This window comes from Zalophus californianus, chromosome 2, assembly GCF_009762305.2.
Source record: "Zalophus californianus isolate mZalCal1 chromosome 2, mZalCal1.pri.v2, whole genome shotgun sequence".
Lineage (NCBI taxonomy): Eukaryota > Metazoa > Chordata > Mammalia > Carnivora > Otariidae > Zalophus > Zalophus californianus.
The window spans coordinates 143,542,392-143,789,236 of NC_045596.1; the positions used below are offsets into that span (position 1 = coordinate 143,542,392).

Genomic DNA, 246,845 nt, shown 5'->3' on the forward strand with positions numbered 1-246,845 from the left:
TCCATTTCTATTTTTTGGAACAGTTTCAGGAGAATAGGTATGAATTCTTCTTTAAATGGTTGGTAGAATTCCCCTGGGAAGCCATCTGGCCCTGGGCTTTTGTTTGTTGGGAGATTTTTGATGAGTGCTTCAATTTCCTTAGTGGTTATAGGTCTGTTCAGGTTTTCCATTTCTTCCTGGTTCAGTTTCAGTAGTTTATACATCTCTTGGAATGCATCCATTTCTTCCAGATTATCTAATTTGCTGGCATAGAGTTGCTCATAATATGTTCTTATAATTGTTTGTATTTCTTTGGTGTTGGTTGTTATCGCTCCTCTTTCATTCTTGATTTTATTTTTTGGGTCCTTTCTCTTTTCTTTTTGATAAGTCTGGCCAGGGGTTTATCAATCTTGTTAATTCTTTCAAAGAACAAGCTCCTAGTTTCGTTGATCTGTTCTACTGTTCTTTTGGTTTCTATTTCATTGATTTCTGCTCTGAGTTTAGGCCTTATTTGCTGTTGTTTGTCCAGCTCCTTTAGGTGTAGGGTTAGGTTGTGTATTTGATACCTTTCTTGTTTCTTGAGAAAGGCTTGTATTGTTATATACTTTCCTCTTAGGACTGCCTTTGCTGCATCCCAAAGATTTTAAACAGTTGTGTTTTCTTTTTCATTTGTTTCCATGAAATTTTTTAAATTCTTATTTAATTTCCTGGCTGACCCATTCATTCTTTAGTAGGATGCTCTTTAGCCTCCATGTACTTGAGTTCTTTCCAACTTTCCTCTTGTGATTGAGTTCCAGTTTCAAAGCATTGTGGTCTGAAAATATGCAGGGAATGATCCCAATCTTTTGGTACCAGTTGAGACCTGACTTGTGACCTAGGATGTGATCTATTCTGGAGAATGTTCCATGGGCACTAGAGAAGAATGTGTATTCTGTTGCTTTGGGATGGAATGTTCTGAATATATCTGTGAAGTCCATTTGGTCCAGTGTGTCATTTAAAGTCTTTATTTCCTTGTTGATCTTTTGCTCAGATGATCTGTCCATTTCAGTGAGGGGGGTGTTAAAGTCCCCTACTATTATTGTATTGTTGTCAATGTGTTTCTTTGATTTTGTTATTAATTGGCTTATATAATTGGCTGCTCTCATGTTAGGGGCATCGGTATTTACAATTGTTAGATCTTCTTGTTGGATAGACCCTTTAAGTAGGATATAGTGTCCTTCCTCATCTCTTATTACAGTCTTTGGTTTAAAATCTAATTTGTCTGATATAAGAATTGCCACACCAGCTTTCTTTTGGTGTCCATTAGCATGGTAAATGGTTTTCCACACCCTCACTTTCAATCTGGAGGTGTCTTTGGGTCTAAAATGAGTCTCTTGCAGACAGCATATTGATGGGTTTTGTTTTTTTATCCAATCTGATAGCCTGTATCTTTTGATTGGGGCATTTAGCCCATTCCCATTCAGGGTAACTATTGAAAGATATGAATTTAATGCCATTGTCTTGCCTGTAAGGTGACTGTTACTGTATATTGTCTGTGTTCCTTTCTGGTCTATGTTACTTTTAGGCTCTCTCTTTGCTTAGAGAACCCCTTTCAATATTTCTTGTAGGGTTGGTTTCATGTTTGCAAATTCCTTTAGTTTTTGTTTGTCCTGGAAATTTTATCTCGCCTTCTATTTTCAATGACAGTCTAGCTGGATATAGTATTCGTGGCTGCATATTTTTCTCGTTTAGTGCTCTGAATATATCATGCCAGTCCTTTCCAGCCTGCCAGGTCTCTGTGGATAGGTCTGTTGTCAATCTAATGTTTCTATCATTGTAGGTTACAGATCTCTTGTCCCGAACTGCTTTCAGGATTTTCTCTGTCTCTGAGACTCGTAAGTTTTACTATTAGGTGTCAGGGTGTTGACCTATTTTTATTGATTTTGAGGGGGGGTTCTCTGTGCCTCCTGGATTTTGATGCCTGTTTCCTTCCCCAAATTAGGGAAGTTCTCTGCTATAATTTGCTCCAATATACCTTCTGCCCCTCTCTCTTCTTCTTCTGGGATCCCAATTATTCTAATGTTGTTATGTCTTAAGGTATCACTTATCTCTCGAATTCTGCCCTTGTGATCCAGTACTTGTTTATCTCTCTTTTTCTCAGCCTCTTTATTTTCCATCATTTGGTCTTCTATATCACTAATTCTCTCTTCTGCTTAATTTATCCTAGCAGTTAGAGCCTCCATTTTTTATTGCACCTCATTAATACCCTTTTTGATTTTTACTTGGTTAGATTTTAGTTCTTTTATTTCTCCAGAAAGGGTTTCTCTAATATTGTCCATGCTTTTTTCAAGCCCAGCTAGTATTTTTTAAGATCATCATTCTGAACTCTAGTTCCAACATCCTACTAATGACTGTATTGATTAGGTCCCTGGCAGCTGGTACTGCCTCTTGTTCTTTTTGTTCAGGTGATTTTTTCCATCTTGTCATTTTGTCCAGAGGAGACTAGATGAATGAGAGAACAAAATGCTAACAGGGTAAAAACGTCCCCAGAAAATATACACTAAACAAATCAGAAACGACCTGAAACCAGGGGAAAAGAAAGGGAAAGAAAGAAAAAGATAAAAACAAACAAAAGCAAAACAAAACAAATGAACAGAATATGACCAAATATGATCAGGCTGGTGCATAGATCAGTGCCACACACTAGATTTTGGGTGTATTTTGGTCTGTTAGAAGAAAGTGCCTCCCACAGTTTTAAATAAAGAAAAACATATATATGTACAAAAATAAGGGTTAATTCAATGAAGGATGGAATATGACTGTAAACATGAAAATTATATAAGATTTTAAAAAGGAATTGATAAGAAGTTGGTTGAAAAAATAAAGAAGGGGATTTAAAAAAAAAAGAAAAGGGAGAGAATGTGATCAGGCAGGAGACTAGAACAAAGCCATACACTAGAGATTTAGGGTATATTTTGATTTGTTAGAAGAAACTGTATCTCAAAATTTTAAAGAGAGAACAACTTATATATATATACCAAAAATAAGGGTAACTACTATGAAGTGATAGAACATGACTCTAAAAATGAAAAATAAAAAAGATTTTTAAAAAAGGGATTGATAAGATGTTGGTTGAAAAAGGGAAAAAGAGAAAAAAAAGTTTAAAAATTAACTTTGAAAGACTAAAGAATCATGGTAAAGAAGCCATGAATTCTATGTGCTGTATCCCCCTAATGCTGGATTCTGCCGTTCTCATTGATCGGTAAACTTGGTCTTGGCTGACTGTTCTTGCTGATCTTCTGGGGGAGGGGCCTGTTGCCGTGGTTCCCAAATGTCTTTGCCGGAGGCAGAATTGCCCTGCCCTTGCCGGGTCTGGGCTAAGTAATCTGCTCAGGTTTGCTCTCAGGAGCTTTTGTTCCCTGCAAGCTTTCTGTACAGCTTTGGAGGATGAGAGTGAAAATGGCGGCCTCCCAATCTCCACCCCAGAGGAGTCCAGAATTTGGGGCCCCGCTCCTCAGTGCGCCCCCAGAGAAAAGCAGTCAATCACTCCCGTCTCCCCAGTCTCCGGCCGCACTCCATGCTCACCCGGCCTGTGACCTTGCGTTTCCATCTCTGGCACACGACCCCATGTGGAGTCTCCAAACCCAGCAGATCCCTGCGGTGTGCTCCCGTGCTGCTCCTCTGGGGGAGGAACGGGAGTCTCCCTGGATCTGCCACTTGTTGGGTCCCTGCTGGAGGAGCAGTGGCCCGACTGTGCCATGGATCACAGTTCATGGCAACCCTGAGCTGAGAGCCCACTCCTTGGCTCCGTCTCTGCAGCTGGCTTCCCCGCTCTGATACCTGGGAGCTCTGCTGCACTCAGGGACCCCCAGTCTTTTTGTGATGCCAAGGGTCCTGGGACCATACTGTCCCAGCTAGGGTTCCACCCCCCACTTAGCCAGTGGAGCGACATCCCTCAGTGGAGCAGATTTCTAAAAGTTCCGATTTTGTGCTCCGCTGCTCTATCACTTGCCAGAAGCGGCTGATGGAGACCCCCTCCCCCACCGTCTAGCCTCCCGAATATTGCCTCGGATTCACCTCTCCGCATGTCCTACCTTTCAGAAAGTGGTCGCTTTTCCCTTCAGAGAGTTGTTGCTATTCTTTTCTTTAATCTCCTGTTAAATTCGTCGGTGTTCAGAATGGTTTGATCCCTATCCAGCTGAATTTCTGGGACCAGATGAAATCCAGGTCTCCTACTCTGCCATCTTGCTCCTCCCCACCGAGACTGTCTTTTTTCCATTGGATATTCTTTCCTGCTTTGTTGAAGCTTAGTTGACCATAGAGTTTTGGGTCCATTTCTGGATTCTGTATTCTGTTCCATTGATCTATGTGTCTGTTTTTGGGCCAGTTCCATATTGTCTTGATGATTACAGCTTTGTAATACAGCTTGAACCCAAGGAAACAGCTTTGGGTTTCATTTTCAAGATTGCTTTTGCTATTTGAGGTCTTTTTTGGTTCCATACAAATTTTACGAATGTTTGTTCCAGCTCTCTGAAAAAAACGGATGGTATTTTGATAGGGATTGCATTAAATGTGTAGTTAGCTTTGGGTAGCATAGCTATTTTAACAGTATTTGTTCTTCCAATCCATGAGCATGGAATGTTTTTTCATTTCTTTGTGTCTTCCTCAATTTCTTTCATGAGTGTTCTATAGTTTCCAGAGTACAAATCCTTTATTTCTTTGGTTAGGTTTATTCCTAGGTATCTTATGGTTTTTGGTGCAATTATAAATGGATTGATTTTTTTTTTTTTGTTTCTCTTTCTGCTGCTTCATTATTGGTATATAGAAATGCAATAGGTTTCTGTACACTGATTTTGTATCCTGAAACTTGACTGAATTTGTGTATTAGATCTAGCAGTTTTTTGGTGCAGTCTTTCAGGTTTTCTACATAGAGTATCATGTCATCTGCAAATAGTGAAAATTTGACTTCTTCTTTGCTGACATGTATGCCTTTTATTTCTTTTTGTTCTCTTCTGAGGCTAGGACTTCCAGTACTATGTTATATAACAGTGGTGAAAGTGGACATCTCAGTCTTGTCCTGACTGTAGGGGAAAACCTCTGAATTTTTCCCCATCGAAGATGATATTAGCTGTGTATTTTTCAAAAATAGCCTTAATGATGTTGAGGTATGTTCCCTGTATCCCCAGTTTGTTGAGGGTTTTTCTCAAGAATGGATGCTATACATTGTCAAAAGATTTTTCTGCATCTATTGAGAAGATCATATGGTTCTTATCCTTTCTTTTATTAATGTGGTGTATCACGTTGATTGATTTGCAAATATTGAACCACGCTTGCAACCCTGGAATAAATCCCACTTGATCGTGGTGAATGATTCTTTTAAGGTACTGTGAGATTCAACTTGCTAGTATTTCTTTGAGAATTTTCGCATCCATATTCATCAGGGTATTGTCCTGTAGTTCTCTTTTTCAGTGGAGTCTTCATCTAGTTTTGGAATGAGGGTAATGCTGGCCTTGTAGAACGAGCTTGGAAGTTTTCCTTCCATTTCTATTTTTTTGTAACAGCTTCAGAAGAACAGGTATTAATTCTTCTTTACATGTTTGGTAGAATTCCCCTGGGAAGCCATCTGGCCCAGGAGTTGTTTATTGGGAGATTTCCTTGCTGGTTATCAGTCTGTTCAAGTTTTCTATTTCTTCTTGTTTCATTTTTGGTAGTTTATATGTTTCTAGGAATTTATCCATTCCTTCCAGATTGCCCAATTTCTTGGCATATAGTTTTTCATAATATTCTCTTATAATTGTTTGTATTTCTGTGGTGTTGGTTGCAATTTCTCCTCTGTTGCTCGTGATTTTATTTGGGTCCTTTCTCTTTTCTTTTTGATAAGTCTGGCTTGGGGTTTATCAATTTTATTAATTTTTTCAAAGAACAAACTCTTGGTTTCATTGATCTGTTCTATTGTTGTTTTTTGTTTGTTTCTATATCAGTTATTTTTGCTCTAATCTTTATTATTTCCCTTCTTTTGATGGCTTTAGGTTTCACTTGTTCTTTTTCTGGCTCTTTTACCTGTAAGATTAGGTTGAGTATTTGAGATTTTTCTTGTTTCTTGAGGTAGGCCTGTATTGCTATATACTTCCCTCTTATGACCACTTTGCTGCATGCCAAAGGTTTTCGGCCATCGTGTTTTCAGTATCATTTGTTTCCACGTACTTTTTAATTTCTTCTTTAATTTTCTGGTTGACCCACTCATTCTTTAGTAGGATATTCTTTAGCCTCCATGTATTTGTGGTCTTTCCAAATTTTTTCTTGTGGTTGACTTCAAGTTTCATAGTGTTATGGCTGAAAATATGCATGGTATGATCTCAATCTTTTTGTATTTGTTGAGGCCTGATTTGTAACCTAGTGTGTCATCTAGTCTGGAGAATGTCCCATGTGCATTCAAAAAGAATGTGTATTCTGCAGCTTTACGATAAAAGTTCTGAATATATCTGTTAAATTCATCTGGTACAGTGTGTCACTCAAAGCCAGTTTCCTTGTTGATTTTCTGCTTAGATGATCTGTCCATTGATGTAAGTGGGGTGTTAAAGCCCCCTATTATTTTTGTATTATTACCATTGAATTCCTTTATGATTGTCATTAATTGATTTATATATTTGGGTGCTCCCAAGTTGGGGGCATATTTGCAATTATTAGTTCTTCTTGTTGGATAGACCCCTTTATGATATAGTGCCCTTCTTCGTCTCTTGTTACAGTCTTTGGTTTAAAATCTAGTTTGGTACAAGTATTGCTACTCCAGCTTTCTTTTGACATCCATTTACACGATAAATGTTTCTCCATCCCCTCATTTTCAATCTGCCAATGTCTTTAGGTCTAAAATGAGTCTCTTGTAGGCAGCATATAGATGGGTCTTGGATTTTTTTTTTTAATCTGTTTTGACACTCTATGTCTTTTGATTGGACTAAATGCTCCAATCAATCAATCAATGTCTTTTGATTGGAGCATTTAGTCCATTTACATTCAAAATAATTATTGATAGATATGAATTTAGTGCCATTGTATTACTTGTTTTATCATGTCTGGAGATTTTCTCTGTTCCTTTCTAGTCTTTGTCACTTTTAGTTTTTCTTTTCCACTCAAACAGTCCCCTGTAATATTTCTTGCAGAGCTGGTTTAGTGGCCATGAACTCCTTTAATTTTTGTTTGTCTGGGAAACTCTTTATCTGTCCTTGATTCTGAATGATAGCCTTGCTGGATAGAGTATTCTCGGCTGTTGATTTTCCCATTCAGCACATTGAATATATCATGCATATATACTCTTCTGGCCTGCCAACTTTCTGTGGAGAGATCTGCTGCTAGCCTTATTGGTCTTCCCTTGTAAGTTATGGACTTCCTTTTGTCTTGCTGTTTTTAGGATTTTTTTCTTTATCTTCATATTTTCCAAATTTAACTACAATATGTCTTGGTGTTGGCCTGCTTTTGTTGGTTTTGAGGGGATTTCTCTGTGCCTCTGGGATTTAGATGTCTGTTTCCTTCCCCAGATTAGGGAAGTTTTCAGTTATAATATCCTCGAGTGAAACTTCTGCTCCCTTTTCCCTCTTCTGGGTTTCCTATGATACTAATATTATTATGATTTATGGAATCATTGAGTAACCAAATCTACTTTTGTAATAAGATTTTTCTTTCCCTTTTTTGTTCAGCTTCATTATTTTCCGTAATTTTATCGTCTGTATCACTTATTCATTTCTCTGCTTCTTCCACCCTTGTGGTCATTACATCTAGTTGGTTTCAAATCTCGGTTATTGCATTTTTCATTTTGGCCTGATTAGTTTTTTAGCTCTTTTATCTCTGTGATAAGAGATTCCTGGTGTTTTCTATTGTTTTCTAAAGCTTAGCTAGTGTTCTTATATTGTTGCTTTAAATTCTGGATCAGCCATATTACTTATATCTGTTATGATTAGATCTTGGCCATGATCTTTTCTTGTTATTCCTTTTGGGATGAATTCCTCTGTCTTGGCATTTTGTCTAGGTCACCGTTTTCTTCCTTGTGTTCAGAAAGCCTGTTACATTTTCTGCTTCTGAGAGCTATGGCTTTATGAAGAGTTCATATACTGCCCAGGGCCTGGCGCTTCAGGAAGTGTCTCCCGTGTATGCTGCGTGCACTCCGCCACTGTATTATGGCTGCTCTATCCCTCAGCTCAGCCCTCTGCAGTTTCTCCTTGCCTGCAGTGGGGAGTGTTTGGACTTTGGCTAGAGTGTGGTGAGTTTTAACTAGGTATGCTCTGGTCTGCTTGTTAAAAGAGACCTGATGCTATTTTCACTAGAGCTGAAGCTTTGCAGAACACTATGGTCGGTAGATATGGTGTGTGCAGGGGTTTGTGCTGGTCTTCTGGAGGAGGGGCCCGTGGCACTGGTCCTCAGGCACACTTGCTGGAGAAAATCAGTACCAGCAAAGCACGGGGAGGCAGGGCTTGCTGTAAGCAGCTTAGACAGCCAGTGTTGGTGCAGTAGTGTTTACTGAAGTTAGATTATGCTGAGGGGTGGGGGGAAGGAAATGGCATCAGCCAGCTCCTTTGTCCCTGGAGAGGGGAGTTTGTATTTGCTGCTGTCAGGGAAGCCCTCCAGAAAAATGAGTAATTTCCCCTTGTGTGTGCTGGGTGTTTTTCAGATTGCTATTTTCACACTGTCTGTGTCTAGGTTGCTTGTTTGCCTGGAGCTGCTCAGTGCACTTTAGGCTCTATCCTAGCCAGGCCAGCTGGGTTTTAAAACTCCAAACTTTAAGGACCTGGTGTGGCCAGGACCTGTGCTGGTCTTCTGGAGGAGGGTCTTGCTGTGCTGGTATTGATGCAGGTTTGACCCAGAAGGGTAGTTGCACCAGAGTGCAGGAGTGTGGGATTTGGAGCAAAGCACACTAAACAGCCAGTGTCCAGGTTAGCCACTCTCAGCAGATACCTCTGTGTCTATGCTGAGGGCCAAGGTAGGAAAATGGCACCCATTTTGGCTCTCTGGCTCCTTTGTCCCCAGAGAGGAATGCCACCTTTCTCAGATGCGCTCCAAGAAGAGGGAACTCTCTCTCCCAGTGTCTCAGGCAATCCACAGATCACACCGTCTGCCCCCAGGTTACTTGCCTGCCTTCTCTACAGGAGCACTGCAGTGCCCTCACGGCTCCATGTCAGCCATACCAGAGACCTCTAAAACTCAGTCTTCGAGCCCCACTGGTTGCAAAAACTCCTCTTGTTTTCTCAGTCAATGGCGTTGGGAAAGTGTTTTCCTTGTGTGATCCCCTGTGTGCTCCTCTCTCTCACCTCTCTCTGTGACCAAGACTCCCTCCTCTCTACAGCACTCATGATCCATTTCTCTCCCAAACCACATCTCTGCACCTCCTACCTTCCATGGTGTGGCCTCTTCTCTCCCTAGATCTAGTTGTGCAATTTGTTCTGTCGGTCCTCAGATTGAATTCTTGGGTATTCAGAATGATTTCATATTTATCTACCTGTGTTTGAGGGAGAGGCAAGCCTAGGATCCTCATAGTACTCTGCCATCTTAGCTCCTCCTCCCTGTGTTATTGTTTTAATGCATTTTCCTTTTACATGTGTTACAAACACAACAGTACATTGCTATTATTTTTTGTGAAAATAGTGTGTCTTTTAAAAAGATTTAAATAAGATTTAAATAAGAAAAAATCAAATCACATATATGTTTGCTCATATATTTACCATATATGGTGCTTTTTATTATTTTGTGCAGACCAACATTTCAATCTAGTATCATTTTCCTTCTTCTTAATGGAATTCCTTTAATTTTCTTGTAATATGGGTCTTCTGGTGATGAATTCTTTTAGGTTTTGTGTATCTCAAATGTTTTCATTTTATTTTTATTTTGAAATTAGGCAGAGAATTTTGGTTGGCAGTTTGTTCTTTCAGTACTTCAAAAATGTTACTCTACTATCTTCTTGCTAAATTATTTCCAACAAGAACTCCTCAGTTACCCTTATATTTGTTCCTTTTTATGTAACATGTCTTTTTTCTCCCTCTGCTTTTAAGATTTTCTCTTTGTCACTGGATTTGAGAAATTTGATTGGGTTATTCCTTGGTGTAGCATTCATGTTACAATAGCTATTTTCTAATTGAAATATTGAGATAACTATAGATTCACATGCACTTGAAAGAAATAGTAGAGATCCTATGTACACTTTATCCAGTTTCACCAAATGTTAGCATTTTGCAAAATTATGACACACTATCACAACTAGGATACTGGCATTGATACAATCCATCTATCTTATTCAGATTTCCCCAGTTTTGCTTGTACTCATTTGTATGTGTATTTAGTTCTATACAATTTCATCACATGTGTATTTTTACTATATAATTTTATTTCATGAAAGTTTGTGTATCCATCACCAGAGTCTAAAGAATTAGTTCCATCACCATAAAGATCTCTCACATGCCCATTCCCTCCTCTTGGCCCATCCCTAACCCCTGGCAACCATTAATGATCTGTTCTCTCATTCTAAAAATTGTTTTGAAATATTATGTAAATGGAGTCATAACAGTATCTAATCTTTTTGGGATTGGCTTTTTAAATAATTTATCATAATTCTCTAGAGATTCATATGTTGTTGTAACTGTAGTATGTTCCTTTTTATTACTGAATAGTATTTCATGGTATGGATATACCACATTTGTTTTAACACTCACCTACTGAAGAACCTTTAGGCTGTTTATAGCTTTTGTCTATTACAAATAAAACTGCTATGAACATTTCTGTACAGGTTTTTATAAAATTGTAAGTTTAAGCCTTTAAGGCTTCCTTGATGAATACCTGAAGAAATTTGGGTCATATGGTAGTTGCATGTTTAGTTTTATAAGAAACTGCCAAACTGTTTTCCAAAGTGCCTGTAACATTCTACATTCCCAACAGTTTATGAGCAATTGAGTTTCTCTGCACCCTCATTAGTATTTGGAGTTCTATTTTTTTATTTTAGCTATTCTGTTAGGAGTAATGATATCTCATTGTGGTTTTAATTTACATTTCCCTGATGGCTAAAGATTTTAAAAATCTTTTCATGTGCATATTTGCTATATGTACATTCTGTCTGGTGAAGTGTCTGTTCCTGTCTTTCATCTATTTCTAATTAGATTGACTTTTGAGTTTTTAGAGTTCTTCATATAGTATAGATATTAACCCTTTGTTGGATATATGGTTTGTCAATATTTTCCGCAGTCTGTGTCTTTTCATTCACTTCACATATTTGCAGAGCCAGATAAATTTCAAGTAATTAAAATTTTCTTCTTTCTTTTGGAGTCAAGTTGAAGAACTATTTGCTTACACCTAAATTCTGAAGACTTTCTTCTGTTTTGTTCTAAATGTTCTATAGTTTTGTGTTATACATTTAAGCCCATAGTCCGTTTTGAGTTAATTTTTTAATAAGTTGTCAAGTTTAGATTAAATTTCATTTTTTTTCCTATAGGTTTCCATTTTCTCCAGCATTTGTTGAAAGGCTATCTTTCCCCTATTGAATTGCTGTTGCATCTTTTTTTTTTTTTTTTAAGGATTTTATTTATTTGAGAGAGACAGAGCACAGGGAGGGGCAGAGGGGGAGGGAGAGGGAGGGAATCCCAAGCAGACTCTAGGCTCAAGGTGGAGCCTGATGCAGGGCTCGATCTCACAACCCTGAGACTATGACCTGAACCCGAAATCAGGAGTTGGATGCTTAATCAACTGAGCCACCCAGGTGCCCCTGTTGCATCTTTGTCAAAAATCGGTTGGATATTTACATGTGTGTCTATTTGTCTCTCTCTCCACCAATACATTGCCTTAATTACTGTGGTTATATAGTAAACCTTAACTAGGGTAGGGTTAGTCCTCCTACTTTATTCTTTGTCAAGATTTTATTAGCTATTTTTAGCTATTCTATTCTACCTTTCCAAATAAACTTTATAATAAGCTTGCCTGTCTCCAAAAATCCTTAGGGAGATTTTGATAAAAATCTCATTAAACCTATATAGATCAATTTAAGGAAAACTGACATAATTACTGTTATATCTTTAAATCCACAAGCTCAGTATGGTTCTCCATTTATTCAAGTTTTTATTTCTATCATCTACATTTTATAATTTTCATCATAGGTATGTCAATTCTGTATATGGTTTGGGAAGTATTCACTTTGGAGTGATTATAAATGGCATTGTTTTTACCTTTAGTTTCTGCATATTCATTGATATATATAGAGATGAGATTAGTTTTAGGGTATTGATCTTGTATACTGCATGTTTCCTGAACTCACTTATTAGTTACAGGAGTTTTGTTTCTGCATTTCTTCCTTTTCAGTATACATGCATTTTATTTCTTTTTTTATTGTCTTATTCTAGTGGCTAGAACTTTCAGTACTGTGTTAAATAAGATTAGTGAGAGCCTTATTCCTGATCTTAAAATAGAACCTGTAGTGGCTCACCATTAAGCAGGACGTTAATTGTCGGATTTTTGTAGATGCTGTTTATCAAGATGAGGCAATTCCTTTCTACTGTGCTAAGAGGTTTTATCATGAATTGGTAGTTTTCTTAGCCTATTGACATAGATTATATTGTTTGAGTTTTGAGTTGTTGAACTGGCTTTGCATACCTGAATAAATCCCACTTGGTCATGGTGTGTAACTTTTTATACATTGTTGGATTTGATTTGCTAAAATTTTGTTAAGGATTTTTGCATCTAAGTTCATGAGGGACATTGGTCTATAGTTTTGTTTTCTTTTCCTTTCTCCCTCCCTCCCTTCCTTTCAGTCTTTTTCTCTTTCTTCCTTTCCTTTGCCCCCCACCTCTTTCCTATCCCACTGTTTGTCTGATTTTGGTGTCAAGGTAATATAGAGTCAAAAGTTGGAAACTTTCATCTGTAAAAATTCTATGTCTGTTCATTAATCCCAATCGTATTTTCCTTCAAACACTTGAATATACTTATAATAACTGCTTTAGAGTCCTTGTTTCCTGACTGTATTATCTAAAAAACTTGGGGGTTATTTACTATATAACCTTTTAAGCATGAGTTGCATTTTAAAGTTTCTTAGCGTGTCTGATATATTTTCAAAAATCAACTTGTTTGAGGTTTATTTACATACAAGGGAATGAACTCATCTAAGTGTATAATAAATTTTGACAAATGTAAACATTTGTGTAACCAAATTCACAAAAATATAGAATACTCCCACTACCCAAAAAAGTTCTATTTTGTCCCTTCTCAGTTATTCCTTCCCCTATTTAGTCCTAGGCAGTCACTGGTCTGCTTTCTATCACTACAGATCTGTCTTTTCTAGTTTCAATTGAGTGGACTCATACAGGACGTGTTGCTTTTATTCTTTCAACAGCTTATTGTTGTGACTCAAATATGCTGTGTTCATAGCTCAGATTTATTGCTCAGTAGTACTGCATTTTGTAGATATGTCAGTTTATCCATTTATCTGTTGTTGATTGATACCTTGCTTTTTTTTTAATAGTTATTGGCTATTATGAATACATTTGTTATGCGCATTCACATACTCTGCTTTACCAAAGTGATATTTTATGTATTCACCAGCAAAGTATGAGTTCTGCTGCACTTCATTCTCAACATTCTTTTAGTCATTTTAGAGTGTACAGTGGTATCTCATTGTGGTTTTCATTTGTACTTCGCTAATGAATAATGGTAACATCTCTTCATGAGCTTGTCATCTATTTATCTTCTTTGATTGTGTATGTAAACATTTTGCCCATTGTTAAACTGAATTGTCTCATTGTTGAATTATGTGTTTATATATTATAGATAACATATTTTCAACAGATGTTTGGCAAACATCTCTCAGTTTATGGCTAGCCTTTTTGTTTTCTTAACAATATCCTCTGAAAAGTAAATTTATAATTTTAATGAAATCAAATTTATTTTTTCTTTTATACTTAATATTTTAAGTCTGTTTAAGAAACTTTTGCCAAACCCAAGATAACTAAGATTTCTCCTGTTTTCCTCTACTTAACAATATTGCATTTTTTGATCCATGAACATGGTATATTTGTCCACTTAGGTCATCTTTTTCTCAGCAAAGTTTTGTAGTTTTGGTGCACAGACCTTGCATTTTTTTTTTTTTTTAAGATTTTATTTGTTTGAAAGAGAGAGCACAAGCGGGAGGAGTGGCAGGTAGAGGGAGAGGGAGAAGCAGAGAGCCCGACGTGGGGCTTGATCCCAGGATCCTGGGATCATGACCTGAGCCGAAGGCAGATGCTTAACAAACTGAGCCACCCAGGCACCCCTGCACATCTTTTTAGTGAAATTTATCCCCATTTCATAATTTTAAGGCTATTATAAATGGTATCTTAAAATTTTCTATTTCTCATTGTTCCTTGTTAGTATATAGAATTGATTTTTAATATTGACCTTTGTATCTTACAATCTTGCTTAACTTTTAGATCTTATAGCATTTGTGCAGCTTTCTTAGGATTTGAGAGACAATCACATCATTTGCGAATAAAGTCTTCTTTCTTTTCAATCTGTAGACATTTGTTTTTACTGCATTACAAAATGGCTAGAACCTCCAGCACAAAACAGAATCTAAGGGATGTGAGCAGAAATACTTGTTCTTTTTCCATTTAGAGAGAAAACTTTGTTTTCACCAGTATGTTAGCTGTTTTAATTTGTTTAAGATGACCTTTATCAGACTGAGGAATTTCCCTTTTATTTCTAGTTTGCTGAAAACTTTTATGAGAAATGGATATTGGATTTTCTCGAATATTTTTTCTGTATCTACTGAGATGATATGATTTTTCTTTTCTAGTCTGAAAATAAGATGAATAAAATTGAGTTTTAAATGTTAAACCAGGGGCGCCTGGGTGGCTCAGTCGTTAAGCGTCTGCCTTTGGCTCTGGTCATGATTCCAGGGTCCTGGGATCGAGCCCTGCATCGGGCTCCCTGCTCAGTGGAGAGTCTGCCTCTCCCCTGCCTCTGCTTGTGTGCTCCCTCTCTCCTTCTCTGTCAAATAAATAAATAAAATCTTTTAAAACAAATGTTAAACCAGTTTTGCATTTCTGGCATATACTTCACTTGGTTATGATGTGTTGTCCTTTTTTGATATTGTTTGGTTTGACTTGAGAAAATTTTAATAATTTTTTCATTAGTGTTCACAAGGTTTATGAGTTTATAGTTTTCTTGTAACTCCTTCCTTGTTTTGAGAGCAAGGTAATGCTGTGCTCTTAGAATAAGTAGGAAACTGTTCCCTCCTCTCCTATATTTTGGAACAATTTGTGTAGAACTACTACTGTTTCTTTCAGAAATGTTAGAATTCATCAGTGAAGCCATCTAGGCTCAAAGCTTTCTTTGTGGGAACATTTCAAACTAAAATTAAATTTCATCATTAGATATAGGGCTATTCAGATTTTTACCTCTCCTTTCACCTCTCTAAATTCTATCTCAACTTAGAGAGAATCCTGGGTTTTGTATGGGTTCCCTGGCTCCCATGTTATTTCTACACAATAAATTTGGACAATCACAGGGCTTAACTCATTTGTTTCCCTTCTTTCTCGGATCACTGACCTTTATTGTCAGTTGCCCACTCTCTGAAAATCACTGTTCATGTATTTTTGTCCAGTGTTTTAATTGTTAAAGGTTGGAAGGCAAATCTCTCTTTTACATCATGGCCAGTTGTGAGAGTCAGAATTCATTTTTATTCATTCATGAAACAGATTTTTTGCTACATATATAATTCTAAATGATGATTATTTTTTTTGTCCCACTGAAGATACCATCCCACTGTTCTATTACTACAGTTGAAAAGCCACTTGGTAGTCTTTAACATTCCTTTGAAAGTAGTATGCTTTTTAATTTCAACTTCTTTTAAAATTTTCTTTGTCTCTGATATCCAGTTTCACTCTAAAGACACAGATGTTGGAGAGGTTGTGGAGAAAGGGGAACTCTCTTACACTGTTGGTGGGAATGCAAGTTGGTACAGCCACTTTGGAAAACAGTGTGGAGGTTCCTCAAAAATTTAAAAATAGAGCTTCCCAATGACCCAGCAATTGCACTCCTGGGTATTTACCCCAAAGACACAGACGTAGTGAAAAGAAGGGCCATATGCACCCCAATGTTCATAGCAGCAATGTCAGCAATAGCCAAACTGTGGAAAGAGCTGAGATGCCCTTCAAAAAATGAATGGATAAAGAAGATGTGGTCCATATATACAATGGAATATTACTCAGCCATCAGAAAGGATGAATACCCAACTTTTACATCAACATGGATGGGACTGGAGGAGAGTACGCTAAGTGAAATAAGTCAAGCAGAGAAAGTCAATTACCATCTGGTTTCACTTATTTGTGGAACATCAGGAATAGCATGGAGGACATTAGGAGAAGGAAGGGAAAAATGAAGGGGGGGGAATCGGAGGGAGAGATGAACCATGGGAGACTATGGACTCTGAGAAACAAACAGGGCTTTAGAAGGGAGGGGGGAGGGGGGATTGGTTAGCCTGGTGATGGTATTAAGGAGGGCACGTACTGCATGGAGCACTGGGTGTTATACGAAAACAATAGATCGTGGATCATCACATCAAAAATTAATGATGTATTGTATGGTGACTAACATAACATAATAAAATTTTAAAAAAAGACACTAAAAGAATTTCTTTTACTTTATCTTGCTTAACATTCACTGGGCTTCTTCAATCTGTGGATTGGTGTCTTCCAATAGATCAGAAAAATTCTTAGCCTTTATCTCTCCAATTAACTTTATCCCATTCTTCCTTTTTCTCTAGGACTCCAATCAAATATATACTAGACATTCTTACTGAATTGGTCTCTTACTTTCTGTATTGTTCACATTTTTTCTCTCTGTGCTGTATCATGGATAATTTCTTCCATTTCTTTCTCTTTTCTGCCATGCATAGCTTACTGCCAAGCATGTCCACTGAGTTTTAAAACTTTGGCTATTGGTATTTTTCATGTAACTGAATTCTATTTGGTTATTCAAATCTGTATACAAAACTTAGTTTTTCTTTCCCTGCAGATATTTTCAAGTTTGTTGATCATTTTTTAAACCCAGTAAGTACAGTTACTTTATAACACATCTCTGATGATTTCAAATCTAGTCTGTGCACATGGATGCAAAAATTCTCACCAAAATACTAGCCAATAGGATCCAACAGTACATTAAAAGGATTATTCACCACGACCAAGTGGGATTTATCCCTGGGCTGCAAGGTGGTTCAACATTCGCAAATCAATCAATGTGATACAATATATTAATAAAAGAAAGAACAAGAACCATAGGATCCTTTCAGTAGATGCAGAAAAAGCATTTGACAAAGTACAGCATCCTTTCTTGATCAAAACTCTTCAGTGTATAGGGATAGAGGGTACATACCTCAATATCATAAAAGCCATCTATGAAAAACCCACAGTGAACATCATTCTCAATGGGGAAAAACTGAGAGCTTTCCCCCTAAGGTCAGGAACATGGCAGGGATGACCACTATCACCACTGCTATTCAACATAGTATTAGAAGTCCTAGCCACAGCAATCAGACAATAAGAAAAGGCATCCAAATCGGCAAAGAAGAAGTCAAACTCTCACTGTTTGCAGATGATATGATACTTTATGAGGAAAACCCAAAAGACTCCACCCCAAAACTGCTAGAATTCATATAGAAATTCAGTAAAGTGGCAGGATATAAAATCAATGCACAGAAATCAGTGGCATTCCTATACACCAACACAAGACAGAAGAAAGAGAAATTAAGGAGTCGATCCCATTTACAATCGCACCCAAAACCATAAGATACCTAAGAATAAATCTAACTAAAGAGGCAAAGAATCTGTACTCTGAAAAGTATAAAATACTCATGAAGGAAATTGAAGACAGAAAGAAATGGAAAAACGTCCCATGCTCATGGATTGGAAGAACAAATATTGTGAAGATGTCAATGCTACCTAGAGCAATCTACACATTCAATGCAATCCCTATCAAAATACCATCCACTTTTTTCAAAGAAATGGAACAAATAATCCTAAAATTTGTATGGAACCAGAAAAGACCCCAAATAGCCAGAGGAAGGTTGAAAAAGAAAAGCAATGCTGGCGGCATCACAATTCCAGACTTCAAGCTCTATTACAGAGCTGTAATCATCAAGACAGTATGGCACTGGCACAAAAACAGACACATAGATCACTGGAACAGAACAGAGAGCCCAGAAATGGACCCTCAGCTCTATGGTCAACTAATTTTCAACAAAGCAGGAAAGAATGTCCAATGGAAAAAAGTCTCTTCAACAAATGGTGTTGGGAAAATTGGACAGCCACATGCAGAAGAATGAAACTGGACCATTTCCTTACACCACACACAAAAAGACTCAAAATGATTGAAAGACCTAAATGATGAGAAAGGAGTCCATCAAAATCCCAAAGGAGAACACAGGCAACCTCTTCGACCTCAGCTGCTGCAACTTCTTCCTAGAAACATTGCCAAAGGCAATGTTTTGCCAAAGGCAAAAATGAACTATTGGGACTTGATCAAGAAAAAGGCTTTTGCACAGCCAAGGAAACAGTCAACAAAACCAAAAGACAACCGACAGAATGGAAGAAGATATTTGCAAATGACATATCAGATAAGGGACTAGTACCCAGAATCTATAAAGAACTTATTAAACTCAACACCCAAAGAACAAATGATCTAATCAAGAAATGGGCAAAAGACTTGAACAGACATTTTCCCAAAGAAGACATCCAAATGGCCAACAGACACATGAAAAAGTGTTCAACAGCGCTCGGCATTAGGGAAATCCAAATCAAAACCTCAATGAGATACCATCTCACACCAGTCAGAATGGCTAAAATTAACAAGTCAGGAAATGACAGATGTTGGCGCGGATGTGGAGAAAGGGGAACCCTCCTACACTGTTGGTGGGAATGCAAGCTGGTGCAGCCACTCTGGAAAACAGTATGGAGGTTCCCCAAAAAGTTGAAAATAGAGCTACCATACGACCCAGCAATTGCACTACTGGGTATTTGCCCCAAAGATACAAATGTAGTGATCTGAAGGGGTACATGCACCCGAATGTTTATAGCAGCAATGTCCACAATAGCCAAACTATGGAAAGAGCCAAGATGTCCATCGACAGATGAATGGATAAAGTGTGTACACACACACACACACACACACACACACACACACACACACACACACACGGAATATTATGCAGCCATCAAAAGGAATGAAATCTTTTCATTTGCAATGACGTGGATGGAACTGGAGGGTATTATGATGAACGAAATAAGTCAATCAGAGAAAGACATGTATCATATGATCTCACTGATATGAGCAATTCTTAATCTCAGGAAACAAACTGAGGGTTGCTGGAGGGGTGGGGGTGGGAGGGATGAGGTGGCTGGGTGATAGACATTGGGGAGGGTATGTGCTATGGTGAGCGCTGTGAATTGTGTAAGACTGTTTAATCACAGACCAGTACCTCTGAAACAAATAATACATTATATGTTTAAAAAAAAAAAGAAGAAGATAGCAGGAAGGGAAGAATGAAAGGGGGAAATCGGAGGGGGAGACGAACCATGAGAGACGATGGGACTCTGAGAAACAAACTGAGGGTTCTAGAGGGGAGGGGGTGGGGGGATGGGTTAGCCCGGTGATGGGTATTAAAGAGGGCACATTCTGCATGTAGCACTGGGTGTTATGCACAAACAATGAATCATGGAACACTACATCAAAAACTAATGATGTAATGTATGGTGATTAACATAATAAAAAAAAAGAAAAAAATCTAAAGTCTGTGCAGATCCTGTCCCTATCTCCCACTTATATTGCCTTGATTGATTGTGTACTTTTTTCTCTGTGCTTATTGTCTTCAAAACTCACTTTTGGGGCTTTTCAAGATATAAAATAAATGTCTTCCTTCACAGAGGCATTGGAATGGCTTCTGCCTGGTTCATGGGAGTACTACTAGTTGGGAATCATTTCAAATTATGTTTGAGTTTAAAGTTACCTGGCCCACTCAGAGTTTGGTGCTCAAGATACAAAACCACTTAAAGACTGGTTTGTGGTCATGACTTCTTAATACATTTTTTTTTTGTCCTTTTATTTTCCTATAGTCCCTGAATTTGTGGTTGGGTTTAGTTCTAGTTCTCCCTTATTGTGAAGATGTAAGCTTCTGAAGTCCCACCTTAATGTACGGTTTCCTACAGGATTCTCCTACTTGGATGGGCCCTTGGCCTCATCTTTTACCTCTTTTGCTCCATGAGCTACTATATCAAAGTGTAAGGTGTTGGATACTTTCAGGTCAAAACTACCTTTTTCTCTCCAAAATTCATTAATCTCCAGATTGAGACTTTCTCCTAAGCTTTGGCCTTGCAATTCATCTTCTGACAACTTCTGTATTTTTAGATGTATATTAAAGACACACACACACACACACACACACACACACGATCTTTAAAGATCCATCATCAATGAAGTGATAAAAGGTATTTTTTTTAATTTATGAGGAAAAAACCCTTTATTTAACAATAAAAAATTTTCAACAGGAAGGTTAATTACAATAGTGTTATTCCTAGGAACAGGAAATCTCTGAATTTTTAATGTATTAATGCTAAGTATACTTTTTCCTATTGAATTTATTCTTTTTCACTCTCCAGGTGAAATAAATTAAAAAACCAGTGTGCTAATAGCACAATGTTAGACCTGGAACTAGTCTGACTCTGGCCTTTTATGCAAGCGACTTCATTCATTTTACAATTCAAATGTCTTTGCCTGTTAAATGGAGGTAATACTAAATTATCCTCATAGCCCTTTCTAGCTCTAATTTATCAATCTATAGATGCTCCCACATTCACTTTGGCCACTTATAATAGACCTTATTAAATAATAATAGCCCACTTTTCACTGGCACAATCTTTCCATAATAACAATCCAGAGCCACTCACTACCAATTGACTGGAGATGGCATAAATCCTATTTGTCATCCCTATTCTTATATATATATATAAATGACATCTTTTGAAATATGGTTAAACAACTTTTCTACTGTGTTATATCCTTAGTTGCTTTTCTAATAGTTGTAATAGGCTAAGAATTAGAAAATAACTCCCTAAAAGATCATTCTCATTTTTCAGGATTGTAGAGAATTAAAGTGCAAAATTCATATTCCTCCTTGAAAAACATAATGGAAATCATCAGATAAAACAAACAAAAGTATTCTCAGCTCATTGTAAAAGCATTCTATTAAGAATAGTGCAAATAAGTAAAAGACAACTGATAGTGTACTTCAGGTAGAGAATAAAAATTTAATAGTAATATCATAAAATAAACATATAAAAATCAAGTAGTTAGTTTTGGATGTTAGAAATAATATACATAATAAAGTTAGCCTAGTACTGATAGTGCTGCAAGATAAGATTTTACTGTTCAAATTACAGATTATGCCAACCAGACTGCTATGTACTCCGGTTTCAAAAATTATGCTTTTATTACTAAAAGCATCTGGACTTTAGATATCTCTAATGAAACCATGTAATACCTGGCACATTGCAACTGAAGCTGTGTGACCATCATTTTAATGACCATAATGGAAATAAAAGAGGCAAACATTACCCCCGCTCTGGAATGCTAGTTACCCAAACTGTCACAGTGTCAAAATAAAAACAGTTCCTTTTTCTGTATTGCCCTGGAAGCATATACATGAAAGTTAAAAACAAAAAGGGCAACTTTATGATATATGCTACGTCAATGCTGAAATTCATAAACTGATTTTTCAATATAATATTCCTGATTCTGGTCCTTAAAAAGGAAAAATTAACGAACTTTTTAAATACCAGGAAATACAATTTTGTTATTTTTCCATAATCAAAGTTTTCAATGATTTCTAAGACTGACCTCTACAGCCTGTTCCACTGAGCTAGTTCAGGAGACACACTGGTTGAAAAAAGATGGAAAATATAAACTTTAAGGCTAAAAATACCATCTTCAAAATGTAAAGATTTAAATAGAGCCCTTGACAAGGTTATTTCATACCAAATTGCTGGATACGAAAACATGTAGACAGAAAAAAAAGTCATGCTTAAATACTTAAATGAAAAACCATAGGCAAGTCTTTCATAACTTAAGTAATTCTCTCATCTTAAAGACATTTGCTCAAAGTAAAAGTTACCTTACTGCATTAGTAAATCTTTTTCAGAACCATTAAGTCCAGCTCTGGATCAATGTCTCTTATGCTTTGGTTGGATAATTTAATAAAGTATATATTCTGTAGGAGGTTACTATAGAACTCAGTGAACAAAATAAAATAGGTAAAATACTAGAATCTTAATTGAAAAATGGCATGTTTCTCCATCTTTTTCATGCAATCAGCATGCCCATCTTAAATCTGGTATTTGTAGAAAATTGCTACATTTCCCCCTGCAGCTTGTTTTTCTGATGAGCCAAATATAAATGTTCTCATACAGTTGAGAATTAAAGAATGTTCTGATGATTATTCATCATTATCTGTGAAAAAGAAAAAAAAATTAGTTCACTTCATTGCAAATCAAACTGTATCTACTTAGTAAAAAACTAATTCTTTTTTATGGTAAAGGAAAAGAGCTTTAATGTAATTTTAAGTGTAGTTTTTATTTAAGATCACTTAATATTATTTAATATCACATACTTGGTGTAAAATATTCAAACAGTACAATGAATAAAGTGGGAAACAAAAATCATCTATAAGCCAAAGATGGCCAATGTCAATAATTCCATGCAAATAACAAATTTTGAAAAAACTTTCAAAATCTAACTTTTTAATCGCATATTTCCTCTTTAATGCACACAACGGATGGAAGAATGATAAATAAGTAATAAAGCAAGATTATAAAATGTAAGTGGCAGAATCTAGGTGCTGGGTATATGGGTGATAAATGTAAAGTTCTTTCAACTTTTACATATGATGAAAATTTTACAATATGTTGAGAAAGAATGAATCATGGATATGCTCCATGTCAGTTTCAGTGGCTGCATAGTATTTTATTTTACAGATAAGGCATAATTAAATTAACCATTTCCACTTATGTTGGTTGCTTCCAATTTTTCTTTATTCTAAAAAAAACATAGTCGAATGAATTAAACAGACTGCTTGATTTAATCCTACACAGCAATCATGATCTTCCACACTCGAGCAAAAGTGATCTTTCATTAAAATCCAGTTGGCTCTACCAACTTGCATTCTCACCAACAGTGTAAGAGGGTTCCCCTTTCTCCACAACCTCTCCAACATTTGTTGTTCTCTTGCCTTGTCAATTTTTGCCATTCTAATTGGTGTAAGGTGGTTATCTCAAGGTGGTTTTGATTTGAATTTCCCTGATGGCTAATGATGATGAACATTTTTTCATGTGTCTGTTAGCCATTTGTAGGGCCTCCTTGGAGAAGTGTCTGTTCATGTCTTCTTCCCATTTTTTGACTTATTTGTTTTTTGGGTGTTGAGTTTGAGAAGTTCTTTATAGATCTAGGAAATCAGTGCTTTGTCTGTAGTGTCATTTGCAAATATCTTCTCCCATTCTGTGGTTTGCCTCTTTGTTTTGTCGACTGTTTCCTTTGCTCTGCAGAAGCTTTTTATCTTGATGAAGTCCCAAAAGTTCATTTTTGCTTTTGTCTCACTAGCCTTTGGAGATGTGTCTTGAAAGAAGTTGCTGTGGCCGATGTCAAAGAGGTTACTGCCTATGTTCTCCTCTAGGATTTTGATGGATTCCTGTCTCACATTGAGGTCTTTCATCCATTTTGAGTTTATCTTTGTGTATGGTGTTAGAGAATGGTCGAGTTTCATTCTTCTGTATATAGCTGTCCAATTTTCCCAGCACCATTTATTGAAGAGACTGTCTTTTTCCCATTGCATATTTTTTTCCTGCTTTGTTCAAGATTATTTGACCATAGAGTTGAGGGTCCATGTCTGGGCTCTCTATTCTGTTCCATTGGTCTCAAAATGTTTCAAATAGAAAGGTACAGAGAGCAAACCAATGAACACACATGTACCCAATACTGAGAATTAATAAAAGTTAATTTTGGGTCATACTGATATGGGTTATTTTTTAAGAAAAACATATTACAGATAGAAAGTACCCTTTTCCAATCTTGTTGTCTTTTCTTCTTGCCCAAGGTATTATCAATATCCTAAACTGATGTGTATCTTTTCTTTTCATGTTTTTTTTTTACTTTTATTGCATATATGCACACCTAAATAATATTGCTTTTAAACATTATATAAATGGTTCTCTGTCCTACTTATTCCATTCATATTTGTGGGGCTTATTCATAGTGATAGATGAAAATTTAGTTCATTTGTTTTAGCTGCTATAGAGAACTTCATTACACAAACACAGTACAATACTCTAAAATAAATGTGGAAGGAAGATCTACAGGCGTGGACTGCCAAGATTGATATTCTACACGAGGACTTGGTGGCCTTTGCCATTCTACCATTGACCACAGTTATAATCCTTTCCCCCTTGTGGAGGAATTTTTTAGGAATAATGTAAAAAAACTTACACATTTTACTAGTTGTATTTGACTTCTGACTCTGGACAGTACTTAGCTATGGACTAAATGGCATTAATTATCCTAATAGCTGCAGTTGTAGATGCTTACCAAACCTATATTCTAATAGTATCAGGCAGCTGAAGAGAGGGGGCCATCTTTTGAGGACTCAGATCATTTTCAGTAAAATAAAACAGAAATGTATTTTAGATAATTTTCTTTTTAACATATTTCTTAATGACAATGATAGCACTTTTGGGTGAGCTAGATATAATTTACCTATCCTCTCCCTTCATTAATCTCCCCCTCACCTAAAAAAGAATATCAAAGTGTGTAAGTGCCATATGTAGATCACATGGTTTAATTATTATCCCCTAATGTGGCCTAAAAGAACAATCTATAAGACAACCAGATCTAGGGTCTAAGTATTTCCATTAAGAATGACTTTGAAATAGTTATTCTAAATCCAATCACTGTCCAACATTTAACTGTTTTAGGATTAACAATACAAAAGAGCAATTTATTCATATAGTTCCATATACATTTTATAACCAGTTTAGTGAGTTTATATATTAGTATATATAATTTTTACATTATTAGTAAGTTGCAATGTTTTAGGGGCTTCAGTGAGATATTTTTAAAAAGGTTTCCAAAGGAAGCATTTGACTAACTGCTTTATACTTTTTCTAGGCTAAAGGAAATACTGATAGGCTTTATGATACAGAACTTCAGGGTCCTCATTTCCTTCTGTGTGATACGAAATTTGTTTGAAATTCTGATATTGCTTTTTCTTTTTTTAGATTGAAGACTAACAGATACACAATATTGTAATACAATACAGTATTAAGTGTACAACATACTGATTTGATATTTATATGCACTACAAAATGGTCACCACAAGGTCTAGTTATCATCTGTCACTGTACAAAGCTGTTACAATATTAACTATATTCCCTATGCTGTACATTATATCCCTTGTCTTCTTTTATAACTGAAGACTGTACCTCTTAATCCCTTCACTAATTCCATCCATCCCCCCCATCCTCCCTCCACTTCGGCAACCACCAGTTTGTTCTCTGTATCTATGAGTCTCTTTTTGTGACTGTCCTGTTTCTTTTGTTTTTTGGGTTCCACATGTAAGTAAAGTCATATATTTCTCTGATTTATTTCCTGTAGCATAATACTCTCTAGGTCTTTCCATGTTGTTGCAAATGGCAAGAATTCACTCTGTTGGCTGAGTAGTATTCCATTGTGTATATTTGCCACATCTTTATCCATTTATCTATCTATGGACATTTAGTTTGCTTCCATATTTTGGCTACTGTAAATATTACTGCAATGAACATATGAGTGGATATGTCTTTTTGAATTAGTATTTTTTTTTATTTTTAAGTAATCTCTACACCCAACATGGAGCTTGAACCCATAACCCAGAGATCAAGAGTCGTATGCTCTACCAATTGAGCCAGCCAGGCGCCCCACTGATTTAGTATTTTCATTTTCTTTGGATAATTACCTAGAAATGGAATAGCTGGATTGTATGGCAGTTCATTTTTTAATATTTTGAGGAACCTCCATACTGTTTTCCATAATGGCTGCACGAATTTACATTCCCACCAAGAGTTCCCTTTTCTCTACCTCCTTGTCAACACTTGCTGTTTCCTGTCTCTTTCATAATAGCCATTCTGACAGGTTTAAGGTGGTATCTCTTTGTGGTTTTGACTTGTATTTCCCTGATGGTGAGTGATGTGGAGCATCTTTACATGTGCCTGTTGGTTATCTTTATGTCTTCTTTGGAAAAATTGCTATTCAGGTCCTTAGACTTTTTTTAATTGATTGATTTTTTTTCAATATTGAGTTTTATGAGTTCTTTACATATTTCAAATGTTAATCCCTTATTGAATATGTCTTTTTTAAATATCTTCTCCCATTCAGGAGGTTGCCTTTTCATTTTGTTGATGGGTTCCTTTGCTGTGCAAAAGCTATTTAGTTTGATGTGGTACCCCTTGTGTATTTTTGCTTTTGTTGTCCTTGTCAGAGGAGACAGATCCAAAAAAGTATTGCTAAGACCAATGTCAAAGCGCTTACTGCCTATGTTTTATTCTCAGAGTTTTATGGCTTCAAGTATTATTTTAAGTCTTTAATCCATTTTAAGTATATTTTAATATATGGTGAAAGAAAGTGGTCCAGTCTCATTCTTTTACATGTAGTTCTCCAGTTTTCCCAACGTCACTTAGTGAAGAGACTGTCTTTTCCCTGTAATTTCTTTCCTCCTTTGTTGTAGGTTAATTGAACATATAAGCATATAAGCATGGGTTTACTTCTGTGCTCTCTATTCTGTTCCATTGATAATATGTGTCTGTTTTTGTGCTAGTTTTGATTACTACAGCTCTGCAGGATAGTTTAAAATCAGGGAGTATGATATCTCTTCGTTCTTCTTTCCCAAGACTGCTTTGGCTATTCAAGGTCTTTTGTGCTTGCATATAAATTTTAGGATTATTTTGATAAGGGATTGCACTGAATCTGTAGATTGCTTTGCGTAATATGGATATTTTAACATTTTTTTTTAAAGATTTTATTTATTTATTTGACAGAGAGAGACACAGAGAGAGGGAACGCAAGCAAGGGGAGTTGAGAAAGGGAGAAGCAGGCTTCCTGCAGAGCAGGGAGCCTGATGTGGGCCTCGATCCCAGGACCCTGGGACCATGACCTGAACCAAAGGCAGATGCTTAACAACTGAGCCACCCAGGCGCTCCTGGATATTTTAACATATTAATTCTTTCAACTGATTTTGAACAGTATATCTTTCCATTTATTTGTGTCATCTTCAATTTTTTTCATCAATGTCTTATTTATTTCAGAGTATAGGTCTTTCACCTCCTTGGTTAAAGTTATTCCTAGGTATTTTATTCTTTTTGATACAATTATAAATGGGATTGTTTTAATTTCTCTTTCTGCTAGTTTGTTATTAGTGCATAGAAACACAACATCTTCAATTTCTTTCATAAATGTTTTACAGTTTTCAGAGTACAGATCTTTTACCTCTTTGGTTAAGTCTATTCCAAGGTATCATATGTTTTGTTTTTTTTTTAAAGATTTTATTTATTTAATTGACAGAGAGAGAGAGACAGCGAGAGAGGGAACACAAGCAGGGGAGTGGGAGAGGGAGAAGCAGGCTTCCCGCTGAGCAGGGAGCCCGATGTGGGGCTCGATCCCAGGACCCTGGGATCATGACCTGAGCTGAAGGCAAACGCTTAATGACTGAGCCACCCAGGCGCCCCGGTATCATATGTTTTTTGATGCAATTGTAAATGGGACTGATTCTTTAATTTCTCTTTCTGCTGCTTTATTATTGGTGTATAGAAATGCAACAGATTTCTGTATGTTGATTTTGTATCCTGAAATTTTACTGAATTCGTGTGTATCAGTTCTAGCAATTTTTTGGTGGAATCTTTCGGGTTTTCTACATGGAGTATCATGTCATCTGCAAACAGTGAAAGTTTGACTTCCTTGCCAGTTTGGATGCCTTTTATTTCTTTTTGTTGTCTGAATGCTGAGGCTAGGACTTCCAGTAATATTACTCAGCCATAAACAAACAAACGAAAAGAAATCTTGGCATTTGCAACAACGTGGATGGAGCTAGAGTGTATTATGCTAAGTGAAATAAGTCAGTCAGAGAAACACAAATACCATATGATTTTACTCATTGGAGGAATTTAAGAAATTAAACAGATGAACATAGGGGGAGAAAAAGAGGCAAACCATAAAACATACTCAACTACAGAGAACAAACTGAGGGTTGTGGTGGGGAGGTGGGTGGCTGGATGGATTAAATGGGTGATGAGTATTAAGGAACACACTTGTGATGAGCACTCAGTGTTATATATAAGTGATGAATCACTAAATTCTATTCCTGAAACTGTTATTACACTATATGTTCTAACTAGAATTTAAATAAAAACTTGAAACTAAAAGATAGAGAAACACAACTGATTTCTGTATATTGATTTTGTATTTTGCAACTTTCCTGAATTCATTTATTCTTTTTTTTTTTTTTTTTAGGTTTTATTACTTGCCAGAGAGAGAGAGTGTGTGAGAGCACAAGCAGGGGGAGTGGCAGGCAGAGGGAGAAGCAGGCCTCCTGCTGAGCAGGGAGCCTGATGTGGGACTCGATCCCAGAACCCTGGGATCATGACCTGAGCCAAAGGCAGATGCTTAGCTGACTGAGCCACCCAGGCGTCCCTCATTTATTATTTCTAATAGTTTTTGGGTGAAGGCTTTAAAGTTCTCCTCACATAGTATCCTTTCATCTGGGAAAAGTAACAGTTTTATTTCTTTCTTTCCAATTTGGATGCCTTTTATTTCCTTTTCTTGTCCAACTGCTGTGGCTAGGATTTCCAAAACTATATTGAATAAAAATGCTGAAAGTGGGTGTCCTTGTTTTGGTCCTCATCTTAGAGGAAAAACTTTTAACTTTTTCACCACTAAGTATGATGCTTACTATGGGTTTATCATATAAGGCCTCTATTATATTGGGGTACCTTCCCTCTATATCTATTTTGTTGAGAGTTTATATTATAAATGGATACTGAATTTTATCAAGTGCTTTTACTGCATCTACTGAGATGATCATGCCTTTTACACTGTGTTTTGTTAATGTGGTGTATCACATTGATTGATTGGTGAATACTGTATTATCCTTCCATCCCCAGAATAAATCCCACTTGATCATGGTGTATGATCCTTTTAATGTATATAATTTTTTTCTTTTTTTTTTGTAGTGTCTTTTTCTGATTTAAGTCTCGGGGTAATGATGCCCTCATAGAAAGAGCTTGGAAACATTCTTTCCTCTTCAATAATCTGGAATAGCTTAAGAATGACAGACACTAACTTTTAAAAAATGTTTGGAAGAATTACCTGTGAATCTGTCTGGTCCTGGACTTTATTTGTTGGGAGGTTTTGTTTGTTTTGTTTTTTGTTTTTACTGCTTCAATTTTATTATTGGTAATCAGTCTGCTCAAATTTTCGATTTCTTCCCAATTCAGTTTTAGAAGACTATTTGTTCTAGGAACCTATCCATTTCTTCTAGGTTTTCTATTTGTTGGTGTATAGCTGTTTGTAGTAGTCTTTTATGATCCTTTGTATTTCTGTGGTATTGGTTATAATATTTCCTTCATTTCTGATTTTATTTGGGCCCTCTTTTTTTCTTAATGAGTTTTGCTAAAGATTTATCAATTTTATCTCTCAAATAGCCAACTTTTAGTTTCATTAATCTTTTCCACTGTTTGTTTAGACCCTATTTTATTTCCTCTGTGATCTTTATTATTTCTTTCCTCTACTAACTATGGGCTTTGTTCTTTTTCTAATTCCTTGAGGTGTAAGGTTAGATTGTTTATTTAAGCTTTTTCTTGTTTCTTGAAATGGGCAGGTATTGCTATAACCTTCCTTCTTATAATTGCTTTTGCTGCGTCCCATAGATTTTGGAGCATTGTGTTTTCATTTTCATTTGTCTCAAGGTATTTTCTGATTTCCTCTATCATTTGATCCACTGGTTGTTTAGTAGCATGTTGGAGTCTCCACGTTTGTGTTTTTTTTCCAGTTTCCTTCTTGTAGTTGGTTTCTAGTATCATACCATTGTGGTCAGAAAAGATGTTTGATACGATTTCAATCTTCTTAAGTTCACTGAGACTTTTTTGTGGTCTAACATATGATCTATTCTGGAGAATGTTCATATGCACTTGAGAAGAATATTCTGGTTTTGGATGGAATGTTCTGTACATATCTATGAAGTCCATCTGGTCTAGTATGTTGTTCAACAGTCAATATTTCCTTATTAATTTTCTGTCTGGATGATCTACCCATTGATGTAAGCGGGGTGTTAAAGTCGCTACTATTATTGTATTGTTGCCAATTTCTCCCCTTGCATGTTAATATTTGCATTCTGTATTTAGGTGCTCTTATGCTAGGTGCATAAATATTTATAAGTGTTATATCTTCTCATTGGATGGATCCCTTTATCCCTTGTCTCTTCTTATAGGCTTTGTTTTAAAGTCTATTTAATTTGATAAGTACTGCTTTTCTTGTCATTTCTATTTGCATGTAGTATCTTTTTCTATCCCTTCACTTTCAGTCTGTGTGTGTCTTAAGATCTGATGTGAGTCTCTGGTAGATAGCATACAGATGGGACTTTTTAAAAAAAATATACATTTAGCCACCCTATGTCTTTTGAGTAAAGCATTTAGTCTACTTACTTACAGGTATATATTTATTGTCATTTTGTTGTTTTCTTGTTGTTTCTGTAGTTCTTCTCTATTCACTTCTTCTTTTCTTGCTCCCTTATGATTTACTATTTTTCTTTAGAGTTAAATTTGATCTCCTTTTTCTTTATTTTTTGTGTATGCATTACAGGTTTTTGGTTTGTGGTTACTGTGAGGTTCATATATAACAACTTATGTATATGCCAGTCTATTTTAAATTGGTGGGTATTTAATTTTGAATACCTTAAAAAGCACTGCATTTTTACTCCCCCCCACATTGTTTAAGTTTTTGATGTCATACTTTTACATTTTTTTGTTTAGTGTATCCCATTAGTAATTATTGTACATTTAGTTGATTTTATTACTTCTATCTTTAACCCTCATACTAGCTCTATAAGTCATTGACTCACTACCTGTCCTATATGTTTGCCTCTACCGGTGTGATTTTTTTAATATAATTTCTTATTCCTAGTTATGGCCTGCCTTTTCTTTTCTTTGTAAAGCTGACTTAGTAGTGATGAATTCTTGTAACTTTTGCTTGTCTGGGAAACTGTGTATCTCCCCTTCAATTCTGAATATTAACCTTGTCTGGTAGAATATTCTTGGTTGTTAGTTTTTTTTCCTTTCAGCACTTTGAATATATCATGCAACTCTCTTCTGGCTGGAATAATTTCTGATAGTCCATGAGGGTTCAGCTGATAGTCTATAATTGTTCCCTTACATGTAACTATTTTTCTCTTGCTGCTTTAAAGATTTTCTCTTTATCTTTCATTTTTGACATTTTAACTATTATGTGTCTTAGTGTGGCTCTCTTTGGGATCATCTTGTTTGGGACCCTTGGTGCTTCCCAGGCCCAGATGTGTTTCCTTTCCCCAGGCTAGGGACGTTTTCAGCTAGTCTTTCATCCTTTCTTTTTTAAAAAAATATTTTACTTATTTATTTGTCAGAGAGAGAGACAGGGAGAGTGTGAGCGCACAAGCAGGGGGAGTGGCAGGCAGACGGAAAAGCAGGCTCCCTTCTGAGCAAGGAGCCCAATGCAGAACTTGAACCCAGGACCCTGAGACCGTGACCTGAGCCGAAGGCAGATGTTAACCAACTGAGCCACCCAGGCATCCCAGCTATTATTTCTTCAAATAAATTTTCTGACCCTTTCTCTCTTCTCCTTCTGAGTCCCCTATAATGTAAATGTTAGTATGCTTGATGTTGTTCCATAGGTCCCTTAAACTATCCTAATTTTTTTTCTTTCTGCTGTTCAGTTTGAGTGATTTCTAATATCCTGTCTTACAGTTCACTGATCTGAGTATCATCTAATCTGCTATTTATTCTCTCTAGTGTGTTTTTCATTTTGTTAATGTATTCTTCCTCTCTGATTGCTACTTTCTTTTCTCTTTTTTGAAATTCTCATTGTGTTCATCCACTCTTCCCCTGAGTTCATTCAGCATTTTTATGACTATTATGCTGTACTCTTTATCAGGTAAACTGCTTATCTTCATTTTCTTCAGTTCTTTTTCTGAGGTTTTGTCTTTTTCTTTTGTTGGGACATATTCCTCCATCTCCTATTTTGCCTAACTCTTGCATCTTTTCTATGTATTAGGTGGTTCAGGTACATTTCTTGGTCTGAAGGAAGGCTTTATGTAGGACATGTCCTATATAGCCCAGAAGCACAACACAATCCCCCCTACCCTTTGCCACCAAAGCCAGCTGCTCCAAAGAGCACCTGTGTGGGCTGCATGTATCCTCCTGTTGTCGTGGAACCTTGATTGCTGTGGATACACTGGTGGGAGGGGGTTGTCTCTGGCCCAGATAGCAATGAGGTCCAGCCAAGGTGCAGGGTGGTACATAGAGCTCTGAGTGGTGCATGTCCCCTGGCATTAGCTGTCTACAGGTAGAATTCCGTAATGGCTCCTGCCAGTGCCAGGATCAGCATGACAGAACAAGGTAGTAAACATGACTGCTGCCAGTGTCTCTGTCCCTGGGAAGAATCCAGCAGTTGCAGCAGTTGCTCTAAGATGAGTAAGTGTTCTCCTTCACGTATGGTTTATGTGTTTTTTAATCTGGTGTTCTGTGCTGGTTTCCGGGTTGAATGAGTTTGGATTCAAGACCTTTAAGTGTGGGTACTCCTTTCTCTACAGATCTATGTCAATTTCCAAAGGCAGGTGTTTTGGGGACTTGTCTCTCCTCTGTAGGATCTCAGGGCTGGGGTGCCTGATATAGAGCCCAAATCAATCATTCCTCAGGAAAAAGTTCTATACCTTTGAGATCCCTCCTGACCATGGAGTGCTGCACCAGGGGTGTGGGTTTTTTCTGTAGTGAGATCATATCTCTGCCTCTTCTACCCATCTCAGTGCTGTCCCTTGTTGTGGAGGCTTCATTCATCCACTTTCTAGGACCCCTTCAGGAGAATAATTATTCTATATGTAGTTGTGGATTTGTTGTGCCTGTGGAAGGAGGTAAGCTTAGGATCTTCCTATGCTGCCATGTTGAACCCTCTCCCAGTATCACTTCTTGAGGAGTGTATAAGCCTAGCCTGATTTTTGGTGCTTTGTAGGAGAGATAGCCTTCTATGTAGGCATGTATCCTTCTGAAGACACTCAACTACCCAAAAGACATGTCAATTCCACCCTGTGGCTCAGTCAACTGCTACAGTTCTCAGCTTAAGGAGCAATACCAAATAAAGGTTTTCCAAATATTTGTCAAGCAAAGTTGAACCCTATAAGCACACTGTTGATTACTTATAAAAAAGCAGTACTGAAACAATACTTATGGAGAATTGCCCGAAGGTTAAACAGTATGAATACAAATAAAACTAGTTTGGTATTCTTCACAGATTAACTTAAGTGGAGTCATTCTCTGGTTTCATGTCATTAAACTACACTATATCATATTATGAGAAAGAGGGCCCTGAAATCCAAATATTGTAAAAATTACTGAAGATAATTTTTAGTCCATTATAGCACTGTTTTATAAAACAGGGTCCAAGATCTCAATAAAATCAGAAATATTCAAGTTCCAGATAATGTTTAAATTTTATATATTAATTTTGAAAACAAAAATAGTATTTCAATATTTAGAGGAAAAACATCTGTTTTACAGTAGTAATTCTCAACTGACAGATATTTTGAAAGACTAAGACTTGAGTTTTTCACTAAGGCCTATGGACTTATATTCTTGAAGTCTAAAAAAAAAATTTCCCCTTTAAAGAAATCCACATGTAATTAAAATTTGAGGAACACTGTATGATTGTGCCCTCCTTTTAAGAATCATGGGCAAATTGGTCCTTTGTTTTAATACCAAAAACAGCTGTCTTCTGAGTGAGATGTTTTGTCTTGAGAACAGTGACCCATGTAATTAATTAGGTTTCCTGCTTTGCTAGAAAGATAAGCACCAAATTTATGACCTATTCTCACAAAATGTAGAGACCCTTTGAACATTAACTTTGTATTCTCATCTCATTCTTGGCTTAATAATCATTGGTTATGCTCATTTGCCTGATTAAGTGACTTTCCCAAGCATTTTTTAAACTTATTTTTACCTTCTACTATATATATTTTTAAGTGCAATGTTAAATTTTTTGACAAGATAGAATATAAATAAAACTTATGAAAATTTATATTGCTAAAATTGAGCAACATTTTAAACATTTCAAATCCTCAAATCCCTTCAGCATACAAATCATATGTTTAAAGTAATTTTGACAGATATTCTAGAAAAGAATTCTTGTTCAAATTATTCAGAATCAGTTTACAGATTTACTTTAAAAATTAAGCTCATTACTTCATGGTGAGATACCTAAAAACTAAAAGACCACAAATTTATCTTGATTCCCACTTCATTCACTAAGCTTGGCTTCAAGAAACTACAACTTTATCCAAAAATACCTAAATGTGCCCAGAATAAAGACTCATACAAAGAAAGACCATCAAAATAACCCGGTATATAAGCTGTCAGTGAACTTCCAAAAGTTCTAAGATATTTTGTGTAATGGAGACTCTAAACTAGATAAATTTATATCTCTACTATAAAGAAACTATTATTTATTTGGATATATAAGTTCTGATATTTTCCCCCCAGAGTGATATTATGGTTCCTTAATATTTCTTTAAAGGAAAACATCTCCCTTCGGGATCAACAGATTTAGTGGATGTAGAAGAACATATCAGTAATCTGAAAGATAGGGAAATGGAAAGCATCCAAATGAACATCAAAAAGAGAAATTTTTTTAAAATGAGGATAGGTTTAGGCATCTCTTAGACAACATCAAACAAAGAAACATTCATATTACAGGGGTCCCAGAAGAAGAAGAGAGAGAAAGGGGGTAGAAAACTTGAAATAATAGCTAAAAACTTCCCTAACCTGGGAAAGGAAATAAACATTCAGGTCCAAGAAGCACAGGGTGTTCCAAGGAGTCCACACCAGGACACATAATAATTAAAATGTCAGAGGTTAAGGATGAAGACAGACTTTTAATGGCAGCAAGGGAGAAACAATAAACCTACAAGGGAAAACCAATAAAGCTCTCAGCTGATTTCAGCAGAAATTTTGCAAGCCAGAAGAGAGTAACATAATATATTCAAAGTGCTGAAAGGAAAAAACCTACAACAAAGAATACTCTACCTGGCAAATTATCCTTCATATTTGAGGGAAACTTAGAGTTCCCTAGACAAAAAAAGATAAAGGAATTTATTACTACTAAACCAGCCTTATAAGAAATGTTAAAGGGAATTCTTTAAGTTGAAAAGTAATAGCTATAATTAGACATAAGAAAATGATGAAAAGGACGTACAATATGACAGCATGTACATTAAAGGTGGAGGAGGGAGAAAAAAGAAGTTTTTTAAGAATGTGTTTGAACTTAAATTACCATCAAATTAATATAGACTGCTGTATACTTAGGATGTTATATATGATCTTCATGGTAACCACAAACCCAAAACCTGTAATAGACATACAAAAAATAAAGAGAAAAAAAAAGCCAAACATAACACTACAGAAATTCATCTATCACAAAGAAAGCGAGCAAGAGAAGAAGGGAACAGACAACTACAAAAATAACCAGAAAACAGAATGGCAATAAGTACATACATATCAATTAATTACCTCAAATGTAAATGGCTTAAATGGTCCAATCAAAAGACACAGGATGGTGGGATGCATTAAAAAAAAAAAAACCCACAACCCATCTATATGCTGCCTACATAAGATTCACCTCAGATCTAAAGACACATATAGCCTGAAAGTGAAGGGATGGAAAAACATTTACCAACCAAGTGGAAACAAAAAAAAAGGCATGGTAGCAATACTTTATATTAGACAAAACAGACTTTAAAACAAAGACTGCAGGGGCTCCTGGGTGGCTTAGTTGGTTAAGCGTCTGCCTTCGGCTCAGGTCATGATCTCAGGGTCCTGGGATTGAGCCCTGTGTCAGGCTCTCTGCTCAGCGGGGAGCCTGCTTCTCCCTCTCCTCCCCGCTTGTGCACTCTTTTGCTATCTCTGTCTCTCTCTCTCAAATAAATAAATAAATAAAACCTTTAAAAATAATAAAAAATAAAACAAAGACTGCAACAAGAGACAAGAAGAGCATTACATAATGATAAAGGGATCAATCTAACAAGAGGATAAAACAGTAGTAAACATCTATGCACCCAACACTGGAGCGCCTTAAATACATAAAGCAAATATTAATGAACATAGAGAAATTCACAGTAATATAATAATAGTAGGGGACGTAAACATTCCACTTACATCAATGGCTAGATCATCCAGGCAGGAAATCAAAAGGAGAGTATCTTTGAATGACACATTAAGCCAGATGGACGTAATAGATAAACAGAACACTCCATCCCAAAACAACAGAATATACATTCTTTTCAAGTACACATGGAACATTCTCCAGAAGAGATCATGTTTGGCCACAAAATAACCTTTAGTAAATTTAAGAAAACTGAAATCGTACCAATGTGTTTTTTCTGACCACAACGGTGTGAAACTAGAAATAAATCACAAGATAAAAATTGGAAAAAAACAAACACATGGAGACTAAACAACATGATACTAAACAACCAATGGGTTAATGAAACAAAGAAGAAACCAAAAAATACATGGAAACAAATGAAAATGAAAACACAATGGTCCAAAATCTCTGGGATGCAGCAAAAGCAGTTCTAAGAGGGAAATAAAGCGACAGAGGCCTATGTCAAGAAACAAGAAAAAGCTTAAATAAACAATCTAACCTTATACCTAAAGGAACCAGAAAAAGGACAAAGCCCAAGCTGAGTAAAAGGAAGGAAGATAATAAATTTAGAGCAGAAATAAATGAGACAAAGACTAAAAATACAATAGGAAAAAAATCAATGAAAGCAAGAGCTGGTTCTTTAAAAAGATAAACAAAATTGGGAGCCTGGGTGGCTCAGTCGTTAAGCGACTGCCTTCGGCTCAGGTCATGATCCCAGGGTCCTGGGATTGAGCCCCACATCGGGCTCCCTGCTCCACGGGAAGCCTGCTTCTCCCTCTCCCACTCCCCCTGCTTGTGCTCCCTGTTTCACTGTGTCTCTGTCAAATAAATAAAATAAAATAATTTAAAACAGAAGATAAACAAAATTGATAAATCCTTAGCCAGACTCATCAAGGAAAGAGAGAAAAATGAGAGAAGTAACAACTGACAACACAGAAATACAAAGGATTATAAGAGAATGTTATGAAAAATTATATGCTAACAAATTGGACAACTAGAAGAAATGGATATATTCCTAGAAACATACAATCTTCCAAAACTGAGTAAGGAAGAAATAGATAATCTGAACAGATTACTGGTAAATAAATTGAATTGATAATCAAAAAATAAAAGTCCAGAACCAGATGGAGTCACAGGTTGATTTCTACCAAACATTTAAAGAATTAATACCTATTCTCCTCAAACTATTCCAAAATAAGAAGAAGGAAAAGTTCCAAATACATCCTGCGAGGCTAGCCTTACCCTCACACCAAAACGGGACAAAGATACCACAAAAAGAAAAAAACTACAGGCCAATATCCCTGATGAACATGCAAAAATTCTCAGCCAGCTGCATTCAATACATTCAAAGGATCATTCACCATGATCAAGTGGGATTTATTCCAAGGACGCAAGGACAGTTCAATATTCACAAATCAATCAATGTGACATACTACATTAACAAAATAAAGGATAAAAATCACATGATCATCAATAGATGCAGAGAAACCATTTTATAAAATTCAGCATCCCTTCATGATAAAAACTCTTCACCAAATAGGTTTAGAGGGAACATACCTCAACATAATAAAGACCATATATGAAAGTCCCAGAGCTAACATACTCAATGGTGAAAAAATGAGAACTTTTCCTTTAATATTAGGAACAAGACAAGTTATGTCCACTCTTGCCACTATTATTCAACATAACACGAAGTTCTAGCCACAACACTCAGATGATAAAAAGAAATAAGAGGCATCCATATTGGTAATGAAGTTAAACTGTCAGTATTTGCAGATGACATGATAGTATACAAAGAAAATCCTGAAGGCCCCACCAAAAACTACTAGACAAAATAAATAATTCAGTAAAGTCTCGGGATACAAAATTAATACCCAGAAATCAGTAGCATTTCTATACACTAATAATGATGTAGAAGAAAGAGAATTTAGGAAAACAACCCCATTTACAATTGCACCAAAAAGAATAAAATGCCTACAAATAAACCAAAGAGGTGAAAGACCTGTACTCTGAAAACTATAAAACACTGATGAAAGAAACTGAAGATGACACAAATGGAAAGATACTCCATATTCATGGATTAGAATTAATATTGCCAAAATGTATTACCCAAAGCAATCTACAGATTCAGGGCAATCCTTATCAAAATACCAACAGTATTTTTCATAAAACTGGAATACTCAAATTTGTATGCAAAAACAAAAGAACCCAAATAGCCAAAGCAATCTTAAGAAAAACAAAGCTGAAGGTATCATAATTCCAGATTTCAAGATATACTACAAAACTGTAGTATTCAAAACCGTATGGTACTAGTACAAAAACAGATATATAAATCAATGGAAGAAAATAGAGATAAACCTTTAATTATATTTAATCATATTAATGTTATGTCAATGGAGACAAGAATATACAATGGGGAAAAGACAGTCTCTTCAATAAATGCTAGTGGGAAAATTGGACAGTTACATGTAAAAGAATGAAACTGGACCATGTCCTAACACTATACACAAAAATAAATTAAAGACCCTAATGAGAGACTGGAAACCATAAAAATCCTCAAAGAAAACACAATAATTTCTCTGACATCAGCCATAGTAACATTTTTCTAGATATGTCCCTTCAGACAAGGGAAACAGAAGCAAAAACAAACCGTTGGGACTCCATCAAAATAAAGAGCTTTTGCACAGTAAAGGACACCATCAACAAAACAAAAAGGCAACCTATTGAATGGGAGAGGATATTTGCAAATGATATATCTGGTAAGGGTTTAATACCCAAAATATATAAACAAGTTATACAACCCCACACCAAAAAAAAAAAAAAAAAACAATCTGATTAAAAAAATGGGCAGAGAACATAAACAGACATTTTTCCGAAGAAGACATATAGATAGCTAACAGACACATGAAAAGATGCTCAATATCATTAATCATCAGAGAAATGCAAATCCACAATGGGATATTACCTCACATATGTCAGAATGGCTAATATCAAAAAGATAAGAAATAACAAGTGTTGGTGAGGATATGGAGAAAAAGGAACCCTCGCACACTGTTGGTAGAAAGTAAACTGGTATAGCCATTGTGGAAAACAGTAATGGAAGCTCCTCAAAAAGTTACAAATAGAAATACCATTTATTCCAACAATTCCACTACTGGGTATTTACCCAAAGAAAATGAAAACACGAATTCGAAAAGATATATGCACTCCTATGTTTACTGCAGCATTATTAACAGTAGCCAAGATATGGAAGCAACCTAAGTGTTCATCAACATATGAATGGATATGATGTTGTATATGTGTGCATGCACACACACATACACACATGCACTGGAATATCATACAGACATAAAAAAGGATGAGTGTGTCCTTTGTGACAACATAAATGGATCCAGAGGTATTTTGCTAAGTAAAATAAGTCAGACTGAGAAAGAGGAATACCATATGATTTCACTCATATGTAGAATCTAAGATAAAATAAAATAAAAAGAATAAGGAAACAAAAAGCAGAATCAGACTTACAAATACAGAGAAAAAACTGATGGTTGCCAGAGAGGGGGTTGAGAGGACTGGCAAAATGGGTGAAGAGGAGTGGGGGATACAGGCTTCCAGTTATGGAATGAACAAATCATGGGAAGAAAAGGCATAGTATAAGAAATATAATTAATGATATTGTAATAGTATTGTTTGGTGGCAGGTGGTAGCTATACTTGTGGTGAGCACAGCATAAAGTAAAACTTGTCAAGTCGCTATGTTGTACAACTGAAACTAATAGAATATTGTGTGTCAACTTTAGTCAAATAAAAAAATTAAAAAGAAAAGAAAGGTGCTCCTTTAAGTTTCTTTTTTGTTTTTTTTAAAGATTTTATTTATTTATTTGTCAGAGAGAGAGAGAGAGAGAGCACAAGCTGGGGGAGTGGCAGGCAGAGGCAGAGGGAGAAGCAGGCTCCCTGGTGAGCAGGGAGCCTGATGTGGGGCTCGATCCCAGGAGCCTGGGATCATGACCTGAGCTGAAGGCAGACGCTTAACCAACTGAGCCACCCAGGCGCCCCTAAGTTTCTTTTGATAGGTTTCATTGCACTACCATACATACGAAACATTATTCTGTTTTTGCCTATTTGTGATCATCTTAATTATTAAGCGGGCTAAAGAAAACCATAATTAAGAACATATGCAGCATTAATTACTGGCATATATTCAATCCATTACTTGTTGCTAATGACCCTAACATTTTCTTGACAGTTATGTTGTTAAGGTAAGAATAGTAATGAAGATGCAGTGGAGTACTCACTGTACCTGAAGATTTTCTAGTTTTGACTTAACAATAACTATTAGAGTTTTTAGGAGATTTTTACTTACATTTAACCAATTCAAAAACATTGTTTTTTTTTTTTGGCTGAGCTTTATGGTCAATATAAATAAGTCTATAACTTAACTAAGTGAAGTTGCTCCCAAAATAAAAGACATTCTTGAATTTGATTTTAGGAAACTTGATTTTTCATGATTCAAAATATCAAATATTTTTATTAAAAGCCTGGCTCTGAAATATGTGAACTGAATATTAACGCTCCACTCATATGAACACTAAATCCAGGTATTCACCATCTTGTGCCCAAAGGCATCTACAGCTTCAAAACAGATCTTATTTGCAATCTTAGGATTCTCCAAGTTATCGAGACTACTACTACGAGGCTGAACTTTATAAAACATCTCCTTCACTCCGTCAGTTCTTTCAGTTCAGAAACCTTCAGTGATTTCCTCTATGTATTTTAAACACTTCACAGTATCTAATCACAAAGACTAATTTTCTTTTTTTATTTAAATTCCAGTTAGTTAACAGTGTAGTATTAGTTTCAGGTGCACAATACAGTGATTCAACACTTCCATACAATGAGACTATTTCCTATAAGAAGCTTCCAATATTAACTCTAATACACATTAATTTTCACTGTTTTCTGACACGTTATTAAGGCTCTACATTTCTTTCCATTTTTTATAATCCAAGCTTTCCTTCTCCAATTCCTACTGCACTGAAAAGTATTTTAGAATATGCATTTTATATACAGTTTTACACTTTCATATACTTATGTCTCATCTTCCAAATTCAACATGTAAGCAAAGACTGTTTTTTAATGTCCATAGTAATAAAGTATGAGGCTATAAGAAGCACGTGATAAGTACTTTGAAAACAATTCATGGTGCATTAAAATGGTAACCAAACTTCTATAGCAGTGGAAACTGAAACTTAAAATAAATCACTTAATGTCACATTACTAGCTTGTCAGAGTCAGGATTATACCACTGGTCTGGTACCATGTTTAGTGCTCTTGACTAAATTTAAGGGGAAACACCATTTTTAACTTTAATAATTTTCAGTAAAGTTCTAATATATTTTAAGTGATTCTATAGGTAAATATTTTCCAAATAGAAAAATAGTTTACATTCAAATCACTATAAATGAATTCCATCTACTGTGAATGGAAGAGACTACATTTGGTATTACTTAGGAGAAATTGTACATATTGCTGAAGCATGTATGTCTAAAAGTTTACTTCTACATCCTTGACAAGAAAGTATTCTAATTTCTAGAGCTGTCCAATACGAGTCTTTCAAAAAAATCTCAAATGTTACTTATAAATTAAGTAAAAATATGAACTTAAAGGACTTAAGTCAAAAAAAATGATAGAATCAGTACAAGTATATGACATGGTTAATTTTATAATTGCTATTAGTACTGGGGTATGATTCCAATATAGATCTCACCAAAACGCATGGATAAAAAGCTCAGCAATTTACATCTGTCATCCTGTTTTGTGCACATTTACTTAAAATATAAAGACTGAGGAAATCTTACCTTCTTGATAGGCTCCATCTGCCATGACTAAATGAAGAATCTTGGCATAAAGATGTTCATGTTCATTTCCTAAAATATCCTGAACTATTGTTGAACAAATCTCGATATTTTCATCTTCATCTTCATGAACAGCCTATACCAAATTTCCAAATATAAATTAATATACGAATATTAACTTTCTCTAGAGACTTTATTATTTATAATAAATCTACTGCCCTATAAAAATCACTGACATTTCACTAGTAATTCAAAAAGAGCATATTTTGGGCACCTGGGTGGCTCAGTCGGTTAAGCGTCTGCCTTCAGCTCAGTTCGTGACCCCACTGGGATCGAGTCCCGCATCAGGGTCCCTGCTCAGCGGGCAGCCTGCTTCTCCCTCTACCTCTGCCTCTGCCGCTCCCCCTGCTCATGCTCTCTCTCTCAAATAAATATAAAAAAAAAAAAAAAAAGAAAAACAAAAACAAAAAGAGCATATTTCAAAATTAAATTTTTTTTTTTTAAAGTAGGTTCCACGTCCAAGGTGGGGTTCGACCTCATGACCCTGAGATCAAGAACTGGATGCTCCACCTACTTAGCCAGGCAGGTACCCCAAACTTAAATGTTTTAATTGACATTTTACTTACTTTTATTTTCTCATAAACCTCAAAGAATTTTTCAAAGCCTATTTCCTGCTCCAGGTGAAGTCTCAGTTCCTCTAAATGGTTAAAGACACTATCATATTCACATTCACTGGTAATCTCACCATCACTGTTATCTAAAAAACAGAAATAAAAAGATATTTTATGACAAAAAAATAAAATCTTTAAAAAATAAAAAAAAGAATGAATAAAATAATTCTTACCCTAACAGACTAAAATTCTTTTTGATGAGTGATGTCACTGAAAGACCACTTGTACTTTCAATATAAGGTTTTGGTCATTACAATTTTTGCCTTTTATGTAGGAAATCAGTGTATATAAATGTCTTAACAAGACTGTTACTTTGGGAATCTTTCCTTTTATAGACAGTAAACCAGATTAGAAGAAAAACATTCTAATGGAGTAAAAAATGAAAAAAGCATACCCATATGTTCTGCACTCAGGCAAACCAACCCTGTTTTTATTTTTTAAAAGATTTTATTTATTTATTTGACAGAGAGAGACACAGCGAGAGAGGGAACACAAGCAGGGGGAGTGGGAGAGGGAGAAGCAGGCTTCCTGCTGAGCAGGGAGCCCGATGTGGGGCTTGAGCCCAGGACCCTGGGATCATGACCTGAGCCAAAGGCAGACGCTTAACGACTGAGCCACCCAGGCGCCAACCCTGTTTTTAAAAAGTTGACATTAAACATAGGCCAAAACATGAAAAAGCATGTAGGAGGCAGATGACTTATCCTACATATCATAAAAATTTAGTAAAGCATTTAGAAAGTATTATAAATGCTATATATGTTTTATGTCATGTATATGTCCAAGACACTGGGATACATTCTAGTAAAAGACAAAGTTACTGAAGAATTGTTCCTTTTCACATTAGCTCTTCTTCCCAAGTAAACATTATATAGTTCTCGAAATACACATATTTTCTATGCATCTTAGGGGTAATGCTATGAACAAAGAACAGTTTAAAAAGGTTTAGCATTAAACCTGCTGGTTAACCACTGTATGTGGAAGCCCTCTGTATAATATAAAGTGCTAAGAAAACTAGGCTGTTGGGGTGCCTGGGTGGCTCAGTCGTTAAGCGTCTGCCTTCGGCTTAGGTCATGGTCCCAGGGTCCTGGGATGGAGCCCTGCACCGGGCTCCCTGCTTGGCAGGAAGCCTGATTCTCCCTCTCCCACTCCCCCTGCTTGTGTTCCCTCTCTCGCTGTGTCTCTGTCAATAAATAAATAAAATCTTTATTTAAAAAGAAAAAAAGAAAACTAGGCTGTTATCTTTAGTACTAGAAAAATAAGTCAAGAAAGATAAGAAAGCAATAAAAATGCTTCAAAAGCAGCATTTCCAAAATTTAATGGGAAAGAAATGGAACAAATGTATATGGGCATTTGTGTGAAAAGAAAAAGAATAAATAAAAGTCAGAGACACAGAAGCATACTTCAGTTTTTTAAATTTGGAAACTGTTCATATCAGGTATCAGAAAAATATACTCTACTTGAAATATTTGTATACATTGAAAAAAAAAAAAGTCCCACAATCATGACAACGTACCTGAATGCCATTCTTCATTTAGGGCACTTTCACTGCTGGGATTGTCATCCTCATCTGCCAGATCTGTCCCATTTGCAGTCTGTTCTATGTCACTGTTCTTTAAGACTGATTCTTCCTCCTCACTGCATTCTTCTCCAGGTTGTTCCCTAAGTAACTGTTCCATAGAGGCCTGAAGCTCTTGTAAATCTGTGTCAGTTTCTCCAAAAACACTGAAATTTTAAAAAATTAAACTAAACATTACCAAAATGTCACCTTATTTTGAAATTTTACTTCAATTCAATATACATGCACTCCTTTCTGCTTAGAAGTACTAATAGTGGATAAAAAGAAATCTGAAAAAACCTACATAGTAGTTTTTAACAAAGTAAATGAAGATTAATACAATTATAAATATAGCATATGACACATATTCTGGAATACATAAGCCAGAAGATGACTTGTTTAAAATGATCCTGACTTGGGGCACCTGGGTGGCTCAGTTGTTAAGCATCTGCCTTCGGCTCAGGTCATGATCCCAGGGTCCTGGGATCGAGCCCCACATCGGGCTCCCTGCTCCGCGGGAAGCCTGCTTCTCCCTCTCCCACTCCCCCTGCTTGTGTTCTCTCTCTCGCTGTATCTCTCTCTGTCAAACAAATAAATATAAAAAAATATAAAAAATAAATAAAATGATCCTGACTTGCTAAAAGAGAATCACATAACTATCATATTATTCACTTCTTAAACTTTGAAAAAATGTTTCAGTATTTTGAGGCCAGACTAAAAAGACTTTTCACTTGCTTTCTAAAAAAAATATTTAATATTCAAATATTTTTCTTCTAGGTAATTTTGAACATTTAGCAAAATCTTTGTGTAGATGTATAATAGTATACTATATGACAGGCTTCCCATATAAACACTCATTGGACATTTGAACTTTTAGAAACGGAAATACTTAGGGAATTATCCATTCAGGTTAATAGGATGATCTAATGAATAAAATAGTCACCAGATATCTTACCTTTAGATGCTTATTCTTGAAAACATTTCTAAAATACATAACAAATGGACTTTACTGAACAATTAGAATATACTAACCATAATAATCTTCACTGGATTATCTTGTTTCCAAGGCATTGCTCAGGATACTAATTTTATTTTCAAGGGATTATAGATGCTGGAATTAATTTATGCAAATAATACCCTCGATTTATATAGTACCTTAGTTTATTAAGCAGTTTTATCCTATTACTAAAATTTTATCTACACATAACTCATAACTCATTTTAGAGACATGGGCATTGAAACAAAGTGCTTAAATGATTTGCTCAAGGCTACACAATCAATAAATAGCTAATAAAGATTGAAATCTAAGTCTTCTCACCACTTCTACAATACCCCAAAAACATACTCATCAACTTTCTCTTATGATTTGCCTCTTTCTCCTAAAGTGGCGTGCATAGGGAAAAGTCTGTAGATTAAGAGTTAATTGAGATTTTAGATAAGGGAAGTCTTCTGAAAGAGATTATGTACCCATGTTGAGGATTTCATCCACCAGAAAAGTGATGCTGCACAGGACACAAAAGCTGATTAAAGCCTTCAAGTTTAGATTCCAATCAAATAAGTATTTACTAAAAAGCTAAAATAGAAATGGTATTATGCAAGATCTTAAATAAAATTTCCACTAATGGAAAAGAAAATACTCTTTTAAAGTAGAAATATCTTTATTTTCTGTTTATGTGTACAAACGTCTACACTTTGACTTTGTAGCAGGTATAGAAAAGCAAAGCATCTAATTAGAATGAAAAAGAGAGTATGTCTAATTTTTTGGATCATCCTATTAGTAGCATTCAACTTCATATTTAATTACAAGACTAACATAATATGCACACCTGCTATGTACCATTACAACAATGATCAAATAATGACCTGTTGATAAAATCTTCCTATGGCCAACCCAGAGGAATCAGTGCCCACTATAGGTGGTATTAAAGTAAATGGGGCTGCCAAGTCTGCCATTATAAGAAAAGTATAAGATTAACATCTTTTTGAAAGATATATTTTAAAATCTGGCCCTGAATTCACATTTTAGTAGATTTTCTTATTATATGACCTTGAGTGAAGTTTGGACCAAAAAAAGAGAAAAAAATCCCAAGGAAAACATCAAGTAAAATTTCCTGGTATGGACTAACTTACTTTAAAAAATAACTTGGTTTTCAAAATTTTAAGTTAATATTAAAAACTTCTAATTTAAATTTTAAAATAAAATTGTCATCAACTAGTAATTAAAAGAACACAAGCCACAAACAACTTACTGTGTAGTCATATAAAAACTGACGACTTTATATAAACTTTGAGGAAAAACTGTTACCTAGCACTCTGTCAACCATAAAGGTGCTGATACTTTGTCATATTCTCCAAGAAGCTCAATAAAAACACATAGTTAAAGTGCTTATGACCACAGCCAAGCAGAAGAAAACAAGGATAAAAGGGTAACTTCCTGCATAATCTGAGGACACTAGCAAAAATATAAAGAACTCTATAAAAGATGAAAAAAGGGGGGGGCAAAACTTTTAATAGACACAGTTTGGTTAAAAATTTAAGAAACAAGAGTCAAGCCTTAAGAAAAACAAACAAAAAAACCAGAAAATAATATGTGCCAGATACAGTGGCTCTGGCTCAACTAGTATAGGGGGGGAAAAATCATGAGATTGATATTTAATTGGATATCGATCATATCCAAACACAGTTTTTTTTCTATTAAAAGACATAAAATGTAGAAACTTAAGTTCAAAAATATCAGAAAATAAATCATAAAAATCCCAGTATTTTATACCATATTTTCCTGATGATTTGAATACACTATACCTTCTCAAACACTTTATTTCCCCCCCATATTGGGTAACATTTGTCTGGTGGGGGAAAGCTTACTTGTACTGTCTAAGGGGCTATCACTTCCTACACTTCTCAGAGGGGTTGGTTAAATTTGCCTCTTGGATTCTAGATTCCCTATGAATCATGAAGAAAGGAATTCTGTGAAAGCAATTAAGTTACATGCAGAACACACATAAGCAAACAAAACAACTAGTCTACCTGCTAACTTCCCACAGTCATGGTTTTGAAATCATACATGGCAGGAGAGAGTTGTAGAGGCTTTCTGCTCTTTTCCCTGGGGAACTGTAGAATAGTTTGTATTTCACAATTTTCCATTGCAATCCCTATATCATGTGGTGTTAAACTTTTAAACGATCATTATGCTGCTAATACTCCTTCATTTAAGCAATATTTATTAAGCTTGTACCATGGACAAGTCAATGTGCTAGATGCTCAGTGGTGAATATGACAGAAAGCACACACAGAAACCATTTTCTCATATTCTTCAAGTGAGAGTCAGTCATTATATTACCTAGAGGCAAATATACATATCAAAACTTGCATGACTGTACTTTAAGTATGTTGTAAAAAGGCAAAGGAGTGGTGAAAAATCAGTTACAGATAATTTTTTAAAACTATCTAGGTGGTGGCGCCTGAGTGGCTCAGTCGTTTAGCACCTGCCTTTGGCTCAGGTCATGATCCCAGGGTCCTGGGATGGAGCCCCGCATCAGGCTCCCTAATCCACGGGAGGCCTGCTTTTCCCTCTCCCACTCCCCCTGCTTGTGTTCCCTCTCTCGCTGTGTCTCTGTCAAATAAATAAATAAAATCTTTAAAAAAAAACCTGTCTAGGTGAGTTACATCTCTAGAGTTCACATAAACTCAGAAATTCTGTTAGTGCTAGTATTTATTAATGACATCATACTCACATGTCTTCAGAATCAGATGGTCCTTCTTTAATATGCTCATCTTCATTTTCATCTATTTCAAGATTGTCTTGACATACATCTCCTACAGTGGGAACATCCATCAGTGTTCTGAACAATTTTGAGAGATCTGGAAGTGAACATGTCCTCAACATCTAAAAAAGTCAACAGATTTCTTAGTAGGAGTAAGATCATTAGAAAACAAAAATGAATTTAAAAAATTAGAAAGTTAGTGCTAATACTAATTTTTTATTTTATATCATATATTTAGAGTTAGAAGCTCCAGAGGTGACTCGTCTAAGATTAGAACCTAATTTCTTGAATTTCATCTCTGTATTTTTTCAGTGAGTAAACTAAACTGGTAGGGATTCACTTAAGTCACCATTAAAAGGCAGGGAGAGGTGTTTAGTTGGGGTATGCCCAGGGAATGGAATTAGAAATCTGTCAGAAATCAGGCAGTGCCAGAAACTGCCAATTTGCTCCTTCTCACTCAAGACCCACACTGTCCCTCTTTTATTGTCTCTCTTTCTCTCACACTTTTCTATGGCCAATCTTCCCCATATATTTTCCCCAAATCCTGAACTGAGTTAGTCTGAAGCTTGGCAAAGCACTATTACACATAATTAGTGGCCCTTTGTATCATAGGGCCTGCTGGGTAGCCAACAATGGTTAAATAAGGAACTTCATATTAGTGCAAAAATAAAAAAGTCTAATATCACTTCCATGAACAAGGGACTGTAATTGGAGCCTTTCCCACAAGAAGGCAAGCCTAGAAAGACAGGTACTTGATGTTCATACTAAGATCATTTATAGCAGCAGGTGAGAAGAAACTGACTTGAGAAAAAAACAATGTACAGTTGAGGTGTGTAAAATTTGTATTTGTTTGGATAAGACCAGGAATAACAGAAATAGCCCTGTCCACCAACCTATCAGCAATTAGAATGTGATGGATAGACAAGACAATGAAACAAATGTCTATATACATAAGCCTCCGAATTCGGTTAATAACCATAAAGGAAACTGTAAGATTTGGGTAACATAATTCCTAAGGCCCTGGTAAGAATCCTACACCAGATTGGGGACTATGAAGAAAACATAATGTTTAGCATATTAATGAAAATTTATATATTTTGCCAATTTAATTGGTACAATCTGTTTTTGAGAAAAAGAATAGATTTCCATTATTTGAACATAATTTACATATTACAGCACAAGTAAAAAATAGTTATGAACTATAAGATGGTGAAGATACACTGCTTGTTAAAACACTTATTGATGGTACTGAAGATATTTCTTTTGCTGAATCTCTCATTGTTGGCAGAATTTATGCTTGACTTGTTTATTTGAACCATGTATATTATAAACCAGCAGTGTGCAAAGTATGCATATAGTAACATTTTCTCCAGATAGATGCTAAAATCAAAAATATATAGCATATATGCATTATATACCTAAATTCAAGGGGTCTATATATAAAGATGCAATATTTTTTAGACAGATAAATTCTAACCCTGGTAAAAAAAAAATATCAATTTTAGTTTATTCCTTTCACTAATTAAAATAGCTTTCCTAACCTAACATAAAATAATACAGTAGAAAGAAATTTCGAGAGGTATGTAATTTGGCAATTTTCCTCTTGGAATGGATCTATGCACCCATCAGTCCAACAGCTATCTGTCCTATATTAAAAATGCTTCATGTTCACAGTCTTCTTTGATAGATTTTTTAGATGTTTTTGTTGTTGGTTAAGTTCTACTTTTTCTCAAAATATGAAGAGAATCACATAGGTTGGTGGACAGGGGCTATGTCTGTTATTAAACAAAAACAATAAAAATTTACATGTGGATGTAAAATATAAGACAACAATGCCAAAAGAATAGACAAGAGGGTGGAAATGGAAGTACACTGTGAAAACGTTCTTATGTCATATGTGAATTGGTATAATATTTTGAAGGAAGACTGTAAAAAGCTAAAACTGCATCTTGAAAGCTGAGAATTACAAATAAGTTTTTGAAAACGTCTATATTGGCAAATAGTAGAGATAAAATAAAATGCTAAAAATAATCTGAAAGAAGGGAGAATAAAAGTAAAATAAGAACAGAAAAAGTGATGAGACAAATAGAGAACAATAGCAAAATGGTAGGTTTAAACTCAGTCAGACCAATAATATTATCGAAAATTACATGAAAAGTAAATGGTCTAATCACTTTAAATAGAAGAGGCTGTCAGACTGGTTAAAAAGCAAGACTTGACAACGTAACAGCTACAAAAAAATCTACATAAAAATCAGTGTGATTACAAGTTATGAAGGTAAAATATATATATATACCTTACAAATACTAATCATCAGAAAGCTGGAATGGCTATATTAAAACCAGACAAAATAGATTTCAGAACAAGGTGATATGACCAAGAATAAGGAGAGTCATTTCATAATGATAAAGAAGGCAATTTATCAAGAAGATATAAAGATTATTAATTTACATTCAATTGACTGGAAATTTCAATACTCCTTTTTCAGTAGCTGATAAACAAGTGGAAAGAAAATCAGTAAGAACACAGAAGATGAACAACACTATCAAACAAATGGGATCCTTCATAACAATAAACCTATCAATTCATCCAGAAGGAACAGTAATACTAAATTTTTATTCACTCAATAACAAAGTTTCAAAATACATGGAACAAAAATTGACACAAATGAAAAGATAATTATATAATTTTTTCCATTCTTTTCTCAACAAATGATATAACTAGATACAATAGACAAAAAAATTAGTAAAGATAAAGAAGACTTGAACAGCACTATCAACCAATTTGACTTAATTCTTGACATTTACAGAACATTTTACATGATGATAGAAGAATAAATTCTTTTAAAGAGATCTGTTAGAGTAGTAGCCACCAGTAAAGGAGACTAAAGGGTGACTCATGAGTGCAGAGGAAAATATGATATAAAGAAAGCCAAGAGATAAAACTATTTTAAAAATAAAGTGTATATCAACTGTGTTGGAAGAAGAAAAGTCAAGAAAGGTTGAGAGAGAAAAAGGTACTGGGAATTTGCCAATGTACTAGTAATTGATTTGACAAAAGCAATTTTAATGGAGGAGTGTGCTAAAAGTCATGTTGGAATGTATTTGGAAGTGAATGGAAGTGGAGACTGTAAAGATACAACATACTCAAGATGTTTGGTTGTAAAAGGGAGCAGAGAAAGGGGTGGTAGCCAGAGAAGGGCATGTTCTCATGAGAAGTTTGCTAATTATGATGGGACTTATTAGAATATGCATGTTGAGGAAATGATCCATTATAGAGGAAAAAGCTGATGATACAAGCTAGTGTGACCAAAGTAAACAAGTGAATTCTTGAGAAGGTGAGAGAGGTTAGGATTCAAAGTACAAGGAGGATTTCCTTTAATAAAAAAAGAAGACAAGTGGCATAACAACATTTTTAAAAAGAATTTCAACAACAATCTTTGTAAGAGCTCAAATTATTCCATTTAGTAAACAGATTATTTAAATGATTATAAATAATTTTTACCTTTTCTTCATATTTCAAGGTCACCATTTTGGCCCAGTGATGACCTCGCATGATCTCAGAAGATTTTTTTTTAAAGATTTTTATTTATTTGACAGAGAGAGAGCGCAAGCAGGGGGAGCAGCAGAGGGAGAAGGAGAAGCAGACTCCTCGCTGAGCAGAGAGCCTGATGTGGGGCTCAATCCCAGGACCCTGGGATCATGCCCTGAGCGGAAGGCAGATGCTTAATGACTGAGGCACCCAGGTGCCCCTCATGACCTCAAAGATTTAAGGGATAGACAGGTATGGCCTTCTGTCCTTGTCTTAAATGGCTACAAATTGCTTTGATTTTCTAGGGTTTTTTCTTGCCCCTCCCTCTCACAGTCAGTCCCCTACACAAAATCTGCTTTGTTGTGCTTACTTCCCAAGTAAGTACTTCCGTAGAATTACTAAGGCTGAACTAAGGCTATGAAAGAAAATCAAATAAAATGTATTATGCAAGGAATGTTAACTTTATACACAGAAATAAGTTATTCAAAAATTCTGGGCTAAAGACAGTTAGCTATACACCTTTACTACAAAAGAAAGTACATGAATTATAGGATAATCTTCATCTGTACCATAAATAGGCCTTATTCTCAAACTCTGAAGATCATAAATTTGTTTTCACAGTTAATTATCTTTGAAAGTTTGACTGCTATTAGACAAATGAGAGAATTTCACAATCTCTACATTTAAAATAAACTTAAGAAAACACTCCAAAAAATAAAAACATATCCCGTTTGAAAATTAAATTGAAAATCAAAATGACATATTTAAAAAGGACAAAAGAATTCAGGTAATTCATTCCCATATAGACTTAAATACATGAAAAATGTCCAGCCCCACTGGTAAACACAGAAACACAAATTTTTAAAAATATCATTACTCAGCTCCTTAATACACAATTTTTAAGTTGGTGCTTTTTAGAGCCCAGACTCTTACATACTATTGAGGCATTATAAGCTATTTCTTAAAGGGAAATCAGGCACTATACAATATAACTTTTGAACTCCACTTACAGAAATTTATTTTATGAAAATAATTGTGGCTACTGTCAAAGATACAGATATAGGTGGTTACTGCAACAAAAATTGAAACCTAAAGGCCCAACAAAAATAGATTAGTTAAAAAAATTATATCTAGCATAGTAGCACAATGGAATTTGTGGTCATTATAGATGATATGAGAGATTATTTGATGATATGACAAAATGCTGTTTTTATAATTTGTAATATTAACATTTGTAATAATTTTATAGTACATATTAAACAGAAAAGCAGGTAACAAAAAATATGCATACTATTCTATTTTGGCAGAAAGTTTTATAGATGTAATAATTACATATGTAAAAGTAATATAACAAAATATGTGATTTCTTTATATCTTTAAATTTTCTATAAATATTGTAATTTCTTAATAAGAAAAAATTGGTTACATATTTTCAAAAACAGCAAGTGAAAAAAGGTAAGAAGTTTGAAAATTTTTTGCCATAAAGTACATATGAATATCTATTACCTTTTCTACATACAAATTAGGCAAACAGCACTTCTGTCCACTTAAAATATATTGCTTAAATTTAGTCTTATATGAAAAATGGAAGTTGGGTTGAGTAGTGAGAAAGGGAAACGGTGTAAGAGGGATTTTTACTTAAATAAAAGTCGACCCAGTAAAAAGAATCCTGTACAAGGAGCCAGTGAAACAGTCTTTGTCCTAGTTGTACTCAATGGCAATTTCTTTTCAGAATCCCAGAAGAGAAGATGGAGGTTTTATTACTGTTTTTGTTTATTTGTGTGTGTGTGTGTATAAGAGATTAAAACTCAATATTATGGTTTATTAAAGAAAAACAGTAAATAAGAAATGTTATTAAAACAGATATTTTCCATTGGAGGTGCATACTTGCCTTTGGGTTGTTTGCATCAAATAGACCAGTTGAAAGTCCAATCAGCAAGGAATTTTGGCTTTTATTTTTTGGTGGTGAATCAGAGCGAGATCGAAGCGGAAAGGATTCTTCTGGTGAACACAGAATTGACTGAATTTGAGAGACTACGTTCAAGTGTTTTGAAAGAACCACTCTATGGAAAAATGGCTCTGGTTGCACAGATTTATCAACATCACATTTAGGGTGCTGAGAATCACCTATTTCAGGTCCTGTGGTATAACGGAAAAATTCTGTGATGTCTATACAGTACTTAACCTCTATGTGATACTGAAAAAGCACAGTACTTAACACGAATCTAGCCAAAAACTCTCTATCAGAAAAACAAAATCAAAGTATAGATATGATTAATTACCTTATAAGTAAACTTTGATAGGATATAAGGTTTTATTTTCAGAAAGATTAATTTGCTATATACCTCCATTAAATTCAAGTTCTAAAATATATAACATAATAAAAAAAGTGTCATTAGCACTAGAACGAATTTCTACTTTCACAGTATCAGAATGTTATGTCATTTCCAATTAAAATAGGAAAAAGAAAAAAAATTAGGAAATGTGAAAATATATTGTTTAGACACTCATATTTAGCTCCAGTTTATCTTTGTTCCTACAGGTTAGATAGGAAAAATTATATTTCTCATATTTTATAATTAATATTATTAAAAACAAAAAGACAACTTACTTAATGTCCTTAGTATACTGGCTTAGTTTTGGCAAGCAATTCTTTCTGTTTTGAACATTTCATAAAATAATTGACCAAAAAGATTTATTGGCCATGTTGCCAAACAATCCAGGCTTATTAATGAGAATCTAGTGCTCTATGCCTATTACATTTTTTAAACAATTGAGGGGACTGATAAAAAATGCTATTAATATGTTGTCCAAACAAAAGAGATTCAGGTTAACAACCTTCCAAAAGTAGTCTAATACAATGAAACTTACTAATATCAACTTCACTAAGGTGATCCACATTGTTTGAGATTTCATCTTCAGGAACTTCATTTTGCTGAACAGTGATCCTATCTTCCAACCTGCCCAGATGGATACATTGGTAGAAATACAATTTACTAGAAATAAAAGCACTCTTAAATTAAAAAAAAAAAAAAAAAAGGAGTACAAGTTCACCAGCATCCTGTGGTCCCTCTTCCAAATATTTTCCTCACTTATGTGTGTGGATATATTTCCTCTCATAAGTACATTGTATTTTTTACCCGGTTAAAACCTTCACCAATCATAGTCAGTCACAAAAACCAGCCTCACCACTTCTTATAATTGTGGTTCCCAAAATGTGGCCCCTAGACATTAGGAACACACAGAAACTTGCTCAAAATACAAATGCTCAGGGGGCGCCTGAGGGGCTCAGTCGTTAAATGTCTGCCTATGGCTCAGATCATAATCCCAGGGTCCTGGGATTGAGCCCCACAATGCCCCGCATCGGGCTCCCTGCTCAGGGGGAAGCCTGCTTCTCCCTCTCACACTCCCCCTGCTTGTATTGTCTGTCAAATAAATAAATAAAATCTTAAAAAAGAAATAAAAATGCTCAGGGCCTCCCTGGACCTATCAATCAGAAACTTTGGGGGATAAGGCCCAGCAATTTATTTTAATAAATACCAAAGTAATTCTAATATTTGCTAATGTTTGAGAACCACTACTTCAAGCAATCAAAATGCCCCTTAATAGCAGAGACTATAAAACAATTATAATATACTAATACTATAAAATATCATGCAGCTGTTACAATAATGAAATAGAAATCTATGTGAAATACTGTGGAATGATAGTTTATAAATAAATATAAAATAAATATAAACATATATTTAATATATTATATAAATTAATATATTTAAGTTAGCAAAGTAGAAACAAATATATATATTTATTTAATATATTAAGTACATTTATTTATAAATATAAAATGAATAATATATTTTATAAATAAAATAAATTTATTATAAATATAAAATAAATATAAATTTATAAATTTATAAATAAATTAATAATATATTTTATTAAGTAAGCAAAGTAATCTACAGATCAATTTGTATTAAGTGGTGTTAGGTTTCAAAAAATGGTGTGTAGCACACTATATAGAATGATATGCACAAAAAAGTTTTAACACTCAAGAGTGAATTAATTGAGGAAAAAAGGTAAAGAAGAACTGACAGTTTTTATTTCAATACATCTGGGAATTATATTCATGTATTATATATTTTTTTAACAAAAACTTAAAGACTGGAAGAATACAGTCCAAAGTTTTCAAACAAACACAGAAAAAGATGTTAAACATCACTAATCATCAGGGAAATGCAAATCAAAAGCAAGATATCTCAAATCTGTTAGAATGGCTATTAACAAAAAGACAAGAGGTAAGTGTTGGTGAGGATGTGGACAAAAAAGGAACCCTTGGGAGGCCTGGTTGGTTCAGTCAGTTGAGTGTCTGCCTTTGGCTCAGGTCATGATCCCAGGGTCCTGGGATGGAATTTCACATCCCCGGCAGCTCAACAGGGAGCCTGCTTCTCCCTCTGCCTGCCACTCCCCCTGCTTGTGCTCTCTCTCTCTCTTTCTCCCTGACAAATAAATAAATGAGTCTGAAAAAAAAAAAAAAGGAATCCTTGTGCACTGCTGGTGAGGATGTAAATAGTGCAGCCACTATAAAAAACAGTACAGTTTCCTCTAGATATTAAAAATAGAAATATCATACAATCCAGTAATTCCACTACTGGGTATTTATCCAAAGAAAACAGAAACACTAATTTGAAAAGATCTATGCACCCCTATGTTTATTACAGCATTATTAACAATATCCTAGATTTGAAAGCAACCCAAGTGTCCACTGACAGATAAATACACACACACACACACACACACACACACACATACAGGAATATTACTCACCCATAACAAGGAATGAGATCTGGCCATCTGCAATAATACAGATGGATATAGAAGGTATCATGCTCAGTGAAATAAGTCAGATAGAGAAAGACAAGAACCGTATGATTTCACTTATATGTGGAATCTAAAAACCAAATGAACAAACAAATGAAGCAAACAAAAAGCAGAAACAGAGCCAATACAGAGAATAAACTGGTAGTTCACCAGAAGGAAGGGGGGGTGAGAAGATGGGCAATAAGGGTAAGGGGTAGTGAGAGGTCCATGGTTCCAGTTATGGAATGAGTAAGTCATGGGGATAAAGGGAACACAGACATGGGGAATATAGTCAATGGTATTATAACAAGGCTGTATGGTGATAGATGATAGCTACACTTGTGATAACAATAGTTTAAGTACAGAGTTGTCAGAAACTAATGTAACACTGTGTGTCCACTACAATAAAAACAACAACAACAAAAACCAAAGGCACCCCAGTAACTTATCTCTGCAAGTTTGGCTTATAAGCAGTTTCTGTTTTCTTAATTCTTTGTAATTCATCTCAAATTTAAATAATTTTTTACTTTTTCAGTTTTAAATTTTGAAAATTTTTCTATTTTTGGTTTTCAGTTTTTATTTCTAATCATACAAGTAACACTTTTCTTCATTCAAAATGTAATGTTCCTTGGTTCCTCAGAAAGTTAAACATAGAATTACCATACGCTGCAGCAATTCTATTCCTAGTTATACACTTAAAAGAATATGGGTGTGCAAACAAAAGCTTGTACACAAATATTCATACAAGCAAGATTTAAATGTTTTAAATGTTTTAAAAACATTATGGTACGTGAAAGAAGCCAGATACAAAAAGCCACATACGGTATGATTCCATATGAAATATCCAGAATAGGCAAATCTATAGACAGAAAGGAGATTAGTGATTGACAAAGGCTGGGGGAAGGGGAAATGGAGAGTGGCTGTTTAACTGGTATCAGGGTTTCCTTTTGGGGTGATGAAAATGTTCTGGAACCACATAGTGGCAATGGCTACACAACACTGTCAATGTAATAAATACTACTGAATTGTACACTTTAAAATGGTTAAAATGGTAATTTTATATCAATTTTACCTTGACTAAAAAAAAAAATGTAATGTTCCTTTGAGAATTCCCCATAGTAAACTCAAAGCTCAGTTGCCCTTACTGTCATCAGTTTGGTATACATCTTACCATATTTTCCCTTGAATTTTACAGAGAAATAAATAGCATTATTTTAATATATGGAAATGCCTTTTTATTCAATATTATTTTATTAATCATTTGATAATTGGGGCATATTTCCATATTGATACATGAAGCTACATTTTATTCTTTAGAGTGCTATATACTATCCATAATGCAGTATACAGAAAGTTCTTTATTTTTAGCAACTTCCTTATTAATGATTAGAGTCTTTCAAATTATTTGCTATGATTCTCCTACAATAAACATTCTTGCATATGCCTCTTTGTGCCCATGTATGAGTCATCTTAGAGTAGATACCAAAAAGTAAAAATGCATTATTACAGGACATGCACATTATAATTTTTTTAAAAAAGATTTTATTTATTTGACAGAGAGAGAGAGCGAGCACAAGCAGGGGGAGCAAGAGAGGGAGAAGCAGGGGAAGAGGGAGAGGAGAAGCTCCTCAGCAGGGAGCCCTATGCGGGGCTCAATCCCCGGACCCTGGGATCATTACCTGAGTAGAAGGCAGACACTTAACCGCTTAAATGAGCCACCCAAATGCCCTCAATATGCACATTTTAAACTAACAAAATTGGCAAATGGATTTCCAAATTGGCTCTCCCAATTCTTACGTGTGCTTGCAATGTATCAATGCCCCTAGTTCCCAATCTCTCACCAATATTTGATGCTATTACTTGCATTCCTCCTGGCTTCATGTTATTTTGTGAAGAAACTTTCACTGGCAAAACATCTGGACTCTTGGCCCACCTTTTATTTATTCCTCTTCTTTGAGGAAGAACAAGTATCTGACATTCATACATTCATAGTTCTCCACTGAGTAAAGTTAGTCAAAGAACTTAGGAATTTGATGTCTTTTTTCTCATTGTATTGACTCTATAATCCATAAAGTATATATGTGGTTTCCCTTGCAAACAGTTATATTCATATTCTTTCCCCATTTTTCTCTTGGACTTTGGTCTTCTTCTTAATTTGCCAAGTTCTTTATGAATTCTGGATATTAATTATTAGGCTGTCTCCTTTCCATTTGTTGACATTTAGCTCTTTAATAAATCTGATATTGTTTTGCTGAACGGCTTTAGAAATGGAACTTTTATTTTCAAGTTGTGTTTAAGTGCTAGATACGCTGTGTAGTATAGAGAAACAGTATTTTTAGCCATTTCCTTATGAGACTATTTCAAATTATTTGCTATGATAAGCATTCTTTTTTTTAATAATAAGCACTTCTGCGTATGTTTTTTTGTGCCCATGTCGAAGTGCAGGCCTCTTCCTGTTTTTATAAAGTTGTATTGAAACAGTAACACTTATTTGTTTATGTATCATCCATGGCTGCTTTTGCACTACTTAGGCAGAGTTGAGTAGCTACATCACAGACCAAATAGTCTACCCAAGGCTGAAATATTATTTAGCTTTTACAGAAAAAGATTGACTGTCCCTGTTAAAGACGATGGCAATGGAAGAAACTGCCAATTACTTTTTATAAATGAACCATAACAAGAATAACAAAATCCAACAATAATTTCCCGTAACCAAAAGGAACTGCAGATGACTCTTGCAAGTATTAATACAAAAATCCTAAAATACATAAGTACCTTAAAATAATATGTCATGACCAAGAAGAATGTACTTAAGGTATGCAGGATGGTTTACGTTAAGTAATCCATTAATATAATTGATCATACAGCTGACCCTTGAACAATGTGGAGGGATGGGGTGCTGGCTGAATCCCCTATGCAGTCAAAAATGTGCATGTAAATTTTGACTTCCCCAAAACTTAACTACTAATAGACTACTGTGGACCACAGCCTTAATGATAACATACACAGTTGATAAACATATTTTGCATGTTATATGTATTATATGCTGTATTCTTAAAATACCTAACTTTTTATTTTTTTCAGTGTTCCAAGCTACACAGTTCACCTGCAAGTTTTTTTAAACTGCCACAAATCTCCAAAAAATTTTCCAATATATTTATTGGGAAAAAAAAATCTGTGTATAGAATGAGCCATGCAGCTTAAAACTGTATTGTTCAAAAGTTAACTGTACTAATTAAAGGAAAATATTTATATAAACAGTCATGCCTAATGATGGTTAATAACAGAAGCATCTTCACTAAAGTCAAGAACAACACAGAGGTACCCCCATTTCCAATATTTGACATCGTATAAAAGATACTAACCAAGGTGATTATAGAAAAAAAAAAACTAGTGTTAAAAAAATTGGAAAGACATAAAATCATCACTGTTTTCATATGATGATTGTATATCTGAAAAAAGTAAAAGATCAAACTGAAAATCTATCATGAACAACAGTAGATATCAATAAGATAGTGGGGTACAAAATCAATATAAAGAAATCTAAGCTTTCATACACACAATCTTCTAGTTACAAGATCTCATAGAAGAATAGGGACCAAAGAATAACAAAAACAAAAGAAAAGAATGTAACTAGGAATAAGCTTACCAATAAAAGTGTAAAGCCTAGATGAAGGAAACTATAAAAATACTCAAAACTTACTCAAAAGAAAGGCCTATCATGTTCTTCTTGGACAGGAGGAACACAACAGGTTGATTTTCCCTATGTTAATCTATGAATTTAATATCCCAATAAAATACCAATTGATTTTTTTCCTGGGGAAGGTAGGCAAAATTTAGTAAATTCTAAATTCAAAAGAAATTTGACACAAGCAAGAATAGCCAAGAAAACCAAAAAAGGACAATGAAATTAAGAAAATTTAGTATATATTAAAAGTGGCATTTTTAATCTACGCAGGAAAGATGAACTTTTTAATAAATACAACTGGACAACTGGGTAGCTATCTGAAGAAAAACTAAACCCATACCCCAGGATAAATTCCAAATAGATTAAAGATTTAAATGTAAAAAGTGCCCATGTTGGGAAAGTACTAGAAAAAAAAACTGAAAAATTCTTTGAGAATCTTAGAAAGAACAAAGTATCTCTGAATGATTATTAAAATTCAGGTAAACATGACAGTTAAAAAAAACTTCTGGGGGCGCCTGGGTGGCTCAGTCATTAAGCGTCTGCCTTCGGCTCAGTTCATAATCCCAGGATCCCAGGATCGAGCCCCGCATCGGGCTCCCTGCTCCGCAGGAAGCCTGCTTCTCCCTCTCCCACTCCCCCTGCTTATGTTCCCTCTCTCGCTGTGTCTCTGTCAAATAAATAAATAAATAAAATCTTTAGGGGCGCCTGGGTGGCTCAGATGGTTAAGTGTCTGTCTTCGGCTCAGGTCACGATCCCAGGGTCCTGGGATCAAGCCCTACATCGGGCTCCTGGCTCAGAGAGGAGCCTGCTTCTCCCTCTCCCTCTGCCTTTCTCCCTGCTCATGCTTTCTCTCTCTCTATCTCTGTGTCTCAAATGAATAAATAAAATCTCTAAAAAAAAATTTTAAAAATCTTTAAAAAAAAAACAAAACCTTCTTCATGGCAAAAAAATAAAACATAAATGGCTGACAAGGAAAAAATGGTTGCAACTCACATAATCATAACCACGGCAAATATCTCTAATATTTAAAGAGTTCTTACTAATTTATAAAAGACTAACAACCACATTTTTAAAATGGGTCAAAGATATAATACAGAGAACTCACAGAAAAAGTACACATGAAACTTAAACATTTGAAAAAATGTGCTCACTTTACCAATAATAAGAGATGGATAAACTAAGAACCCAAACCAAGATACTATTTTTTAACCTATCAGATTGGCAAAAATAAAAAAGTTTGATAAGTTTGGCAAAGCTGGGGGAAATAAGAAGTTTCATACATTCTTTCTGAGAATGTAAATTAGTACAAACCCTGGGAAGAACAGTAACTGAATTACAAATGCAATTTATAAGAATGCAAATGACATAGGAAGTGTACTTCTATGTATCTATCATATAGATATACGTATATACATGCAAAATGACCTTATATAAAAGGTTGTTATTCATTGCAACATCATTTGAAATATCAATTAATGTAGAATATCAATTAATGCAGAAGACCTGCTGAGTTGTGGTATATCCATTTAGTGGAATACTAAGTAGCCATAAAATAAGAGAAAAAAAAACTGAAGCTTTCTATGGATTAATATGAAAAAATTCCTAGGTTACTCAATAAAAATAAAAAGGTAAAAATACCATATACATTATACTAATAACTTTATTTAAAAGGGAGGGAGACATTTTTGCTTTGGATAGATTAAAAATATCTGGAAGGAGGAGAAAATGGGAATCTGCTGGATGGGGACAGAGTTGGGAAAGAGACATTTTACTCTCTATCTTTATATACTTGATTTCTGAATCACATGAATGTAATATCTTTCCAAAAATTAAATTATTTTATAAGGTATTATAATAATAGGATATAGGGCAGTATTAGGTTATTATAGTATTTTTTAAAAAAGTATTACAAAAAGGGACCCAGGTTTTGAAATGTAAGGAAAAAGAGGTAACATACTCAGTTCCCTTTGTTTCTTTTATCTCACTAATCCATACATCAATAATCGTGCGTGGCAAGCTACCATCTTTGTTTGCTCCATCTGGCTCTTGCAGAACTTCTGTTTCTAAGCCATCAGCTTCTGAAAATCAAAAACAACAATAGACATGTCTTAAAGCAAAATCCAGCTATAGATATTTGAACAAATATTCTATAAATTATCATTACCTAGTTTTAGGCTAACATACTAATTATAACAAAAAATTAAATATTTTATCTGTAGATCTTTAATCTTGTTAACTCTCTGCTTATTTTCTGAAAGTAAATACTAATGAGAAAAGTTTCTGTCTTCATTTGCTGACTTCTCTTTTTCCTCTTCAATTCAGATTATCAATGCTTTTTTTTAAATATTTATTTATTTGAGAGAGAGAATGCACGTGCGTGTGTAAGCATGGGGGGAGGGGCAGAGGGAGAGAGAGTCTTAAGCAGACTTCCCACTGAGCAGGGCCTGATCTCAAGTCCCCCAGATCATGACCTGAGCCATAACCAAGAGTCAGACACTTAACCAACTGCAACACCCAGGCGCCCCACAATGCTCTTGTTTAAGCCACCATCATTCCCTCTTTTTTCCTGGAATCTAGGTAATCTTTCATTCTGTATTTTTTAAAGTTTTCAATTAGCTTGTCCTATTTAGAAAGAGAACTGATACTGTACCAGTGCTTAAATTTTTTATCCGTTATTCAAATTTTTTTTTTGTTTTATTTACCTGTACAAGGCAAGCACTTGGGGAAAAAATCTTTTAGTTATTTTTTAGTGAATAATTGTTCCTTAGCACCTTAAGCCATACCAACATGACTTATTCTACAGACTAGATTTTTTACTGCATTGCCCTCAAAGTCTAAAATATTTACTATATGGTTCTTTGTAGGAAATGTTTGCTGACTCTTACTAGGCTGTATAGTCTCTACTATATGCCTAACAGGCTTCTGTTTTTTTTAAAAGAAAAGGCATACCTACTAACTATCATTCTAATAAGTAAGACTATTTAAGTTATCATGGTGAATTAACGATGGTCACACATACAGCAAGGTCTCTGACATTTCTCTCATGTAGAGGGGGCCTGTACTTCCCCTCCCCTTGAATTTGGGCTGGCATTGTGATTGTCTTAACTGAGTATAGTTCAAGTTTATGCCAGTTCCAGCTCTAGTCTTCAAGAAAATTGGCAGCTTCTACACTAGAATCTGGAAGCCTAAACCACCATGAAAGTTTATTATGGAAAGACCACAGGGCAAGTTCCTGAGACTAAAAAAGGAGAGGGAACCAGCTAAACAGGCCCAGCTGAGACACCATGCATGGAATGACATCATCTTGCCCCTTCCAGATAAGCCCTGCTGACAGGTGAATACCACTGAGTGGTATTGATGCCACATGGAGGAGAACTTTCCCAATTCCTAACCCACTAAAACGTGAGATAAAACAAGTTATTTTAAGCCACTAAGTTTTAGGAATAATTTGTTTTGCAGCAATAGATAGCAGAAATAGAATTTCCTATCTGAAAATAGGGGGCTGACATAACAAAAGCTTAAAACATGCACTGGTTTTGGGACTTGGCAGTGGACAGAAGTTAAAAGTGCTTCAAGGAGACTGTTGATGAGAGACTGGCCAGTGAAAAAAGTTTCTGGAGGCTAGAGAAAAGGAGATTCTTGTTCTATGGTGGCAGAAAATACGGTGCCTGGAATAACAGTGATGACAGAAAACATACCTAAGAGATTCAATGATCTCGCTAAGTTGCTATCTAAGCAGAATGTTAAAAATTCCAGCTAGCTTCTTTAGTAGCCTCTGATAAAGTTGGACAGATTAATTGAAGAAAGAGCTGTTTAGTTTATGAGGACAATTTAGAAGAGAAAGCCCAAGTTAATTCCTTCCAGGCAATAAGAGTTTTTTAAGGGAAAACATGGCCTCAAAACAAACACTAAATTCAAGGCAGATTTTACTAGTCAAAGATGAAGTCAATGGAGGGAAGGAAAAAAGGAAGGAAGGAATAAAGAAAAAAGAAGAGTGGTTGGTGTAGTGATTGTGAATAACATTCATACAAAGCCCACAAAATTAAGAAAATTCAACCTGAAGACCATCAGGTTGGATTGCATAGGAAAGAAAGATGTATTTTAGAAAAGCCCTTGAGGGCACTAACTTTGGTGCAAAGGAAGCAAGCTGACAATGCAACACCTGACTGGCGCTGCAGAATTTGTATGGACCAGTGATTGATATATGTCCCCTATTTTCTTTGTTTTTGAAAAGGAGTCTCTATTCCTGTTTCACTACTGTATGTTAGATATTTAGAAGGCAAGGAACTTATCTTTTTCACTTATAGGTCTTGAGACTGAGAGTAACTGTACTCAAAGAACTGTACCCAAGAAAATTCACCTCTACATAGGCCTGACTTGGATAACAGCTTTACTTTCAGCCCTTTTAATAAGAAGATGAGGCTCTGGGGCACCTGGGTGGCTCAGTCAGTTAAGCATCGGACTCTTGATTTTGACTCAGGTCATGACCTCAGGGTCGTGAGATCTAGCCCCGTGTCTGGCTCCGTGCTAAGTGTGAAGCCGGCTTGGGATTCTCTCTTTCTCTCTTCCTCTGCCCTGTCCCCTGCTCATGCGTGGCTCTCTCTCAAACAAGATGAGGCTTTAAGAAGGGGTAAGTGCATTTTACACGTGGGAGAAAGATGTAAATAATTTTTTATTCAGTGGCAGACCATGGCAGATTACCAAGGGCTGCAAAAAACCCTTAACTTGGAAAGGTGGGCTGTTTTATGTCCTTTGAATCTATGCTGGTTTGTGACTGCTTTGACCAAGGAAATATGGCAGAAGTGATACCGTGCCAGTTGAGACTAGCTTTTAAAAGTATAAGTAGCTTTTGCCTAGGATCTGTGAGCCCTGGCCACCATATAAGAAGTCAGACTACCTTGCTGGAAAGAGTTATGGAAAGGTATGGAGACTACATGAAGAGGGAGAGGGGACCAGCATTACACAGCCTTCAAGCTGCATCTGAAAAGACACCAGTGAAGCCATCTTGAACCCATCAGACCAGGTTGCCAGCTGAATACCATCAAGCGATCCCAGAGACAAAAAGCACATGAATTATAAAAATTACATTAGTCAAGCTTTGACTTAATTCCTGACACGCAAAATCATGAGATATAATAAAAGTGTTGTTGTTTTAACATTAAGTTTTGGGGTGATTTATTATGCGGCATTAAAAAAATCCAGACCAGTTATTAAAGAGAGAAAACAAAGAACCTAATTAGAGATGAATCACCCAAACATATACACATGTTTTGATGATTTGTTTATATAGAAGAAATTAAAGTATTATCAAGTTAAAGAGAGCTCATTTTGAGCTATTTAAATACCATCCACATTTCCTTCTGGCTTCAATGATGTCTGTGGAGATGCCTCACTAAACTCTGGACTGTTCATTTCAACAGAAGAATCAACAGTAGCTGATGGATTCATTTCAAGTGAAATATATTTTACTTTTTCTTCTCCAGGAATTAAAGGTTTGTAATTCTCCCTTTCAGGAGAAGTCTCTGAAACAACAACAAAAAAAGAAAGATCATGCTACAGTCTCAAAAATAACTTGAATTTTACCTATAACAGCATTTATAGCAAAATTCAAAAACTGCATTCTTACAACAGGTAATTACTGAGTAAGCTCTGTTATGTAGTAAAAGTTGATAAATGATTAAGGTATATGACAGCTAAATATCACTTTAATTATACATAATGATACTTAGGATGATTAACATATGGTTTACTTTCTTTTCCCTTTTGTTGAAACTAACACACATAACAATGTTGTATTTTAAATCATTAACTGTTTTTGTTTCTGGTAAGTGCTAGTTACTTCTAATTGCTCAGAAACTCCCCATACCTTTTTTAAAAAAGATTTATTTATTTATTTTAGAAGGGGGAAGGGGCAGAGGGAAAGGGAGAGAGAGAATCTCCAGCAGATTCTCTGCTGAGCACAGAGCCCAATCCCATAACCCTGAGATTATGACCTGAGTTGAAATTAAGAGCTGGATGCTCAACCAACTGAGCCACCCAGGTGCCCCTTAAACTCCCCATACTTTTAACTGAAGCCAGGATAGAATGGATTTACCTCAGAACAACTTATTGCAGTTATCTGTAAGACACCAAGGTCACTCCCATTCATTCCTTGAAGACATTTCTTTCCAACTCCCAGTCAGGAGATTTCCCCAATATTAATTCTGTCTTAACTAATTTAATTGATTGCCAGATCTCCATTAATAATCCTTCCAATCTCTGGGCCTCTCAATTCCTCTCCAGTGATTTTTGTCTTCACCCTACCTCAGTCCCTCCAATGGTTATATCTTAGAGAGCTTGCCATTTACTAGAGCTCCTCAAAATTTTCAATGCTAAATATTCTACCTTCTAATTTCTAACATCCTATTTTTCCACTTATCTCCCTCTACTATCCCACCTTTAAAAAATGTTACCCCACCAGTACCTATAATGCCCTGATCCTACCATGTTTTCTCTCCACCGTCATCCTCATTAAAATCCATCTAAAGTCCATCAATAAAAACCACTTTTTCGGGATGCCTGGGTGGCTCAGTTGGTTAACCACCTGCCTTCAGCTCAGGTCATGATCTCAGGGTCCTGGGATTGAGTCCAGCATGAGGTTCCTTGCTCAGCGGGGAGTCGGCTTCTCCCTCTCCCTCTGCCTGCCACTCCCCCTGCTTGTGCTCTATCTCTCTCTGACAAATAAGTAAAATCTTAAAAAAATCATAATAATCACTTTCTCACATACATCTTTAACTAACTCTACCCACATGGAGAAATCCCAACTCCTTTTAATTTAATTTTCTGTGAATTATGTCTGCACACATGTGGCTGAAATGGTTGGGTAAAAAAGAATCTTCTTTATTGGTCTCAATTTCAAATCATTATCACTAAAGCGAAGTGGGCGCTTTCTGGTGCTTGCAATCCTATCATAACAATAGGATACTAGGAACTGCACCTAGTTCAGTTAACTTCCTTAGGAAAACAAGTTGCGTACAAGTATTTTTGAGTTATATTACCTCTTACTTCTTCCTAGTCAATCAAGAACAGAACAAAAGTATAGTGTTGCTCATATTTTGAATATCTTCCCTACACTAAGCCTCATCAACAAATTGTGACAGAGGTCACATCTGTGTTTTTGCTCATTCAGCCTACTGTTCTGCTATAAAATCATGTCTATTAAAATCAGGAACAAGGATGCCAGTTAGCATCATTATTAAAGATTGCTTTAGAGTGTCTAATGAATGAAGTAAGAAGAAAAAGAAATAATCAGAATAAATACTGGGCAAAAAAACACTAGTTCTTATCACTGATGATATAACCCTGACATCCGGAAGATCTAAGATCTCAAGGGAAAAAACAATATATTTAAAAAAATACTTCAGGGAGGTGTCTGCATATAAAATTTTACACAGACACATAGAAAGAAATAATATTTATTTATTTTAACTAGAAATAACAATTTAGAAAGGGAAATAGGAAGAATATGTCATACATTATAAATACAAAAATACAGCATTATGTAAGAATCAATTTACCAGTTTTCCAAGATGGCAGAGAAGTAAGAGACCTTAGTTTTGTCTGGTCCCAGGAATTCAGCTAGATAGCTATCAAAGCATTCTGAACACCTGTGAACTCAACCAGAGATCTAAGAAAAGAATAGCTGCAACTCTACAAATAGAAAAGCAACCACTTTTTGCAAGGTAGGAGGTGCAGAAAAGTGAATATGAGGCGATATATGGGAAGATAAATAATGGGGGTAGGGAGCCTCCGTAAGCTGGCTGCCACCATAAAGTGATTTAGCAGCACAGCTCAAAATTGGAACTTTCAGAAGTCTGCTCTGGTGAGGGACATCCTGACTGAAAGGTGCTCAGGTGCCAAAGCAGCCAGAATCCTAGGTGGGACAGTGTGACCTCAGGACCCCTAGGGTCACAGAAAGACTGGGGGTGCCTGAGTGTGGCAGAGTTCCCAGGTATCGGAGCAAGAAAGCCGGCTGCAATCAGCGAGCCCCAGAGTGAGTTTTCAGCTTGGGGTTGCCATAAACCACGAAATGCAGGGGCCCAGGAAGCCACAGAATTGTGGTGAGACCCCACTCCTTCCACTGGAAGGAGCAGCATGGCTGCACGCTGCAGGAGTCTGCTGGGCTTGGAGACTCAAAGTAGGGTCCTATGCCTGAGATAGAAATGTTCAGTCATGGGGTGCCCGGGTGGCTCAGTCTGTTAAGCATCTGCCTTTGGCTCAGGTCATGATCCCAGGGTCCTAGGATCAAGTCCCACATTGGGCTCCTTGCTCAGTAGGGAGCCTGCTTTTCCCTCTGCCTGCCACACCCCCTGCTTGTGCTTGCTCTCTCTCTCTGAAAAATAAATAAAATCTTTTAAAAAAAATTTTAAGAGAAAGAAATGCACGGTCACAAGCTGGGTGAGCATGGAATGCAGATGGAAACCAGGGAGATAGGAGTAATGGACTGCTTTTCCCTGAGGGCACACTGAGGAGTCAAGGGCATAGCTTTTGGCCCCAGGGCTGGAGATCAGGAGGCCGCCATTTTCATTCTCATCCTCTAAAGGCGGGGTGGAGAGCCTTCACTGAACAAAAGCCACATAGAGCAATCCAGTGCAGCTTACTTAGCCTGGCCCCCTAGCAAGAGTGGTGCAATTCTGTCCAGGGCAAAGACACGAGAATATCAGCACAACAGGCCCCTCCCCCAGATCAGCAAGAAAATCCCACCAAGACCAAGTTTACTGATCACTCAGAACTGCAGTACTCCAGTACTAGGGGAAAAAAGTATATGGAAATCTCGGTATTTTTCTCATGATTCCTTCTCATAAGTCTTTCAATTTTAATTTTTTTTCTTTTTCCTTTTCAACCAATTTCTTATTTTACCAACTCATTTTTTAAGTCTTTTTTAAAAAATTGTCATTTTTACAGTTACATTCTATCCTTTCATTATACTTAATTTTATTTTCACATATATATATATATATATAAAGTTTTTCTTTCTTTACAATTTTGGGAAGCAGTCTCTTCTAAAAACAGACCAAAACATACCCAAGATATAGTGTATTGCTCTGTTCTGGCCAGCTGTTTATATTCTTTCCTCCTTTTTGTCTTTTAATTTTCATTTTACAGTTACATTCTATCCTTTTACTGCATTTAATTTTATTTTTGTGCATATGTAAGTTTCTCTTTCTTTATAATTTTGGGACTTAGTTTTCTAGCAAACATACCAAAATACACACAGGATCCACTGTATTACTCTGTTCTGTTCACCTGTCTGATTATATTCTCTCTCTCTCTCTTTTTGGTTACAAGTCTCTTCTGATTTGTTTGGTGTATATTTCTCTGGGGTCCTTGTTGCCATTTTAGTATTTGGTTTTCTCAATCATCATTCTTCTCTGGACAGAATGACAAGATGGAAAAACTCACCTCAAAAAAGAGAACAAGAGGCAGCATTGATTGCCAGGGACCTAATCAGTATGGATATAAGTAAGATGTCAGAACCAGAGTTCAGAATAATGATTATAAAGATATTGGCTGGGCTTGAAAAAACCATAGACGATACTATGGAATTCCCTTCTAATCAGATTGAAATCAAAAAGGCTATTAATGAGATGCAATCAAGAATGGAGGCTCTAACTGCTAGGATAAATAAGGCAGAAGAGAAAAGTAGTGATATAGAAGACCAAATGACAAATAATAAAGAAGCTGAGAAAAAGAGAGATAAACAACTACTGGATCACTAGGGGGAAAATTCGAGAGATAAGTGATACCATAAAGCAAAACAATATTGGAATAATTAGAATCCCAGAAGAAGAGGAAAGAGAGAGAGGGGCAGAAGGTATAATGGAGCAAATTATAGTGGAGAACTTCCCTAATCTGGGGAAGGAAACAAGCATTCAAGTCCAGGAAGCACGGAGAACCCCCTTCAAAAATCAATAAAAATAGGTCAACACCTCGACTTATAATAGTGAAGCTTGCAAAGCTCAGAAACAAAGAGAAAATCCTGAAAGCAGCTTGGACGAGAGGTCTGTAATCTACAAGGGTAGAAACATTACTGGCAGCAGACCTATCCACAGGGATCTGGCAGGGCAGAAAAGACTGGCATGATACATTCAGAGTGCTACATGAGAAAATTATGCAGTCAAGAATACTTTATTCACAAAGGCTGTCATTCAAAATACGGAGATGAAAAGCTTTCAGAACAAACAGAAACAAAAAAATTTGTGATCATTAAACCAGCCCTGCAAGAATTATTAAAGGGGATCCTTTAAGTGAAGAGAGAGCCCAAAAGTAACACAGACCAGAAAGGAACCGAGATAATATACAGAAAGTGACTTTATAGGTATTACAATGGCACTAAATTTATATCTTTCAAAAGTTACTCTGAATGTAAATGGGCTAAACACTCCAATCAAAAGACACAGGGTATCAGATTGGATAAAAACGCAAGACCATCAATATGCTGTCTGCAAGAGACTCATTTTAGACCCAAAGACACCTCCAGACTGAAACTGAGGGGGTGGAAAACCATTTATATTGCTAATGGGCAGCAAAAGAAATCCTTATATCAGACAAATTAGATTTTAAAGCAAAGACTGTTATAAGAGATGAGGAAGGACACTATACCATAAACAAAGTGTCTGTCCAACAAGAAGTTCTAAAAGTTGTAAATATTTATGCCCCTAACACTGAAGCAGCCAATTATATAAGTGAATTAATAACTAAATTAAAGAAACACATTAAAAATAATACAATAATAGTAGAGGATTTTAACACCCCCCCTTACTGCAATAGCGAGATTTTCTAAGCAGAAGATCAACAAGGAAACAAGGGCTTTGAATGACACACTGGACCAGATGGACTTCATAGATATATTCAAAGCATTCCACTCTAAAGCAAAAGAATACACACTCTTCTCGAGTGCACATGAAACATTCTCCAGAACAGATCACATACTGGGTCGCAAAACAGGTCTCTGTTACCAAAAGGCTGGGATCATTCCCTGCATATTTTTAGACTACAATGCTTTGAAACTTCAACTCAATCACAAGAGGAAATTTGGAAAGAACTCAAATACATGGAGGTTAAAGACAGTCCTTGTAAAGAATGAATGGGTCAACCAGGAAATTAAAGAAATTTGAAAAATTCATGGAAATAAATGAAAATGAAAACACAACTGTTCAAAACCTCTGGGATGCAGCAAAGGTGGTCCGAAAAGGGAAGTATATAGCAATACAAGCCCTTCTCAAGAAACAAGAAAGGTCTCAAATACACAATCTAACCTTACACCAAAAGAACTGGAGAAAGAACAGCAAATAAAGCCTAAACCCAGCAGGAGAAGAGAATAATTAGAGCAGAAACCAATGAAATAGAAACCAAAAGAACAGTAGACAGATCAATGAAAGTAGGAGCTGATTCTTTGAAAGAATAAGATTGATAAACCCCTGGCAAGACTAGTCAAAAAGAAAAGAAAAAGGACCCAAAAAAAAATCATGAATGAAAAAGGAGAGATCACAACCAACACTGAAGAAATACCAACAATTATAAGAACAAATTATGAGCAACTATATGCCAACAAATTAGGCAATCTGGAAGAAAAGGATGCATTCCTAGAAATGTATAAACTACCAAAACTGAAACAGAAAAAAATAGAAAACCTAAACAGACCGATTGATAACCAGCAAGGAAATCAAACCAGTAATAAAAAATCTCCCGGGGCGCCTGGGTGGCTCAGTCGTTGAGCGTCTGCCTTCGGCTCAGGTCATGATCTCAGGGTCCTGGGATAGAGCCCCGCATCGGGCTCCCTGCTCGGCAGGAAGCCTGCTTCTCCCTCTCCCACTCCCCCTGCTTGTGTTCCCTCTCTCTCTGTCACATAAATAAATAAAATCTTAAAAAAAAAAAAATCTCCCAACAAACAAGAGTCCAGAGCCGATGGGTTCCCAGGGGAATTCTACCAAATATTTAAAGAATTAATGCCCTATGCATTTGAAAAAAGAAAAAAAAAAAAGAATTAATACCTATTCTTCTGGAGCTGTTACAAAAAATAGAAATGGAAGGAAAACTTCCAAACTCTATGAGGCCAGCATCACCTTGATCCCAAAACCAAAGACCCGACTAAAAAGGAGAATTACAGACCAATATCTCTGATGAATATGGATGAAAAAATTCTCACCAAAATACTACAGAATAGGATCCAACGGTACATTAAGAGGATTATTCACAACAACCAACTGAGATTTATTTCTGGGATGTAACATTCACAAATCAATCAATGTGACAGATCACAATAAAAGACAAGAACCATATGATCCTCTCAATTGATGTAGAAAAAGCATTTGATAAAATACAGCATCCTTTCTTGATTAAAACTCTCCAAAGTGTAGGGATAGAGGGAACATACCTTGGTATCATAAAAGCCATATATGAAAAGCCCACAGTAAATATCATTCTCAGTGGGGAAAAACTGAGAGCTTTTCCCTTAAGGTAAGGACACGACAGGGCTGCCCACTCTCACCACTACTGTTCAAGATAGTACTAGAAGTCCTAGCCTCAGCAATCACACAACACAAAGAAATAAAAGGCATTTGTAGAGAAAGGGGAACCCTCCTACACTGTTGGTGGGAATGCAAGCTGGTGCAGCTACTCTGGAAAACAGTATGGAGGTTCCTCAGAAAGTTGAAAATAGAGCTACCCTATGACCCAGCAATTGCACTACTGGGTATTTACCCCAAAGATACAAATGTAGTGATCCGAAGGGGTACGTGCACCCCAATGTGTAGAGCAGCAATATCCACAATAGCCAAACTATGGAAAGAGCCAAGATGTCCATCAACAGATGAATGGATAAAGAAGATGTGGTATATATATACACATATATATATATGTATGTGTATATATATATATATATATACACACACACACACACATACATACAATGGACTATTATGCAGCCATCAAAAAACCGAAATCTTGCCATTTGCGACGACGCGGATGGAACTGGAGGGTATTATGATGAGCGAAATGAGTCAATCAGAGAAAGACATGTATCATATGATCTCACTGATATGAGGAATTCTTTAATCTCAGGAAACAAACTGAGGGTTGCTGGAGTGGTGGGGTTGGGAGGGATGGGGTGGCTGGGTGATAGACATTGGGGAGGGTATGTGCTATGGTGAGCACTGTGAATTGTGTAAGACTGATGAATCACAGATCTGTACCTCTGAAAAAAATAATACATCATATGTTAAAAAAAAAAAAGAAGAAGAAGACAGCAAGAAGGGAAGAATGAAGGGGGTGAAATCGGAGGGGGAGATGAACCATGAGAGACTATGGACTCTGACAAACAAACTGAGGGTTATAGAGGGGAGTGGGGTAGGAGGATGGGTTAGTCTGGTGATGAGTATTAAAGAGGGCACATGTTGAACGGAGCACTGGGTGTTATACGCAAACAATGAATCATGGAACACTACATTAAAAAATAATTAATATCTAAAAAAAGGCTGGGTGAAAGGTATAGGGAGGTTCATTACACTGTTTTTTTTTCCAGTTTTTGTTTATATTTGAAAATTCCCAAAATAAAAAGCTTAACTTTAAAAAAAAGAAAGAAAAGGCATCTGAATCAGCAAAGAAGAAGTCAAACTCTCACTGTTCACAGATAATATCATACTCTATGTGGAAAACCCAAAAAACTCTACCCCAAAATTGCTAGAACTCATAAAGGAATTCAGCAAAGTGGCAGGATATAAAAATCAATGCATAGAAATGAGTTGCATTTCTATACAATAACAATGAGACAGAAAAAAGAGAAATTAAGGAATTGATTCCATTTACAACAGCACCAAAACCCCTAAGATACCAAGGAATAAAACTAGCCAAAGAGGTAAAAGATCTGTACTCTGAAAACTATAGAACACTCATGAAAGAAACTGAGGAAGACAAAAAGAAATGGAAAAATGTTCCATCCTCATTTATTGGAAGAACAAATATTGATAAAATGTCTAAGCTATCCAGAGCAATCTATACATTTAATGCAATCCCTATCAAAATACCATCAACTTTTTTCATAGAGCTGAACAAATAATCCTAAAATTTGTATGGAACAAGAAAAGACTCCGAATAGCCAGAGGAATGTTGAAAAAGAAAAACAAAACTGGGGGCATCACAATGCCAGACTTCAAGCTCTACTATAAAGACAATATGGTACTGGCACAAAAACACACACATAGGTCAATGGAACAGAATAGAGAACCCAGAAATGGACCCTCAACTCTATGGTCAACTAATCTTCGACAAAGCAGTAAAGTATATTCAATGGAAAAAAGACACTCTCTTCAACAAATGGTGTTGGGAAAATTGGACAGCCACATGCAGAAGAATGAAACTGGACCACTTTCTTACACCACACACAAAAATAGACTTAAAGTGGATGTAAGACCTCAATGTGAGACAGGAATCCATCAAAATCCTAGAGGATAACACAGACAGCAATCTCTGTGACCTTGCCTGAAGCAACTTTTTGCTAGACACAATTCCAAAAGCAACGGAAACAAAGGCAAAAATGAACTATTGGGATTTCATCAAGATAAAAATCTTCTGCACAGCAAACTGGACAAAACCAAAAGACAAGCGACAGAATGGGAGAAGATATTTGCAAATGTCTTATCAGATAAAGGGTCAGTATCTAAAATCTATAAAGAACTTATCAAACTCAACACCCAAAGAACAAATAATCCAATCAAGAAATGGACAGAAGAGATGAACAGACATTTCTCCAAAGATGACATACAAATGGCCAATAGACACATGAAAAAGGGCTCAATATCACTCGGCATCAGGGAAATACAAGTCAAAACCACAATGAGATACCACCTCACACCAGTCAGAATGGCTAAAATTAACAAGTCAGGAAACAAACAGATGTTGGCGGGGATGTGGAGAAAGAGGAACCCTCTTACGCTGTTGGTGGGAAGACAAGCTGGTGCAGCCACTCTGGAAAACAGTATGGAGGTTCCTCAAAAAGTTGAAAATAGAGCTATGCTACGACCCAGCAATTGCACTACTAGGTATTTACCCCAAAGATACAAATGTAGTGATCCGAAGGGGCACCTGCACACCAATGTTTATGGCAGCAATTGGAAAGAGCTCAGTTGTCTGTTGACAGATGAATGTTTAAAGAAAGAAGATGTGGTATATATACACAATGGAATATTATTCAGCCATCAAAAAATGAAATCTTGCCATTTGCAACGATGTGGATGGAACTGTGGATGGGTATTATGCTATAAGTCAATCGGAGAAAGACAATTATATGATCTTACTGATATGTGGAATTTAAGAAACAAAACAGAGGCTCATAGGGGAAGAAGGGAAAAATAAAACAAGATGAAATCAGAGAGGGAAATAAACCCTAAGAGGAGTACTTTTAAGCACAGGAAACAAACTGAGGGTTGCTGGAGGGGTGGGGTAACTGGGTGATGGACATTAAGGAGGGGACCTGATGTAACGAGCACTGGGTAGTATAGAAGACTGATGAATCACTGAGCTCTACCTCTGAAACTAATAATACACAATATATTAATTTATTGAATTTGAATTAAAATAAATAAGTAAATAAAAGGATGGTTAAAAAAAAAGCATCATTTTACCAAAAAAAAGACTTTAAGAACTTAAATGAATAAAACAAAATGTTACTGATAAACACAAAATAGGATTGGTACAAAGATAAAGACATACTTAAACTCCTGAATTTAGTAGCATAAAAAATATTTCAAAAATCAATATATAAATTTAATACAATTCTAATCAAAATACCCAGTTATATAAAATGAGCTTAAAATTCGTTTGAAATAATAATTGTCAAAAAATAATCCAGAAAATTGTTAGATTTCCAATTAGATTAAATGTCTTGCAAGTGTGTGCATGTCCATTTACACTCACATACATGCATATGTTGTCTATCAAACTGATTTAAAAATTTGGGAAAACTTTTACCCACTAAAGAAAATTGAAAAGATATAAATAAAAAGACATACTTGCATGGAAATTTTTTAAAAATCTGCATGGCCAAAAAAAGCATAAGTGAATTAGGAGCACGTGGGAAAAACCTGTGATGATATACTAGATAAAAGTAATCTATACCAGATAAAAATTCACACGAAAAACATAGACAATGCAACATAAAAAGGGCAAAGAATATAAATACAATTTATAAAGGACATCTAAATGGCCAAAGGAATATGACAACGGAATTCACTTACAATCAGAAAATCACAAATGAAATCCGTAACTTATAATACTGGTAACAGTAAAAAAAGTGATAATACTGATAAAACCTGTTTAATATTTGAAAATCAATCATTGGTATTTGCAACATTAATATAATAAAGAACAAAAATCATACAATCATCTTAATTAATTCAGAAAAAGAGTTTGATACATTTCATGACTCTTCATAAAACAAGATTAGAAAAGAATTCCTTAATCTGATAATGGATATTTTCAAAAAAGACTTAAAAACGTGGCACTTCTCTAATCAACATTCTATTAGAAGAATTAGCATAAGAATTAGAAAACATAAAATAAAACTGTCTTAACACAGTATCATGGGTTCACAAAAATACCAAGAGAAACTATAGATACATTACCAGAATTAATGAAAGAACTTAGCAAAGTTACTGAATATAAAGTCAATATATAAAAGTGAATTATATTTCTACTTTTATACATGAGCCACAATTATAAAATAAAATTTCAAAAGAGAGGAATAAAACAATGACATCAAAAAGTATGAAATTTTTGGAATTACCTAACAAGTTTATAAAATACCACTACGAAGAAAACTATAACCTACTGTTGAGAGGAAATAAAAGATCTAGACAAATGCGAGGATATTAAGTATTCATGGACTAGAAGAGTGAATATTGTAAAGATAACAATTTCTTCCAATCTAAATATTCAATATAATCCTAAAGAAACCAACAACATATTTTTGAGAAGCCTACTCTAAAATTTATATGGAAATGAAAAGGGGTAAAACTAGCCAGATTTCTCTTGAATTTGCAAGATGGGAAAACTTGATTTACTGGATATCAAGATTTAAAAATTTATAATCAAGAAGTATAATAGTAAAAACAGACAGAAATCAATGGAATAATTTAAGTGTTCAGAAACACATATATAGATACTCAACTTGTAACAAAAATATCACTACAGAGCAGTGCGAAAGGAGGGTTTTTTTAAATAAATGATGCAGGGTCAACTAGATACTAAATCAGAAAAAATAAAATGACTCCTTTTCATACCATACAGAAACATCTTTATGAGATAAGTTGCAGGTCTAAATTTGAAAGTTAAACAATAAAGCTTTTAGAAGTTAACAGAGGAAAAAGAATCATCATGACCTTAGGATTTTTTTAAAACAGGATACAAAAAACACTAACTATAAGGAAAAGGACTAAATAAATTGGACCTAATAAAACTAACAGCTTCTGTTCTTCAAAAAAACGCCATTCAGTAAAAGGACAAGCCAGTGAAACACAAATTTACAACACACATAACTAACAAAGGGCTTCTACCTAGAATATACAAAAAACTTCTAGAAACCAAAAGAAAACAATAACAATGGAAGGATGGGCAGGACACTTGAATGGGCACCTCAAAAAAGAACATACACATCATGGCAAGGAATTTTTTAATATAACACCAAAAGCACAAAAAACAAAATCAAAACTAAAAAAGCAGAACTATATCAAACCAAACTGCTTCTGCACAGCAAAGGAAACAATCAACAACATGAAATGGCAGTTTATGGAATGAGAGAAAATATTTGTAAACCATGTATCTGGTAAGGGGTTAATACTCAAAATACATAAAGAACTCCTAAAACGTGATTGCAAAAAAGGGCAAATTAATTTTCTATTATTTTTTTTAAGATTTTATTTATTTATTCATGAGAGACGGAGAGAGAGACAGGGGTAGAGGCAGAGAGAAGCAGGCTCCCCGCCGAGCAGGGAGCCCGATGTGGGACTCGATCCCAGGACCCTGGGATCATGACCTGAGCCGAAAGCAGACGCTTAACCATCTGAGCCACCCAGGCGACCTAATTTTCTATTATTAATTAATTAATACCAATTAAAAATGGGCAAAGGGACTGAAAAGACATTTCTCAAAATAAGACATACAAATGGTCACAGGTATATGAAAAGGTGCTTAACATCACTAATCATCAGGGAAATGCAAATCAAAACCACAATGAGATATCATCTACTCCTGTTAATACACTATTATAAAAAAGCTAAGAGATAACAAATTCTGGTAAAAACATGTCGAAAAAAAGGGAACCCTTGTATAATATAAATGGGACTGGAAATTGGTCCTGCCATTATGGAAAACAGTACGGAGGTTCCTAAAAAAGTTAAAAATAGAACTACCATATGATCCAGCAACTCCTCTTCTGGGTTTACATCCAGATGAAATTAAATCAGTATCTTGAAAAGATACCTGTACTCCCATGTTCACTGCAGCATTATTCATAGTAGCCAAGACATGAAAACAACCTAAGTGTCTATCAGCAGATGAATAAATAAAGAATATGTGGCATATATATTGGAATACTATCTGGCCTTAAGAAATAGGGAAATCCTGCCATTTGTGACAGTGTGGATGAACCTGGAGGACCTTATCCTCTGGCTCAGTAAAATAAGCCAGACACAGAAAGACAAACATTGTATGTATCATGTACATGTGGAATCTAAAAAAGTTGAACTCAAAGAGACAGAGAGTAGAATGGTGGTTGCCAGGGGCTGGTGTGTGGGGGAAATGGGAAGATATTGGTAAAGAGTACAAGCCTTCAGTTATAACATGAATATGTTCTACAGATCTACAGAATGGTTAATTATAGTTAATAATGTATAGTATACTTGAAATTTGCTAGAAGAGTATATCTTAAGTGTTACCACCACACACACACACACACACACATACTCACTGTTAAGTATGTGAGCTGATGGATATGTTAATTGGCTTGATTGTGGTAATCATCACACAAGGTATACTTATATCAAACCACCATGTTGTATACCTTAAATATATGTAATTTTTTATATGTCAGTCAGACTTCAATTAAGCTAGAAAAAAGTAAAAGCCACATGAATGGTTATTTTACTTTGGATACAACCTATTCAATTCACATGGCCACATCCAGCTGCAAAAGAGAAGCTGGGAAATGTAGTTTCTGCATAGACAGCCATGTGCCAACCCAAACCCATGGTGCGCATGGGGAAAGTCTATTACTAAAAAGGAAGAAGGGAAAATCGGATACTGCAGACAGTAGCAATTTTTACCACATATGGTCTGTCTCTGTCTCTCTCTCTCTCTCACACACACACACCTCACAAATGTCTGTAAAATGTGGGAATATATCAAGAAAAGCAAAGCAATAAGAGATCTAACATTAGGACAAGTTAAGGGAGAGGCCAGGATGACATCTTTACAGCAGTCCAAAGGAAAAACTTGTCTAATTTAGAAGAAGAAGGATTCCAAAGAAATGCTTCCAAGATTATACCAATAGAATATCTAATGAATTTGGATGCTCTGAGAAGAGACAAACATATCTAGGGCAGAGTAAGGCAACAAACTAGAAATAAATACATGAAAACAAAGAAAAAAATACTCACTAAAGGGAAAATGAAATACTATGCAAAAAAGAAAAGCAATCATGGTACAATATATCTTAGCTTTGATAAGAACATTCATGGTCATAACAATACCAATACTGTATGTTGATTTAACCAAAATTCTAATTATATTTAGAGGATGTAAAAATGGTATGTGTAGATTTATATGGTGAGATCAAGGGGAAAAAATGGATGAGAGGCAGCTAAATCCTTATCTTCCAAAATAAGAAGTTCATATGTAATGCCTAGAACTGGGGGGGGGGGGGGGGGGGGATTTTTTTTTAAATCAAGAAGTAATAGTAGAGGTATTTGCTTTAAAATTATGTGCAGAAATAAAAAAACAAATAGTTAAAAGAGCTGAAAGTGGATGACTCTGGGAAGCAGAATATAAGGCAAGGAGTGAGGTCTAGGGACAGCTGTTTTTGGTAAAAAGAACTTCCAGAGCTACTTGGTATTTTAAATTATGTGCACAGATAACTTTTATAACAACTAAAATTTAATGAAAACATAATCTCTGGGTAGTAGTGTTATAGGTAATTTCAATTTCTTAAAGTATGTTTTTGGTATTTTCAAAATGTTTTACAACACTGAAAATATAATATTATAGTCAAGAAAAAAAAACAGTTAAAGAAAATGTAATAGATGTATGTTTGTTCCTGGCCATGATAATGTAACTCATATTAGATTAATCTCCCACTAAAAATAAGTAGAAATGATAGACAAAAAGTACATTTAAAAAACTGTATGGACTCATTGGAGAATAAATGATGCAGGAAAGGACTAATGGACTTCAACTGAAAGAAGGTAAACACATGAGATGAGCTCGACTTCATCCCAGCTTTTCTCTGAGGGCATTTTCTAAGTATCAGCACAGGCAAATAGATTACAAGCAGAAAGCAACAGTCCTACCAGGTTAGAAGTGACTCAGACTTGAATGACAAAATCATGGAAGAGTAAACCATCAATAAGCAGCCCTTAAATCTATGCAAAAGTCCTCTAACAAGGATAAAACAACAACAAAAAATCCCCTCTATTTTTGGCTTACTCCTAAACTATGCATGCATAAAGCAATACTCCAAGAAAATCAGCAGGTAATAGCAGCTAGGAGAATAAAATACTGAGGAAAGATTTGAGTACAGGGAAACTTGGTAAACAACATAAACTTTTAGTTGAGATTTCAGAAAGATCAAGGCATCGGAATAAGGGCTACATGTTGAAATAAGTTAAAAACTACAAAAACAAGCAAACACACCATAACAAAAGTCTAATACAAACCTCAACAGTATCAAAATAATCTGCTGGTATTATTTAGTTTTAAGAAGAAAATCTATCTTTGAAGAAAGATAACATTATCCAGAGGCTATTAAATTTTTCAACCACAGTGTCTGTCATTTCCAAACAAATATTATAAAACACAAATACGATAATTTTAACCTGTGTCCTGGTTTTATATAGTCTATGAGCTAAAAATGGTTTTTACATTTTTAAAGTGCTGTGGAAAAAAATTGTTTTAAAGATTTATTTGAGAGAGAGAGAGAGAGAGAGCACACGCGCATGCACTCGCACGAGCACGGGGAGGAGCAGAGGGGAGGGAATGAGAATCTGAAACTCTGCACTGAGCATGGAGTGCAAAGCGGGGCTTGATCTCCCGACCACAAGATCATGACCTGAGCTGAAAGCAAGAGTCAGATGCTTAAATGACTGAGCCACCCAGGCACCCTTGTAGAAAAATTTTAAAAGAAGAATATGGATCATATAGGTTCACAAAGCCTGAAATAGCTATAATCTCACAATTTATAGAAGTTTATTGACTTCTCTCACAAAGTATGGTTTATAAAAAAAAATACAAACAAAATGACTAAAAACCAAGAAAAACAGACAACAGAAACAAACAGATAATAATAGAAACATATATATACCTCAGATATTAAATTTATCAGATAGGTACTTTAACTTTGATCAATATGTTCAAGAAAAAAGAGAAAGAGATGGACCAAAGGGATAAATCTATGGGCATTTTCAAGAGAGAACTGAAATCTATAAAAGAATATTAAATGGGCATTCTAGCATTGAAAAATGCAATATTTGATATTATGAACTCACTGGATTCATTTGGAGACAGCAGAAGGTTAGAGATGGCAGAAGACGGAATTAATGAAATGATAGATCAATAGAAATGCCGGCATACCTTGTTTTACTGCATTTTACAGATAATTGTTTCTTTTACAAATGGAAGTTGATGGCAACCCTGCATTAAGCAAGTCTGTCGGTGCCACTTTTCCAATAGCATTTGCTCACTTTGTGTCTCTGTTGCATTTTGGTAATAGCAATATTTCACTTTTTCATTATTATTATATTTGTTATGGTGATCTGCGATCAGTGATGATGACTTGCTGAAAGCTCAGATGATGGTTAGTATTTTTTTAGCAATAAAGTACTTTTTTTTTTTTTTAAAGATTTTATTTATTTATTGAGAGAGAGAGAGAGAATGGTAGAGAGCATGAGAGAGAGGAAGGTCAGAGGGAGAAGCAGACCCCCCGCTGAGCAGGGAGCCCGATGCGGGACCCGATCCCGGGACTCCAGGATCATGACCTGAGCCGAAGGCAGTCGCTTAACCAACTGAGCCACCCAGGCGCCCCAGCAATAAAGTACTTTTAAATTAAGGTATGTACATCGCTTTTTTAGACAGAATGCTATTATACACTTAACAGATTATAGTATAGTGTAAACATAACTTCTGTATGCACCAGGAAACCAAAAAATTCATTTGACTTGCTTTACTGTGATATTTACTTTACTGTAGTGGTCCGGAACTGAACCCACAATATCTCAGAGGTATCCCTGTATTCATACTGAAGCAAAAAGGAAGAAAATATTTAAAAAGCAGAAAAGACCATAACAAACATGATAAATTCAAAAGGTCTAGTATATGTGTAACTAGAGCCCAAAAAGAAAAAGAGAAATAATTGGGCAGAATATAGAAAGATCTAATGAATGTAATCTTCCCCAAATTGAAAAAAACATATCAATCTTTAGGTATAAGAAGCTGAAAAAACCTAAAGCAGGTTAAAGACAAAGGAAACTACATCTACGCATATCATGGTAAAACTGTTGAAAATCAAAGAAATACTACTAAAAAAGCTTGAAGGAAAACATATTGCTTTCAAAGGAACAAAAATAAGACAAATAAATGACATATAATTATGGATGCCAGAAGAAAATATAATGACACCTTTAAAGTACAAAGAACAAAATGAAATAAAGCAAAAACAATCCCCCCCTTTAAAAAACCCTACCTATTTAGCATTTAGTATACTGAAAATATTCCTTAAAGCTAGAGGTGAAATAAAGATCTCTTCAGACAAACAAAAGCTGAGAGAATTTACACAGGACAGATCTGCACTACAGGAAATACTAAAGGCAGTTTAAAGGAAAAAGATATCAAATGGAAGTATATAATCTCAGGAAGGAATAATGAACATTGTAAAGAATAAAATGTGGGTAAATGTAAATGAATATTGATTGCTTAGCATAATAATGCCTTGTGAGCTCACCACTGCATATACCCTCCCCAATGCAATGGTGAGTGCTGTGAACTGCATAAGACTGTTGAATCACAGACCTGTACCTCTGAAACACAAAATACATTATATGTTAAAAAAAAAGAAGAAGATAGTAGGAAGGGTAAAATGAAGGGGGTGGAAATCGGAGGGGGAGATGAACCATGAGAGACTATGGACTCTGAGAAACAAATTGAGGGTTCTAGAGGGGAGAGGGGTGGGAGGATGGGTTAGCGGGTGATGGGTATTAAAGAGGGCATGTATTGAATGGAGCACTAGGTGTTAAACGCAAACAATGAATCATGGAACACTACATCAAAAACTAATGATGTAATATATGGTGATTAACATAACAATAAAAATAAAAAAAACTAATGATGTAATGTATGGTGATCAACATAATAAAATTAAAAAAAATGCCTTGTGAACTATATAAGATATATGATAGTAAAGTATGTAATAAGCAAAAAGGTTTGAGGGGATAGTGTAATATTGTTAAAAGGCTCATACATGGTTTGAGAAGCAGTATAAATACAAAATTAAGGTAGATCTGAATGGGCATTATGGTAGAATTAAGGATACGATTTGTAATCTCTAGGATCACAAAAAAAGAGTAAATGAATAAAATACAGAGAAAAATAAAATGCTTGATTAGTAAAAAGAGTGAAAAAATGAAATACAAGAATAAAGAAATACAGTACAGATGGGACAGATAAGAACACATAGCAAGACTGTACGCAGGCTAAAGAGCAAACCATATCAGTAATTATATTAATGCATGAATAAATTAAATACTCAGATGAAAAGACAAAGATGGTCAGGTTGGATTTGAGATAAGAGAAACATAAACATAAGGAATCAGAGAAATTAAAAGAAAATACAGAAAAAGTATAACAAGCAAACATCAACCAAAAAAAATGCTATAGCTATATAACATGAAATAAAGTAGACTTTAAAGAAGTAATGTTACTAGAGATAAATTTATTATGTCATAATAATAAAAATGGTCAATACAACAGGAAGATGTATAAAAAGGTCAATGCAACCACCTAAACAATATAATGCAACAATCTAAACAATCACTACACAATTTAAATTGTTATACTCTAAATAACTTAGCTCAAGTAGCAAAAATCTAGAAGGAGAAAATGACACAAATCCACCTGGAGATTTTAACACTCTTCTTTCAGTAACTGCTACAACAACCAGATGAAAATAGTAAAAATATAGATTTGAATATAATGATTAAACAATTTGACGCAGAACATACATACACATCCAATAACTTTTCAAGTACATATGAAACATTTACCAAAACAGACTGTAAGTTGGGCAATAAAGCAAGTTTCCAAAATTTCAAGATGAAAATCACAGATGGTATATGATGTTCTGTGACCACAGTACAATGAAACTAGACAGCAATAACAAAAAGACAACTAGAAAGACTCCAAAATGTTAGCAAATTAAATGCAAAGTATTTATAATCTAAATAGCCACAAGAAATTATAAATTGAATCCATAACTGAAATATTCTTATAGAGATAACTCCAAGTCCCCGTGGCTTCATAGTTGAATTCTTCCAAATACTCAAGGAAAAAATAATACTAATTTTTTAAAAAGTTTTCCAGAAGATAGGAAAAAAGGGAATATTCCCCAGCTTGTATTATAATGTCAGCAAAACTCTGATACCCAAACACCCAAGCACCTTACAAAAAAGGGAAAATCATAAGTGAGCATCTCTCATGAGTTATTTTCCCCAGCAGTGGTTGTAGGTATTACATATTTAAAAGGAAAGAACAGTCAAATGTGAGAGAAAGTTTTACAGCAACATACATGGACCAAATATTTAAAGACTAATGAAGAAATTTTAAAGAAGACAGCAAAGAATGCTATTTTTTTTTAATTTCCCTGAATCCCTGCACAAAACAAAACAAAACAAAAAAACAGGATAGCAGAACCATATACCCATAACATCTAAACCAAATCTAGGTGACAAGGTATCCTCACAAACTCCCAATTACATGTGACTGGGGACAAATCACTGACAGCCTTCAAACTCCGGCAGTAAGAGCATCTGTACAAAAGAGGGAAACAGAAGGGCACCTGACAGACCCTAAATCAGAAGAACTCCCCAAAATAGCCAGCAGGTAATCACAAGAAAGCATGCTGGGTCAGTTTAAGAAAAGCAGATGAAATGGGAATAGCTTTTATACATTTTAATTTGCAAGTAAATGGAAGGGGTCAATGGAGAAGTCAGAAAGGCTGGGGAAGTCTGGGTCTGAGATTCTCAAAATTAACCAGTTGAAGTTCCCTTCTAGCACCAAGCCTCACACTCAGGAGAAATTGCTGATAGGAGAATCCAAATTGATCTGTGCAGGGATAATAGAAACAAAGGAAAGAAAAAAGTAGGGGAAAGGAGCAAAGACAGAAGAGCTCAGAAACTACAAGGCTATAATTTTAAAACACTCAATGAAAATAACAAAGGAAGCTCTAAGCTATGAAGTTAGAAAAGCTATTTTGACACCCCCTACTCTTCCTAGAAGTTTATTAAGACTAATTTCATATGAAAATAAGTAACAGAGGATCACTGTTGAATTCTGTCCAAGTTATAAGAACAAAACAGAGTAAGAAGTAGAGTAATGTACCCAAAGACTGGTGTTTCCTAACTTTGGTTTGGACAGCACTTGTTATAATATGCATTGTAGAAGATTTACCAGCTTCTTTGGCCTCTACCTACTAGATACCTATAGTATCCTTCCCAGTTGATAACCAAAAATGTTTCCCAACAATGCCAAGTGTCCTCTGTGAGCAGAATCACCCTCAGTTGAGAACCACTGTCATATATAATTAAAACCCAGAAAAAACCCTAAAATTATAACCTATTTAAACATTTGTTAGTAAAATTAAGAACATGATAGAAGACATTAGAGAATATAAATTACAATGAGAAAATAATCAGAAATGAGGCAGTTGATAGAATTAAAAACTAGAATAAAAGAAAAAATCTTATAAATAAATATCCTAGAATAAACATAAGATCATCTAAACAAAACACAAAATGTCTTAAGAGCTATAAAAGGTGAACAGGAGAAAAAACTTTAGTTAAAAAGTTAGAGGGACGCCTGGGTGGCTCAGTCAGTTAAGCCTCTGCCTTCGGCTCAGGTCATGATCCCAGGGTCCTGGGATGAGTCCCGCATCAGGCTCCTTGTTTCAGCAGGGAGCCTGCTTCTCCCTCTGCCTGCCTGCCTCTCTCTTTCTCTGATAAACTCTTTTAAATAAAGTGAGAAAAAGGATTTAAGAGAAAGTGAGAGATATTAGAGAAAAATGAAAAATATAAATAGTAGAAGTTCCTGAAATACACTTAAGAAACAGAAAACTAGAAAAATTATAATTCAATAACACTTTCCTAAAATTGGGGTGGGGGGAGGACTGGAGACCACATATTTAAAAGTCACACCATGATGAGAAAAACTACAAAACTCTAATGAAAAAAATCAAAGAAAAATTAAGTAAAGAGATATTCCATGTTCATGGGTAGGAAGACTCAATACTGTCAAGATGTCAGTCCTTCCCAATTTGATCTATGGATTCAATGCAATCCCAGTCAAAATCCCAGCAAGTTATTTTGCAGATATCAACAAACTGATTCTAAAAGTTTATGTGAAGAGACAGAAGACCCAGAGAAGCCAAGACAATACTGAAGGAGAACACAGTTCAAGGAATGATACTACCCAACTCCAAGACTTAGTATAAAGCAATACTGAAGGAGAACACAGTTCAAGGAATGATACTACCCAACTCCAAGACTTAGTATAAAGCTATAGTAATCAAGACAGTATGCTAATGGTTAAAGAACAAATAGATCAATGAAACAGAACATAGCTAAGAAACAGACCCATATAAATACAGTCAACTGATCTTTAACAAAAAAGCAAATGCAATTCAATGGAGAAAAGACACTCTCTACAATAAATGGTACTGGAACATCTGGACATCCCAGCCCTCCCTTCCCCCAAAACTTATCTAGACACAGACCTTGCACCATTCACAAAAATGAACTCAAAATCGAACACAGACCTAGATGTAAAATGCAAAATTATTAAAACCCCTAGAAGATAACACAGAAGAAAATCCAGATGACCTTGAGTTTGGCAATGACTTTTTAGATATACTACCAAAGGCACAATCCATCAAAGTGAGAATTAATAAGCTGGACTTCACTAAAATTTAAAAGTTCTGTTCTATGAAAGACACTGTCAAGAAAATGAGAAGACAAGCCACAGACTGGAAGAAAATATCTGCAAAAGACAGAAAGACTTAAAGCACTGTTAACAAAAACATTCAAAGAACTCTTAAAACTCAACAATTAAAAAAACCTGAAAAACCCAGTTTAAAAATGGACTAAAGATCTGAACAGATGCCTCACCAAAGACAAATACAGATGGAAAATAGACATATGAAAAAATGCTCTACGTCATATGCCATTTGGGAATTGCAAATTAAAACAAGAATGTGATACCACTGCAAATCTAATACAATGGCTAAAATCCAGACGACTGACAACACCAAATGGTGCTGAGGATGTGGAGTAACAGGAACTCTCATTCATTTCTGATGGGAACGCAAAAAGGCAAGCTACTCTGGAAGACAGCTAGGCAGCTTATTACAAAACTAAATATACTGTTACCACATGATCCAGCATTCATGTTGCTTGGTATTTACTCAAATGAGGTGAAATCTTATGTCTAAACAAAAACCTGCACACAGATGCTTATAGCAGTTTTATTCATAATTGCCGAAACTCGGACTCAATCAAGATGTCTTTCAATCGGTGAATGACACCTAACGAATAACTATCTACATAAACAAACGGTGGTATATCCCTACAATGTAATATTATTCGGCACTAAAAAAAAATGAGGTATCATATGATGAAAAGACATGGAGGAAATGTAAATGCATTTTACTAACTAAAGAAGCCAGTCTGAAGAGGTTACATATTGTATGATTCCAACCATGACATTCTAGAAAAGGCAAAACTAGTTAAGATAGTATAAAGATCAGTGGTTGCTAGGAGTTCAAGAGGAGGGAGGAACACAGGGATTTTTTTTAGGGCAGTAAACTGTTTTGTATGATATTATAATGGTGGATATGTATCATTATATATTTGTCAAAATCCATGAAAAGTATAACACCAAGAGTGTACTTTAATGTCTACCATGGTTTTGGGATGATCATAATGTGTCAATGTTGGTTCATCAATTTTAACAAATGCACCACTCTGGAGAAGGGATATTGATAGCTGGGAGGCTGTGCATACGTCAGAGGATGGGATATAATGAAACTGTCCTTTCTATTCAATATTGCTATGAACCTCAGATTACTCTAAAACAAATTAACTATTAGAAAACAAAACAAAACAAAACAGAGGCGCCTGAGTGGCTCAGTCATTAAGCATTTGCCTTCAGCTCAGGTCGTGATCCCAGGGTCCTGGCATCGAGCTCCGCATTGGGCTCCCTGCTCTGCGGGAAGCCTGCTTCTCACTCTCCTGCTCCCCCTGCTTGTGTTCCCTCTCTCACTGTCTCTCTGTGTCAAATAAGTAAAATCTTAAAAAAAAAAAAACACAGCACCTACTAGAAAAATATATTTTTTAAAAACTTTAAGGAAAAAGAAAGATATCCTTTGAGTATCCAAGCAAAAAGAAAATCAGATCGTCATCAAATTTCTGACAGCTATGCTTTATGCCAGAATACTATGGAGTTTTATATAATAAAATATTCAAGGAATGGAAATGTAAGCCAAGGATTTATATTCAGCCAAACTGATCTTCAAGAATAAAGTCTTAAGGGGCAGCTGGGTGGCTCAGTTTGTTAGGCATCCAACTCTTGATTTTTGGCTCTGGTCATGATCTCAGGGTCATGAGACTGAGCCCTGCATGAGGGTCAGTGCTCAGTGGGGAGGCTGCTTGAGATTCTCTCTCTCCCTCCCCACCCCGCACTCTCTTTCAAATAATAAATAAATAAATCTTAAAAAAAAAAAAAGAAAATCTTAAGACAAACTGCTACAAACATACAAAATTTCTGGTTGTATTGTTCACATGAGCCCTTCTACTACAAAAAGAACTTAAGACAATCAAATTGATGAGAAACTGGCATAAAGACTTGAAGACTAGAGAACATTGCAGGTCCTTTAAGTTCCTCATTAAATCCTCAAAAAACAATCCTTAATAACAGTGTTTCCATTCTACACATGGAGAAACTGAATGTCAAAGTCAGAGGAACTTGTCCATGGTTGCTGGGCAAATGATCGAACCAGAACTGGACCAAAGCCCATTCTCCTTCTACAGCATAAAGCTGCTCCCACATACATATTAAATAAACCTTTTTTGTCTTTGCATATACTGGGATTGTGTATGCCTGGAACTTCATTCTCTCCCTTATTTACCCATTGAGCTCTTTATTTTTGGCCTAGCTCAAGATCACTTGGTCTCTCTGTGGCTTTCTCTGACCCAAAGGACCTTATCATCCTTAATGAAACTATACAGTACTGACAACATAAAGCCTCCTAATCTGTGGCTCCATACCATTACATACACAACACTTCCAACATAGATTTTGCCACATTTGATTTCCTAGTGATAAGAAACTGTGACTTCTTTGTGTTAAAAATCCCAGCACAGAGCATATTCTAAGTAAATACAGTTAGGGAAAAATTAATGACAACTCTAAGAAGTCTTTATCCAAGATAAAGTTAGTTACTTAAACATCTCTACACTACCTCTTAACTTCGTGCATACTTTTATTCTTGCCCTTTTCATGCAATATTATCATTTATTTGTTTTCATTTGTGTCTGTCCTCTGAGAGCAAGGATGATCTTTTTACTCTTTGTAGCTTCAATGCTTAACACATAGTAGTAGGAACAGCTAATTAGTGTTCCATAAATGGTAAATTGAAGTTAAAAAAGTAAGACAAGTCATAAATTACTTCTCAGTTCCAATTCTCTGAAGATGAATTATTTGACTATGGAGAAGACCCGCTTTCACATTGCCTAAGTATTATTATATACCAAATTATATACATTTAAGCAATAATGATTTTACATAAAAGGAATCAGAATCTGATGTTTTTAAAGTAATAGTTCTAATGAGGATAAACACATAAAGGACCTTTAGATTACAAAATAATCTCAATTTTTTATCATTATTTTTGAAAATGTTTTAGCCCAGAGGCATTTTTTCCCCCTGAATAAAGCCTGAGGCATTTTGACAATAGGATCAGACTAAGATGTAAGAATATTAAGTTACTAGTATTTTTGTTTTTGATCAGTGTCTGGCATACAACTGCACAACTTCCAAACACAAGAGCATGGGGGGAAGAAAGTTAATTACAAATACACACATTTTGTGTACTTACCCTTTTTTCAAACAAGTAATTATACACACATCTCTTCAAATTTCTTTTTTTTTTTTAAAGAAAATGCTAGAATCATTAACAGCTAGTAGATTCACCCTTAGTAAAAGAAAAAAAGCAATCTACTTTTTACACTTTAATAACATGTGTAGAGGTTTATTTCACTGGCATATTAGTATCTGGCTAATTTCTTTATACACACTGTGAATAACCTTACCTCCTGTGTTATTTTTTGCCAGTTTCAAATGTGAGCATCACTCTAATTCCAATAATTCTCTATATTCAATAGTCTCCATATTTAAATAATCCATCTTCAGAGAACTGGAACTGAGAAGTAATTTATGACTTGTTTTACTTTTTTTAACCTTAATTTACCAACTATTTATGGAACACTAATTAGCTGTTCCTACTACTATGTGTTAAGCATTGAAGCTACGAAGAGTAAAAAGATCATCCTTGCTCTCAGGACAGACACAAATGAAAACAAGTAAGTGATAATATTTCATGAAAAAGGCAAGGATAAAAGTATGCACAAAGTTGACAGAGACAGAGTTAAAAAGAGACAGGGAAAAAAGAGACAGATTGAGAGAGAACATAGGAGTGACATACATTCATGTCTAGACACAAATTCTGAAAAAAGAAAAACCATGTTCAGCCTCTCTATATTTTATACATGGACACTCTTCATATGCATAGCTGTAATACCAAGACCCACAATACTTTGGGAAAACAAACGTTTTCCTCCTGCCTCACAACTCATCCTCCCCAAGTCCTTGGATAATGTCTGTCATAACTACTACAGATAATCTTTATTCAACTTAATTCCAGAATCCACATGCATTGCTCCTATTATCTTTCTTCATGTAAAATGATGTTTTTTTGACTGTTCTACTTTTCTGGCTCACCCTAAACACATTTCCTTTTCCTTTTCTTTTAAGATCCCATCCAGGTTATGTCAGGTCAAAATCCAAGACTACTATTTTGAGACAACTCCTCAGAAATATAACTATTTTCCACCTAACTAGAAAATTATTATGACAAAAAGATAATCTATCATAAATAATTCACTTAAATACATCTTAAAAATATAATTTGAATTTTAATAACATTACTTCTAGTACAGAAAAACAACTTTGTTTCTGCTTACCACTTCTAACAGTTGTGTTTTCCAATAGTTCTGTCTGAAGTTGTAGTTCAGCTTCTCCAAGTATCTTTAGAACTGAATCTGTAGGGCTTCTCCCCCAGACTTTTCTTGGAGATCCACCAGGATCTAATTTAATAACCTCTCCCACTGTATGTTCTATAAAAAAAAGACAAAAAACAAATTTCATTGATAGAACATACTATTAGTGTATTATAAAACAGATTTAAGATCTATCCAATTGAACACACCACAAGAAAGAAAGGTCCTATCACAAAGAACATATGCTGATGATGCTTTAAAAGACTTTCAAGTGCACCTGGTGGCTCAGTTGGTTAAGCATCTGACTCTTGATTTTGGCTCAGGTCATGATCTCAGGGTCACGAGAATGAGATCCGCTCAGGCTCTGCGCTCAGTGGGGAGTTTGCTTCTCTCCCTCTGCCCCTCCCCCTGCTCACTCTTTCTCTTTCAAATAAATAAATCTTTAAAAAAATAAAAGACTTTCAGAAAATGATAATAGAAAGAATGAATGATGAATACTATTACTAATATTAGTAGTAAAAATATAGATAAATGCCTTTTAAAATACTTATGGGGGGGCTCAGTTGGTTAAGCATCTGACTCTGGATTTCGGCTCAGGGTCGTGAGATCAAGCCCTGTGTTGACTCTGGGCTCAGTGCCAAGTCTGCTTGGGTTTCTCTCCTTCTCCCTCTACACCCTCTCTAAAATAAATGAAAAAAATCTTAAAAAAATATTATGGGGGGCAGGATCAAGATGGCAGAGTAGGAAGATAAAGAACCCAACTCCTCTTTTTTCTTTTTAAAGATTTTATTTATTTGAGAGAGACAGAGATAGCACAAGCAGAGAGGAAAGAAAGAGAAGCAGGCTCCCCTTTGAGCAGGACAATCATTAGTCAAGAGATTAGCAAAATAGTAAGATGTAAAACATGACATCAGAAACAAAATGTTGGGGAGGGGGATAAAAAATGCAGTGCTTTGAGAATGTGCTTGAACCTTCAATTTAAAACAGACTGCTAGATACAGAGGATGTTATATATGAACCTCATGGTACCTATAAACCAAATACCTATATAGGTACAGAAAAAATAAAGAGAAAGGAATATAAGCATGACACTAAAGGAAGTCACAAGGGAAGAGAGCAAAAGAAGAAAACAGTAACACAGAAGAACTACAAACTACAGAAAACAATCAAGTAAATGGCAATAAGTACATATCTATCAATAACTATTTTTAATGTAAATAAACTAAATGTTTCAAACAAAAGACATAGGGTGGTTGAATGGATTAAAAAACAAGGCTCATTTATATGCTGCCTACAAGAAACTCACTTTAGACCTAAAGACACACAGAGACAAGTGAAGTGAAGGGCTGGAAAAAGATATTCCATGCAAATGGAAAACATAAGGAAAGCTGAGGTGGCAATATTTATAGCAAAAAAAAAAAAAGATTTTAAAAGACCGTAACAAGTGACAATAAAGGGCATTACATAATGATTACATACATCAAACAAGAGAATAGAACATCTATAAATATCAAAGAATCCAACATAGGGGGACCTAAATACATAAAGCAAATATTAACAAACATAAAGAGATGGTAATACAATAATAGTAGGGGACTTTAATATTCTACTTTCATCAATGAAGAGATCATCTAGATAGAAAATCAATAAGGAAACATTGGCCTTAAAAACACATTAGACCAGCTGGACTTAACAGATGTATACAAAACATTCCATCCAAAAACAGCTGAATACATATTCTTTTCAAGTGCATATGGAACATTCTCCAGGATGGATCATACAAAAGCCACACAACAAATCTCAATTAATTTAAGAAAACCGAAATTGTATCAAGCACCTTTTCCAAACACAACAGTATGAAACTAAAAATCAAGCAGAAGAAAATGGTTTTGTTTCATTTTGTTGAAGCAGAAAAAAACTATAAAGCACAAACATGTGAAGGCTAAACAAAATCAGTGTGTCAATGAAGAAATCAGAGAGGAAATCAAAAAATACCTTAAGACAAATGAAAATGAAAATACCATGCTCCAAAATCTATGGGACACAACAAAAGCAATTCTAAGAGATAAGATATAGTGATGCAAAGCCATTTCATGGAACACGAAAAATCTCAACTAAACAATCTAATTCTATACCTAAAGGAACTACAAAGAACAAAGCCCAGATTCAGTAATATGCATCCTTATGTTCACTTCAGCATTATTTACAATAGCCAAGATACTGAGGCAACCTAACTGTCCACTGAGAGATGAATGGGTAAAGAGGATGTGGTATACAATTGAACCTTGAACAACACAGGTTTGAACAGCCTTGGATCCACTTATATGTGGACTTTTTTCAATAAATGCAGTACAGTACTGTAAGTATATTTTCTGTTCCTTATGATTTTCTTGACATTTGCTTTTCTCTTAGATTACTTTATTGTAAGAATACATCATGTAATACATATAAATACAAAATATGTGTTAATCAACTATTTATGCTATTAGTAAGGCTTCCAGTCAACAGCAGGCTAATAATAGTTAAATGTTTGGGGAGTTAAAAGTAATATGGAGATTTCTGACCACAGAGGAGTGGTCAATGCCCCTAACGACTGCATTGTTATATATATATACACACACACACACATATATATATACACATACATATATACATACACACACACATATATATACATACATATATATATATACATACATATATATATATATAGACACACACACACACACACACACACAGGAAATTACTGAGCCATAAAAAAGAAGGAAATCTTGCCATTTGCAAAAACATGGATGGACACTGAGGGTCCACATGCTAAATGAAATAAGCCAGAGAGAAAAAAACAAATATGTATGATTTCACCTATATGTGGAATCCAAAAAACTAAACAAATGAATGAAACAAAAGAGAAATAGACTCATAGATACAGAGAATAATCTGGTGGTTGCCAGAGGGGTGGCGGTAGGAGGGATAGAGGAAATAGGGGTAGAGGTTAAAAGGTACAAACATTTACTTAAAAAATAAATAGAACAAGGGGATACAATGTACAGCATAGAAAATATAGTCAATTATGTGTAACAACTTTGTATGGTGACAAATGATAGCTAGATAGATATCTTGGTTACTTTGTTACTTATATAAATATTGAATCACTATGTTGTACACCTGAAAGTAATATAATATTGCATGTTAACTATTCTTCAATAAAAAATAATAAAATTTATGAATTATAGTTTCAAGGAATATAAAAATAGAAAAAATTATACCTCTGTAAAATTTTTTCTGAGCAAATTTTTTAAAACTAAGACTATTAAGCAATAATTTGGGGTGTACAAAAGAATATAAATTAATAATATTTTGCTTCTATAAATTTAATTAAAGAAAATAGAAAACAAGTCATAAACATCCATATGGTTTAAAAATAGAGAGGATATTTCTAAAAAAATTTGTTTTAGTTTAGCTTACATATCATAAGTAGGCAACTGACACTGCATTTTCAGCAATAATAATTCTGGGGGAACTTTTAAAATAAAATTTAGCAGAGCAGGGGGGTGGGGGGATGGGTTAGCCTGGTGATAGGTATTAAAGAGGGCACGTTCTGCGTGGAGCACTGGGTGTTATGCACAAACAATGAATCATGGAACACTACATCAAAAACTAATGATGTAATGTATGGTGATTAACATAACAATAAAAAATTTAGCAGAGCAAAAAAAAATGGGAAATTATCTATTGTAATTTGAGTCTTTAGAGCCTTTTGGAATAATACACAAAGCATTTAAGTACCTAGCAGTAATAGACAAGGTGCAATCTCACATATTACAGCATATGTAAGTCATATAAAATTTTAATGGTAACCAAATACAAAATGTTGATACAAATCTGTATGTACTAGTTCCTTGAAAGTATCTGCAAATTAGCAGGTGATATTCAGCTTTATAAAGCAAAAATGATTCCCAATAGTGAATCAATTTTTAAAAGGATAGTTAAAAAGTAGAAAACCCAGAAATAGACCCATAACTTACAGGCATGTGGTATTTGACAGAGGTGTCAAAGCAATACAGTGGGGAATGGGAAGTCTCTTTAACAAATAAAACTGGAGAAACTAAATGTCCATATGAAATGATATTAACTTTGATGCAGGGAGGGAAAACCAGGTGGAGTTGATGGTCTCTCTGAGCTGAGGTGACAGAAATTGGAAGTCTAGGAGGCAAAGGTGGCTAATGTTGGCAGGACAGAATACGGAAGAGTAGAAAGCTACACAAAGAGAACTCAAGAGTCTTCTTGGAGTCTTAAGCTAAATACTGATCATCACACACATGGGAAATTACTGTAGTCTAGGGAAAAGACCCAAATGGAGTAGAGGGAATAATACTTGGAGTTCAAGCAAGGTAGGTCAAAAATAGTCCCTCTTCCCACCAGCCAGAAAAAAATGTCTTATGATTCACCAGTCATTAGGTAGATTACTCAGAGAGGTTTTAGATTCAGTAAAAGGGGATAGATTAGCCACAGACATTGCTCTGGTTCTGCCTAACAAAGCTTTTTTTTTTTTTTAAGATTTTATTTACTTATTTTAAGAGAGAGAGAAAGCATGAGCAGAAGGGGAAGAAAGAGAGTGAGAGAGAATCTCAAGCAGACTCCACACTAAGCATGAAGCCCAATGTGGGGCTCGATTCCAGGACCCTGAGATCATGACCTGAGCTGAAACCAAGAGTTGGATTCTTAACCGAATGCACCACCCAGGTGCCCCTCACCTAACAAAGCTTAAAAGCAAGACCTAAAAGGGTCAAGCTATTTACAAGTAACTGAACTGTGTCCTAGAACAAAAATCAAGAATATTTATAGGAATACAAAAATATACAGCCACCCATTTAGGTAAAATTCATGGTTTGGCTTCCAAACAAAGAATGACCATGCATGCACAGAAGCAAAAGAATTCAACCTTTAATAAAGAGGGGAAAAAATCAACATCAACCTAAAAATAACAGATGATTTAATTAGTAGTCAGGGCATTTATAATATAACTGAATTCTATATGTTCTATAAGCTAGAGAAAAAATTGATGATAATTAGAGAAAAGGAAAACATTAACAAGATCCATATAAACTGCTAGATAGGAAGACCAAAAAAGCTGAAAAAAAATAGCAAAAAGTTATCCAAATTTGATGAAAACCACCCACAATTCCAAGAAGCTCAACAAACCCAAGCAAAAGAAACATGAAGAAAATGACAGCAAAGCACATCGTAATGAAATTTACTAGCTTAGGGGAAAAATCTGAAAACATACAGAAGAAATAAGACATTTTACATACAAAGGACTAACAATAAGGATGACAGAAGAGTCTCCTCATAATAAATGCAAACCAGAAGACATTGGTACAATATCATTAAAGTACCAAAAGAAAAAAATATCAAGTTAGAATTCCATACCCAGAAAAAATATCTTTGCAAAAGGAAGGCAAAATAAAGATTTTTACAGACATACAAAGCTGAAAGAACTCCTCACCAGCAGGACTACATTACAAGAAATGTTCAAGAAAGTCCTTCAGGCAGAAGAAAAATGATACCACACGGAAATCTGATTTATACAAATATTATGAAGACCACTGGAAACAGTAACTACACGGGTAGATACAAAAGGCTTTTTCTCTTATTATTTAAAACTCCTTAAAGGAGAAATGACCATAATGTGTTGGGGGGTTTATAGCATAAGTTAAAAACAAACAAAAACAATGGCACAATGACTAGGAGGAAAGAAATCTAAGTATACTACTGTAAGGTTCTTATACTACATGTGAAATGTAATCAATTGCTGGAATATAAACTGATAAGTTAAAGATGTGTGCTATGAACTCTAAAGCAAACACTAAAATAACAGAATAATAAACTGCAGTTAATAACTGAGATAAAATGGAATCATAAAAATACTCAATCCAAAAGAAAGAAAAACAAAAGGGCAAAAGAAACAAAGAATGGATAAGACAAAAAACAAACAGCAAAATGGCATTTTTAGATCTGATCATATTAACAATCACATTAAATATAAATGGTCTCAACAACCAAATTAAAGATGATTAAGAGCAGATTAAAAAAGCAAACCCAACAATATGCTGCCTATAAGAAACCTACTTTAAATACATAGATACAAAATTAAAAAAAAATAGATACAAACAGACTAAAAGGGAGGGGAGAATGGATAAAGATATACCAACTAACAGTGAGCAAAAAAAAAAACCAGAAGTGACTTTATCAATAACAGTAAATTTTAAATAATTTTTTAAAGGAACAAACTATTGATAATCACAATGCAGATAAATCTCAAAAAGCATTATGCTGAGTTAAACAAGCTAAACACACACACACACAAAAATACAAACTGTTAGTCTGTTAAAATGAAATTCTAGAACACAGAAAGTTAATCTAAGATAGAAAAAATTCGGAAAAAAAGTCCCCTCTGGGAGGCTAGAAGCAGAAACTGGGAAGAGGCATGAAACGTTTGGTTTGGGAAGTTGGTGATGTTCTGTATCTTGACAGGAGTTTGGGTTACATAGGTGTAGGCATGTGTTAAAACTCAGCAAATGGGGGTGCCTGTGTGGTTCAGCTGGCTAAGCGTCTGACTCTTGATTTTGGCTCAGGTCATGTCAGGGTCATGAGATCAAGCCCCGCATTGGGCTCTGTGCTGGGCAAGGAGCCTGCTTAAGATTCTCTCTCTCTCTCTCTCTGCCCTTCCTCACTGCTCGCATGTGCATGCACTCTCTCTTAAAAAAAAAATAACTCAGCAAATATACTTTTAAAATATCCGCATTTCATTATATGTGAATTTAGTATTAAAAAAACAAACTTCTAAACAAATATTGAACTCTATTTCATGATATGTATGCTATGAAATACTTAGGAAAAAGTATACCAATATCTGCAATGAACTTTAAACTGCACGAAAAAATAAGATACACTAATTGTTGGATAGAAGGGTGGACAGGTATGTCATCAAGCCAGCATAGTAAAATATTAATGGTATACTTTCAATGGAGAGTATATGGTGTGCACTGTGAAATTATTTCAATTTTGCCATATTTGAAATTTTTCATAATAAAATGTTGAGAAACAGCCATCAGAAAGGATGAATACCCACCATTTACATCAACATGGATGGAACTGGAGGGGATTATGCTAAGTGAAATAAGTCAAGCAGAGAAAGACAATTATCATATGGTTTCACTCATATGTGGAGTATAAGGAATAGAGCGGAGGACCACAGGGGAAGGGAGGGAAAACTGAATGGGAAGAAATCAGACAGGGAGACAAACCATGAGAGGCTCTGGACTCCAGGAAATAAACTGAGGGTTACGGAGGGGTGGGAGGATGGGGTAACCGGGTGATGGGTATTAAGGAGGGCACATGTTGGAATGAGCACTGGGTGTTATATGCAACTAATGAATCATTGAACACTACATCAAAAACTAATGATGTACTATATGCTGGCTAACTGAACATAATAAATAAAATGTTGAGAAAAGTAAGTCATGTATGATCATACAATGGACTATTACATAGCTATAAAAAAGATGAAGGGAATTTTTTAATCAGTGATATGAAAAGATTTATAAAATACACTTATATGTAAAATAAATACAATAAATGATATATAACATATGTTATAACATAAAGATATAAAACGTGTCTTTATTCAGATACACACACACAAACACAAACACACACAGGAAGGAGCTCGGAAGGATAAAGTATATCAGTGGTTACCTCATAACAAGGATGGAAATGGAGAGATGTTGAGGTGGAGAGAAATTTTATACATTGTTTATACTATGTAAAAACTTATCACATAAATATATTGCATACTTACGTTAAATATGATTTTTGAATTCATGAGATGAAGTATTGTTCATATAACAGTATTAACCTCATGCTATTTTTCCATGTAAAGTGTTTTTAATAAGGTAATAATAAGGTGTCTCAAATGTCCTTATATATTTGTCTGAGAGAGGCTTATCTGATCATTCAAAATTATCCAATTCTTGTGTTTCTGGTCTCCATATGACCTTTCTTCCTACTTTTTAAGAAAACATGGCAGGAATTTTTTCATCTTATATAAAACTTACTTGCGTCTCTCTACCTTTGTCTCCATCCCATCCTGTCACACTGGTAATAGTTTATTGCCTCAGAGGTGCTCTAAGTCATTTATAGCCCCATCACCTGAGAGATCTCACAACATCATCTGTGTTTATCATCATCTTTATGTAATTAATAACCACTTTTCATGCATAAAATCTGTGCTACATGATAGGGAACACAAAACATGCAGTACAACTCTCACAAGAGAAGACAGAGGATTATCTCATGGGAGATGGCTACTGATTAATAACCAACACAAATATAACACAGATACTGGAATTATCTAACAAAGATTTTAAAAGTTATTATAAAAATTTTCCAGGAAACAATCATGAATGTTCTTTATAGCAATGAAAAACAAAGTCTGAGAAAAGAAATAGAAGACATTAAAGAAAATTTTAAGAAATTCAAATTTCAATACCCCTAAAAAATATTTTACTGGAAACACAGCCATGCTAATACATTTGCATATTGTCTATTGCTACTTTTACACTATAGTGACAGAGTAGAAAAGTTCCAACAGAGTCCTTATGGCCTGCAAAGCCTAAAATAATTACTATCTGGCATTCACAGAAAACATGTGCTAACCTTTGTTTCAAAGACTGCTCTCTGCACTCAGAGTAAGTTCATACAGTTTGAGAGAGCCAATGTATAGTACCCTTCATGATCTGACCCTGCTTACCCCTTTGAAGGCTTCTTACTTGCCATTCTTTGTCTTAACTTTTGAATTTTAGCAATCCATGCTGAATTATACCAAGTTCCCTGAATTTTACATGCTCTCTCACCTGGGTCCTGGTTATTCTATGCTTAAAACACTTGGCTTGGCTTTTGGTTTAGTTAACTACTTATCCCTTGGCTCATCCCTTTTTCCACAAATTATTTCCTTGGCTTCCCCAAGACTGATTTATTTCCTAATACATATTCTTACAGTAGCCTATGATAATTTCTAGTATATTTCTTATCAACTACAATTGCCTCTATACTTGTCTCCCTTTCCACCAGGCCCTAAGCTCCTTAAGGGAAGGGACTATGTCTTAATCATTATTGTAACTTCATTGCTGAGGAATGTGTGGCATTTAATGGGACTCAGAAAGAACTGCTGAATAAGTAAACAAAATAAAAGACACCATAGGTTAGAGTCTTTGAGCTTTTCTCCAACGCAAGAAAGAATTCTATGAAAATAGTCCATTAAAAAAATTACTTAAAACTGGGGTGCCTGGGTGGTTTAGTCGTTAAGCATCTGCCTTTGGCTCAGGTCATGATCCCAGGGTCTTGGGATCCAGCCCCGCATCGGGCTCCCTGCTCAGTGGGAAGCCTGCTTCTCCCTTTCCCACTCCCCCTGCTTCTGTTCCCTCTCTTACTGTCTCTGTCTCTCTGTCAAATAAATAAATAAAATCTTTAAAAAAAAATTACTTGAAACTATATTTAGTTGGTTGACAATCAAACTTGCCCTTTCAGAATGTAAGCTCCACAAGAGCACATGTTTTTATTTATTATTGTATCTCTCTCTGGTGCCTTGGACAATGCAAGAAAACAGCTGCTCAATAATTATTGCTGAATAAATAAATCATTAAGCGAGATCTTTTCCATACCCTTGGCTACATACCTAAGAGAATTTACTGAGATTCTGTCAAAGTTCACTATTTTGGTTCTCATCAGGAATTATTCCTGGTAACAGATTAAAGTAATACAACTGGTAGAAAGAGTTAAAGTAATACAATTTAAATATATATTATTAGTTCCCTCTCCAATACCACACACTATCATAATAAAAATCCTTTCTATTCTTAAGGTTGAATAGTTTTCTCCGTTTTTCACATACAAAGAAATTTTTCCAGCCTTTCTCAACCCCTCTAAGTGTTCTTTCTTTCCAAGTATCCAGTCTACAAGTTTACATGTGTGCTAGACCATCACAGAATATTAACATTTGATACATACTTCCAGTTGCAGAGAAGGATGTGTCCAATGTTAACTCATCCAAAGGAATCACAAGTTGACCTCCAGCCTCCCATTTTTTGCGATCAGATGAACCCGATTTTTCTTTTTCATGTTCTTTGGCATCTTCATTAACAACTATCTCACACGTATCAGAGTGACATTGCTTTCCTTTTTCATCTTCTTGAGCTTTAAGATTTTGATTTAATCTACGTAGTATTTCTCTCTTACTCTGAAACAGTTAAAGTGTTATATTTTAATATCTATACAATTAGTAAAATGATTGACAGAGTTTGAAAATTGTACTTACTGAAATAGCAGTGTTAGTCTTCTGCATGTCTTCTGAGGTTTCCTGGGTATCAGTTAAACTCCTGTCCTATAAATACAGAGAGTTATAAAGTAAGAAATGTTATTTTAAATGTCTACCTTAAAAACTTACGTATTTTTGTTACATTTCGTTTTTCGTTAAATTGCTCCTTGTGAATTTTTTTATCCCTGTAAAATGTTAACATAGCTTCCTTCATTATCGGAAATGAGAAATAGTTACATATAATCAAGTAATAGACTTAATAGAAGGGCCAATTCTCAACTGTTTATCTTATTTTTAGATTACTGATCACATATTTAACTATATCCTCTTCCTTTTTGGCATCTGATTTTTGGTAATTTTAGGTCAATGGTACAAATAGAAAGAAAATTAACTCATATACTTCACTCCCTTCCATTTTTTTTAGAGGGAGTGTGCATGCACTTGAGGGAGGGGAAGGAAGAGAGGGAGAGACAGAGAATCTTAAGCAGGCTCCACACACAGCGCAGAGCCCAACATGGGGCTCAATCTCACCACCCTGAGATCATGACCTGAGCTGAAATCAAGAGTCAGACACCTAACCAACTGATTACTCATATACTCTCTTAATTAAAGCTAGGGAGTTTTGGTGGATAAAGTAATTTAGGCTAGGCTGTGTTATTTTGAAGCTGTCTTTATGTTTCATGTATATATATTCCTATTAAGCCATACTACCAAACATAATTGAGAATTGGCTTCTCTCCATAAGCAAAGAGAATAAAAATAAGTTCTGAGTCCTTTGTACCAACAATAATATAAAGTCTGTCTTGATTAGTACAATCATAGTACTCTAGACCAATGAGAATTTTTAAACACATGAAAAGAAGAAATTAGTTTTGAAAGCTATGAAAGCAAAAGTATCTGAAAGATGCAAAGTAAGAAAGAGCATTGTTCAAAGTTTTAAGTAAGGAGTATTTACGAAGACAACACATAAAGAAAAACCATTTCATTATACAGATTACCTCAAATTTTGTAATATTTGAGGAAAATACAAAAGAGTATAGTGGTCAGTTTTAAAGTAATACATGTAAATGAGACAAAGAGCATTTTACCCAATAAAGTAGTCAGGAATTAGCAGTCGCTACAACCAGAGAGATGAACAGCTAGTTGAGATGTGAGACTGGGTACCAGGAAGGAAACCACACAGTGGTATCTAAAGTTGAAGTGAACAATGCAGCACACGCAAAATCGTTATCAGAAAGAAAAAAGAGACTAAACCTACTTGAAGAACAATAGTTTTGTATATGAAGTTCTTGAGAGTGACCAAGAAATTTGTATTTTCCTACTCAGTCTTATTTTCAAGATAAACACAAAGGCTATAAAAAAGAAAATTGGTGTATCAGTAACATCAGTGTTGTCTGCAAAAACTTAATGAAACTCAGCAATTAAAAGGCAGAGACATTAATTAAAAAGACAAGAGAAAATCAAGGTAATGTGTTATATAATTCAATAGACTTTCTCCTTCCTGTGTGTTAAATTCTAGGCTAAAATTCCTTATCAAGAGCCCATTTCCTTTAATCCCAGAACAGAGTTTTCACATTTTAGATGAACACCTGACACATAATTCTAAGTTTAAACTTTTTACTTGCCCACAATTCTTTGTTTCAGTATTCATATAGCATGACAGAGATTCATACGTAGAAGGTAAAAGAAATAATTGATGGATTAAGTGTAATTATATTAAGTCTTCCAACATCTATTATGCCAAAAATTTAAAAATAAATGTAAACATGTCTTGGACACTATTCCTGAAGTTAATTAAGTACCAAAGAGACATTATTTAAATAAAAAATGAAACTTTGTTAAAAAAAAAATGAACCTTTAATTGTGAGAACTGAGGTATAAAAATGTTTGTTGCATTATTTTTTGTACATTTCTGCATATAATTTATTTGTTCAATATTCTTTTAAAGTAAAAATGAGAGACAATCAATTAAATCTAATTTTATGTATTAGATAGTCCTAGATATAAACCTATGAGCAGTGAGGTTCCAATATGCACAGTAAGCCATACACAAAAATCTTAAGTTATTTTATTTTCCCTAGAAAAATTTAATACATTAGGAATTAATGTAAGTTCATTAAATTTAATCCTTCTAATAAACTTTCACTTTGAGGAGTTCTAAATTTTAGGAAACTTACCATTCCCACTTCTTTCAAAGCTGAAGTCACAGAAATAACAGATCTCATCTGTTGCTTTGATGGAGAGCCACCTGCTTCATGTTGTCCCAAAGGTGGAGACATATCAGAATTCTTTACTCCTTTAGCCACCAACTATAATAAAGAATTTAAATTCATTTGCAAATTTATAGTTGTATGAAGAGATAAAAATAAAAATATAAGATCACTGTTTATCCACTCTATCTGAAAGTACAGTTTTTTTCATTTCTCAATTTTTATTGTGCAAGCCAATGTGCTAGGTCTGAGGAAAGATCAGAAGAGAGAGCAACATCTCTGGCCTCAGATGTAAACATAATAATGTCTCATGCAGTACTAAATAACTCCTTTCCATTGCATTAACAAATAATCTTTAAAAAAATCCTGACTTGTAAAAGATTAAGACATTAGTCCCTTCACTTTAATTTTAATTCATTACAACATTTGATGGGAAAAAATATTTTACTTATTAATCTTATACTTCAAAAAGAAATGCCTGTGCAAATTCTAAAAGTTTGGTATAATCTTCTTAATGTTTAAACATCAATCATCCAACATAAGAACCCCCATTATAAGAATGTCAACATAATGGGGGCACCTGGGTGGCTCAGTTGGTTAAGCGACTGCCTTTGGCTCAGGTCAAGATCCTGGAGTCTCAGGATCGAGTCCCACATTGGGCTCCCTGCTCAGCAGGGAGTCTGCTTCTCCCTCTGTCCCTCCCCCCTCTCATGTGCTCTCTCTCACATTCTCTCTCTCAAATAAATAAAATCTTTAAAAAAAAAAAAAAAAAGGGCGCCTGGGTGGCTCAGTTGGTTAAGCGACTGCCTTTAGCTCAGGTCATGCATGATCCTGGAGTCCCGAGATCGAGTCCCGCATCGGGCTCCTTGCTCAGCAGGGAGTCTGCTTCTCCCTCTGATCCTCCCCCCTCTCATGTGCTCTCTCTGTCTCATTCTCTCTCTCTTTCAAATAAATAAATCTTTAAAAAAATAAAACAATAAAAATAAAAAAATATAAAAAAAAGAATGTCAACATAATGGAAGAATGGAAGAAATGAAAGGTACAGGTAACAAGATTTTAACTTCACTAAAAATATTAATTATTATAATCATATTTGTTCACTTTTTAAAATTTTATTTTATTATGTTAATCACCATACATTACATCATTAGTTTTTGATGCAGTGTTCCATGATTCATTGTTTGTGCATAACACCACGTGCTCCATGCAGAACGTGCCCTCCTTAATACCCATCACCAGGCTAACCCATCCCCCCACCCCCCTCCCCTCTAGAACCCTCAGTTTGTTTCTCAGAGTCCATAGTCTCCCATGGTTCATCTCTCCCTCCGATTCCCCCCCTTCATTTTTCCCTTCCTTCTCCTAATGTCCTCCATGCTATTCCTTATGTGCCACAAATAAGTGAAACCATATGATAATTGACTTAAGATCAGGAACACAACAAGGGTGCCCACTATCACCACTGCTATTCAACATAGTACTAGAAATCCTAGCAACAGCAATCTGACAACAAAAAGAAATAAAAGGTATTCAAATTGGCAAAGAAGTTAAACTCTCTCTCTCTGCAGATGACATGATACTTTATGTGGAAAATCCAAAAGACTCAACCCCCAAATTCCTAGAACTCATACAGCAATTCAGTAATGTGGCAGGATACAAAATCAATGCACAGAAATCAGTTGCTTTCTTATACACTAACAATGCAACTGTAGAAAGAGAAATTAGAGAATCGATTCCATTTACAATAGCACCAAAAACCATAAGATACCTTGGAATAAACCTAACCAAAGAGGTAAAGGATCTGTAATCTAGGAACTACAGAACACTCATGAAAGAAATTGAAGAAGACACAAAAACATGGAAAAACATTCCATGCTCATGGATCGGAAGATTAAACATTATGAAAATGTCTATGCTGCCCAGAGCAATCCTGATCAAAATTCCAATGACATTTTTCAAAGTGCTGGAATAAACAATCCTAAAATTTGTATGGAATCAGAAAGGACTCCAAATCACCAAGGAAATGTTGAAAAAGAAAAACAGAGCTGGGGGCATCACGCTGCCTGATATTTGCTCATTTTTATCTTACCATTTAGACTCTAAACAATATGAAATAATATACTAAACCATTAATAAATATAAGGAAATGGCATTTACAGGTATGCTCATAGTAACATGGCAGCAGTCTGCTCACTACTTCTCTCTCTCTTCTTCAAACCAGTAAACAAAAATTTCTGGTGAGTATACATTTCAAATACAACACTTACTGAACATCTTGTAAATATGTTAGCAATACAACTATAATATCTAATCCTAGTCTTCTGGACTCTCATGGAAGACAGTTGGGACTCTCTCCATGGGTCTCTCATGGATATTTTAATATCCGTGTTGTTCAAAAGAAGATGGCAGTAACAAACACAATACTGGAAAACAAAGTTCAAGGTATGATTCTACCCAACTTCTTCAAGTCTTACTATAAAGCTACAGTAATCAAGACAGTGTGGCACTGGTGAAAGAATAGACAAATAGATCAAAGGAACAGAATATAGCTCAGAAATAGACCCACACAAATATAGTCAAATGATCTTTATCAAAGGAGCAAAGGCAACTCAATGGAGAAAGAATAGTCTTTACAACAAATGGTGCTGGAACATCTGGACATCCCAGGCCAAAAAACAAAACAAAACAAAAAACAACAACGGGGGGGGGGGGAATCTAAACAGAGACCTTATACCCTTCACAAAAATTAACTCAAAATTCATTATAGACCTAAATGTAAAATGCAAAACTATAAAAGTCCCAGAAGGTACCATAGGAGAAAACTCAGATGATTTTGCATTTAGCAAGACTTTTTGGATACAACACCAAAGGTACAATCATGAAAGACAGAATTAATAAGTTGGACTTCACTAAAATTCAAAACTTTTGTCAAGAGAATAAGACAAGCCACAGACGTGGAGAAAATATTTGCAAAAGACATAAAGATTTAAGGTACAGTTAACCAAAATATACAAAGAGCTCTTAAAACTTAACAATAAAAAAACAAACAACCCAATCAAAAGAATGTACTAAAGATCTGAACAGACACCTCACCAAAGACATATATGAACAGCAAATAGGCAATATGATGCTCCACATCATATGTCATTTGGGAACTGCAAATTAAAATAATGTAATACTACTACATATCTACTACAATGACTAAAATCCAAACCACTGAAGCACCAAATGCTGCTGAGGATGTGGAGCAACCAGATTTCTCATTTCTGATGGTAATTCAAATGGTACAATGTTTTGGAAGACAATTTGGCAGTTTCTTACAAAACTAAACATACTTTTACCATGTGACCCAACAATCACACTCCTTGGTATTTACCCAAAGGAGTTGAAAACTTATGTTCACATAAAAACCTGTACACAGATGTTTATAGCAGTTTTATTCATAATTACCAAAACTTGGAAGCAACCAAGATGTCCTTCAGTAACTAAACAGATGAAGAAAAAAAACTGGTACATATATGGAATATTATTCAAGGCTAAAAAGAAATGAGCTATCAAGCCATGCAATGTCATAGAGGAACCTTAAATGCATATTACTAAACAAAAGAAATCAATCTGAAAAGGCTATATACTGTATGTTTCAACCACATGACATTGTGGAATAGGCAAAACTATGGAGACAATAAAAAGATCAGTGGGGGCAGCTGGGTAGCTCAGTTGGTTAAGCAGCTAACTTTAGCTTAGGTCATGATCTCAGAGTCCTGGGATCGAGCCCCCATGTCGGGCTCCACGCTCAGCAAGGAGTCTGTTTCTCCCTCTCCTTCTGCCCCTATCCCTGCTTGTGCATGCATTCTCGCTCTTTCTCTCTCTTTCAAATAAATAAATAAAATCTTAAAGAAAAGAACAATAAAAAGATCAGTGGTTGCCAGAGGTTGGCAGAGGAGTGGTAGGAAGAATGAATAGGCAGAGCACAGAGAATTTTTAAGACATTGAAAATACTCTGTATGATATTATAATGATGATACATGTCATTATACATTTGTCCAAACCTACAGAATGTACAGCACCAAGACTGAACTATAATATAAACTATAGACTTTGAACGATGATATGTAAATATACGTTCATTAATTGTAACAATGTACAACTCTGGTGAAGGATGCTGATTAATGGGAGAGGCTATATATGTGTGGGGCCAGGGTATGTATAAGAAATCTCTGTATCTTCCTCTCTCAATTTTGCTGTGAAGCTAAAACTACTCTAAAAAAAAATTGTCTTTATATTAAAAAAAGATAGAAACATTGTTCTAATCCATAGTTCAGCACCGCTGAAAAAATATACTGATATTTAAGATGTTATTATAAATAACTTAAAAAATCTAAAGCTAATACAACTGAGTATTATCTCCTTGAAAGATTATAAAGAAATATTTTGAAACTTTAAGATGGTCTTATTTCCTATAGAATATTCAAAAAAGGTACCATAAATTCTGAGAAAATAAAAACAAGTTCCAACTGGTTCTGAAAAAATAGCAGCATTCTTAGAAAAGTATGTTATTTCTCTAGATGATTATTTTGAAGGAAACAAATTAATCTGGATGTACAAATTCTATCATTTTATTTAAATCAATAAATATTTCTCTAACCACATATATTTATCCACTGTATAATCAAGAGAATGTTTAAATTCACTTAAAGAAATGATTTCTAGGGGCTCTTGGGTGGCTCTGTCGTTAAGCATCTGCCTTCGGCTCAGGTCATGATCCCAGGGTCCTGGGATCGAGCCCCACATCGGGCTCTCTGCTCTGAGGGTAGCCTGCTTCTCCCTCTCCCACTCCCCCTGCTTGTGTTCCCTCTCTTGCTGTGTCTCTCTCTGTCAAATAAATAAATAAAAATCTTAAAAAAATTGAAATCATTTTTCTATTGATTTGATTATGATTTCTATTTTTTTTTTTTAAGAGAGAGAGACAGCTTGCATGTGTACGAGCAGAAAGGGAGGGGCAGAGGGAGAGAGAGAGAATCTTAAGTAAGCTCCATGCCCAGTGTGGAACCTAACACAGGGCTCCATCTTACAACTGTGACATCATGACCTGAGCTGAAATTAATCAGTTGCTTAACCAACTGAGCCACCCAGGCACGCTGATTTCTGCTATTTTAATAAATTAATCTGATGTGATTTCTGTGAGAAAACAAATATACAATATTTGATAAAAATTAATCAACATATTCAAAGATGTTTTAAGTGCTGAGCACAGTGCTAAATAATGGATATCCAAATTGAATGATACATGGTAATTATGTGAGGTGATAGATGTATTAACTAGACTTATTGTGGTAATCATTTCACAATGCATACATATATCAATCATCATATTGTATATGTTATTTGACAATTATATCTCAGTAAAGTTGAGGGAAAAAAACCTAATATATTGTAGACCAGAACAAACTGCAATAATTTTCAAACAAACAAAAGACAAAAACAAAACAAAATGGATCATACAATGCTTTCTCTCAAAGGATTACAAACTATAAGAGAAAGGGAAACAAATCAATCAGTATGTTACAGAGAAGTAAAAGTAGATAGATGTGTGCTAAATGGTCTGGGGAAAAACAAACAAAATAAAATGAGAGAACTGTGTAAAGCCAGGAGGGGAGAGGATGAGCGTGGCCTTTGTAGGGCAGCCAATTTGAACAGCCATTCATTGTTTAAGGAGGTCATAAAATACAGTTCAAATAGGACAGTTCTACACTTAAATCACCAAACTCTCATTTACTAGTCCTGTGATTTTTCATTGTTTCTTATCCTCTCTGAACTTCAAACTTTTTCTCTTTAAATTGGGAATACTGTACTCATTGTCTCCTTACTGTAGGGATTCAAACTTATGTAAAGTGACAGCTGTGTTCCTAATAAACAGTAGTAATTACAGTTCAGCAAACGTTTATTTAGTTCCTATTAAATAAGGTTATTTGGCTTAAATACTAGAAGTCTGATATTAGACCCTGACAAAATGAAGAACCAGTGTCTAATCTCTAGAATGCAGAATAAAAACAAAAACCTCCCATCTGTGCATAATCAGAATTTAAAGTTTTTGCATTGCACAAGGTTTTATGACACAAAAGTCAATAGGAAGCAGAAACTTGAAAGACAAATACTTGGTATTAAAAATTCAAAAAAACCTAAGATTTTTAAAGAATGATCAAAAGAGTAATTTAATTGTATAAATAAACAGGAGAGATAATATGAATTTAACCAATTTTGCTAAAGAATAACACCAACTGCCTTTCTCAACCTGTGACGTAAATAATTTTTATTTATGCTTATGAAGATGATCTCAAAGTCATTTCCAAAATTACTGGGCAGATGCTTCTAATAGGAACTGTAAGGAAACTCTTAACAAAAGACAAAAGTCACCTATACTGAATGCTTCAATTTATTACATTTCTTTTATACTTCTTTGTAATGCTTATACACAAGAACACATAATTCATACACAATTTAAACTGCTGGCTATAACTCTCTGAAAGTGCAGATATACAGCCGAAGAAAAATTTAACAACCCTTAGGGAATACTTAGCATATTTATCTTTATTAAAGAATGGCAAAAGTCACATAAGGGAATTGAAAATCCTTTATCTTGACCTTATATTATTAAATTATAAAGTATATGAAATAGAGATGTTTCTATATTAATCTCAACCTTAAGGGAAACCTAAAGTAAGAGACAAAAATCTGTTTACTGATAAAGTCCTATGAGTTAGACCAAAGATAATCAAATTCAGTACAGTAGGGATTATGCTAAAACATGGAAAATCTCTACTAAATTCTCTTCATACTATTCATCTTTGAATCTATAGAAACACATCTTTTCTTTTAATCAAGAGAAGACATTTTTAATGAAGAAAATGTCACTTATTACTATTAAGAATTTGCTTTGTACTATATCAAAATCTGGCTGCCATATATATGGCTAATGACTGGTATACAGTCTATTATCTAAGATAATCTGATTCAATGTGTAAGACAAAGTTAATGGCACTTTGATAATAATGACCTTCAGCAGACTTCAGTAAATGCTTATATTCCATAATCAAACATATACTAGTCTCTCCCATGGGTCAACTAAACTAAACAGATCATAAGAATCTGAAATAATAAACACAGAGAAAGTCAGACACAATGAAATCTAAACCAACGAACAAACAGACTGCCCTACTCAGTCTTCCAGTTACTTAATAACAAAACTATGTCAGTTAACAAAAATATAAAGGTAATTCAGAGTAACTACTGAGGTGTTGGAACATCATGAGAAGCCCAGGTAACACACGCCATGAACTGATTAGTACAATAGAAGCTGGGCCTTCTACATAAACATCATGAATATATTATTCATAACCTGAATGTCAAGGTTATTCAGTGTTAACCAGATCTTGAGATAGAAAATAACTTATTTTTAAACTGCCAAAAGAGAAAACACTAGACTGAGTTAATTCAGAAAGTTTATCCAATATGACAAAAGACACAAAAATGAAACTAAGAAAACAAAGTTTCACAGAAGATAAAAACATTAAAGCCTCAAAAAAAAAGTTTTATTAAAATTGATCACCTAGTTACATCATTCTAAGCACAGTTTTTCAAAATCCAAAGTTGAAAAAAAATTGTAACAGAAATAAAACACTGACCTGAAAGTTTCATTAGTCAAGTTAAAAAAATAAACTGCTTTAGGAGCTATTTTTCCCAGCCATTTTCTCACTAAGTTCATAAATTCAAGACTTTTCTACATTGCTTATAACACAAAAGGCTTTTAATTATCACTGTAAAATTGCCTTTTTTTAATCTGTCAATTGTATCTCTTTAAATTTGCTGAAAAATTAATCAGCAGCGCCACCAAATGACAAAAGGCAAAATTTCACCAAATAGTGAAGCCAGGTTTATAAACACATGAAACTATTGGTTTACCTATTTTTGAAGCATAAATACAAACACTATTTCAACTCTATATGCTGAATGATTTAAAGATTTTATTTGTGTTAGGAAAATATTAAATGGCCTGATTCCATATTTTGAATATGGAGTAATTTCACACATAATTTTATATAACTTAAAGATACAACACAGTTAAATTTTATTAAATTCACATTTAACCTCTCAAAACCTTATCTCTGAAGAACGAAAAATATAAAAGTATTTTTTCTGAATAATTTTTATCAACTGGTACTGCTATAATGTATTTGTAAGAATGTCTACAAATAAGAACACTCCAGGATGGCCAGAAGGGGGAAGTAGTTCTCCACCCTGAAGGAAGCCCTATAGAACTTAATGGCAGGGCCAAAGAACAGGACAAAGATAGAAACAAAAATGAAATAGACAAGAAAAGAGATAAACACAATGAAAAAGGAATTCCTCATACTCAAAAATAGCCTCTCAGCAAATCAATAATTTCCTTAATTAATTCTGTTTTTCATTTAATTTTAATTATTAAATGCATTGCTACTCTTAAAAAGCTATCTTCCTTACGTTTCACTCAGAATATGAGTATATATGCCAACTGAGAAAGGCAATACTATATTATTTGGGGGAATAACACCACACATGAAAATTTTTCTTCATATTAAAATCCCATGTTGTACCATAATTTTTACACTGCAGTATGTCAAAGAGAAAATTTTATAAAATGGGTCCTACATGCCAAAGAATCAGAATAATTAAGGCAGTGATTTTTACCATTTGTTAGTCAAAGATACTTTTGATAAAACAGTGAAAGATATGTGGTCCTTAAAGGGCTGGTATCCAAGATCTATAAAGAACTTATCAAACTCAACATCCAAAAAAACCCAAATAATCCAGTCAAGAAATGGGCAGAAGACATAAACAGACACTTCTCCAAAGGAGACATAAAAATGCCTAACAGACACATGAAAAAATGTTCAACATCACTCAGGATCAGGGAAATACAAATCAAAACCACAATAAGATACCACCTCACACCAGTGAGAATGGCTAAAATTAACCACTCAGGAAACAACAGATGTTGGCAGGGATGAGGAGAAAGGGGAACCCTCCTACACTGTTGGTGGGAATGCAAGCTCATGCAGCCACTCTGGAAAACAGTATGGAGGTTCCTCGAGACATTAAAAATAGAGCTATCCTATGACCCAGCAATTGCACTACTAGGTATTTAGCCAAAGGATACAAAATATCTGATTCAAAGGGGCACATGCCCCTTTTTTTAAGGTAAGCTTAAAGGGACTTGGGTAACAGAAGAAATCACTGGTTCTGACTATGAAGATGAATTATTTCTACTTCTGACAAATTTGGTTGCTAAAACTTTCTCTTGAGGAAGAGCCGAGAAGTTAGCACTGTAACTGTCTCATACTCTTGCCCTATTCATGCTACTACATCTGAAATAAGGGGGAAAAAAAGAGGGAATTAAGGAACACTGGGTTTAAAACATTTAAAAAATATAGCAATCCAAAGCCAGGTAAATTTTGGTCAATGAGCCAGGAGATAATTTCTAGACACTCTTGGGGAAGATGAAATACATTACCACAGTTACTGTTTCACACTCAAACTTTGTCCATGTTATGTCAGGAAAGAAAAAGGGGGAATAAGATGAGATTTCTCTACTGCTAGACTTTTAAAACTTAAGAGGAAAATGTAACTAACAGAGGATGAACAAATCAGAACAGTTATTACCTAAAATTACTTTGAACAGAAAACAAAAAGGAATTATCAAACAATCCTTAGACCTATTCTAACTTTTGGAGTTGTCTCTTTCACTCATTCTCTTATATCTAAGTGGTTCTTTTTCATTAGGAAGCTGGTAAGAAGAGAATTTCCCTATATGTTACTTCAATTGGTGAATTAAGAAGAAACACACAAGACATTTGATCAAACTCCAAAACATAACTTTGATAAAAACTATAAATCCTAGATATAATTATATTCCTTATTATTTTACCATACATAACAGAAAAATGACTAAAGTATTTCCATTAAAAATAGGAACAAAATATCCCTATTATTGTTTAATGTTATCCTAGAAGTTCTGCCAATGTAATAAAAGTAAAACAATAATATAAGGTACAGCTTAAAGAAAGCAAGCGAAATTAAGGTGAGTGCATAAGAATAAAGACTTCAATACTGGGCAGCCCCAGGTTCAAATCCCTGTTCCATACTTACTGGAATTATAACGTCACCTAATTGTTTTATCCTTTCTATCTGCTTTATAAAGTTGTAAAGATTAAGCAAAGCAAAATATGTGCAGTGGTTATAATGTACCTAGCATACAATAAACAATAAACTGTAGGAATTATTGTTATGATATTATATCATGACTACTTGCCACCGATACAGCTGTACACTAAAAATCCAAAAAATTAACTAAGAATTGGTAGAATAAGCACTGTATAAGCAAAAACCAACGATTTCTCCAAATATCAGCAATATTCTGTCAGGGAAAGAAAAAAACCCTTCTAAAACAGAAAGAATTAGGTACTACTAAATAACCTTGACAAGAAATATAACAAGTATGACCTTAAAATGATCAAAATTGTGTAAGAGATATAAAAGAAATAATGAATAAATGTAGATACTTAACACGCTCCTGAATAAATTAATTTGTAGGTTTAAGGTAATATTGATAAAAATTAAAAGAGAATTTTTTTCAAGATTTCCTGATTTGAGAGACAGAAAGGGAGAGAGAGTGCGGAAGGAGAGAGAGAGAGACAGAGAAAGAAGCAGACTCCCCACTGAGTGAGGAGCCCAATGCAAAGCTTGATCTCACAACCCTGAGTCCATGATCTGAGCTGAAATCCAGTCAGATGCCTGACTGAACCACCCAGGCGCCCCTCAACAGGAGAGAGAGACAAAAGTTACCCAGGAACGTATCTGGCAAAGAAAAAGAGGGCAAGCAACTAAGGAAAACAATGTAAAAAGAAGAGTAAAAAGGAAATGAAGGAAAAACTCTATCAGAAATTTAAATATATTCAAAATCCACAATTACTAATACAATGGGGTAGTGGCAGAACAGATGGAGTAATGGAACAGAAGAGAGCTTGATGCATGTATATTACAGAGTCATTCTCTAGTTTGTATAAGAATTTAATATATAGGTATTTATATTTTTATATTAATAATTTATATTAATATTGATTCATATTAATTATATAGGCATTTATATTAATATATAAAGGTAGCTTTATAAATCAGTGGCAGAAGGAAAGCATAGACATTAAGTGATGCTGGGACTTTGATTAGTTACTTGGCAATAATAAAAACATTATTTTAAAACTTACTCATTTTAGAATAAGTAAATTAGGTTCTCACCCCAAATCAAACCCCAAAATAACTTCCATATTGATCATCCTTAAATACGAAAGACAGAGAGGGTGATAGAGAGGGAGAGCCAGGGGAGGAGATGGGAGAGGGAGAATGAATGAGAATAAAAAATGGGAAAGAAAACAATTACAAAATTATAATGGTGACATACTAGCCAGTAAGAGATATAGGAACACTAACATGACCAGGATCAAGAATATGAGCTAAATCTTACATGCTCTTCCCATACTTTCTTTTCTCTCTCATATGCTTCCTTTCTCTTTCGTTCTAATTGTTCTTTTAGTACAGCAGCACGTGCACTTGCTTGGGCCTGAAAATAAAAACAATCAACAAAATTCGTTACCAGAAAGAAAGGTATAGGTTGTTTTTTTGTTTTGTTTTAGGTCTCTAAAATGATTTACTTATTAGCCAAAAAGGAGGAGTTGTGGGGGTCGGGGAGAATTTCTCAAGTAAAAATAGAAGTTCAGTCTATATCCCTAGCACCAAAACCAGGGCTCAACACACAGCAGCTGCTCAATAAGTATTTGTTGAATAAAAATACAGGCTCATTCTAATGGAAATACGAATGTAAAAATTTTAAACTATGGTTATTATATACAGACTTCATTTGTCTTCACAGAAATGGACAATTACATTTTTCATTTTTAAGGTCACCATTTTTTCTTTTTAAGATTACATGTGTAATAGTTTCATATACTTCTGTCATGATTTCATCAAATCAGGATACGAAGAGAGGAAGACACTATTTTTCAGAAACCAAACAGTGAGGGATAAAGGGGAATGAAAAATTAAGGCAAAAGAATAACTATGCAAAACTTAACACAATTTTCCACCTCAGGTTCCAATCTTCTCAAAGAAAACTGTATATTTCTAGTCTATACCTTAAATGCTTCAACTTTTTTACGCCGCATGTCAGCCTCCTCGCTTCCTTCTTGTCCTTCGGAATAATCAGCTTCTTTCTACAAGGTAAGTAGATAAGCAAACCACTTAGGACAGACCCTTGAATTCAGTGCAGAGCTCTGTGGAAGATAATATGAATAAACTAACACCTAAAAATATAAAATGGTAAACTGCTCAACATTGCTAATTTTCTCTCAAGTGCTACAAGTGAACTATCCACAACTACTAACTTACGGACACTGAACGGAAAAAAGACAAAAATAGAATGATATAAAATGGCCATAGGTATTACTTATATTTTCCTCTCAGAATTCCTCTGGAAAAATGGTCTTATCAATTTTAAATCCCACATCTAAAATGTATTTTATTTCTATGCATGGTTTAATGATCTTTGACTTTAACTTCATCAGATTTTATGTCAGTGGCATAGCATTTCTTATTTTTTAATTTTTAAAAAATATTTTGTTTATTTATTTAGGAGCGAGCGAGCGAGCGAGCGAGAGAGAGAGAGAGTGCACAAGTGGAAAGGGGAGGAGCAAAGGGAGAGGGAGCAGGGAACCTGACTTGGGGCTCTATCCCAGGACTGCAGGATCATGACCTGAGCCAAAGGCAGATGCTTAACTGACTGAGCCACCCAGGTGCCCTAGTGACATAGCATTTTTAATCTTAATCTATTATAATGTCATTCAATTACTTTTTTAAAAAATTATTTTTCAACCTGCCTTTTCACCACGAAGTTTGGCTCTAATCTGTTGGCGCTCATTGAAATTCTGCAGTCTTATTTGCCTCAGTCTTGCCAGATAAACCTACAAGGAGAGAAAAAAAACATACAGCAGTTTAATTTAAAGAAAAAACTATCAACATTTTTATTGCTAAAATTTTTTTTTAATTTAAAGAAAAGTGTTAATCTGAATACAAGAAATAAAAGTTTCAAAATCTGGTTAATGGAAATGTAATATTAGCTTTCAAGTGTTTAATTTAGATCAACTTATTTCTGAAAAGAAACACATAATTATAAATTTTTAATTTTATCAAAAGAAAAGAAATTGAACTCAGAATACTGAATATCAGTTATGGGGCAAAATTATGACACAGCATGTCAGTCAAATTATATTAACAGGTCCCTCTAGACCTACAAAATCCTTAAATAATTGTTAAGAATTTAAACCATGCAAGAAAGGAAGGCAATAAACTCAAAAATGGCTATGTGACGGAGGTAGCGAACATGCGGGAAGCATACCTCTTCCTCTTTGTTTCTTGGCTTCCCTCCTCTTGAAGAGCTGGACCTGCCTCCATACATAGCTGCCAGGTTTTGCAGGATTCCCTGTTCATCATTTAATGTACTAAGTTTAAAGAATGACTAAGGCTACATTAGCATCTTACCTAGGAATATCCAGGTGCCACTTTATTTCTGATATTTCCACTGATCATTTCTAGCTGATAAACCCTGGCATTTTCCTACATCAATATAACCAATACATTCATTGAGAACAGAAGGAAGCAATTAAACCCCATACATAATTATTCAAAAGAGAGACCAGCTATGTTTTTATTAGTCATTTAAGTAATCAAGTTCTTAAAACTGCTTTGGAGGTTAGCTAAACCCAAATCAAAGTTTTTTTCTGTAAAGGGCCGATCATTTCTACACATTTGTTTACATACTAAATTGACACAATATTAAATATTTGAACTCAAATTCCACACTTGGGCATGTCCTTTTACTATAAAGCAAATGATCACATTCAATCACAAACTGTTATCATTTTTTAAACAGTTTAGCATAAACATGGAATTATGTCATTAGAAATTAATATCCTTCCAAAAAATATCAGATTGTCAAACTATCCATTTTCTCTTCCTTCGGCACACAACTATACTTTAAGATTTTTTCCTTAAAAAAATCATCAGTGTCTAACTTCCTTATCTAATGTCTTTTTATCAGCTTGTTGAAAGCATACTTTTTTATATTCACGACCTCCATTTTCCTGCTTCCTATTTACATTTTTTTTCCTATTTACTTTCTAACCTACTACAATCTGGTTTCTGATCCAAGACTGAAAATTTTCAAGGTTACCATTGACTTCCTAGTTCACAATTCAAATGGACCCTTTTGAGTAAACTTTGCAATTAACATTTCCACTGGAAATTAGTTTGACTGAATCCATATATTTTTTTCCTCTCATAAAAACATATGTTCACTGTAGAAAACTTAGAAATCATTCACAATTCGACAATCCGAAGCACCTAAAGTCTAAGGTTATTCACTTCCAAATTTCCTTCTCCTCATATGTATAAATACATACACATTTTATCTTTACAAAACTGGATTTTACTATAGTTATTCTGATTTTACCTTAATATTAATCAGCATATTATGTTTAATATTCTGAGTCTCTCCTCACATTCAGTATCCTTAAAAACATTATTTTTTTTCTTAAAAACATTATTCTTAACTGACTATACAGTATCCATAATATTCCACCAAAGAGTGTTCTATAATTCACACATTAAAAAAAAAAATCTCTCCTCTCTTTCATATTTATAACAGCACTCTCTCCTGGGTTCTTCCGATCAGTCTTCACTATTTTTCCCAGGCTTTTCTCTTCCTTGGCTCATCACTAATGTCAATATTTTGTCAAGGTTCATCCTCTGGTCCTTCTTCTCTTCTCATTCCCAGGCTTTAACAAATATGTTGCCAATTCCCAAATCTCAATCAACCTTGCAGTCCTTTTTTCTTGAACGTCTATGTATATTCAACTGAACTCTGGACAACTCCACTCTTTATGTAGCAAAGCTACTTCAAACAATTTGTAAACCTGACTTCATCATTCTTTTTACTACATGACTTTATTCCTAATTTAGTTATTGATCACAATCTGCCACCCAAGTCAGCAAGCTGGGAGTTATCTTTGCCTCTTTCTCTACTCCACCAAAAACAAATGACTGTCAAATTACTAATCCACCTCCTCCTAACTCTCTAACTATCCCTTTAGTTTCTGCTCTTTAGTTCATGCTCTCTTCTCTTGACTTCTGACTTTCCAAGAGTTTCCTAATTTATCATTACACCTCTTAGTCTATTCCTTACCCCATTCTATTCTCTACAATGCAGAGTAACCTTTTTAACAATTTCTTTCACATCAAAGCCCACATAAATCTTTCAATGGTTCCCATTATCTTCATAATATATGAATATAGAATACATCCCATTCTGTTGCATGGCAGATAAGGCCATTTGTGACCTAGCCATATCTAATATTCTCATCTCTACCAATGCCTATATTCTAGCCATGACAACTACTTGTGGTTTATAGACTATGCCATGATTTCACTCATCTTCTTAAAATGGCTAACTCTACTCATCTTTCAAAATGCAAATCAAACATTTCACCCATGGAGAAAGCCTTGCTCATACCTCCTCCAGTCAGTTAAGTGTGACATGCCATACCATTTTTATATATACAGTCTGCAGTAGTGCACATCAGTGTATTATAATGGTGGACAGGCAGTATACTATGATGGTTAAGAACATGGACTATGAAAGACTTCAAACTCTGTTGGTTCACACATTTGTCAATGTCACATAACCATTGCTGACCTTCAGCAAAATTATTTAAACTTGCTGTAAGTTTGGGCATAATAATACTGCCTACGTTGTGGGTATGTCAGAATAAAAAGTATTATTATACGAATGTGCTCTGCCTGTCTCTTCTTGGAGCCTGACCAAAGGCTACTGCCCACTCAGTTTCTTCCCCTCTTCAAAAGGATCTTGGCATTAGCTTATTAGTTCCTTGAGCTTTTGAGATGTGAGTCAGAGAGTGGGAAGGTAAAGGAAAACAAGAAACAGGCAAGGCTGAGCAAAGATGTGAGGTGAACTATGAAAAGATGAATGGAAATATCTACAGTTACAGAAGACTGGGTGGAGGAGATCTGAGTATCACTATAGACTATATCTTCCTTTCATGGTATTCGACAACTTTAAGTAGAAAAATCTGAGTTACTTTGAAGCAATTTTTTTTAACATTTCAGTTTGAAATAGTACAGATTCACAGAAAGGTAAAATGTACAGGGAGTTTTCATGGACCCTTCATCCAGCCTCTCCCAATTTTATCATCTTGCATAACTACAGTACACTATCAAAGCCAGGAAACTGATTCCAGCAGTTATACATGCACATATTGTGTATCTGTATTAATGCAATTTTGTCACACATACAACTTTATGTAACCACATATAACTTTATGTAACCACCACCAAGATACTCAGTCGTATTATTACTATATACTTCACAGCCATAGTCACTACTCCCATACCTAACACCCATGAACTACTAATATGTTCTCCATCTTTATACTTCACAAAATTTACATATTGGAATCATACAGTACGTATCCATTTGAGATGGACTGTGTTTACTTTGTATTATTCCTTGCAGTTCATTCAAGGTATTGGATGTATAAATCAATGGTTTGTTCTATTTTACTGCTAAGCAATATTCCATGGTATAGATACACCATAATCTGTTCATTCATTCATTCACTGAAGGACATTGGATAGTTTCAACTTTTTGAGTATTAAGAGTTCAAGTTGCTAAGAAAATTCATGTACAAGTGTCTGAGTGAAATGACATTTTCTTTACTCTGGGACATAGGTGCAAGAGTAGAATTACCTACAGTAAGTCCATTTTTAGTTTTAAAGGGGACTGTCAAACTATTTTGCAGAATGGCTGTATCACTTTACATTCTTACCAACAATGGATGATCCAGTTTCTCCACATCATCACCAGCACTTGGTTTTTATCACTTTTTAATTTTAGTCACTCTGATTGGTATGTAATGATACATTAATGTGGTTTTAATTTGCAATTACCACATAGCTAATGATGTTATCTGCTATGTGTATATCCTCTTTGATGAAATGTTTAGCCTGTCTTTTGCCCATTTTCTAAATGGATTCTGTGTTTTTAATGTTGAGTTTTGGTGATTCTTTATGTGTTCTAGATACAAGCCCTTTGTTGAATACAGGGTTTACAAATATTTTCTCCCAATGTGTAATCTGTATTTTCTTCCTCTTAACAAGATCTTTTGCAGAACAGAAGTTTTTAATTCTTTTTTTAAAAAATATTTTATTTATTTGACAGAGGGAGACACAACAAGAGTGGGAACACAAGCAGGGGGAGTGGGAGAGGGAGAAGCAGGCTTCCTGCTGAGCAGGGAGCCCGATGTGGGGCTCGATCCCAGGACCCCGGGATCATGACCTGAGCCAAAGGCAGATGCTTAACAACTGAGCCACCCAGGTGCCCCAAAAGTCTCTAATTCTGATGAAGTCCAATTTATAACATTTTCCTTTTATTTGACACCAAATCTAAGAACTCTTTGTCTAGTCTAAGGGCTGAAATTTTCTCCTTCTAAAAGTTTTACAATTTTATGTTTTCCCCTAGCGTGAATGATCTCTTTTAATTATTTTATAAGGTGTGAGGTTTAGGTCAAGGTTCATATTTTTGCCTATGAATGGAAGCACAATTTCTCAAGCAGTCATACTAAAAAGGCAATCCCTCCTCCATGAGTTGCTTTTCTTTTTTTTCAAGAATCAGTGGGGCATATAATTATAGATCTATTTGTGGATTTTGCATACTGTTCCATTAATCTATGTATCTATCCCTCCACTAGTACTATACTGTTTTGATTTCTATAGCTGTAAGTAAGCCTTAATATAAGGAAGAGTCATTCTTCCCACTTAATTCTTCAAAACTGTTTTGGCTATTTTAAGACCTTTCTCATTTCATATACATTTTAGAATAAGTCTGTCTATATCTATAAAAAATGTTCCTGAGATTTTACTAGGAATTGCACTAAACATAGATCAATTTAGGACAACTTGCCATTTTTACTACATTGAATCTTCCAATTCATGAACATGGTATGATTCTCCAAGTATTTAGGTCTTCTTTGATTTCATCAACATTTTGTCATTTTAATTGCATAAATTCTGCATGTTTTATTAATTTTTTTCATTTTGTGGAAGCAACTGCAAATGGTATCATATTTTTATACACTTGTTCATGGTATGTATTGAATCTATTGTATCCTATTAACTATAATTAACTCATTTTTTAGATCTAGGAGAGTTTTTGTAGTTCTTGGGATTTTCTAAGCATATAATCATGTCAACTGGAAATAGCAATCATTTTATTCCTTCCTTCTTTTCCACTCTGTATGCCTTTTATTTCTCTTTCTTGCCTTGCCTCTTGTATCTTCCCTTTTTCCCAACTTCAGAGGGAGAGCATTTAGCTTTTATCTATATGAAGTTAGATTTAAGTTTTTCTTTTCTTTTCTTTTCTTTTCTTTTGGAGATGCCTATTATAAAGTTGAGGGTGTGACCGTTTATTTCTAGTTTACTGACAGTTTTTGTCATGAACTTTGTCAAAAGATTTTCTGCATCAACTGACAGGATTATATGATTTTTCCTCTTAACTTATTGAGATTGTAGCTCACACTGATTTTCTAATATTGAAACATGATTTGCATTTCCACACTAAATAACACTTGGTCATGTTTGGATTAGAGTCACCAAATTTTATTACAGATTTTTGCACCTAGGTTCATGAGATATATTAGGTCTGTACTTTTCTTTTTTGTGCTTTGTCTAGCTTGGGTATCAGGGTAATACAGGCCTCAAAATGAGTTGGGAAATATTCTATTTCCTAAAAGATTGTATCATTGTATCAAATTGATGTTAATTCTTCTTTGAATGTTTGGTAAAATTCTCCAGTGAAACCAGGTAGGCCTGGAGATTTTTTTTTTTTTTTTCTGATGGCTCTTAAATCACAAATTCTATTTTTAAAAGATACAGGGTTATTTAAGGTACCTATTCCAATTTGGTAGTTTGTAGTTTTCAAAGAGTTGGTCTATTTCTTCTAAGGTGTTGAATTTCCTAAAAGAGCTGTAGTAATATTCCTTGTTTTATTCCTGATATGGGTGATTTATGTCATCTTTGTTTTTATTGTTGTCAATCAAGATTATCAATTTCATTCAATTTTTTCTAAGAACCAGCTTTCTGTTTCATTAAATTTCTCAATAGTGTTCCCATTTTCAATTTCATTTCTACTTTTAATGATTTCCTCCATTCTGCTTGCTTTGGGTCTATTTTGCTCTTCTTTTTTCCAGCATCTTGAGGTAGGAACTCAAGAGTGCTGATTTGAGGCCTTTCTTTTCTATGCATCTAGTGCTATAAACTTCCTTCAGAGCAGTGCTTTAGATGCATCTCACAAATTTTAATATGTTGTGTGTCTATTTTCATTCAGTTCTATGTATTTTTAAGTTTCCTTTTAGATTTCCTATTTGACCCCATCTTATAAGTGTTTTAATTTTTAATTGTTTGTAGACTTTTCCTGTCATCTATTATAGATTTCTACTTTGGCTCCATGATGTTCAAAGATTATACTCTGTAATTTTGATTCTTCTGAATTCCTTAAGGTTTTATGATTGAGTATACAGTCTGTCTTGGTGAATGTCTCAATGCATGTGAACTCATTTCTGCTTAAAAAAAAAGTATATTGTGCTATTGTTGGGTAGAATGATCTACCAAGTGTAAAGTAGAACTTGGTAGCTTGTGATGGTGCTTAGGTATTCTGTATCATTGCTAATTTCTGTCTAGCAGTTCTATCAATCACTGAGAAGTAGGGTGTTGAAGTCCCAAACTATACTTGTGGATTTATCCTTTCAGCTGTTTCCACTTTATATATTTTGAAAGTCCATTGTTTGGCATATACCCATTTAAGACTGAAATAACTTCTTATAGGAATGATTCTATTATTATAGAATGTCTCTCTTTGTCTCTTTGTCCTTAGCAATTTTACTTGCTCTGTTAACAAGAGATTCTTTTAGTTTACTTTGTTTGAGGAGAATGTCTTTATTTCCCCTTCATTCTCGAAGGACAGCTTAATCAGATACAGGATTCAGGATTGACAGTTCTTTTCCTTTGGCACTTGAAAATTGCTGTCATTTCCTTCTGTACTCCATAGTTTCAGACAAGGGATCTGATGTCATTCAAATTGGTGCTGCTTTATAGGTAATATGTCATTTCTCTATTAATATACAAAGAATTGTTTTGTCTTTTACTTTCAGAAATTTAATAATATTGCTTGGTGAAGATTTCTTTGTTTATCCTAGCTGCAGGTTTGGTGAGCTTCTTACATCTGTAGGTTTATGTCCCTTGCCAAATGTAGAAAGTTTTCAGCCACTATTTCTTCAAATAGTTTTCTCAGTCCCACACTCTTTCTCTTGTCCTTTGGGCTCCAATGATAGAAATGTTAAATCTCTTCTTATTGTTCCACAGATCCTTTAGACTGAAAAATTTTCTTCTGTCATCTCCAGTCTACCACTGAATCTATCCAGTGAATTTTAAATTTTGGTTATTATAGCTTCCAGTTATATAATGTTCATTTGGTTATTTTTTATAAATTCTGTTTCTTCACTGAGATTTTCCTTTTTTTTTATTCATTCAAAAGAGTTTTAATTGCCTGCTGAAGCATTTGTTTGAAGCAGCTTTAAAATCTTTGTCAGATAATTCCAATATGTAATTCATCTTGATAAATGGTAGCGTTGTGGCCTTACTCATTCAGGTTGTGGTTTTCCGGGTTCTTGGTATGACAAGTGTCTTTTTATTATGCCCTGAATACTTTAATTATTTGAAAACTCTTAATACCTTCAATTTTAGCAGGCAATAGCTCCATTTAGGATTAGCATTTAGGTTCTGGCCTACTTTGTGGGCTTTAAGTCTGATGACAGTTTGCTTTCCTGAACCCTTGTAATATTATTCTAATCTGCTTCACTGTTCTGGTGCTGATGGTGCTCCTGCTCAGTCTCTCCTGGTGCTATCTTGTGAGAATGGAAGTTGCCTCCCTGAGCCACCTGCTGTTACTGGAAGATCTCCTGAGAGTGGGAGGCAGATGACACTTGGTCTGGGTCTTCTTATGTTGCTAGGTGGAGGGCACAGAGATACAAAGGCCTCATGGCTGCTACTCTGTTGTGGATAAATGGAATCACCTGCTAGTGCCCTAGTTGTTGAGTGGAACCGGGATTGTCCAAGGCTTTGTTGCCACTGATGGGTCAAACTGCCCTCCAAGTCACCTGCCCATGCTCTACTTGTGGAATGAGGTTGGACAGCTTGAGGCTTGTTTTTTTTTTTTTTTTTTAAAGATTTTTATTTATTTGACAGAGAGAGACAGTGAGAGCAGGAACACAGGGGGAGTGGGAGAGGGAGAAGCAGGCCTCCCGCCGAGCAGGGAGCCCAATGCGGGACTCGATCCCAGGACCCTGGGATCATGACCCGAGCCGAAGGCAGACGCTTAACGACTGAGCCACCCAGGCGCCCGAGGCTTCATTGTTACCCAGAGCTTACAACAGGATCCTGCTTAGCAGATCCTGAGATTCCACTTTCCTAGTAATTTGGCAAGTGAGAGCAGACTTTTGGTTTTTGTTTTTGCTTTTTTTGTCTATGGTGGATCTGGGAGGCAAGCATGGCTAACACTCAGCCCACAATATATGGGAGATAAAAAGAAACCCCAGGGAACCACATTGCTATTTCTTAAGTCCTGAGGTCTCTAGTTAGTTCATCTTCTTCTTTCTAGCATATAGAATCCTACTACAGTTGTATGTTAACTAGTTTCCAGGGTATTTAATTCTATTTAGAAGGGAGGAGCAGGGAAAAGAGGGTTTATGTCATCTTGTTCTGGAACTGTGCTTAAGGGACTTTTTAGCAGCTAGGGTTTTTGTAATGCAGTATACTGTATGATAGGACCAGTATCATTAAGGTTTAACAGTTACATGGGACTGTTGTAAAGTCTAAAAGAGACTGTTATGGGTTGAACTGTTCTTCCAAAATCTGTATGTTGAAGTCCTAACCCCTAGTACCCAAGAATTTGACCTTATGGAAACAGAATATTTATCAAGTTAAAATATATCATTAGAGTGGATTCTAATACAATACAACTAATGTCCTTATAAAAAGGGGAAATTTGGAGCAGACTCACATACAGGGAGAACACTATGTGAAATGCAGGCAGACATCAGGGTAATGATTCTAATATCAAGGAATGCTAAAGATTGCCAGCCAACCACCAGAAGATAAGGAAGAGGCACGGATGATTCTATCTTGTAGCCCTCAGAAGGAACCTACCCTGTAGACATGCTGATCTTGGACTTTTACCCTCCAGAACTGTGAGATAATGAATTTCTGTTGTTTAAGCTACTCGGTTTGTGGTATTTTGTTATAGCATCCCTAGAAGACTAATACAGAGATAATGTATATAAAATACTTAACATAATGCCTAGCATACTAAGCTTTCAGTAAACAGCTGCTGTTATTATTTGTTGGTTTAACTGTCTATTTATTGCTTATCTTACAAAATCTTGCTGGCACAAAAGAGTCAATAAAGTTTGTGTAATATTAAATAAATGAAAGAATGAATGAAATGTTTAACACTTAACTTCACATTTTTAAGGCATTTTTCCATTAGTATAAGTAAATACAGAATGATTTAAGATGAGTTAATAAAAAATAACATTTCTCAAGGGAAATAATTCGGAAGTTTTTCTAAGTTACTCAACAGAGGAAAACTGATAACCAAGAAAAATTCTTGCACATGTGTACCAAGAAACATGTACAAGAATGTTCAAAGTAGAACTCATACCCAACTCAATAAATACCTACTGTCTGGAGAATTAATAACTGTGGTAATATCCACACAAAATAATATTATACAACTATACTCAACTACATGAATGAATTTTAGAAAAATAATGTTGAATGAAAAAAACCAAGCCCCAGTCTATATACAGTATAGTTTTTTTTTGTTTTTTTCTAAGATTTTATTTATTTGACAGAGAGAGAGCATGCACAAGCAGGCAGGAGTGGCAGGCAGAGGAAGAAGGAGAAGCAGGCTCCTTGCTCATTTCAGTGTTCATAAATAAAGTTTTACTGGAATTCAGCCACACTCATTCATTTACACAGTGTCTATGGTTACTTTTGTGTCACAATGCAGTTTGTAGTTATGACAGAGACCTTATGGCTAATAAAGCCTAAAATATTTATTATCCAGCCCTTTACAGAAAAAATTTGCCAATCCCTAGATTAGAGAGCAGTATATAGACTGAACCTTTTAGTGCTCTACCCTCCTGAGTATAATATTTTGCTTCATAATTTACATATATTACATATATTCTTTTCTTTGTACCAAACATTTTATTTTAGAAGGATAAGAGAATACTTTTTAGAGAACTGAAAAAATTTTTTAAATAAACAACTTAGTATTGAAGAACTAACTTGCTATTACAATACTTTTTAAAAAGAATCAGCAAACTATAATACCCAGCTCACATCTAGTTTGCTGCCATTTTTGTAAATACAGTTTTTCTAGAGCACAGCCACACCCATTTGTTTTGTAGGACACAATATGGACTGTAAGGCCTGAAATATTTACTACTTGCCCTTTTACAGAAAAAGTTTGTCTACACCTGCTCTACAAAATTATCGTGTCTACAAGTTCTACCTAAATTAAAGCAAATACTAATCTGAGATTTAAAAAGAAACAAACAGCAATAGTAAAATAGCTAAAAGCATCATCTCCAAATTCACACAACTGGGCTTACATCCTGCCTCTGTATACTATGTGATCTTAGGCAGAGTACTAAGGACTCTGAGCTGGTTTCAAAACCTGTAACTTTGGAATAATAATTCCTATCCAAAGAATTATTGTCAGGATTAGACTCTCAGTTACTTTACTTTTTATTCATACTGTTTAGAAGAAAGCAAACCATTTGGCTGAAGTCTTCCTTGTTAGTTTCCCTGACTTTTGAAGACTTCATTTTTTTATTTTTTGAAAATTTCAGTGACCCAAACAGGGGAATTTTGAATTCATATGCAAGCATATAAAATTATTTTGAAATCCACATTTTCTTTAAATTTCAATTCAACCTAAAAATTATTTATGTTCCAAATGCTTATTATAAGTCAGGGACTTCAATTTCATTTTGCCACAGAAACAATGTTACAATTCATTATGATTTCCCAAAGCACTTAATAAAACATACTGAGCAAATAATTTACAGCAGTTTTCCAATTTCAAAGGATTTTTAATACTCAGAACTTAATCTTAACTGTTTAGATTTGTTTATTTATAAAGTGATTTGTTAAAGTATTAGAAAACACTTACTAGGTTTGAGACCTGCATGTGTCACAACCTCTTTAAAACTGCTTCTCTTCATCAGCAAAATGGAGATTTTAAATGGTTATAAGGATAAACCACAGGATAAATGTATGTACATTTTCAAACTGTACAAATGGTGACTATTAATATCTATCAATAAATATTGCTGCCTTAAATCACGGATGTTAATTTTTTTCTTGAAGAGTCAGAGTTATTATAAATATTCATTATTGTACTGTGCTCTAGGTATAGTTAAAGATTTAACTAGTTACAATGTTGAATTCGAGAAGTAAATAAGAGTCACAGCCCCAAACGACCACTGTAAAATTAGTTCCCAGGTATTATTACATCCCCACTTAACACCAGTTTCTATTCACATTCATCACATCAAGGTCTCTGTTGGTCAATCTCTCCCTGACCGTTGGATGTTATTCAAAATGAATGACAATGGAAATTGCAAATCTTGCCAAAGATGAAGGATTTCATAAAGATGATGAGAGTGATATTGTAAAACTGTTCAAATCAGATGCAAAATCATCTATACATATGACAGGACAAATTAAATGAATAAAAGAAAACTGCAAAGAATTATAATGTTGATTCCTCAAAATATTTTGGTTATTAAAAAATTAAGAAATGATCTTTAGAAAACTGTCAAAGTGTCAGCCATTTTTAAAAAGTAGTTCTCTTATATTATAAAAGTACATGTAAAATCATGAAGTGAAGGGTGCACCATCTTTCATCAATTCTAATATGAATAATTTTTAACATTTTAACATCTCTGAAATGGGGTACATCTTATAGTCAATGGCATCTTATACTCTGTTATAATCTCATCAACTGTTGGCCAGAAATCAGTTGTAACATAAATGTTATGCCTGAGTGATATCTAAATTTTGTTAGTTTTTCCTTCCTGGTGTCATAACTGGACAACTGTAACCCCTTAAAGTTTTGATATAAGAAATTACTTACGGGCTTGTTCAAAAGGAAACATGACCCCTGCTAGTTGAAAACCTTCCATTGATTTCTTTTAATAAGAACAAGAAAATGCTAGCAATAAAACTTGCAGACTGGTGTTAACTCCTTCAGAGAAAATCCAAGAGACAAAACTGGAGTACTCTTAAGAAATGTTGAAATCTCAATGCACTTGGTGTCATAGAGGATAATATTACTTGAGAAAACATGAACATCAACGACCCTAATTTAAAAAAGAAATGACGGGACACCTGGGTGGCTCAGTCAGTTAAGCGTCTGCCTTCGGCTCAGGTCATGATCCCGGGGTCCTGGGCCCACATCAGGCTCCTTGCTCAGTGGGGAGCCTGCTTCTCCCTCTGCCTGCCACTCCCCCTGCTTGTGTGCACGTGCACTCTCTCTCTCTCTAATGAAAAGTAAAATCTTAAATAAATAATAAATAAGAAATGACCAGATATGAAAACAATGAATGGTGGATCACTACCTCAAAAATTAATGATGTATTGTATGGTAACTAACATAATAAAATTAAAAAAAAAAAGAAACGACTGGAAAGTCAAATTATAAATATGAAGTAGATTTAGGAATGAATACCTTTATCAGTTTATTTCATTCATATTTTCCTTTTTATGGACTCACAAGAATGATATAATTAAAAGATACAAATCTAAAAGCAAGTATAAAAGTTATGTAACAAAAAGTATCGTATCAGTTAAACTGGCAACACTTTTTCTCTTTTAGTCATATGTAAAATAATAATATGCCTTACAGTTGTATCTTGGATTTGATAAAACACATACAGTATTCATTATATAATTCTATCAGAAAAATTACAATCCTCCCTAAATTACTTTCAAATTAATATAGACTTAAATATAGCCAAAATTCTGATAAAAGTATAAGATAAAATAATTATTTTTTAGAAAAATAAATTTTTATTATATCTCAAGATGGAATAGATAAAACAACAAAAGGTAAGTTAAACATCACACAGATGTAGGAGTATTTCTTCACATGTCTCTTGAATGTATTTCCAGGCTCTCTATTTATTTATTTTTGGCTTTGTTTCAAGTTTTTATTTAAATTCTAGTTAGTTAACATATAGTATAATATTGGTTTCAGGAGTAGAATTTAGTGATTTGTCACTTACATATAATACCCAAAAGAAAATAATTTTTAAATTGTATTTTTCAAGGTAAAATCCCAACCAAACTTTTTTTTTCACTCTTTACTCCAAATGTGGATCTCTATTCTAGTTAGACTTACTTTAAGTGATCTTTTTCCAGTATCAACAATGCTGGGCTAAGGAGAGTCTTCCTACATGACACAGGATTGAGTGACAGCACATAACACTACGAGTGTTCCCACAGATTTCTGATTGTGTTTTCAAGGTAGACTCTGAAGAACTTCTTGAGATGTTACCATAGTCCTCTCCTATTCTCTCCTCCCTAAACCTCTCTAATTATTAGAGCTGATAAACTCCTTTCTTATGATGACAATACGTCTATACTCTGAAGTTCCTACGAAGATAAATGAAGGCCAAAAAAATCAGAAAGCTTTTTGTAAGCTTTATAACACACTGTACATAACAATGGTAATTATTTCTATAGTTAATCATCTTCCCTCTCACAGCAGGAAACCAATTTACTCTTCCCCACTGAATCTCTCCCACATCCTCTGCAATAGTGCCCAAGTCAACAAGGCAACAGAAAGGTACTATAAACTCTCCAAAAAGATTAGGGAGATGGGATATCTGGTAAAAAAATTGCTTTGGTATTGCTGAAGTTTAAGAGGTGAAGAAAGTAAGAGAGAAGAAAATCGAGAGCAGTAAGAAAGCCAAAGGATGGAAGCTTTCAGCTAAGCTAAAGAGGTTTTAATTTACCCTCCAGGCAATAAAGAACCACTGAATAACTTTAAGCAAATGAGCAATGCATTCAATTTTGCTTTGGAAAGATCACTGTGGCAGCCAGCTCAAGTAAAAGATGCATTAGAAAGATCTAAGATTAGGGCGCCTGGGTGGTTCAGTCAGTTGAGAGTCTGCCTTCGGCTCAGGTCATGATCTCAGGGTCCTGGGATCAAGCCCTGTGTTGGGCTCCCTGCTCAGTGAGGGTCCTGCTTATCCCTCTCTCTCTCTGCTGCTCCTCCTGCTCATGCTCTCTCTCTCTCTCTTAAATAAATGAATAAAACTTTAAAAAAGCAAATAAAGATCCAAGATTAGAAGTAAAGAGATGAAAAGAGTAGCAAGAGATGAGAATTTCAACTAGGGCAGAAATAAAAATAGAAATGAGGATACAAGATAATCAGAAGATAGAAAACATGTAATTTGGTCACTGATCGGATGGATATGAGTTGGGTGGGCCAGTGACAAGAGGGATGATTCTGAAAGATCACTTGAATTCCCAGTAACTCAAACCAAAAACCTCCTTTGAGGTTTCAAGTCATCTTTAATAGTGATTCTTTATAGTAAGATGCGGTAATACAGCAAGGGCATTAGGTTTGAAAATAATTAAATGCATTTAGTTTTGAAAATACTAAGAATGAGGTATCACAAGGCTCCAGTTCTGGGCAAGATGAAATGAGCACATGCTACCTCTCCTCTCCCACTGAATGGAATTATAAAATCTGGACAGAACATTTGAGGATTCTGAAAAGTAAATAGCAGCAGGTAAATTAGAGAACACCAAAACTCAAAGTACCATCACCAAGTATGTGGTGAGTCCGTAGTTTTGTTTTTTTTTTTTTAAACTATGGTATCTTCTGGCCTAAACCTAACTTTGGTCAAAAACCTGGAATTGAGCACTCTGGTGATGACAGGTTAAAAAAAGAGAAAAGAAAAGAAAAGAAAAACAAACTTCCAGTTCTGGCTTACGGAGCAGAGGGAACTCTTTGGAAAACTTAAGGAGAAAGGAGGAAATCTCCTTTTTTTTTTCTTTCTCTCTCCTTTTTAACTTTCTTTTGTGCTGTAGCCCACAGGAAAACTCACTGCTGTGGTAGCAGCTGAGACAGCAATGGGGAGCTTATAGGAAGCAAACTCTGAGGGAAGGGAACTTTTGTCTGTGACACTAAGTGCCAAAAAGGCAGAGCCAAAACCTATGGCTTTTTTTCCCTCTCCCTTCTCCGTCATCACCCCCCTCCCCACCACCCTGGCTTCAGAGATGAAGAAATCCTAGATAGGAGGCTTATATCTAGAAGACTGAAAAGTAGAGCCCCAGGGAGTAGAAAAGCATCAAGTCAATGGCAGCCTGGGCAAAGCTCAGGAAAATGACCTCCTAAGTTGTGTATAAAGTCCTGGGCTTACTGATAACCTATGTATGTATGGATATAATCCTGTTCTGCACACCAAAGACTTTGAAAATAGAGCTAACAGCTAGACTTCTACCCAGATCTCAGACAGACCACACTGTAGGACAGATCTGAAGGGCACTATAAGACTTTGAGAAAATAAGTTAACCAGAACTGTAGCACACAACAGAAAAGTAGGAACGTGTAGCCTGGGCCTGATAGGTCAATTGTCTGCTAAAACAAATACAATCAACAATCTCTGTATGATTTAAATAAAATCCAGAGTAATACTGTAATATTCCAAATGTTCAGGATACAATCCAAAATCAAGCATATGAAGAACCACAAAAATCTCAATTTACTTGGGAATATACAATAAGCAGATTATGATTAGATGACACAGATGATATAATTACCTGACAAAAACTTTTTTCAAAATTTTTATTTAAATTCTAGTTACTTAACATATAGTGTAATATTGGTTTCAGGAATACAATTTAGTGATTCATCACTTACATATAACACCCAGTGCTCATCATATGACAAAAATTTTTAAAGAAATTATGATAAAAGTGCTTGAAAAGTATCATGAACAGTGGTGAAAAAGGTTAAAATAGGAAGTATTAGCAAAGGAATAAAAGATAAAGAAAACCAAATGGAAACACAAGAAATGAAACATACAACTGCCAAAACAAAAAACACACACTTGATGGGACAAACAAGCAGAATGACAATGCAAGGGGCAAGAGTAAGAAAACCTAAAATCAGGATAGAAATTATCCAATCTGAGTAACAGAAAAGAAACTGGAAAAAATGAACAGAGCTTCACCAACTGGTGGAACAAGAACAAAGATCTAACATTCATGTCATCAGAGACCCAGAGAAGAAGAGAAAGAATACAGTGCTAAAAAAAAAACCAAAAAACAAAAACAATACCTGAAGAAGCAATGGTTGAAAAATGGCGTAAGGCATAAATCTACAAGTTCAAGAAACTTAGCAAACTACCAACAGAATAAACCTAAAGAAATCCATGCCAAAGACAACTTACAGTGCTGAAACTAAAGACAAGCAAAAAAAATCTTAAAGCATCCAGAGAAAAATAAGACATTACTTACAGGAGAAAAATAATTTGAGTGGGTGAGGATTTCTCCTTAAAAACTACATAGGACAGAGGCGCCTGGGTGGCTCAGTCATTAAGCATCTGCCTTTGGCTCAGGTCATGATCCCAGGGTCGGGACTGAGCCCCACATCGGGCTCCCTGCTCCATGGGAAGCCTGCTTCTCCCTCTCCCACTCCCCCTGCTTGTGTTCCCTCTCTCGCTGTGTGTCTCTGTCAAATAAATAAATAAAATTAAAAAAAAAAAACTACATAGGACAGAGAGAAGTGAAGTAACAAGTTTTCAATGTTAAAAGAAATGAACCGTCAACCCAAAATACTATATCAGAAATAAGAGGATTTATAGCTAGCAGGCCTGATCCAAAAGAACTGCTAAAGGAATTTCTATAAACAGAAATGACTTAAGAAAACCTGGAACATTAGGAATGAAGAAAAAGCAAGGGCAAGAACGCCCTTAAGTAAACAGATGAAAGTGTGGGCTCTAAAGTCAGACAACAGAAACTTATTTTTTAAAAAGATTTTGTTTATTTATTTTAGGGATAGGGAGAGAAAGAGAGAGCAAGCACATGAGCAGGAGCAGAGGGAGAAGGGGCAGAGGGAGAAGCAGACTCCCCACTGAACAGGGAGCCCAACACAGGGCTCAGTCTCAGGACCCTAAGATCACGACCTGAGCCAAAGGCAGATGCCCAACTGAGCCACCCAGGCGCCCCTAGACTACAGAAATTTAGATACTTATTCTATCATTTAGCAGCTATAAAGCTTGATCTAGTTAATTTCTTTATGCCTCAGTAGGATATAAAATAAGAATGTAACAGAATCTACCTCAGAGAACTGTTGTGAGATTAGAAGTAATATAAGAACTTAGAATGACAACTAACATATAGCAAGTACCCAATAAACGAGATGTTAACAATTAGTAATATAACTATCAAATAGGATGGAATGGGAGAAATTACTTTTGAATAGAGGAAGTTCTATTCTTCTCTGAGACTAGAGAAAACAAAAATTGGTACAATTATAAATCTGTAAGTTTAGGGGCAGAAAATGTGAGGAAATGTGAGTCTTGTAAGCCCAATTTTCTCTGTGAAATAATGATGAAATCATGATTATCTTCATAGAAAGATAAAGGGCGAAATTATTGAAGAAAATTTCCACGGTGGACAATAAGAGAGGCTACTGACCATGAAGACATAAAAGGACTGCTAGCAGGACTGACAGCTTGGCTGAAGCCAGAGACCAAAAACTGATCTGACATTAATCATCAAAACTTTAATTTCCTTCAGCAATGTTCAGAAGCTTGAATATAAAAATAGTCACTAGCTAAGTTACACATAATAAGGAGGGATATGCCAATTCAGAAAGAAGGGCTCCCTAGGAAGGACAGGCTAACCAATTATACAGGTATGCATATAAGTTTGTGAACTTAATTTTCACATTACTCCAAGTTTAAAGGTATCTCTTTCAGAAACTACACAAATGTCCATCAACTGAGGAATAAACAAATTGTGATACATCCACACAATGGAATATGACTCAATATGGAATAAAAAAGAACAAACTACTGATATACATCAACCTCAAAAAACTATATATTATGGGTGGGGGGATGGGTTAGCCCGGTGATGGGTATTAAGGAGGGCACGTATTGCATGGAGTACTGGGTGCTATACGAAAACAATGAATCATGGAACACTTCATCAAAAACTAATGATGTACTGTATGGTGACTAACATAACGTAATAAAATAAAATTTAAAAAAAACTACATATTATATAATTGATAGATTAATATAAAATCTTTACTTTTTAAAAATTTTTAATTATATAAGTAATCTCTACACCCAACATGGGACTCAAACTCATGATCCCCAGATCAAGAGTCACATGCTCTTCCGACTGAGCCAGAGAGGTGCCCCCTACATAAGGTTTTTAAATAGACAAAACTGGGGCACCTGGGTGGCTCAGTAGGTTGAACGTCTGCCTTCAGCTCAGGTCATGATCTCCAGGTCCTGGGACTGAGCCCTGCGACGGGATTCCTGTTCAGCCGTGAGTCTGCTTCTCTCTCTCTCTCTCTCTCTCTCTCTCCCCCCTTCTGCCCCTCCCCACTGCTCATTCTCTCTCAAATAAATAAAAACCTTAAATAAATAAATAAATAAAAATAAAGAGACAAAACTATAGTGACAGGAAGCACATCAGTGGTTTCCTATAGTTGGTGGCAGATTGATTCCAAAGGGACACCAAAAAACCATCCCCCCAGTTTTATTGAGAAATAATTATCACATAACACTGTACTAATTCAAGGCATACAACATAATGACTTGATATATGTATATATGAAAAAATAATTATCACAAGAAGTTTGGTTAGCATGAGTCATCCTATATAGATACAAGTTTTTTCTTTTTTTTTTTTAAAGATTATTTATTTATTTATTTGACAGAGAGAGAGAGCGCGTGCACACGCACAAGCAGGGGGAGTGGCAGGCGGAGACAGAGGGAGAAGCAGGCTCCCCACAGAGCAGGGGGAGCCCGATGGGGGACTCGATCCAGGACCCCGGGATCATGACCTGAGCCGAAGGCAGTCACTTAACCAACTGAGCCACCCAGGCGCCCACAAATTTTGTTTTTCTTATTGTGAGATGAGAAAACTTAAGTGATTATGGGATAGTGCTATACCATGATTGTGCAGTGGTTACATGACTATTTTGTCCATACTTATTGTGATATACACTTAAGAATAGTGACTTTCATTGTATTTAAATTGCATCCACTAATAAAACCAATTTTTTAAAAAAAGTTCTTGTTTGAAGACCTGGGTAGAATGTTGTCCTATCAAGCATGTTGATAAAGACAGCACTTAAAAGGAGCTCCTTCACCTAGCTTAGTCTACTGTCCCCAGATGTAGTCTCTAAAATTACAGGCAAAGGGAGTGTGATAGGCAGAATTTTAAAAGCTCCAAGGTTTCTTGTTAGCCTTACTGCTCCACCAGGCTTACAAATGCTATATAATCCTCAGCACTTTATATATGATGGATTTTATCTACACAATTAGGTGATGTTAAATGGGATGACTGACATTAAAATAGAGACATTATCCAGTGGGCCTGACCAATCACATGAGCCATTTAATTATTTGTTCACATATTTATTCATCGATAGGAGGTATTTGTGAGTTATTTCTTTTTAAACTGAAGTATAGTTGACATACAAAATTATATTAGTTTCAGGTGTACAACTAAGTGATTCAGCATCTATTTCCATTACAAAATGATCCTACAGTAACTCTAGTTACCATCTGTCACTATACATACTTACTACAACATAACTGACTATAAATCCTATGCTATACTTTATAGCCCCATCACTTATTTATTTTATAACTGGAAGTTTGTACCACTTAATCCCCTTCACCTATTTTGTTCATCCTCTCACTCTTTGCCCCTCTGGCAGCCACCAATTTGTTCTCTTTATTTATTTCTACTTTGTTTTTTAGATTCCATATTTAAATGAAGTCATACAGTTTATTGTCTTTCCCTAACTTATTTCACTTAGCATAACATCTTCTAGGTCTATCCATGTTGTCACATGTTAAGATTTCATTCTTTTACATGGCTGAGTAGTATTCCTATGTGTGTGCATGTATGTGTGCATGCACATGTGTGTGTGTCTGTGTACACATACACATACAGTATCTTCTTTATTCATTCATCTATCAATGGACACTTAGGTTGCTTCCGTATCTTGGCTATTGTAAATAATGCTGCAATAAAGACAGGGGTGCATATATCTTTTCGAATTAGTATCTTTGTTTATTTTGAGTAAATAAGCAGAAATGGAATTGCTGAGTCAGTCAGTATTTCTATTTTTATTTTTGAGGAACTTTCATACTATTTTCCACAGTGGCTGCACCAATTTACATTACTGCTCAGAGCACAAGGGGTCTCTTTCCTCCATGTCCTCACCAACACTCACTATTTCTTATTTTGATACTAGCCATTTTGACAGGTGTGAAGTCATATCACATGAGCTCTTTAAAATCAGAGTTTTCTCCAGCTGGGTGTAGAAGTGGCAATCAGGACTTTGAAGCATGGGAGGGGTTTGATGCACAAGAAGTTATCTGTTGCTGAGATGAAGGGGGCCACATGGCAAAGACCTGACCTGGGCCCCTGGTCAAAAGCTAGTCAGACAATGAAGAACTCAATCCTTTAACAGCAAGAAAAAGAATTCTATCAACACTCTAAGCAGTGAAGAAGATCTTGCCCTACTTGAGCCTCAGATAAGGACACAGATGGCTGACACCATGATTTTAGCTTTATGAAACCATGAGCAGAGGATCCAGTTAAAACATGTCAGATTCCTGATGCACAGAAACTGTAATAAATTTGTGTTGCTTTAAGCTACTAAGTTTATGGTAATTTGTTACACAGCAATAGAAAACTAATACAGAGGGGCAAATTTTAAATAGTACCTCTATCTCATTATAAAAAAGTTCTAATTCCAAACTTAAAATCTGTGAGGCCTTCCCCACAGTTAACTTTAGCTCTCACTTCTATTCACTGCCTCACATTACTAGTGTATATATTCTTATTCGATATTAGGATGATAAATTACTCCAGAGACAAACTACATCTGAGTAAGCTTTAATTAAGTAACCTTTAATTAATTAACCTACTACCCCAAAAATGTTTAACAAACTGCCTTGTTTTTAAATTAGCAGATAGACAAAACTTAATATATGATGCAATACCCAAATAGAAAATAGAAAAATAGAAATTCTTCACTTTTACCCACATCTTTCTAAGGTAAAGTTTTATGTATACACTTAGTCATTTAGGGAATGAAGAAATTCTGTATAGTTTAACAAAATGAATCTTGGAAGGTCATATTAAAAAATCAGTCAAAATGTACTGCTGATCTCTAAGCATGTTTTAAGGTTTTATTTTAAGGATAACAAAATAAAAATACTAAATTCTGGGGGCGCCTGGGTGGCTCAGTCATTAAGCGTCAGCCTTCAGCTCAGGTCATGATCCCAGAGTCCTGGGATAGAGCCCTGCATCAGGCTTCCCGCTCCACGGGAAGCCTCCTTCTCCCTCTCCCACTCCCCCTGCTTGTGTTCCCTCTCTCGCTGTCTCTCTCTGTCAAATAAATAAATAAAATCTTTAAAAAAAAATACTAAATTCTGTTTGTAAGATGGCAACATGACACTATTGCTTCCCTTCTTGAAAAATCCTAGAAGAAAGTTGTTTTAGGTGAATATATAGCAGCACTCAAAAACAAGCAAAACTCTTGGTAGTCCCAAGTACATAAGGAACCCAGACATAAAGAAAAGTATACAAAATCAGTTTTAAGTGAGAAATTTCACTAGCAAAAGCATGTCAGAAAGAATACTACCACAGAAGGTGTGAGCAACATTAAGCATGCTCTCAGACTTGTTGGAAGCTAAGAACATGAGAAGGTCTAGGAGCAGACAACAGTGGTTGCAGTAAGCGAGTGACCTCCATTGCATTACTCATCTCCACAAGCAAGAAAGCAGTTATTTACCTTCAGATAGTAGTGACCAGAGAAGGCATTGTGGTAAAAGACAGGCTAATCCTCTGAATGACTGGTTATAATGAAGAAGAATGAGAGTCTCCTTAGCCCAGAAAATAAACTGTTGAGGTATTTGCCTGGCAGAATATCAATACACATTCCATCCATTCTCTACTCCCAATGAAAACTGTGCAGGGGACAGGTCAGTAACACTCTCCTATCTCACCAGGAGGCCACTCAAACAAAGGTAATGAGCAATAAAATAGCCACTCCCAAATATGAATACTGTCAAGAACACCAAGGTCTGACGAATGCCAACACTGTGAAATAGAGAACTCAAAAACGGAGGAAACCAATAATAGAACACTAAAAACAAGATTTTGCAATAACTGTAGTATTATCAGAAAAATGAGAATATGATTAAGGACATTTAGGGGAAAACTAATTACAATTCATGGACATGAAAACACAAGTTTCTAAATCAAAAGAAGAAACTCATTAGGTGGGCTGAACTGTAGAGTAGACAACACTTAAGACTATATTAGTAGCTAAAAACCAGGCCTAGGAATATTTCTCAAATATAGCAGTAAGAGAGAAAGGGATAAAAAGGATGAAGAAGAGATAAAGAGGGTGAAACAGAAGTACAGACAAAAGGACATCTGATGAAAGTTCCAATCTATCCATCTAACAGGCATTCTCATAAGAAGAAAAAGGAAAAGAAGCAGTAGTTGAAGCAATGGGGCCAAATTAGTTCTAGACTTAAGGCTGTTCTGGATCTGCCTTAACAGAACTTACAAGCAAACTGAAAGACTCAAAACCATTTCCTAGTAACTTATCTGCAACCCAGAATAAGGCCCAACATACTTAAATTCGAAAAAATCCAAAATTTTTATACAGACACACAATACCTGGCATCCAATCATAAATTACGAGGTATGTGAAGAAGCATGAAAAGACTCCAATGAGGAGAAAAATCAATCAGAAATGACAAAGATAACAGATTAGAGGTCATAAAAAAGCTATTATATTCAAATTCAAGAATGTAGAGAAAAACAAAAATATTATAGAGAAATGGAAAGTATAAAAATGACCCAAATAAACTTTAAGAAATAAAAAATACAAGATGAAAAAATTTTCTGAGATAAAAAAAATACAATACAATGTCTGCATGGGATTAATTAGACAAAACAGAAAAGATTAATGAACCTGAAGATACAGAAATAAAAGCTATCCAAAATGAAAAACAGAAAAAAGAGTGAAAAAAATGAACAGACCCTCAATGAGCTGTTGAGAGAGCATCACATGGTCTAGTGAATGGGTACGGAGAGTCTCAGAATCAAAGAGAGAGAAGAGAAAAATATTTTTCAATAAATAATAGATGAAATTCTTCCAAACTTGATGAAAATTATAAATCCACAGATCCAAGAAACTCAGTGAATCCCAACAAAATAAACATGAAGAAAACTACACTAAGCTACACTGTAATCAAACTGTTTCCAATGATAAAATGTTAAAAGTCAGTAGAGAAAAAAGACATATTACATATGTAGGAAAAAGATAAAAATGACAGTGAACTTCTTATCAGAAACAGACATGCCAGAAGATAACTAGAGAAACATCTTTAAAGTACTGAAAGAAAAAAATCTCAACCTATAATATTACACTCACCAAAAATATTTTTCAAAGCAGAAGCCAAAATAATTTTTCAGACATACAAATGCTAAGCATATTCACCAACTGACCACTACTACAACTTATCATTCAAGCATGAGGACAAAATAAAGACAATTCCCAACATATCTTGGGAAGTTTCTGTCCAAAAGAATTGCCAGAGAATATTCTCTATCATAAAGAAAAATAAAGTGAGGGCAGAATAGTAGAATGTAATGATGAGGAAAGAAATATATAAATCTTGACAAGTCTAATAATTGTTTTAAAATATTTTAAATTAAAATCTGTAACTAAAATTCCAGATGCTATTAACTTTGGAGATATGGGGCAAGAGAAAACACAGGAGGTTCTCTTCTACTATCTACAGGAAGGATACAAATACAGATTAATTCCAAAATTAGAAAAACAAATTCATGTGTTAAAAATATAAAGGGTAACCATTAAAAAAAATCTAAGTATCTTTCAATGACATTATTTCAAAGAAAAATATCCTCAATTGAAATAATTACATTAACTCACAAAGATACTGCTTATGAACTTATAGTAGTTATAAATGTAATCAAAGTACACTACCATATAATTGACCTATTTTCTATGTTAGCAAGATGCTTCATGGTGTGGTGTGCTGGTAGAAACAATCATCAGTTGTTCTGTGGACAAAAGGTCAAAAGGCATTTGTGCACCTCTACAAGTCAAAACTATTAGGTTTTAACTACTAAAATGATTATCTAAAAACTGTTAATATCTTCTTGGATACATGACTTAATTAAGTTAGCTGGCATTTTGATATATTTATCAAAATGTTTCCCATTTTTCTTTTAAAATTCTTAGCTACTTAAAAGTATTTAAAACAAAAAGGATGTATGAAAAAACAAACCTAGCAATATAAAAACTCATTTGTTTTAATATAAATATCTAGGTTGCTTTATCTACTTCTCTTTTTAAAGGAAGAATATAGCTATGAACTTACTCTTAATTAACCAAACCATCAATAGAATTTCACCTTGGTATAAAAGATATGGCAGAAGACATATGGTAAAGACATATCACAACTTTATACTCTGTAAAGTTTAGAGTAAGTGTTCGTAAAGATTTAGAATTCATTTATACCTACCTTGTTCCAGACCTTCACTTTGAATATTAATATGTTCAAAATCTCAAAAAAAAAAAAAAATTCATACCATATGTCCTTCAGCTCGAGCTTTATTTTGCCGTGCTTCCCGTTTTCGCTGTAGGAACTCTTCCACTTGTTTAGCTCTTTCCACAGCTAGCTGCCCCTTTTGCCTGAGTAATTTGGACAAATAGCAAAGTCAGAAATTCTGAACATTAAGTATTTGAAAAAGTTAAAAATTAGACTTATTCTAAATGTTTTCTTTGTTGCAGAATATGAAATAAAACCTTCCCCTGTAATGAAAAAATAGCTACATATTTTACTACTACCTAAATCACATTCTTCACTTAATTAAATAGAAGTAAAATCTATACTACTACTCCAAATCTTATCAAGAAGGTTTCTCTCACATTTATTTAATCTATTCTACTTATAAACCCATAAAATTATTTTGGACTATAATTATAGAAGAATCTCAATAGTTTCCCAGTAGTGAAACCTATCTCAGAACTCTGTACCAAATATATCTAAGAACCTTCTTTAAACAGCATTGAAGTAAAATTAGAGCAGTACAGTAGCAATTTCAAAACTGAAATATGAATTCAAAAATGAATAAAAAGTTTGTGAGTTTTCACAATACAGTAAAAAGCAATGTCTAAATTCCTTGAGTATCACAACTATTAAAAAAGTAAAAAGTAAAATGCACAGGTTATATTTCTCTATCTTTCTCTGACAATTATAAAAGAATGTAAACACGTTGAGCTTAGACTACAAATAAAAACTATAAGGGCGCCTGGCTGGTTCAGTTGGTTAAGCATCGACTCTTGATTTCTGTTCAGGTCATGATCTCAGGGCTGTGAGATTGAGGCCTGAGTTCGGCTCTGCACTGGGCGTGGAGCCTGCTTAAGATTCTCTCTCCCCCTCATCCCCTGCCCCTCCCACCCCTGCTGGCATGTGCTCCCTCTCAAAATTTTTTAAAAATTTTAAAAATTTAAGTTTTAATTTTAAAAATATATATAAACATTTGTTGTTTATCTAATATATACTATACCTGTTCTATTGTACCTAATATATATTGTGCCTTTTACATATTATGCCTGCCTGTTATATATTTTGAAAGACACAAAAATAAATAAAATCCAGCCCCAACAATCAGAGAATTCATAGCATAATATCAACTGCAGTTAATTTTGGAGGTGTTAACTCACCTCCAAGTGATTGGCTGTGCTTCCACTCAGATTTTGGCTACTAAGGCACACAAACTTCCTACAGCCTCTGTTTAAGATCATAACTAAATTATGTTCTGAATAATATATGAAGTAATGTCTTTTCTGTCTTCCAATAGGTTTAAACACTTCCTGATTTCAATCATTGGAATTTTCTAAGATTAGATAATCCCAATAACTGGTTAAGAACATTTTATTATGACTGTCAGGTGTATGTAGGTAGCTAACTCTTAATCTAGTTCCACATCACCAAATTCAGAAATGTACTTCATAATCCATGGTAGTTTGAGTAGATTAAGAACAATGAGTAAGAAATTTGTTTATGCCTCTGTAGTGCACCTGTGCTATCCTCTAGCAGTCATACTATGCACCGTATAATTATGAGATTAACATCTAGTCTGGATGCAATACACCTCCCTGCATATATCCAGGCAAGGCTGTATCCTAGTCAGCTATAGTCCCTTTATATAAGGTTGGGCCTGAAGAGGGCCCATAAGCTTTAAGAGGATATGACACTTAGACATGTAATCTGAAGCTGCATGTCTACGGGTAAGGCTCTTTTGGGGGGTCCTGGAAACTTACACCACCACTTACAATTAAATAAAATTGCTGATCTCTATGCTTTGTATCCTGACTGCATCTCTGACCGTTATAAAAGTAAAACATGTTTCATTTCCCATCCTAAGATACTATGTCCAATGTTTGTCAGTCTAAACCTCCAACTGACATATGTTAATACAACAGCTGCAAATAATTGTTTTAGTAAAACCTGATCATATATATAATGGTTTTGATTTATAGATTTTCATACCATTTAAATATATAAAGTACTCCTGTTCTATTTACTTATAGAATTTATAGGTTTAGCTTCAATGAATAGTCTTTTCCTAAGCTGGTTTAAATAAGCAGGTTTACAAAACTCACTGCTTTCAATCACAAACTTAAAACCTGTAGTGATTTTTGCTTTACATTATTTCTTTTCCCCTCTCATTTATTAAACAAATACTTATCGTCAACTATTTGCCAGTATTATACTATATCTGTCTTTGAAGATGTAAAGATGTATAAAACAGAGTTCCAAAAATGCAAGGTTGATTCAATATACAAAAATGAGAGTAATGAACCTTATTAAAAGAACAGAAGGACAAAATCAGTTTAATTAATTCTATGACCCCTCATAACACTTAAAAACCTATAAATAAACTGTCTTTATTTTTCACATTTGTTTACTACTTCATATACACTAAAATAAGAACCTGAGCCCCGCATCAGGCTCCCTGCTCGGTGGGAAGCCTGCTTCTCCCTCTCCCACTCCCCTGCTTGTGTTCCCTCTCTTGCTGTCTCTATCTCTTGTCAAATAAATAAATAAATAAAATCTTTAAAAAAAGAAAAAAAACATACTTATATTCTTATTCCTAAGACAGTAAAACTGCTAAACTGTTGGCACAAATTGTTCATGCTACCTTCATAGAAATAAACCAGAAATAGTCTATTTATTCAATGGTCATTTTCTTCCTTAAACATTATTAAGAATTCATAGGCACATATTATTTTAGACAAATTAAACACTCTATCTCCTCCATCTTTTGAGTTCCAAAATTATTCCACTTAAAATCAGTAAAACAATAATCTAGATTAATAATAAAGTAATGGTAACATAAACACTATATAAACCACAATTACTATATAAATATATAAACCTAAGAAATTAGGAATTAGCAAAGTAAAATACAGAGACATTAAAATGCGTTAAAAAGAAGTAATTATTCTAAGACAACCCCTTTTTTCATCCTGAAAAGGGGGGTAGGGACGGAGTAAGTTCTTCCCTTTCCTTTTCTTATTACAAAGGCATGAATAAGTGCCAACATCTGGGTAAGTTACTTCATATCCATGGCTCAAATCCTTTACAGGTAAGGGATATTTAAAAGTTTTGAAGGATGATTATGGGTGATTAAGAGGTAAAAACAACACAAAAATAAGTAGCAATCCAGGTAGAAGAAATAATCTGAGAAATAAAAAATGAGTCAATATGGTTTAAGGTAGAAGAGCTGGAGTGGTATAGAGTTAAGGAGATGAGAAAAGAACATAGGGGGTTTACTCATTAAGCTTCCTCCTCTGTTTAAGTGGGATAATGTCAATCTGATGGAATGGAACTGCTGTCAGCTTTACCCAAATTAAATGATGCAATAGAAAGAAAAAGACTTGGAAAAGTAAAAGCACCTATAAAACACAAGTATTAAGAGGCACTCAATAGTTTTATAAAATGGTCTTACATGGCTCAGGCTCTAATATTAAAAAGCTCATTGAATGTAAGTTCATCAGCTGCAAAGTGTACCACTCTGATGGGGGATGCTGCTAAGGGGGAAGGCTATGTAAATGCAGGGACAGAGATAATAGATGGGAAATCTCTGTACCTTCTCTCTAAGTTTTGCTGTAAACCTAAAACTGCTCTAAAAGAAGTATTAAAGAAAAAGCTAATTGAAGAGGTGTGTTAAGACAGATACAAGCAAAGTCAGACTGGCCAGAGTTATTGATAATAAGGGAAGAGGAAAAATAGGTAAAGCCATAAAGAGGGGAGCAGGCAAAGAGGGGTGATCCAAAATACAAGGAAAAGAAAATTTGAAAGAGTTGACCATAAACATCAATTTGCTGATTCAGTTTGAATTAGGGAAAAGAACTGACCAGAAAAGACAATGACATACAAATTACAATAAAACCAGATATTATGACGGTGTGGAGAAAATGTTCTTTAATGCCAATGGCTGCTAAAATGTACAAGACAAAAGAATCTAATATTTAAATGGGAGGAGACCTTAAGTATTAACTAGTCTAACTTCTTGATGAATAAAGCATTCCTCCACTCCCATCTGGATATACCTGACACATGGTCATTCAAACCTCTAGTTTAAGAGCTTCAGTTTGAGGACATTCGTTAAATCCCACGACAGGCCAGCTACTGAACAGCCCTCATATTGGGCTAAAATCGGTTCCTCAACTTCTGAGTCATAATAATTCTACATGGTGGAAATATATATAAGCCTAATTTCTCTTTTACATGAAAAGCCATCCAATTTTTCTAGGCTTGCTCCTTTAAGCATGATTTCTTTAATGGTGGCTAAATTCTCCCAGCTTCTTTAATTTTCCTAATAAATTGTTTTAATCCTCACTAAAGTCAATATGGCACAACAGTCAAATGAGTGAACTGTGGAAACAAACTATCCAATTTCGACTTCTGGTTTTACTAATAAATAGTTATGTGGCCTTCAACAAATTGTTTATGCAGTGCCTCAATTTCTTAATCTGTAAAACAGGGAGAATTTTAATACCTGCCCCCATGGCATTGGTGATAAATAAATGAGTTAATACTATGGTCAATTCCCATTATTCACAGTAGTCATGTTCTGTAAGGTCACCATGAACAGTGAATTAGCCAATACTGAACCACCACCCCTAGGAAAAATACAGGATTATGTTCCTACTAGCCTCTTGTTACAACATCTTCCACAATGCATTGATATGTAACACTGTTTTATATGTGTTTCTATTTAAAGACGCCTTATTTAATGTATATAGCCTGAACTCTCATCTCGGCCAACAACACAGGCAACAATACTCTTTCTCACAGTGGAGCAAAGCTTATTTGACACAAATATTTTCTCCATGAGATACTTCACAGCCTTCCTGCACTTAGGAGCATCAGACAGCACTTCAGTGCTGTTTGAGGGCCATTTTAATCATGAAATCACCAAGATGATGCACAAAAATGCAAAGTTCAGTAATAAATACACCACTAAAACTACAATTGTTTATGAGTGCTGAAACAAGAATGCAAAGCATCACCTTTTCAAACTCAAATTGGAATATGTGCACCAGAAAACTCAAAATTTTTTGCTGCTCTGTACACATCCATGAATGTCCATGAAAGCACTGGGAGTACTGATTGTGGGGTTGTATATAAATTTTAGCAATGAGTCAAATTCATAAACACACACTCCACAAATAATGAGAATTGACTATACATATAAATTACTTCAAACTGGTCTTGGCAGAAAGTGCCCAACTAAATATTAGCTCCTATTTTTATTATCGTTATCATCTTCATAAATCGCTATTCTTACAGGTGCCTAGTTTATCAATATCCTTTTATGTAACCAGTATAGAATATAGTGAAAACTTCATCTCCTCTACTACTTTAATTTCAAATTTTATATTTTTAAAAAACTTCTTTAGCTCCTAAAAAGCTACTGGTACTGGCCAGAGTGTAATAAAATGGGCACTATCATATATTGTTAGATTGAACATAAACTGGTACAGTTTTTCCAAACAGAAATTTATATTTAGTTAATATTTAGTTATATTTAGCTAATAATATTTAGTTAATATTTAGTTAATACATAGTTAAATAAATTTAATATATTAATATTTCTTTCTAGAATCTTCACCAAGAACATAACTGACCAACTTCTGTAATCCAATAATTGTCCTTCTAAGATTTTATTATACAGAAATGAGGAGCAAAAAATAAAATTTAGTAAAAAAAATTCCAAAAACATTAAAAATTACAAACAATGGATTACAGTAGGAGATGTGTTACATAAATTATGGTAATTCAGACCCTGGAATCTTACAAGACATCAAAATCCCCTTGAAAACAATTTTAGCATGGGAAATGTTATGGTAAAAATGTTAAATAAAAATTGATAAAAAAAAAAAACCCAAGCAGAAACAAATTTGTATGTACAATTTGGTCTCCACTAACTAAACAAAAAAATGCAAATAAAATAGACCCAAGTCTTCACAGGAACTGCCTCTGTAGAGATGAGCAGTGATTTCCATTCCTGCTTCTAACACCCTTCTTATGCTTCATAATTTTTCTGAAACTAACTGTATCACTTTGGCAAGCAGAAAAACAAGACAAAAAACCCACTTGTAACTTTCCTTTGGGGTTTCTTTTTCCATGAGCAAAAGGGAGAGAAAAGAGGTATGAATGTTTGGTTAAGAAACTGTGGAAAGAGACGAGATGCCCTTCAACAGATGAATGGATAAAGAAGATGTGGTCCATATATACAATGGAATATTACTCAGCCATCAGAAAGGATGAATACCCAACTTTTACATCAACATGGATGGGACTGGAGGAGATTATGCTAAGTGAAATAAGTCAAGCAGAGAAAGTCAATTATCATATGGTTTCACTTATTTGTGGAACATAAGGGGTAGCATGGAGGACATTAGGAGAAGGAAGGGAAAAAGGAAGGGAGGGAAATTGGAAGGGGAGACAACCATGAGAGACTATGGACTCCGAGAAACAAACTGAGGGTTTTGGGGTGGGGGGAGGATGGGTTAGCCTGGTGATGGGTATTAAGGCAGGCACGTACTGCATGGAGCACTGGGTGTTATATGAAAACAATGAATCATGGATCACTACATCAAAAAACTAATGATGCATTGTATGGTGACTAATATAACATAATAAAATTAAATTTAAAAAAAAAGAATCCTATGTGAGGGCCCCTGGGTAGCTCAGTCGGTTAAGCATCTTCCTTCTGCTCAGGTCATGATCTTGGGATCCTGGGATGGAGACCCGTGTCGGGCTCCCTGGTCAGCAGGGAGTCTGCTTCTCCCTCTCCCTCTACCCACCTGCCACTCGTGCTCTTTCTCTCTCTCTCTCTCAAATAAATAAAATATTTTTTAAAAAAACCAACTCAAGAATCCTATGTGAGGGGTGCCTGGGTGGCTCAGTTGGTTAAGCATCTGCATTCAGCTCAGGTCATGATCCCAGGGTCCTGGGATGGAGCCTGCTTCTCCCTCTCCCTCTACCATTCCCCCTGCTTGTGTTCTCTCTCAAATAAATAAAATCATAAAGGCAAAAAAAAAGAATCCTATGTGAAAGGGAGATGACAAGGTACTTAGCTTCTAGCATTTTAAAAATAGGAAATAGGTGAACACTCTTGAACTCAGCAAGGGAACTTCAGAATGAGAAGGGAAAAAAATAAATAAATGCTTTTGAGTAAAGCAAAACATTGAGGAGCAAAGATAATAGCTTAAGTTTGAGGGAGTTGTAAAAGTTGTTGATCATGACAGTGGAAAAGGATTACAGCATAATGTAAATATGAAACAATGAGTATTATGAAGCATGGAATTCGGAGACTATCATACACACAGCAGTTAAATCTTTTCCTTAACAATGATTACTAGTTATAAAAGATAAGGGTATTTATATTCTTATAACACAATATAATTATAGTAGGTTCAAGGCTTTTCTACTGATTTTCTTTTCATTTACAAGGAGTTTGCAGGAGAGAAGCATATCTTTGATACATGCTTTAAACTTGCTTCTTTTTCCCTAATTTAACCTATTGTGAATAAATACTCCACCAGGATCTGAAATTAAGAGAAATAAACCTGACTGCTCAGTATTAAACTGTAAAATCAAAACGCTAAAAAAGAAAAAAAGAAAGGAGCTGTAAACCTAATGAGACAGAATGGCTTGCTGACAAAGGCAAGGTTTTGTTGAGACCTGATCACACTAATATGTACAAATAAAAAAATAAACTTATGAGGACGATAGTAGTAAATGCAAAGGTAATGGTGAGAGAGATGAAGGGTGCCCAAAAAGCTCCCCCGTAGCTATACAAGCAATGACCAAGGAGGGAATGCTCAACTCACCCTCGAGGCCTCTTCACACAGGCTCATTTCTACTATAGAGAGGCATGTGTCCAGATGTGAGAGCATTTCATAAGACCAACTAATTCAGGCTTAGAACAGCAGTAATGACTAGCCAGTATTCATTCTCTGACCAGTGGTATTCTATCACTAAGTTTTCAATAGTTGTCAATAATATAAAGAAATGGCCACCTTATTTCTACAAATCCAAATTTATTTAATCTAAAGGATAATCAGTATTCTAAGATTATGTCATCCTACTATTTTCACATTAAAATGTCCATTCTTTTGGGGCGCCTATGTGGCTCAGTCGGTTAAGTGAGCCTTTTTTTAAAAGATTTATTTTTTTTATTTGAGACTGACACAGAGAGAGAGTGCATGCAGCGGGGAGGGGCAGAGCGAGAGGGAGAATATGGAGCAGACTCCCCACCAGCGCTGATCCCAACACAGGGCTCAATCTCACAACCCTGAGATCATGACCTGAGCCAAAATCAAGAGTCGGACACTTAACCGACTGAGCCACCCAGGTGCCCTTGCCTCCAACTCCTGATCTCAGCTCAGGTCTCGATCTCAGGGGTCATGCGTTCAAGCCCCGTTTGGGGCTCCACGCTGAGTCTGGAGCCTACTTAAAAAGAAAAAAATGTCCATTATTTTATCAAAGGATGGAATTAGGGCTGATAACTTTTTTTTTAATTAACTTACCTGGCAAAATTACAAGTTGGAATTCCTCAAGCAGGTCCTCAATTTTATTTTATAGAGCTAATAAATAACTGTTAACATAAACCAAGGCCAGAATAATGAACAGGCATTAGCCAGGCAAAGTGGGCAAAGGTGAAGGTATGCTAGGCAGAGGGAGCAGCAGATGCAAAGAAACAAGGATGAGAAACAAAAAGTGTCTTTTATCTCTTCACTCCCAGAAGTATAGAAAGCAGGAGCACCAAGAAAAGGAGTACAGAGTCCTCTATGAGACCTTGTAGGCCATTTAGGGGGTATAAGTTGATCCATGGGGCAAGGAAGGGTCATTAGTTCATTTTTTTTAATGTATGCTATTTATAAACCTTTTTCAAGTATATATTTATTTGGTCAGATAATTTTTCAGACTCAAAAGTACATCAAATTTATTCCTGTTAAATTTTATCCAATTCGAGTTCACTGTAGCTATGGTCTACTGAGATTATTTTGTTTCCTAATCAATCTTACCACATATTTACTATTTCTTTCCACTTTCTAGAAATATGATGACTGTATCCTTTAAATGTTTTTTTCTATGCCCCCCTTAAAAAGTGAGATTAGTTTAAGGAGGACAATACTCTAAAAATTTTTTATTTGGACAACATGAAACTATTAATTAGCATCCTTTGAATACAAACAATTTATTGCTGTAGGTACTACTAGGTATCTAATTAATTTTTTCACACTGCCTCTAGGCCAACAGAAATGCCTAGCATTTCATTTATTAGTTAGGTCCAAACTGTTTAAGAGTAGTGGTCTGTGCTTTGTCCAAAAGACAATAGTTGTGGGGCGCCTGGGTGGCTCAGTCGTTAAGCCTCTGACTTCGGCTCAGGTCATGATCCCAGGGCCCTGGGATCGAGCCCCGCATCGGGCTCTCCACTCAGCGGGAAGCCTGCTTCTCCCTCTCCCACTCCCCCTGCCTGTGTTCCCTCTCTCGCTATGTCTCTGTCAAATAAATAAATAAAATCTTAAAAAAAAAAGACATAGTTGTGTTTCCTTCAAAATTATAAAATATCCAAGGCACTATGATGGTACACGTTGCCTCACCATACAGTTTGCAAACTAAAGTTCTAGCCTATAACCCTAACAACAACAACAAAAAGATGTATTTGACATAATCTGTTCTGTGTGAATTTATACTTTGTCAGAGTGATTACTGCTTCCTCCTAAGATATTTGCAGGTATTGCTTTTAATCTTGCCAGGGATCAAGATGAAGAAAACTGGTCTAGTTTACAGAATATGTTTTTTTGAAAATCATATGATATTTGATCTTCAGTTTTCTGCCAATTTTCCTATTTTCCATGTCCTCAGATAAAATCAAAATAAATTCACTGACTGGAAAACAGTATGGAGGTTCCTCAAAAAGTTAAAAATAGAGCTACCATACAATCCAGTAATTGCACTACTGGGTATTAACCCCAAAGAGACAAATGGAGGGATCCAAAGGGATATATGCACCCCGATGTTTATAGCAGCAATGTCCACAATAGCCGAACTATGGAAAGAGCCAAGATGTCCATCAACAGATGAATGGATAAAGAAGATGTGGTATATATATATACAATGGACTATTATGCGGCCATCAAAAGGAATGAAATCTTGCCATTTGCAATGACATGGATGGAACTGGAGGGTATTATGCTGAGCGAAATAAGTCAATCAGAGAAAGACATGTATCATATGATCTCACTGTTACAAGGAATTCTTAATCTCAGGACACAAACTGAGGGTTGCTGGAGTGGTGGGGGGTGGGAGGGATGGGGTAGCTGGGTGACAGACATTGGGGGAGTATGTGCTATGGTTGGCACTGTGAATTGTGTAAGACTGCTGAATCGCAGACCTGTACCTCTGAAACAAATACTACATTATATGTAAAAAAAAAAAGATAGGAAGGGAAGAATGAAGTGGGGGGAAATCAGAGGGGGAGACGAATCATGAGAGACTACAGACTCTTTGAAACAAACTGAGGGTTCTAGAGGGGAGGGGGTGGGGGGATGCGTTAGCCTGTGATGGGTATTAAAGAGGGCACGTACTGGGTGTTATACGCAAACAATGAATCATGGAACACTACATCAAAAACGAATGATGTAATGTATGGTGACTAATATAACCTAATAAAAAAATAAAAATAAATTCAGTGAGTATATATGAAAGTTCATGCAGTTATTGATACCATGTTAAATGTTTAAAGTACCCAATATTTTAAAATTTTATAACCAATTAAAGCAATAACTTTTTAGTTTGTTCACTAGTAGTATCTCAAGAAGCTAATAAATCTTCATAAGAGAGTGTTTAAGGGGCACCTGGGTGGCACAGTCCGTTAAGCGGCTGCCTTTGGCACATGTCATGATCCTGGGGTCCTGGGATTGAGCCCCGCAATGGGCTCCCTGCTCAGCGGGGAGCCTACTTCTCCCTCTCCTCCCCATTTGTGTTCTCTCTCACTATCTCTATTGCTATCTCTGTCTCTCTCAAATAATTAAATCTTAAAAAAAGAGAGAGAGAGCATTTAAAGAGCAGAAGTCTACACTCAGATGGACTTAGTTTAAATCTGAGCCCTACCACTTACTAGCTAACTGACCATGCACAAGTTTTAAATCTCTGTAAATCCTAATTTCTTCATCTTTATTTTTTTTAAAGATTTTTATTTATTTGAGAGAGAGATAGTGACAGAGATAGTGAGAGAGAGTAGGAGCAGGGAGGAGAGGGAGAAGCAGGCTCTCCCTCTGAGCAGGGAGCCCGATGCGGGGCTCGATCCCAGGACCCTGGGATCATGACCTGAGCCAAAGGCAGATGCTTAACTGATTGAGCCACCCAGGCACCCAATTTCTTCATCTTTATTAAAAGAATAATACCTAATTCAAAGGGTTGCCGTGACGAATAAATACAACTTGGTATATAATAAGTGTTCAGAAATACCTACCATCATTAATAATAAGAACAATAATTTCATGGGGCTCCTGGGTGGCTCAGTCATTAAGCGTCTGCCTTCGGCTCAGGTCATGATCCCAGCATCCTGGGATCGAGCCCTGCATTGGGCTCTCTGCTCAGCGGGAAGCCTGCTTCTCCCTCTCCCATTCCCCCTGCTTATGTTCCTGCTCTCGCTATCTCTCTCTCTGTCAAATAAATAAATAAAATCTTTAACGGAAAAAAAAAACAATAATTTCATGCAACAGGGACACCTGGGTGGCTCAGTCGGTTAAGCATCTGCCTTCAGCTCAGGTCATGATCCCAGGGTCCTGGGATCGAGCCCCACATGGGGCACCCTGCTCAGCAGGGAGTCTGCTTCTCCCTCTCCCTCTGCCTGTTGCTCTGCCTACTTGTCCCCTCTCTCTCTTTCTGTCAAATAAATAAATAATCTTTAAAAAAAAATAATTTCATTCAACATAAGAAAATGTCTATGACTGAGTACTGCTAAGCCCAGAGTTGATATAAATGAAATAAAAATTATCTTATAACCACAAATGATTTAAAAACTGAAATTAGATCTAATGAAAACCAAAGTTTGAATGGAAGGTGTGGTATAGTGGAAGAGGTAGCTTAAGATAATTTGAAACTCAAACATATGCAAATATATTTGCATATGTGCAAATATTCAAGGTTATAATAGGAGTTTGAGAAAAATGGCCCAATGTAGTCCATTATTTGTCATTCCAATTGTGAAGAACCAAGAAATATTCTGGAAATTGAACAGTGTGAAGAAGCATAACATAGTTTTCCCTATTTTCTTTATACTATACTTATTTACTTTAGATTTAATATAAAGCAAAATAAAGCCAAATTAAATACTAGAAAGTACCATAACACCAGAGGATAAAAGCCACACACAAATTTGCTTTCCCATTTCATCAAAAAAATTCATATTGTGAGTTGGTAGCCTTCCTTTCTCAAAAATAGACTGTACAATTAGCTTAATATTTTAGGCTACCGTATAATTCATGTTAATTATGTTAACATATGTTAACTGTATAATACCATATAATTCATACATATATAACCGTATAATACCGTATAATTCATGTTAATTATTTTAATCATCTTTTATAATTAAGGGGAATCACAAAGATGTTTATTACATTCAAAAGTATTCTCCTGGGGCGCCTGGGTGGCTCAGTCATTAAGCGTCTGCCTTCGGCTCAGGTCATGATCCCAGGGTCCTGGGATCGAGCCCCACATCGGGCTCCCTGCGCAGTGGGAAGCCTGCTTCTCCCTCTCCCACTCCCCCTGCTTATGTTCCCTCTCTCGCTGTCTCTTTCCATCAAATACATAAATAAAAATCTTAAAAAAAAAGAGTATTCTCCTTAAAATGACACAAAAAAGGCAATGTAACTAAATTTTCACAAAATGCTATCTGCTTTTTTTAAACAGATGTCTTACAGAAAAAAATGGGAATATCTAGGAAAACATGTATATACTTAAGAAAAAAGGAACCATGAAAATTAAAACTAATGATTACTATCATATTAAATTAATTCAGTGGAAGAAAAGGAAAAATCTGATGAACAAGATCATAGAGTTATCAATTAGACAAATGTAAGAAAACAAGCCAAAACAACAAAAAGTGGGATTCTAAGCAGAAAAAAAAGACAAAAAGGCAAGCTTTGAAATTGTGCATAGAGTGTGATTCCATTTAAATATATTCTGATTCATTTAAAGCAAGTGGGTGAAATTATTAGAACCATGTATTGGTTTAAAGTGATATTATCACATCTTCTTTTAAGTATGTTCAGCCTATAACATATAAATAAGCTACAAAAATTAGGCTAAATTGAAGAGGTACATGTTTGCCAAATGTAATAAAAGGACAAATTTGCACCTGAGAAAAATTATTGCACCCAGAAGGCAAAAAATATTCTTTGTAATCAATACAGAAGACATTTGCAAAGTATAGGTTCTAAGCTATATAGGTCATAAGACAAAATTACACACAAGAATCAATTTATGGATCATCACAGCTCAACCTGTTTACATTGGCTTGTTAAGACATGATCGTCAATTTTTTCAAAGATTTTCTAAGAGCATCAGCATTTGGGAAATTCCGCTTAGGAAATCCTGGATGTTTTTCAGGCAGAATTCTCTGTAGATAAACATGCAAAATGACTTTCATTATTTTCTCTGAAGCAAAGCATAAGCAACTTCTGCAGAACACAGCCATACCTTTCTGGATGTCTTCGGCCATATATCTCTCCTTTCCATTTAGTTTCATTATTTTCTGCTCTTTGTTGCTGCATTTGATCAAAAATAGCATGATAATGTTCATACTGTCCTCGAGAAGAAAAAGATGATGGAGCCACAGCCCCTCCACTGCCAAAAAAGGGAGCCTAGGAATTAAACAAATAGCTCTCACATGTTTATCTCATAAGGCCCAAAAGGCCTGTACTACTCTCAAAAAAAAAAGTTTTTTTTCAACACTGGACTTTTAAAAAGCAATGAACTAATTTGAACATATTCATAAACAGACAGCCAAAAGCAAAATGTTTTCCTACTATATTATAACCATTAACAATCAAAAAAGTAGTATACTTTGTTACTAAGAATAAAGCATAATTTAAGAAAAATATAAAAAGACATTAAAATTGTAAATATTGAAAAGTTTGGTCTTACTAAGCTTTGAAACAAGTTTCTAGTACATATTTTATGATGCCATTCAATTAAGTTTAATTATGTACAATTTGTAAGTAAAGCAGAGACTACTGTAGTAACACTCAAAATTATATTTAACAAGAACATTTACATCTGGCATTTTAATATACCTCAAATCCTTCAACTCCACAAATGGTGAAGATATAAATACCATTGAAACATATTCTAGATGTAAATAAAAATAAGCAAAACATCATATCTATCTTTAATCAGTTTATAAAGAAGTTGGGAAACAAAGCACAAAACTAGAAAAGCATTCCATGCCTGTGATAAATCAATGGTAACACGCACATGCTAAAGTAGTAAGTACTGAGACTGAGCTACTTTCACAAAATAGAAAAAAACCTTACCAGAAATAAAAATTTCTCAAAAGAAAAAAAAAAAGGCACTGGAGAAAGATAGTATTCAACCCAGCCTTGAAAGCAATGTAACAAAGACAGATGGAATGATTAAATATGAGCCAGGGTATTAAAGTAAAAAGCGATGTATGTATAATATTTGGGTGTTGACAGCAGGAGGAGAAAGAGAGAGTATGCAAACAAATATGAAAAGAAGGCAGGCATTGGTCATAAAAGGCTAATATATCTAATTGCTAGCAACCCTTTGAGATCATATAATAAAGGACAACAGAAAGCATTTATAAACTTTCTGAGAGGTGTAGCATAGCAAAACGGTTTTTAGGAAGGTGAGTCAAATTATGCATGATAAGCAGGAATAAGAGAGAATAAGGTAGAGGAAGTAATCCAAAGGCTTACTGCACTGATGCCAAGCCACAGGCCTAGAAGTAAAGAAAGGCAATCAATGAAAAAGGGGAGGGAGTTGTGGATTCTCTTTGGGAATAACACAGAATAAAGGCAGACATAAGGCCACAACTCCTGAGACATAAGAACTCAAGCATGTGGAAAACTCAGAGTTAGAAAACAGAGATGTCAGACAAGGATAAGAATTTTAAAAGTAAGTGTGTAGGGAGAGGAACAAGATGGCAGAGGAGTAGGAGACCTAAATTTCATCTGGTCAAAGGAATTCAGCTAGATAGGGATCAAACCATTCTGAACACCTACAAACTCAAGAGGAGATCGAAGAAAAGAATAGCAGCAACTCTCTGAACAGAAAAGCGACCACTTTCTGAAAGGTAGGACGTATGGAGGAGTGAATCCGAGGTGATATATGGGAAGACAGACGGCGGGGGAAGAGAGCCTCTGTCAGCTGCTACCACAAGTGACACAGCAGCAGAGCACAAAATCAGAACTTTTAGAAGTCAGCTCCGCTGAGGGACGTCGCTCCAGTGGCTAAGTGGGGGGTGGAACCCTCGCGGGACAGTGTGGTATCAGGACCCTCGGGGTCACAGAAAGAACGGGGGTGCCTGAGTGTGGCAGAGCTTCAGAGGGATCAGAGCGGGGAAGCCAGCTGCAAAGACGGAGCTGAGGAGTGGGCTCTCAGCTCGGGGTTGCCATAAACCACGATACGCAGCATAGTCGGGCCACTGCTCCTCCAGCAGGGATCCAACAAGCGGCAGATCCGGGGAGACTCCCCTTCCTCCCCTGGGAGGAGTGGCGTGGGAGCGCACCAGGGATCTGCTGGGTTTGGAGACTCCACAACGAGTCGGGTGCCAGAGATAGAAACGCTCAGTCACAGGCTGGGTGAGCACAGAGAGCGGCCGGAGACCAGGGAGACAGGAGTGACTGCTTTTCTCTGGGGGCGCACTGAGGAGTAGGGCCCCAAGTTCTTGGCTCCTCCGGGACGCAGACTGGGAGGCCGCCATTTTCACTCTCGTCCTCCAAAGCTGTATCGAAAGTTTAGAGGGAACAAAAGCTCCCGAGAGCAAACTTGGGCAGATTACTTAGCCTGGACTCCAGCAAAGGTGGGGCAATTCCACGTCGGGCAGATATTTGAGAATCACTGCGACAGGCCCCTCCCCCAGAAGATCAGCAAGAACAGCCAGCCAAGACCAAGTTTACCGATCAATGAGAATGGCAGCACTCCAGCACTAGGGGAATACAGCACACAGAATTTGTGCCTTTTTTTTCCGATTCTCTAGTCCTTCAAAGTTAATTTTTTTAATTTTCTTTTTTTCTTTTTCTTTTTCTTGAATTTTTCTTTTTCCCTTTTTCAACCAACATCTTATCAATCCCTTTTTTAAAAATCTTTTTTATTTTTCATTTTTAGGGTCATATTCTATCCCTTCATAGTAGTTAAACTTATTTTTGGTATATATAAGTTGTTCTCTCTTTAAAATTATGGGATACAGCTTCTTCTAACAAACCAAAATATACCCTAAATCTCTAGTATATGGCTTTGTTCTAGTCTCCTGCCTGATCACATTCTCTCCTTTTTTTTTAATTTCTCTTCTTTCTTTTTTCAACCAACGTCTTGTCAATTCCTTTTATACAATCTTTTATCATTTTAAGCTTTACAGTCATATCCCATCCCGTCACTGTATTTATCCTTATTTTTGTACATATATAAGCTTTTATTTCTTTAAAATTTTGGGAGGCAGTTTCTTCTAACAGACCAAAATACGCCCAAAATCTAGTGTGTGGCACTGATCTATTCACCAGTCTGATCATATTTGATCATATTTTTTTATCTTTTTCTTTTTTTTTTTCTTTTTTCTCTTTCCCTTTCTTTTCCCCCAGTTGCAGGTCTCTTCTGATTTATTAAGTGTCTATTTTTCTGGGGTCATTGCCACCCTGTTAGCATTTTGTTCTCTCATTCATCTATTAGCCTCTGGACAAAAATGACAAGACGGAAAAAATAACCTCAACAAAAAGAACAACAGGCACTACCAACTGCCAGGGACCTAGTCAATACAGACATTAGTAAGATGTTGGAACTAGAGTTCAGAATGATGATTTTAAAGATACTAGCTGGGCTTGAAAAAAGCATGGAAGATATTAGAGAAACCCTTCTGGAGAAATGAAAGAACTAAAATCTAACCAAGTCAAAAATCAAAGAGGCTATTAATGAGATACAATAAAAAATGAAGGCTCTAACTGCTAGGACAAATGAGGCAGAAGAGAGAATCAGTGATATAGAAGACCAAATGATGGAAAATAAAGAAGCTGAGAAAAACAGAGATAAACAACTACTGGATAACGAAGGCAGAATTCAAGAGATAAGAGATACATTAAGACAAAACAATATTAGAATAACTGGGATTCCAGAAGAAGAAAGAAAAAGAAAGGCAGAAGGTATATTGGAGCATATTATAGCAGAGAACTTCCCTAATATGGGGAAGGAAACAGGCATCAAAATACAGGAGGCACAGAGAACCCCTCTCAAAATCAATAAAAATAGGTCAACACCCCGACACCTAATAGTAAAACGTATGAGTCTCAGAGAAAAAAGAGAAAATACTGAAAGCAGCTCAGGACAAGAGATCTGTAACCTACAATGATAGAAACATTAGATTGGCAACAGAACTATCCACAGAGACCTGGCAGGCCAGAAAGGACTGGCATGATATATTCAGAGCACTAAATGAGAAAAATATGCAGCCAAGACTACTATATCCAGCTAGGCTGTCAGTGAAAATAGGAAAGATAAAAAGCTTCCAGGAAAAACAAAAACTAAAGGAATTTGCAAACACGAAACCATCCCTACAAGAAATATTGAAAGGGGTCCTCTAAGCAAAGAGGGAGCCTAAAAGTAACATAGATCAGAAAGGAACACAGACGATATACAGTAACAGTCACCTTATAGGCAATACAATGGCACTAAATTCACATCTTTCAATACTTACCCTGAATGTAAATGGGGCTAAATGCCCAAACAAAAGACACAGGGTATCAGACTAGGAAAAAAAAAAACAAGAACCATCGACATGCTGTCTGCAAGAGACTCATTTTGGACCCCAAGAAACCCCCAGATTGAACGTGAGGGGGTGGAAAACCATTTACCATGCTAATGGACACCAAAAGAAAGCTGGGGTGGAAATCCTTATATCAGACAAATTAGATTTTAAACCAAAGACTGTAATAAGAGATGAGGAAGGACACTATATCCTACTAAAAGGATCTATCCAACAAGAAGATCTAACAATTGTAAATACCGATGCCACTAACATGGGAGCAGCCAATTATATAAGCCAATTAATAACAAAATCAAAGAAACACATTGACAACAATACAATGATAGTAGGGGACTTTAACACCCCCCTGACTGAAATGGACAGATCATCTAAGCAAAAGATCAACAAGGAAATAAAGACTTTAAATGACACACTGGACCAAATGGACTTCACAGATATATTCAGAACACTCCATCCCAAAGCAACGGAATACACATTCTTCTCTAGTGCCCATGGAACATTCTCTAGAATAGATCACATCCTAGGTCACAAATCAGGTCTCAACCGGAACCAAAAGATTGGGATCATTCCCTGCATATTTTCGGACCACAATGCTTTGAAACTAGAACTCAATCACAAGAGGAAAGTCGGAAAGAACTCAAAAATGGAAGCTAAAGAGCATCCTACTAAAGAATGAATGTGTCAACCAGGAAATTAAAGAATTAAAAAAATTCATGGAAACAAATGAAAATGAAAACACGACTGTTCAAAATCTTTGGGATGCAGCAAAGGCAGTCCTAAGAGGAAAGTATATAGCAATACAAGCCTTTCTCAAGAAATAAGAAAGGTCTCAAATACACAACCTAACCCTACACCTAAAGGACCTGCTAGAGAAAGAACAGCAAATAAAGCCTAAACCCAGCAGGAGAAGAGAACTAATAAAGATCAGAGCAGAAATCAATGAAATAGAAATGAAAAGAACAGTAGAATAGATCAACGAAACTAGGAGCTGGTTCTCTGAAAGAATTAATAAGATTGATAAACCCCTGGCCAGACTTACCAAAAAGAAAAGAGAAAGGACCCAAATCAACAAAATCATGAATGAAAGAGGAGAGATCACAACCAACACCAAAGAAATACAAACAATTATAAGAACATATTATGAGCAACTATATGCCAGCAAATTAAATAATCTGGAAGAAATGGATGCATTCCTAGAGATGTATAAACTACCAAAACTGAACCAGGAAGAAATAGAAAACCTGAACAGACCTATAACCACTAAGGAAATTGAAGCAGTCATCAAAAATCTCCCAACAAACAAGAGCCCAGGGCCAGATGGCTTCCCAGGGGAATTCTACCAACCATTTAAAGAAGAATTAATACCTATTCTTCTGAAACTGTTCCAAAAAACAGAAATGGAAGGAAAACCTCCAAACTCGTTTTATGAGGCCACCATATGTTGATCCCCAAACCAGACAAAGACCCCATCAAAAAGGAGAATTACAGACCAATATCCTTGATGACCATGGATGCAAAAATTCTCACCAAAATACTAGCCAATAGGATCCAACAGTACATTAAAAGGATTATTCACCACGACCAAGTGGGATTTATTCCTGGGCTGCAAGGTTGGTTCAACATCCGCAAATCAATCAATGTGATACAATACATTAATAAAAGAAAGAACAAGAACCATATCATCCTCTCAATAGATGCAGAAAAAGCATTTGACAAAGTACAGCATCCTTTCTTGATCAAAACTCTTCAGAGTATAGGAATAGAGGGTACATACCTCAATATTATAAAAGCCATCTATGAAAAACCCACAGCGAATATCATTCTCAATGGGCAAAAACTGAGAGCTTTCCCCCTAAGGTCAGGAACACAGCAGGGATGACCACTATCACCACTGCTATTCAACATAGTACTAGAAGTCCTAGCCACAGCAATTAGACAACAAAAAGAAATAAAAAGCATCTGAATCGGCAAAGAAGAAGTGAAACTCTCACTCTTTGCAGAAGGTATGATACTTTTATGTGTAAAACCCAAAAGACTCCACCCCAAAACTGCTAGAACTCATACAGGAATTCAGTAAAGTGGCAGGATATAAAATCAATGCACAGAAATCAGCGGCATTCCTATACACCAACAAGACAGAAGAAAGAGAAATTAAGGAGTCAATCCCATTTACAATGGCACCCAAAACCATAAGATACCTAGGAATAAATCTAACCAAAGAGGCAAAGAATCTGTACTCAGAAAACTATAAAATACTCATGAAAGAAATTGAGGAAGACACAAAAAAATGGAAAAACGTTCCATGCTCATGGATTGGAAGATGTCAATGCTACCTAGAGCAATCTATACATTCAATGCAATCCCTATCAAAATACCATCCACTTTTTTCAAAGAAATGGAACAAATAATCCTAAAATTTGTATGGAACCAGAAGAGACCCCGAATAGCCAGAGGAATATTGAAAAAGAAAAGCAAAGCTGGCAGCATCACAATTCCGGACTTCCAGCTCTATTACAAAGCTGTCATCATCAAGACAGTATGGTACTGGCACAAAAACAGACACATAGATCAATGGAACAGAATAGAGAGCCCAGAAATGGACCCTCAGCTCAACTGGTCAACTAATCTTCGACAAAGCAGGAAAGAATGTCCAATGGAAAAAAGTCTCTTCAACAAATGGTGTTGGGAAAATTGGACAGCCACATGCAGAAGAATGAAACTGGACCATTTCCTTACACCACACACAAAAACAGACTCAAAATGTTTGAAAGACCTAAATGTGAGACAGGAGTCCATCAAAATCCTAAAGGAGAACACAGGCAGCAACCTCTTCAACCTTCAGTTGCAGCAACTTCTTCCTAGAAACATCGCCAAAGGCAAGGGAAGCAAGGGCAAAAATGAACTCTTGGGACTTAATCAAGATAAAAAGCTTTTGCACAGCAAAAGAAACAGTCAACAAAATCAAAAGACAACCGACAGAATGGGAGAAGATATTTGCAAAGGACGTATCAGATAAAGGGCTAGTATCCAAAATCTATAAAGAACTTCTTAAACTCAACACCCAAAGAACAAATGATCCAATCAAGAAATAAGCAGAAGACACGAACAGACGGCTTCCAAAGAAGACATCCAAATGGCCAACAGACACATGAAAAAGTGCTCAACAGCGCTCAGCATCAGGAAAATCCAAATCAAAACCTCAATGAGATACCACCTCATACCAGTCAGAATGGCTAAAATTAACAAGTCAGGAAACGACAGATATTGGCGGGGATGCGGAGAAAGGGGAACCCTCCTACACTGTTGGTGGGAATGCAAGCTGGTGAAGCCACTCTGGAAAACAGAATGGAGTTTCCTCAAAAAGTTGAAAATAGAGCTACCCTACGACCTAGCAATTGCACTACTGGGTATTTACCCCAAAGATACAAATGTAGGGATCCGAAGGGGTACGTGCACCCCGATGTTTATAGCAGCAATGTCCACAATAGCCAAACTATGGAAAGAGCCAAGATGTCCATCGACAGATGAATGGATAAAGATGTGGTATATATATACAATGGAATATTATGCAGCCATCAAAAGGAATGAAATCTTGCCATTTCCAATGATGTGGATGAAACCGGAGGGTATTATGCTGAGCGAAATAAGTCAATCAGAGAAAGACATGTATCATATGACCTCACTGATATGAGAAATTCTTAATCTCAGGAACCAAACTGAGGGTTGCTGGAGTTGTGGGGGGGTGGGTGGGATGGGGTGGCTGGGTGACAGCCATTGGGGAGGGTATGTGCTATGGTGGGCGCTGTGAATTGTGTAAGACTGTTGAATCACAGACCTGTACCTCTGAAACAAATAATACATTATATTTAAAAAAAAAAAAAAAAAGAAGATATTCAGTAAGGTAAAATGAAGGGGGGGAAATCAGAGGGGGAGACGAACCATGAGAGATTATGGACTCTGAGAAACAAACTGAGGGTTCTAGAGGGGAGGCAGTGGGGGGATGGGTTAGCCTGGTGATGGGTATTAAAGAGGGCACGTATTGGATTGGATGGAGCACTGGGTGTTATACGCAAACAATGAATCATGGAACACTACATCAAAAACTAATGATGTATGATGATATGATGATTATCATAACATAATAAAATTTTTTTTAAAAAGTTAAGTGTGTAATGCTTCACAAGTCACGTTGAAAGAATTTCACTATCAAGAGGAAATCAATAACCTCAAATGCAGAAGTCAACAACACTGAAAATAAACTGTTATGACTAAAGTTGAGTAGTAGCATTTCAAAACCTTTTTTGGGGGGAAATGCTGAGAACAGAAGCCAGAATACTGACAAGTAAAAGAAGAGCTTCCAAGTGATAATATCTTAAGGAAAAAATGTGGGTAAGAAAAGAGGCAAAGAAAAATAAAATCAAGTAAATTTCAGTGTACCCACTGAGCTAAAATCTTTACATAGTAAGTTGCAGACAGTATTATAAGAAAGCATGAGTTTAAAAAAGAAAACTTGAAATGAATACAGATAACTGATTAAAGATGTTTGAGAAGAGATGAAAGTTGTCAGAAATAGGGAAGATAACTAATTAAGCAGGGAAGATAACTAATTAACCCCATTAAAGGAATCCTCACACACATCTTCTAAATGTGCCTCCCAAGGCAAGAATCAGAATCAGAATCAGAATTCAGATAAAAGGCAGTTGCATCTCCTATGAGACTGGTTACTCTCTGAGCTTAGTCTGGTGCTAATTTCACGTTGATCTGAATTTGAGTTGTCTAATGTTTCTCTTTAGCAAAAATAAAGGTATGCTAACATCTCTGAAGATGGCTATACTGAAAATAATTCTGAAAATACTAGAACAAACACTGAAGCAATATAATCTTTCAAAAATCACCTTTTTCACCAACTATAAGCACAGCTGGATAAGTTTTGACAAATATATACTACTACTACTACAATCAAAAGCATGTCCATCACCCCAAAAAGTTCCCTCATGTTACTTTGCAGTCAACCTCCCCTCATTCCAGCAATCACTGATCTGCTCTCTGTCATAGATTGGACTGCCTTTTCCATAATTTCATATAAATGAAACCATACAAAACGTACTCTTATGTCTGGCTTCTTTAACTCAGTATGTTTTTGATTGATCCATGTTGTTGCATGTATTAACAGGCTATTCCTTTTTATCACTGAGTAGTATTCGCATATATTTTCAAACAACAGATAAGCTTCTTACATATTATGATTACCGTATGATCCAACTATGGACTTCATAATTTAAAACCCAACACACATTCATAATTCATAAGAGATACATCAGAAATAAAGCAATAAGTCCCAGATTCTGCAAACAGTAAATAACCAAAGACAGTTGGTAATTTATACTGTGAATAATGCTTTATCAGAGGTTTATAATAATGGTACTAATTCTGAAATCTTTCCCTTAATGTTTAGTTTCTGTTTAATCTTTAGTTAGGGGATGTCCTTAATTTGGTCGACATTATACTGAGGCTCCAGGTCCCTATCAACTGTACAGAAATCAAACAACCTAAGAGTTAAATATTTCAAACCCCATGGGAAATAAGTACAGAAAGTAACACAGAATTCGCTTTACGTCACAGGAAATAGTTTTATTAATCCTCAAGGAAAGCATTATAGAAATTTATAAAATGAAGCAAAAATCTATTAAGCACATACTATGTAATTCTGTTGAAAAACTGTCTCAATCAGTTATCAAACAACATTGATTAAACTAGACTTTAGGATTAATCATAGCTTTAGACATCATAGAAAAAAAGACATTTTATTGCACAGAAGATAAACGCAAAAGAAGAAGAAAAAATAATCAAATTCTCAACACTAACCACATACTTGATATAAAATGCTTGACAAGATCTGAGGGCCTAATTTTACTTTCCAATCAGGTAAGATATGGAATTAGTTACTTTATTTTATTTTTAAAGATTTTATTTAGTTGACAGAGAGAGAGACAGCGAGAGAGGGAACACAAGCAGTTAGGAGTGGGAGAGGGAGAAGCAGGCTTCCCGCTGAGCAGGGAGCCCGATGAGGGACTCGATCCCAGGACTCCGGGATCATGACCTGGGCTGAAGGCAGATGCTTAATGAATGAGCCACCCAGGCACCTTGGAATTAGTTATTTTAGAATGGGCCAAATTTTGAGTCATTCCTTGTCATTCACGAGGTAGTAAGCTCTACTTTCAAGTAAAGCAGATAGTGCAGCACAAAAAGGGTAAAGTGTAATTTTAAAGATAAATTTATATTACTAAAAACAGTATAATATACTAATACAGAATTAGAAAAAGTGACTCTTACTGAATTATTAATATGTAATATGAAAAATGTGAAAGCCAGGACAGAACACACATATCTATATAAAACAAACTTTTATTCAAATCATAACTTTGGGGGAAAAGAAGCAAAAAAGGTAATCAAGTCAATTTGACAAATCTATTCAACACCTAAATACCAAGTTTAATGAGCTTGGGTCAAGGAAATTCACAATTTAAAGACACGTTGACTAAAAGTTGACTGGATAACATTTAAAATTATAATACAGAGGAATAAAAGTATATTCATTTTTTTACTGCTGGGTAACAAATTACCACAAACTTAGTAGCTTAAGGTAATACCCATTTATTATCTCACTGTTTCCTTGGCTCAAGAGTCTGGATGTGGGTAGCTGGGTCTCCTGCTCAGGATCTCACCAGGCAGCAATGAAGGCATCAGCCAGAACTGCAATTCTCATCTGAGGCTCAGGATCCTCTTTCAAGTTCACTGGATCCTGGCAGAATTCATTTCCTTGTGGCCATAATGCTAAGGTCACCACTTTCTTGCTAGTTGTTGGCCAAAGGGGACTATCAACTTCTAAAGGCCACCTATACTTCCCTGCAACATGAATGTTTGCTTTTTTCCAGGCCAGCAGAAGCATGTCTCTCAGACTTTCTTCTCCCCTTCCAGTCTGCTATGAGGGAATCTCATCAAATGTCAACAGTAATCACAGGAGTGACTATCCCATCACCACTTACAACTAACAAAACCTAATCAAGAGAGCTGCAATACCTTCATAGGGTTCCGCCAAGGGGAGGGAATACAAGGTATCTACACCAGGAATCAGAAATTTGGGGGACCATCTTAGAATTCAGCCTACCACAGATATGTAAAGGATGCTACAAGAGCAGAAGAGGAAATATACGGTTCAGATAAGCAGAACAAAGAAAGAAACAGGAAGTTAAACCTATGAGTCCTTGCTAGTCACACTCCAGGCATTGTTCTTGAAATTTTTTTCTTTTCTTTTCTTTCTTTTTTTTTTTTAATGAAGAAGTTAAGGCTCAGAAAACAAGTAACTTGCCCAAGGTTAAAGAGTCTAGATCTACCCAAAAGAAATCTCAATATATCTAGATAAATGATTAGCTACGTAATCTGCTATCTAGGTAAATCACTGGATGTGGTACTGACAGTGAAGGGAGGGGTGCCATCAAGTAAAGAGAAACACAGTGCAAAGACAGAGATTAGGCAGGCTACACACAATAAGAAAATTACAAGTATGGTCTTTAGTTCAGCCTCACTTGAGCCCATAGCGAGGGGTAGGGAATGGATAGAGATGAACTTAGAGAGATAGGCAGGGGCCAGACGAACAAGGATCTTAAGGAAACTTAATCTGTAAGGCTAGATGAAGCAATAGAAGGATTTTAGGGAGAGGTGTGACAAATTTGATTTGATTTTAAAAAGATTCTTCTGGAAGGAATAGTATATCATAGCCTTCACATCAAACTTAAACAATTTAACAGTGTCAGATATTAGTTATCAATACAAATTATATATCAAATACATGTAGGAAAACTAAGAACTTGTAATAGATGAAGAATTCTAGGTAAAAAGTTAATACCTCCCCCCCTCCTAAAGCCAGTTATATACATTTCAAAGAGCAAGGTGACACTGGAGGAAAAAACCGCAGTAGTGTAACCACATGGGTATCAAATGCCTACCTTTACTTCACCACTTCCACCAGTACTTAGCACGTTTCTCCATCCTTGTTCCCTGGCCCTATTTATTCTCTCCAACTTTTGGGGAAAAGAAACAAACAAAACACAATGCAAGTATTTAATATAAAATACATGAAATACGTTTATTAACACAATGGAAATCAGTGTATTCCTTTAGGGAAAAAAAAGCATGTGTGTGGGGAGGGGGTAGGATGTACCACGGAAAAATGGATTATCCTCTTACCCTTTCCTTTTCCTGTCTTTTCATCTGCTCGGCCTTCATTAAACTAATCTGTAACAATTTTAAAGACAAACTTCTTAGAACTCTTGAAACTATTATCACCTACAACTTGGCAAGGAAAGAAAAAAAGCAAAAAAACTACCTGATCCTTTTGTTTCTTTTCTTTTTCAATAAATTCCAACCTTCTCTTTCTTGCTGCTTCCTTAAATAAAAAAGAACATTTTTATCAATAGTAATTCCTACTTTTTCTAGTTTCATTAGGAAAGTTAGTATACCAACGGTAGAGGTAGGCCCAGGGAGATTAGGAAGGAAAAAAAAAAAGGATTAAGTTAAAGGTTTATTTGTTTGAAAGAAATAAGGAGGAAAGGTTTGGAGGTTTTATAAGATTTTGTCTTTTCTTAGAATTGTTTTTGCAAAGCTTTAAAATAAGCAGACAGATGTCTTTATACCTCAAACATTTTCCTCCTTTCTTCTCCAGGATTCACTTTCTTCACTGGAATTTGATGGGCCTGGACAAAAAGTAAAACTACAAATTAGATAAGAATTTTGAGGTACATATTTGAACAATTCAAATTTGTGGAAATTTAAAATAAGGAAAAGGTGAAGCCAAATACTGCCATGAAAAAAAAAATACTGCCATGACTCTGTTTCAAAATATATTATCCCTACAGTAATACAATAATAGTAAGGAACTTTTAACACCTACTTACATCAATGGATAGATCATCCAGAAAGAAAATCAACAAGGAAACAGCTTTTAAAATCACACTAGACCAGATGTACCTAACAGATACATACAGAACACTCCATCCAAAAACGTCAGAATACACATTCAAGTGCACATGCAACATTCTCCAGAATGTTAGGCCACAAAACAAGTTTCAATAAATTCAAAAAGATTAAAACTATATCATGCATCCTTTCCAACCACAATGGTATGATTTTAGAAATCAATCACAAGAAAAACTGTGGAAAGAACACAAATACAAGGAGCTAAATAATAAGCTACTAAACAATGAATGGGTCAACCAAGAATTCAAAGAGAAATAAAAAAAATACATGTAAACAAATGAAAATGAAAACACAACAGTCCAAAATCTTTGGGATAAAGCAAAAGCTGTTCTAAAAGGGAAGTTTATAGCAATACAATCCTACCTCAAGAAACAAGAAAAATCTCAAATACAAAACCTAACCTTATACCTAAAGGAGCCAGAAAAAGAACAAGGCCCAAAGCCAGGAAATAATAAAAACTAGAGCAGGAAAAAACAAACAAACAAACTATATATATATATATAATCCCTAAAAATAAAAGAATGACTATAGTGTTCGATATGATGTTAAACAAAAAGGAACCTTAGATTCAAAGAAACCGTGGAAAAGGGTTCTTCCCTAATCACTAAGTTCTGTCCTCAGATACAGATGTTAATTTTCAGTTTTCTAATATGAAAACAGAATGTCATTTAGAAAGCCCAATATTGAAGAGATAAATTTTTAAAAAGTAGTTATACATGTTCACTATACAAAATTCAAACAATAGTAAAGTTAGTCTACTTCACTCTACCTTCTAGAGGTAACCACTGTCAATATTTTCATGAGTCTCCTTCCAAGACATACTTAAATATATACACACTTAAATATATACATAACTGTATACATACACAGAATTTTAGCTTTTTATGCTTCTTACATAAATGTAATAAAAATGTGTTATTAGATGGAAAAATGTTTTTCACTATTAACAATGTTCCTTGACATTTCCACATTGTAGTAAGCAAATTAACAATGGCAATATTCCATACAATGGATATAATTAATTAATTTTAGCATTCCTCTAGGGATGGATAACTGGGTGGTTCCACTTTTTTCCTACTCTATATGCTTTAAGGCACTTCCCTGTACATACATCTTTGTGCCATATGCAAGCCTTTCAGAAGGGCAATTTTTCTAGACATGAAAGTACATGTCTAACACAACTTAAAATGTTGAGAAAAACTGCCCTCCCAAGAGTCTGCACCAATACTCCCACCAAAGAGCTCTTTTACTCACAGTCTCACAAATACTATCAATCTATCTTGAATTTCTGCTTTTTACAAAGGATAAGAATATCTCCCAGTATAGAGATATTAACATTTCTCCTTTTATATACCAACTGTTCATCTAATTGTGGGGTTGTTCAATTTTAGGAGCTCTTTGCATATTGCAGACAATAAGACTATTACAGATGCTACAAATACTTTCCCCATTCTTTTAGATGCTGTTTGTTTTATCTTTCACCACACAGAAGTTTGTAATTTATATATGGTTAAATCCGCCAATCTTTTCCTTTGTGATATCTGCATATATTGTTTTGCTAAGGAAGAAATTTTAACCTAGATATATTTTGTTTCTGCCTTAGTTTCATTTTTATATTTAGATCTTTAATTTATATTTAGATTTTTAAATGTTTGTAGTTAGACTTTTATTTTTAGGCCCATCTAAAATAAATTTTTATTCATAATGAGCTGGGAATCTAAGTTTTTTCTAGGATTTCTAGGCAATTCAATTATCCCCTAACAATTTATCGTCTGATACATCTTTTTTCCCACTGGTTTAAAATTCTTCATATATCATATAATAAATTCACACACTCATATGGGTCAGTTTCTAGAATTCTCTATTCTCTTCCACATAACCATCTCTTTTTTTTTTTAAACTGGGATATAAAGTCACCTATAGGAAAGTAGATAAAAGATCTACTTTGAGGTTAGCAAAATAAAGGAAATACCCATGTAGCTACAACTCAAGTCAAACCAACACCCAGAATCCCTCCAAGTGCCCTTCCACAAATTCTACCTCTACCACAGAGGTAACCACCATCCTGACTTTTTAACTACCATCTTGCTTTTCTTTATTGTTTTGCAACTTACATATGCCTTCCTAAACAATACAGCTTAGTATTTTTCTGATTCTGAGTTTTATATGAGTGGAATTATACAACATGTATTCTTTTGTATCTTGCTTCTGTTGATTAATACTGTTTTGGTGATTTATCTATGTTATTGTTTCTATCTACATTTTTTTTCACTCATATACACTATTCCATTGACCTTGATTCCTTTCTTAATCAGTTATCTTATACCTTTCTCACTAAGTCTATTCTAAAGAATTTCAACGAGTTTGTCACTATTTCTTTCCATTTCATTTTGTAACTGATTATACATTTTTGCATGTGGAATTTGTGTCAGGCTACTTTACTGAATTCATTAATAGTTTTCTGCTGCTTCACAACAATTTTCTAGGTAAGTAAATATATCATCTGTAAATAATGTCTATGTTTTCTCTCCTCTACCAATACTTATGGTTCATATTTCTGTTTTTAATTGCACTGGCTAGGACTTCTGGCCTAATATTAAAAAAAAAAAAAATCAAGCAATCATAGCAAATATCTTTGTCTTGTTCCTGACTTTAATGGTAATGTTTCCAATTGTTCATCCTTATATACAATCCTTGACATAAGTTTCAGGTATATATAACTGTATCAAGTTAAGAACTTTCCCTTCTATTTCTTGGATCAAAGAAGTTCTTGGTTTGTTTTTTTTTTTTAACTACTTGGAGGTATGATTGACATACAGAAAGTTATACATATTTAATGTATACAACCAAAGAAATTTTTAAAACAAAAATCAGTGAGGGTGCCTGGCTGGCTCGGTTGACAGAGCATGCAACTCTTGATCTTGGGGTTATAAGTAAGTTCCAGCCCCAAACTTCCTCTAGTTGGAGCTTACCAGTAAGTGGTGTTGGAAAAGATACGTGATCAGACGTTAAAATGTTCTGTATTATAAAAATTAACCCTTTTTAAAAAGTTACGTGTTTCAGGTCCAGTTTTAAACCAGTATGAGAGAGCTTTAGGATAAAAGAGGTAGAAGGGGACAGGGACTGCTAAAGGCCTTAAGGAAAAACTAGTATGGCCTCTTTTTAGAGATAAGTAAACTATAACCCAGACAGATGAGGTTAAACTAATTATTCCTGGAGCAGGATGAAATCTGAAAAGCTCACCAGGCCTCAGCAATCTTAAAAAAAAAAAAAAAAAGCCTAAAAAAATAAATATATAAAACAAAAATTAGTTTAAATTTTACTGAACTTTCGGTATCTACTGAGATAATTTATATATGGTTTTCTCTTCTAATCCGCTAAGGCAGTGAAATTATAGTAATCATTTTTCTACTATTGAACCATCTCCCTGTATTCCTGAAATGAGTCCTATTTGATAATTATTAAATTATTCTTTTGATAAACTGCTTGATTTGTCTTTTTAAAAATAGTTTTTAAGGATTTCTACATGTGTGTTCATAAGAATAACTGACACATGGTTTTCTTCTCATTTTTATCCTGTGCTAAATACTCAAATTTTGTAATCAAGGTAAAGCCTAATGTATGATCAAATCTTTAAACAATTCAAAATATAATCCTATATAGCAAAAAAGATAAAAAGTATTAACAGGAAACTCTTATCTATCATGTACCAGTTTTTACATTTTTTCAATTACCTTAGGAAAAAAAATGAATATAAAAAACACTATACAAAACTGTTTATTTACTTTGTTGAGTTTCAATACAAAGAAAAGCAGATGTTACTTTAAAAAATTACTTCAATGATCATTTACATTATTATCAAAATCATTCAGCATTTTATTGTCATTAAAAAGGTCTTTGGCAACAATTCCATTTTAATAGCAGCTGTCTTTTAGCAAAAGCCAATGTTACTTTTATATACCACTCATTGCACCACTTTTTTAAATTTTATAAAATGATCCAAAGAAGTAAGCACTAACATTCTAAAAGGCAACTCAGAATAAATGAGTGACCCTCAATTAATATGAAGTTAATAAAATAAAAAAAGAACTAGAAAGACACACAAAAGTTTACTTATACTAAAAGAATTCCAAAGATCTTTGAAGTTTCTTCTTCAGAAACCAACATGATATATAATTCAAACATAATTTCCTCCTTACAAAATGTAACTTATTTTAATGAATACATTACTTAATATGAGCACAATAAAATAATGCTATTTAGAATATGTAACACTACCCCCATGTGTTGATAAACTGATAAAATGAAAATGGTTCTTTTTATAATGTACTTTGCCAATTTAATTCATGATCATAAAAACCAAATCCATTTTAATTTTTTTAATTAATTTTTTAAAAAAATTTTATTTATTTAGTTTTGCAAGAGAGTGAGCGAGTGAGAGAGCGAGCATGAGCAGGGAGGAGGGTCAAAAGAAGCAGACGCCCCGCTGAGCAGGGAGCCCAAGGCAGGAGTAGATCCCAGGACCCTGGGATCATGACCTGAGCCGAAGGCAGACACTTAACAGACTGAGCCACCCAGGTGCCCTTAATTTTTTTCTTAAAGTAAGCTCTATGCCCAAGGTGGGGTGTGAACTCACAACCCTGAGATAAAAAAGAGTCGTATGTTCGCATACTGAGTGAGCTAGCCAGGTCGCATACTGACTGAGCTAGCCAGGTGCCCCTAAACCAAATCCATCTTATTGATACAGTGTAAGTTAGTTTAAAGCTGCACAAACAATGTGGTAAATGGTACTAAATCTCACATCATAAGTAACCCAGGAGCTTACTACCTGAGAAGACCCAAGTAGTAGGTTCCCAGAACCATCCCACGCCCTCACTACATTATTAGTTCCTAACTCCTAATTTCTAACTTTGGTTAGTTATTTTAATTCAACCCCCACTTAAATTAACCAAATATCTTGCCACTTAACTGCAGAAATGGCACTAGGGCCAATGAAATGACAAAAATACTGAAATATTTAAAGAACAGTAACTTTCCAATTTCTTCTAAAAGTAACCAAGAGTAAGAAATAAATATATGTCACATCCAGACCCAGTAAAGATACATACTCTGTGTAGCTGGTTCTCTTACTCTCCATCTATTACTAAAAGAAGTCTCTGTTCTTTAACCACTAAAAAGATTTTTCCATCACAAATAGAGACCCCAAATTTTAAAATAGTCAAGGGAGAGAGCTGGGGCCACTGTTACTAACACGTAAGAAAAAAATAGAAACAATGTTCTTCATAGTATTTCAAAGTTAATATTTCAAAGTATGTGATGCATATAAAATTTAAAGTAGTGGGTAATGTTACACAGAAGCTCTGTAAAAATACACATTCCTTCCACACAAAGGAATATTATTTGGCAATAAAGAAGAATGAAGTACTGATACATGCTACGACATGGTACATGTTATAACCTTGAAAACACTGTGCTAAGTAAAAGGATCCAGTCACAAAAGACCACATATTGTATGATCCCATCTACATAAAATGTACAGAATAAGGAAATCTACACAGAGACAAAGGTAGGTTAGTAGTTGCCTAGGGCAATGGGGGTAGGGGAAAAATGGGGAGTGAAAGCAAATGGGAAAAGGATATTTTTGGAGGTGATGAAAATGTTCTAAAAATGATTGTGGTGATGGTTACACAACTCTGTGAACTCACTAAAAACCATTTAATTCCAAACTTTAAATGGATGGCTGTGAAATAAATCTCAATAAAGCTATTTTTAAATATATATATCCCCAAGAGTTGCAGAATCAAATTTCTGGACAGAGAGCCCTGCATTCTATATTTTGAAAGGTCCCACAGCTTAACTCTTACCAGGTCTCAAAATCTTTGAACTTCAACATCAATTTAAAAATATTAACACAAGTAACAGAGATCTCACTTTAAACAAACAGCTTTTAAACAGATTACCCAATAGTGAGCAGTAAGAAGAGTATGTTTAACTAAGGTACCTACATATTCTTAGGTGAGTTAAATGAAGACACCAATTATATTCATCTTTTGATGCTCCACTGCCACATAAACAAGATACTCAAATATTTGTTTTTTGTTTTTTTTTTTACTCAAATATTTGTGAAATAAAAATACCAAGCTGTTTCTCTGAGATCACACAGGTATTTTCAACTGTATCTACCCAAAGAGAAAAATATGGTAACATAAAACACTGCATTAAGAGAAATGTCTTGTTTTATGGTTCTTTTTAAAAATCAGAACCAAAATACTAAAATCTATTCATAAAGCTCCCTCTGCTGGCACAAGAACAGAATCCGTTAAAAAAAATACATGGGGCACCTGGGTGGCTCGGGTCATGATCTCTGGGTTCTGGGATCGAGCCTCCTGCTCGGCAGGAGGCCTGCTTCTCCCTTTCCCACTCCCTCTGCTTGTGTTCCCTCTCTCACTGTCTGTCAATTAAATAAATAAATAAAATCTTTTAAAAAAAAAATTACAGGAACTGAAGCAAAGAAAGTTTCTATGACACGCAAATATTTTTATGATATGCTGAGTTTGAATAACTTAGTATGTTATTAGCTTAAATTTTTCCAATTAAAAAGTGACAAAACAGGGGTGCCTGGGTGGCTCAGTTGGTTAAGCCTCTACCTTCAGCTCAGGTCATGATTCCAGGGTCTTGGAATCAAGCCCCACATTGGGCTCCCCGCTCAGCAGGGAGACTGCTTCTCCCTCTCCCGTTCCCTCTGCTTGTGCTCTCTCTAATAAATAAATAAAATCTTAAAAAAACAAAACAAAAGTGACAATATCATTAAGTGGTTATGGTTTTTCTTATGAACTTCTCATTTTCAAGCTTTCACCTCCTTCATGAACACACCAACTTTACACATATTTATGGGAGCAATTTCTCCCAGAGAAGAACTGAAGGCTAACTGAACAGCTTCTGTGTAACAAAAGATAGAACAAGAGAGACAAAGACATGGTAAAAAAGGGAAGCCCCAGCTCCAATGCTGAGAACTGCAGTGGGAAGGGATAGTACTGAGGGACTGGGAGCAAACAGGTCTGCCCTGGGACACAGAAAAAAAGCCAGTTTAAAAGAACAACTAGTATTTAAAAGATCCGGCCCTAGAACTCTGTCAAACAACAGAGAAACAACTACAACTCCGTCTAGGTACAAGTGGCGGGAGACTGCCATGGTTTACACTCCCCCTCCACCATGAAAGCACAGACCAGATTAAGGTACAAACACCAAAGCTGGCCTACCCACCTCATCATGCTCTGGGTCTCTACCCCACAGCAGCCCCAGAGGTTCTGGAGCTTTAGAAGAGCAACCAGCATATAAAAGGGCCAGCTCTAAAACTCTACCAAGAGGCAGAGAGAGCTGCTAGCACTCTTCTGGGCCAAGTCAGAGGGGCTAGTGAGCAACACAGTTTAGACCCCCCCTCCACCTTCGTAATGGGAGCAGGGTCCTGGTACCCTAACTGGCCTGCTGCTTCAATGGGCCCTGGGCCTCTAACCCATACCGGATCCAGCCATCAAGGCAACCAGAGGGCAGTGCACATGACACCCCTGGTCAGAACTTACTACAGCTCCAGCTTTTGTGCCAAGGTGACACGGGTGTGCAAAAGCACCCCAGAACACACAGGCCCAGACCACTATGGTTTCAGACAGCTTACTAGGGTACCTCTGGTGCACGGTACTATAGGACCTCCCAGCTGATGCCTGCTTCAGCTTAAGCTGCCATGCCAGGGTGCTCCCTGCACAAAGGCCCCAAAATACCCTACCTGTACTGGCCTCAGCTCTGGTCACCTTGTCAGGGCACCCTCTATGCAGAGTCCTAAAACACCCCAACCTATACCTAGTTCAGTTTCACCAATCCAATGTGCCCTTTGCATGTAGAACCATGGGACTCTCTGTGTTACAGTGTGTTGTCTGCTTCAGCGATCCTGACAGGGTGTCCTCTACATGTAGGGTCCCCAGACACTCCCTCCCAGGCCTGCACCCAGTTTAGTTTTAGCTATCCTGCCAGGGTGCCCACTGCACTGAGAATCCTAGGATCCATTGCTTGGACCTGTTTCAGCTTCAGCTGTCCTGCTAGGGCACCCCCTGCACAGATAGCAACAGGACCACTCTGGCCCACATGATCCCAACAAGGCAGCATCAGCACAGAATGCCCTGTGACCTCCAGGCCACATCAGCCACAGCTCCAGCCAGCCACCACAAGTCATCAAGCACACACAGTCTACGTAAGGGACAACCATATTCAAGACCATTCCTTCAAGTTAAGGAAAAAATCACTGTTACACATATTCCATAGAAACAAACACAGAAAGGCAAGCAAAACAGGGAGACAGAAGAATATGTTCCAAAAGGCCACTCCTTCAAGACTGGGAGAGGTACTCTGACCCAAAATATAGAAACAAATAGAGAAAGCAAAATGGGGAAAGAGAGAAATATGTTCCAAACAAAAGAACAAGACAAAAATCTCAGTAAAAGACCTAAAAAATATGGAGGTAAGTAATCTATCTGATAAAGAATTCAAAGTAATAGTCATAAAGATGCTCACTGAACTCAGGAGAAGAATGGGTGAACACAGTGAGAACTTAGACAAACAGAAAGGAAACATAAGAAAGTACCAAACAAGTCAGAGCCGAAGAATATAAAAACTGAACTGAAAAACACACTAGAGGGGTTCAACAGCAGACAGGATGAAGTACAAGTACAGATCAGTGAACTGGAAAATAAAACTCACCCAGACAGAGCATCAAAAAGAAAAAAAGTGGGGCACCTGGGTGGCTCAGTCAGTTAAGCGGCTGCCTTTGGCTCAGGTCATGATCCCAGGATCCTGGGAACAAGCCCCGCACTAGGCTCCCTGCTTAGGGGGGAGCCTGCTTCTCCCTCTCCCTCCGCCTACTTGTTCTCTCTATCTCTCTGTCAAATAAATAAATAAAATCTTTTAAAAAAAGAATTAAAAATATAAAAATAACTTAAGGGACCTCTGGGACAGCAACAAGTGGAATAACATTTGCATTATATGAGTACCAGAAGGAAGAGAAAGAGAAAGGGTTAGAAAATTTAATTGAAGAAATAATGGCTGAAAACTTCCCAAACCTAGGGAAGAAAGTAAAATCCTGGTCCAGGGAGCCAAGAGAATTCCAAATAAAATGAACTGAAAGAAAGCTACACCAACACACATTATAATTAAAATGTCAAAAATAAAGAAATAATCTTAAAAACACCAAGAAAAAAGCAAATTGTTACATACAAGAGAAATCCCAGAAGGCTGTCATTCAATTTCTCAGCAGAAAGTTTGTAAGCCAGAATGGAGTGGCATCACATATTCAAAGTGCTAAAAGGGAAAAGTTTACAACCTAGAAGACTCTACCTGGCAAGATTATCATTCAGATTTGAAGAAAAGATAAAGAGTTTTCTGGACAAACAAGATAAAGGAGGTTATCACCACTAGATCAGCCTTACAAGAAACGTTAAAGGGATTTCTTTAAGTTGAAATGGCAATAATTAGTAACAAGAAAACATACAAAAGTAAAAATCTCACTGGAAATGGTAAAAACTGGATTAATCACTTATAAAGATACAAATTTAAAAGAAAAAAGTAGTAAAATTAACTAAAACTACAATAATTTGTTAAGGGATACATAAAACAAAAAGATATAGTGACATCAAAAATATAACATGTGGAGGGGGAAATGTAGTGTTTTAGAATGTGTTCAAATTTAAGTTGCTATCAACTTAAGCTCTCATACACATAGAATGGTATATGTGTGAACCTAACAATATCACAATGCAAAAGTTTATAGTAAATGCACAAAAGAAAATGAAAAAAATCTAGAGATGACATTAAAGAAAGTCATCAAACCACGAGGAAGAGAAAAAGAGAAGAAAGAACAGAAAGGAACTGTGTAACAGCCAGAAAACAACTGACAAAATGAATAACTACGTATGTATCAAAAATGTAAATAGACTACATTCTCCAGTCAAAAGACACAGAGTGACTGAACAGATTTTTTTCAAAAGACACACTGAGGAGGCAGCAAAGTCGGTGGAGAAATAGGGGACCCTATTCCAACCGGTCCCCTGAATTGAGCTGAATATCTACCAGACCACTTTGAACACCCACGACATCAGCCTGAGATGTAAGAAGATCTATCTGGATCTCTACAAACAGAATATCACAGGTGGTTGGTTTTGAGGTATGAAGCTGGGAGCTGTGATTCTGTGGGCAGATATTGGAAGTAAACGGAAGGGGGAGGGAGCCTTCGGGATCCTGCACAGCCAGAGAGTAAAAGCCTCCCACGCTGAGGACTGGGCAGAGTCTCACAGACCTGTAGTGGTGGGGAAAGGACTTTAGGGCATACCCCTCACCCCCGGACTGAAACCTGGAGCTGTGGGGGACACACAAGCAAACTGGTGGTGGCAGGCAGTTTTAGAAACACAAAGGGGAGAGACGCGCCCCAACCTGGAAGCCAGGACTGGGAGTGCTGCTGAGGAGCGCACAATGCAGGATGCTGCAGTTTTAGCAGTACAGAAAGAAATGGAGATAGTGTGGCCTGGAGAGTTCACTGAAGAACAGACCGCGATCTCTCTGCTCTGAGGCAGAGGTTTGGAAAGGTTCACTTCTGCTCCAACTCTCAGAAGAGACATGGAAAGCCTCCAGGGAAAGCCGCCAGAGAACAAAAGCCCCAAAATACCAGTTTTCACTGAGCCATCCTCCCCACAGGGGGCAGGGCAACTCTGCCCAAACAGGGTTGCCTGACTAACAGTGTGGCAGACCCCTCCCCCAGAAGACAGGCTGGAAGAACAAGAGGCCAAAAACCCTAAGGTCCCTAAAAAACAAGTGCATCTTGCTTGGGTTGTGGTCAATAATTTGGACTCTGTACATTCCCTCAACCACCCCTCAAGAGAATGACTAAGAGGAGGAATGCCTTAAACAGGAAAGACTCAGAGACTGTGACTTTTGCCACAGAACAAATGGATACGGATATAAGCAAGATGTCGGAAATTGACTTCAGGGTAACAGTTATGAAGACAATAGCTAGGATGGAGAAAACGATTAATGGCAACATAGAGTCTCTAAGGGCAGAAATGAGAGCTGATTCGGCAGAACTTAAAAATGCTATCAATGAGATCCAATCTAATCTAGATACTCTAACAGCTAGGGTAAACAAGGCAGAAGAACAAATTAGTGATCTAGGAGACAAACTGACAGAAAAGAAGGAACAGGAGGAGGCCTGGAACAAACAGCTTAAAATCCATGAAAACAGAATTAGAGAAATAAGTGACACCATGAAACGTTCCAATGTCAGAATTATTGGGATCCCTGAAGGGATGGAGAGAGAGAGAGAGAGGACTAGAAGATATATTTCAGCAAATCGTAGCTGAGAACTTCCCTAATCTGGGGAATGAAACAAACACTTGTGTCCTTGAGGCAGAGAGGACCCCTCCCAAGATGAAGGAGAACAGACCAAAGCCCAGCATGTAATAATAAAACTCGCAAATCTTCGAACCAAGGAAACCATCTTAAGGGAGTTAGGGAGAAGAGATTCCTTACCTACAGAGGGAGAAACATCAGAAGAACGTCAGACCTATCCACAGAGACCTGGCAAGCCAGAAAGAGCTGGCAAGACATATTCAGGATACTAAACAAGAAGAACATGCAGCCAAGAATACTTATCTGGCAAGGCGGTCATTTAGAATGGATGGAGAGATACAGAGCTTCCAGGACCAGCAGAAACTGAAAGAATATGTGACCACTAAGCAGGCCCTGCAAGAACTATTAAAGGGGGGGGGGGTTCTATAAAAGGAGAAAGACCCAAGAGTGATACAAAACTGAAATTTAGAGACAATCTATAGAAATAAGGACTTCACAGGCAACATGATGAAAATAAAATCGTATCTTTCAATAATCACTCTCAATGTGAATGGCCTAAATGCTCCCATAAAACGGCACAGGGTGACAGATTGGGTAAAAAGGACCCATCCATATGCTGTCTACAAGAGACTCATTTTGAACCTAAAGATAAATTCAGACTGAAAATGAAGGATAGAGAACCATCTTTAATGCCAAAGGACCTCAAAAGAAAGCTGGGGTAGCAATTCTTATATCAGACAAAGTAGATTTTAAGCTAAAGACTGTAGTTAGAGACACAGAAGGACACTATATCATTCTTAAAGGGTCTATCCAACAAGAAGATCTAATAATTGTAAATATCTATGCCCCAACATGGGAGCAGCCAACTACATAAGCCAAGTGAACCAAAATAAAGAGACATATTGATAATAATACGGTAATTGTAGGACACCACAACACTCCACTCTCAGCAATAGACAGATCATCTAAGCAGAAAATCAACAAAGAAACAAGAGCTCTGAGGGCACCTGGGTGGCTCAGTTGATTAGGCAACTGCCTTCGGTTCAGATCATGATCCTGGAGTCCCAGGATTGAGTCCCGCATTGGGCTCCCTGCTCAGGAGGGAGTCTACTTCTCCCACTGACCCTCCCCACTCTCATGTGCTCTCTCTCATTCTCTCTCTCTCAAATAAACAGATAAAATCTTAAAAAAAAAACAAAAACAAAGAAACAAGAGCTTTGAATGACACACTGGACCAGATGGACCTCACAGATATATACAGAACATTCCACACTAAAACAACAAAATACTCATTCTTCTTGAATGCACGTGGAACTTTCTCCAGAACAGACCACATGATGGGTCACAAATCAGGTCTCAACTGATACCAGAAGACTGAGATTATTCCCTGCATATTCTCAGATCATAATGCTTTAAAACTGGAACTCAATCACAAGAAAAAATTTGGAAGAAATTCAAACACTTGGAAGCTAAAAGACCACTCTGCTCAAGAATGTTTGGGTCAACCAGGAAATCAAAGAAGAACTTAAACAATTCATGGAAACCAATGAGAACAAAAACACATCAGTCCAAAACCTATGGGATACTGCAAAGGTGGTCCTAAGCGGGAAATACAGAGCCATCGAAGCCTCACTCAAAAAAAAAAAATAGAAAAATCCTGAATTCACCAACTAACCTTACACCTTAAAGAACTAGAGAAAAAGCAACAAATGATGCCTATGCCACACATTAGAAGAGAAATAATTAAGATTAGGGAAGATAACAATGAATTAGAAACCAGAAATAGAGCAGAGCAGAGCAACGAAACTAGAAGCTGGTTCTTTGAAAGAATAAGATAAATAAACCACTGGCCAGATTTATCCAAAAGACCGAAATTAATAAAATTATGAATGAAAGGAGATCACGACTAACACCAAGGAAATAGAAACAATTATTATGGGGCGCCTGGGTGGCTCAATTGGTTAAGCATCTGCCTTCAGCTCAGGTCATGATCCTGGAGTCCTGGGATCAAGCCCGGAATTGGGCTCCTTGCTCACTGGGGAGCCTGCTTCTCCCTCTCCCTCTGCTGCTTCCCCGGTCTGTACTCTCTCTCTGTGTCAAATAAATAAAATCTTAAAAAAAAGAAAAAAGAAGAAATTATTAACAACTATATACCAATAACCTGAGAAACCTGGATGAAATGGATACCTTCCTGGAAACCTATAAACTCCCAAGACTGAAACAGGAAAAACTGACAACCTGAATAGACCAATAACCAGTAATGAGATTGAAGAAGTGATCAAAAACCTCCCAAAAAACAGAGTCCAGGGCCTGATGGATTCCCTGGGGAATTCTACCAAACATTCAAAGAAGAAATAATACCTATTCTCCTGAAGCTGTTTCAAAAAATAGAAACAGAAAGAAAGCTTCCAGACTCATTCTATGAGGCCAGCATTATCTTGATCCCCAAACCAGGCAAAGACCCCATCAAAAAGGAGAATTTCAGACCGATATCCCTGATTCAATACGGATGCCAAAATTCTCAACAAAACCCTAGCTAATAGGATCCAACAGTACATTAAAAGCATCATCCACCACGACCAAGTGGGATTTATCCCTGGGATGCAAGGGAGCTTCAACACTCGCAAATCAATCAGTGTGCTAGAACATATTAATAAGAGGAGAAAGAAGAACCATATGGTCCTCTCAATTGATGCAGAAAAAGCATTTGACAAAATACAGCATCTTTCCTGATTAAAAGTCTTCAGAGTATAGGGATAGAGGGAACATTCAAGTTCATAAAATCCATCTCTGAAAAACCCACAGTGAATATCTTTCTCAATGGGGAAAAGCTCAGAGCCTTTCCCTTAGGATCAGGAACAAATTAAGGATGCCCACTCTCGCCACTATTGTTCAACATAGTACTAGAAGTCGTAGCAACAGCAATCAGACAACAAAAAGAAATAAAACATATTCATATTGGCAAAGGAGTCAAACTCTCTCTTCACAGATGACATGATAATTTATGTGGAAAACCCAAAAGACCCCACCCCCAAATTACTAGAACTCATACAGCAATTCAGTAATGTGGCAGGATACAAAATCAATGCGCAGAAATCAGTTGCTTTCTTATACACTAACAATGCAACTGTAGAAAGAGAAGTTAGAGAAACGATTCCATTTACAATAGCACCAAAAATCATAAGATACCTTGGAATAAACCTAACCAAAGAGGTAAAGGATCTATACTCTAGGAACTACAGAACACTCATGAAAGAAATTGAAGAAGATACAAAAAGATGGAAAAACATTCCATGCTCATGGAACAGAAAAATAAACATTATGAAAATGTCTATGCTGCCCAGAGCAATCCCGATCAAAATTCCAATGACATTTTTCAAAGTGCTGGAACAAACAATCCTAAAATTTGTATGGAATCAGAAAAGATCCTGAATCACCAAGGAAATGTTGAAAAAGAAAAACAGAGCTGGGGGCATCACGCTGCCCGATATTTGCTCATTTTTATCTTACCATTTAGACTCTAAACAATATGAAATGTCCATAACAGCCAAACTGTGGAAAGAGCCAAGCTGCCCTTCAGCAGACAAACGGATAAAGAAGATGTGGTCCATATATACAATGGAATATTACTCAGCCATCAGAAAGGATGAATACCCAACTTTTACATCACATGGATGGGACTGGAGGAGATTATGCTGAGTGAAATAAGTCAAGCAGAGAAAGTCAATTATCATATGGTTTCACTTATTCATGGAACATAAGGGGTAGCATGGAGGACATCAGGAGAAGGAAGGGAAAAATGAAGGGGGGAAATCGGAGGGGTGGGAGGATGGGTTAGCCCGGTGATAGGTATTAAGGAGGTTTATACTCAAACAATGAATCACAGAACACTACAACAAAAACTAATGATGTACCGTATGGTAACTAACATAATTAATAAAAAATAAATAAATAAATAAATAAATAAACAATAAAAAGACACACCTATATACTGCCTACAAGAGACTCACTTCAGAAGAGAAGACACACACAGACTGAAGGTGAATGGATGAAAAAAGATATTCTGTGCAAATTGATAAGAAAGCTGGTGTAGCTATACTCATATCAAAGGAAATATAAAAAGACTATAATGAAAGAGAAAGAGGGGCACTACATAGTAATAAATGGGTTATGAAGATATACTATTTTTAAATATATATATATATATATTCACCCAGCATAAAGCACCAAAATATATAAAGCAAATATTGACAGACAAAAAGGGAGAGAGTGACAGCTACACAATAGCAGGGGATGTTAACAACCCACTACATCAATGGATAGATCATACAGACAGAAAAGCAATAAGGAAACACTGGCCTTACACAACACATTGGACCAGATGGCTTAATAGATACATAGAGAACATTCATCCAAAAGCAGCAAAATAGGGCGCCTGGTTGGCTCAGTTGGTTAGGCGATTGCCTTCGGCTCAGGTCATGATCCCAGGGTCCTGGGATCGAGCCTCACATCGGGCTCCCTGCTTGGCAGGGGGTCTGCTTCTCCCTCTCCCTCTGCAGCTTCCACTGCTAGTGCTCTCCTGCTCTCTCGTTCTGTCAAATAAATAAATAAAATCTTTAAAAAAAAAAAAGCAAAATACACATTGTCAACTGTACATGGAACATTCTCCAGGATGGATAACATGTTAAGCCACAAAGTAAGTCTCAAAAATTCAAGAAGAATGGAATCATATCAAGCAACTTTTCTGACCACAATGTTACAAAACTAGAAATCAGTGATATAAGAACACTGGAAAAACTGCAAATATGTCAAGATTAAACAACACATTCCCGAACACTACTGAGTCACAGAAGAAATCAATAAATCAATAAATCACAGAGAAATCATAAAATACCTAGAGACAAATGAAAACAGAAATAGGGCACACCAAAATCTATGGGATGCAGCAAATGAAGTTCTAAGAGGAAAGTTCATAGAAAGTTCATAGTTCAGGGGTGCTTGGGTGACTCAGTCGTTAAGCATCTGCCTTCGGCTCAAGTCATGGTCCCAGGGTCCTGGGATCGAGCCCCACATCGGGCTTCCCGCTCAGTGGGAAGCCTGCTTCTCCCTCTCCCACTCCCACTGCTTGTGTTCCCTCTCTTGCTGTGTCTCTGTCAAATAAACAAAATCTTAAAAAAAATTTTTTTAAAGTTCATAGTTCATAGTTTCAAGAAATAAGAGAAATATCAAACAACTAGAAACAATTTATCACTGTTTCTCAAATAATTTTAAACCTTTTTTTAAGATTTTATTTATTTATTTGAGATAGAAAGAGAGAGCACGAGTGGGGGGGGGGGTGGGAAGCGGCAGAGGGAGAAGGAGAAGCAGACTCTCCACTAAGCAGGGAGCCCGACGCAGGGCTCGATTCCAGGACCCTGGAATCATGACCTGAGCCGAAGGCAGGCCCTTAACCAACTGAGCCACCCAGACACCCCAAACAATTTTAAACTTAACAATTTAAAGGAACTAGACAAAGAAGAATAAATGAAGCCCAAAGGTAGTAGAAGGAAGGAAATAATAAAGATCAGAAATGAAAGAAACCTTTAGGTAGATTCACTAAGAAAAAAGGAGAGAGGGCTCAAATAAATCAAATCAGAAATAAAAGAGAAAAACTTACAATTGATAAAAAATCCTGAGACTACTGTAAAGAATTATATGCCAGATATAAGAAGTAGATAAAGTCCTAGACTTTACAATCTTCCAAGACAGAATCATAAAGAAACAGAAATCTGAACAGACTGATTACTAGTAGAGGGGTTGAATCAATATTTAAAAATCTCCCAATAAACGAAAGTTCAGGACCAAATGACTTCACTGCTGAATTCTACTAAACATTCAAAGATTTCACACCTATCTGTTTCAAACTCTTACAAAAAATTAAAGAAGGAAAACTTCTAAACATATTTTACCAGGCCAGCATTACCCTGATACCAAAACTAGACAAGGACACCACAAAAAAGAATATTACAGGCCAGTATCCCTGAAGAACACAGATGCAAATATCCTCAACAAAATATTAGCAAACCAAAATAAACAATACATTAAAAGGACCATACATCATGATCAAGAAGTACTTATTCCAGGGATGCAAAGATGGTTCAACATCCACAAATCTATCAACATAATAAACCACATTAACAAAATAAATGATAAAAATCTCACATGATCATCTCAATAGATGCAAAAAAATAATTTGACAAAATTTAACATCATTTATAATAAAAACTCTCAACAAAGTAGATATAGAGGGAATGTACCTCAACATAATAAAGCCATCTATGACAGACCCACAGCTAACATCATACTCAATGGTAAAAAGACAAAAGTTTTTCCTCTATGATCAGAAACAAAACAAGGATGCTCATTATTTTTATCCAACACAATACTGGAAGTCCCAGGCAAGTAAAAGAAATAAAAGGCATCTAAATTAGAAAGGAAAAGTAAAACTGTCACTATTTACAGGTATCATAATACTATATATAAAAAACCCTAAAGATTACACCAAAAAACTAGTATAAAGTAATAAATGAATTTAGTGAAGTTGCAGGATACATCATTAACATACAAAAATCTGTTGTGTTTCTATACACTAATAACAAATTCTCAGAAGAAGAAATCAAGAAAACCATTCCATTGATTCAAAACGATAAATTATTTAGGAATAAATTTAACCAATAAGGTGAAAGACCCTGGTGCGGCTGCACTGCTTTGTCAAAGATTAGTTGATCATAGAGATGAGGGTTCATTTCTGGATTCTCTATCCTATTCCATTGATCTATGTGTCTGTTTTTGTGCCAGTACCATACTGTCTTCATGAACTATTGGGTCTTCATCAAGATAAAAGGCTTCTGCACAGCAAAGGAAACAATCAACAAAACCAAAAGACAACCGACAGAATGGGAGAAGATATTTGCAAATGACATATCAGATAAAGGGCTAGTATCCAAAAGCTATAAAGAACTTATCAAACTCAACACTTAAAGAACAAACAAACCAATCAAAAAATGGGCAGAAGAGATGAACAGACATTTCTCCAAAGATGACATATAAATGGCCGACACATGAAAAAATGCTCAACATCACTCAGCATCAGGGAAATACAAATCAAAACCACAATGAGATACCACCTCACACCAGTCAGAATGGCTAAAATGAACAAGTCAGGAAACGACAGATGTTGGTGGGGATGCGGAGAAAGGGGAACCCTCCTACACTGTTGGTGGGAATGCAAGCTGGTGCAGCCACTCTGGAAAACAGTATAGAGGTTCCTCAAACAGTTGAACATAGAGCTACCCTATGACCCAGCAACTGCACTACTGGGTATTTACCCCAAAGATACAAATGTAGTGATCCAAAGGGGTACCTACACCCCAAGGTTTATAGCAGCAATATCCACAAAAGCCAAACTATGGAAAGAGCCCAGATGTCCATCAACAGACAAATGGATAAAAAAGATGTGGTATATATATATATATACATATATATATATATACACACACACACACACACACACACACACACATACATACAATGGAATACTCCTCAGCCATCAAAAAAAAAATGAAATCTTGGCATTTACAATGACGTGGATGGAACTAGAGGGTGTTAAGTGAAATAAGCCAATCAGAAAAAGACAATCATCAAATGATCTCGCTGATATGTGGAATTTAAGAAACAAAACAGAGGATCATAGGGGAAGAGAGGAAAAAAATAAAACAAGACAACATCAGAGAGGGAGACAAATTCTAAGAGACTCTTAAGCATAGGAAACAAACTGAGGGTTCCTGGAGGGAAGCAGGATGAGGGGATGGGGTAACTGGGTGATGGACATTAAGGAGGGCACATGATGTAATGAGCACTAGGTATTATGTAAGACTGATGAATCACTGACCTCTCCCTCTGAAACCAATAATACATTACATGTTAATTGAATTTAAATTAAAAAAAACAAAAATAAAATAAAATATAGTAGGCAAGTAAGTGGACTGAGCAAATATAATAGGGTGGCCAGAAGGTGCTCACTTGATACCATTAGTTATAAATTTAAAGCGAGACCAGTTAGAATAGTTGTATGCTTTCTCCAATCACATTCCACTACCCAAGTTCAGGCTCAAAAGAGATAGAGAGTTGGATTTCACCAAGTTAGTTTTTGCCAGGTGATTTGTAATAATGAAAGACAGGTGAGGCTTTGGAAATTATTATAATGGGAGAACATGGAATTTAAGCCAAAAAAGGTAAATAAAAAATGAGGAGAGGGACATTGAAAAAAAACTAGAAAAATCCATGCATCCAAATAGGACAAAGAAGTTGTGGAGGCAGAGTCCTCCAGGAATAAGCTGGAAACACAGGAAATAATGGTAAGTCATGGGATGCTTATAATTAAGACTATGGAAGAGTTGCTATAATGGTGACAAATTTGATGGCATGATAAGAATTAGGACAGTATTGGGAAAAGTGACCAGGACTCAAGTGTTAAAGTCTCTAAAAAATGAGTTTGCAGATGATCCACAGAGGGTTAACAGGTGATACAATCTGGTAGCAAAAGCCTCAAAATTTTGGCGGGTGGTTGTGGTTAGGGAGCAGGGAAGAGTCTTGCAGTGAGAAGCAAGGAAAACACCTCCCTCATCCTACTTCTAGATGCAGTGGTATTAAGAGATTAGAGACACCATGAAAGACAGTTGCACAACAGTGGGTTCAGGGACAAGCCAGGTTTCAGAGCAAAAAAGATTGAAAAACTCTACAGGTTTAAAATACAGTGGATTTTGCTGATAATGTGCTATAAGAGGGCTTTCTGGAAGAGTTTAGGGAGGTCCGCAGAGGGTGAGGGTCAGATTGGCGTATGACCAGAATCATATGGAATTGAGAGACTAGCTAATGAAGGAAAAGTCTGGAGGTCCAGCGCTTCGGTTGATTAAAGAAGAGGGATAAAAGATAAGATGGAATTGGTCCATTACGCCTAATTTAGTGTTATATGCAAGGACTGAAGGAAGGAAGGGAGGGAGGCAGGGAGGGAAAACTTGTGTGCCAGTTATCATATTGCCTCTCAGCTGCAAATTCACCCTTCATTGTCCTCCTTGTGAGAAGCCAAACAATATAAACACTTCTTTGTTTGCTAGCATGATGTTAAGCTTTGTTAGCAGATGGAAATGGTTTCTGTTCCTGATTAGCAAGTTTTCTTTCTTCTTGTTCCTGCTGCATGTGGGACACATAGTAACATTCACCCCTGTGGGCAGCTTCCAGGAGAGTTCTGCTGGTGCCCCTGCCGGCTTCCCTGTGACCTTTGACAGCAACCCCAAGGCCAGTTTCCCACCACATTCCACTGATGACCCAACTGGCATCCCAGTCTACTACCCAAAGAGTTCAGCAACACCTGGCAACTTCCACCAGCACTCCAGTAGGCTTCCCAGTAGATTCAACGATTCCCCAAGCAGTTTCCCAGTACATTTCACAGGCACTCTAAGCAGGTTCTCAGGAGCTTCATCAGCTCTACAGTGGACAGTTTTATGTTTGCCAGCCTCAGCCTATGGCAGCTCAGTGAACTCACCAGCCATTGAATTATAGCCATACCACACCCAATAAGGTATGAATCTCAGCCTTAAGGGTGGTGTTGTGGAGATTTTCCAAAATCTTCCTTCTTTGGGTACTATGTATCAGCGCTAGGAGTAGTGGCTGCTTCCTTTATCTGCTGTTCCTGTATTCTCTAGAATTCTTTATCCCTTGAAGTTAATTCCCTAAACATAGTTACTAATTATTTAAACTTTCCTTGATCAAATTATTATGCGCTTTTTTCTCCTGACTGGAGGCTGAGTTATACAACTTATTTGAAGACTAATTTACAGTAATCATTTGAACTACTTTATGACAGATTTTAACTTAGATTTCTCTTACAGTACTGTGTTCAATGTTCATATGTATTTAAACACATGTGTATGCACATATGTATGCATGTACATATGTAGTCCAAAACAAAACAGGTTTCATATGCTAAAGCAGGCAGCTACTGACATGAAGAAAAATGTCAAATTCCTGCAACTAACACTGTGTTCTTGAGCATTTCACCTACGTGCTGTGTTGTTTTTCATCTGAAATACTATAGACTGTACAATAACATTCCTTCCAGCTCTATGATTTTGATTTATTTATCTGTGAATTCTCAAATACAAAATTTTCCCACATTTTTATCAAGTATATCACATTTACTTGTTTTATACACAAAAACAAATGGCTCTGCTTAGGTTGTCCAAAAGTGATTTCACTGATGATGTCACTTTCTTTTTATTGTACCATCTACTTAATATATCTACTTAATGTTTCTCTGTGATTTCCGTAAGTCTTCTTAGTTTCAGAAGACTGGTGAAGCAAAGAATAGCAATGTTCTTTAGTTAACTTAATAAAAACAATCCTATGAATATCAAGATAACGGAATTGAGCTGCAATAAAAAAAGATCAAAGTGAATTTGTTACTAATACACAGTCTGTAATATGATCATACCTGTTTATGTTTTTGGAGTGGTTTCTTTTCATGTAATTTTTTATCTCCAAATTTCTTATATGTTAAAGGTACTCCATATTTAGCGGCAGGCTTTGTAATTTTCTGAGCAGACACAAAAGAAGCCAAGCTTTGTCCTGAAGCCGGTCTTTTAGCTACATGAAAAGATACAGAGAGTTTTTTCTGAGAGTTTATATTAAATCTTTAATTTCAAAATTCTTCAAGATAGCACTTTTCATTTTCACAATCATTGACAGCACTTTAGACTTTTCATTAAAAATCCTGTTCAATCCTTAGCACATGTCAATGCCTTCGTTATAAACCATTTGATACTAAAGCCATTTTTTGGAGAAAAAAAAGCAAAAAGCCACACATGTTTAAGATGTTGAAATTTCTCATATTAAAAAAAAGCACAACCCTAAAATTGACTATGGGTGATGACTGTATTTATCTGTGAATATACTAAAAATCACTGAATTTAAGAGATTTAAGAGCACACTTTAAACGGTATAGAACTGTAACTCAATAAAGCTGTTAAAAAAAGAGCACTGTTTTAGAAATTACTTTCAAAATTAGCACAAAAACCTCAAGAGCAAGTGTTAAACACTAATGCCATCATTGTGAGCAACTTTATTACTTTCTTCATCTATAGTCTGAAAGATGTTTATACCTACAGACCTATAGAAGAACAAACACTTTAAAACAATTATTATAGCTCAGAGTCCCATGAAATGGGTACCTTTACACGGCGGGAATATAAAATGGTCAAACTTTCTAGAAGGCAATCTGTATCAAGAACAATGTTTATGGATTGCTTTTAAAGAAATAATCAGAGATACATAAAAATTTATATACAACTATAAGCCCTACAGCAATTATGTATCCAATTCTTATTGAAGCCTAGAGTTCTAAGACTGAAGGTTCTGTCTTAGAACAATGACGAATTCAAGAAAAACAGTTAAATTAAGAAAATTTAAAGCTTGAAGTCTACTATTTATATAGTAGTGGTAGTGGAAGAAGAAACATTTTCCTTTGAGAGTTCAACTGTAAGATCAAATCAGAACACATATATATAACATCACAACATTGTAACTTGGCTAAATGTATTAAAACAATCAAAGAAATATTGTGTATACCAGTACACATACTGGCACACATACTGAAGAAAGAGCTAAAGTCACGGAAGTATAAAAATGAAGATTCCCAAGAGAAAAATACTGAATAGTTCCCATTCGCTTCCAGAAAAGAGGGAGTATTACTTATCTGATTTGGGCGTATTTCTCAGGCTCCGTAACAAGGCTGCCAATGGTATAAAGCTTAATTAATAGGGGGAGTTGGAGCCCACAAAGTACCTATAGGCCCATGAGCAATACAATTCCTATTTTAGCCTCATTCTATTAAACATTTCATTCATCCAACTCCTGTTACAACAAAATAACTTTCTAATTCCTATGTAGGCTTATCTACATGGAAAAAATGTGCTGAGATGGAGTATTTCTGGTCTTTGTGACAATGAGGCTTTTGATTAAGATTTGACTTCTCATGAGGCTTGACCACCAGGAGAGACATGCTGATTCTGCTGTGTGTCGGTCTCTTGTGAATTTCGTTTAGAGTGAATTGATTTCCCAGGGAATGACAGTCCCTGAACACTGAGACAATGAGTCTAAGGAACTTCAGGAAGAGCTAAATATAGCTGGCCTTCCTAAGAACACACTGCTGTACCACTTCCAGCTTACGTGGACTCACTGTTATAATATGGTATTTCTTTTTATTAATTTACTCAAATTCAAAATGGAGAACATGGAATGCACTGTTTGAAAAACAATATACTCTTCAAATCTTATATAACTTCCACTGATTTTAGAAATCCATTCTGAAATCATTTATGAAGAAAAAATACAATCACCTTCTCACACAAATATATGTATATACATATAGTATATAACCATACCCACAATCCTACAAATATTCTACTGCTGCTGGCCACACTTAAAACAAAATTATCCTTGGTAAGTTACCTGACGTCATATTAATTCACTTTTTAAAAATTTTAGAATATGAAGTATTTGTCAAAGAAAAATATATAAAGATATATACTTAACTAAGACATTTTAGAACATTCTACAACAATCTGCTCAGAATATCAGCTAAGCAACTGATAAAGATGGAAGACTTCAAGATAGATTTAATTCAAATAAGGCAGACAAGAAATGGAAATTTTGTTATTAATTCATCACAAAGTGTTGTATACTGTCATACATCAAAAATAATTTAAAGATGAATTTCCTCTGGATTAATTTTATCTACATTTACCCAAACTTGTTTTATCTACATGTATCTCTAGTATAATTAGAAAATATTACTAATTAGTACTAGCATATTGATTATTGCAAACAGGTGAAGACTCATTAAATTTCATTTACCTGGTACAGGCTGTGCTCCAAACTTGGAAAATGTTTTTAGACAAAATTCTTCTGCAATAAGCTTAGATTGAAAGAGGACCAAGAAAAAGTTAGAAAAGATGTGAAATTTCCAAAATAAAAACCCTACCCATTATTCAGATTAATTTTTCTCTTTTCAGTCACATATACGCTATCAGATAAACTGTACTTATTCAACCTAAGTAATCCCAAATTCCTCGCATACTAATTCCCTTGCACTCTTACAAATTTATTTTATGACTTTTCCAGACAACCTTTCTTCTCAAATTAACCTAATGAACCACAAAGGCCCCCATAAACTGCTTTCCTGTTCTATGTCTCAGCAATTTAACACAATTACCTCCTATCTGGAATAGCCTCTATATTTTATATACAGCGAAATCCCTCATTTACCTCAAAACTAATAATCGCTTAATTACTGCTTTCTCAGATTAACCTCTCAGTTATTTCAACTTTACTCTGAATCTTCTCAGCATCTCCAATGAGTTTTCACTTTTAACAATATGTAATTATAAACATACTACTGGAAAAATATTTGGATATTCTTAGATAATTCAACAAGTATCTCTTTACTATTACTAAAATACTCCTGTACTTAATTCTCTAGCATTCATGAACATATTTTGAAAACCAAAAACCATTAGTATTTCCTGCAAGTCATTTTTTCTCCCTACTCACTAAATTTTCTTTTTCCCCTCTTAAAGTGCAAAACTATGTCACCAACAAAGATTTAACTCAATGTAAGCCTGCTTTTTTTCTTATTGGGTGGGGAAAGGGAAAAGAAGTGAATTTTCTCTTTTTTCAAAAGGAATGAGGCCTGCTGAAGAGAATATTCACACAGTAGCAGTGGAACAGAAACTCCAACAGGCAAAAAACCATGAATGAGATGGTCATCTGTCCCATTAAGGATCCCCCCAATAGCAGTTTTCAAGTTATCTCATACTGGCAGAATCAGCATCACTAGGGACATATTAAACGTGGAAATTCTGAGGCTCCCACCTCAGAAACACTAAAATAGGAATTGTAGTGATGGGACCCAGCAATGTTCTCCAAGGGATTTTTTAAAGTATGCTAAAGCTTAAAAACCACTGCACCAAAAGATAAATTAAGTGAAGGTCTGGTTCACAGGCAATTCAGAGCAACTGTGTAAATCTATTTTCTCTTCTGAACACTGGCATTTTTTCCCCTTCTTTTGCATGGAAGAAAATAAGTGCTTTATGAACTCCAACTTGCCCCAAACTGGATAGTTTCTTTCACTGCTTGAAGGTGAGTCCTTCTTTTTTGTGTGAATGCAAATATGAACTAAGAGATGGAGCACGAAGAATCCAAGAAGATTCTGAAATCTCTATGCTATGTTGTTCAATATAGTGGCCAGCCATAAGTAGCTATTTGGATTAAAATTTTAAATAAATATAATTTTAAATTCAGCCCCTTGGTCACACTAGGCACAATTTAAGTATTCAATAACCACATGTGGCTAGTGGCTACAATGTTGGACAATGCGGATATAAAACACTTCATCACTATTGATGCACTATTGAAAGTACTATTGGACAACACCTATAGTGCAAGGGATTAGAGCTTCTCCATGATTTGTCAAGCTTCTTTCAGTGTGTGCAAGATTGAGAATTAAGCCCTATTAAACCTTGGGTGACAGTATTTAGAAAGGAAGAGATTTTTTAAAAACCCTACAGAATATTATAGTAGTTCATATATTATATAGTAAAGCTCACAAATTGTTTCAAAGTTAAAGCCTTAAAAAATGTATTGCAAACTTTCTCACTAGAATACCAAATAAGGGACATATAGCAGAAAATAAAACTTAGGAACCAAAGAAGAGATTTTCACAAAAAAAATGAAATCTAAGTGTTGTCTAAATAGCAACAAGGAGCTATTAATATATTAAACACATACTATCAAATATTGCACTTGTTAGTAATCATAAATAATCTGTCCTTTTTTCTTTCCGTATTATAAATTCTGATATATCAGGCTTGCACATTTTCCTTCTCTGCTGGCTAGTTGAATTCCAGTGCTTCAGCCTTGAGACTGTATGTCTTAACCACTGGTTTTGGAAGGAGGGAACCTCACCAAGATTCAATGAAGTTACTCTTTCTTCACCAGTAGTTGCCAAAAAACAATAGCATATTGCATCATAAACCTGTCCTTGAAATTGTTAACTTATAACAAAGGAGTCTTATAAGATACCTAAGTTTCAGAGATTCTTGCTATATCCTATATAAGTAACCTTCAATCTACACATTTTAATTGGCTTTTTGCTGACTAATGTGTTCTCTCGGTAGTAATAGTTAAATCCACACCTCTGTTTTCTGAAAATTATTTGCTCACACAGATGTTCTATTAACCCAGAGAATATATGACACTTCCCTCTTATCCCATGAGCATATAAAAGTAATAAAACTACGATTTTGCTAGATACATGATTTACAGAAGAATTTAACAGTTATCATTTTAAATTAACAAAGGCCACAAAGAACATGTAATATAAAATAATTCCAGTTTCAGATGATCATATTTATATCAATAACTTGTACTAACTGATTTGATATAAATTTTTAATAAATCCTGTCAAAGTAAAATTCAGTTCAACTTAAAAAATATTTATTATGCATCTACATGTGAGTACAAGAGGAAAAATCATAAGTCAACAACCTGTTATACATACAAATGCCCACAAAACAAGTTTTCAGTAATTATCCAAATAGAATATAATCATATAAGTTAAGATTCTAATATGTTTATATTAGTATAATAAAATGACATATTGATAATATTTATATTGAATATACTGAGCACTTATTACATGCTAGACATTAGGCACTTTATGTACATTATCACTTTTTTTAAAAAAACACCTCATGATGTAGATATATTTATAATCCCATTGTTTACAGGTCAGTGAGGCACAGAAATGCTTAATAATTTTACAATTAGAGATGGTTACCAGAGGAGAGGTAGGTAGGGGGATGGATGAAATAGGTGAAAGGGATTAAGAGTACACTTATCTTGATGAGCACTAGTGTGCAGAATCACTGAATCACTATACTGTACACATGCAACTAATATAACCCTGTCTATGTTTACTGGATTTTAAAAAAAATTTTTTTAAGATTTATTTATTTGACAGAGACAGAGACAGCAAGAGCAGAAACACAAGCAGTGGGAGTGGGAGAGGGAGAGCAAGCCTCCCTCCGAGGAGGGAGCCCGATGTGGGACTCGATCCCAGGACCCTGGGGTCATGACCTGAGCCGAAGGCAGATGCTTAACGACTGAGCCATCCAGGCGCCCTAAAATTTTTTTTAAATAATTTTACAGTTAGAAACCTAAGAAGACAGAAAGTAGAGAGGTGACTGCCAGGAGTTGTGACAGAGGGAATGGGGAGTTACTGGTTAATGGGATTGAGTTTGTTTTACAAGATGAAGAGTTGTGAAGATGAATGGTGGTATTAACTGCACAGCATTGAAAATCTATTTAATACCACTGAACTGGACACTCAAAAATGGATAAGAGGATGCATTTTATATTGTGTACATTTTACCACAATAAAACAATTGGAAAACAAAACAGAAACCCAAAACAAAAGAATGATTTTGTGATACTGTAATTTATATTAAGAAATATATATCTGGTGTCTAGTTCTGGCATACAGCTCCTAAAACCTTTAAAGTACCCAAAAGGTTAAGAGAACAAAGGTTTTTTTTTGTTATTCCTAACAAGCCACTTTCAACCACACCTGAATTTATGTTAATGACGTGACATCTGGAAAGCCCCTAAGGATGGAAGCTGATTGCCAGGGAAATCTACCACATGATTAAAGGGTTGAGACTTTCAGTCTCACTCCCCTTCCTGAGAGGAAAGGGACTAGAGACTTAATCAAACACTAATGGCCAATGATTTAATCAATCATGTCTACATAATAAAGCCTCTGCTTTATTATGTAGGATTATCAAATCCTTCCTGAAGGACAGGATTTGAACAGCTTCTGTGTTGGTAAACATGCCAGCAGGGTGACACATCCTAATTTCATTGGAACAGAAGCTCCTGCATTCAGGACCCTTTCAGACCTTGCCCTACATATCCCTTCATCTGGCTGTGGGATCTGATGATCTGTATCTCCAGTCAGTGCCAGAAGTGAACTAAATTGGACACCCAGCTGTGTTGCAGAAGTGCTTGGCGTAGGAAAAACTACCACACATTTGGTGATTGGAAGGGTGAGAAGTTCAGTATTAAGTGTTAAGAGGAAACACAGGGGGAATGTTTTCCCTCATACAGATTCACAACCAGAAAACAAATCCAAAGAGGAAGAACACGAGAATGGAAAGAAAGGTGACTCCAGTGTCATCTGAAAAAGGCACTTCATTCTCCCAAAACTGTGATGTGCTCTCCTCAAAACATAGGTCATGTCCTAGTTAAGCATCATAACCTTATCACTTTCAAGTAAAAAAAAACAACAACAAACATACCTGAGGTGAGAGAAACTTTTCAATGCGTTTGGCTATAAAACCTTTCTCCAATATGGAGTTGACTGATGGTCTATCCCTAGGATTTCTTTTAAATAACTGAGAGAGTAAATTGCGGAGGTCATAAGAATAATGTAAAGATACAGGTGGAAAAGATCCAGATATTATCTTCAGTACCAGGTTTTTCATATTGCCAGCTTCAAACTAAAATCCAGAAAACAAATTAACATATATGAAACATACATACATTGAAAACAGGAAAAAACAATGAGAAATAGTTCTCTTCCTATAGAACAGAAATATAATTCTCTTACAAATATTTTAATCAGCATATGTTCTCTTTTTTAGTATATGTTCTTTAGAACAAAGTTCACTTATTTATAAACATATTTAAGAGACTATCAGTCCTCATAAAACATTATAACTTACTGTAATATTAATTTTTGTTCACTCAAAACACTAAAAGATGGAATAAAGATATTAAAGATTTTATAAAAACAATAATAAAAGACAAAAGTAAACCTTGTAGTCTTCATTTAAGACCTGCCTACCTATGCCCTGTTGCAGTAAGTGGAACAAGAAATTAACTACAAAACTAAAAGCATCTGGGAAAAAACCTAATAAATGAAAATACTAGGATGCCTAAGTAGCTCAGTCAGTTAAGGGTCTGACTCTTGATTTCGGCTCAGGTCATCATCTCATGTGTCATGAGATCAAGTTCTGCATCTGGCTCTGCACTCAGCAAGGAGTCTGCTTGAGATTATCTCCCTCTGCCCCTCACCCAACTCAAGCATACGTGCCCTCTCTCTTTCAAATAAATAAATCTTAAGAAAAAATAAATGAAAATACTAATTATTTTCCTTTAAAACACTGCTTATTATTTTTAAGTGTGTGATGCTTCCAAAAGCCATGTAGTGAGCAACGTGGCAAGTATTCCAAAGGGGAATATAAGCCATATCAATGGGAATAGTATATATTTAAGGAATAAACACAATATAAACTGAAGTTAAAAAAGAGAAAAACCAACAGCGGTGGGACAGTTTAAAATCTAAAGATTTCATTTTGAAAGTAAATAAAATTAAGCTTTTGACATCTCTGCTAAAATAGAACAGTTGTACACTGTTAACGTGTTCTTAACATACACATTAACAAAACAAAATATGCTATAAATTAGGTATTGGTGATTATATCAAGTATAAAAAAGTTCTGCTAAATCTTGAATTCTCCTAGACATTTAAAATATGATATTCATGGGGCGCCTGGGTGGCTCAGTCGTTAAGCATCTGCCTTCAGCTCAGGTCATGATCCCAGGGTCCTGGGATCAGGCCCCGCATTGGGCTCCCTGCCCCGCGGGAGACCTGCTTCTCCCTCTCCCACTCCCCCTGCTTGTGTTCCCTCTCTCGCTGTGTCTCTCTCTGTCAAATAAATAAAATCTTAAAAAAATAAAATATGATATTCAGCATATTAAAATTTGAGTATAATTCAGTAGTCTAAAAATATCTATGTACCTAAGAAAGAATTCTAAATGCGTAATGATAGATTATTCCTTCACTACAATGAATTTTCACTGTCTCTCAAATGACAAGCTTTTCATAAAGGTTAATGAATTACTTAATTTCATGTGTCTACTTAAAAGTAAATAATTCCAAAATACATAAGCAACGGTGACAGAACATAGATGAAAAAATGAAAGAAAATACACTGATTTATACCTAAAATGCCTGTCGAAAAACTGACCAATTCCTTCAAATACAGATCTGATACCTACTATTCCACACCACTTTCACAGTCCATGCTTTCTTAATACAGACTTTTTTTTTTTAAAGATTTTATTTATTTGACAGAGAGAGAGAGACAGCGAGAGAGGGAACACAAGCAGGGGGAGCGGGAGAGGGAGAAGCAGGCTTCCCCATGGAGCAGGTAACCGATGCGGGGCTCGATCCCAGGATGCTGGGATCATGACCTGAGCCAAAGGCAGCCACTTAACGACTGAGCCACCCAGGCGCCCCAAGGTAATACAGTCTTAAAAGAGTATGCAACCATGAAAAAACACAGCAATGAAAAAATATCCCCCAAATAATATCAAGCAATAAAAACAGGCTATAAAACTGCTTAGACAAAATAAACTGTAGAAAGAAAAAAAAACTCTTTTTATAAATTAATCTATAAGAAAGCCTAGAAGGAAACAAAATATTACAAGTACTCATTACCAGTTATAAGAATTGTTTTTGATATTCATTCACTTCTTTATATTTTTATCTATTCTCTTAAGTTTTCTGTAATGAAAATACATTATTGTTTAATGGGGGAGGCATTTTGTTGTTGTTGTTAGAAAGAGAGAGAGAGAGCATGCCCGCACAGCGTGGGCAGGGAAGGGGGTAGAGGGTGGAGGTGGAGAGGGAGAGAGAGAATCTCAACTGGGCTCCACACCCAGCAAGGAGACCAACACAGGGCTCTATCTCACCACCCTGAGATCATGACCTGAGCTGAAATCAAGAGTTGGATGCTTAATTGACTGAGCCACCCAAGCACCCCCAGGGGAGCATTTTTAAAAAGCAAAATTTTGAAATGGAAAGTGATTAAAATTCAACCTATTTAAGACAAAAACTATCCATTTGGGGTGTATTATGTGCTATCTCAACAAAGTCTCAAAAATTAAAAAAATATATTTTTAAAGATTTATTTGAGAGAGACAGAGAGAGAGAGTGTGTGTATGCACAAGCAGGGGAAGGGGCAGAAGGAGAGGGGAAGCAGACCCCCTGCTGAGCACGGAGCCCAACGCCAAGCTTGATCTCACCCTGATCACCACCCTGAGATCATGACCTGAGCCGAAATCAAGAGTTAGATGCTTAACCAACTGAGCCATCCAGGTGCCCCCAAAATAAGTTTTAATTAAAGAGCATTTGAATTGATAAAATCCCTTAAAGACTATGTCGCAAATGTTCTTTAATTTCAATTCCAAACTCAAATACAATTCAATTCTAAATACTTTGGGTGTTTTGAGAGAAATTGCTAAGATGAAACAAAACTCATTAAGCTAAAATACCAAATTCACATACGAATGTAACATTAAAAAGCTAGCAAGTTTATTTTTGTCGTTAGAAATAATTTCCTGTGGGGGAGGGCCTGGGTGGCTCAGTTGGTTAAGCATCCGATTCTTGATTTCAGCTCAGGTCATGATCTCAGGGTTGTGGGATCGAACCCCCATCCAGCACCACAATCAGCAGGGGAATCTGCTGGAGATTCTCTCCCTCTCCAAAATAAATAAATAAATCTTAAAAAAAAAAGAATTTCCTGGAAAAAAGTATGACATATGCATTATAATAACAAATATATAACATACATATGTAATATACACATATATGTTAAGGGAAAATCTATTTTAATTTATACTTAAGAGAAATTTAAAAACTGACACGAGAATTTCTAGTCCAAGAGGGTGACCTGAAAGATGGCATATGATTTAAAAATATATATATTACAGGTACTTTAGGACACAATTTTTTAAATATTTCAGAAACTTCTACTTACTGCATGTTTAAGTGTACACATCTCATACAGGACACACCCCAGAGCCCAAATGTCACTAGAAAAGGGAAAAATGAGACATCGTCTCTAAGTATCAGAATTTACTTAAATTTTTTTCATTTAAAGGAAACAAAAGCACCATGAAAATTATTTCCAAAAATATGTGTTCCATAAAACTTATCCTTTAAAACTCAAAATTTCAGCCATAATCAAATGATAAAAGCAGCTATCCCAGATTAGAAAAACAGCAGTTGCCCAAGCAATTATTTTATTTTTGTATTAATTCACTCACTTTATTTTGTAATCAGTTTTTAAATTTAAATTCAATTAATTAACATGTAATGTATTATTGGTTTCAGAGGGGTTAGAGCTCAGTGATTCATCAGTTGTCTATAACACCCAGTGCTCATTACACCATGTACCCTCCTTAACGTCCAACACCCAGTTACCCCATCCCTCCACCTTTCTCCCCTCCAGCAACCCTCAGTTTGTTTCCTATAATTAAGAGTCTCTTATGGTTTGTCTCCCTCTCTGGTTTCATCTTTTATTTTTTCCTCTCTTCCCCTATGATCCTTTATTTTGTTTCTTAAATTCCACATATCAGCAAGATCATATGATAACTTTCTCTGATTGACTTATTTCACTCAGCATAACACCCTCTAGTTCCATCTACATCATTGCAAATGGCAAGATTTCATTTTTTTGATGGCTGAGTAGTATTCCACCGTGTATATATACCACATTTTCTTTATCCATTCATCTGTCGATGGACATCTGGACTCTTTCCATAGTTTGGCTATTGTGGACATTGCCCAAGCAATAATTTTTAAAGTTTTATTAAAGGAATGTAATATTTAAAAGAACAAAACCAGTAAATTCCATGAATACTCTATTTACTTATTTTATTCAATCACTTACAAAAATACCATGATTTTAAAAAGTACTTTAAAAGCAAAATACTGTTTTAATGATGAACAAGAAAAAATTTATTAAAATTAAATCTGAAATAAACTTTTAACAGTCTACTAAAATATTATGTAAGGTAAATATATTAATTATTTGATCTTACTTTAAGGACATACTATCTTCTTTATAGTTTCTTCATTTCTTTTATCTTAAATATATTTTTATAATTAAAAATACTATTTACATTTTTAAAAAGAAAAAGTAAAAGACTCATAGTTCAGAGCTACAGTGGTCCTTAGTAGTCAACAAAAGCCACTGCTCCTCAAAGTTGAGCATATTAGAAAAGAATAAAATCTAACACTGAAATCCCAAGGTTATCTTGAACCAAACTCATGAAAAGCCACAAATATAAAACTGTAACCCCAAAAATCTACTTAATCTCAAGATTCAACTTGTAAAAAACAGTAAATGTAATTAAATTTATTATTGATTTAGTAGTTTATTAGTTATTTTTGTATATGTTAGTACATGACCCATGTATAAAAAAAACATTAAACTAATGATCCTATAATAAAATACTTTAAAACATATTTAGACAAATATAAATTTTTAAGTATATAGACAATGCTCATCCATGACATTTTTAAACCATTTTCGACACAAAATTAATTTTATGTAAAATTCTCCAAAGGATGATTAAATCCATTCCTCGTTTAAAGACTGATTTTTTTCACAGTTGACTTATCCATAAGACACAGAAATAGCATTAAAATGGAAAATTACTCAAAGAAAATCCTACTATCCTTAAGAATATCCACTAATAATACATTCCATGAACTAGACTGATCATCGTAATTTAAAATCATTTAAAAAATACATTGCTGGGGGGAGCACCTGGGTGGCTCAGTAGGTTGAGCACCCACCTCTTGGTTTCAGCTCAGGTCATGATCTCTGCATCCTAGGATGGAGTCCCGAGTTGGACTCTATGCTCGGCAGGGAGTCTGCTTGGGATTCTCTCTATCTCCCTCTGCCTCTCCCCTTGTTCATGCTCTCTCTCATTCTCACTCTCAAATAAATAAATAAATCTTAAAAAAAAATATATTGCTAGGATGATGTTCTCTGCCTCAACTGCTCAGGTTTTAATACAGTTTCCTTCCCACTCTCAAATAAAGGAACTATCACTTTCTTCCTTTTAGCTTCTGTGTGTGCTTTCAAATTTAAGACCAATGTTTCTTGGCTAGGATACTTCAATTAGAAAGAGAGAAAATAAAGGGTAAATGGAATTCAGTGGCAGAATATATTACACAATCCATTAGCCACAGTACAATTCAATGACTACAGTTCACAAGGTTATTGTGAAGATTAAAGGAGTGAATAGATAGAAAGCATTCAAAATAGTGCCTGGCATTTAGTAAGTGTTCAATAACTATTAACTATTACATGCAATAGAAAGTGACTATTACAAAGACCAAAAAAGTACTCTATTTCCAATTATAATAAAGTGACACTTTTGGAATGCTGCCACAGTCAGAAGATCATGCAACTCTTGATCTCGGGGTCATGAGTTCAAGTCCCACACGGGGTACAGAACTTAAATAAATAAACGAACAAATAAAAAATAAAGTGACACTTTCTATACTTCCTTTAACGAGATAGTGAAATAGCTTCTTTGCAATCCCCCTCATTGTACAGTAAAAAAAAAAAAGTGTGTGTGTGTGTGTGCATATATATTTACAAGTAGATTAATGATTTTGGAATCATATTCTGAAGGTTAGTAAATAGAAAATAACAAAGATTTAAAGGAAACATAACAAAGATTTAAAGGAAATAAAGATTTAAAATGAATATCATTTTATATACCTTTTATTGTTGTAAGGTTTGTTTTCACAGATTTCAGGTGACAAGTAGTAGGGGGTCCCTATGCAAGTTCGAGCCAGCTCCACAGTACTAGAAAAAAAAGAGAATTATTAGAAAAGCTTAAGATACTAAAGGATATTAAGGGCGCCTGGGTGGCTCAGTTGGTTAAGCGACTGCCTTCAGCTCAGGTCATGATCTTGGAGTCCCGGGATCGAGTCCCACATCGGGCTCCCTGCTCAGCGGGGGGTCTGCTTCTCCCTCTGACCCTCTTCCCTCTCGTGCTGTCTCTCATTCTCTCTCTCTCAAATAAATAAAATCTTTAAAAAAATAAATAAAACTATATTAAAAAAAGATACTAAAGGATATTAAAAATTATCACATATATATCACCATGGACATTATGTCAAAACAAAGTTTAAAACTGATGTTACCTATTAAGTACTCGAGCGATTCCAAAATCTCCAAGTTGTATTGTCCCATCTTTGGTTAAAAATATATTCTGTGAAAGAGATGTAAAAAAGAAAGTCAGAAATACTGTTACATCCAGTTTTGAGTTGACAACTCTTCATAAAGATGAATCTAGTTATAAAAAAATGCTAGAATAACTGGATTTCACATACAAAAGAATGAGTATAGATCCCTATCTCATACCGTACACAATAATTAATTCAAAATGGATTCTTAAATATAAGAACTAAAACTACAAAACTCCTGGAGGAATATATACGAATATATCTTCATGTCTTTGGGCTGGGCAATGGTTTCTTAAATGTGACACCAAAAACACAAGCCAGAAAGGAAAATATAGATAAAGTGGACTTCACCAAAAATAAACACTTTTGTTCAAAGACGACCAGCAAAAGTGATCAGACATGGGGTAACTGGGTGATGGACATTAAGGAGGGCATGTGATGTAATGTGCACTGGGTATTATATAAGACTGATCAATCACTGACCTCTACCTCTGAAACCAATAACACATTATATGTTAATTAATTGAATTAAAATAAAAATTAAAAAGTGAATAAATAATTTTTTTAAGTCAATAGACAACCCAGAGAACTGGAGAAAATACTTGCAAATTATGTATCTGACAAGGAATTTGTATCCAGAAAAAAGAACTCTTACAATTCATTAGCAACAAGACACCCCATTCAAAATACACAAAGGCATATATTATATGATTTCATTTACATAAACTGTCCAGAATAGGCAAATCCATTGAGAAAGAAATTAGATTAGTGGTTTCTAGAGTCTAGGTAGAGAGGTAATGGAGAAAAATTGCTAATGGTACAGGGTTTCTTTCTGGAGTGATAAAAAAAAAATGTTCTAGAATTAGAGAGTGATGATGTTTCACAACTCTGTGAATATACTAAAAATCACCGAACTGTACATTTTCAGTGGGTGAACGTTACTGTATTTGAAATATATCTCAACATAGCTTTAAAAAAATAAACTCAGACCTTCCCCTCCAATACAAAAGACTGCCTAAAAATTCTAATTAACTTAAATGTAACAAATTAACCTTAAAATTTTCCAATAATTTAGGCAGTTAATTTGCATGCATAAATACATAACTCCACTACTCTATCAAACAGTAAAGGCAGGAATTTGTGGAACATGAATTAAACTCTGTATCGTTCAGGAGCCTTGAATCAGACACTTGTTCACAGCCAAAGATGACACAAAATGGGGATGAGTGGGATGGAGTAAAATGGGGTGAAATGGAATTAGGTGTCAGAGGATTGGGGGCCAGAAGGATGGGGCATAAAGTTCCCATCACAGTTTCTCCTCTTCTTACTACTCATCCTGAGGCTATCAGGCTATACAAGAAGCTGCAGGAGTAGGAAGGTAAGAAAGATACACAGCCTTGACACCAGGAAATAAATCCCCTCTGTACTACCCAGTCTAGGGACTGAGGGAGCCCCAGTGGGGCATCCATGAAAAAAACCTCTATGCAAAGATGAGTGAGCTGTGGGGACAAAACATCTCTCACAAAGAGCAGCCAAAAAAAAAAAAGAAGTCCAATACAAATGAGGAGACCCAATGCGGAAAAAAAAAAGGTTAATAAAATAATCAGAACAAGAATTCACTCCAGACAGAATTAATTTTATGAAACAATCCAACAACAACTTTAAAGTAAATATGTTTAGAAAATTGCAGAGAGGCACCCGGCTAGCCCAGTCAGTAGAGAATGTGACTCTTGATCTCAGGGTTGTAAGTACGAGCCCCACGTTGGGTGTAAAGATTACTTGAAAATAAAATCTTAAAAAAAATTACAAAGAAAGAAAATTGCAAAGAAATAAATAAAGGAAGTTCATTTAAAAAGAATAAGACATTATGAAACAAAAACCAATCAGAGTGGGGCACCAGGGTGGCTCAGTCGGTTAAGTGTCTGACTCTTGGTTTTAGCTCAGGTCATGATCTCTCAGTCATGAGATAGAACCCCGCAAGTCAGGCTCTGCACTCAGTGTGGAGTCCACTTTAGATTCTCTCTCCCTCTCCCTCCCACATTCTCTCTCTCTCTCTCTCTCAAATAAATAAATAAAATCTTTATTTTAAGAGTAAGAACAGATGTATACAAAAAACCATTTAAAAATCCTGGAGAGAAAAAAAGTCATTATTAAAAAAAAAAAAGTAAATATGGGGCGCCTGGGTGGCTCAGTCGTTAAGCGGCTGCCTTCAGCTCAGGTCATGATCCCAGGGTCCTGGGACTGAGCCCTGCATTGGGCTCCCTGCTCCGTGGGAAGCCTGCTTCTCCCTCTCCCACTCCCCCTGCTTGTGTTCCCTCTCTTGCTGTGTCTCTCTCTGTCAAAAAATAAGTAAAATCTTAAAAAAAAAAAAAAAAAGTAAATAGATAAGCATCAGTGTACACAAAATTAAAAAAGGATTTAGTTCTGGAAAGTTGGCTGAAAAATTCACCTAGAATGCAACTGAGTGACAAAGATATAAAATGTGAAAGAACAAATAAGGTACTTGGAAGAGTTAGATTAAGAAGCTCCAACAGGGGCACCTGGGTGGCTCAGTCAGTTAAGCACCTACCTTTGGCTCAGGTCATGACCTCAGGGTCCTGGGATCAAGCCCCAAGCCAGGCTCCCTGCTCAGCGGGGAGCCTGCCTCTCCCTTTCCCTCTGCCACTTCCCCCCGCTCCTGCTTGTTCTCTCTCTCAAATAAATAAAATGAATGAATGAATGAAAGAAAAGAAAGGAAGGAAAGAAAGAAAAAAGAAAAAAAAGAGAAAATCAAGAAATCACTGGCTTTAAATTCCTAAATAGCAACACTAGAAGCCAAAAGACAAATGAATGATATCTTCAAAATTCTGTAGGAAAACAAATTTCCAATCTAGAAGTTAGGGAAATAAGATCATCTTCAGACATAAATACCCCCCAAAATAGACTTTCCACATATCTATTTTTTGGGTTTTTCCCATCATTATGAGAGTAAACCCAGAAAGAGAAGGATATAGGAAAAAGGCAGGAGCTCTAACACATGATGCATATAAAGAGGATTTCTAGGATTATAATGAAGGGGGAAGAGAGAACTGATAATCTGATGCAGACTGGTTTGGGTTCAAAAATTTTAGCCACAAACAATGCTGGCTCAACGTTCATATCCCTTAGAAGTTATTAGTGACAGAATAAACATACCTGGGACTTTATGTCTCGATGAAGAATTTTTCGATCATGTACATGTTTCAAGGCCAAACATATTTGTACAAACCAATCCAAAATCTAGGGGGGAAAATCAGATTTGTCATTTCTTTTAAAATTTACATTTCACAGTAGTCTTTCCAAATATTCAAGGAATATTTGGGGATGAGGGGAACTAAGTCCTTAAATTTCACTATAATTAATACCTTTAACATTAAGGAGATAAATCAACTGACACATTATGTGCAGGGTACTCACTAACTTTAAAATGTAAGAGACTGCTACTGAAGCATCTCTTAAAAATCAGAATATAGAAATTTCCATCTCTTATAAATCAGAATATAAAAAATTTATAGAAGAGTGAAAAATAGAAATATATTTTATGATACTGTGATGGTGAGTCACTATTTTTAAATACATCTTTTTTCTACATAAATAAAAATAACAAGAGGAAAAAATTTGGAAGTCATCACTGACTTTCATCTCTTTCCACACTCACCATATATCAACACACTCTCTGAAACTGGCTACTTGAAAGTAAAAGAACTTCATTTCTACCCCATTCCTAATATCAAACGAATTCCAATTAAATGGTATTTTTTCCCCTTTAAACTGCATTTTGAAACAGGAAAAATTAGACTATAAAACAATCAAAGAAAACACAGGTTAATTTCCTATAATCTTTGACTGAAGGACTTTCAAAACATGACACAAAACCCCTAAGTCACAAGAAAAAAGACTGACAATGTTGAATATATAAAATTTAAAACATTTGCATGGCAAAATATATAATCAAGTGTAATTATTTATTTAAGAAAATAAAACAATAACTAAAACAATAATTTGTAACTTGAGAAAAATAAAATAATATACAAGATCGGCATTTCAAAATGTGAGGAAATAAGTCTTTGCATACCTTGTTTGTGAGAAAGTTAATTACAGTCATTTGGCAAAGTATGTGAAAATTTTAAATCATACACATAACACTTGAAAGAGCAATTGAAATTTCAAATTTGTCTTACAGATAGGAATTACTAATACAAAAAAGGATGTGTAAAGGATATTCATCCCAGCAATGTTCATCAGAGCAAAAAAATATAAACACATCAAGAGGCCTAGTTAAATATATTATGACATCACTGTACTAGAAATACCATGCAGCTACTGAAAAGAATTAAGTACTTCCATGTATACCGTTAAGTGAAAAAAATAAAGTTATAGAATGGTATGTATAGCATACTCCTAGCATTTTTTAAAAATGCTTGTGTATATTACATACCTAAGCTCTATATAATTGTATATGAGTGTATGGTGTGTGTAGGAATGAAAGAAGAAATAAAGGAAGCACAGAAGGATAGCTACCAGTTAACAGTGTTTATACCTCAGAAAAGAGGATTTTCATTAGATAAAATGAAAAGTAACAAACCACTTTTTACTCTTTGCAGTATTTTTTAAAAAGAATATTACATTATAAAAAACAAAAAACAACTTTTAATTATCTTTAAAAACAAACCAACCTCTCAGTCCAGGGCAAAACGTATTTACTGAGGGGTACACAATTTTTAAGTTCCTTTCCATATTTACATCAGACACGATAAGCAGAAATTTGAAACACTGTTTGCTGACTTTGAGTTCACATGGTGGTTAAAATATATTTATAAATAAATATGTCTATAATAAAATGCACCCGTTTTATAACAGCGATATGTACAATAGGGCAATTAGTTCAACCGAGGAGGGGTTAGGAAAAAGTACAAAAAGATGAAAAATAAGCTCAGTTGAGTCTTATTTTAATGCAGTCTACCTGTATAACCAGAACACATCTTAGAAACCATGCATGCCTCATTTTACAGATAGGGTATTTCATTACCATATTTCATACCTATATTCCTTTGTAATTTGACAAAAAATGTTTTCAGCTCAATGATAGGCCTGATAGGTGTAGGAATCGGCAAAAAGGTAATAAAAGAGCTCACAGACCAAGAGTCAGCAAATGTATTCTATAAAGGGCCAGAAAGTCAATCTTTCAGGCTTTGCAGGCCATACTGTCTCTGTTTCAACTCAGCTTTGCCACTGCAGGATAAAAGCAGCCATAGATTACTATATGCAAACAAATAAACCTAACTGTGGTTTTAATAAAACTTTGCTTACAAATACAGACAGTGGTATGAGATTGGCCCATTGGCCATTGTTTGCTGACCCCTATCAAAGACTATTGAGGGAGATGAGTAAACCCAAAGTAGTAATGAAGAAGCACAAAGAAGGACAGCCAACTCAGCCTAGAGGCGATAAAATAAAACAGGACAAAGAGATGATTCCACAGCTAAATTTTGATGGGAGGTATACACAAAGCTGAGAAGGACACATATAAGTATAAAGGCTACTTTTCCATTACCTCTGTCTATCCAGTCGAGACTCTTATTAGGGTTGGATTACTTAAGAGTTGAGGTTGGGTAAGAGGAAAGGCCCTTAAATTACAACCCTGCTTCTAATCTCCCCTTTTTACTTCCTTGTACATATTAATTCATATTAATATTTGTAAAATACTGCTGGGATAATGGCATTTTTTGCTCAAAAGACTTTCAAATTCGTAGGTTACAAAATGTGAGCCAGACAATCAAACACTATATGATAATGACCATAAACTCATCTGAATTACAGTTTTATGTATACAATATTATTTTTACTACTACAGATTGCTTTAGATCACTAAAACAATACTACAGTCCACCTTCTCTAATCCAAAACTCAAGTTTCTTTGTGCAATGAGATATTTAAAATTTTACTAAAGTATGCTAAGTTCTTAAAAGTTATTCATTAAAAAAAGTCTGAAAAACTTATACTGCTAAATATTATATTAACAGAAAAGTAAAACTTGGCTATTAGAACAGTAAATTGATTTTAGAATAAGACGTAATAAGAACTTACTATTTACCTTCTATGTAATGTGCCCAGAAAGCAGATATTCCATGCCCACCAGAATAATTTTCTCTGATTTGTGCTTACTTTATCATTTGATTATTTTTTTGAACAAAGGTTCCTCACCTATGAGAAAGCTAAGGACCCTTATAATTGTACTGCCTTTACGTATCTTGTTTTCAACTTTTTTAATTATAGTAAAACATACAAATACAAGTCCATCACCTTAACCATTTTTGAGTGTATACTTTAGTGGTATTAGGTACATTCATATTGTGGTGCAACCATCACCAATCATCCAACTGCAGAATTCTTTTCATCTTGCAAAACTGAAACTCTATACCCATTAAATAATAACTCCCCATTCCCTTCTCCCCCAGTCGCTGGAAATCACTATTCTACCTTCTGGCTCTTACAATTTTGAGTATTCTAAGTACCTCAGATAAGTGGAATCATGTAGTATTCATCTTTTTGTAGTTATTTGACTTAGCATAATGTTCTCAGGTTGATCCATGTTGCAGTATATTTCTGAATTTCCTTCCTTCTTAAGGCTGACTGATATGGAGGGACTTCTGCCATTCTGTTATTGGTTTTCCGTAAGCCTCATAGCTATTTTGTCCCTCATTTCCTACATTACTGTTTTCTTTGGAGCTTAGGTTTTTATACCGAAACATTTAAATTCATCTCTCATTCCCTTCGTACATACTCTATTTCTATTTTCTTTGCAGTCACCATTGGGAATTACATTTAACATCCTAAGATCACAATATTTTTATTTAGATTTGTACCAGCTTAACTTCAGTAACATACAAAATCTCTGCTCCTTAACATCTCTCTGCCCTACTCCTTTCAGCTGCCATTGTAAGAGAATTATAACATCTACATACAATTATATCTTTGCTCATGTGTCCAAAAACATAAACTGGTAATTTTTAAAAGTGCATTACTTTCTTAAATTATGTAAAAAAACAAAACGTAGAATTACAAACCAGTTACAGTAATACTAGTTTTAGACTAACAATTGCATTTTTTAAAATGTGTTTGTCTTTTAAATCTTGTAGAAAACAAAAATGGAAGATAGAATTTGTAATTACCCATATATTTACCTTACCATTTCTACATATGGCTTCAAGTCACTGTCTATTGTCCTTTCCCTTCAATCTGCAAGACTCTCTTTTAGCATTTTTTTCAGTGCAGGTCTAATAGTCACAAATAACCTCAGCTTTTGTTTATCTGGGAATGTCCCTCATTTTTGAAGGGCGATTTTGCCAAATACAGGATTCTTGAATCAGTTTTTTCTTTTAGCACTTGAAAATACCAACCCAATGCTTTCTGGCCTCCAAACACTCTAGTGAGAAATCTCCTGAAAATTTTGGTGAGGCTCCTCTCACATATGATGACTCACTTTATTATGCTGCTTTCAAGATTCTCTGTCTTTGACCTTCAACAGTTTGAATCTTATCATCTGGTGCAGATCTCATTCAGTTCATCCTACCTGGGAGTTTGCTGAGCTTCTCGGATGTTTATATTCATGTCTTTCACCAAATTCGGGGAGTTTTCAGCTATTAATTCTTCAAATATTTGCTCTGCCCCTTTCTTTCTGGTCCTTCTGGGACTCCCACAATGTGTAAGTTGGTCAGCTTGATGATGTCCCACAGGTCCCTTATGCTCTGTTCCTCAGAACCAATAATTTCCATTGTCCAAGATTCAAGTTCACTGACTCACCTTCCTGTTCAAATCTGTTTCTAAATCACTCTAATAATTTTTTCATTTCAGTTCTTGTATTTTTCAGCTCCAGAATTTTTTGGGTTTCTTTTTAAGTTTTTTATCTTTATTGATATTTTCAATGTGTTCATACATTGTTTTCTTGACTTTCTCCATGTATTACTTTAGTTCCCTGAGCAGCTGAAAGTTGTTTTAAAGTCTTTGTCTAGTAGATCCACCATCAGGTCTTTTTTTTTTTTTTTTTTTTTTCAGTTTCTGTTGATTTTTTCCCTTTGAATGGGCCATATGTTCCTGTTTCTTCATATGTCTTTTGATTTTTGTTGAAAAGTAGCCATTTGAATCTAATAATGTGGTGATGCTAGAAATCGGGATTCTTGATCCCCAGGGCTTCTTGTCTTTTTGTTTTTGCTAATTGGTGCATGGTGTCTTTGTGCCAAAGTTCAGCCTGAGGTGCAGACTTGAAATCTTCTCAGGTCTTTTCTGAGCCTTCATCTTTCTCGGGATATACACGGTGACTTTCTAATTTCCCTTGTATATGTGGCTGCTTTCAAATAACTTTAGTTTTTAATGTCTGTCTCCACAAAGGGAAAAAAGAGAAATGAAGAAGGGGAAAAAAGAGGGCAGTGGCCCTTTAAATCCCCTGGAAGTCACCTTAGCAAGTAGGGGTAGGGCTTGCAACAATGGGGAGAGGTACAAAAACAAAGGTTGCCCACCTTGTTTGCACCTCTAAGATCAAAAATTACAATTAACATTCAGAGCACAGATGCCTGACGTTTGGAGGACATGGACCTTTTTGGTCACCCTGGTTCCCACAAGGTGCATTCAAACTGCTTCTGGAAAGCAGTCACGGCTGACAGCCTGAGTGCTGGGAGGCTGGGAATGGGTAACAGCCACTGCTACCTAGCTAAGAGCTGAAATAGACTGAAAATAACCACAATTTATTATTCAAGCTTTCACCTAGAAATTATATGCCTACAATAGACTCCAGAGATACAAAATAGTTTCATAGGATAGATTCTGCCATTGTAATTGTGTTGGTGGGGAGACAGATTCCTCCTGCTTCCTATTCTACCACCTTCCCAGAATCCTCTCCCATCTATATTTATTTTAAAATATTTTGTCACTTTGATTAAACAGGTAACCAAATATTATTTTTCAAGAATATACAGTATTATTAGAAGAGATACTATTAATGTATTAATTAGCTCAACATTGTTGTAAGAGCTGCATAGTAAGACTTGCCAAAGCAACAAAGAAGCTCAGACTTTCCTGGATTAAGTTTATATAGGAAATTACTATTAATATAAATATTTCAGAAAATGCATGCTTTATGGGAAGGTTCTAGACATATGCCAATAACTTTGCTACCTACATTTACCGTTAAGGAAAATATTCATCAAGCCCTTATCAAATATCCCTGTAGAAAATTTTATTCTATTATTGGTTACTATAATAAATTAACCAGACTTTCAGTCTCATTATCAAACAGACTTTTGCTTCTTGCTGACCAGAGGCTCCTGGAAAGGACTATACTAAGAACACTGAAGTACTGATACTTCAAAAAATAGACTCTTAAGTACAGGCTTCAGAGCTGACATTGCTTAAGTGGACAACAGACTGAGTCAAGATTTCTAAGACTTTTTTATAGACCAGAAGCTGACATACATGATGAAAGCAAAGTGCCCCAACACCCGGCTGGATAAGAATTACTAGGACTGAATGAACTGAATTAAATGAAATTAAATTGTGGGTACTTGTTTGGAACATGATTGGTATTATTCTTTTTTTAAATTTTATTTATATATTTGAGAAAGAGAGAGAAAGCACAAGCTAACAAAGGGGCAGAGGGAGAGGGAGAAACAGACTCCCCACTGAGCAGGGAACCTGATGCGGGACTCAATCCCAATGACCTGAGCCAAAAGCCGACACTTAACCAACTGATTGGTTGGTTAAGTGCCCCTGATTGGTATTATTCTTAATGTTCTATTCTATATTTAATGAATACATGAAGTCTATTTTTTTTCTTCTTAAGAATCATCTCTAACCTTCAACTTAGTAGATTATGCTTTTGTAAACTGAATTATCACATCTTAAAGTAATATCTGACTCTGACCCCACTCAGAATTCAGAAACAAAGTTATACTGAGTTTTACTTTTCAGGAAAATACTGTAATTTTCATCAGTTCAATAAGAATCTATACTCCTTGGGGCATCCGGGTGTTGTAGTAAATTGAGCATCCGACTCTTGCTTTCAGCTCAGGTCGTGATCTCAAGGTCATGAGTTCGAGCCCCCGACCAGGCTCTGCGCTCCATGTGGAGTTGGCTTGAGATTCTCACTCCCTCTCCCTCTGCCCCTCCCCCCCACAAGCACACACGTGCATGTGTGCACTCTCTCTCTCTCTCAAATAATTCTAAAAGAAAAAAGATTTTTAAAAAAAGTAAAAAAAAAAAAGAAAAAGAATTTATACTCTTTTTACCTATATAACTAATCAATTGTGCAACCAAGGTCATACCTGGAATATCTTAATTAAAAATGATTTGCATTCAGTTATGACAAGCCCACACTAGAAAGATATATGGAACCAATTCCTATATCACACTGCCAGGAAACTCCCCTAGTACCTAACTTACAAGGTCTCAGAATCACAGGTGGCAAGGTCATTTCCTACTAGCCAAAAACCATGGCAGATTTGGAAACCTTCAGGAATAAAGAAAATCACCCAAATTTATAGATAGCACAGGTGAATCTGCTGGACAATGTACTGGCCTTAGGATAGAAAAGAAAATAATAGTTTTTTATTTTTTTAATCCAAGATCCTTATGAAAACTTCTGGACAGAAATCAATTTTGCAGCCTTAGTAGATGCCGGATACTGCAGGGCTCTAGATTTTCAGAGAAAACTCAAGGTATTTATATGCTTAATTAACACTATCACTGAACCTAAATATTAGGGCAAACCCATGTGAGATGACTCTTTCCTTTAAAAAAAGTATACATTTGGAAATTATTTATGATCAAAAGAGAAGAGACTATCAGAAAATTTATCCAAAACTTAGAAATAAGCAAAAATAGTGGGAAATCTTTTAAATATTTATGTGGGCAAAGGCCATCCAAGGATTATTTAGTTCATTCCACTGCTTACTACTGATTAAAAGTCATAGACTTAGGTTGTTTCCTAACTCAACTAGATTTTTGTCCAATAAAGATGCCAACAAGGAAGTTATCACTGAAGAGAATGGCTTGAGTAGCTGGAGAATCATCTTGTTTCAGAGGTCTCACTCCTCCCACTTCTATTCTAGAAATGGACAAAACTCATCTCAGACTCATGCTACCCTGCATTCTAAAACAAAAAATAGCCTCTGGCCTTTATGTTTTTCAGCTCCAAAGTCCAGAAAGTAGTAGGATGTAGTAGTAGGAGGAGGAGGATGTTTCTCTTTAAATAATTCCCATTTCAAATAGGCTAAAATAAATAATATCATTTGTGTTAACAAAACATCATTCTGAAGGGTAGAAAAATGCTATTAACTTAAAAGAAAGACTTGCCAAATTCTCATTGTTTATCATGGAATAATCTCAGAGATGGACAAAAGTACATAGAGTGGATCTCCATAATAATTTCTGGGATAACAAGATACATAATATGTATACACACATATACATCATTATGTACCAAGAACATTTACCCAACTGCAGAACCAAATCCACAGACTATCAATGAACTTTATAGGAGAATGTTACGAAATCTAATAGTAAGCATTTTAAAGTCCAATAAACACAAAGAATAAACGTAAGCACAAGCAATGGAAGGTACTAAATAAAATTGTAATAAAAAATAGCACTCTGTACACTAACATATATTACTATTTGACTTCACCACAACAGTGAAGTTGGCTATGTGGTATGAATATCCCTCTTAATGAATGAGGAAATAGTCTCAAAATAGTTAAGTCATTTGTTAACGTAACAATTACCAAGCTGATAAGCAGAACAATGACTCAAACTCAAGTTTTGAAGTTCTGTGCTTTGTCTAATAGGCTTAATTGTGGAAACAGGATAAGTAAAGTGAGAAGTATGACATTATCCTATTTAACTAATAGGGTACTTAACTAAAATATAACCCAAGATTTCAGAACCTTACCATATTACCAAGTTACTCCCAAGAAGCTAAAAGTCCTCATCTACACAGTATTATCAATTTATTAGTTGTGCCAATTTATGGACACAGCTGAGCAGACATTAGTGAAAACTGTAATCTCTGTTCTATAGTAAATTACAACCTTGTTGGGGAAACAATTCTAATGTGAAATTATTCAGCATACATTAAGGGTGCATGATGCAGTAAAACTAAGTGTAGACTTGGATCATCAATGGAGCATTATATAGCAGCAGCAACAAAGGCACAGAAAGCAAAGCAAATGGATAAGAAACAGTACTAAGGGGAAAAGTAGAACTGAATGAGATAAAACACAACAAATATGCATTTAAAAATACAAGACAATGATAGCCATTTTGCAAAAATACACAGGTATTCACTAAAGATATTAAAATAGCAGCCTAGGGATGCAAATGAAATGGAAATGGAATATGAAGATAAAAGTGAAAACAAACAAAAAAGCACAGGTCTTGCTAGAATGGGATATAATGCAGCTATTAAAACTAATATAAATGATCTACACAGATGGACATGTGACAATAATCAAGATAATTTTTTTAAATTAAAGCTGCATTTTTTCCTGTATTATAAGTAACATTTTCCTTACTTTTAAATTGTTTTGAGTATAGCTGACACACAGTGTTACATTAGTTTCAAATGTACAACATAGTGATTTGGCAAGTTTGTACATTACGCTATGTTCACAAGTGTAGCTACCATTTGTCTCCATTCACTGCTATTACAATATCACGGACTATATTCCTTATGCTGTGCCTTTTATTCCAATGATTTATTCATTCCACAAATGGAAGCCTGTATCTCTCATTGCTCTTCACCCATTTGCCCTTCTCCCCCTACTCTCTCTCCCCTCACAACCATCAGTTTGTTCTATTTATAGGTTGGGATAATCAAGATATTTTTTCTTTTTTTCAAAGACTTTATTAATCCATTTTACAGAGACACAGCAAGAGAGGGAACATAAGCAGGGGGAGTGGGAGAGGAAGAAGCAGGTTTCCCGTCAAGCAGGGAGCCTGACGTGGGGCTCGATCCCAGGACACCAGGATCATGACCTGAGCCTAAGGCAGACGCCCAACACCTGAGCCACCCAGGAGCCCCTCAAGATAATTTTTAAGTGACAAAAGCAAGATAGAGTATGCTATGTATAATATCCCCCTTCTAAATATGTGTGCCTTGATTTATATATTTACATGCACAAGTATGAAAAAAAAGTCTGGAGAATGCACCAAACTAAAAACAGTGGTAATCTTTAGGGATGGAACCATGGGCAAAGAATTATTTCCATTTCTGATCTTTTTAATAATTTTACAATTTAAGTTTGTAAACAAATATTTAATAAATTTTGGAGTTAGAAGTAGGTTCAAACACTGACCATATGATAGATTTCTTATCTATTAAATAAAGAAAACTACACCAATTCATGGCGTATAAAATTTAAAAGAGACAACAAATACAACACTCCTAGTACAGTGTTCCCCCATTCCCTTATGTAAAAGCATGCAAGTAAAATTAAGAATGGGTGATAATTAGAAATGCAATAGAAATTTAGATAAGGAAAAGATCACAGAAGATTAGAGTGGTTATGAAAATCAAAGGAAAGGCTGGGATTTGAGCTGAGCTGTTAAAAAAAAAAAGGTAGAATATTAGTAAGAGAGTTGGCAGGAAAGTGTTACCAAAATAAAAGAAATAATAGAATAAATACATAGGAAGAAGAATGAGATACATAAGCATGTGTCAGTAACACAAACAGTGCCTAACAAAATGAATGCTCAATGAATATCCGTTAAATAAATGAAAAGGGGGTGCACATTAGGTAACACTAGAAAAAAAGTAAGACTGCTTAGGTAGGATAAGGTCATATTTTAGCAATCCTTGAGGTCAAAACAGAGATTAGATTTAATGCAGTTGCCAATGCAAGGCTTCCAGAAATGGAATTACCTAGGAAAGCCACATTTTAGGAAAATGTGGCCTGGCAGCAGAAAGCAAGATAGAATACAGAATAATGAACTAGTTATAATGAATAATTAGGCTATATACATAAATATATGTATTTATACACACACAAAGGATATAACATATATTACAAGTATAGTAATATTATTACAGACAGGAAATGAGATGGGGAAATGACTAAGGTGGAAGCTAATTAGACAGAAATGTGACTGAGATATTAGAATGATACCAAACTGTCCTAGTAATTATAATTAAGAATTTGTAGTCACAAATAAATACATATATAAACTTTGAATTGCTTCTGAATAACATGGAGTAAGAGTCAATCTTCTACATGCTAACTCACCTGATCCTCTTGAAACAAAATGCCTTTCTGAGCATTAATTCGTTTAAACAGATCGCCTCCTTCACAGTAATCCATCACTATGTAGAGAGAGCCATTTTCTACAAAATAAAAACATTTCATTTCATTTTTTAAAATATATGTCAAAAGCATAGCTAAATTAAAGGTACTTAAGGGTTTACTAAAAAATAGTGATTAATTATGTTCTATTAAAAAACAGAACCACCTTCAAAAGAATTAGAGTGCAAAATCAAGGTGTACTGCTTACACAGATTGTATGATAACCTGGGTTAATAGGCAGCTCTATCATTAATGATTTTCTAAGAATACAGCATCTTATTGAATAGCAGTATGCACAATGATCTAAACATCTCTGGAATACAGACAAAATGCAAACAAATATACTTGGTTTCATTTAATAGATAGATTTCCTTAAACATCATCTATAAAAACATGTTTTTCCACCAATTTGTCAAAGATGGGTTATAACTTAGTTTTCAATTTACCATTACTTTTCAGCTTTGTTTCATCCACTTAATCAATTACTTACTAAACAAATAATATATGTTGCAATGAACTCTGAGGATTCAACAGTGAATAAGACTGTACACTGCTGGAGCTTTCTCTTATTTTACTTCTATTTTTATAAATTGTATACAAACTGTGAGCAACATGAAATTAGGGCAATACCTTATTCCCCTTTATGTCTCAGTCCACAGAAAGAGAGACTTCTATGACTCTTCCTATGGGTAGAGAGGACTAGAAGAAACCTTCTCATCCTTCCCTCCACCTTTATTCTTATGTAAGATTAACGCTATGCTTATTCTGCACAAATTATGGAGTAGCTGATATCACTTCTCACATTACTAAACCAATACTTACTAGTGAGACTACTGCAACTCAAAGTTTTCACTTCTCTTACTTCTCTGTGCTTATAGCCATAATTCTATCAGTACTTGTATCTTGCACCTTGTGGTAGTGTTCTTGTTACCTGTAGTTCTCATACCTCCTTTTCGATAAACTGCTTCTGATGTGCCATGGACTGGGAATCTATATGACTGAGCTAATTAAGATTCTGTATAATTCGTGGGCACTTCTAAGGAAGATGGTGGAGTAGGAGGACCCTGGCCTCACCTCCTCCCATGGATACAACTAGATAACAATCACATCAGTGTAAATAACCCAGAAAACGAATGGAAGACTCTCCACAGCTAAATGTAGGGAAGAGGCCAGATGGAAGAGGGTAGGAAGGGTAGAAATGTGGTCAAGGTAAGGTCTACACCAACACACATAATTAAAACAGCAAAAAGTAGTGATAACAAGTTTCCAAACAGCAAGAGATGGGGCTCCTCAGTGGCTCAGTTGGTTGAGTGTCTGACTCTTGGTTTCAGCTCAGGTCATGATCTTATGGGTGGTGAGATACAACCCTGCATCAGCTCCATGCTCAGTGGGGAGTCTGCTTGAGGATTCTCTCCCTCTGCCCCTCACCCATTAGCATGCATGTGTGTGCTCTCTAAAATAAATATATAAATCTTAAAAAACAAAACAAAACAAAAACAGCAAGAGAAGACAATTACATACAAGGGAAACCCCATAAGACTATCAGTGCATTTTTCAGCAGAAACTTTGCAGGGCCAGAAGGGTGTGGCATAATATATTCATAGTGCTGAAAGAAAAAAAAAATCTGCAGCCAAGAATACTCCATCCAGCAAAGCTATCATCAGAATAGAAGGATAAATGGAGAGTTTCCCAAAGTTAAAAGGAATTCTTGACCACTAAACCGCCCTACAAAAAACGTTAAAGGGGACTCTTTGAGTGGGAAGGAAAGATCTTAAGTAGGAGTAAGAAAAGTGGGAAGCACAAAAGCAGTAAAAATAAGTGTATGTGTAAAAATCAGTCAAGGGATTCAGAAAACATAAAGATGTAAAGTACGACACCATATGCCTAAAACATGGCAAGGGGAGAGTAAAGAATGGGTTCAAACCTAAGCAACCATCAAGTTAACACAGACTGCTATATATGCATAGATTTTATACATAAACATAAAGGTATCCAGAAATCAAAAACCAGTAACAGATTGCAAAAAAATAAAGTGAAAGGATTCCAAGTTTATAACAGAAGAAAGTCAACTAACTGTGAGAAGAGAACAGAGAAGAAAGGAACATAGAAGAACTACAAAAACAACCTTAAAATGAGTAATAAAATGGTAATAAGTACATACCTATCAATAATTACTCTGAATGTAAATGGACTAAACGATCAAGAGACACAATGGATAAAAAAGCAAGAACCATCTATCTGCTCTCTACAAAAGACTCACTTAAGACCTAAAGGCACATGCAGACTGAAAGTGAAAGGATGGGGGCGCCTGGGTGGCTCAGTAGTTAAGCGTCTGCCTTTGGCTCAGGTCATGATCCCAGGGTCCTGGGATCGAGCCCCGCATCGGGCTCCCTGCTCCATGGGAAGCCTGCTTCTCCCTCTCTCACTCCCCCCTGCTTGTGTTCCCTCTCTTGCTGTATCTCTGTCAAATAAATAAAAAATCTTTAAAAAAAAAAAAAAAGAAAGTGAAAGGATGGAAAAGCATTTATCATGCAGAGGGAAGTGAAAAGGAAGCTGGGGTAACAATACTTATATCAGACAAATGAGATTTTTAAAACAAAGACTATAAGAAGAGACAATGAAGGTCACTACATAATCATATAAGAATTCAGGAAGAGCAAAGTCACACCATTCATCTTTTCTGACTGCAACGCTATGAAGCTAGAAATCAACCACAAGAAAAAATCTGGAAAGAACACACATACATAGAGGCTGAATACTAAACAATGAATGAGTTAACCAAGAAATCAAAGAGGAAATCAAAACATACATGGAGACAAATGAGATTTAAGTCACAATGGTCCAAAATCTTTGGCATGCAACAAACACTGCACCAAAAGGGATTTATAGCAATACAGGCCCAACTCAAGAAGCAAAAACAATCTCAAATAATCAACCTAATCCTGCACCTAAAGGAGCTAGAAAAAAAAGAACAAAATCAAAAACCAGAGGGAAAGAAATAATAAAGATTAGAGCAGAAATAAGTGATATAGAAACTTAAAAAAACCAATACAACAGATCAGTGAAACCAGGTACTGGTGCTTTGAAAAGATCAACAAAATTGATTAACCTTTACCCAGACTCCTCAAAAAAAGAGATGATTTAAGTAAGCAAAATCAGAAATGAAAGAAGAGAATTAACCAACGACACAGAAATACAAAGGATTGTAAGAGAACATCATGAAAAATTATATGCCAACAAATTGGACAATCTAGAAGAAATGAACAAATTCCTAGAAACATATAACTTCCTAAAACTGAATCAAGAAGAAACAGAAAATTTGAACAGACCGAGTATCAGCAATGAAATTGAATCAGTGATCAAAAAACTCCCAGCACAGGTCACCTGGGTGGCTCAGTCATTAAGCGTCTGCCTTCGGCTCAGATCATGATCCCGAGGTCCTGGGATCGAGTCCCACATCGGCTCCCTGCTCTGCGGGAAGCCTGCTTCTCCCTTTCCCACTCCCCCTGCTTGTGTTCCCTCTCTCACGGTCTCTGTCAAATAAATAAATAAATTCTTTAAAAAAAAAAAAAAAAACTCCCAGCAAACAAAAGTCCAGGATGAGACAACTTCACAGGTGAATTCTACCAAACATTTAAGGAAGTTAAAATCTATTCTTCTCAAGCTATTCCAAAAAATATGAAAGAACAGAAAGCTTCCAAATTCATTCTATGAGGCCAACATTACCGTGATACCAAAAAAAAAAACAGATAAAGACCCAACAAAAAAAGAAAACTACAAGCCAATATCTCTGACAAACATATATACAAAAATCCTCAACAAAATATTAGCAAACCAAAACCAACAATACATTAAAAAAATCATTCACGGGCGCCTGGGTGGTTCAGTCGTTGAGCGTCTGCCTTCAGCTCAGGTTGTGATCCCAAGGTCCTGGGTTCGAATCCCGCATCAGGCTCCCTGCTCAGCGGGAAGCCTGCTTCTCCCTCTCCCACTCCCCCTGCTTGTGTTCCTGCTCTCACTGTGTCTCTGTCAAATAAATAAATAAAATCTTAAAAAAAAAAATCATTCACCACAATCAAGTGGGATTTATTTCTGGGATGCAAGGGTGGTTTGATATTTGCAAATTAATTAATGTGATACACCATGTCAACAAGAGAAAGTATAAAAACCATATGATCGTTAATAGGTGAAGAAAAAGCATTTCACAAAGTACAACATCCATTCATGATAAAAACCCTCAACAAAGCAGGTATGGGGGGAACATATCACACATAATAAAGGCCATATATAAAAAATCTACAGCTAACATCATATTTAATGGTGAAAAATAGAGAGCTTTTCCACTAAGGTCAAGAACAAGAAAGGATGTCCACTCTCACCACTTTTATTCAACATAGTACTGGGAGTCCTAGCCATAACAATCATAAGAACAAGGAATAATCAGCATCCAAATTACAAAAGAAAAAGTAAAACGTTCATTATTTGCCGATGACATGATCCTATATATAGAAAGCCCAAGACTCCACCAAAAAACTACTAGAACTGACAAATGAAATCATTAAGGTCTCAGAGGATACAGAATCAATGTATATAAATCCATTGTACTTCTATACACTAATAATGAAGTAGCAGAAAGAGAAATTAAGAAAATAGGAGCACCTGGGTGGCTCAGTCCATTAAGTGTGTGCCTTCAGCTTAGGTCATGGTCTCAGGGTCCTGGGATAGAGCCCCACATTGGGTTCCCTGCTCAGCAGGGAGCCTACTTCTCCCTCTCCGCAACTCCTCCCCATTCCTGCTTGTGCTCTCTCTCTCAAATAAAGTCTTAAAAAAAAAATTAAGAAAACAATCCCATTTATAATTGCACCAAAAACAATGAATTACCTAGGAATAAACTTAACCAAGAAGGTGAAAGACTGGGATGCTTGACTGGCTCAGTCAGTTGAGTGTCTGCCTTCTGCTCAGGTTGTGATCTCAGAACCCTGGGATCAAGTCCCGTATTGGGATCCTTGCTCAGTGGGGAGCCTGCTTCTCCCTCTACCTGCCATTTCTCCTGCTTGGGTGCATGTGGTCTGTCTCTCTCTTTCTGACAAATAAATACATAAAATCTTAAAAAAAAAAAAAGAAAGTGAAAGACCTGTATTCTGAAATTATAAAACACTTATCGGGTGCCTGAGTGGCACAGTTGGTTGAGCGCTGGACTCTTGGTTTCAGCTCAGGTCATGATCTCAGGACTGTGAGATCCAGCCCATGTCAGACTCCACGCTCTGCTAGCAGGGAGTATACCTGAGAGTCTCTCTCTCCCTCTCCCTCTGCCCCTTCCCCTACTCGCTCACTCTCTTTCTCAAAATAAATAAATAAATCTTTTAAAAAAAGACAATTATAAAACACTGATGAAAAAAATTGAAGACGACACAAAGAAATGGAAAGATATTCCATGTTAACAGATTAGAAGAACAAATACTATTAACATACCACCCAAAGCAATCTACAGATTTAATGTAATCCCTATCAAAAAACTAACAGCATTTTTCACAGAACTAGAACAAACAGTCCTAACATTTGTATGAAACCACAAAAGACCCCAAATAGCCAAAGCAATCTTGAAAAAGAACAGGGGTGCCTGGGTGGCTCAGTTGGTTAAGCGTCCAACTCCTGTTTTGGCTCTGGTCATGATCTCAGGGTTGTGAGATTGAGCCCCTGTCTGGCTCTGCACTCAATGGGGAGTTTGCTTGAGATTCTCTCACCCCTTCCGCACACATAAATAAATAAATCTTTAAAAAAAAATAAGAAAACTTCCATTAAAGATATAAAAATTACTTTAGAAACAGTAAGAAAAAAAATTAAAGGGGATAAAAAACACAGAATGTAGGAAACATTATGATAGTACACAGACACCTGTATAAGAATGTTCAGTGCAACATTATCTCCAATAGTGAAAAATTAAAAACAACCTAAGTATCCATAACGGAAAACTGGCTAGACAAACTGTGACAGAACCATAAAATGCCAACAATGGGATACACTGCAGTTGTTACAAGAAAGTTGTAAAGAATGTGGAGCACCAACACATAATGGCATGGAAAAATATCCCTGAGATCTAAAGTGAAAAGAACAAGATGCAGAAATACATAATATAATCCCTTGTTTTTATTTTTTTATTTTTTTTAAAGATTTTATTTATTCATTTGAGACAGAGATACAGAGAGAGAGCATGAGCAGGGGGAGAGACAGAGGGAGAGGGAGAAGCAAGCTCCCTGCTGAGCCAGGAGCCCAGTGTGGGGCTCAATCCCAGGACCCTGAGATCATGACCTGAGCTGAAGGCAGATGTTTAACCATCTGAGCCACCCAGGCGCTCCGAATCCCCTTTGTTTTTAAATGTTAAAAGTTGTATGTAGATGTTTGCTCCAGAAAATACAATAAACACTGAATTAATGACAAAGTTTACTCCTAGGGGAATGGGAATGAGGATGTTGTGGGGGGGAACAGAGAATTTAGGGCTCATGCCCTCTGTACTTTTTGAATATTCTTACCATGAGCATTTATTCCTTTAAAATTAAATAGCAGTATTAAAAAAAAACCCTTAAAGAATGTGCTACCTCTTTTGAATCATTGAGATGTTTCTATGTGAAGCATTCTACATGACCACAAAACACCTACCAGAGTATTTGTTGACATACATTAAAAACTTTTTATTTGAAATATTAAAATTTTGGTGATGGAAGAGAAAAGAAACTGAAAGAGATGTGAGGAAAAAGATAAAGGAATCCAAGCTCATGGGAAGGAGATAGTTAACACTGTACTCCTACACATGTATAAATGTTCATTTCACTACCATTATAAAATAGAGTACCTTATGACATAATGTGTTAATTGATCCATATTTTTTTAAAGTATGTTCTACTTTAGTACGTACCTAGTTAATCTGGGAATGAGTATACTTTTGCTCTAATTCAGACTCTATGTGATTTGACCCTGAAACAGTCATTTAAACTATCTACTACTTTCAATCTCAATTATCTTTCTGCTACTGGCTGGAGTGCTTAATTGTGATTATCAAGAGGATATTGTGTTGCTGCAACACAATCAAGCCAAGGAGGACTATTACTGGAACTCCGTAGATTCACTGAGTTCCTCTTTTACTCTCTTGCCAAATAGCCATAATTAATGAAAAACTGTAACAAATATAGTACTCTCAAAGACTCGGACCCTGCAGTGATAAAGGTTTGGGTTATTCCACTAGGCAAAACAGAACACACCCAGCCAAGATGCTGCAGAGGGCAAAGGAGAACAAGGAATTGCTTGTAAAAGGAGAAAAAACTATGATTATAAACTCAGAACTCATAAGCAGCTAGAAACTCAGGAGCTGAAGAAGCTATTCTTTTCTTTCTTCCTACCCCCATTGCCTTAAATAAACATTAATGGTGTCAAATTAAATATATATCTATATATACACACACACACAGTATAAAAATACACACATGTAATATAAATGCATGTATAGTATATATATACATTAGGTACATATATAAACATACAATACATATATATACATATACTATATATATGTATAGATATAAATGTATACATACATACTTTGTTTTGTAATGTGTAGAGATTTATGATATTATGACTTCAAAAGGTTTTCAAAAACCATCTTGATCTGTCTTTAGAGAAACTTTATCTTAGTTCCTGCATTACTAAATATAATGGTATATATTTTCAAAACAGCATTTTAAGCTATGACATTTTAAGAACCTGAGAACACTTTCAACATACTTCACTACTGTGAAAATGAGGTATACAGGATAATACAAATGAGTAGGATCCTTTCTAAACATCAGAACATTTTCTTAGGGGCAGTAGTGGTAGCCCTTAAAAGAAGTTTAATTCAAAATGACGTAAATTACTGTTCTTGCTTTGTCCAAATTCTTATACTTAACCACATTGCTTCTTTTTAAGCAATCATGGTAACAGTGAGCAATATAAAATTACACATGGGCAGTGTGGTGTAAGTGTTAGGTAGAAGCTAGACCTAAGCAGTGGAAGGAATGCCCTGAGGCAGACTCCCAATCCTTGAAGGGGAATGACAGATAGGAGCTGGAGGCAAGGACAGTGATAAATCAGCTACACATTAAAAGCCTGGGGCACAACATCTGACCTTGTGGCTTCCAAGACCTTGGGGCTGACAACTAAAGAGCCACAGGTGCAGAACAAGCACTCTCCTCTGCCACCTTTGCCCCTGGGTAACCCATAGACTCATAATGCATTTGAATTGTGGGTACAGCCCCACCGGATGGAGAAAGGCTGCCCAGACCAGACCTTTCCGTACAAACCTTGTAGGGCCAAAAACTCCACCTCCCAATCTATGGGAGGAGTCTCCCAAACGACTGAAAACAGACTCTGTTAGAGACCACCCACAGTACATCGCAGCTTCTCCCAACCCATAGAGATGCAACAAATATCCAATCACAAAACAACATAGGGTAGGTTCCAACTGGTGGAACCTGCTGCTCTCCCATCTTGACAGTGTACATTCAGTTTTTTTTTAAGATTTTATTTATTTATTTGACAGAAAGAGAGAGAGAGAGAGCAAGCGTGAGCAAGAGTGAGCACAAGCAGGGGAAGCAGCAGAGGCAGAGGGAGAAGCAGACTCCCCGCTGAGCAGGGAGCCTCATGCGGGGATCGATCCCAAGACCCTGGGATCATGACCTGAACCAAAGGCAGATGCTTAATCAACTGAGCCTCCCAGGCGCCCCTGTACATTCATTTTAATAAACTGCTTTGTGCTTGCTACTTTCCTTCTAGCCATCTTTATTAGAGCACAGATTACCATGCAAATCTTCTCATAGGGAATCCAAGGACTGAGACCTCCATTCACACAATGCATACTCTCCCACCAGTAACATCTGTATTACCCTAGGATCAAGCCAATACTCATATGCATATGTACTGAAGCAAAAATGATACACTTTTCTCCCTGAAAATACATCATAAGTAAAATATCCAAAAGCTGTCACATGGCTTAGTTCTTTTGAACTCTCTTGCAAAATTTATCTGACCTTCAAATGATTCTCTATACTGGACAATATTTGGATGCTTCATGTTTGCCAATACTGCAACTTCTCTCCTTGATTCTTCCCTTTCTTTATTGGACATCTTAAATGGGAGAGAAAAAGAAAATATTAAATTAGACTATCAATAAACAATCTAAAAGTCCATCAATAAGAGCGTGGTTAAAAAACAGTACCAATAAAGCACAGTCAAAATAACAAAATAAAGACAGAAGTTAAAAAGAATAAGTTGAATCCACAAGTAAAAACATTTTAAGATGTTCAAACTAGATTAAGTTACAGAACAGTAGGTGTATTTTTTTAAAACACTAAATACATAAACACAAGCACACAGCATAGAAAAAAATCTGCAAGGATATACAGACTATTCTAAAATTAGCGGTTCTCTCTGGGATTATGGTAGCCTTTCACTTTACATTATGCAATGCCATATTTTTTTTTTAATTCTCTAACAATAGGCCCTATTGAAATCAGTGTATTAGTTCAATAACCAAAAAATACACTTACTCTTGAGATGTTAATTTCCTTGATAACATATTGCCTGCCATCTTCTGTAGATTTAACAAGAATGGCTTTTCCAAATGAACCTTCTCCAATCTTCTGTAGTCTAACATACTTCTCCATGATTCTTTTTCTAAGGCATCTTAACAGATATACTAGACATTAAAAAAAGTAACAGTTAACAGAGATAAAACCTGTCTTCCATAAAAATTACAATGTTTAATTCAATTCTAATTCCCTAGTGATTTGCTTACTTAAAAACATTTAAAAAACATGTATTTAAAATCTCTACTCAATGTTAAATGAACTTTATCCAATTTTACTCATCTGACATAGTTATAACTAAAAAGAGAAAAACAACATTTCAATTTTACAAGAATGCTTTGGAAAGTCAAATACTGTATATACTTAATGTATATGGAGAGAGACAAACTTTTTCCTATGTGAATTAATTAGCAGCATTACTTTAGTATCTCCAATAAGAATGCATTTCCCAAAGTTATTTAACTAATCCCCTTATTAGACATTTAAATTGTTTACATTGTCTATTACAAAAGAACTTTAGATAAAATTTCTGTACATACATTTTTATGTACTTATTGTAAGGATCTCCTTAGGATAAATTATTTGTCCAAAGAATATGCACATGTTAAAATTCAGGAACATAGAGCCTGTCTTACAGAAATGTCTACTAACTTACATTCTAACCAGCAGTGTACAAAAATGCCTGTTCCTAGACAGCCTTTTGACACCGGTTATTATTTATTAATCTTGGAGAAGCCATAAAGGGTAGTAGTTAACAAGCACTAAATAACCTTAGAGTCAGGAAGCCTGGATTTAAATCCTGACTCTCACTTTTTTGTTATGCAACACTGGACAAGTTACTCAGCTTTATGTGCCTTAGTTTGTTAACCTGTAAAATGTGGATCACAATAGTACACACTCATAGAACTGTTGGATTAATTTCAGTATTTATACTGTAGAACAGTGCCTGGCACATAGTAAGCACTGTGTCACTATTTGTTGCTATTGTTACTTATTACAATCAACAGAGAAATGGTGCCTCATTTTTATTTTCTTTTGCTTATCAGTTAATTTGAAAAATTCTTCCACATTTATTGAACATTTGTATTCTTTTTTGACCTATTCATGTGTTCTGTTCATTTTCTATTCGAATAGTCTTTTTATTAATTTGTAAAAATCCCCTCTTTAATGAACACGTTAGCCCTCCTGTCAAAAATATTTTTTCCTTATATGCTATCTGCCTTTCAATTTTATTTAAATACAAAAATTTATTTTGCTATTATTTTGATATTAATTAAACATGTTATTAGTCTTTATATTTCTCCTTTTGGTATCATAATTATATCCTTACTGTACCAAGATATTTGATAAAAGTCATTAGTAACTTTAGCAATAGTTAATTTCAGGAGAGTGATGGGTGGGGACAGAAGCCATGGCTCCTTCATCTGAAAACACTAACAATTTGACCTTAAAAAGTCAAAGGGAAGGAGGAGGGAAAGAGAGTGATATGGTCACAGGACAATCATTAGCACTGCCTATTGACAAGACTACCTTTATTGTGGAGATACATTAATTCACTATATTAATTTAAAACTAACAAATATTTAATTTATCTAACTTGCTCTCTTCTATTTCCATTCACATCAAGCAGCTTTCTATGTATGATTCCCTTCTAGGAGAAAATGGGCTTGTCATGAAGGCCATAATAAAATTTCTGTGACAGTTTACCATATTTCTCATTGTAAATTAACAAATTCATGTTCTCATTTCATCCATCATTACTAAATTTGTTTAATTTTACTTTGCCTCTAAAATATGATCTAATCTCCTTAAATGACAAAATTTATATTCAGGGCCTGTAAGACCAAAGTCCAGAACCCAGCCTCTGGTAAAATCAGTTGGATAATTATGCCTTAGGAAATTTTGTGGGAAAGAGCCTTCTTCTACCTTAGAAAACATTATAACCATATTGCATTTCATATTTCTGTAAGATAGGACAAGACTTTAGCAACTTAAAGAGAAATAAGAAATTAACTATTACAATAGCAATACAGCACCATCAGTGAGTTAAAGAACTCATTCCAAACATACATACTCTCCTCTCAAATCCAAGTTTAGTCAACTGGCATAATATAATGGCTATCTGGGTACCAGCCAGAATTTAATGATTTCTCCAGGACATGAGTAAATTACATTATCATGCTATTTAGAAAAAAAATATCAAGATAAACTCATCTTAGAAAACTAAATTTCATAAATCAAATTACATTAATAACCATATAATGAGATTTCACAACCATCATTATTCTGTGACTGCTGCCAAGAAAAAGAAACAAAATTAGTCAATTTGGCTTTGCCTCAAAATTTAGTTGCCAATTCCTTTCCAGGGACCACACTAATGAAATGGAAGCTCCAAGAGTCCCTAGTACTGCACTCTACTGCCTACCACATTACTGATTATTGTGGTTCTGACAACTCAGTATAGGAAATCTACTGCCCCTGGTAGTGAAGAAAGATGACTCTAATTGCCCATTAAATGATGTCAATGCAGAAAGCTTTCTGAATAAACGACGTGGTAAATGAGTTTCAGAGAAACTCGCAACTCCTCCTCATGTATGTACTAAAGTCTGTTTCTGGGTTAGTCTGTTCCATTGATCTGTCTAATTGTATACCTAATCAAGTTTACACTACCTTTTAAAAGTAGTTCATCGGGATGCCTGGGTGGCTCAGTCAGTTAAGCATCTGCCTTCAGCTCAGGTCATGATCCCGGGTCCTGGGATCGAGCCCCGCATCGGGCTCCCTGCCCTGCGGGAAGCCTGCTTCTCCCTCTCCCACTCCCCCTGCTTGTGTTCCCTCTCTCGCTGTGTCTCTCTCTGTCAAATAAATAAAATCTTAAAAAAAATAAAATGAAACAGAATCACAAATGACTCAAATATGGAGCTATCAGTAAAGGATTTTAAATAACCATAAGTAATATGTTCGAGAAAAGAAGAGGAAAAGATGAATAAAAGTGATTTTTCTTAAAGATGGAGAACTTCAACAAAGAACTGACATTTATTTTTAAAAATTAAATGAACATTCTAGAAATGAAATATAAGATATATGAAATTAAAAAGGCATTGCATGGGTTTTACAGCAGTCAGGATACAGTAGAAGACAGGACTGTTAACCTAGAAAATGAACCAACAGAAAATATTCAAGAAAGAACAAAAACACACTCACAAAAAAGAAAAATAGGTGGAAAGATTTAATATAAGAAAAATTTTAATTCTTAGTCTCTACATTTAATTCTGCTCTATTAAAAACACAATCTTTGTGGGTGACAGTGACTAGACAAGCTGATTTGAAGTTAATATGAGAAAAAAAGAATAGTCAGAGAAATACTGAAAAAAAAAAAAAAAGAAAAGACCAATGAAGGAAGACTTTTCTAATCAATATCAAGACACATTATAAAGCTACAATAATTATGAAATCGACAGGCAAATCATTGAAGGTCCAGAAACATATTAAAACATTTTTGGGGGCGCCTGGGTGGCTCAGTCGGTTAAGCATCTGCCTTCGGCTCAAGTCATGATCCCGGGGTCCTGGGATCAAGCCCCATGTCGGGCTCCCTGCTCAGCGGGAAGTCTGCTTCTCTCTCTCTCTCTCTCCCTCTGCCCCCTCTCCCGTTAGTGTTCTCTCTCTCTCAAATAAACAAATAAAATCTTTAAAAAAAAAAAACACCTTTTTGGGGGGGGCACCTGGGTGGCTCAGTCAGTTAAGCGTTAGACTCTTGATTTTGGCTCAGGTCATAATCTCAGAGTCATGAGATCGAGCCCCACATCTGGCTCCATGCTGGTTGTGAAGGCTGCTTAGGATTCTCCCACTCCCTCTCCCTCTCCCTCAAAAAAACAAAAACAAAACACCATATTTTTAACTTGGTGGATGACCACAGTGATATTTCAAATTGGTGGGGAAAAGTTAGATTTTGAAATAAATAGTATTTAGATAACTAGGAAGTAATATGGAAAAGAAAAACTTAAACCCATTTTCTTCACTTTACATCAATACAAATTCTAGATGATAAACTACTTAAATGTAAGAAAAAAAACTAAAATAGCAATAAAACATGGGAGGGTGACTTTTATAATCTTAAGTAGGGCAGCTGAGTATGACACAAACCCAAAAAGCCTTAAGGTATTAATACAACTACATAAAAAACATGTATAAATGGGGTGCCTGGGTGGCTCAGTCAGTTAAATGTCTAACTCTTGATCTCAGCTCAGGTCTCAATCCCAGGGTTGTGAGTTCAAGCCCCACACTGGGCCCCACGATGGTGTGGAGCCTACTTAAAAAAGAAAAAAATCATATATAGCAAAAGCTAGTATAAGTCAAAATTCAAATGACAAAAAGGAAAAAAATATATATATATTAGTTCATATCACCAAGGGCTCACTTTTCTAATAAATAAAACATTCCCACATATTCATAGGACAAAAAAAAAATCTAACAGAAAAATAAACAATGGATATGAAGTTTCAAGTTAACAACAAAAAGGAATGTAATTAATATTAAAATGTGCAAAAGCACCCAATCTCTTGTAAAGAGAAATACAATTTTAAAGTACAGGATAGGGGCACCTGGATGGCTCAGTCATTAAGTGTCTGCCTTGGGCTCAGGTCATGATCCTGGGGTCCTGGGATCGAGCCCCGCATCGGGCTCCCTGCTCAGCGGGAGGCCTGCTTCTCCCTCTTCCACTCCCCCTGCTTGTGTTCCCTCTCTCGCTGTGTCTGTCAAATAAATAAAATCTTTAAAAATAAAATAAAATAAAATAAAGTACGGGATAAATTTTGTTATGTATATTTTACCTTGATAAAAAAAATACAAGTGACAGCATTTTTCACCATTCAGAATGGCAAAAATCAAAAAGTTTGTTACTGTACTATGCTGGAGGGGAATACAAGGAAACCAAATATGGTGAGAATACAAATACTAGGGAAAATAGAGAGATACAAATACTAGGGAAAATAAAATTCCATAATATCTACCAAATTTATCAGTGTTCACTTTGATCCAGCAATTCCATTTTTAGGAATCTACCCTGTAAAATTTCCAAACATATGAAAATGATACATACACAAAGTTTCCCTGGGCAGCACTGTCTGAATTGGTAAAATGTAAATATCCATAAGCAAATCAAAAAGAAGCAACATTTATATTGATATGGATAATTTCAGTACCAGAATTATAAACATGGCATACTACCATTTGTGTATTAAAAGGAAATATATATAGGTATATGCTTATACTTATTTACTTATACATGTGAATGTATGCAAATATATAAAACCCCTACATGTATACACACACACCTAATTGCTTGTTTTTGTAACACCTCTGAAGGGATACACAATAAGCTGGTACACCATTGTCTGACTTCAAGGCAGGGAACTGAGTAAGAGGAAGATTTTTTTTAATCTTTTATACCTTATGAATTTTAAGTCATATGAATGTATTATTTGTTCAAAACAGTAAAATTTTAAAAATAATAAATGCTGACAGAAAGAAAAATGCTAGCTAAATCAATTTCTGCAGTTAAAATCCTTGGACAGTTCCCCACTTCCAAACTTCTAAACCTGACATTCAAAGTTTTCCTATATGGCATACTTCTTTTCAACTATGTCAACTATGCTCCACAAAAATATCTTAGCCTCTAGGCAAATTAGACATCTTTCCTTACATTTAACTAAAAAAAATTTTAAGCTACAATAAGCAATGTTTGACATAATAAAATTTGTGTACCAAATACGAAAAATGCCAGAGTACATGAGCAAAAACTATATCCCCTCCAGTCTGGAACTTTAAGTCTCTTCAGCTGTTTCAGCTATTTGATGGACAAATTTTCCTGAAGGGAAACATTGGTAGAGGAATGTCAGTAGATTTCAAGAAGTTCCTATGGTACTGTCTGCAGCTACAATCCATATATATGGTTTCCCAAATATTAAGTAACATTTGGATGGTGGGAAAAGGACAATTTACCTTCTCGGTGAGTCAAGTCCCTGACTTATTACTCAAAAAAGCAGAAAGCAAAAATGGGATTCCTATTAGACTTTCTTCAAAACATTTGTTTTTCCTCTCTGTAAGCCTAACACAGATAACAATTAATGGTTTCCCTAATGGAAACTACCAACGTCTAAATAATTTATATTCATGAAATGGTGTCATGACCACAATTAGATTAGAAGGGAGAGATCAGAGAAAATGTACTTGGAATACAATGTGAAATACACAGTTTTCAAAAAAAAAAAACCTGTGGCCAAGTTCCATAACCCTTACTAAACTCCTAATGCTGACTCTTACTTTGTAAAAACCTGTTTTCCCACAAAAGAAGCTCCCTACCTTTCACCTAGAACAAAGAGCAATCTTAAATAAAATAGATCTGTGGATTCTTTAATACCAAACAAATCTAAACTAGAAACAAAGGGCTACTTCTCTCCATATTTGGCTCCTCTCCATCATCTCTACAATACTGCTGCATCATAAGAAAAGGCTACTATTAGCATATATTGGATATTACTTTTAATCCTTCATAAATACTTCTGATGTTACCATGGCAATAAAAAATTTCTGCTTCTTGGGGACGGAGCCTACGTTAGAGAATAAAAATTAGGCCTGTATAAAAGAAGTTATGATGAACTCTCAAAGTAGTACAACTTTTAACGCCTCCCATAGGGAAATTGTTTCAAATTATGTAAACTGAAATATAAGATTATAAGCTAACCAGTTAACTGCTACTCATTTTTAATTAAAATCTATATGTCACTTAAAATCGGAAACAACATAAATGCAAAGTAAATGACTGCTTATCCATACCAAGATTTCTGTTATTTTAATTCCTTTATCACTATAGCTTTTTAACTAATGTCCAAGGACTGCTTTGTAATGCATATTGTTCTTTAGAGAATTAACACTTTAGTGAGGTGTAAGTACTATTTTCTGTGCACTTAAAGTATCCCTGCAAGCTCTACATAAGCAAGTCGAAGCAAGGTCTCCTCATTTCCAATATGATTTTACTCTTTTGCATATCATTGCTTCCCGCAAGTTCAACTCACCTCAACGACACAGGGTGTTTAGTCGGAATAACGGTGAGATCAATAAACAAGCATCCGCCTAGGTGTAGCAGCCTTCCTACGGCAGTTAATGAGGCAGAGGCACCATCCCGGATTTTGAAAACGACATCCTGAAAGAGAAACCAAGTCTATCTAACCTGCAGCAGGTCACAGGCCAGTTGAAGGAGGGCAATGAGACTCCCACTCCCGACACCAGACCTTGGCTGACCCCTCAGGCTTGACTTCCTCCCGCCTCCGGCAACGCCCCGTGAGACAGGTCCACACTACTCGAGGCAAAAAAATTGGTTTCCGAGCCCCTTGGAAACGGCGGGCGGTGGCAGGGGGAGTGCCCGGGTTACCGCCCCTGCAACTTCACAGAGGTTGTTGCTAGTGGCCTCGGCAGGATGGGGGTGGGGAGATGGCATTTGGGACTGAGAGGCTACCTGCCTGTCACGTCCTTCTGCCTCGCAACGCCGGTACTGGACTCGGAGCTACGCGGACAACTGCTTACGACTCGGAGCTGACGACTCTGCACCCTAGCGCCCCAAAACCCTAGAGCGAACGCAGAGGAAGGGGGAGCGGCCGGCGCGTCACTGGCGCTGGCGTGTGACGTCAGCGCGCGGAAGCCGGCGCGCATTGGGGGTGGAGGGGAAGGAGGGGCGCGGAGGGGCGGAGCCAAGGCACAGCAGGTGGGAGATGATGCGGGAGAAGGAAAAGATGAAAAGGAAAGAAAGGAGTAAGGCAGAGATGAGGGCTAGAGCTCAATAATAGAAGCTGATTTTGAATAAATCATTTTATAAATTTGTCCCACATATACTACACAGAGAAAGGGATTTTTTTTTTAACGTGAAGTCTGTTACTTAGGGATACCGCATTTTTAAAAGTAATTTTGCTTTAAAAAGCTAGCCTTTTTCTAGCACATTTTGGATGATTAAAGCAAGAAACTATTTTTAAGTATTGAAAATTTTTTAGAAGACTATAATGTGGCTTTCTACACATTTACATCCAATGTGTGTATAAATTACTTGCTGGTATATTGAAAGATGGTTGAACTTTAAGGCAGGACTTTAAAAGATAAGAACAGATTTTCTTGTTTACGGGATTAGGTCTATTGTCCTTAATAGCCCTATGGCTAAATTGCCTTACCTTGAGTACCTCTGAGATACTGGAGAATCCAAATTTGAAGCTGAAGGAGGATGATAGCTTGTCTACTACATAAGTTACACTCCAGGTTGTACCTGTTGTACATGTGATGTATGTAGCCCCCTGGAGTGTTCACAGATTTTGCCAGAAACCTCAGAGGTCAAAGATTCAGATCATTGCTTCAACGAAATCTGCTTCCTTCTCTCTCATCCTCTCTCCAACACACCAAAACCCAAGACCTCTCCGAGTTTTTCCAGTTTTTGGTTTAGCCATGCTTTTATAAGAAACACTTAAAAAGCAAAAAGAAAAAAAATACTTTATTACTAGCGTGGAAATTGAAAGTTTTTGGCTTCTTTGCCAGAAGATGGCACTGCAAGTCATCTAACCTGGCAAATTGGAGAAAATCTGCTTTGGTTTATCTCTTCAATTTCCACCCAAGCAAAAGACTTCTTTTCCTCATTTTCTCATTTCTAGGCTAACCTCCTGTGACCCCCTCCCACCTACAGTTAGTAGGAATTTTGGTGTCTGAATGCACAATAACTCTAGTGCTACCCACGAACTTTTGTACAACAAAGCAACATAAGAATGTTGCCAATTGCCAATCTAAGTAAATTCTCTTTTGCTGCTTTCATGAGAAATGGCTAGTCAGATACCCTCCTTAGATCATTTTTCAGGCTCCTGTCATAGACTGTTGGTGGGAACATAAAATGCAACAGTCTTTGTAGAAGGTATACTAGCAATATGCATATCCTTTTGACTTCTTTTGCCAATTCTGTAAAATAGCACCATACAACATGCCACTCCCAGAGTGATAGAATTGCTGGCAGAAGGGAATGGCTTAGGGGCACCTGAGTGACTCAGTCAATAGGCGGCTGCCTTTGGGATCAGGTTATGATCCCAGAGTCCTGGGATCGAGCCCCGCATTGGGCTCCCTGCTCAACCAGGAGCCTGCTTCTCCCTCTCCTGCTCCCCCTGCTTGTGTTCCCTCTCTAGCTGTCTCTCTCTGTGTGTCAAGTAAAAAATCTTAAAAAAAAATAAAATAAAATAAAAAAAGGAGGGAATGGCTTATACAACCTCCATTTACTGGTAATCTCTACCATTTGTTTCTCTGTATCTGCCAGGGTAGCAGCAAGACAAGTGAACAAGCAGTTCTAGACCTGGTTGGAAAAGAGAAACTCTTAACACTGCAAGTTATTCTTTTTTCCCCTTCCCTGAAGGCTTAAAGATTTTGTTGGCTGGTTAGAGGGGAGGGAGTAAAGCTAATCTGAGTATTGGTAGAGTTTTTGTTATTAATGCTTCAGCTCAGTTCTAATCAAAAGAAACTATAATTTCTAGTACAACAACCTGATTTTATTCACATAACTTATTTTGCTATGCCTCCAAATATTTCCTATATGCTGAGGGCTTACTAATTTTTGCTTGTTTGGGTTTATTTTTTTCCAATTTTATTAAGATATCATTGACATACAACACTGTATAAGTTTAAGATGTACAGTTTAATGATTTAACATATATAATGAAATGGTTATCACAATAAGTTTAGTTAATATCCATGATTTCATATAAAGAAGAAAAAGTTGTTTTTCTCTTATAATGAGAACCTCTAGGATTTTTTCCCTTAACAACTTTCAAATATACTATACATCAGTCTTAACTATAGTCATGTTGTACATTATATTTCCAGTACTTAATTATCTTATAGGTGAAAGTTTGTAGCTTTTGACACCTTTATCAAATCCCCCCATGTACCCCACCCTACTGAGGCCTTTTTAAAATGCATACTAAGATATGTGGTCAAAAGATAAATTAAGCAACCAGAATAGGCAGAATAACGGCCACCCAGTTATGTCCCTGACCCCAGGCCCTGGAATCTGTGAATATATTAGGTTACATGGCAAGGGGGAATTAAGGTTGCAGATGGAATTAAAGTTACTAATCAGCTGGCCTTAAAATAGGGAGATGATCCTCCATTATCCAGGTGGACCCAGTGTAATCACAAGAGTCCTTAAAAGTGAAAGAGGAAGGCAACAGAGTCAGAATTCAGAGGGAAATGAGACTATGGAAAAAGTTTAGAATGATAGGTTATGAGAAGGACTCAACTCTGCTGTTGCTGGCTTTGAAGTTGCAAAAGACACAGAAATGGATTCTCCCCGAGAGCCTCTAGAAGGAGGCTAACACCTTTATTTTAGCTAGTGAGATTCAAGTTGAACTTCTAACCTACAGAACTCTAAGATAATAGACTTGTGTTGTTTCAAGCCACTAAATTTGTGGGAATTTGTTGCAATAGCATATTAATACAAACTCCCATTCTCTTAAGGTTCCAGGAGCAAAGTAGATCAGGCTGACAGGTAAATTATTTTTATTGTGTAGGAAAAGCCCAAAGCTGGATCTGTAAAAACACCTTATTGGGAATTATCTCAGCCCAAGAAAGCTCCTTCTTAACCATCTTCCCTAAAGTAAAGGTTCTGGTAAGGACCCCAATCAAACAGGATCCCTTCTGAAACACTTGCTGAGAAAGAATGAGATGAAGCTGGAAGTATTCACATTAGGAAAAATAAAGAAAATGTTCAAGGGCTTTCATTGGTTATAGTCCTCACAATGTAAAACACCCAAGTCTGTTGAAGAGGAGATTTACCACCACTAGATTCTTCTAACAAAAATACTGGAGGAATTATAGAGAAGGTTCTTCCCCAGATGGAATCTATTGTTATATCACCAAAATATCATGTAGCACATTGTTTAGACAGATTGCCCCATGTACTGGTTCTGGGGCACCTGGGTGGCTCAGTCGTTAAGCATCTGCCTTCGGCTCAGGACATGGTCCCAGGGTCCTGGGATCAAGTCCCACATCGGGCTCCCTGCTCAGCAGGAAGCCTGCTTCTCCCTCTCCCACTCCCCCTGCTTGTGTGCCCTCTCTCGTTGTGTCTCTCTCTGTCAAATAAATAAATAAAATCTTTAAAAAAACATAAAGTACTGGCTCTAACTGAATGCTGCTTATTAACTGGGAATAATTAGGAATATGCATGTTTAGGCCTAAACTTAGAATAATTAAAACAATTTCTGAGAGTGGAGCTCAAGCAAGAGTATTTTTTGAAGCTCCCTAGGTGCTTTTGATGCAAAGTGAAGGTTGAGAACTGCTGACAAGATGGTTGTATGTTAGAAATCATGGATTTCAACATAAACACGTTCCTGTAAAGAAATAAGGTAGTGCACAGTATAAACAAAATTACAGAGAACAAAATGTGCAAGTCAACTCATTCTTGCCCACTTCCAAGAGATCCTTAGGATAATCCCCCATGTAGGAACTAATACACTACCATAAAAGGATTTAGGATTTATTTACAAAAGGATCATAGAAAGCAGATATGATTGATTAATAGCCTGTGACTATTATCTACTAGTCTCAGAATCTCTGTGCTCCCTCCCAAAATTAGGCTACATATCTGCAGTGAGAGAAGGAAACATCTAATGTCTGTAAATCTCTGGTAAAATGTGTCCAACAGTGTTCTAAGTAGAATAATATTGTGCTTGGATATTACCACGGTTCCATGAATTCTACCTTGAATAAAGTAATGAAAGAGTCATGAGATGTTTGACTATATTGTGAACACCCCCATTATCACCATGGGCACAATACCAACTCCGTAGCCCAGAACTGTACTGGTTGAGAATATTCAATTCTGCTCTGGAAAAAAAGAAAGAGGATGGACACGTGTTAAGCACAGATAAAGTTACTAACCTGTGACACATGCCGGGTAGATGACGTCAGCAGGGCATATTCTTACCTGTGACACATGCCGGGTAGATGACGTCAGCAGGGCATGTTCTTACCTGTGACATATGCCGTGTAGATGACGTCAGCAGGGCATGTTCTTACCTGTGACATATGCCGGGTAGATGAAGTCAGCAGGGCATATTCTTGTGAACATAGGTAGAACAGGCTAGAAAGACCAAGAGATGCCTAATACTAATGAAGCGCTAAGCTTACAAGAGGAGTCTAATGCTCATTGAGCACTATATATTCATGATACACTCAATATACACAAGACACTCAACATTCATGGGTCTTAATTCTGCCCCCCAGTGGTGACACTCATACTGTGTCCTACATGACCTTCTCCAAAGGTGCAAAACCTGCTCACCAGGTTAATTGACAAGCTATCGATGTGCCCAGGCACTCTTGTCCTTGCATCTCTTTGGTAGAGCCAGAGTGTCATTGGCTTAAGCATCTCCCATCTCTGAACCTTTGCTCAAACATCAACTCTGGTCCTAATTACCTCACCATCAACAAGAAGGCTAATATGCCAAAAAGAGAGACAGGACATATGAGCATTGCATAACCACGTGTTTCAAATCATGCGTCTTTCCTCTCCATTTGTACCCTACCTTAAGTGTGTTAATTTTTCCCCCCTTGCTTCTCATGGTATGTTAGCCTTTCTGTGACTTCTGGGATAGCTTGTCTGGTAGTATATTTGCGGACTATCATTATACTAAGGTGATTTTCCACGTAACACCAAGCAGGTAATATTTGGATATTACTGGGACTGTGTGTTATAAAGAACTTTAAAACAGTGAAACTCTTTTGTCCAATATCCTATAATTTTTAACTCTGCACTCAAAAAAATACCAGTGTAGAATTTCCTGGCAACAAGGGGGAGAATCCTTAATTTTGGCAGGTCCTAAGATATGTCCTTAGAAGAATTTTTAATCTTTAGGTTCTCCATATAAACCCTATTAACAATTTTTAGAATAGTCACTGTAATAGTTTTTTTTTTTTAATTACAAGAAGCCAAATTTCTTGATCCTACAAAGGTCACTTGAGTGGCCCTCTGATTACTGTGTATGTTGGGTGACTAGACCTCATTGTTCCAGTATTAGATAACAAGAATTTTGGGGTGTTTTGCCTATTTAAGTGGCGTAGCCTGAGATTCAGACTTATGGAAATATGTGTGAACTCCTAGCTATAATTTTACACAAGACCTAGTGACAGGGAAGAGCAAAGGGGGTTGTGATATAGTTACACTGAAAGAAAAATGATTTGTGGGTTAGTGCCAGCACGGAATCAGAAAGTGGATATAGTGATTTGAGTCTATGACATTGTCAGCTGGTAGAAATGGATAAATGAGCCAAAAAAAGCTAGTGCTTTAGCGTATTAAGGCATAAAACCCTTTCAGGTGAAGGTAATACAAAGGGGATTTCCTTTTCTCAAAACAACAACAACAAAACATAAAAAACAAAAAACAAAAAAACCCAAACCAAATACTGTATCAGGGAAGAAAGAAGCACTCTTTCATCACTTTTGGTAGGTGGCTGTGCATTGGAGAACAGTGACTCCTATCTTCCTTTATTCTTTTTGAACTGGAATGCCAGCAAATGTTATACCTCTCCCACCATTCTATTTTGGGAGTGTTGGAACCAGATAACTTGGCTCTTTAGTTTCACAGGTCCACCGATGAAGAATTAATAGATTACAACCAGGAGCCTCATCTTCATCTGATTTGGAAGAGATTTTGGAGTTTGAGCTGATGATATTTAGATTAAGATGAGGTTTTGTACTTCAAGCTGATGCTGTATTGGGATGAGACCGATTGGAACCTTGGAAAAGGGTGAATGTATTTTACCTGTAAATCATCAGGGGCTAGAGTGTGGACTGTGGTAGGCAGAATTCTGAGATGGCCTCAAGCTTCCCATGCCCTGATGTACGCACCTGGTATAATTGCCTCTCCACAGTGTGGGCCCAACTGTGAATATAGGGATTTCACTTCCATTATAGGGTTAATCAATTGACTTCAAATTAATAAAAAATTAGATTATTATGGGTGGGATTGACCTAATTAGGTGACCCCTAAAGAGGTCAGAGATTCAAAAGAAATTCTCCCGCTGGCTTTGAAGACGGGTAAGCTGCTATGTGGTGAGAAGGCCATGAAGTTAGGAGTTGAGGATGGTCTGTAGGAGCTAAGAGCAACCCTGGTCAATAGAGCTAGTAAGAAAGTAGGGACCTCAGTCCTGCAACCACAAATAATATTGTCCCAGGACCCTAATTAAAACCCTTTTCTGTTACATGCAGCTATCAAAAAGGAGTTGAATCTAGAATGTTATTAATGCTTATTGAGTGCTATGTGCCTTAAAGATCCAAGATATATATGTAAGTCAGATATTCATTACTCTCTTATACTAGAGGGCCCAAGAACTGTACATAGTCAAAAGCACTGGTGTGTAATGCACAGTTTAATAAAAATTTGGTAGGGAAGCAAAGCATACAGTTCTTTTGAACATCCCCCTGTAAAACACTTGATGGCAAACTCTTCTCCAACACTTTACTCCAAAACTTCTCTGGGGCAACCTGGCTTTTTCTTCCCTTTCCCCTCTCAAAAGGAGAACAAAGTCCTCTTACCTCATGCCAAGCAGCTTCATGTCCTTCCCTGAATTCTAGGAACCAGCTGATACACATCTAGGGTCTTCTACCCTAAACAGTTATCAAAATGTTTGGCCAAGTCAAGGCAGGTATCTCTCAACAGGGCTTCTGGTGAATAAAGTTTCCTCCGTCTTTTTATATGTATAATATCTTTGTATGTGCCTAGAAAGTTCCTGGAAAGTTACCCAAGACATACTTAAAAGTATTTTTTTTTTGTGGACAGTGACACTAAGGTTGGCCAGGTTGTGCAGGACATCAACTTTCAATTTGTATTTTCTGTAGTGTTTCAAAATGTTTGAAGTCATTGTATTAGCTTCCTAAGGCTGCTGTAACAAAGTAATACAAACTGAGGAGCTTAAAACAATTTATTTTCTCCGTGCTGGAGTCTAGAAGTCTGAAAATTAAGGTGTCAGTAAGGTTGCACTCTCTTCAAGGGCTCCAGAGAAGAATGCTCCCTCGTTTCTTCCAGCTTCTAGTAGCCCCAATTGTTCTTTAGCTTTTGACAGCTTAACTCCATTCTCTGCCTCCATCTTCACATAGCCATCTTTCTGTCTTTGTGTCTCTTAACTTCTTATAAGGCCACTAATTATATTCAATTAGTCCATCCTAATGACCTTAGCTTGAGCACATCTGTAAAGAACATATTTCCAAATGAAGTCGTACTTGTCGGGTGGAGAAGGATCTTTTGAGGAGACATAGTCAGCCTATAATAGCCCTGGCTAACTTTTTTTTTTTTTTTAAGATTTTATTTATTTGACAGAGACAGAGACAGCGAGAGAGGGAACACGAGCAGAGGGAGTGGGAGAGGGAGAAGCAGGCTTCCTGCCGAGCAGAGGGCCCGATGTGGGGTTAGATCCCAGGACCCTGAGATCATGACCTGAGCCGAAGGCAGTCGCCTAACCAACTAAGCCACCCAGGCACCCCTGGCTAACTCTTAATTAAAAAAAAAACAAAACTATTTAATGTGCAACATTCTATTAAGACAATGTCCTTGGTCTCTTTAAAACATTAGTATCATGAAAAATTGGGGGAGGAGCTCTTGAGGATTAAAAGAGATTTAAGAAACATACACAAAATGCAAGGCTTGAAACCTGATTGGATCCTGGTCTGAAAAAAAAAGCTGTAAAGATTTAACTGGCAAAATTTAAATATGGACTGGTTATTAGATATCAGAGAATTATAGTTAATTTTCGTAGTTGTGATAATGGTATTGTTCTTGTGCTGGGGAAGTTGTTATTCTTAGGAGATGCATGTTGAATTATCTAAGGGTAAAGTATAATGTCTGCATCCTACTTTTCTCATGCTTCAGGGAAAAAAAAAATCCCAATATTGATGAAGCAAATATAGCAGAATTTTTGAATGTAGGTGACTGATCCTGTCATGCCCATGATATCAATACCATATTCAGCTATTTTAAGTTAAATTTAGACATCACAAACATAAGTTTTTAGTATTTATCATATACCTTAAAGAAATGAAAAAACATTGCATATGGGTATGCAACGTACTATTCTTTCAAGTTTTCTGGACGTTTGGATATTTTTTCTTTCTTTTTTAAAAAAGATTTTATTTATTGACTTGAGGGAAGGCGAGAGAGCACAGAGGGAGAAGCCAACTCCCCGCTCAGAAAAGAGCCCCCACATGGGGCTCAAGGCCGGCTGGATCCCAGGACCCTGAGATCATGACCTGAGCAGAAGGCGCTTAACGACTGAACCACCCAGGTGCCCCATGGATATTTTCATAACAACCTTGGGAGAAAAACTACTTACAAACACAACTTTCCAACCATCCCCAGTTACCAACGATAAAACATAAACTCTTTAGCATAACTGCTGACTTCTGCATCATCACCTCAATTCATTATCCCCATACTACATCTTGCACATTATATTCAAGTAAGGATAACAATACAACTAACTTTAGATTTCTTCCTCCCTTGCCTGAGGTTTCCACCAGGTACTGTTTGCTCCTTCCCCGCGCCCCCACCCATCTCCCGCGCCTCAATTTTTTTTAAACTCCAGATCAGATGTCAACTCCTCTGTAAGTATTTCTTCCCACACTATACTTTCAGAAAAGTGCTCCTTTTCTTGAGCAGTCATTCATTACTGCACCGGAATATAAACCCCTTGAGCACGGGGGTCGGGTTTTCTGAATTTTGGCGGGGACATGTTAATTTAATAAACGTTTGCTAAAAGTAAATAAATTCAATTCGGCCGTGTTGAATCCTCAAATTACGCATTTTCCCCCAAACACTTAGTTTCCAAGCATTAGTTTTGAAACTGCGTAATAGCTAAAACTGGGTTATCCGTTTTCTCTGCATGTATGTTGGGCACATAACCCTCAACGACATATAAGGCGCGGTGAGCCCCGCTGCATTCCCTGCTGGCGACTTAGAAACACAGACATCATTGGTGCTGAAGGCCATTTCTCTCGATCTGTTTTTGGAAGTAGCGCTCGTGGACCGCTGCTTTTGCCTTTCGCTTTCGGGGCCGAAGCTTGCCAGGATTTCACGCGCTGCTCCGGGTCTTCTCCGGCCGGCGTGGAATCGGAGTTCCCGGGGACGCTGAGAACTGCGTGCGCCCGCGGCCTTCCGAGAATGTTTCTCCCAAGGCGGCCGCCTCCTGTCCT

At 35.7% G+C, this 246,845-nt stretch overlaps 1 protein-coding gene across 7 annotated transcripts; it reads right to left on the minus strand.

The window, feature by feature from the left end:
- Positions 1–20,438: 20,438 nt before the first annotated feature.
- Positions 20,439–237,242, minus strand: NEK1 (NIMA related kinase 1). 7 transcript variants are annotated; one of them, XM_027599176.2, is made up of 35 exons: positions 237,103–237,242; positions 236,663–236,790; positions 229,554–229,702; positions 229,035–229,131; positions 219,919–220,016; positions 208,802–208,885; positions 205,586–205,653; positions 205,158–205,244; positions 202,395–202,449; positions 198,867–199,067; positions 194,365–194,425; positions 191,945–192,096; positions 169,686–169,745; positions 169,379–169,438; positions 169,240–169,287; positions 168,999–169,073; positions 156,696–156,763; positions 142,987–143,089; positions 118,274–118,357; positions 117,756–117,839; positions 117,015–117,092; positions 116,348–116,443; positions 104,764–104,895; positions 102,587–102,652; positions 102,280–102,508; positions 92,176–92,328; positions 65,716–65,892; positions 62,328–62,448; positions 54,697–54,785; positions 53,717–53,964; positions 48,265–48,416; positions 44,489–44,697; positions 42,931–43,061; positions 42,308–42,440; positions 20,439–22,449 (listed from the first exon to the last, which is right to left on the minus strand). In XM_027599176.2, the coding sequence occupies exons 3-35, from the start codon at positions 229,668–229,670 to the stop codon at positions 22,436–22,438; spliced, it is 3,630 nt and encodes a 1,209-aa protein (XP_027454977.1). In that variant the 5' UTR covers positions 229,671–229,702; positions 236,663–236,790; positions 237,103–237,242; the 3' UTR covers positions 20,439–22,435. The 7 variants fall into 7 exon arrangements, with proteins under 7 accessions (XP_027454977.1, XP_027454978.1, XP_027454973.1 ...); XM_027599177.2 differs by having other exon boundaries at positions 53,717–53,826; positions 156,696–156,859; XM_027599172.2 differs by having other exon boundaries at positions 156,696–156,859.
- Between the last annotated feature and the right edge of the window lie 9,603 nt (positions 237,243–246,845).

Coding starts and splice junctions, on each gene's coding strand:
- NEK1 (XM_027599172.2), bottom strand. CDS start 229,670: ATGGAGAAGTATGTTAGACTACAGAAGATTGGAGAAGGTTCATTTGGA. Junction 220,017..229,034: donor GTATAGAGAATCATTTGAAG/GTCAGATAAATT, acceptor TTTATTTTGTAG/AAAATGGCTCTCTCTACATA. Junction 194,426..198,866: donor AAAAGTTTCTCTCACCTCAG/GTATGTTTGTTG, acceptor TTTCAATCTAAG/CTTATTGCAGAAGAATTTTG.